This window comes from Copadichromis virginalis, linkage group LG13, assembly GCF_057382275.1.
Source record: "Copadichromis virginalis isolate Kocher_CV1m ecotype Utaka linkage group LG13, C_Virginalis_male_GT1.1, whole genome shotgun sequence".
NCBI lineage: Eukaryota > Metazoa > Chordata > Actinopteri > Cichliformes > Cichlidae > Copadichromis > Copadichromis virginalis.
In genome coordinates this window covers 15,073,174-15,338,716 of record NC_140630.1, presented here as the reverse complement: position 1 = coordinate 15,338,716, position 265,543 = coordinate 15,073,174, and the positions used below count along the sequence as shown (strand labels likewise).

At 39.9% G+C, this 265,543-nt stretch overlaps 13 protein-coding genes and 1 pseudogene across 31 annotated transcripts; 6 read left to right on the top strand and 8 right to left on the bottom strand.

Moving 5' to 3' along the window:
* The first annotated feature begins 19,306 nt into the window (after nucleotides 1-19,306).
* LOC146695392 (G2/M phase-specific E3 ubiquitin-protein ligase-like) lies at nucleotides 19,307-27,375 on the top strand. 5 transcript variants are annotated; one of them, XM_085477518.1, is made up of 15 exons: nucleotides 19,307-19,937; nucleotides 20,048-20,160; nucleotides 21,825-21,928; nucleotides 22,487-22,703; nucleotides 23,015-23,090; nucleotides 23,297-23,608; nucleotides 23,734-23,815; nucleotides 23,898-23,992; nucleotides 24,249-24,446; nucleotides 24,523-24,609; nucleotides 24,762-25,015; nucleotides 25,236-25,364; nucleotides 25,429-25,566; nucleotides 26,289-26,388; nucleotides 26,987-27,375. In XM_085477518.1, the coding sequence occupies exons 1-15, from the start codon at nucleotides 19,889-19,891 to the stop codon at nucleotides 27,202-27,204; spliced, it is 2,172 nt and encodes a 723-aa protein (XP_085333644.1). In that variant the 5' UTR covers nucleotides 19,307-19,888; the 3' UTR covers nucleotides 27,205-27,375. The 5 variants fall into 5 exon arrangements, with proteins under 5 accessions (XP_085333644.1, XP_085333643.1, XP_085333645.1 ...); XM_085477517.1 differs by having other exon boundaries at nucleotides 23,895-23,992; XM_085477519.1 differs by having other exon boundaries at nucleotides 19,887-19,937; nucleotides 20,103-20,160; nucleotides 23,895-23,992.
* A 57-nt stretch (nucleotides 27,376-27,432) lies between these two features.
* On the bottom strand, nucleotides 27,433-32,685 carry LOC146695391 (uncharacterized; annotated as a pseudogene). Its single transcript, XR_014923578.1, has 8 exons — nucleotides 32,521-32,685; nucleotides 32,298-32,410; nucleotides 30,384-31,057; nucleotides 30,135-30,180; nucleotides 29,971-30,060; nucleotides 29,075-29,185; nucleotides 28,205-28,481; nucleotides 27,433-28,126 (listed from the first exon to the last, which is right to left on the bottom strand). The product of XR_014923578.1 is annotated as an uncharacterized LOC146695391 (transcript).
* A 23,812-nt stretch (nucleotides 32,686-56,497) lies between these two features.
* Nucleotides 56,498-62,151, top strand: LOC146695390 (uncharacterized). Of its 2 annotated transcripts, none has more exons than XM_085477516.1 (9): nucleotides 56,498-56,607; nucleotides 56,930-57,057; nucleotides 58,292-58,429; nucleotides 58,876-58,987; nucleotides 59,403-59,473; nucleotides 59,567-59,635; nucleotides 59,787-59,824; nucleotides 60,003-60,024; nucleotides 60,338-62,151. In XM_085477516.1, exons 1-9 carry the CDS (start codon nucleotides 56,558-56,560, stop codon nucleotides 60,643-60,645), a joined length of 936 nt encoding a protein of 311 aa, XP_085333642.1. In that variant the 5' UTR covers nucleotides 56,498-56,557; the 3' UTR covers nucleotides 60,646-62,151. The 2 variants fall into 2 exon arrangements, with proteins under 2 accessions (XP_085333642.1, XP_085333641.1); XM_085477515.1 differs by having other exon boundaries at nucleotides 56,498-56,613.
* A 1,805-nt stretch (nucleotides 62,152-63,956) lies between these two features.
* itprip (inositol 1,4,5-trisphosphate receptor interacting protein) lies at nucleotides 63,957-70,207 on the top strand. Its single transcript, XM_085477512.1, has 2 exons — nucleotides 63,957-64,078; nucleotides 67,656-70,207. Exon 2 carries the CDS (start codon nucleotides 67,693-67,695, stop codon nucleotides 69,304-69,306), a length of 1,614 nt encoding a protein of 537 aa, XP_085333638.1. The 5' UTR covers nucleotides 63,957-64,078; nucleotides 67,656-67,692; the 3' UTR covers nucleotides 69,307-70,207.
* A 53-nt stretch (nucleotides 70,208-70,260) lies between these two features.
* Nucleotides 70,261-73,860, bottom strand: LOC146695388 (glutathione S-transferase omega-1-like). Its single transcript, XM_085477514.1, has 6 exons — nucleotides 73,726-73,860; nucleotides 72,953-73,061; nucleotides 72,627-72,849; nucleotides 72,432-72,533; nucleotides 72,118-72,224; nucleotides 70,261-70,466 (listed from the first exon to the last, which is right to left on the bottom strand). Exons 1-6 carry the CDS (start codon nucleotides 73,751-73,753, stop codon nucleotides 70,316-70,318), a joined length of 720 nt encoding a protein of 239 aa, XP_085333640.1. The 5' UTR covers nucleotides 73,754-73,860; the 3' UTR covers nucleotides 70,261-70,315.
* A 3,743-nt stretch (nucleotides 73,861-77,603) lies between these two features.
* LOC146695387 (glutathione S-transferase omega-1-like) lies at nucleotides 77,604-81,743 on the bottom strand. Of its 2 annotated transcripts, none has more exons than XM_085477510.1 (6): nucleotides 81,304-81,743; nucleotides 79,439-79,547; nucleotides 79,086-79,308; nucleotides 78,799-78,900; nucleotides 78,581-78,687; nucleotides 77,604-77,870 (listed from the first exon to the last, which is right to left on the bottom strand). In XM_085477510.1, the coding sequence occupies exons 1-6, from the start codon at nucleotides 81,338-81,340 to the stop codon at nucleotides 77,720-77,722; spliced, it is 729 nt and encodes a 242-aa protein (XP_085333636.1). In that variant the 5' UTR covers nucleotides 81,341-81,743; the 3' UTR covers nucleotides 77,604-77,719. The 2 variants fall into 2 exon arrangements, with proteins under 2 accessions (XP_085333636.1, XP_085333637.1); XM_085477511.1 differs by lacking the exon at nucleotides 81,304-81,743 and adding an exon at nucleotides 80,300-80,466.
* Nucleotides 81,744-83,311: 1,568 nt separating this feature from the next.
* On the bottom strand, nucleotides 83,312-87,546 carry LOC146695386 (glutathione S-transferase omega-1-like). Of its 2 annotated transcripts, none has more exons than XM_085477507.1 (6): nucleotides 87,431-87,546; nucleotides 85,396-85,504; nucleotides 85,092-85,314; nucleotides 84,896-84,997; nucleotides 84,698-84,804; nucleotides 83,312-83,619 (listed from the first exon to the last, which is right to left on the bottom strand). In XM_085477507.1, the coding sequence occupies exons 1-6, from the start codon at nucleotides 87,456-87,458 to the stop codon at nucleotides 83,469-83,471; spliced, it is 720 nt and encodes a 239-aa protein (XP_085333633.1). In that variant the 5' UTR covers nucleotides 87,459-87,546; the 3' UTR covers nucleotides 83,312-83,468. The 2 variants fall into 2 exon arrangements, with proteins under 2 accessions (XP_085333633.1, XP_085333634.1); XM_085477508.1 differs by having other exon boundaries at nucleotides 85,396-85,500; nucleotides 87,431-87,495.
* An 83-nt stretch (nucleotides 87,547-87,629) lies between these two features.
* cfap43 (cilia and flagella associated protein 43) lies at nucleotides 87,630-104,347 on the top strand. 4 transcript variants are annotated; one of them, XM_085477503.1, is made up of 38 exons: nucleotides 87,630-87,737; nucleotides 87,805-88,058; nucleotides 88,154-88,250; nucleotides 88,354-88,521; nucleotides 88,660-88,723; nucleotides 88,842-88,992; nucleotides 89,091-89,173; nucleotides 89,257-89,385; nucleotides 89,494-89,610; nucleotides 89,706-89,783; nucleotides 89,884-90,032; nucleotides 90,219-90,322; nucleotides 90,483-90,632; nucleotides 92,538-92,698; nucleotides 92,859-93,023; nucleotides 93,116-93,246; nucleotides 94,842-94,998; nucleotides 95,769-95,876; nucleotides 97,243-97,320; nucleotides 97,671-97,775; nucleotides 97,920-98,024; nucleotides 98,119-98,235; nucleotides 98,730-98,936; nucleotides 99,101-99,307; nucleotides 99,478-99,564; nucleotides 99,713-99,793; nucleotides 100,623-100,751; nucleotides 100,842-100,961; nucleotides 101,042-101,149; nucleotides 101,387-101,473; nucleotides 101,568-101,656; nucleotides 101,753-101,969; nucleotides 102,140-102,252; nucleotides 102,400-102,565; nucleotides 102,680-102,850; nucleotides 103,607-103,687; nucleotides 103,802-103,955; nucleotides 104,039-104,347. In XM_085477503.1, exons 1-38 carry the CDS (start codon nucleotides 87,709-87,711, stop codon nucleotides 104,209-104,211), a joined length of 4,890 nt encoding a protein of 1,629 aa, XP_085333629.1. In that variant the 5' UTR covers nucleotides 87,630-87,708; the 3' UTR covers nucleotides 104,212-104,347. The 4 variants fall into 4 exon arrangements, with proteins under 4 accessions (XP_085333629.1, XP_085333631.1, XP_085333628.1 ...); XM_085477505.1 differs by having other exon boundaries at nucleotides 88,660-88,738; nucleotides 98,730-98,915; XM_085477502.1 differs by having other exon boundaries at nucleotides 88,660-88,738.
* Nucleotides 104,154-105,545, bottom strand: sfr1 (SWI5-dependent homologous recombination repair protein 1). The gene is made up of 3 exons (XM_085477509.1): nucleotides 105,154-105,545; nucleotides 104,660-105,004; nucleotides 104,154-104,557 (listed from the first exon to the last, which is right to left on the bottom strand). The coding sequence occupies exons 1-3, from the start codon at nucleotides 105,244-105,246 to the stop codon at nucleotides 104,369-104,371; spliced, it is 627 nt and encodes a 208-aa protein (XP_085333635.1). The 5' UTR covers nucleotides 105,247-105,545; the 3' UTR covers nucleotides 104,154-104,368.
* A 3,283-nt stretch (nucleotides 105,546-108,828) lies between these two features.
* On the top strand, nucleotides 108,829-134,536 carry col17a1b (collagen, type XVII, alpha 1b). 3 transcript variants are annotated; one of them, XM_085477496.1, is made up of 55 exons: nucleotides 108,829-109,432; nucleotides 110,633-110,686; nucleotides 112,733-112,783; nucleotides 112,929-113,039; nucleotides 114,151-114,450; nucleotides 114,555-114,611; nucleotides 114,696-114,731; nucleotides 114,855-114,905; nucleotides 115,955-116,101; nucleotides 116,627-117,184; nucleotides 117,678-117,761; nucleotides 117,850-117,912; nucleotides 118,004-118,159; nucleotides 118,402-118,494; nucleotides 118,592-118,636; nucleotides 118,725-118,868; nucleotides 120,289-120,801; nucleotides 120,932-120,982; nucleotides 121,229-121,255; nucleotides 123,680-123,742; nucleotides 123,838-123,942; nucleotides 124,036-124,098; nucleotides 124,688-124,723; nucleotides 124,858-124,911; nucleotides 125,008-125,043; nucleotides 125,125-125,160; nucleotides 125,267-125,329; nucleotides 125,596-125,631; nucleotides 125,808-125,879; nucleotides 125,965-125,991; nucleotides 126,101-126,136; nucleotides 126,227-126,262; nucleotides 126,349-126,429; nucleotides 126,537-126,572; nucleotides 126,656-126,748; nucleotides 127,047-127,127; nucleotides 127,382-127,432; nucleotides 127,517-127,579; nucleotides 127,683-127,742; nucleotides 127,822-127,848; nucleotides 127,983-128,042; nucleotides 128,225-128,302; nucleotides 128,409-128,447; nucleotides 128,603-128,719; nucleotides 128,788-128,907; nucleotides 129,004-129,114; nucleotides 129,269-129,403; nucleotides 129,486-129,605; nucleotides 129,763-129,942; nucleotides 130,884-131,024; nucleotides 131,117-131,344; nucleotides 131,941-132,105; nucleotides 132,213-132,293; nucleotides 132,379-132,462; nucleotides 133,640-134,536. In XM_085477496.1, exons 2-55 carry the CDS (start codon nucleotides 110,644-110,646, stop codon nucleotides 133,693-133,695), a joined length of 5,400 nt encoding a protein of 1,799 aa, XP_085333622.1. In that variant the 5' UTR covers nucleotides 108,829-109,432; nucleotides 110,633-110,643; the 3' UTR covers nucleotides 133,696-134,536. The 3 variants fall into 3 exon arrangements, with proteins under 3 accessions (XP_085333622.1, XP_085333621.1, XP_085333623.1); XM_085477495.1 differs by having other exon boundaries at nucleotides 126,346-126,429; XM_085477497.1 differs by lacking the exon at nucleotides 110,633-110,686 and having other exon boundaries at nucleotides 126,346-126,429.
* Nucleotides 134,537-134,603: 67 nt separating this feature from the next.
* slka (STE20-like kinase a) lies at nucleotides 134,604-155,772 on the bottom strand. 4 transcript variants are annotated; one of them, XM_085477501.1, is made up of 20 exons: nucleotides 155,144-155,772; nucleotides 152,033-152,197; nucleotides 149,511-149,559; nucleotides 148,867-149,016; nucleotides 147,803-147,875; nucleotides 147,275-147,469; nucleotides 146,978-147,059; nucleotides 146,710-146,841; nucleotides 145,337-146,551; nucleotides 145,110-145,240; nucleotides 144,502-144,625; nucleotides 144,008-144,187; nucleotides 142,470-142,562; nucleotides 140,812-140,883; nucleotides 139,682-139,811; nucleotides 138,922-139,046; nucleotides 138,638-138,832; nucleotides 137,966-138,091; nucleotides 136,592-136,705; nucleotides 134,604-136,439 (listed from the first exon to the last, which is right to left on the bottom strand). In XM_085477501.1, exons 1-20 carry the CDS (start codon nucleotides 155,291-155,293, stop codon nucleotides 136,293-136,295), a joined length of 3,648 nt encoding a protein of 1,215 aa, XP_085333627.1. In that variant the 5' UTR covers nucleotides 155,294-155,772; the 3' UTR covers nucleotides 134,604-136,292. The 4 variants fall into 4 exon arrangements, with proteins under 4 accessions (XP_085333627.1, XP_085333624.1, XP_085333625.1 ...); XM_085477498.1 differs by lacking the exon at nucleotides 140,812-140,883 and having other exon boundaries at nucleotides 155,144-155,531; nucleotides 155,636-155,772; XM_085477499.1 differs by lacking the exon at nucleotides 142,470-142,562.
* A 2,831-nt stretch (nucleotides 155,773-158,603) lies between these two features.
* Nucleotides 158,604-220,410, top strand: LOC146695380 (SH3 and PX domain-containing protein 2A-like). 3 transcript variants are annotated; one of them, XM_085477492.1, is made up of 15 exons: nucleotides 159,018-159,118; nucleotides 169,239-169,319; nucleotides 179,642-179,717; nucleotides 180,353-180,429; nucleotides 181,193-181,284; nucleotides 184,883-184,889; nucleotides 192,564-192,583; nucleotides 196,564-196,727; nucleotides 210,387-210,500; nucleotides 212,861-212,944; nucleotides 215,567-215,684; nucleotides 215,773-216,101; nucleotides 216,251-216,300; nucleotides 217,201-217,320; nucleotides 217,477-220,410. In XM_085477492.1, exons 1-15 carry the CDS (start codon nucleotides 159,047-159,049, stop codon nucleotides 219,403-219,405), a joined length of 3,333 nt encoding a protein of 1,110 aa, XP_085333618.1. In that variant the 5' UTR covers nucleotides 159,018-159,046; the 3' UTR covers nucleotides 219,406-220,410. The 3 variants fall into 3 exon arrangements, with proteins under 3 accessions (XP_085333616.1, XP_085333617.1, XP_085333618.1); XM_085477490.1 differs by lacking the exons at nucleotides 184,883-184,889; nucleotides 192,564-192,583 and adding an exon at nucleotides 188,349-188,380 and having other exon boundaries at nucleotides 158,604-159,118; nucleotides 196,599-196,727; XM_085477491.1 differs by lacking the exons at nucleotides 184,883-184,889; nucleotides 192,564-192,583; nucleotides 212,861-212,944 and adding an exon at nucleotides 188,349-188,380 and having other exon boundaries at nucleotides 158,604-159,118; nucleotides 196,599-196,727.
* LOC146695381 (N-acetyllactosaminide beta-1,3-N-acetylglucosaminyltransferase 3-like) lies at nucleotides 160,293-164,479 on the bottom strand. Its single transcript, XM_085477493.1, has 2 exons — nucleotides 164,387-164,479; nucleotides 160,293-162,108 (listed from the first exon to the last, which is right to left on the bottom strand). The coding sequence occupies exons 1-2, from the start codon at nucleotides 164,392-164,394 to the stop codon at nucleotides 160,992-160,994; spliced, it is 1,125 nt and encodes a 374-aa protein (XP_085333619.1). The 5' UTR covers nucleotides 164,395-164,479; the 3' UTR covers nucleotides 160,293-160,991.
* Nucleotides 220,411-223,918: 3,508 nt separating the features above from the next.
* LOC146695379 (E3 ubiquitin-protein ligase NEURL1-like) lies at nucleotides 223,919-261,141 on the bottom strand. The gene is made up of 6 exons (XM_085477489.1): nucleotides 260,872-261,141; nucleotides 254,867-255,108; nucleotides 252,027-252,348; nucleotides 236,103-236,822; nucleotides 227,837-228,016; nucleotides 223,919-227,231 (listed from the first exon to the last, which is right to left on the bottom strand). Exons 1-6 carry the CDS (start codon nucleotides 260,903-260,905, stop codon nucleotides 226,987-226,989), a joined length of 1,743 nt encoding a protein of 580 aa, XP_085333615.1. The 5' UTR covers nucleotides 260,906-261,141; the 3' UTR covers nucleotides 223,919-226,986.
* Between the last annotated feature and the right edge of the window lie 4,402 nt (nucleotides 261,142-265,543).

Below are 265,543 nucleotides of genomic sequence, written 5' to 3'. Positions count from 1 at the left end.
AGCGAGTGGGACCTGAGTTAGGGAAGTGATGGAACGATTGTTGTTAGAAGTTCAACTGATGGCGAAAAGCCCACTTTAAACAAATAACACTGAGTGGAACCAGGGAGCTGCGAGCATCTAATGGCAGTGTAGTGGTGAGAAAAAGCAGAAATTGGTTGATTATATTTGGAAACATTGCTGCCGATTGGAGTTTGTGCAACCTCGCTTTCGTGGTTTTTACATTTTTGCCAAGTACCAGTAGATTTTTCTGAGAAGCAAACTGACCTCTGAACCCTAATAACAACATTAACATTTATGAGCCAAAGCAGCCCGACTTCATACCAGAGTATCAGCGCTGCATGTGGAGTGGCTTCTGCTGGTTAATAAAGGCGTTCTCCATATGAAATGAGCAGAGGAAGGAAAGGCTGCCAGCCCAGGAGGGAGGTGTGCGAGGCCTCTGGTAGTCGAGCCTGCTCTGCTTGCAGGCTTGTGTGGTTCCCCAAATGAAAGGGTAATAGGATTAACAAGCATGTTGCTGTGATAGCAGTGCAGAAAGTGGCAAGACCCTGGCTAAAGCTTGGCCCAAAGTCTCCTGATAATAAAATAAAGTATGAATTAAACATATATTTTAAAAATTGTTCCACCCCCGGGGGCTGGCAGTCGCATAATCCCCTTCTGCTCTATTAAGACTCGGTGCCCGGCTCTTTCGTGTTGATAGAGACATCAAAGCCAACCAGCACAGCGTCAAATGAGACAGGCAGCAGTCGCAGGGGCCCAACTGTAATTGGCTGAGCCGAGAAGGAGGGAGAGACTCTGGTAGATTAATAATGAATGTGCTGTGCTGGGCTGAGAGACCAGAGAGATGCCTCAGCTCTCCACAGGCACACAAGACTGAAGCGAACCAAGAGCCGTGACTTCAGCCAAGTTTGAGAGTCCAGCTCTTTGCTTCTGATTGCTACTCTCATCACTTAAACACTCCAGAAACTGCACCTGAAATATGAATCGAAATGTATTGCCTCATTTGAATGTCTTGAGGGCTGGCTCCTCAGAAAAAATGTTTGATTTCCCCCACATTACCATCTCTCAAGAGGTGAGGCACCAATGGAGAAGCAGGAGATTTGGAGGAATGTTTGCTTTGCATAACGTGAATGTGAATTTTCCTTCCGACATGTGGATTAAACAGTACATTATACATCCAGCAGAACAAAGATGGAAGATGATACAGCGTTTGCAGATATGATGTGGAAAAACGGAGGTGTTGGTTTGTTACAGTTAGAATCAGCTGGTAAAGACTCCCAAAGTTGGATAACTAGCCGTATTGATGGATGTGTTTATGCTTATCCTGAACCTAAGACTAATTAATTAAGAATAATTAAGAGATCTGTACACCTTGGTGCTAATTTTTCCAGGTGGTCACTTCCAGTATTGCAATGAAAATAGAAATCCCAGCTGCCCAAAAAATATTTGTCTCACATACCCGAGAAAAACTGATTTTAATCTATAGAAGTACAATCTTTTTACTACTTAGATAAAAGGTGTGTGTGTGTGTAAGTTGTTTGATTAAACTGAATATATTATCCTAATAGTATAAAGATGTTAATCTCAAATGTAGCTTAATGGCTTGATGTTAAGATCCTGGGTTGAACCCCATTTTGCCTTTAGAGCTGTCTTAAAGGTACAGTAAGTATTTTTTCAGGTTACGTGATAGAAAGAAGTGATTGCTGTACTCATAAATATGCATTGATTAGTGTATAATTACATCTTCTAACACATGATGTGTTCTCATAAACTCAGAATTAATCCATTAAAAGTAAGGCGTGGGCAGTAGTTTATTTTATTATAGTTTTATTATAGCCTATAATTTCAGGCTCAAGTTTCCAACGATGTTAAATCCACTTCAAGGAAGGTTTCACTGATGGCCACTAACAGTGTCAAAACACTGTGCACTTGAATTGTGAAGGGCAAGAAAACAGAATGCGGTTGACTCTGCAATTTACTGAGATCTAGTTGTGAGACTTTACACACTGTACCTTTAACTCTTTATAGCTTAGATTCAACAAGGTGCTGGAAAAAGTCTCCAGAGATTTTGGTCCGTATTGATAGCATCACGTAGTTGGTGCAGATTTGCCATAGGCATGTTCAAGAAATCACTGTGAGATGATTTGAGCTTTGTGGTCTTCTGCTGCTGTAGCCCATCCAAGTTTGACATCCTGTGCATTCAGATATGCTCCTATGCATACCTTGGTTGTATCAGGTGCCTTCCTTTTACCTCGAAGCAATCTGCCCGTTCCCCTGCGACCTCTGAAATCAACAAGGCATTTTCATTCATTTCAGAGAACTGCCATTCACGGAATATTTCCTCTTTTTTGGACCATTTTCTGTAAAATCTAGAGATGGTTGTGTGGGAAAATCCCAGCAGATCAGTGGTTTCTAAAATACTCATACCAGCACAGCTGGCGTCACTGACAATGCCACCTTAAATCATCTCTCTTCTCCATTCTGATGCTTGGTTTAAACTTCAGCAGGTCGTATTAACGATGTCTGCCTGCTGTTGCTGCCATGTGAGTCCCTGATTAGTTATTGCGATAACAAGCAGTTGAACAGATGTACCTAATTTATATTTTACTTCCTAGATTAGATAATTAGTGACTAATTAAGGAATTCATTCAGTGAACTTTGCTCTTCAGTACTCATTTTAACCAATAAAAATGGTGTACAATGGTGAATAAAAATGTTACAGGGAGGACCTAAAGAGAAAAGTCGGGAAAAAACAGCTTAAATCTCTGGGAGCTCTTGTGATAGACCCCAGAACCTGCAAAATGACAACCAGGTGAATACTTCTGCACCGAGATGTGTCTAAACGATGATACTGAATCAGAATTATACATCAAATGTTCATGAACCTTTTGGGTTTTTTTCAGGCTGTCACAATATTGACTCAATAAGACCGTGTATTATGTCTTTCTTTTTTTTAATTGACATTTAATTATATTTATTTTGTGGCATGTATGGCCTTCCACAGTCTAAGCCTCTAACTACTGTGAAAAAAGGGGGAGGTAAAGAAGCTAACACCAAAATACAGAGATTTAAGCATAGTATTATGATGAAATGACAGAGGGGAGGGTGGGGGTCAGTTTGGCCTACAAAGAGAAGTTAAGTCCAAGCTGGTAACCCCATTTCCCTTCCATCTGTTGGTAGCAGTTGTAGAGCATGGCTGCACTCACCAGGACCTGGCAACCCATCCCCCAAGCCCTCTTTCTCTGGCTGACTGCACAGCTGTGTTGCGTTTGGATTAGGCCAAGAATAAAACAGGAAGTAGAAATTAAACAAAAGCTTAAACACACACACACACACACACAGGCGCTGTAAGTTACCAAAGACTCAGCAGCAGCACGAGTGACAGGCTATGGAAAGAATACACATACTCACACGTGTGGACCATCACAATCTCAAATACACACACACACACATATACATATATGTGTGTGTGTATATATGTATATTTATATGTACACAATGACTGCAGTATGAAAAAGTCACACACTGCCTCCAACAAACTAACATGAGCCCAGGCCAGACCACAAGCTCATGCTCACACCTATGGTCTGTCTGCATCCTTATTGCCTCTTCATGGTGGTCTGCTGTGAGTCGAAACTCCCCCAAATCTATCCTGTAAGTGCCAATATCAAAGTATTTTTTTCTTTCTCATGAGATGACACGTAAACAATATAAGCCCACATACATCGCGCAAATGGGTACGAATGAGATAAAGACGACATAAGTTGCTCCGATTACTTATGCATTCACTCTGATTATTATTCGAGCTGGCTCCCTTCTCCCATTTTTTTAATTAATCCGCCACATTAAAGCTGGAATCCCATCCAGCTTTTCTTTGAAAGGAGATTAAGACAAATATCACAACAGACACTGCATTCGTCAGCATATGATTAAACCTATATTGTCCTTTTTACTCGTTCAAAGTAGGGAAAGGGCCTTCCGAACACCATAAAACTCAATATATTTTTTTGTCATTATTTCTCTCGTTTGTGAACTTCTGCCGTCTCACTTTCAGCAAATCCTGTGCCTGGTTTCTCTTTTTTTCTTCTTCTTGTGAATGCCCCAAAATAGCCCCTCCGATAGCACACAGGAACTATGGTGAATGAGGAAGTGGAATTAGGAAGAAGAAGGAGACGTTTGGAAACATGTAGCTGTAGGAACGTATGGAGCAGCACGACTTAGCAGGAAACAGTGAAATCCATTAAAGTGCTTCTCGTCATGAGTTTGGACCAGCTGTTAATGAATATACGGTAAATGTTTTCAGATGTAATTTTTACTGTCAAGACCCGAGTCACCTAATGAGTCACACGAGCCCTGCTCTTGTGTGTCTGTGTGTGTCTGAGGGAGAGTTTTTGTTGACATGGATGTGCCAGCATGCTTTGTTAGCCTGTGTGTGTGTGTGTGTGTGTGTCTGTTTATGTGCGTCTTCATGAATAAGAGAAGCACATGGAAACACTTACTGTATTGCTGTCGCCACTGACCCCTCCCCCTTCCTTAAGATGCATACACACTCACACACACACTCATACTTATTTCTTCTGTGATCAATGAAGAGCACACATGTGTCCAGTGTACTGAATGAGAGTCAACATTCATAGCCTGCAGCAGAAAAAAACATGAAAGGAAGCGTATCAGCTTTACCATGAGCTACACACACACACACAAATCCCTGCAACAGGAACTTGCATTGTGTGTCACTTAGGAACCCAGCAGTGAAAAGTGCTCGCGCTGCAGGGCTTCTTCATATATCTGTGTGAATTTGTGCATGTGAAACTGTGCGTTCGTACGCCAGAGTATATGCATATATCAAACTTTACTTTGACAGGCTCTGTTCTCTACCTGACTTTTACCCTGAAATCTTAGAGCAGGCGCAATCCTTCCCCCGAGCCTCATCCTTGCTCTTTTCTCTCTCTCCATCTAGTGTCATCAGGAGGGTAATATGAGGCATATGGCTGCTGATGACAGTCCCTAATCCTCACGCTGATAACTGATAGTTACTCGCACGCTCCTCATCCCCATCTCATCCTTATACACCAAGAACAAGGGAGGGAGATGCAAGCACGTCTGCCGATACTCTTTGCTCAGCCTCACCGTCTCTCCACTCTGTGTCTCTCCCAGCTGAGAGTCATTATCTGAAATGACTGATGTGAGAAGGGCTGATGGACAAGAGCGATATTAGTGTTTGTGCTGGAGAGTGAAAGTTGGAAATGGTGCTTCAGAGTTCAGACTTTCGGAGTTCCAGAGAAGAGAAACTGCTTCACGGTACATGAGATATGCGGGGGAGGGGGTATGTAAATACTGTACATCTTGACAGGTTGTAATGATGTAGTGGAAACCCTGACACCCACAAGCTCTAATAGTTTGTAAAGGTCTCTCGATAATAAACACACTCTCTACAAACACAGATGTATATGAATATGCAAAATCTTTAGGGAAAGGACCGTAAACTTTCTGGTTTCCATTGCCGAACGGTGATCACTCATCTTCCAGCTGGCTTCATCTGCACACAGGTAAACAGTCCATGTGCAGAGCACTGGCTCTATTACAGTGTCAAAACCTCAAGCTATGTTTTGACAACATTAACAACTGCACTGTAAGCATGCACCAAACAGGAAATCTGGGCCCAGATTTTTTAAATCCATTTTCTGGATATGCACTGGCTACAATGAAATCCCCAAACAGTAGTTGGTGCCAACAATGGCCATCAGATGATAGCCAATGGCGTATTAGGCTGCTAAAAAAATGTTTAATTAGATATTAATGATGCAAATTATAAAACCAGCAAACTGTCCCACTGCAAGACAGATGCAGAATTAGTGGTTACCCCCACTTCCACACTTGATTTTTGTCTTCATTGGTTCTGTAGCGTAGCAGTTTACAAAGTCAGTCTCCATAGACTTCCATGTTAAAATGGCCAACTCCATGGCATTAAAAAGCATTTTTACACCCTGCCAGAAAATATAGCTTTCACATCTATGGATAACTTTCCCCTTTATAACAATACTGAGTGGGGTCAAATAAATGCTATAACTCATTCACCTGGTTAGTTATGCTAGGAGCATGACCACATTAACTGGCAGCTGATCAGTAAAATCAGTGTCTGCTAAGCCTCACCTTCACTACTTCCAATCATTAAACTGCACCTCTTCCCTGTGTGTGCCTTTTGGAGCATTTTTAATAATCTGACTAATATTACAGCTTCATCCGAGGTATAGACCATCACAGAAGTTGGTGCTTCAGTTTTGATCAATTAAATTCTAGTGATGATGATGTAATGATAGTTAAACTTACTTAAGTATACTTTCTATACTCGGACAGCAAAAAACAAATCTCCATGTGTGGTGTATGTACCCTCCATCCCCCATCTAACCCCCAAGTGTTTCCCCAGTCAATTTATATTTACAGCATAGAGGGAGGGAACCCACTGGCAAAACTGGCAATATTTGCATTTACTTGAGCGATAGGGTCTTCTGAGAGTTAGAGGCCTGCAAAAAGTCACGTCACATGACTGCACATTCCTTGAAACTTTATTGTTAAATGTTCTGGTGAATAAGTTTCTACGCAAATACAATTCTTTTTTCTCTTTACCAAGAACATGCTGTTGTTTCATGGGTGTATCTGAGTTTAACCATCTGTAACAGTTGTCTCACGACTCCTCCAGCAAAAAAGGCTCCTCTGTGCACTCCATCCTCCCCATCGAACTGGCAAAATGGTATGGCTGCTTGTGTGTGTTTGTGCGTCTGTATGTTTGAATGTGTACACTTATCTTCAGTGTGTGACTTTTATTTGAACTGTGAAGCACTTTGTAGCTGTGTGTTTTGAAATGTGATATATAAATACAGTTATTATTATTATTATTATTATTATTATTATTATTATTATTATTATTGCTCCTGTCTAAAAAAAGTAATTGCCTCCTAAACCCAATAACTGATCGTGCCACCCCATCATTCACATCACCCTGGAGCAATTTTGTGCGTTTTTCTTTGCTGAATTGTTTTTATTAAGACTTTGACTTAGGACACTCCAAAAAAAGTCATTCAGAGGTGAACTTGGTGGTGTGTTTTGGATCATTGTCCTGCTGCAGTACCCAAATGCGCTTAAGTTTCAGGGCACAAAATGATGGAGAGACAGTCCTCTTCAGGATTTTCTGGTAGTGAGCAGAATTCATGGTTAGTCCTCCGGATCCTGAAGCAGCAAAGCAGCCCCAGACAATGACACCACCACCACCATGTTTGACTATTGGTATGATGTTCTTTTCTAAATGCTGTGTTAGTTTTACACAAGATGTAACGGGATGCTAGCCATTTAAAAAGTTAAACTTGTATCTCCACAGTCCACAGAAAATTTTCTCAAAAGTTTCAGTGATTATCAAGATGCTTTAGTAAAAATATTTCCTTGGAATGTGAAACATGTACCGGTAAGTGGGGCAATTGTGTAAAAAAATAAATAAATTTTTCTAAAAGTGCAATTCGTTTTTAGATAAAAAAATAACATCCCATTTAATATCAGAGTCAATTATCGGTGAACCTTACTACCCAAGCTGTGATTTCATGCAGATATGGTTTAAAATGCCAAAAGTAACACTTCAAAGCATGATCCAGTCCATGTATGCTAAAAGGACAGCCATAAACATAAGAAAGTGGTCACAGCACCACACAGAAAGCCAGTTTCCTTTTAGACGATGGTATCGGTGGTTGTTTTTCAGAACATCTTTTACAGCGGCAAATATCTTGTGTAAACCAAAAGTTCCCTTTTTCTAATCTGTTGCAGCTTGGTATGCATTTATTTAAACGTTCTGACATACCTGTAAACTATTCGCCTGCCAGTGTTTACGAGGGAAGTTATTTTCATCGTATTGGATGATGCCTCTAGAGGAGCCGTGAGCAATGGAAATTTCTAGTGTGAGTGTGTGTGTGTCTACGTGCTTGTATGTACAAACAAGTGACATACTTTCTGGAGGCCTAGTGGGTGTCAGTCACGGGAGTGGGTTAAGCGTGGTCCATCCTCTCATTTAGAGTCTGCCAGTCAGCCAGCTACTCAACCAGCCCTGAAACCAGCAAGCCAGAGCTTTTTAAAGGGTCTGTGATTTGACAGAATCCCGTGGGGGGAGATGCAGGGGATTAGGATTAGCAGCTGTTTCCCCTCAAACAGTAGAGAAGATACGCTATAGCTACGCCACGCTGATGGCAAATTAATAGATGAATAGAACATGCGTGCGTCGTCTCAGATAAAGTGCTAAAGCTCCTCGCTTCATAAATAGTGTGGAAGGTGTCCTTTTTTTGAACCCGGCCGTGTGGATCTGCTGTCTCACACACACACTCAGTGAGTAGCAGGGAGGGAAGCAAAGGCATATTGTGGCCGTGAGAAAGGTTTAAAACATCATCACTTTAATCTGGGAGCACAAAGCCAGCTACAGATTATTCTTCTGCCGCTAACACCCTCAGAGACAGGGGCTTTTAACCCCAAACAAACACTGATAGCGTGGCAGCCATCAAATGAGAACACACACCAAGCACACACACACATCATCCACATCTATGGCATGTGCATTGGCTGTACCCATCCACAGCTTCCAGAGACAACACACATAGTACATACTGAGGGCTGCGCACAATGATAAATAAACACACAGGCTTATGCCAGTTCCACTTGCATTCATTTCAGGCTATTAAGCAAGACAGGAAACTGTTGCATATCTATAAGGTAAAAATGACACAACTGCTGGTGTGAAGAGAAAGACACACAATGTGGCTTTCCCGTAGACCACAAACACTACCTGAAGTAAGAATGGCACTGCTGTAACATTATGCATGCATGTGCAAACTGAGTAGGTCATTTTGGACTTTTGTTACATGCTGACACACACGATTTCTTACTCAATTTCTTTTCAACTTGAGCACCAACCACACAATTAGCTCCCTGGAAGTTAATGACTGGTCTTCTCCATTGCTTTTAAAAACACCAGAAGGCCAAGAAATCAAATTTTCCCTGCATATTTGTCCAAATATTGAACTATTTCAGCTCACAAGATTGGCATGCTCTGTATAATTTACAATATTTTTTCTTCTTAAAAAGCCACCTCATTCATGTTTAATGGGAAATATGCATTATTGAAGTCGTATCTACACTGAACTGGAGGTTAACCTTTGCTAACGAGAGACAGATGCAGCGCAAGTGGGAATGGAGAGAGGGAGAGAGCGAGATACGAGAGAGGAAAAGGACATAAAAGTGGAGTAAATTTGACGGCGGTTCACCACAATACACTGGAGACATGAGGGATGAGTCAGAGAGAAGATGGCCGTGTCAAAGAAAATTACAAAAACAGAAGAAACAAAGGGGGATTTTAATGCACAAGTAGCATTCTGTTTGAACTTGGCCCTTGATTTTGAACCCGGAGAACAAAGTTATGACGATGTAATCGTATCTGAGTCAGAGACAGCTTTTTTCTTTTGCTCAGCGCTTCAGTGGGGCTTAAACTAATTGGTTTGAACCTCTTCCTTTTGTATTTAGTCCATCTGTGTCTTCATGTACACCAGACCTACCAGATTTTTTTTTCACACTTTACAATTGCAAAGCAACCCGCTGAAACCACATGATCAAGAATGTCCCCACGCCCTTAAATAACGGTTACATGCCCGTGTATGTGTGTGTGTACGTGTGTGTGAAAGAAAGAGAGAAAGAGGTAAAGAGGTAAAGAGAGTGAGAGCACGCCCTGATGTTTCCTGTCTCCAAATAAAGCTTACACGTTCACATGCATGCATGCATGCAGCAGTATAATGCATGTGTGTGCACAAGCGAGCCTATCAGAAAGAGCCTTTTTTTCCACGAGGAAAACAGGCGATATGAAAATCAGCTGCAAGCTGCTGTGCTCATTGTGTTAAACCACCAACATGTTTAATAAATGTCAGTACAATGAAATAGATCAAGGCCGCAGAGTCACCGAGACCACGTATGACACTGCCAATTCCAGGTGGGTGGGTTTAAATCAAGATAAGATGACACATCGTGCAGCCATTTGTTCTGCAACACGGAAACTTTTTTTCTCTTGTTTCCAAATTTAATGGAACACATGACACTAGTGATGGCTTATATGACCTGACGCAATGGCGGAGATGTAAACACACAATTTCGGTGTCACAATAAACGCTATACCACGTGCTGGATGAGTTCAACCGTGACAAGAGACTTCCATCAGATAGAAAACTGACAAATTGCTGAGGTTTCATGTCTGTTCACTTCCTCTGTGATTTCTCGAGAGAGAGAGAAAAAGATGGTGTGGGGTGGGGTAGGGTGGGAGGACGGAGGCAAAGAGAAAGTGTGAGTGTTTGTGTGCATGTATGAGTGCGGCCCTATCTGTACTCGAACACTCACCACTACCACAAATAAGTGAGCGTGATTCATCACTTCCTTCCTATTAAGCATGAATAGTGTGAGAGCAGAGGGTGTAAACTAAAAACTACAGTTCAGAGCACTGGTCTCTCCACCTTTTCGCATGCATGCATGCTTGTAAGCGTTGAGCACAGCGCTCTGTGGACAGCTGGACTTGTTGTGTTACTGCACGCCTCCACCCACTGCATCACACCTGACTTTTACTCACACTTAAATCCAATCTGAGAACCTGCAGCAAGGCGGCTCTTCTGATCATCAAGTTTAGTTTCTTTCTATGGTAAAGTGTGAAGCTTTGTGTGTTTGCACGTGTGTGTGTGTGTGTGTGTGTGTATCTGTGCGCAGTGTGTGCTGCGTTTGAGATGGCCTCCAAAAAAAAGCTCTGCTCTCGACCTCTGGTGCCATCTGCCAGTGACAGGGCAGAAATGCAAATCAGATACAGTCAGATAATACACCAGGCTCACTCCTTCCATTAGAGCAGCCTACAGAAATAAACTAGGTCAGACATACCAGCAGCCAGCTGTGTGCGTGTGTGTGTGTGTGTGTGTGTGTGTGTGTGTGTGTGTGTGTAATAAAGCACATGCGCCTCTCTTTGTGTGGGGAGACAGCTAAGTGTGTGTGTGTGTGTGTGTGTGTGTGTGTGTGTGTGTGTGTGTGTGTGTGTGTTGGGGGGATGGGTTTTTTTTAGCATCGAGGGTGCATGATATTCTTACTTATGATATTGCACACTTAACAGTCAAACGTAACATACAGACATACAGCATCTCATCCAGTCAGCACTCCTTTTTAAGATTTCAGACTGAGGAGCACTTCTAGGCTGTGTGACAGGGCAAAGGAGCTGGGTGACAAATACAGGCTCTTATCTGAGGCTGAAATTAGACCACAGCCAGAGCGCAACTGATAGGGAGCGTATCAAACTCTCGAAAACGAACCTCCCGGGAGGGTGATGCAACGCAGTGGCAACGCTGGCGTAATGCAGACAGATGCGTCCTCCTCTCTCCTATCGCTGCGACGCCTCTGAATTATGAATGAGGCCCCATGCACCTCTTCGGTGCAAAAGGCTTCGTGTCTTCGTGCTCACAGTTTACCGTTTGTTTTTTCTAATGCCTTACGCTCATGCGCACCGTGTTAGCTGTGCTAAAAAAATCTTAAATAAAGGTTAACGCAGTGTTTGAGAGGCGTTTTTTTTTAATCCCCTTTGTCTGAGTGTAGTCACACTGTGCACAAAGCAGATGGCTGATATGTGCTGAGCTAAGACAATTAGATTGTCTGGTATTGCATTCGAGGAGCTGAACTGATATATGCTTTAGAAGGATACAGCAATTTTCTTTCCTTCTTTCTTTTTCTTGAAAATACACATTTGTAGCATCAGAAATCCATTTGCTAATAAGGCCACTTACATGTAAATCTTAGTTTTATTACCCCAAATACTCGCTCGCTGTAGACGTCTATAAATGCAGCCGATCACAAGTTTTAGATCTGCTACAGTCAAGTTTCTTTTCCTCTTTCTAATATGATAAACATGGAGCAATATGAGCTGAATAATAAATGACTGCATGCCTTTCAGAATCATTTCAAACACGGGCCTTCTATTTATAGATGCTCAAACATTTCCTTCTCCAGCTAACTTTCTCTGTTTTCTTTCTTCCTTCAACTGATTTCAAGCACAGATTGTAAGTTCGGTCACAAGGGAGGGTCAATGATTCTCATTTCCTGCAGTTTGGTCCTCTTTAACAAAATGACTCTCCACTCCCTGAATTCTCTGAAGTTCCTCTGAGATATCTGCAGCTGCCTTTGTGTGTCTCTGTGTTTGTGTACACGAGTCTGCAACTGCTTCCCCTGTAGTTCACGATGTGCATGTGTCAGGGGTCTGTAGGCATGTGAGCGTGGTGCTTGCAAAGGACAAAAAAGGTGACATGAGATGAGGAAGGTTAATATTTTCCAGGATATAGGGTGGGAGGTGATAGACTGGTGTGTTCATGCAGTGTGTGTTTCATAACACATTTATCTGTACTTTCTGCGTGGGTGAAGAAGAAAAGTTTCATGTATGAATATGTTCTCAGAAAGTGGATTATTTTCTCTGAAGTGAATGAGATACATGAGGTTTGTTCGCTGTTTGTATTTATTAAACTATCTGAAAGGGTTGAGTGCACACGTGGGAGAACATCAGGTGAAAGGCCGGGGTCAAAAATGGCTTGGTTGCTGCAATCAATAAAAGATGTCTTATCAGTATAAGAAAAAAACAACAACAACAACAAAAAACTGATCTCTGTTTCTGTATACAGATTTGATGCATGAACACTACAGGTCACAAAGTTATTTACATCTCCATTTTTTCAGTTACTTAAATGCATGTTCTGTAATGTCTGTGTCTTTATTAGGTATACCTCAACCACTCATTAGTCAGCCATGAGTATTTCAGAAACTGCTCATCTGCTGGGACTTTCTCACAACCATCTCTGAGGTTTACAGAAAATGGTCCGAAAAATGAATCTGATGCAGAAGCGCTCCAAAGCTGCATTCTATCTGAGGACCACCAGATGGCGATAACTATAATTGCAAAAAGACTTCCGGTCCTGTAAATGTCTGTGGGAAAACAGCTTTGTGACTTGACCTCTGTAAACCCTTTCCTGCTGATCCTATGAGCTTAGTCACTCATTTTGAGTCATACTGAATACAGTGAATAAGTTTTGCAAATCTTGGTCATGTCATCATACTATCATGTTCGTATGTTGCTTATACTCAACAAGACATGTGGACCAGTCTTCATGAAACATTGCACAAACATTGCCTGTATGGCATAGACGAATATTTTATACAAATCATCCATCCATCCATCCATCCTCATCCGCTTTGTCCGGGGCCGGGTCGCGGGGGCAGCAGCCTAAGCAAAGAGGCCCAGACCTCCCTCTCCCCAGCCACCTCCTCCAGCTTATCCGGGGGAATACCAAGGCGTTCCCAGGCCAGCCGAGAGATATAATCTCTCCAGCGTGTCCTGGGTCTGCCCCGGGGCCTCCTCCCGGTGGGACATGCCTGGAACACCTCACCCAGGAGGCGCCCAGGGGGCATCCTTGTCAGATGCCCGAACCACCTCAGCTGGCTCCTTTCGATGTGGAGCAGCAGCTGCTCTACTCTGAGCCCCTCCCGGATGGCCGAACCTCTCACCCTATGGGGCAGGGATAGCTCAGTAGGTAGAGTGGTTGCCCCATGATCGGAAGGTCGGGGGTTCGATTCCCCTTAACAGCTACCCTGAGGTACCCCTGAGCAAGGTACCGTCCCTACACACTGCTCCCCGGGCGCCCAATGGCTGCCCACTGCTTCACTGAGTGAATGGGTTAAATGCAGAGAGCAATTTCCCCACGGGGCACAATAATGTACACTTCTTCTTCTTCTTCTATCTCTAAGGGAGAGGCCAGCCACCCTTCGGAGGAAGCTCATTTCTGCCGCTTGTATCCGCGATCTCGTTCTTTCGGTCACTACCCACAGCTCGTGGCCATAGGTGAGGGTAGGGACGTAGACCGACCGGTAAATTGAGAGCTTCGCTTTTACACTCAGCTCCCTCTTCACCACGACGGACCGGTGCAGCGTCCGCATTACTGCAGCTGCAGCCCCAATCCGTCTGTCGATCTCCGGCTCCCTTCTCCCATCACTCGCGAACGAGACCCCGAGATACTTGAACTCCTCCACTTGGGGCAGGAACTCATCCCCGACCCGGAGTGGGCACTCCACCCTTTTCCGGCTGAGAACCATGGCCTCAGATTTGGAGGTGCTGATCCTCATTCCCGCTGCTTCACACTCGGCTGCGAACCGTTCCAGTGCGAGCTGGAGGCCCTCACCCGATGAAGCCAACAGAACCACATCATCTGCAAAAATCAGAGATGAGATTCTGAGGCCACCAAAGCGAAAGCCCTCCGCCACTTGGCTGCGTCTAGAAATCCTGTCCATAAAAATTATGAACAGAACCGGTGACAAAGGGCAGCCCTGGCGGAGCCCATCACCCACCGGGAACGAGTCCGACTTATTGCCGGCAATGCGAACCAAGCTCTTGCAACGGTTGTATAGGGATCGAATGGCCCGTAGCAATGGGCCAGACACCCCATATTCCCGCAACACCTCCCACAGGACACCCCGAGGGACACGGTCGAATGCCTTCTCCAAGTCCACAAAACACATGTAGACTGGTTGGGCAAACTCCCATGCACCCTCAAGTATCCTGGAGAGGATAAAGAGCTGGTCCAGTGTTCCGCGACCAGGACGGAAACCGCATTGTTCCTCCTGTATCCGAGGTTCGACTAACGGACGAACTCTCCTTTCCAGCACCCTGGCATAGACTTTCCCAGGGAGGCTGAGGAGTGTGATCCCCCTGTAGTTGGAACACACCCTCCGGTCCCCTTTCTTAAAGATGGGGACCACCACCCCGGTCTGCCAGTCCACAGGTACTGCCCCTGATCTCCACGCAACATTGCAGAGGCATGTCAACCAGGACAGCCCTACAACGTCCAGAGCCTTCAGGAACTCGGGGCGGACCTCATCAACACCAGGGGCTCTGCCACCAAGGAGTTGTTTAACTGCCTCAGTGACCTCGCCCCCGGAAATTGGCGGGTCATTCCCCTCATCCCCAGACTCTGCTTCCTCCTCGGAAGACGTGTCAGTGGGATTAAGGAGGTCCTCGAAGTATTCCTTCCACCGCCTGACAATTTTCTCAGTCGACGTCAGCAGCGCTCCGCCAGCACTATACACAGTGCAGGTAGAGCACCGCTTTCCCCTCCTGAGACGTCTGACGGTTTGCCAGAATCTCTTCGAGGCAGTCCGAAAGTCTTTTTCCATGGCCTCTCCGAACTCCTCCCACACCCGAGTTTTTGCTTCAGCCACTGCCCGAGCCGCATTCCGCTTGGCCTGTCGATACCTGTCGGCTGCCTCCGGAGTCCCACAGGCTAACCAAGCCCGATAGGACTCCTTCAGCCTAGTGGCTCCCTTCACCTCTGGTGTCCACCATTTGGTTCGGGGATTACCACCACGGCAGGCACCAACCACCTTGCGGCCGCAGCTCAATGCAGCAGCTTCGGCAATGGAGACGCTGAACATGGTCCATTCGGACTCAATGTCCCCAGTCTCCCTCGGAATGCTGTTGAAGCTCTGCCGGAGGTGTGCGTTGAAGATCTCGCGGACTGGGGCCTTTGCTAGACGTTCCCAGCACACCCCCACTACGCGTTTAGGTGCACCAGGTCTGTCCAGCGTCTTCCCCCGCCACCTGATCCAACTCACCACCAGGTGGTGATCAGTTGACAGCTCAGCCCCTCTCTTTACCCGAGTGTCCAGAACATATGGTCGCAGGTCTGCTGATACGATTACAAAATCGATCATCGACCTACGGCCTAGAGCGTCCTGGTGCCACGTGCACTTATGGACACTCTTATGTTCGAACAGGGTGTTCGTTATGGCCAAACTGTGATTAGCACAGAAGTCCAATAACAGAGCACCGCTCGGGTTCAGATCAGGGAGGCCGTTCCTCCCAATCACGCCCCTCCAGGTCTCGCTGTCGTTACCCACGTGAGCATTGAAGTCTCCCAGCAGGACAACAGAGTCTCCAGGTGGAGCACCCTCCAGCACCCCCCCCCCCAGGGACTCTAAGAAGGCTGGGTACTCTGAACTGCCACTCGGCGCATAAGCGCAGATGACAGTCAGGACCCGTTCCCCGACCCTAAGGCGCAGGGAACAAACCCTCTCGTCCACCGGGAAAAACCCCAACGTACCGGCAGCAAGCCGAGGGGATATTAGGATACCCACCCCAGCCCGCCGCCTCTCACAAAGGGCAACTCCAGACTGAGACAGAGTCCAGCCCCTCTCCAGGAGACTGGTTCCAGAGCCCAAGCCATGTGTAGAGGTGAGCCCGACTATATCTAGCCGGTACCTCTCAACCTCACGCACTAACTCAGGCTCCTTCCCCACCAGAGAGGTGACATTCCATGTCCCTATTGCCAGTCTTGGCAGCCGGGGGTCAGTCCGCCAGGGCCTCCGCTCCTGGCCGCCACCCGGGCCTCCGCTCCTGGCCGCCACCCGGCACACAATGCACCCGACCCCTATGGCGCCTCCTGCGGGTGGTGGGCCTGCGGGAGGATGGGCCCATGTCTCCTCTTCGGGCTGTGCCCGGCCGGGCCCCATGGACTAAGGCCCGGCCACCAGACGCTCGCCCTCGGGCACCCTCCCCGGGCCTGGCTCCAGGGCGAGGCCCCGGTAACCCTATCCCGGGCAGGGTAAACTGTTCCCTCGGTTTCCTTTTCATAAGGGTCTTATGAATATACAAATCACACAATTGTATATATATTTGTACATTTGTTACTTCAATATAGCCCCAAATGGAATGTCAGATTAGAATGGTGTGTTACAATATCTCATAGCATTGTACTAGAATGATTATACTATATGTATATAGCATATGTGTACATATACATACATACATACATACATACATACATGTATGTATGTATGTTCCTTGAAGGTTTGTTGGTGTTTCAAAACAGACGACAAAATCACACATTGGCTAATGAGCAGTCATTAGCTAGTGGGTCTGCAGTTTCACAGTCAGACCCACCCTTCCTTGTCAGATTTTTTTTCTCTGTTGCACTGTCTATAGCTACAACCAAGGTATGCAGAAGAGCATCTATCAATGCTCAACACACTGAACGTATGTGTCACTCCTGTCAGCTGAGAAGAGAGAACTGAAGCTAAAGTTTGCACAGGCTCATCAAAACTGGACAACAGAGCATCGACAAAAATGTTGCCTGGTCTGATGAGTCTTAAATGCAAAATTTGTTGTAAAGTACAGATACATCAGGACTTGCAGTTCAGACTATGGGGTTTTCTATGGAGGATTATTAGCGACCATTTCCATCCCTTTATAGTGGTTTCCAGTGTTGGGTAAGTTACTTTAAAATAGTAACTTAGTTACATTACTAGTTACTTCTCTCAAAAGTAACTCAGTTACTTCAAGTTACTTGTTACTTTCAAAGTAACTAGTTACTAGGGAAAGTAACTTTGGTTTTACTCAGAATTCTCTTGTTAATGTGTTTCTTCCATAACTTTGCCAGTCTTCTAGCTTGCTTACTTGCCACAAGTGCACTGTGCCACCTACCAATAGAAAGGAAAAGATAATGTGCATATTTCCACGAGAGAAATCCCACGCCTGGACCGTCATTGACTGCTGCCATGATTCTAGCCTACGTCACAGCGTCATGTGCGTCTTTTACATCCAACACAAAAACTGCAGTCGTGGTGCTTTCGATTGTACTAAGAACTCGGAAATTCTGCCTTCTGAATAGGAAGATGTAGGTAACACCAGACTGCAGATGAGCTGCATACAGGGCTGGACTGGGACAAAAAAATCGTCCTGGGCATTTTGACTAGAGACCGGCCCACCATTATAGGAAAAATCATAAAGCCTTTGAATGAAAACAAACGCTGTTGTGACAGTGATGTGCACTGTTTTGATGGTACATATGCATCAATCTATCAATCATTTGTTGTAAGATTCAGATAATTATTTTTTAAAAGCGAGACATTTTAAATGAGAATAAGAAAGAAAAGTATTTCTTTGTGCCCCCCTTTCCCTGTTAATGCCCTACCTGCCCCCCTGGCAACACTTTGCTAGATCCGCACCTGCACAGTTACCAGCTGTCAGCTACCTAAAAAAGGATCCTGGTGTTATTTGTCTCTCAGAAACAGTTCATAACTTCCCTTCAACTCATTCATGTCACCTAAAAGGTTAACCTGTTTTTCCATCACCTGTTCAGCTCTGATGATTCAGTAAGGACATCTCCTGGTTTCATCTTCATGTTTCCCTCTCACCACATATCCAAACCGACATCCTGACCAGCAGCTTTTTTGCAGCTGTGGCTCCAGCAAACATCAGCTGATACTAGAAATTAATATTAAATAAATTCTAACAATAGCTGATCAAGCTTAAACGTGCTGCTGTTGTTTAGCGCGACATCCGCTGGTTTCCTCTTTCGGCGCAAAGTGGGCGATAAACAAACAAGAGAGAAAAGCTGATCATTGATCAGTTTCATGATTGAAGTAGAAACAGGAGAGGGAGGGGCACAGGATGAGAGAAGAAGAGGCAGCTGTGCAGTAAAGACACAGAATAACTCCAGCTTTGTGCCTTTTTCATTGTAGCTGAATTACGGGACAAACTGTTCCTTTTCACCTCAATAAGAAACGCCTAATATTTTCTCTGAATACCAGACGGGACGGTTGGCAACTCTAATAACTTATGAACAAAATAAAGTTCAACATCATTAACTTCATAGCACCCACCCAGCTGTATAGAAACTCCGTCATGCTAGCTAGCACGCAGTACGGAAAAAGTCAGAATAACGAAAATAAACTCCACCTAAACTTGGTTCATATCTGACCCAGAGAGACTGCAGGTCATAACTTCTTACCTGAAGTTCAGTTCACACTTGGACCGGCGGCCGCCTCGGGTCTCTTTTCCTTCTGTGTCCCTTTTCCTTCATCCACCTGCTGGCCTCCACCACTTGCTAATGTTACTGAATCTGTGGAAGCTCCGCGATAGCCACCACACGAAGTAACGAGTAACGACCCTATCTAAATCCCAGTAACGAGTAACGCGTTCCTGGTTTTGGCATAATAACTAGTTACCGTGCTCGTTACCACAATAATAACGTAGTTACTGTAACGCGTTAGTCCCAACACTGGTTGTTTCCAACAAGAAGACATACCACGTCACAAAGCCCATCTCAAACTGGTTTCTTGAACGCTGAAACTGAATATGAGCCAAAATCTACACGAATCCTAAATCATAAAGAAGGTCAAAGGGATCCAACGTGGTATTAGTAAGGTGTATGTAGTAATGTGGCCGGTGAGTGTCAGTGTGAGTACAAATTAAAAATAAGTGTAACCGAGGACAAGGGATGAGTAAACGGGGCAAAGAAATAATTGATCATTTATTTATTACATGAGTTAAACATACAAATTCCCAGTCGTTTCCAGACAGGACTTATATGGAAGAAATATAGTGTCATCAGAATTCAAGTATTTTTAGACATTGAATTTATGACACTGAATTTTTATCCTCCAAATTTCCCTGCAAAAATATTCACCTGCAAAAATTCACCTGCAAAAATTCACCTGCAAAAAATTCACCTGCAAAAATTCACCTGAAAAAAATTCACCTGCAAAAATTCACCTGAAAAAAAATTTCCCTGCAAAAAATTCACCTGCAAAAATTCACCTGAAAAAAATTCACCTGCAAAAATTCACCTGAAAAAAATTCGCCTGAAAAAAATTCATCTGCAAAAATTCACCTGAAAAAAATTCACCTGCAAAAATTCGCCTGCAAAAATTCAACTGCAAAAGTGATGAACTTTAATGACCCAAGCCAGAGCAATCAGCACCAGATCGAGTCGAGTGGCTCTCAGCCAATTAAATTACGCTGTTTGATCACATGACACCGTTAGCCAGCAGTGTGTCTCCTAAAAGAGAGCTGTTTAAAGGTGAGTGATTAAGTTTTTCTCCTAAATAGAGATCATTGCAGAATGCCTAGTCCTACTTAAAATCCCATTTATTTTTATTTATTTATTTTTTATCATCTACTCGAACTAAGGAAAACGTTTGACTAACTCAAAGACAATTTCCACGCCTCCCACGCCTGTCTGCAGAAGGCGTTTTGAATTTAGGAGCGCCAAGATGGCAGCGGCAAACCCTGGCGGCTCTCCGGTGAGTATATATATTTTTTTATCTTCAAGTTTGTCTTTTGAAACCTTAATTTTATTTAAATCCGTTGCTCACGTATAAAGTACACAGACGGGGTCTTTGCTCAACTCGTCTGAGGCGTGTCTCACTAAGCGCTACATGCTAGCATCCTGCTAACCGAGCTACCCTTTACATGCTGTGCTTTAGAAAATGGGATACTCGTTAAAAAAATACTCCGCAGATATTGATAGATAGACGAACACTGCAAATATAATGTTGGAAACGAGAACGGCCTTTGGTGAAGGGGTAAAATACACCATGAATAAAGCCATAGAGTGAATGGCTGCCATGGTTGCAGAACGGCCTGATTTAATGACAAGAATGGGGAAGAGTGAGGTGAAGTGAACCAAAGCCACAAAACACGGTCAGACAAGGCGGCAAAAGGGCAGTGATCTGTCCGTCAGTATGAAGTTGGTGTGTGCTTTGGTGAACAAAAACTCCAGACCGGTAGCAGGAAGATGGGAGACTCGTGTTTCACTGGAATAGTGGTGAATTAAAACATCCTTTGTTGGGGACATTTCGGTGTAAATGCATCCATACACGCAAGACAGAGGCAGACCAGACAGTGAAGAAAACAAGGCAAACATTAGAAATATTAAAACGGAAATATAGGATTGAGTTGAGGTCCTTGCAGGCTACCCACAATTTCCCCAAACTGAGCCACCCATTAAGAAATTCATTCTCACTGTTTCATAAACCAAAGGGATTAAATTTGACAATATCAAATTTAATTTTCTGATCTTTTCATAAATGAAACACGCTGCCAGGCAATCTGTTTTCATTTTTTTTCATCCATTCAGAGTATTCGTTGGGAACACTGAACTCAATAATCAGTTCCAGCTTTCTTCATTAAGTTTTGGTTTGGCTTTGTTCTCAAAAACATTTAAATAAAACAGATAAAATAGAAAATAAAGCTTTTTCTCTTGCGAGCTCAATTTTTAAATATACTGTGCTATTAAAACAAAAGATGTAAGAAAAGAATAAATAAAATCCTAACCAGAAAATCAAAATGCTGCAACAAATGGCATGAATTAAAAAATAAACTTTTTTGAAAGAACCATAAGGAAATATGATAAAATAAACATTGGAATCTTATAGCCTAAGAATATTCAGTTAACTAGGTAACTAACCTTGTGTTTTTAACTCACTTTTTGTTGGTGATTTAAAAATTACAAAAATAATTCTACTTTTTCCTCTCCTTTAGGATCTTCTCCTACATCATATTCTTCTGAGACAAGGCAAACATTAGAAATATTAAAACGGAAATATAGGATTAATATAACATACAATTTGGGAAAATGTAAGGAACGCAATGTAAATGATATTGTAAAGTCATTAAAACAGCATACTCTGATTAAAAGAAACATGTAATTGGGTAGGATAATAATAATAATTATAATAATAATAATAATAATAATAAACACGTACAAGATGGGTATGTATACTTGTATCCAGAATTTAACAACTATAAAGTTGTAGCATGCCAGACCATCTTGATTGAATGTAACTTTGCTCCACACAAGTTTTTTGTTAGACATATTCATATTGTTATCTAATAAATGATACATTCTTAGATTTTATCGAACGTTAATTTATAAATTGTTTCTGTCTTTATGTGTTTGTTTCAGATTATGCAGGATGAAATTATTCGGTCAGCAAGACACTTGCTGCAGTTGCTAACATCATCCAACCAAACTCCTGCTGTTGCTGCTGCGATGAATCAGAATACAAGGTACTTTAGCAAGACTTATGAGTTAATCCTACATTCAACTAAATTGAGGTGTGTGTGTGTGTGTGTGTGTGTGTGTGTGTGTGTGTGTGTGTGTGTGTGTGTGTGTGTGTGTGTGGGGGTGGGTGGATGGGTCAAGGTGGCCAAGGTACCAGCTTGGTCAACCCTGAAAGACCATCCCTTCAGCAAGAAATTACCAGGTGAAAAAGTCATAAACTAAACACTCAGCATGAGCATGGAATTTAGGATGGAACTTTATATCTTACCTGCTCTACACTCAGGGCTTGAATTACAACAACAGTCAATCACATAAAAATATACTTTTGGTAGTTCTGAGTCTGTCACGGATCTGGCTCATTTCGACCCAGTATTTTGAGTTCTGATGTTTTGGTTTATTTTTGAATCTTTGTGTTTTTCGGGTGCTGCTATTATTATTATTTTTATTATATTGCCATGTTTCTGTGTATACTGCAGTGTTAGTGCTGTGTTGAATTTGTATAAACTAAAAAAGCATTTCATAATAGTCGCTTTTCAATAATTTTGTTAAAATGTTTGGGACAGGTCTTTTCCTGGTATTTTCTCAAGAGGAAAGGGAAAAAGGCGATTCCCTGCTACATCTCTGGTGCCTGCTAAGAAGCCTAAACCTCTTGAAGTGGTATTTTATTTGCTCCCAAAACAAATGGAGAAGACCCCAACAGAACATGAAAAATATATCCACACACAGGCAGGGATGGGTCAAAGAACAGCACATCTTGATGAGAGCACAACACATGAAGAGGTATAAACTTATTCTTTTTATTCACTGATCAAAACTGAGAAGTTTTCGCTTAATAAAAGTGTTATTGAAGGTGACCATCACTGCAGGTCACAGGTGGCATTTACAAAAAATAATATTATTATTGGATATTCATCATTAATCATGAAAATGTAACTGTAAATTTTGGATTGAAAAAGATTTTTTTATTATATCCAGTTTGCACTGTAAATGCATGCTTCTTTTACCGTTTCTTAGTATATACAGGGGTATAATTAATGTTAAATGTGTAATTTCTTTGGACTCAGAGATTGTATTTGTATTATTGCTTTCAGTTAAGGGATGCCCTGAATGATTTGTTTCCCAAACTGAAGGAGGTAACAGGTGGCTGGCTGCTGTTCAAACCTGGGGGTGTGTATGAATTCTGCACTGTGTATAATTAAACTAGAAACTGATCCTGCTGTTTAATAAGTACTTTTAAGACAAGTTCCTTTTCACCGCATGTTGTGAATTCCTAATTCTGAGTAGTTTTGAAGATACTTTTCTTTTTTACTTTTCTTGAGGCATTGGATATATTTCATGATCAGAATAATCTGCTGCAATTTGCTTTTATACAGGTGGTTGGGGAACCCGAAAACTCTCTCTGGTTCCTCCAGCTGATATTGGCTATACAGGGACAATCCTAAAGGCTGCCAGTCGTGGGGGTAAAAATGTATATATTGCTCCTATTCAAGAGGAACTTAGCAATGACCCTGTACCACTAAGCGATGAGTCCTTCAGATGCATGCCAAAAGCAAAATGCCAGAAGTGTGGCATAGGTGTTCCACTGCAACTTCTGTCAGAACACCTAAAATCCTGTCCTCCTTTGGAAACTCCCAGTGAAAGTACTGTGGTGAATTTAGATGGTGATGAACCTACAGAAAAGGAATGTAGGTTTTTTGACAATTTCATACTAACATATTACCCAAAAGCATAAAGTGTTAAGAGCTAGCTAGAAGGAAAAATTAAATGTTATAAAAATAAACTTTGTCCTTTATAATTTATTGCACAACAGCACCATTGCAGCAGTGTCCTGTCTGCACAGATATGTTTCACTCTGACCTCATTGAGCTGCATGCCTCTTCATGTGGAGAAAGGTATTTAGCAACAAAAATTGCAATTTTTATTGTCATTGGATTTAAGCCTTGAATGAAATTTAACAATATATTTTGATAGTAGCTCACGAAATGAAAAGGGGCATGAAGATACAATAATTGAGGAAGGGCTATCAGATATGCCAGGACCATCTGGAACTACTTGTGAAGTCAGGGATGGTAGGTCAATCATTTAGTCACAGGTTATGTAAGGAAGGTGTTGATTAGTAACAATCAACAGCTAATGTGAACAATTCCCGGAAATCAAACCATTAGTTTGTATCCATTCAATGGATTTCTTATTTTTGATAGCCTCATATTCAAACTACTTTAGACAATCCTTCAAAGGATAAAACATAATCTTCTTGTAATAGTATCTAGATAGAACGTGATATACAGACTATATCCAATTATAATCACTTCTATTTTCTTTTAGGCTGGTTAACTGTTTTGGACTCTTCAAAGGCCATATATGAATGTGCAAAGAATGCTTTGGACATGCATGAAATGGAGAGCCCATTACGTCTCACAATGGACATCAGACAAAGTGTAGCTGATCAGGACATGGCCCTCATCTCATTCTACAAGAGACCCAATGTTGAATGGGCACGTCCCTTGGAGTGCAGGCTTGAGGGTAAATTTTCTGAAAATGATACATAAATATATCTTGAATTATTTGTATTCATTATTTTATTTTGGTGATCTAACAGGGGATACAGCTATCGGACAAGGAGTAATACGTTTTTTCTTATCAACATGCATGGAGAAGCTGATGTCTGGTTTTTGCATCAATTTTGGTTAGTTTGTTTTGGTTGACCGTACCTATGTTTGATGATCATTATATTGTATAACCTTTCACAAGTTAATTGTCTCTTTATTTTGTGAAAACCTCTGTATTGTGTGTAAGTAATCTTCTTTTTTTTTTTCTTTCTTTTCATTTATCTCATAGCAAACTCTAATGTTACTCCACTTTTTGAGGGAGAGCCAGGCCATTACATACCATCAGCAGCTCACTTTCTTGTGGAGAGTGATATGTTCCTTATGGCAGGGAGGATGGTAGGGCACTCCTTTCTTCATGGAGGCCCATGCCTATCTGGACTTAGCCCAGCCGTTGTGCATGTCCTACTTGGTGGTAGTCCTGAAACTGCCACCGTTACACCCGAGGACTGTCCAGATCTAGACCTGAGAGGGACAATTCAGCTTGTAGGTTTTTATGTTTAAATGAGGGAACGTTTATACATTGCCCCGTGTGAGTTATAAACATGTCTAACCTAGACTAATCCTTTAAAATTGTTCTAGATCAAAAACTCTGCCATTGAGACATGGTCTGAGACTTTTAACTTGTCTTTTTTTTTTTTATGTATGAGGAATTAGGAATTTATAGTTCTTGTTTCTGTCTGAATTACTGTCTTATGGGTTACAGCTTGAAGGGCAATCCAAGCTGTCGGATGAAGAGAGAAAACGTGTTCAGGATCTGGCATATGCATGGGACCTCCCCCCCTTGACAGAGAACAACAGGAGATGGCTGTTTGAGCAATTATTACTCCATTCTGTGAGTAAATTGAAAAGTAAGTAAAATATTTCTGTGTTACTGTTTAGTTAACGTTTTTCCTTAGGTCATTGGAAGAGTGACGAGGTCGATAAAACAGCTGAGAAGGGGACTTAAAGAAACCCATATGTGGACCCTGCTGACCCAGCGACCTGACACGGTGCCCTTACTCTTTCCACAAGAGTTGGCTGCTGTGAATCCTGAGGTAAATTTTGTGTTCCTAAATACTGTATTCATTAATAACATTTTACTGTGTTGTAGAAAATGTAGTCCAAAGCAAACTATGAAGACTTGAGTCATTCTACAAAGTGAAAAAATTGCAATTTTAATTTGGCATTTACCAAGAATTATGTATCAAATAATAAACTTACCATAACAAAGCTGTATTCATTTTTACAAATAAAATGCACAAATACTAAAAATGAACATATTCTTGTGGACCATACATCTTTACAGCAGTTTTTCTTTAGTCCTGTAAAAATAAAACTGCTCAAAGCCTGATTTACATATAGAAAACTATTTTGTAGATTTGAAAAAGACATGACTAAAATACATTAGTAATTATTTGGTAATACACATTTTCTAATTATATATTTAGCCATTAATGTTGTTTGAATTTGAAAAAAAAAAATTGATTTCTATTTTCATTTTTTGTTTGAGACAGTTTCTTCTTTTAAGATACAGTCAAAACTATGTAGAGGTTTGGGGATCCAAGTGAACACAAAAAGCACAAAACATGGATTATTATAGAAATTTATTCAAGAAATCAAGTCATGGACCATAAGGCTAAGTGGGTGATAGTGAGCTAAGAACAGGTGAAATATGGCTATAGGGAAGGGAACTACCCAAAACAAGAACAGACAAAATCCATGGAAATCTGAAAAATGTGCAGCAGTATTTTTAAGGGTATACTTTGTTCTGTTACAGGTCCTCCTTCAGCGGATCGTGTGGCCAGAAGATGAAGATGACTGTCCTCTTGAAAATAAATGCCGAATCACAGGCTACATGAGGCATTTTATTCTAAATGGTAGGTTTGCCATTTTGCAGGAGGGGAATACTACGGAGCCCCGCAGGGGACATGGGAGGAAAAAAAAATTAAGACTGACTTTTGCGAGATCTCGCAAAACAAACTCGGGATCTCGCAAAAGTTGAATTCCAACAATGGCGGCAGCTACTTAGTTGTAATATTACTCTTTCTGGGTCACAAAATACACCTTTAAGATATTTTGAGGCGTGAATGTAGTGGTGTAAATGTCAGATACCTGCTCGGTTTACAAGACATCACATATTTGCAAAAGTGCTCCGACGCTTTTGGAGATGTGACACCCACTAGCTCGAAGCTAACGGGAGGTCGAGACCTACTACAGCCGGGAGGAACACCGCTTTCCCGGCACATCGTGCCTCGACCTCCCGGTCGGCTTCGAGCTGGCGGCCTCTGAAGAATGCGGCTAAAACATTTGCGAGATCCCGAGTTTGTTTTGCGAGATCTCGCAAAAGTCCGTCTTAATTTTTTTTTCTCCCGTGTCCCCTGCGGGGCTCCGTAGGATACCAATATTATTGCAATGTTAAAAATATATTGGTTGGATTTTTTTCAAGGTTGTTAAACCTCATTTTTTTCTTCACAGCAACACCAAGTGAGCTGAAAAATGTCCTAAAATTCTCGACTGGATGGGAGATTGTGCCAAAAAGTCTCACAGTGGAGCTAGTGGATGGCAGACATCCAACTGCTGCCACCTGCTATGAGACCTTGCGCATTCCATACCACTACAAGGACTATTTAACTTTTAAGGAAGACCTCATTGCCTGCTCTGAAACCTGCCACTCAGGGTTTGGACTCATTTGAGTCATTCCCATAATGCAAGGTAGTGTTGTACAAGTCTCTGTTTAAGATTTGGAATATAAATGTTCACATCTACTGGGCCTCTCTGATGCCATTTACTCTGTGCAGGCAACATTGGTTCAGTTCTCGGTTGAAAATGCCTTTAAGTAGTTTTTAAAACTGTTAATGTCTTGAAAGTTTACCTTGTCAATGACATCTTGCATGCATCTTGATCAAAAGAAAAGGACAAGATTGACTTACATTGTTGTTTTAATTTTGAAACATTCCAACCATCAGCCTTCAGTCAAATATTGCTTTACAACATAACATTCAAACTGACAAGCAGTTTCTATTTAGTTTTCTGAGTGAATCTATATTTTTAAGTTCCCTCTCCTAATTCTTCAGTATTTACATTACAAAGCTTTACTAAAAATTCCTACTTATAGCAAAGTTTATAGCTTCAAACAGTTGGTGAACCCTGTGTAATCTCATAGATTTCAGCACAATTTGAAGATCAGATCCCATTTCATGACCAAAGTCACAATAATCAGAACTGCTTATACACAATTATGTTAATGAAAACCCCATAAATTCTTTGAGTTGGTTTAGTTTAAGCAGACTGATTGTCCAGATGCCCGTGATGAAGATCCGATTACATTTCATGACCAAATTGTGCAGAAATTAATGAAATTCAACAAGATTCACAAACTTTCCTGTAACTGTATGTAGCTTTCCTATTCTAAATGAATTGCTGACAAAACTGAACAGCCATAATGTAGATGTCCGCACCAAAGGACTGGGATGCCGCTCTTGGATTAACAACGCCCTGTAAAGTTGTTGTTCCGAACACTGACTGTCCATTGACAGAAGAACAAATGACAATGCTTGAATGGTTATGGCAAGATAGGCCACTGTCCTCCCAGTCAATGTCTGGAATCTGGAAGCCCTGCAACGAACAAGCAAAATTAGGAAAGAATAATTGTGTATATAGGAATCAATGAGTACTAAAAATGTGCACCTTTACCTGTGTGTTTTCTGGAACAGGAACAGGGTGATATCTGTGACCCAACTCCCACAGCTGGTTGGGACTCATGTTGTTTTCTGTTCGCAGTGGATGGTTGTCCCATCCACTGCAAAATGTATTCAAATCATCCTCCAGTCGAGGAAGAAAGACGTAATGGCAGCAAAAGAGGTGTGCAACATTTGAAATGTCAAGAAGGCCCTCTTCCTCAAGGTTGTGAAGAACATCGTAGTAAATGCATGTAACGGCCACCCAGAGGTCTCTCCACAGTCGCTCTATTCTGAAATAATATATAAAAAATATTTAATTAGGTATGGCTTTTCTTGGTGTGTATGAGAAATTCCCTGCTTGTTTCTAACCCGACATGAAATGTGTGCATGACAACAGTAATAATACATTACCAGGGCATGTAGGAAGGACCCAGGCATATCACTTAAAAGGTGCCAAAAGGGTTGTAATGATCAGTGGCAACATGAGATGACAACCAGACCATTAACACAGAATGAACATTCATGGAAGGAAGGAACAGACTGGAAAAGGTGCGTGAATAACTAAAAAAATAGGGCACATTCCTGAAGGCTCTTTGGGGTTTGCTGGACCTGTCCAATATTTTCTTCCTTGAGGGGTAAGTAATGGAAATTGAAAGAAAAAAAACAACAAAAACTGCCAAAAAAAAAAAAGGAACACCTGATACATATCACAAAGTGTATCATGCTGGATAGGGCACTGTTTTCTAAAGACATTTTACTGTAAAACTTTCATAAAACTATACCCTTTAAATGTATGTATTTTTAATTAATGGAAATAAAGATGCAACACCTTCCATCTTATGTCAGGAACATTTGAGGTGGACAGTATTTTATGAGAACAAACCTTTGATTGTGCACACTCTTTCATGAAATGAAACTGCCTCTTCCTGTGCCACGAACAGTAAACATCAGCCGTGCAACCTCCACATTTTCCCCTCCGTGGTCGCCACGAACCCTGAAAACAAAGAATCGTACCCCAAAACATTCGAAGCTTTAAAAAAAATTTGATCTGATAATAAAGAACAGTATATGCCTTAAGCAAAGTTTGAAAAACAAATTGTAAAAGAATCCTTAAAATCTTTCATTGCTACTGCTCTTGAATGCATCAGAAAAATTGTCTCATGAATGCACTTTCCAGCATGTGTCAGTATGAAGTGTAATTTAACACAGCTGTTAAAACATTTTTCAGGATTTCACAGGTTAGTAGTAATTACTTAGATTTATTGTATTTGTTGAAAATTACGCAAGTGCCATCTTGTATCATTATGATCTGTGTAAGGAGACAATTTTTAGAATATTTTTGCAAAAATATTTACATCAAATTAAACAAATAAGTAGTCTATGGCATTTAAAAGTGGTTACCTACAATTCTGAAATGATAATACTAATTCTTATTGATGATGATATTGAATTTGAAATCATGGTGTAACACTGAACCCGACATCATAAAATGATTACCCTTGTAATGTCAGGGAGTTACAGCCAAGGAGGCAAAATATTACTCTCTCACCCCTTGTATCCAATTACATAACAGCAGTGTTTGGTAAAGGTGTTGAATTAATTTTTTTTTTTATTCTTAAATATCCCCAAGTCACCATAACAATCATTTGAAATTAGAGATATATATATTGAGGCAAGTTAGAATCATCTTAAACAACTTTTAATGAAATATCCAAATGTAGTCTTACAAAATGTATGTAAGATAATACCTAACCCATAATAAAATGCATCACTTATTACCTGAGAGGAAAACCAAACTTCGATTGATTTTCGGAAGAATGCCAGTGTTGTTGATGCCAGATTGTTGGAAGCAGCACTGAGATACATAATCTTTATAGGAAAAAGAACAATGGGAAACTTCCATGTAAATATTACATTTGATTTACTTACTAAACTAAACTTACCTTACGAGAAAAGCCATCAATACCTCCAAAGATCACAATGTTATAGCTGAATGGGGAAAACAAAATTTTTTTTTATCAATTTTGGAATTATCACTTTGAAGTGTTTAAATGTAAGCAATGCAAGATGTAATTTATGTATGTCCAGATGCAAATATAGTAACGAGTAAGATAACAAAATACAGTTCTGAACATTTGCAGATGAAAAAATTCTCAGGAATATCTTTCACTTCAAAAGATCAAATAATTTACCGTATCAGTTTGTGATTTGTGTCAATATGCATTAGAGACTGTGGTCCTGGGACGGAATAAGCACGTCGAGCAATGCATCCCAAGGAAAACATCCTTGACACAACACCAGCTGTGTCAACACGGTGCATAGAACTTCTAACCCTTTGGTACTGGACTCTGTGTCCTCTGGCCTGAAGAAGTGCTTTCACCATCCGGTATCCAGCGTGAGGCTGCCTGGATTTTATGTCTGTAATGCATTGGTCCAACTCTTCATCTGACAGGCTGCTATAGAGTGCTTTGACTGAAAGATTGAACTCATTCATGCGTCTGAATATTGTGCTTCTTGACATTCCCAAAATTTTAGCAATGGCTGGGATGGACAAGTTCAGTTCCAGAAGGCTGTTAAGATGATGGGGGGAAAGAGCCATTCTTAGTCGCCCAGTAGGTCCCCACTCAAACTGAATGACAGCACTATGTAGATTCATTTTATCCTTTTCTCTGTTTATCAGAGTATGTAAACTACATAATGCATCTAACAGGACAGGGCAAACCTGAACTTGACCAGACAAAGCTTGTAGAAAAACTAGTTCCTGGGTGCAAATGAAATCTAAAAAGTCCAGATCCAGGGGAAGGTGTTCAAGACAATGTTCTAAACGTGAACGCAGTCTCAGAAGAATATGATGTAGGAGAAGATCCTAAAGGAGAGGAAAAAGTAGAATTATTTTTGTAATTTTTAAATCACCAACAAAAAGTGAGTTAAAAACACAAGGTTAGTTACCTAGTTAACTGAATATTCTTAGGCTATAAGATTCCAATGTTTATTTTATCATATTTCCTTATGGTTCTTTCAAAAAAGTTTATTTTTTAATTCATGTCATTTGTTGCAGCATTTTGATTTTCTGGTTAGGATTTTATTTATTCTTTTCTTACATCTTTTGTTTTAATAGCACAGTATATTTAAAAATTGAGCTCGCAAGAGAAAAAGCTTTATTTTCTATTTTATCTGTTTTATTTAAATGTTTTTGAGAACAAAGCCAAACCAAAACTTAATGAAGAAAGCTGGAACTGATTATTGAGTTCAGTGTTCCCAACGAATACTCTGAATGGATGAAAAAAAATGAAAACAGATTGCCTGGCAGCGTGTTTCATTTATGAAAAGATCAGAAAATTAAATTTGATATTGTCAAATTTAATCCCTTTGGTTTATGAAACAGTGAGAATGAATTTCTTAATGGGTGGCTCAGTTTGGGGAAATTGTGGGTAGCCTGCAAGGACCTCAACTCAATCCTATATTTCCGTTTTAATATTTCTAATGTTTGCCTTGTTTTCTTCACTGTCTGGTCTGCCTCTGTCTTGCGTGTATGGATGCATTTACACCGAAATGTCCCCAACAAAGGATGTTTTAATTCACCACTATTCCAGTGAAACACGAGTCTCCCATCTTCCTGCTACCGGTCTGGAGTTTTTGTTCACCAAAGCACACACCAACTTCATACTGACGGACAGATCACTGCCCTTTTGCCGCCTTGTCTGACCGTGTTTTGTGGCTTTGGTTCACTTCACCTCACTCTTCCCCATTCTTGTCATTAAATCAGGCCGTTCTGCAACCATGGCAGCCATTCACTCTATGGCTTTATTCATGGTGTATTTTACCCCTTCACCAAAGGCCGTTCTCGTTTCCAACATTATATTTGCAGTGTTCGTCTATCTATCAATATCTGCGGAGTATTTTTTTAACGAGTATCCCATTTTCTAAAGCACAGCATGTAAAGGGTAGCTCGGTTAGCAGGATGCTAGCATGTAGCGCTTAGTGAGACACGCCTCAGACGAGTTGAGCAAAGACCCCGTCTGTGTACTTTATACGTGAGCAACGGATTTAAATAAAATTAAGGTTTCAAAAGACAAACTTGAAGATAAAAAAATATATATACTCACCGGAGAGCCGCCAGGGTTTGCCGCTGCCATCTTGGCGCTCCTAAATTCAAAACGCCTTCTGCAGACAGGCGTGGGAGGCGTGGAAATTGTCTTTGAGTTAGTCAAACGTTTTCCTTAGTTCGAGTAGATGATAAAAAATAAATAAATAAAAATAAATGGGATTTTAAGTAGGACTAGGCATTCTGCAATGATCTCTATTTAGGAGAAAAACTTAATCACTCACCTTTAAACAGCTCTCTTTTAGGAGACACACTGCTGGCTAACGGTGTCATGTGATCAAACAGCGTAATTTAATTGGCTGAGAGCCACTCGACTCGATCTGGTGCTGATTGCTCTGGCTTGGGTCATTAAAGTTCATCACTTTTGCAGTTGAATTTTTGCAGGCGAATTTTTGGAAGGTGAATATTTTTCAGGTGAATATTTTTGCAGGGAAATTTGGAGGATAAAAATTCAGTGTCATAAATTCAATGTCTAAAAATACTTGAATTCTGATGACACTATATTTCTTCCATAGACTTACAACACATCCTGCTGATATCCCAGCTGCACATGAGACTTACCATACAAACTGCGCGAAATAACACTGCAACCCGTCACACCCCGCTTAGCGACACTGCAATCGTGGCACACACTGCAAACAATTCGGGTCTCAGCGCAACTGGGAATCAGTGCTACGTATGGCCTGTGATCTGAGAGATAAAGGGAAGTGGCACAAACAATTAAAATAAAAAAACAAAAGAGAGGTTAGTCCGCCCTTACAAAACTTACTCTCAATCAATAACCGCCTCTACGGCTGGACGGACTAACCAAAACAAAATTACAAATCAATCAAAAGAACAAAAAAAAAAAAAAAAAAAAAAAAAGGACAGCAGAGACAGCACAGCTGAAAAACAAACAACATTATCAATTAAAATATTACCCAATAAAATAGCAATTTTATAAAACCATTCAAAATCATGAAGCTAAAACAAACACTCAATATACCTACAATATTGATCAGTTTCCCTGCGCGCAGTCGATCTAGGGCTTGATCAATTCTTCTATTAAAATTCGTGGTCACACTAAAAAAGTCCAATGACACATTAAAAATAGGCACATGCAATAGCAAAAGATCCAAACAAAAATGGCAAAAGTCTCTTACCGACAGTATACCCACTCGCACCTGAGTGAATTAATTGCCTCTGGTTTTTTCCACAGAAGAGCGCTGACTTCACCCCACACACCCACTACCTTTTCACAGCTCTTCAGCCAATCACCTGGCAGAGAGCAACAAACTGCCAGGTGACACTTGTTACATAAGTAATTAAATTTTAAATCCTAGATTCAATGTGAAAACCTGATGAGCACACTTATGACATTCTTCTTACATTAAACGAAACTTTGGTTGAAACATTTGTCCAAACAGTGTTGCAGAAATGTGTGGCACTTTGGTTACTTTGCTTTCTCTCTGCTATCCACTTCATCTCAAAGCATCTCAGTGAGATTTTAGTCTGGAAACTTCCATTATTTGAAGCCAATCACCTAGTTCTCTCCTTCTAATGCTTTTGGTCATTATCTTATAGCTATAGGAGGAAATAAGTTAACCTGGCATTGTTACGCATTGTTTCATTACTTACTTTTATGACCTCAACTAAAGATTCTTATATTTTATTGAAGAAATAAAAAAAGGAGTCATTGATGTGTAGTAAAACATTTGACTGGTTATGCATCCTGTAATTCGATACATACCACTGACTTCTGATTGAAATGCATAAACATCCATGTATTAAAATAATAAAATGAAATGATTGTGCAGCCAGCAGCTGGGATTCTGTTAATGAAAGTCAAATTGTTTAGCTAAACCTCCTAAGACCCGAACTCTTTCACGGCATGCATTTTTAATTTCTCTTTGCTATTTGGGCTGATTGGGACGAGATGAACGTAAAAACAAAGAATTACCAGATTTTTATTTATTTTTTACCTGATTTTTGTTTCTGAGAAAAATGAGATCCACATATGAGGATGTCTTTGATAGAACAGTGGGAGTATAATGTCCTCATAAGGGGATATCAGGCCCTTGTAGAGCAAAATTAAGTATTTTGGTCTAGACGGCCCAAAATGTGATGTCCACACATGTGGACGCCAGGTTCCAAAGAACCATTAAATAAATGAACTTAAAAACGTCACTTACACATGTACCAAATAAGCTTAAACTGAACATCATTGGACACTGTTGTATAGTTTTATTGTGTTTGTGCCTTACATTTGATGTATTATATCCATATTCTATGTGTTCTGTTTTATTCCTGATTAGTGCTTAAGTAACTCTTGAGGTCTAGGTATCCCTGATTTGGAGTTTCACAGCAAAACTCTGCACACAGACAGAAAAATGTTCGTATATTCTGCATGAGGTCACACGCAGAAATGAGGGAGGGCTTATCCTTGAGGACAGGAAGGGAGGACGCCCTTTCATATAATGGCTCAGACAAAGGATAAATGAGTGGAGTGGACCCACTCTGAGGACAGAGAGGACAGGTAAAGGACAGGATATGCAGGGCTGGCTTCAGTTTGGCCTGGCCTACAGGCTCAGCTTAGTCTCTGCTGCTGTTGCTGCTCTGTTTTGATTAAGTCCCTAACCGGATTTTTCCAATACCAGCACTCCCAATAAATCCATCTCTATGGGATATTCAACCGGCATTATTCTTTTTTTCCTCTGGAAACAAGAAATCCAATCTGCAGCCCTCACCATTGTCTTCCCACCAGACAGCCGAGTGAATGAATGCTCCCGGCCAAATCCCCTTTACATTTGCAGATACAGACTCCGTTGCCCACAGATACACTCGGCTCTAATTAGGCAGACCGCTGGACGTGTTGCTGGGGGAAATCTCGCTGCTCAGACTTATCATCTAGTGGCAGCTTTACAGATTTACGTCCTTTCATCTAGTTTGCGTGCATGTGTGTAAGCTGGTGCTGAGGGAGAGAAAGGCATATCCTGTAGTTGTGTTTGACAACTAAGTCAAACTTAATTGTATGCCATAGTTTTAACATACAACACAAGATAGAACTTAAAGAAATAATGTATCTCAATGCGTGAACATTTGTGTGTGTGTGTGTGTGTGTGTGTGTGTGTGTGTGTGTGTGTGTGTGTGTGTGTGTGTGTCCATGCTGAAATATGTTGCACAGCTTTGCACAGGCAGCCTTGCACTTACACAGTTTACAGTTTGCTTCACCTCTACAGAATTTGCTGAGCTTTCCCCTGAGACCTGCGTCATCGGCACAGAGGGTATTTCCTGTAGTTGAAGAGCAGCGTGATTCTCTTCCTGTTCTGTGTGTGAAGAAGCATCAGGGTTGTCCTCCCAGTCCTGATTACTGCTACACTGGGCAAAGTCAAAAGCACATTTTATCTCCACAAGACCAGTTACATGTGAATCTTAGCTTACTTACCCAAAATACTCTAAATACTTGCTGTGGACTTCTCATTCAAGATATGTCCAAAAAGCATATTCATACCTGGTTTTAACCCCTAAATATAACTTTAAATTTGTGCATTCCTTCCCCAAAGTTTAAAATAAAGTCTCTTCGAGACACAAAAGGAGAAAACTAGCATGGCAGTTATGCTTAAATGTCAAAGCTGCTGCAGTATAGCTTCTCTGAATTTAAAAGCAAAGCCAATATGGATTTGGTATTCAGTCCCAGTGCATTTGTAGATTATGATTACCACCTGTAGGCCTAAAAGCGCCAGCTCTATAAACAAAAAAGATGCTCTGCAGCTAAATTTAAAGAAGTTCAACTTCAAGGAAGTTAAAAAGAAATAGGAAGCGCTCTGCCACAACATCGCATGAAAATTGAAATGAACAAATGCATAGTGCACTTAAAAGGAGACGTGTCAGCTTCAGAGCAGATTGCAGCACTGACATGCATGCAAAACAATTTCTGGAAAAAAAACAAACAAAAACCACAAAACAAAACTTGTTGCTTTGCTTGTTATTCTGAGTTTACATTGATGTGACCCAGTTTCTAAAAAAAGACCCAGGGCATTGTGACTAAAGTTAGCTAAATCTATGAAATGCACACCATTAATGAACTTCAGCATACGTGAAGCTGCATGAGTGGGAGACGAACTGTTACCTGCCGCCTCCCCTGAATCATCTCCTTACCGTTTCTTCTGTGTCCCTAGGGATGCTTTGCAACATGGCCCCTTCCAGCAGCCTCTTTAAAACAACAAAAACATTGTCTTACTTTATTTTATTTTTGTTCCTTTCCTCCATCTCAGTGGAGCTACTACACTGCCTTATTCTGCATATGACCCGGGGGCGATGGGAGGCGGAACACATTGGCTGCGGATGATAATGCTGCTCCACGGAGCAGAAATGTACGAGCAGCAGCTCTCTGGTGGCGGTTTTGCAGCTATTTGGTTTTGTTGTAGTAAAGCAGAATGCAGCAGAGCAATGCTCACATTGTGGCCTGTTGGTAACAGCTTTGTGTGCTATTATTGCATTAAGCATTAAGCCCACACAAGACACAGGACAAAGCACCAAAATTATATGCATCTGTGCCAAGAAGACCGCAACCAGCTCATCCACTTACTTATCCTCCAGACTCGCAGCCTAGGAAGCCGATTGTTTTCAAATCTAACTTGTGTGACGTCCATATCCTGTCACAGCCCTTCAAGAGTCACTTTTTAAGGTTTGACTATGCAGCACACATTGCACTGGGTCTGTGTGTGTATATATTTATCACATCTGCAAACCAAGCAAACAAAAAAAGGACTTTTTTGTGCACTTAAATAACAGACATGAACTATGAATTCACAGAAAACAGCTGTTTTTTCTATGTAAAAGAAAAAACTGAGAATTAAGTTGTAAATAGTAAAACAAATGTAATTTTCTGTTATTAAACTGAATTCTAACAATTGTTCTTCATTTTCTTAAGACCTATAATGTTTAGCAGGCTGCCTGGAAGTATTTTGCTATTTTAGCTATAAAAGTGTCCTAAAATCTCCTGTGAGTATGTGCTTGTGTCATTTATTTTAAGGACCACTACTTCTTTCAACATCTGCTAGTTAATTTGCTTTATTGTATGTTATAAGTGTGTAATAAGGGATTAAGAACAGAAAAACACAAAACATTTTTTTTCATAATAAGCTGATTCTCAAAAGTTTGCCCTTAATCATTGGAGCTGTTTAAATTACTCAATTCAAACTCAAGCACCAGAATGAACTGTGCAACTTTTTAAAGTGTTTCATTGCCTTTATTCTATAAATCGAGTTCAAGCCCCTCGCTGCTGCAGAGGACTGCTAGCTTCAGTATACAGGATACCTCTCAACCAGATGATCCATCTGATCGCCTGTGAACTGTGCAACTTAATACACACTGAGATCCTTAGCCAAAGATTTGACCAAAGATATATTTTGAGAATTACTTAGGAAGCAGGCTACTGCAAAAAAAAACAAAAACTGGTTGACACTGCCAGCATATATTAATCCAGAATCGGGATACTGCCAGATTGCCTAAATAATTCTTTTTCACTTTTTCTCTTCATCTGTAAGAGTAAAGATGAAGGCATTTGACATCTCACAGTCATGGAGTCAACAATGACTTGGGTGTCAGAGTACTTTCCAAACACACTTGGCATCGTGGTTCTAATCACCTCAGGAGACAACCATATCTCAACTGCGCCGAGTAAGGTGTACAAAAAACTGACCCGGGTTTTGATGATCCTGCTGATTGTGGACTGCTGAATGTTGTTGGCCCATATCCAATCATGGTATGACAGTTTGAACAGCATAAATCCAATATTTTCAAATCCGACCTAGGTCACTTTTGTATGTGGTACTGAATCTGATACATTTCTGATGTTTTAGAAAAAGCGACTGCTGTTTGAATGGTCATGTCGCATTAAATCCGTCTTTTATGTCACTGACACAAGACAGACGCCAATTATCAGTGCCAGAGAAGACAAACGAGAAGCATGGCAGCAGAAACTGGGGGCGGAGCGAGTCAGTGGACAGAAACTGAAGTTTTGAGGTTTTCTCTCACATCCCAATCCCACCACTCCTGGTTCCAACTCCGTGTCCATATATACCAAACAAGGCCATTGTTAAAGCACGGGCTCTCTTTTTTCTCAGTGTCCTTCTTTCTCTAATTAATTTGTCAAAATTCTGTTGGTTACGACTGTGCAGAACTTGATAGACTGCTGGAACAACACCTACTAGCTCTGTAGCTGACATTTTTACTTCCGTAAACAGAGCGCGTTGTGTGTGACGTCTTCTTTTGTGCATGCGGGCCGTTTTGAGGGCCATGAACCATTCACACTAGAGCGCATTTGCGGTCACATTTTATTTGTAGTGTGAACAACCAGACAAAAAAAAATCAGATTTTATAAAAAAAAATATCAGAATTGAGCATTAAGACCTGCAGTGTGAACGTAGCTGTAGTGGCAAAAAAATGTTTTTGAGTGCCTACTTATCAGAAAGCTGTAAAAGAAAAGAAAAAGAAACAAAAAACATGATGTATGAACTATGCCTACTGGTCGGTGAAGTGGATCAGTGGCCTTGTCAGGAGCTGCTATTGCACCAGAAGTGGATGAATGTATCACAGCACGCACAATCCTCTTTGTTGCGGGTTCAGTGCCAAAACGTCAGTAGATGACGGTAGCTTGCAAACGTCAAAGTGAAAAAAAGTCATTATTACATGTATAGAAGTTTTTTTATTTTTTATAAAATCTTGCCAGATAATAGTTTAATTAATCCCCAAAGGTAAAATTCACGGCGTACAGCAGCACATAATCTGCTTAAAAATAAAACACATAACACATAACATGTAATAAAAGAACACACAGAAGACAATAAAAGGTAATAAACTTCTGACAATGGCAGTAAACTTAAAAACTTACTGGCCCTTTTAGTGTAATTTAGACCCAATACAACAGCTCTTCCATGAATTCTACTCTAACAAAACTTTGTTGTTGACTCTGTCATCCTATTTTGCTTTTGTCTTCCTTTCATGTGATCAAGGTTCCCGTGAAAGTATCATTTTTGACCCCACTTGTGGAAGAGTGGGGTAGTGATACAAAAACTGCATTTTTTTTTTTAAATTAATGAAATAATAAATAAAAATGCAAATGGCCTCATGTTACAAACATATTTTATGAGGAATACCTGGAATATGAATATATTACAACTTTTCATTTTAAAGATTTTGAAGAAAAACAACTCATGGGGTCATTTTTGACCCCACGTGTGCATCTAAGGGTTAAGCCAGGCACCCACACCTCCACTCCGCTGCGTCTCAGCCACCATCGCTCTGGCAGCAACGGCGCTAGAGCCAAAGCAGGGGAGAGCTGGAACAAACCATTTTGGGAGGGGGGTTATCTATACTTTTATTGTTAAAATGTTACGTCTCAACCTATGTACTGTATGCTTGTTATATTTTAGTAGTGTGTCACACAAACAGCAAATATTGTAAAAAAAAAAAAAAAAAAAAGCAAGAAATCTTTGGGGGTGAAATCTTTGATTCATTTTGGGGTTGCTGAAGCACCCCCAAAAATGGGCTAAAATCGCCCCTGTTTCCAACTATCGTGGCAGCTACTTAAGATAAGATAAGATAAGATAGAACTTTATTAATCCCTCGGGTGGGTTCCTCTGGGAAATTCGACTTCCAAAAAAAAGCACAGCAACGACCGAAGTTACAGTTACAGAATTGTTATATATATATATATATATATATATATATATATATATATATATATATATATACACACACACACACACACACACATATAAATACAGAGACAAATATAAATAAAATATACAAAGGGGATAAATAGAATAAATAGGAATAAAAAATAAACTTAGTTTTAATATTACTCTTTCTGGCTCACAAAATAAACTTTTAGGATATTTTCAGGCGAGAATGTAGCTATGTAAACTTCAAATATCTCCTCGATTTATCAAGAGCACATAAGTGGTCTGCATTCGCTGTCAGAATAAAAGACCCGCACCAGATAAGAAGTTGCAACGCCTGTTTGCATACATAAAATTTTCTGGAGGAGGACAGACATTTGTTTAGAACTCTTAAGGATGTCGAAGAAGCAAGCTCCTTTAAGCAATTAGTTTGGTGTTCCTCCACCTCCAAAGAAATGTCAGAAGGAGTCCGAACCGCAAAGGAAGCGCGTATTCTCGGAAAAGTGGTTGCAGGTGGTGAGCTGGCTTCAAACAAATGATGAATGCGCAGAGATGTGGTGCAGAACATGCCATGAAAATCCCACTCTAGCGGACAAAAACAGTGCCTTTTATTTGTATGCAAATGCGTGTTACAACTTCTTATCTGGTGCACGTCTTTTATTTTGACAGCAAATGCGCACCTGCGGACCACTTATGTGCACCCCTGGTTATACAAGTGTCTCAGTTGATTAAGATAAAGTGAGGGTTATTACCAGTTTTCAGAAGGCTGACCTCATGGATGGTGATGGTTGCACCCCATCTCAGAGGAGAGTTAGATCCTCCCTTGGCATGGTTATGTTTTACCAGCATTTTATTCTAGGATGCTCTCGTATTGCAATGCCACTCTTTGCTCCAACTGCCGGTCAGAAGAGGATTAAGGGCTGCCATGGGTGTTGGAAACCTGCGACCTTTCATGAGCTGACCTCTCATGACTGGACTCCTGCTTGTGAGAAGGCATTTGAGAGAGTAAGACCTATATTCTTTGCTAGTAAGTATCTCAGCCGCAGCCAGGCAGCACACAGACTCGAACTTTTGGCTCTGAAGTAGGCTGTGTGCAATAGGTTCAGCCACTGGCTTAAGGGTCATTAGTTCATTGTCTGGACTGATAACAGCCCTCTCACATACATTATGACTAAGCCACATCTGGATGCCTGTGAGCAGCTTGCGCCATATTTCTTTGAGATCAAATATGTTCCTGAAAAGCTGAACATTGTGGAAGACACCCTGAGCAGAAAACCATTTGTGAGACCTTTGGCCCAGCGCCTCTAGCAAGTTGTGAAAGATTCCAGTATCCAAGATGGCTTCCGTTTGACCTGTCAACCTCAGTCGATACGCAGTGCTCCTACCTCTGCTGCAATTAATGTGTCTCTGTCAACTGATAATGTCTCTTCTCTCATGTCCTCCCTCTGTGAGTGGGAGTCTGCTTCTCACCAGCGCGCAACATCCCTCGTTGCTCACCTGATCTTGATTAGTCCACCTGCCTGTGATGTCTCTCATGTTGATCTCCTGTCTCACCAAATAGGGGATCCTGTGATCTCTAGAGTAGCCCACTATGTTGAGCATAAGCACAGGCCCTCCAGAGTTGAGCGCTGTCACAAGAACCAACAAATATTGCGGCTCCTAAAACAATGGGACAAGCTCACATTCCCCATTGGTGTCCTCTACAGAGTTGTGAGGGACCCAATGACCAAACACAAGAGATTCCAGTTTGTGGTGCCTGACTCCCTAAAACAAATGGCACTGTCTGACATACACGATGATGCTGGCCATCAAGGTCAACCTTGCACACTCTGCTTAGCTCGATAGCGTTTCTTCTGGTATGATATAGAGAAGGATGTGCGCAATCATGTGAGAAATTGCCACAGGTGTATCCTCAGCAAGACCCCAGAGCTCCTTTGGAAGGCATTAGGACCTGTTCTCCACTGGAACTTGTGTGCATTGACTTCTGGTCAGCTGAGGACAGAAACAACAAGTCTGTGGATGTCCTTATGTTTACTGACCACTTCATAAAATTAGCACATGCATTCAAACGCCAGTATCAGACAGCTAAGAGAGTTGCTAAAAAGCTGGGATGGATTAATTATTCTGTATGGATGGCTTCCCTCAGCGCATTCACTCTGACCAGGGAGCTAGTTTTGAGAGTGAGCTGCTTGCATAGCTTCTGGTTTTGGGTGGTGTTGGCCATTGGGTGGTGTTCACCATACCACCCCATGGGTAATAGTACCACAGAGAGATTTAATCACACCCTTTTAAACTTGTTATGGTCCCTCACCCCCAGAGCTAAGCAAAAATGGCCACAGATGACAGTCCATGATATTTGGCTTACAGCACATCACAGAGTACAGGGATGCCATCAGCACCATCAGCTCTGCAGGCAGTCTGTTGAATGACCTCAATCGATTCTACACCCGCTTCGAGACCCCCCAGACTTCCCAGACCTTCCAGAACCCCCAGACCTTCCAAACCCCCCAGACCTTCCAGAACCACCAGATCACCCCTATTGACCATAGACCAGTTGCACTCACTCCAATCATTACAAAGTACTTCGAGAGAGTGGTGCTGGCCTACATCCAGAGCAACATCGCAGACACCCTGGATCCCCTGTAGCTTGCCTATCGGCCCAATAGGTCCACGTCAGACGCCATCGCTGCTGCCCTTCACGATTCCCTTTCCCATCTGGAAAACAAAGACTCATACATCAGGGTACTTTTTGTTGTTTACAGCTCCGCCTTCACTACTGTCATCCCACACAAACTCACTCACAAGCTGGCGCTGCTCTTGCGGCGACCAGCAGGTTGTCTCTGTCTGTCAGTGTCAGTGTCTTAACTTATTTTTTATTCCTTTATTTTATCCTATTTTTCTTTCTTTTTTTTTTGCCTGAGGAAATCCTACAGCATCGGCTTGTGCTTTGTGGAACTTCTTTTAATGAAGATGGGTTTTTTATTTCGCTTGGTTTTATTGGCAATCCTGACGGTTGTTTGGAGTCAGTGCTACTCCCACACAATTACATACTCACGGGAGTTTCTTCTGGATCTTCGGTGGACAGGCCCGTCTTTGGACTCTTTTCACCCTCCAGTGTTTTCCAGCTCTGGATTATCCAGTAATCACAGGGGCACTTTTGTTTTTAACAGAGTCAAAGCAAGGAAGTGGGGTAAGAAGGGAGGCCTACGTCAGCGATTGCGGAAGCAAATACGGTACAACCGTATTCCTTTACCATCAATAATCCTGGCTAATGTGCAGTCTCTGAGTAGTAAATTAGATGAACTGCATTTGAATGTTGCACATTTACGTGACTACAGGGATGCATGTCTAATGGCATTCACAGAGACTTGGCTCAAGGATTCTGACCCTGATTGTTCTCTGGAATTAAATGGCTTCGGGGTTCCCATACGTTTGGATCGAGACCCCGGAGCTACCCAGAAATCGCAAGGAGGAGGGGTGTGTTTGTATATAAATCAGAAATGGTGTAAAAACGTGACCGTTCGTAGACAAGTGTGTCTGCCTGACATTGAGCTCCTCTCTGTGTCTTTGAGGCCGTTTTATCTGCCGAGGGAATTCCCACAGATCAACGTCACCGTCGTTTACATCCACCCCAAAGCGAATCCTAAGATGCGACTGACACCATCTCCAATGCTATCCACTCTCTACAATCTCTCTCTCCTGAAGCCCCTAATATTGTTCTTGGGGACTTTAATCGCTGCGACTTGAAGAAAACACTGAGCAGTTTTTATGAGTATGTGCACTGTCCCACTCGCTTCAATAAGACTCTGGATTTATGTTATGGCTCCATAAAAGGTGCGTATACATCTGTGGCTGGCCCCGCCCTCGGATCCTCGGATCACAACACGGTGCATCTTCTGCCAGTCTATAAGACTGTACTGAGAAGAGAGAAAGTGAGGAAACACCGCATAAAGGTTTGGAGTGATGATGCCTCTTTAGCCCTGCAGGGCTGCTTTGACTGTACAGACTGGTTGGTGTTTACTGAATCATGTAGAGACATTAATGAACTCACTGACGTTGTCTGCGGATATATATCCTTTTGTAGAGACATGATTATTCCCTCAAAGGTTGTGAATTCTTTCCCTAATAACAAACCATGGTCCTCTAAAGTTCTTACGAGGCTGATTTACGAAAGGAATAAAGCTTTTACTGAAGGGAATACCTTGAAAGTCAGAGAAATTAGGAAGGAGATTAGATCAGAAATTAAAAAAGCTAAAATAAAATACAAGGATAAGGTAGAGGCGGAGATGGGTAGCAATAACTTAAGGGTGGCTTGGGCTGGCATGAAACACATGACTGGTCACTGTCTCAGTGACTGTAATAAGATAAGTCTCCCTGGTTTTAGTTCAGATTTTCAGTTAGCCAATGAGCTGAACAGATTTTATTCGAGATTTAATGATAACTATATTCCAAGGAATACACTTGATTCCTTAATAGAGAGCACCAGAGGCCCCCCAGTTTTGTTCTTTGATGAAAGAAGGGTGGGAAATCTTTTTAAAATGAGTAAGACTAATAAAAGTCCAGGTCCTGATAATATATGTGGCCAGGTGCTTAGAACATGCGCTGAGCAATTATGTGGTATTTTTTATCACATCTTTCTTTTATCTCTTCAGCAACAGAAGGTTCCAGAGGTATGGAAAAAATCAATTATTTCTCCAGTTGCTAAGACCACAAAACCTACATCATTAAATGATTTTAGGCCTGTTGCTCTTACATCTTTAGTGATGAAGTCCTTCGAAAAACTTGTCAGGAAGGAGATCCTGCAGCAAGTAGAGAAGCTGATAGATCCACTACAATTTGCATACAGGCCTTGTAGAGGTGTGGATGATGCAGTGGTCACTCTGTTGAACTTCCTTTATCGCCATCTTGATGGCGCCAAAGCTCATGCTCGGCTTTTATTTATCGATTTTTCTTCTGCTTTTAATACTATCCAGCCACATCTTTTAGTGGACAAGCTTCTTAACCAATTTAAACTTAATTTTAATCTCGTTGGTTGGATCTTAGACTTCTTAACTGATAGATCACAGTGTGTGAGAATAAACGGCTGTTTTTCCAAACAGCTGAACTCTTCCACTGGCTCACCACAAGGTTGTTGTCTCTCTCCTCTTTTGTATATTTTGTACACTAATGACTGTCGCAGCACACAGGCCAATAGGCATTTCATCAAATACGCAGTCATTGTAAGCCTCCTTCATGGTGAAGAGGATTCCCATGGGCCTGTTGTGGATGAGTTTGTTTCATGGTGTGATCAGTCCTTCTTAATGATTAACACCTTGAAAACCAAGGACATGGTTATAGATTTCAGGAAGTCATCCCCTCATCCTGCGCTTACAGTGGTAAATGGTGCAGCCATTGAAATGGTGGATAGTTACAAGTACTTGGGGGTTGTTCTTGATAAGACCCTGTCCTTTGAGTCACATCTTGCTGCTACAGTGAAAAAGGCCCAACAAAGACTGTACTTTTTAAGGAGGTTGAGAGGTTTTAATGTTTCATCTGAAATGATGACTCTCTTTTATAAAAGTTTTATTGAATCTGTTTTAACTTTCTGTATCATTGCTTGGTACGGTAGTAGTCCATGGATAAAAAGACCAGACTTAACAATCTGGTTAAAGTGGCGGGCAAGATTTCAGGGAGGTCTCAGGTCCAGCTTGTGGACTTTTATAACAGGCAGGTGCTGAGGAAGGCAACTTCTGTCCTGTTGTGTTCAGATCATCCTCTCTTTAACGATTTTCAACTGCTTCCATCAGGTCGTCGTTATAAAATGACTGCAGTGAAGACAAAGCGACACAAATTGTCGTTTGTACCTAGTGCTATTATCTTAATTAACAACACTAAATTGTAAGTGTTGTTGCCATTGCACATTGCACTTTTTTCGATGGAATATCTAGGTTGTTTTATCAGGCTTATATTATATTATAGTATTTTTTTTAATGAGTGTACGTGATGTGTTGGTTGTATGTTTGTTGTTTGTTTTGACATACTGCGAATCAATTTCCCATCAGGGACAATAAAGTTACCATTGACCATTGACATTGACCAACACTTGGCTTACATCGCACCCTATGTGACTGGCTACAGGACTTTTTGTAGGCCCCAGTCTGTCAGGATGGGCAACAGGACTTCAGCCAGCATTAGTACTAACACTGGCTTCCACAGGGTTGCGTCCTCAGTCCCATCCTCTACGTCCTGTCCACCCACAACTGTGTTGTGGACTCCAATAGGGATAACACCATACTGAAGTTTGCGGACTACACTGCAGTGATTGGTCACATCACTGGAGGGGACAAAGCGGCTTATAGGAGAGAGGTGGCCGGTCTGGTGCCATGGTGTGAGGACAACAAAGCTCACCCTCAACACTGATAAGACCAATGAGATGGACTCACTTGCAGAAGAAGCGAATCACATTCTCCTGGCTGCAGGCACGTGGAGAGGGGGGGGGCTAGAGGGGCTTGAGCACCCGCCCCTTTCCTGATGGGTGCCCAAAGTGCCCTTTTGTTGAGGCAACTTTTTAAAAAAAAATTATTTTTTTTTTAATGTGTGTGTGTGCGTGCGGAGTCCTGTCTGTGCCCCTCAACAATAATATTTAACTATTAATCATAGTTTTGCTAAATAAAAGGATCTGGCTTGCATCAGTAACATGATCACATTTAACCAATGATCGCCCTTGACGGCAGAACGCGCTGGTTACGAGCCGGGAACGAGCTCACAAAGAGCACGCGCATTTGTTGCGGTCCGGAGCTGTAGGAGAAACACAAGTTAATTATATTTCACTAAAAACGATCTAATATGCATGTCCACATAATTATGCATTATTATATTTATAATATTTTAAAAAACACACGCTGTATTTTAAAGAACATACATTAAGTGATAAATGGCCTGTATTTGTATTTTACTAGTCCCTAAGGACCCCAAAACGCTTTACACATCCAGTCATCCACCCATTCACACACTGGTGATGGCAGCTACATTATAGCCACAGCCGTCCTGGGGCGCACTGACAGAGGCGAGGCTGCCGGACACTGGCGCCACCGGGCCCTCTGACCACCACCAGTAGGCAACGGGTTAAGTGTCTTGCCCAAGGACACAGTGACCAAGACTGTCCAAGCCGGGGCTTGAACCGGCAACCTTCCGATTACAAGGCGAACTCCTAACTCTTGAGCCACGATCGCCCCAAGAAGCAGGTTATATTAGATTTATATTTTAAATAAGACAAAATTTGGATTTTATAGCAGTAAAATGATTGTATCTCTACAGTTTAAAAATGTAATAAGCTTTGCCCCTGCACAGAGTGGATAGTGAAACAAATGGAATCATCATAAATACATTATTTCATATTTATTACTCCCCCCTCCTCATTGCTTTATTATTGTAGCTCTAGTAATAAATAATAATGTAAGGATTCTGGATCAGCACCATGGATGCCCATAGTACAGTATTCTGAAGAAGGTCTAAAATGTCACTGTGTGTGCGTGCATGTGTTTGTTTTATGTATATGAATTTTTTAAAATTATTACTCATGATATAACATTGTCCAGACATGGCTGGTAAGGACATGAGGAGGAAACAGTAGGAGCTGTGTGAGGCTACTAAAGGCAGTGCTATAACATTTTTCTGTCATCATTTTATTATAGATTAAGTGCTGGAGTTGTTAGGTGTGGATAATTAAATTATAGTTTATTGCAATAGCAAGTTGTGCCTTGTTCTCAGATGGACAGCAAGTGGAGAGTGATATATGAAATGATGGGATGGAAGGAAGAAGAGAAGCAAAGAGTGATTCACAGGCAGAGCCTAAATTATTTCTCACAGTTTTTTGCTGCCTTATGGTTCCAAGCGCTGTCACCAATCTTTGCAATTTTGTTATTATCTCATGACACTTGTTTAATCAGCTACCATCTCTCCTGTGGACTTTTTACTGTCTACAGTCTCAGATCAACACAGCCCTGCCCTCCAGAACTATCCACAGCAACCCCTCAACAGCAACATTGTACCCATCAGGTAAAACATCGGCTATGTTTGCTTTGCCTTGTTGCCCATATTAGATTCTTGATGAATGTGTGTCGTTGTTATTCAGCCTGGTTCAATGTGCCCCTTTTTAACTTTGAGCACCCGCCCCTTTAAACCTCTCTGCACGGCCCTGCCTGGCTGCCAGGAACTTCAGCATCCAGGCAATAGTTCCCGACTCACCAACAACATCTCCCGCGATTCTCTCGGGGGCCTCCAACTCATCGATGGTGGCTGGGAACATGGCACCGTGGAAAAGGGCTGTGTTTTTGCCATCAGCGTGACAGCGCATTGCCGCCTTTGCAGGGAAATGAGTCCGCCAGTGCTCTGTTGCTGGCGATAAGGAAAGGCTACTCTTTATAGAGGACTCACACTCGGGGACATGTTTTCTGGTGGACTCTGGCTCCCAGAAGAGCCTCTGGAACTCTCGTGTCATCTTTGCATTCCTCCACAATGGTATTTTATTTAATATTTAAAAAAATTGGAGATTTCCCGTGTACCACCAGCAAGAGTACCACACTTTGAGAAAGACTGGGCTGTGTCCTGGCATCTTACTAGGTGCTAAGCTGGTCTCAGGTCTCTTATCCTCCTTGGAGGAAGCTATGTTGCTGATCTAATTCAATATTGTATATGTGATGACAATTTGTTTGAGGCTAATGAATTTGTTATTGTGGTTGTATTTCTAGATTTGCTTCTTTTTTGTGTGTGCTGTTTAGGATTTTATGTAGTTCTTGGGGGGTGAATGTAACCGGGCTTTAATGCAATTAATCCATCTGGAATGCAGAATGACTCAAAATCCCTCTGTCAATGCATTTCAGGCGGTTTGTCCAAAGTTTGTCCATTCTGCACTTCAGATGGGTTGTTGCATTAAAATTTTTAATCGCGTTAATTGTGATGACGCGTTAATGTTTTAACGTTGACAGCCCTACAACAAACACAAAAATAAAAGCCATCATTCTATAGACTTATAATTTGCACTGATGTGTTTTCTAAATTCTATCACACACATATACGTGAAAAGTGTATATGTGCGCCTGTTTGCTGCTGTTGCTTGTGCTGAAGTCTCACACACAACCAGTCGAAAGGGGAGGGGGTGGGCTCCTTCCAAATAGTGCACATTTCAGTCATAATATTGTCAATCCAAGTCCATTATGTATTAATTATTTTTCCTGGATTGTGTGAAAAACAAAACCCTATATCATCGAATCTGTGCATTGAGGTGTAGGTCTGTTAGGTTATGTTTTAGGGTTGGGTGTTGATACTGGAGTGCAAAATTACTGATGGACAAGAAAAGGTCAAAGAGATCAGGTTCTCAGTTTAGAAAAAAAGAGCAAAACAAGAGGAGAAACGAGCAAAAGATACAGGCAAGCAGATGTGTCGTTGGATAATGACAGGTATTATGTATCCTGAAACAAGATAACATTCGTTAGTGGGGAAAACTTCTGTTTACCTTTGTTAGCCACTTGGCTACTATCATAGCCAAGTGGCTAAACATTTGTTCTGCTCGACTGACCTGATATCTTAAATGATTAGATTGAACTTTATTTAATACAAAGAAATATCGTTTCAATTAAGATTTTCCTTTAATTTATGATAAATTAAAGGAAGTGTAATATGTTTCTTTATAGATAAATGCACATCAAAATAGCACATATGCACCAAACACTTTGTGGGATGCACTTTACCCACGTACACACATGCACAGACACACAGTACGTTATTGCAGATGTAACGTTTATTCGTTTTGACAGTCCGCCGTCTGGACAGCTCCCGTCTCAGCTGATCCCAGCTTCCCCTCCGCTCCTCTCCCGTCTCACTAAAAAGGGGAAGAAAAGACGTCATCAGCCCAAACTCCATCAGTTGTGTTCTCACCTGCCTCTCCAGCACCGCCCCATTGAGCTCACTGCACCACTCCTCCCCTGCAGCTGCGCCCGGGACCACACCTCCGCCACACACTTACTGTAAAAAAGTATGGCCACTAATTAGTGTTGGCTCTAAGTTAAAAAATGTCCCAAAACATTTTTTATTAGTAATCTCAATATGAATTAAAACAAGCTGTTGTATTTTTTTTCAGTATATTGCTTGTAATATGAATTTTACTCACATAAATGTACATATTATAGTCCTAAATATATCTTCACTTAAATGTTATTGAAGTTGCAATGTAATATCTATAATTAAATTAAATTAAATGTAACACAAAGTGCATAGTGCAGTCTAAATCATTCAGATATTAGTTACTATACAAGACGCATAATGGTCTTTATACAATGTGTGCCTGAATATTTTGTGTAACTGTACCACTTTTTGGCAATAACTTCAAAAGATACAGAATTACAATAAGAAATGTGCTGTGGTTGCAACTGTTTCCACTTATAAAAGCTCTATAAATTCTCTGTTGATTAACCAACATGTAAAATGTGCCTCTTTTTGTTTTAATTTCCACTGCTTTCATCTAATTTAGAGATGTACTTACAGCATTAAAGTACACTTAAACAGTTTTATCAATTAAATAAACACATCATAGCTATGAAAAAAATATAAGTTCTCAACTGTGCTACAAAATACTACAATTTTTAAAAATTCATGCACATTAATAGTAGACTACAGTAAAAATAAAATCATATTTACCACATTCCTTTCTTCCTTATGCTGAAGAAGTGGTGTGCGTCAATCAGACTGTATGTTTTCTGTTATTTATCCTGTTTATTCTTTGCTGCAGACATTATCCTCACGTGTTTAAATCCTTGGTGTACACTTTGTTTGCCGAATGCTAAGAGGGTTAGGGTTAGCCTGTCCAATAAATGAGTGAACGACAAATACATGAGTGGAAATGGATTCTTTAGATAAGCCATCTGTTCTTATCAGAGAACCCTGTTGAGATTGTGGATGTATAGAGTCAGCATCTTATCATCCTGTCATGCATAGTTCTGGAGGTGAAGTTGATCTCTCTTAAAGATGTTGCATCCGCATTCTGCCACTAGATGTCGCCATAACACAAGTGTTGGGGCACACAGAGCAGGCGAGACACAAGAGGCTGCTTCTTCTCTATCCTGGAGGACAGAGAGATGGGCAGTGCTGTCAACTTCAGCCTGGGTGGTCAAAACTATATCACAGGGCTACGGGGTTCAGAGCCTGCAAATCCTGGATGGGGATTTGCAGGCTCTGAACGGAATTCTCAGAAAATACAAATACAATTAGCACCACTGAGGCAGTGGGGCATTCGTCTGGCTACATACACTCAACAAAAATATAAACGCAACACCTTTGTTACTGCTCCCATTCCCCATGGGATGGACGTAGAGACCTAAAATCCATTCCAGATACACAATATAACCATCCCTCCCAAACAGTGGTCACAAATCAGTCCAAATGTGTGGTAATGGGCACATCTGCTATATTGAAATAATCCATCCCACCTCACAGGTGTGCCACATCAGGATGCTGATCTGACATCATGAGTGACATCATGACAGGTGTACCTCAGACTGCCCACAACAAAAGGCCACCCTGGAATGTGCAGTTTTTTGCGCTATTGGGGGTCTGGGGACCCAGAACCGGTCAGTATCTGGTGTGACCACCATTTGCCTCATGCAGTGCAACACATTGTCGCATGGAGTCTATCAGATTGTCAATTGTGGCCTGTGGAATGTTGGTCCACTCCACTTCAATGGCTGTGCGAGGTTGTTGGATATTCGTGGGAACTGGTACACTCTGTCGTATACGCCGGTCAAGCACATCCCGAACATGCTCAATGGGTGACATGTCCGGTGAGTATGCTGGCCATGCAAGAACGGGGACATTCTCAGCTGCCATCTGCCCTGAACAATGTGAACCATGATTCATCCGTGAAGCGCACACCTCTCCAACGTGCCAGACGCCATCGAATGTGAGCATTTGCCCACACAAGTCTGTTACGGCGACGAGCTGGAGTCAGGTCAAGACCCCGATGAGGACGACGGGCATGCAGTTGAGCGTCCCTGAGACAGTTTCTGACAGTTTGTGCAGAAATTGTTTGGTTGTGCAAACCAATTGTTCCAGCAGCTGTCTGGGTGGCTGGTCTCAGACGATCTTGGAGGTGAATCTGCTGGATGTGGAGGTCCTGGGCTGGTGTGGTTACACGAGGTCTGCGGTTGTGAGGCCGGTTGGATGTGCTGCCATATTCTCTGAAACGCCTGTGGAGACGGCTTATGGTTGAGAAATGAACATTCAATGCACGGGCGACAGATCTGGTTGACATTCCTGCTGTCAGCATGCCAATTTCACGCTCCCTCATTGCTTGTGGCATCTGTGGCATTTTGCTGTGAGACAAAACTGCACATTCCAGGGTGGCCTTTTGTTGTGGGCAGTCTGAGGTACACCTGTGCACTACTCATGATGTCAGATCACCTGTGAGGTGGGATGGATTATCTCAATATAGCAGATGTGCCCACTACCACACATTTGGACTGATTTGTGACCACTGTTTGGGAGGGATGGTTATATTGTGTATCTGGAATGAATTTTAGGTCTCTACGTCCATCCCATGGGGAATGGGAGCAGTAACAAAGGTGTTGCGTTTATATTTTTGTTGAGTGTATTTAGATCACTGCCTGCTTCCACCATGGTCGGAAGAGGAGGCTTCCACCAAACTTCTGTTGTCATGAAGCATCTGGCCAACCTGGGCTTCATTATAAACACAGAGAACATTCCTCGGACAGTCCTCTGGACTCGATCTCATTTGCAGCTCGTTTGTCAGTCATCTTTTGATACACTGTCAAGGTGAGTGAGGTCACATCAAAATTGATAGACTGACCTGGTTTCCAAACTGTGGCACACTGAACCTCAGAGTTTTTTAAGACAGAGTTTTTTGTTTTTTTATTTTCTGCAAGAGTTCTGACCTTGCACCTGAGGAGGTTTTGCCTCACTCAAACCTACAGGCTTCAGGACCCCGTCAGGCTGCAGAGAGACTTGGTTGTGTCATCCAAACAGGTAAAAACAGACTGCAGAACATCTCAGAGAATCAGCCTAATTATCGCACTGATGTGATTCTTTAGCTGTCATAGGGCGAAAGGCGGGGTACACCCTGGACAGGTCGCCAGTCTGTCACAGGACTAACACACAGGGACAGACAACCATTCACACTCACATTCACTCGCACATTCACACCTAGTGACAATTTGGATTAATCAATTAACCTATCCCCACAAGCTGCATGGCTTTGGACGGTGGGAGGAAGCCGGAGTACCCGGAGAGAACCCACGCAAACACAGGGAGAACATGCAAACTCCACACAGAAAGACCCCGGCCTGATGGTGGAATTGAACTCAGGACCTTCTTGCTGTGCGGCAACAGTGCTAACCACCGCCCTATGACAGCTGGGATAGGCTCCAGTGCCCCCCGCGACCCTGAAAAGGATAAGCGGAAGCGAATGGAATGGATGTGATTCTTTATAAAACTAACACTCTTTGGCTTTGTACCTTCTCAGGTTGGAGGCTGTTACAGTCTTGTAAGCTTCATTCATAATTATGGAAGCACAGAGTCAGGTAAAAAAAAAAAAAAAAAAGACAGAGAAGGATTTAATAGAACGTGTTACTTTTCATTGTCAAAATCATTGTATGCTTAAATCAGTTGACCTTCAGAAGTTGGATTCATTTGTCCTACTATGATTTCAGGGCACTACAATGGTAATTCTGTCCATCCTGAGGAGAGTCCAGACTCTACAACAGATCACTGGCTCACCTACAAACAGGTGTTCCACACAACTGGGTCTGTAGTACTTGGCCTAAATCCTGTTTTACAAGAAAAACGTAAGAAGACAGAGCATCTCATCCTGAAGTGAGAGAATTTTTAAATGTGCCATCACTTTGTTAATCAGTTTTTTCTTCATCCTCAGGTCTAAAACTGGATGTTGGGAATCATCATGCCGAGAAAGAACAGCAATCGTCCTAGCCCACCATCGCCAACTGGAGGACAAATATTGGTAATAACTGCCCTTAGGAGGAAGGGTCCTCCCAGAGAGCCTGATTGCTCCCAAGATTTCTTCCTCGAAGAAGGAGTTTTTTTTCTTGCCACTGTCGCCCCACATTCATCTCATCAACAGAGACATTGTTAAAACCCACGTAGAGTCCATGTCCTGCTGACGAGACTAGGGGTGCACCGATTTACAGTTCAAAGGGTTTGTGTTACATTGCTACAAAAAGAGAAATTACAACCAACAAAAGACAAAGAGACAGTTCTCCAGCCAAAAACAGGCCATTTCAAAGTAAAACTTACATGAATTAGAGCACGAATTTGACTAGGAAATTGGAAATTCTAAATGTAAAACAATGAAAAATATTTATAGCTATATCATTTATGTCTGATTAGTCTACATTCAACTTAAAGTAAAACAGCACGCAGCACATTTACAAAGAATTAGAGAACTTATTGATGAAAGAAATGAGTAATATCTGAATCTGCGCACCACTAGTAGAGATGGTCCTTTTCTGGACCAGTGTACTTTGGTTTGCTCTCTGGGAACATCAAAAAATAAATAAATAAACAATTTATATTTATAATATTTACCATTTTTCTAGCAGAATGTAATGATATGAAGTAGTGTAAGACTTTTGCACAGTACTGTATTTCTAAAGATACTGGTGTGTGGAAGGTATAATAATCAATTGATAATAATCACCAGCTACGACTTATATATTTTTATTAAAAACAAAGTACAGTTTAGACTAATTGGTGATATCATTAATTTTACAGACATTTTATTTATACATGTATCTATATAGCAGAAATGATACATGGGAGAAACTCAAATTTATGCCAGGTTAGTGATTAGAGGGGAAACAGGGAAGCAAGCACATCAGAGCCTTCCTGAAGATTACTGCAGTCATCTGTGGGCAAAACGGTACACTAGACACCACCTAATGTAGATCTGGGGCATCAGTGTGGCTAAAAGTAGGTGTGGCTGTGGTTCGGGATTTAGAGCGGATCATCTACCCATTGGAAGGACCAGCTACTGTAGTCTGCATGCAGGTGTCCTTGGGCAAAATACTGAACCCCAAGTTGCCTCAGATGAATACATCCAAGTGTGTGTGTGTGTGTGTGTGTGTGCGCGTGTGTGTGTGTGTGCGTGTGTGTGCGTGTGTGTGTGTGTGTGCGTGTGTGTGTGTGTGCGTGTGTGTGTGTGTGTGTGTGTGTGTGTGCGTGTGTGCGTGTGTGTGTGTGTGTGTGTTAGACAAGGAGTTGGGGTATAGAAAAAAGCACTTTTATGAATATGTGTGTGTTTGGTTGACTGAGGCTTGTAGAAAAAATAGAAAAAATAGTGCTTAAAATAGAAAAGTGTTATACACCATTTAAAAATATTAACTCATGACTGTCCTGCGACACCTATTTGTATGTGTGTTCATTTTGATCTACAAAGTGGGCCACGTGAGCATGCAGTAGACTGGTACAAATCTGACACAGGGACTGAGTGTGACAACAAAGAGCTGAAATTTGATATAGATGAAAAAAAAATCCCACAGGAGTTCTCTTTCAAGTTAAGTTTTTTTTTTTTTTTATTCCCTAGTCAAACCCCCTTTTCTAGTTTTGTTCAAAGATACATTTGCTGTTAACTACAGTTGGCAGAGATCAAACAGCATTTTATGGGGGGGTGAAGCAATCATTTCCTACATGAGTGGCACTGGCAGGAGGGATTTCCTGCTACAGAAGTGGCACTGGGAGCTTAATAAGTTCACTCTAAAAGAGACGTCTTCAAATCAAAGACTATTTTTTACTTCCTTTAAAACTTTAGTATAACATAGACGTGAACAAATCTGACTTCCTGCAGAGCTTTCTTTTAGCTTTGATCATCTGCGCAATTTTATTTTTAGGCGGCAAATTTTCTTTTAAGAAACAACAACAAAAGGGAGAGAAATCAATCAGTAACTGGTTGTGAACGTATTGTTTCACATATTTAACTCATTCCATATTTTAACACCCATGTTAAAATATCAGTTGTGTCAAACTTTTAGAACATTCTGATAAATCAAGTCAGAATCGATAACATATCTTGTTAAATGTTATAAAGAAAATCATTTTGTTAAGTCGAACTAATGGATGTGGTAGGCTCCACCTCAGAAAAAGGTGCAGAGGGAGCAAGAAGAAGAGCAATAGCACCACCTAGTGGCAGAAGTTAAAATACGAAACTTTCTTTTTTGTCATGTTCTTCTTTTTATTTTTATCTGAAATAGATAATAACAAACAAAATAATGTCATAGTAGCTCAATGTGTATCGTTTGTTTTTGAAAAGAAGAACAACACAGACTAAAGCGATAAAAGATGATGATGATCTGGTATGTGTAACTTTCCTGTTGTACTATTAACGTAATTTTGTTTTTGGTTATAATTGTGTTTGCTTTTGCAACATAGTTCTAGAGATATATGTGATTTTCTGTCATTGCTGACTGCTTGACTAAGCGGTGGTTTCTGGGACTTTCCGTGGGGATTAGACAAAGCGCAACAGAAACAAACAGGAAACCCCGCCCCGTCGTGTTGCAAGCGCGCCTCTACACATTTCAGGCTCTGGACTCACTGCGCGATGGCGACGAAGTTTTCACTGTGGTTTAGTTCCTGTGTTTGGCTCGCTGTGTCACTGTAAGTAATCAGATGTAGACTAGACAGTCCTCTATTATCTGTCTCTACTAGCTTTACTAACTGCTCGGCTCGGTGTGAGGTGGTAACCACAGGGGCGGTTGGGAACGAAGGGTGATACAACTTACCGTAACACCTGAGTTCAGAAGTGTGCGGTAAATGTAATCTTTAATAAAGCAATGAATTCGTCTGTTTGGCGTCTTAACACCACCTATAAACTGCTATTTAACCTAAACGAACTTATTATTCTAAAAGGAAACCAAGCTGCCGCACGTTCACTTTCGTTTTGAGCTTCTGGGTTTTTGTTTTTTTTATACAGATGCGTTTGCTTTGCCTCGTCCCAGCGCCACAGGTCAGTTAATGGGGCATCCCGCATCAGAAGAGAGCCGGAATGTTTGGATGGCACCTACAACTTTACAAACTGGAGCTGTTGTAACTGCCCTGTTGGTAAGTGTCAGTGGTTATGTGAACTTAAAGAACTCAAGCAATGTAGTTTGTAATTTGTAGTCTTTGTAATCTGTAGGGTTTTTGTTCTCCATTTAATCAAAACCCGGGATGTCCAAACTTTTTTCGAGAGTGTCATAAATTGACAATCACCCAGGGGCCAACAATTCTTCTTGCCTTTTTGTGAAGCATAAAAAATATTATTTAAAAAAAAAAAAAAAAAAATATATATATATATATATATATATATATATATATATATATATATATATTGTTAATCATCACAGTGATCAGGTTAACAAAATAAAGCAATTGATCATTCACATGTTGCGAGAACATAAGAAAGATCAAGCTGTCCGGAATACCTGAAACTTCAATGAAGCTGCTGAGTATCAGTGTCTCAGGTTCATTTTGTGAGTGTACAAAACTTTTATACATTCATTGGTTGCACAGCGCAGTGCTGCCACCATGTTGTGAAAAGAGAAATTACACTATATTAATTCTGTTTGTGGCCATAAATAATATATTTAAGGTAGGAGTGAGGGGCCTGCAAAGGAGAATGACCTGGACTTGCTGGACATGCCTGATCAAAACATTTACTTTTGCCAGCCTGCAGACCAGCAACTCTGCAAGTCGTATGCTTTACGAGGGCTTTCCAGATTATGTTTGCTAGAAAATTTCCGTTCATATTTCCAGTTATTCTGACACCTATGAGTCATCAATCTTATGACTGAACTTCTCCCAGAATTTCTGTAACAGAGTGAGATAGCACAACCTGTTGAGCCAGAACAGCCAAATAACTGGGAAAATAAGCCTTAATTAAAGATTAAAATAAAAATAACAACAGCAAAACATCACTAACCTGTCTTCTTTTTTTTTCTCCCATTAACTTATGACCCCCTTGCTTATCTCTGGTGGTGCTGTGGAGCAGTCAACTCTTAGGATAGGACCCATTAGAAAGGTCTATGAAGCTTTAAAGGGGGAAAAAAGTTAAAACTTCACTTTTTAATTGTTGCTGTATCTATAGTACCAATTAATTATGTAATTGGTACTATAGATACAGCAACAATACTCTCGCGATATAACAGAAAACAACAAGTTAACACAGATAAGAAGTTGCAACGAATGCGCACCTGCGGACCACTTAATTGCACCCCTGGTTATTATATTCTATTCATGTAAACAGTGTAATACCATTAACAGACTTTCTTCTGCATCATCTCTCTCCACTCTGTAGGACAGCGAGTAATAGAGCATTGCACTAATGGCAATAAAATGAATGGAAAATGTGAAATCTGCGAGAGGGACACATACAACAGTGAGCCTAGTGACCGGAAGACCTGTCACCGCTGCACCTCCTGCGCACAGGCAAATGGTACAATTATGATAGGACATGGCTGTTCCTTTTATTCACAGCTAAACTAAAGACAAAATATTAGAGAAAAGTTCACCTTTTGCTGCAGAATGTTTGACTGGTCACAGCTCTAACGATGCTTAAGTCCAGTATGAGGACCCTGAAATCAAATCAGCTATCATTAACCATTATCTACTGGATTATACATGTGCTATATTGATTAGCAGTTTCTTAGATGTCATATTTTAATATTTTATTTTTAAATATATAAGGTTAGCAGATAATTAAAATGCAGTACCAGAATTATCCAAGCATTATTTCAATTTATATATGAAAGTTCACATCCGAAAAAGTGAAGGAAAACCATCCTTGGTCTATTTCACAATTAAAACAATGCAAGTTTCTTTTTTTTTTTAAAGACTTTATAGCCTCAATAATAACTTGTGTGACTTTTCTCAACTTTTCAGCTAATTTAGAAGTAGAAGAAGAGTGCACTGCTGGTAGGGACACCAAGTGTCGATGCAAGGAAGATCACTTCTGCAGCAGTGAAAGTTGCACAATCTGCCATCCATGTAAAAAGTAAGTTTGATTTGACTTTGAAATCACATTCAGCATGTAAATCTGTGCATATTCCCTAGCGCTAATGTACTAGACCTGAGTACAGTGTTCATATTAATACATTGTACAAAATAATAGGAACACCTATTAATGTAATGTAGCTCAATACACCGCCATCTTAGTAATACACTTAAATAATTGGAACATTTCCAGCATGATTTGCTGAAACTCATTCATTTTGTAAAAGCAGAAGTGATGGCAGAGCTATTGTAATGGTTTTCATTAGATTGCAAACATGTTTCTAATAAAGAGTTTGTGACATGTGTGTGTAGCTCCTTTAAAGAATCTGTTGTCTATTGACTTGTCCTTTAAGGCTTTCCGCTCCCTTTGTAGTTATTTTTGATTCATTCGTGGTTGTTTGTTGTTTTGGTTCAAGATGTGGAATTGGTGGTGTTAAAGAAGCCTGTACAGCCAACAGTGATGCAGTCTGCAATGGAAATGGTGGAGGTAAGGTGTTCTTAAGTATTATTGGATTTTAATAAATCATATTGGACACATTTTGCATTGCAAAATATTAATGGTCATATCTTCTCATTTCAGCTATTGCTGGAATTATTATTCTATTCCTTGTTTTTGCTGGAGCCGTTGTAGGAATAATCTGGATAGCGAGTGAGTATTTCTGCTAATATATGAGTAAAGTACCACCAGACGACATTGTGTGTTTCCTTGCTCAGCACTGAAGGCTTTATTTATATTCAGTTCAATATTTAGTCGTATCTTGATTAATTTTTCTGTGTAATTTCTATTCGTGTTTCATTAGAGAGAAAACAAAAGAAAGAGGATGAAAAAAGCAAAGAGGTAAGTTATTTTCTTTGGACACCTGTGACGTGATATTTACTCTTTGATCTCTGGTTCATCCAATTGCCTTTCTGCACACACACACACACACACACACACATGGACATGAGCAGTTTGTTACTTCATCGCAAACAAAACTGAAAAGAATTAAAACTTTTATTTTGTTTCTGCTTCACAGAAGCTCATCCGTCGTCTTTCAGGTAACAAACATGACTTTATTCAAGCCAATATAAGAGCTTTAATTATTCTCTGTCTTTTGAACTAACCAGTCAGAATCAGATTTTAGAACAAGTTATTGTGCATTTGCATTTTTTCATGTGGTTAATTTTCTCTAAACTTTTAATTTCTTTAGAACAAAAGTGTATTACCCTCTTTTCTTTCTGATCATGACTTTACCATTTTCATCCATTAATCAAAAAACATTGCATATTGCCTGCTCAGTAAATTATAATATTGTGCGTTGTGGTCTTAATACCCATCTTTTAATATTTTTTCTTTTTACATTATTTTCAGATGTTGACATTGTTCCTCACCTGCCTGATATTGCAAGGGAGCTTGGATGGAAAAATGCAAGAACCCTAGCTCTCCACACTGGGATAAGTGTGGTTACTACTGAATCTTATGAAATGGAGTATCGAAATGATGCTGAGGAGCGAACGCTGCAGCTGCTGTTTAAGTGGGTGGAGAAGGAAGGCAAACAGGCTTCAAAGAAACTTATCGAAAACCTTGTGGATATGAAACAAAAGAAAAAAGCGACACAGATCAGAGACATATTGTTAAAACATAGTTCACCATCAAACAATCCTGCAAATAACTGCTGACATGTATACACAATGAACTTGAAGAACTTTGAATTCTAAAGAAACAATCTTGCAAAGTTACCTCTTGATTTTCAATTCAGGTTGTGAAAGCTGATTTCGAGTTGCAATATATCTAAATTTGATTGTTTTTATTTTTCAGTGTTTTTAATTTCATGATCATAATAATAATGCTCATTTTAAAAAATCCACGTGTCATAAGGGACAGATGAATGTCTTGCTACAGCTTCTATATTATGCGATAATATTTGATGAACCTGGAGTTTGTAAAAGCTTGGTTTTGGTTCCTTCCTTGCTTTTCATGGCTTATTTTTAGGTCTATTACATAGCTGTTATCTAATGCTAATAAACATTTTTCAAACGTCAAAAGAGAAAACACCTGACAAAAAAACAACTAATAAAAATGTCCTCTTTCATTGGCCCTTTGGCTCGGTTTTGCACAACAAGATCTTTGTTTAAAGGAAATATATTAAAAACTATCACCACTTCCGTGCTTTTTAACATTATTAAACCCATCCATCCAGTAATTTCTGTTAATATAAACAGTGTGGTTGTGGTGTAAACAGGCTAAGAAGGGAATTCCAGGTGTGCAGCACTTCCAATCTTTCCTGCCTGAGAAGAACTGGGGTGTTCCCACATGAGATATATAATCTCTCCAGTGACTTCTCGACCAAGGCTATTGCTGTTTACCAAAAACAAACTAAAATCTAAAACTGGAAATGAAAAAAAAGTTAACTAAAAATAAAAACTAGGCTTTTGAAAAATGTACTAAACATAATTTTGTGAACATGGAAAACTAACTAACATGTTTTTTAGTTTTATTGGAAAAAAAAAATCCAAACTTTTATCCTTATGAGACTTTGTTGGGATGTTAACAAGACAGGGAGTCAACTGTTTTCAAAACACTGTAATACCTGTACTGATTTTCCTAAATCTTGCCCTTCATACAATGATGTCACGGTTCTGGGTCTTTCTGACCCAGCTTTTTGAGTTCTTGTGTTTTTATATTATGGTTTATGTTTTGAGTCCTTTGTTGTACTATGTTTGTTATTTCCCTAGGTTTCAGTTATGGTTATCATAGGTTTAGTTCTTAGGTTTTGTAATACGGCTTCACTGTGTTCCATGTTGTGTCTACTGTGCCTTTCTGTACCATGTTTCTGGTCCCTATGTTCTGTCTCCACAGTTGCTGTTAAGTTTACATGTCTAGAGTTCAGTCAGTGTGTTTCCTGTTTTACTTTGAAGGTCCATGTCTCATGTCAGTGTTTCTAGTTTGCTTCCCTTGTCTCATCCAGCCTGATTACTCCCAGCTGTGACAAATAATAATTAATAGAGACTATAACTAATACAAAAACTGAGTAAAAATACCACCAACAGCTGACTGTGGAATATTTAGAAGTAAGGAAATTTCACAACTGGACATGTTGCACAGGTAGCATCCTATCACGGGTATTTACTGGAAAAAATGTATATACTGCAGTATTTTGTTTATAATAAAATGGAATGGTTGTATCTTTGTATTTCAGTTATTGCAAAAAAATTGTTGTGGTTGGTGTTGTTATTGGCGTCATCTGTCCAGTGGGTTATGTTGCAATCTGGAGAACTACCACCAGAGGGCACAAGACCTATGAAGAGTTCCTCAGTGCAGCACTGAAGGCTATGCAGCACCATATGCAACAAGCTGTGATGTGCTGTGTATTCTGACGCCTTTCTGTCAGAACCAGTTGCAGTAACTTCTCTGTTGGATCTTAACACATAGGACCACTTTGCATCAGAGAAAAGCTTGACAAATGTAAGGCACTCAGCAGCTGAGGTAAACATGAAGAGAAAATAAAACTGGGACAAAAATTAACTCTATGATCTCTTAGTCAGTCCCCCAGAACCAGGAGAACTTGCCTCTCTGTGTTTCTCTACGAGTTTGCTGTCGCTGACGAAGCAAAATGTAACTGCGCTGAGAGTTTTCTGAAAAGATTGCATGATGATGAATCATTACATGACAAACAAAGCATTTCCTGCTTTTTCATGTCAAACAGCTTCCAGACTTTGACCGCGCTCATTCAACAGAGCAATACTAAGAGCAATGGTGAAGGCTAAGGAACTCTGAGGAGATCTAAGAAGGAGAACTGAAGATTTACACAAGTGGGGAAGATCTCATGGAGCCATTTCCAAATAACTGCACCTCACCCCCAATCAGTGAGTGGCAGATGGCTTCCCCTCCATGAGACTCGATCTGCTGGAGATTTCCTCCTGTTAAAAGAGTTTTCCCTCCCCACTATAACATTCATCCCATGATGTAGGTAGACATCTGACCACAACTTTCAACAAGCTCGGTGCACGTTCCTTTAAGAAAAATAAGGTCATATACAGCTTTAATCTATGCTAATTGTAAGGAATAATGGTTTTACTGGGAGAAAACTTAAATAATAAAAAACAGAACTGAGAGAGACAATTTTGGTATCTAATCAGTACTTAAAGTAAATCTGCTTTAAAATTTAATAATTGATCTTGTGCGCCTGTGTGTGATAATAGTTTTTGTCTGTTTCCATTATGAGCTCGATGTAGAAACATCGTAACTATAAATGTCATTTGATGCTACTAAGTATACATTTACACAGAGGCACGTCACAACTTCCACTAGTGGCCCAATCCAGGAACTCGCTGCTGTTACGTAATGCAATGCTGCTTTCACTTGCATTTGGAAAAAGCTGTTGCATTCACTGGAACTGGAACTTCACAGCTTCGGTGAACAACTGCCTATCAGATTCGGGGTGGTCACGTCTGTACCACAGGATTACTACTAATAGGCTTATTACTGTGTATTTTTGTGCCGTTTCCAAGGTAGACTGAGATTTTTATCCACGAACATGAAGCGCAGTTCATTTATTATTTTTTATATTGCCCATTAAATAAATATATAGATCTTTTTAGTGTGCTCAATGACTGCACACACACGCTTTCACATTTTAAGACTAAATATAACGGACTTAGTATTTGCAACTGTATAACACTTTGTAGCAAAAGCAGAAGAATCACTAAATAGGAAAAAATAATCAGATTCCTTTACACTAGAGCTGAATTTCACAATATAGCAGTATCTTGCAATGTAACATGGCTACGATTAAATGTTGTGAAGTTGATTTAAATTGCAATATTTTATATAAATATAAAATTTATTTAAGATGTATTTAAAATTCTGGATGACATTAAGAATTGTTGCACGTAATTTATGCTCCTCACATTTCATAAAAGTCCCTGCTGTTCTGGGTGATGAGAGGAAGCAGGGCGGTCCCTCTGTCTATGCATGGGTGGAGCGCGCAGTGAGGAAATGTCAGAAGGAAGCTGAGAAACGGTCCCCGCGCCACTCGCATGAGGCTGCTCTCACCGGATGACCCGAACGATGAACTTTATCACCATGAACTCACCCAGAAACACCACACGGGTAGGTCTGCTAACTTTTTACAATAGCATTCGTCTTTTACGCGCACGTCTCCAAACTTGATGGGACGACAGGAGCTCCAGGCTGCTAAGCGTGCAGTTATTTTACCAGATTACGCGAGGCACGTTTAAGCTGCTCTTTGTTGCTTTATGAAGCTCCACGCAGGATGAAACGGAGCAGCGTGTGGTAAGCGACCGGCCTGTGAAGTGAGTGATGAGTGTGGAATAATATTTTTTTAGTCTGTTTCCCTTTTTTAGTCCCTCTCTATTTTGTTGCTAAGACAACAGAGGAGGTGACCGCTCGTAGGGCTATTAACCACGTCACTGTGTCAGCACGCAGCTACGTCAGCGTGGGAGAGTCGCTGTTTAGTATTTTCCCCCAAAAAACACCAGGAGATAATTGGATGTAGGGTGGTGCAGCAACAGTGGTGGAAACATCTTTCATTCATTCCTGTGCGTATGAATCATTTTAAAGTAGGTTTCGTTTGAACGCAGGATATTTCATGTTGCTCCTAAATCAGAATATTTGCAAAAAACAAAACAAATCATATGTATATACGGTTATGTCTTTGCTTCATCATTTATACGCTTCTGTTTCGTATCTATATTTAGATGCTTTGGCATTTCATCTGCTGTTTATAAAAACCTCTAAGTTGCCACAGACTGCAGATAAAAAAAATGAAGCCTGCGTGGTTAAACCTTGCATAAAGTCATGCCTTTGAAAAACTACACCCTTACTCCTCCACAGGAATTAGGAGGGTAAGTAGCAGCCAGGTACTGCTATTCAAATAGGCATTATTAGTGGATAGTCTGTCAAGTGTCACCACCTCTATAAAAGCACAGGTTTGGCAGTTTGCTGGTCTGGAGTGTGTTAACAAAATGTCACAATCTGCCCAGCAGTGGACGTCCCAGCAAATTGAGGCCTCAGTTAGCATGTTAAATGTTTAAAATAAAAACGGAAAAATTATAGCTGGGTTTCCAGGAGAAAACCTTGTCTCTCTTAAAAGAATATGGCGGTATGGCTTTGCAAAGTTACATTTGAACAATATCCTTTGGACAGATGAGACCAAAGTGGAGCTGTTTGGATATAATGTATAGCACCACAGTGTGAGAAAACCAAACACAGCATATCAACACAAAAACCTTATACTAATCTTTCAAGCACGGTGGTGAAGTGGTGATGATTTGGGTTGTTTGGCAGCCACAGAACTCGTCTGTATACCAAAGTATTAAAATTAAATTTGAGGCCATCGGTCTGACAGCTCAAGCTCGAGCCAAACTTGGAGGTGCAATAGGACAATGATCCCAAGTACAGGAGCAAATCTGTAACAGAATTGCTGAAAAAGAAAACCTTAACCTGATCAAAACACCATGGTGGGAACTTTAGAGAGCTATGCACAAACAAATGCCCACAAGTGTCATTACATCACGTGCTGCTAAAGATGGTTCTACAAGCTACTGAGTCATAGGGTGTACTTAGTTTTTATAGGAGTGCATAGAGTCCTATGAAGAATTTGTCTTTCACATGATTTTACATGATGGAAATAACTGCTCATGACCTTTTAAATAAATTAAGCATAAACATAAACTGGGACAAGCTTCCTGTTGCCAGGATGACTAATAAAGGTGCCTAACTTCAGCTATGTCTGTAGAATTTCTTCTTAAATGCATGCGTGGCAGAGAAATATTTTTATGAAGCTGCACTGATCATCAGTGCAATTATATATTAAGTGCAGGTACTTTGTGAAATCTAATCGTTTATGAAATCTGCCCCTTTGCCATTTTTACCAACTTGAACTTGAACTAGAAATCTGAAATAAAGGGAATTAAAACCTTTCTTTTACCCTTCCTAAGTGTTAAGTGTGTGATTAAAAAAACACACTTAACACTGCTTTGATATTTTCACATGATGGTGTTTCATTGAAGAGTATGGGTACTTGATCCACCTCTGACAGTCTGTTCTTCTCTGACTTTCTGTAAACCCTCAGTTGCAAATACTTGAAAAGAGTCAGTCTCCAGTTATGTTTCTGTTATGTAGCAATCGCTACTCCAAAATGATTGAGAAGAGCTACGTCTCGAGGCTCTTGGCTGTCGCAGTGTTTGTTTGGGTGGTCTCATTAATGCAAGTCTTGGAAATCTTCCCAGTGAATAAGTCATGGGAAGTTTCCCCCGGCTCTTTGGCCTCACATACTTCATTACCGCTGTCTTTTTAAAATCTTGAGTCTTGCAGAGAACAGTTCATCATCTCATGATGTTACGGTGAGATCACGATGCATACTTCCCTGTTCTTGTTTCACTTGTGTGCTAGAGGAAACCTCATTTTTGGCACCTTTTATGACAAGATTTTATTCATGTCAGAGTTGACAGTTTCCGTTTTTCAGTCCGGCCAGCCGAGCACGGATGCTTCTTAATCTCCTACCCTTTAAACATCTGTAACACAATACTAAATAGTGAGTATAAGCATCACACAGGGGCAAACTTGAAGCTTAAGAAAGACATTTATGTAATATCCTCTTTCTCCTTGTATATTGCATGTTGGTTATTTGTTGAAATCTAGGAAAGTAGATATGAAGTCAATGGAAACTGTTTTCTGTATTGTTTTACACTGATGCTGAATTGCACAGTGTACAAACTTGGATTTTCTTTCTTTTAAGAAAGCAGTATTGTTTTGCTATATCTTCGATAAAAGGATATAAATGTCAACAGGCACAATGTGTGGTAACTAAATATGTTTATCGGAGGAGGGCAAAGTTATTCTCATGGGCTCGGTCTTCCTTCCTCCTGTGTTGCAAAGCCTGATACTGGACAAGTGCGTCACTCAGCGCACTTCTTCTATATTTAGAGGTACAGTCTGTGCTTCCCTTGGTGGGTGGAGAGCTTGATCAAAAATAACTGGATTTTGTATACAAATATGTCATGATTTTATACATCACCCCTACACCAGTGGTCCCCAACCTTTTTTGTGCCACGGTCCGGCCTTTAAGGTGTCACGGATAAATACAACAAAATAAAACCTGCACAGCTACCAAAAAAAGAACATTTATTCGTAATACACGGGAAAAGACCCAGTGAAACCGGGTTAATGATAAAAACAATAACAAAATGACGATGAAAACCTGAAAACCACAAATTTCACACTCGAGACTCAACTCTCGCGGCCTGGTACCAAACGATTCATGGACCGGTATCAGTCCGTGGCCCGGGGGTTGGGGACCACTGCCCTAAACCAGTGGTCCCCAACCTTTTTTGCGCCATGGACCGGTTTATGCCTGACAGTATTTTCACGAACCGGCCTTTAATACAACAAAATAAAACTAGTACCGGTACCGAAAAAAATAAGATTTATTCATAACACACGTGAAAAGACCCAGGAAAACCGAGTTAACGATAAAAACGATAACAAAATAACGCTGAAAACCGATAAAAACCCTGAAAGCCATACATTTCACACCTGAGCCTCAACTCTCGCGGCCGGTACCAAACGATTAATGGTATCGGTATCGGTCCGAGGCCCGGAGGTTGGGGACCGCTGCCCTAAACCATTTGTATCTGCTCTGACTGTATTTATGTTTCTATTTCAGGATCTGCTTGAATGTGCACATTAGAAACGAGCTGAAGATGCAGGGGGCCATTGCACGGCTGTGCGTGGTGGTGGCTGCTGCCATATTAAACCATCCCTCGCTCTTTCCGCATGAAAACACCACACTCCCGGATCAGGATGAGGAGCTGATCGCTCGAATGCGGGAGCATGAGGCAAGACTGGAAATGGAGAAGGCCAAGTTGGAGAAAGAGCTTTCACAGATGGACTCAAAGCAGGAAGAGACCAGCTTGCAGGAAGGTTATAGTTGGTACTTCTGGAGCACGGTGTCTTTTATAATATTCTTCACCATCGAGATGTGCAGGGTGGATCTGGCTGATGGAGAAGTCCGGCAAGTTGAGGAGGAAGAGGTTTTTTCAGAGAGTGGTTCCATCAACCCCAGGATGATGGTACTGGATAAGGACATCCTGAGTAACTTCTGTGATAAATGCACCTACACTTCAGCACATGAAAACTGGAGGGTGAGGGAGTTTGTCGAGGGTTTTGCAGATGACTTGCTCGAGTCACTCAGGAGCGTGTGCAACAGGGACACAGACATGGAAGTCGGGGACTTTGTTGGCATTGGAAGCATGTTTGAGTCCTGGAAGTTTTGCAAACCGCTCACATGTGACCTCATCGTGCCTTTCTCACCTCCAGATCCGCACTCCTTTCAGTACCACCTGTGGTGCAGCTCCTCCAGTGACATACCTCCTGATATGCAGGGCAGTGGGAAGATAAAGGTGACCACACCTGGGGAGAATAGTGGGGGCTGTCTCTGTGGCTCTGCTAACCTCGGAGAGGACATGCTTTGTCTGCTGCATGGCAGAAATGACACACCCAAAGTCAGTCTCAGTCCTGATGAACTGCTGTGCTCCAGAGACACAAACTGCTTGGCGAAAGACCAAGTCATGAAGTGGTTTCAGATCTCTGTAACCAAAGCGTGGGGACGCATCTCTCACAAATATGACTTTGATGTTACCTTTCGCAGCCTGGATGCTGCCGGTGCGCTGAAGATCCGATTCCCGTCAGGAAAAATCATCGTAATGAACATCATTCCGGTGGTCCAGCTTGAGGATACAGATGCTTATTTTGTCTCGCACTTTCCATCGGATGTTGACAGCTTCCCAGACCCATACTGGCCCCTATCTGTTGCTGTCTACGAGAGGAATTTGCTGAAACATTTTTCTAAACGCCTACCAAAACATTCCTGTCATTTACACTGCCTCCAGATTGTTACTTTCTTACACAAAAAGCAATCAGGGCTAACTGGAAAAAGTGCCCTTACAAACTATCACTTAAAGACTGCTCTGTTGCACTTGTTGCTGAGTAAAAAGACCATCACGTGGAGCATTGAGAGTATGCAGCACAGGGTCCAGGACTTGCTCAGCTTTGTGCAGAGGAGCCTGCAGGAGAAAAGACTTAACCATGTCATGTTTGGCAACACTAAAGTGCCAGAAGAGGTCCAGGTTCCTGAGATGATTCGCAGAGCAGAGCCCATCAACCTGTTCAGGACACTGGTGCTGCAGAGGGAGCTTTATGCAGCAACAGTCAGGCATTTTCAGGAGATGCTGAGAAATGCACCTGTGCTCATACAGGAGTATACACCGTACTTATCAAACGGAGGTTTACATCACAGCCTGGATGAAAGTTTATAGGCACTCAGCAACTGAACTATTTTAGACACATATATCAGACATATCGTTCAGTGATACTATAAGTAATGTTACTAACAAAAGGTGCACGCGCATCAGCTGATTCAGCTCTTGCTGGTAACTAAATTTGTAGTGGTTTTGCCGTAGCTGCTACTTACAAAACCTTTTTAAATAAAATATGGTCTACTGCTAACACCGATGCTAAAGGAGGAACTGGAAAATTTAGTGGAGAAACCCAGAAATATTATTTACAATCTTATTGTAATAAATGTTTAGATTGAAATAAAAACAAAAAACAGCACAGTCGTGAAGAAACACGTGCCAACACGACTCAGTACCATTAAAAACAGCAGCATCACTGCTCCACCTAGTGGTTGCAGATTGTATCAACCAAAGTAAAGTAGTCACAAATAGAAGGCTGATATGTAGACTTGGTTTTATTGCAGCTGCTTTTTTTTAACATTTTCTTGAGAATACAGCTTACCGCTATCAGACGCTGAGGGAAAAACCTCAACATCTTAGTGGAGATGCCAGCAATATATACTAACTGTGACACTGGTATCCCTCGGCTCCTGGATGCTACATTTTAGCAGGAGATCTTAACATAAATACCTCTCATATTATACGGAGCCACACAGGAATCTTTAACAAAACAGTGCACTGTCTGCTTTGTATAACTGTGTTTTATGTATCATTGTTACTGTTGCAGATCCGATGGCAGCTATTAAGGATTGTTATTCTTTATGTATCTTTTATTGCTTGCTAGAGCTTATTTTCTGAATTTTGCTTGTTATATTTTTACTGTGTGTGTCTCTAGGTTATTAAATGAGACCATAAAAGGGAAACAATGTATTTTTTTTATGTGTCTTAAAGCACAAATAGAAAAATCAAATTTGCTGTCATTTCATTGACAGTATTTTTATTTTTTTATTGAAAAATCAGTCATAGTCACTAATGCAGTAACATTAAATGATGGCTGAAGGTTTTGTTCAGTACTCTAACTAATAACTTCCTACAGGCCATAGTCAAAGTCTGGGTTTCCATCAAGGAAGGTCTTGAAGAAGGCCTTGTGGGCGTCTGGGCTGAACATGAGGGCTTTGACAGCCGAGTCCTGCAACATGAGTTCTGTCCACTTCTTCAGCTCAGGTGTGCCATCCAAAAACCTAATAAGACAAAGGGTAGAGCCATTTAAATACAAGTAAATTTGAACACTCAATTTTTGTAATAGTTTCAGCAACTGAGTGAAAAGTAAATCCATTAGCTTCGGCACACGGTAATAAATATTCCGCTAAAGTCACTTTGTTACTCCGTTAAAGAGACAAACGAGAGGCATTTTTTCCAGGTGCAGAAGTGGATCAGTGAACTCGCCACAAAATCGGACATTTGACTGAGAGTGCACAATATCCTCAACACATTTCCATTTCTTTTTAAATTTTTGAGTCGGCTCAGGCTTTAAAACTAGTTGCACAGCTGGTGAATGACCTCTTTTTGGTTTCAAAGAGACATGAGGAATACATGAGCAGTGTTGCTAACTATGGACACAGTGCTTGCTGTGGCAATAAAACACAGCAAGCAATGCCCATTTGGCAGAGTTACACCTTTGTCTTTTAAAAAAAAACAAAAAAACTAGAGATGGACCGATCCGATATTACGTATCGGTCCGATACTGAACAACAGCAGCACGTTGAAGCTTAAGCTGTTGTTAGAATTTATTTAATATTACTTTCTACACCAGGATCTTTTTCTACGTAGCTGGTAACCGTGCAGGGGCGGATCTAGCAAAGTTTAGCCAGGGGGGCCGATAGGGCATGAACAGGGAAAAGGGGGCACAAAGACATACTTTTCTTTCTTATTCTCATTTAAAATGTCTAGCTTTTAATAAATAATTATCCGAATTTTACACCCAAATTTTTAATCTGATGAAAAATGTATAGAAGTCCATTACTGTATATAGTAACTATTAAGTCTAATATACCCTAGTAAGCTATAGTACTTTTTCCTTTGGGAAGGTACCATCTGTGCAGTCTGCAATTCTGTTGAAGAAAGATGCTGAATCTATTTAATTATTCTTGAAAAATAATTGAGTTCTGTGCATTTTTCCCCCACATTGCATCAAATTAAAGTTGATTATGTCAATTAAGCATCATGGGGCGGGGGGTGGTTCCCTATTTTTTTTTTTGCTGGAAATTTGCAACCCTATTAGTTAGGTTGCTTACTCTTTAAAATACCAGAATAGGGAGGATGGAGTAGGTTTAAGTTTATTAGATTGATCAGTATTGCTGAACTATGAAATATTTTGGGTGCAGTATATTTTTTGCATACAGGTATAACAGAATAGCTTTAGTGTTTGTTTTTTTTGTAACTTGAATATGAACTTATACAAAAAGCAGCAAGATATTAAAAAACATTTTTATTGATTAAAAAAACACACTATATCGGATTCATATCGGTATTGGCAGATATCCAAATTTATGATATCAGTATCGGACATTAAAAAAAGTGGTATCGTGCCATCTCTACAAAAAACAAAAACGGCAACATTTGGAAAAGCTGGAGTAAAAAGATTAAGGTAAAATTTATCTCTGTTGACCACAATAGTGGAACTAGTGGCACAGGAAGAACAGACTCCACTAACTAAAGTGTAAAACATGTCGGTTTTAGAAAAGGATGCTTCTCTCGATTGTTCATTTCTAACTTTTGTAACATTTCTAGTAAATAATATACTTAGGCTCCCCACAGTTTACCTTTTTTTTTTTTTTTTTTTAATGTTTACAATTTTCTATAGGCTAAATATCTGTAAAGATTATTACTTACTGTTTGACCTGATACGCTTCTACCCTCTCAAACCACGGCCACATCATGTAGTCGATCATTGTTATAGAATCGCCACCAAAGAACTTGGTCTTCTTGTTAACGAGGTCCTAGAAATTGAATGTTACATTTATTAGAGTTGTAATTAACTGGAATAACCAGGCACTGACAGGAAAGATAAACTTATTCGTTTTAATAAAAACAACCTTTGATCAATGACTGTGATTCACAGGCACACACTCATTCACACACAGTGTATCACCTCATATGTTGGGTTAATGGATAAAGGAACCAGAGGCCTCAAAGGTGTGGCCTACCTCGTTTAACTTTGCAAACTTTTCTTTCAGTTCAGCTTCCAGTCCGGAGACATCCTCTCCCTTCTTTTTATCCATTGGGATCTTGTAGAAGTACGGTATCACCTGTAGGAAACAGTGACATTAATATTATTATTTGGTGGTGGTTAACAAAAAACAAAACGTTAAGGTTTATATGCAAGTCTTTGTGTGACCTACTTTGGAAAAGTGCTCCAGCATCATCTTTTGTTGAGCCTTAGCAAAGGGAGAGGAGGGAAGCAGCTTCTTTTCAGGGTAAACTTCATCCAGGTATTCACAGGTGATGGGTGACTCGTATATCACCTCACCAGCAGGTGTCTCAAGCGTTGGGACAAGACCAAGAGGATTCTTCTTAAGATACCAATCGGGTTTTTCTTTCAGGTGGACATTTATGGTTTCGTATCTGAAAACAAAAAAGCAGGTTATGTGTGCATGTTTAAGCACAGGTTGAATGACTGTGATGATTTTTCATTTCTACAGCAAACTAGAATAAAGAGTAGTCTTACTTGATTCCTTTGGCTTTGAGCACCAGTCTGGTCCTTTGGGCAAAAGGGCAGAACCTCATGCTGTAAACCCTGATGTAGTCTTCAGGGACTGGGCCAGGGGCAGCGCTACCTGAGGGATACAAAAATGTTTCTTCCATTAAAAGACTGGTCAGTAGGGAAACCTGAAGAGGGATTACGTAAAGACTTTTCTCCTGTTTAACTTTTACTAAAGTAAAAAAGAAAAAAGAAAAAATCTATTTTGTACAGTAGTATAATTTTCAGAGTAATTTTATAGCTGACAGTTTGGGTTATGTTGTGCTTCCACATCAGCATTTTGTCTTCGTAGTATTTTTACACAACATCCCAAGCTTTTTGGAAACAGCATTAACTGACCTTTATTTTCAAACTTACAGTGAATTTAGCATTTCTATTTGATTACAGGGCAGCTGACTGTGGATTATGCACATTTATACATTTGTGCTTGTACTTCAACTGGATTTTTTTTTTTTCCTGACGTCTGCTTGTTTTCAGAGACGCCACAGTGAGTCGCTGTTTGTTCAGACAAATTGGTTCAGGCATAAAGAGTTTCGTTTATAAACGTTTATAAATCAATAATCACCTGGACCGTTTGGCGCTGCTTTCAAATCGGCACGAAGAGGTTTCATAGGACTAAAGCATGATTTTGTAAAAAACGAAGCTAAATCCTTACCACAGATCGAATCGGAGGGAGAAAACTATTGCATTTCACATCGATAAGCAGCCTTCAGTTAACAGAGTAATACTTTATTTCTTACCTTTAGCGAGACACTTTTCAGCAGACATGCTGGCGCTTGAAATAACGAATGATTTGAAACAGACTGTAAAGGACGGAGCTAAAGTTTATATTTTACGCTCTAGTTCCGCGGTGGGCGTGTCAAACTGAGTCGACACGCCCACCGTTGTCTCAGAAGGCTGGTAAAGACGTGTTTCTTTTCTTCTCTTCAAAGGAGCCGCCGTGGAAGTTTAAACTATGTTGCTCATACAGACAGTCATATGACAAATAAAGTTCCCACAACACGGACTTTGTGCACTTTAGTGAAAATGAAGCACACCCCATGATTCAGCAGCTTGCAGAACCAACTTTGGCAGCAGTAATGTAAAGCAATGGTTTTCTGATGACTTTATTAGTGTCTCACATGTAGAGGAATTTTCTCCCACTCGTCTCTCCAGCTTTGTTTCCGTTAACTGGGGCATTTGTTTATGTACAGCTCTCTGAAGGAGTACAGCACTTCAGGCAGTTTGGTGTCTGGACCTCAGCCCTTGAAGCACCTTGAGTCTTTTATTTTACAGCCATTCTGTTGTAGATTTGCTGCTGTGCTTAGGATTATTGTCCTGTTGCACTTTGGACCAAATGTTAGCTGTCAAACAGATGTCCTCAAATTTGACTCTAGAATACTTTGCTATGCAGAGGTGTTCATGCTCCTCTGCAAAACAAAACAAGCCTTAATCATCACCCCCTCAATCACCATTTTCAGCTTGCAGTAAAGAGAAATCACACTCACCCTGTGAGAGGGTGCGCCCTCCTAGATCAGTCACATAAAGATAATTGTTTTTATGATCAATAGTTAACAGTGAATTAGCTGCTTCTCTTTTACCTTCAACACTGTCAGAAGTGATTATGTAATGAATACTCATAATGACATTGCAAATACTTTGCCCTTTGTTTCCTTCTGACATCTTCACTGTAAATCATGACTTTACAGACATTTTGCTCCCTTTATTTTTCAGAAGCCAGAACTGTAAACCCTTTGTGAAGTCTGGCTTTTACTGTGGAACAGCAAAGAAAGTTGTCATGATGAATGATGGATCCCCTGCAGGTTAATATGTCACCATCTTTTCCTTCCTTTCGCCGCCTGTTTGAATCAACTCCAGATTTTTTCTTTGCTTATTTTCTCATGAGGGTCATTGCCTCTCAAATCAGCCTAAGCGTTCTGCTTGGCCATCTCTAATTTGCATAAAATTTTTATAGTATAAAATTTGCTTTATATCTTCATATCTGAAATACTTTAAGATATATCTTTTTGGAAAATGGTCAGTTGACCCATTTTCAGGCCTTTTGTTTTGCACATTGAAACTGAGGCAGTGTTTAAACATAAATAACTTAAAGACTACTAAAGATAAAAGCCTGAAACTTCTCATGTTTCTTTTCTACAGTAGAAATACTTTGGGATACCGTCTTTAAATATTGTTATGCCATGAGGCAACTCTTGTTGTGATTTGGCAATATACAATTAAATAAAATACAAATAAAACTGAATTTTCATTATCAAAATGAACCAGAATCTGTCATTTGGGACAAATGTATTAAAAGAATATTAAAATTAAATTAAAATATGAAGACAAAAAAACCCTCCTAAGTCTCATATGTGACCACAACTTTGAACCGTAAAAGACAACTACTGATGTTTTTTCAAAGGTATAGTTGAATATAACTTTATTCAGAAGGAAACATGTAGAATACTAATAGGAAAATATATTTTCTAGTGCTTATTTGCAGTGTATTTTGTTTTATGCATTTAATAACAGGCCAGTATATTAGAGGCCACCTTTTAAGTTATAAACTGTGTCATAGGTCATTAGATTGCTTAGCCAGACTGAAACTGTGCAGAACAGGAAGCTTTGTACAGAGTTGCAGAGAACATCGCCTATTTTTATGCTGCTAAGAGAGAATAATAGGAAACAGCTTGGAGTGAAAGAGCGTTGATACTGTTAGTGACGTGCAAGAATACTGCCTTAGTTACAAAAATGAAAAAAAAAAAAATCCAGATTTCATTCAGTTTTCATACTGGATTTAAGCAAATCTGAAATAGAACAAAATATGAGAGTTTGCAGGTGATACTCTAATTATAGTTCTAAAAATGATGTAGTTAAATATGTGCATATTCTTCATTTTCGAGACCTGGGTCACTCCATCTCAAATGATCAAACTTTTAGAAAATTGTCTGTTCCTCCGCCTCTGATTTGCACTAAAAAATGTTATGATTCAAAGTTTGAATATACAATATATTCTGTTAACGACTGCTGTTACTTTTACCTTCATATATCATATGCCTTTTTATTATGACTTCCTGTGTTATAATAACCATCTTGAAACTTCAGGATTTTGTTCTATTGGGTTTAGATGCTCTACGCATATTTTTGTTTTGTTATACATCGTGTTAATTTCACAGGTATTTCAGCTGTGGCTGATATCTAGACTTGCAGTGTTTTACTGTGGCTGCTTTCCTTAAATCATTTGTAAATAATATTGCTGCATTTCTGCGATCTTCTTGATTGTTTTTAACTCACAAAAATATAAACAATAACCAGCACAGTCAAGTATGAAGCAGAGGCGGAGGCAGACATTTGATACACCCGGGGCTTAGCCCTAAAGGGTAGTATGCCTTTATATATATGTGTATATATGTGTGTATGTATGTATGTATGTGTGTATATATATATATATATATATATATATATATATATATATATATATATATATATATATATATATATATATATATATATATATATATATATATATATATATATTAGTCATAATAATTTGACAATACTATAATATTGGCCATATTATATTTACATTACCACAGTGAGATGACTTTAGTCTCATGACCAACATTAACTAATTGTCATTTACTAACTAATCTTAAATGACTGTTCAGTACAGAAATGAAGCCCAACAATCATGTTTTACAGTCCCGTGGTCTCAGCCTCAGATACTCAACTAATCAAAGTGATGTCATGACAAAAATGAATGACCAACAAAACATTTTTCTCCTTCATTTCTGTCAAACAATGCTGTATGTAACGTGTCTCGCGGTTAGTATCATGGTTGCTAGGCAACCTGAACAGCGCGACGAAGCGTATACTGTCCCATTTCACGAGCCTCCCACTTCCGCACTTCTCGTACTTATAGTACGCACCGTACGTAGTACGCGTAGTGCGCGTACTTCAAGCGTGCAGACCCTGAATTGGGACACAGCCTCAGTCTGCTTAGTAGCAACCCTGCTCCACCTAGTGGTCACAATGTTATCAAGTAGAGTACAGTAATCTCCCATAGATCTCCCATGTACAATAGTTATTTCAGCTGTGGCTGATATGTAAACTTGTAATTGTTTTTTTTTGTAGCTGCTTTCTTTTATCATTTTCTGGAGAATACAGCTGATCAGGCACTGAGGGAAAATCCTCAACATCTCAGTGGACATGACAGTAATAGAGACACTTTGACACAGGTGTCCCTCAGCTCCTCAAAGAAGCAGAAACAAGTAATCTGCATGTAGGATGATACATTTTAGCAGGAAATGTTAACATAAAAACCTCTTATATTATACGGAGCCACACAGGAATCTTTAAGAAGACAGTGCACTGTCTGCTTTGTATAACTGTGTTTTATGTATCATTGTTTCTGTTGCAGATCTGATGGCAGCTATTAAAGATTGTATTACTGTATGTATCTTTGACTGCTTGTTTGAGCTTGCTTTCATCATTTTGCTTGTGATGTTTTTTAATGTGTTGATGTCAAAGTTTTGGACAGGGAGATCTAGGTTATTAAATGGGACCATGAATGGGAAACTGTGTTGTTTTTATGTGTCTTAAAGCACAACTAGAAAAATCAGAATGAAGACAGTTATTTCATGAACAAATTTATTGAAAACTCAGTCACTATCGCTCTTCACAATAACATAAAAGTAACACAGTGACATTAAAGGAAGGCTGAAGGTTTTGTTTGATACTCTCATCAATAACTTCCTACAGGCCGTAGTCAAAGTCTGGGTTTCCATCAAGGAAGGTCTTGAAGAAGGCCTTGTGGGCGTCTGGGCTGAACATGAGGGCTTTGACAGCCGAGTCCTGCAACATGAGTTCTGTCCACTTCTTCAGCTCAGGTGTGCCATCCAAAAACCTAATAAGACAAAGGGTAGAGCCATTTAAATACAAGTAAATTTGAACACCCATTTGTTTGCAATAGTTTCAGTAACGGAGTGAGATGTAAATACTTCAGCACACAGGTAATAAATATAGATATACTGTATACAGATAGTCAGTGTTACAAGGGAGGAAAAACATGATTTTGATGTTAAACTGTTACTTTACGTTAATGAAGTCTTAAAAGTCTTAGAATTTTCTTCATACATTAGACCTTAAATTACTTTTTATTTTGATTTAAGTAAAAACAGCCAAACTGGGAATCTGAAAAATCTTTCTGAGGCTGTAAAAACACGTGTTTTCCACTACTGTAGAACCAGCTCTGCCTTTTTGCCTTGAAAATCAGTCGACATTTCCATAGTCTTGAGAACCAAATATAATTTATGTAGCAAACGTTTATGTAGATTATGTAGAAAGCAGCAGACAGAGTCTTCAGGCTGCTTCTGTGAATTGCTGTGTCTTGCATTAGCATCTGCTAAAGTCAGTAAGTACAGTGATCCCAACGTTGCACAGTTATTTTTTGCCACAAGCACCAGTTTTCTGAGGTGAAAATAGTTAAATCCTGATCTAGATTGGTTACTGGCACATCTCTAGTTGAGTTAAGGTCCACACAAAAGAGTTAAACTTTCACTGTTTGTCTGTAAGAAACAGCAACATTTGGAAAAGCTATTATTTAGTCTAACTTACGGTTTGAACTGATACGCCTCCGCCCTCTCAAACCACGGCCACATCATGTAGTCGATCATTGTTATAGAATCACCACCAAAGAACTTGGTCTTCTTGTTAACGAGACACTAAAAATGAAATGTTATATTCATTAGAGTTGTATTTAACACTCTGAAATAACCAGGCACAGTAATGAAAGATAATCATCCTAATACTGAATACTCAAAGGTGTGGCCTACCTCATTTAACTTGGCAAACTTTTCTTTCAGATCAGCTTCCAGTCCAGAGACATCCTCTCCATTCTTTCTACCTGTTGGGATCTTGTAGAAGTACGGTATCACCTGTAGAAAACAGCAATTTTAATATTCCTTGATGCATGCTCAATCATTCAGGTAAGTAAATCTCCAAAAGTTGATGCTGTTCATCTGGATGTAGCGTAGATGGAGATGTCAATATTATTATTTGGTGATGGTTGATAAACCCCCCCAAAGCTCAAGATTTATATGCAAGTCTTTGTGTGACCTACTTTGGAAAAGTTCTCCAGCATCATTTTTTGCTGAGCCTTAGCAAAGGGAGAGGAAGGAAACAGCTTCTTTTCAGGGTAAACTTCATCCAGGTATTCACAGGTGATGGGTGACTCGTATATCACCTCACCAGCAGGTGTCTCCAGTGTTGGGACAAGACCTAATGGATTCTTTTTAAGGTACCACTCTGGTTTTTCTTTCAGGTGGATGTTTATAGTTTCGTACCTGAAACAAACAAACAACAACAACAAAAAACAGAAGGTTATGTGGGCATGTTGAAGCAGACATCTGATAGATTGAAGTACTATCATGATTTTTCATCTGTACAGTAAACTAGAATAAAGAGTAGCCTTACTTGATTCCTTTGGCTTTGAGCACAAGTCTGGCCCTCTGGGCAAAAGGGCAGAACCTCATGCTGTAAACCCTGATGTAGTCTTTAGGGACTGGGCCAGGGGCAGCGCTACCTGAGAGACACGAAAAAGATTCATCCATTAAAAAAAGTAACAAGGAGAGCAGGTGGCAGTATTTAAATGTATGCATTGTGCTTCACATTGAAAATTAAAGTCATATATGGTTGTAATAATCCACCAGAAAAGCAATGCATTAAAATTACTTGCAGAATTGACATAAATCACAGGTCGGTAGCGGATTGTGTAAAAACTTTTACCAATTAACCTTCAAGTAGAACAACCGTGGCAGAAAATACTCTGCTATTACTGTAAAGCACAGTGAATTTAAAGTAATTTTATACTTGCAAGTTTGGATCAGGTTGTTGTATTGTCAATTCAAGGGTTTGATTGTGTTTGTCTTATTTACACTTTACTTAACATCCTAAACTTTATGGAACCAATCTTAAACCAGCATCACAAATATCTTTGTTTGAATACAGTGAATGTTGCAGTTTTATTTATGCCTGTACTTTAGTGCGAATATTTTTTTTCTGACGTCTGTTTGTTTTCAGAGAAGCCACATAATGTTTATTAACGTTCATAGAGTTTAGTATTTAGATGTTAATGAAGCAATAATTATAAGGACCATTTGCAGTTACCTGCTTTAAAATCGGAAGGAATAGGTTACTTAGGTCTAAAGAATGACTTTGTAAAAATGTTGCTCTCGGTATAATAACTCTTCATCATGCGAGCAGAAGGAAACAGCTTTTTGCATTTGAGCTTTATAAGCAGCCTTCAGTTCCTCGAGTAATATTTTAGAGTCTTACCTTTAGCGAGACACTTTTCAGCGGACATGTTGGCACTTGAAGTAATGTGTGAATCAAAGGGCTTGAAACGGACCGAGCTCAGAGTGGTGTCAGTGAACAGCGCTGCTCAACTTTTCATTTATACACTTGTGGGCGTGTCCAATCAGTCTGCCATGTTATTCTTGGAGATAAGAGGCGTTTTCCTGGAAACCAGTCATAACCAATTCTAACAAACAATGCTTATTCGTTTTTTTTCCTAACTGTACTGTCACGAACTTTATATTTTGTGTTAACTTAGACTCTGAGATGTTGCTCTTGAATTATTGACAGTTGCCTGAGCCTTGTACGGTTTAATCTTGAGGTGAATTTGCTGCAACAATTCCTCGTGGTCACAGTTGTTGATGATCAGTGAATCGATTGCTTTTGATTAGCAGCACTGGCTGCTACTTACCTACATATATCTTAATTCTTGTGGAGGTGGTAAGGGTGTAGATGCTTAATTCTTTCACTCGAATGTAGCTTATTATCATTACTATGTTGGTTTTTGTCGGTGTAATTTTTATACCCCCTTTTTTAAAAATACATTTTAGGTCATTTCCTGCAGTACAAAATGTTTGCAAAACTCAATGTTGTGTAACACATGTGGGGAAAACGTGTCTCGTGAACCTCCTGAACTTGGAAATGAAGTGTGTTTGTACTGGCTAAGATAACAATCTTGAAGGAATTCCTTGAGTAATCTATTTGAACACAAGACTTTAAAAAGTATTTTTATTTATTTATTTCACATTTGATTTATAAAAAAAAAACCATTGGTAAGTGAAGCTGCTCAGTAGCCTACTTTCTTAAAAGCATTTCTCATCGTATCTCTTATTAAATTGCAGTAAAGACAAACCGCATCAACTGTCTCCTATCTTCGGAGCATCCACTGTGAGAGGCGGTACCCGCCTGATTCAGGCACATAAAAGTCACTATTTATATGATAAATTGGACTTGTGTTAATAGTTGACTAGCTGGGCTACTTTTACCTTTAAAACCGCCAGGATAGACGTTTGTGTAACGCATATTCACAGTGACTTTGCAGATACTCCACTCCCCGTTTTTGTCTTGTTTTTACATAACCCAGAAGAAAGTAAGACTAGTTATGACTTTGCGAGATTACCGCCCCCTTTGTCTCCTTCTGATATTGTTGCTGTTAGACATGTTTTCACAGAAATGTTGCTCTCTTTATTCTCAGAAGCCAATACTGGAAGCCATTTCTAAATCCTGGCCTTCACTGAGTCGCAGTGAATAAAGGCTGTGATGACAAATGATGGATCTCTTGCAGGTTAACATGTCAGCATCTTTTGCTTTCTCAGACAGCTATTTGGAATCAACTCAAGATCTTTTGATCTGTTTATTTTGTCATGTATTGAAGAGGTTACAGGTTTCACCTGCCACAAAACTGCCTCTCAGCAAATCTTAACACCCCCCCCCCCCCCAAAAAAAAAAAAACCCACCCCAAACACGTGTGTAGATAGAAATGGCTGTAATTTCTTTAGTTAAAGCAACATGTTTGTTAAACCCCTTTAATTAAAGCTGAAAGTCTTCCGTTTCAATCACATCTTGACTTTTTAGAATTTAAAATCTACTGTTATGTAAAGAGGCAGGACTACAAAAAAGTGTCATTATCCAAAAACTGATGGGCTCATTTGTATATAAATACTTTTTCAAAGATTCCAGGTGGTTGACATCTTTTACCACAGTGGAGGAAATTGTTATTTGACTCCCTGCAGAATTTGTAAGTTGAAATTTATAAGTTGGAAAAATACCACACAAAGAAAGACCCAGAAGAAACATCTGTCTGTAATCTTCACTCAGTGAAAGGGAAATCAATTTATAACTTTTATGTAATGTCTGTTTTTTTGTTTTTGTATTTTTGGTTGATATTCTGTCTCTCACCAATAAAATGAAACTACCATAAAAATTTGAGACTGCTCTTTTTGTTGTAAATGAGCAAACGTACAAATTTATCAGGGGATCAAATCATTATTTCACCCAATGTATATTTTTGTCTGGAACCTTTGGTTAGACTGCTTTAGCTTTCAGACACAGAGCAAAAAAGCTCTAATAAATGGAGAATTGCGGAGGATCTTCATCAAAAACAGGAATCTCTCTTTGCTGATTATACAGGTGCAAGTTTTTGACCATCGGGATCTGAATCTGACTTTTGTCCTTTTGTTTCACCGGATGTTTCCCATTTTAAATCTCATGTGAGTCTGTTTCCTTTACTCTCTCCACTACTGACCGAGTGTCAGCCCAGAGGGACCATTTCTGCTGGTTCCTTTTGTGGTTTTCGACTAAATGCCGTCCCTTTTTGAAATATGATTAATTCATAGACTGTTATTCAAACTGTAATGTTTGAATAGTTACTCCTACACAGCGCATTGGATTTTAAGTGCAAAGCTTTGTGTGCACCTTCAACAACAACAGCCACACCAGTGCACACATGTACTGACTAACTCTGTCCTCCTTTGTTGACCCGCAGCACCTGCAGCTCCATTGCAATCCAGGAATCCTGGTCATAAATAAGCACAGTTTTCACTATACGTAGTTTTCATTGCATTTTTCTTGAGAAATTAAAAGTTCAAACAATGTCTTTTTTTCCTTGCAAATATATATAAACAAAAATAATACAGACCAACATGAATCAGCACTGTTAAAAGCCTGAGCAACACCCATGTCAGTTACATAACACCAGGCTGACTACCTAAGTGCTCCACCTAGTGGTGGCAGATTTTAATCACCAAAACTACACTGTTCAGAGTAATTACTGAAGCGTGGTCACACATTTCAGATGGGACTGATCTCTACACTTTATCTGATATTTTTCTTGTATTGTTTTGGTGGAGCTCCAGTTTATCAAATGACCACACTCTGTGGCCTGGAGAAAAGCATGAAATTGTTTGTTTTTTTTAAAGCACAAACCCCCCCCCCCAAAAAAAAACAAAACAAAACAAAAACCCAAACAAACAAAAACCCAAACAAACAAGGATGATCATTTCATGGATATTTAATTGAAAAAGTTATTCACATTTGTTCTTCAGATGTTTCCCTTTACACGTGCCACATCAGTATTTTGATACAGACCTGACTCATCGGACATATAAAAGGACGGCTGAGAGTTTTGTTCAGTGGTCTCACTGCTAATTTTCTACAGGCCATAGTCATAGTCAGGTTTCCCATCAACATAGGTCTTGTAGAAGGCCTTGTAGGTGTCTGTGCTGTACATGGTGGCTTTAACAGCTGGATCCTCCCGCATGCGCTCTGTCCACTTCTTCAGCTCAGGTGTACCATCCAGACAGCTAGAAGACAAAGAAAGTAATTTAAAGAAAACTGAATGACAGAACATGAATACACAGATAAATGAAAACGTTAGGCAAATGAGACGTTCTGTTTCAGTAATATAAATATTCAGTTTGATTTAAATAGCACCAAATCACAACAGCAATTGCATCAAGGCGCTTTATATTGTAAAGTAAAGACCCTACAATAATACAATAAGAGCAGGTTCCATTAATAAAGATGAACTAAGATTTAATTTTAACCAACACCACTCTTACTTAAAAAACACAGGCTGAAGCTGTTGGACTCAAACTCAGTGACTCAAATGCTGTTGCAAACATGCTATGTGAACAAGGCAGCATTCAATGTAACCACACTCGTCAACTCGTAACTATCATCAAGTGAGATTAATGCATCAGTAAAGTGTGCTAAGCACAAATTTAGAGTTTTCCCTGTCAAGGAGCCCACTCTTCTTTTACCTTATTTGATCAATGTTTGCAAATTATGCTTAACACCATCAACATCTGTAAAATTCACTTTGCACTTTCAATTTTAAAGAGGCAAAATAAATATAACTTAGGAGTTCTTAAGATCTGCTCTTCCCTGCAGCATTGCTTTACTTGGAGCTCCTTTTGCCATTATATGGATTTTATAGTGATTCTTTATGGGTCCCTATCAGCAGTTCCTCTGATAATGTCTATGACTAAAAGGAGGCCGCATTCGATTGATCCACATTGTGTGGCGAAAGAGCGAAATTATGTCATGTGTCCCCCTTTGTGCATTGAGCGCAATGCAGAAAATCTGTCTTTAATCCAACACTGTGAGGCGTGTAGTGTCTCACTGGGTTCTCAAGTTTTGACAAGCCAACAAACACAAAGAAAGCCTGAAAGTATACCACTTGCTTCATAGCATACCCTTCTGGTCTCACAAAAGGAACAATGACAAATAGCACTGATCAATGTGGGAATCCCTCTTCTTTCTCTTGTCTAAACCTTTGTATAGTTAGGTTCCACTCAGATGACCTCAAGTTTCTTTAAATTATTGTATGAGTTAAACATTCATTTTAAACACCCTTTAAACTTAAAGACTGCTACTTACTGTTGCAACTCAAAGGTCTCCAGCCTCTCAAACCAAGGCCACATCATGTAGTCAATCATTGTTATGGAATCACCACCAAAGAACTTGGTCTTCTTGTTAGCAAGGTCCTATGATTGAACATTTTTGCCTTTACAAGCTGTAATATTACATTTTGAGTTAATGGACAAAGAAACTACGGGATTCAAATACATTACCTACCTTACTTAATTTGGCTAATTTTTCTTTCAGTTCAGCTTCCAGTCCAGAGACATCCTCTCCATTCCTTCTACCCATTGGGATCTTGTAGAAGTATGGTGTCACCTGTAGAAAATAGTGACATTACAATTATTTGGTGATGGTTGAAAAACAAAAACCAAACCCTTAACATTTTTATTAAAGTTTTCATGCAACATACTTTGGAAAAGTGCTCCAGCATCATCTTTTGCTGAGCCTTAGCAAAGGGAGAGGAGGGAAGCAGCTTCTTTTCAGGGTAAACTTCATCCAGGTATTCACAGGTGATGGGTGACTCGTATATCACCTCACCAGCAGGTGTCTCAAGCGTTGGGACAAGACCAAGAGGATTCTTCTCAAGAAACCAGTCTGGTTTGTCTTTCAGGTGGATGTTGACGGTGTCATATCTGAAACACAAAAGTACCTACGTTATGTTCAGTGAGTGGGATGAGATTTGTAAAATCAATTGTAATAAAATGCATGTTTACGTGATTCCTTTGGCATTCAACACTAATCTGGTCCTCTGGGCAAAAGGGCAGAACCTCATGCTGTACAGTCTAATGTGGCCTTTGGGCACTGGACCAGGTGCGGCACTACCTGAGGGAAACAAGAAAAGCTTAAAAACTAGAATAAAAAAATACTGAGGTGGAAAGACTTCTGAGGGTCATTCATCAAGTTATTTTTTGATTTCATTAACCACTCCGAGAAGAAACTGTCAAGTATTACTGCTTTCATTTTTTTGTTTGGGCTATTTTTCTGTTATTTCTGCACAGTTATTTGTCACTAGAGTTAGACCTAGGACACAGCAAATTTATGTTTTAGCATTTCGTCATAGCTGAGACAGAAAATGTGATGCAGTTGTAGACTGGCAGCTGTATGCTCTTAATTTAGTCTTTATTTCACAACACGTTTGATCAGTGGCGGTCTTAGCCTGTTTGGCGCCCTGGGCGAACACACCCTCTGCCCCCCCCCCCCCCCCTCCTGCCCCCACCCCACACACACACACACACACACACACACACACACTAAGGATTGTCCATTGACATAAAACTGTTGTCGGACCCATACTGAATTTCACCAGAGAAACACACACACATATGAAGAGAGAGAGTATGCATAGTATGCAAACAGCTACCAAACAGCCATCATAATTCATCATACAATGAGAACAGGACAAATCAACAATTGACAATGTCTAATTAATATTAAAACCTGTAACATAATGTATTGTTTGGAGTTTAGTCTGTTACTGTTGCTATTTTTACCATTTCTTCTTGGAGCAACTGTAACCCACATAATTTCCTTAGGGATTAATAAAGTATTCTGATTCTGATTGTTTCAGGATGACCTGCCATTATCCAATGACACGTCTGCTTACCTGCATCTTTTGCTCGTTTCTCCTCCTCTTCTTTTCTATTTTTTCTAAACTGAGCACCTGATGGCTTTGAACTTTTCTTGTCCATCTTCCATTGGTTTTAATTTTGCACTCCAGTATGAACACAAATCCCCCATAACGAGGAGCACCACAACATAACCTAACAGACCTACACCTTAGTTCACAGATTCACTTTGTCTAGGGTGTATTGGGATTTCACACAACCCAGGATTCAAATCATGAATACATAATGGACTTGGATTTACATCATTATGAATGAAATGTGCTCTATTTGGAAGCAGCAGGGCCGCTCCCTTTTCGACGGGTTGTGTGTGTGTGAGACTTTAAATCATCAAACTGTAAAATATAAATTTTAAATTGTTATTGATCCCTTTACCCCTGGTCCTAAAGTGCATATTTATTTTCTTACTCTTCTTATATATATTGTTTGTTTACTTGCACTGCTGTGGAGCCTCGTCGTCTCGTCTCTCTATATACTGGACTGTATGTAGCGGAGATGACAATAAAGTTTTACTTTGACTTCAGCAGCAAGCAGGCGCACCGAGGGCTCTCGCGCTCACTTTTCGCGTATAGAATTTCGAAAAAAAACATTGGTGCAAATTATAAGTCTGTATCATAATGTCTGGTGTTTTGTTTTTATTTTGCGAGTTGGTTATTAGATGCTGCTCCAGCCAGCCAGTGACTCCCCCGCCGCCCCGCCCTCTCCTCCCTGTGCCGGAAGCAGCAGGAGCACCTCGCAAACGGAGGCAAATGGGCAATAGAAAACCGATCGGTGCCTATGCCATTTCCAGTATGCACTGGCATGACGTCGGGGCAGCATGAGTACGAGCAATTTTTATTTTTATTTATTTTTTTACCGATGCCCGTGATGCCGCCCCCCGCCACGATGCCGCCCCGGGCAACCGCGCGTGTCGCCCATATCAAAAACCGCTACTGCGTTTGATGACACATACTAAAAATGAGTCCATTAAATGGGCTATTTGATTTGCAATTACAGTGTATCTGCGTTTAGCTTTAGTGTTGTATCTCGTTACTTCCTAAATTCTCCCCTGTAATCAGTTCAGGGCAGAGGAAAATTCATCAATAGAAAGCCTCCAGTTTTAGCCGAGTAACAGCGTAGGTCTTACCATTAGCGAAACATTTTTCAGTGGACATGTTGCACTTGAAGTGGTAGACGAAGAGCCGAAACGGTGACCGACTACACCTGACCGAGAAAGAAAGTCAGAGAGCAAGCAGTATGGCTGATTATTAATTTTATACACTATTTCCGTGGTGGGCGTGTCAAACAGCGCCTCAGCCAATAGTGTGAAAGGCGGGTTACTATGGTTACACAACGCTCTCCCGGTTGAAAGTACTTATAAACATTGCGTAGTTTGGCTTTTTTTTTCTTCTTTTTAATCGTAAAATGAACGAGTTTGGAAGTTTAGAACTCAGGTATGTTGTCGCTGCAATTACGACACTGGTTATTTGTTAACAATTAACTGATATTGGATTGTTACAGGTGGATACAAGGTTTCGGAAACAAAAATACCGAGTTTGTTGAAAATAAAACAGTATGCTACACATGTGGGAATCATATATGTTTCCTGAATTTGGAGACAAGGACGCAAAACGCGTTTCCGAGTCCTGGCAGAGGCATTGGTGCATTGACAGCCAACGGAAACAGTGGGATTTTTGCTTTTTCCGAGGAAAAGCTATCCCCGTCGATATATGTGTACAGTTTCCCTGAGCTTCAGTTGAAGAATGAACTTAAGGGTAAGGCAGACGTACTTTAATTTGTTAAACTGCCACATTTTTTACTGTAATCCTGCCAAAGATGTGGACTTTTGCTCATTCATCTCTTTCTTTAGGAGGAGCACAACTGGACTACACATCTCTTGCATTAAGCCACGGTGGTCCATATTTGGGCTCCTGCTCCTCTCTTCCTGACCACATCATTACTGTGTGGTAAGCCACTCAAAGCAGAACACTGCCCTATACTGTGTACCATGTGTTTTCAGTTACTCGGGCTGAGCGGCAATGTAATAGTAATCATAACCTTCTGATGCAGGAACTGGGAAAATGCTGAGCCACTTTGTTCTCAACCACAAGCTGGACAGGATGTCGTTTCCTTGGCATTCAACCCCATGAATTGGCTTCAGCTTTGTTCCTTGGGCACTGCTTCACTCACTGTCTGGAATATTGCAAAGAGTGACAGCCTTCATGTCCTGCAACCGAGGTAAACGCAATACAGCAAATGCATGTGTTTAAGTTTCTTTCAGCCTTGCTGCAAATGCATGGAAGGTTGAAAGAAAGTGGGGAAAGTAAAGAGTCAAATAATAACATATATGTGCATATCATATTTGTCATATTGCAGTACAATTAAGCTTCCAGCACCTGGTGGGACCTTTAGTGAGAGCCAGGCACCATCCTCTCAAAATGTCAGCAACATTATGGTAACTTTCTAGTTTGTGTGATATAACTGCAGTTTTTAGATCTTTAATTTATCCATAAAACAATTATGTTTTCCATGACCCAGCTCTACATGTGTTTGCACAGGCCAAACTCCACCAGAGCACCAGAGCCAGGCTGACTCCTTCTGCCATCTGCTGGACAGCCACTTCAAAGCTCTATGTGGGCTGTGCTGAAGGATTCCTGCTTCTTGTTGACCCAGAGAGCCACTCTGTCTCTGTCCTTTTCAATCCTACAAGTAAACAAACCCACACTTGGATGTGGAACATATTTTTTACCCAATTCAGAGACTAGAAAACACATTGGACATATTATTTGTTCTTCATTTTTGTTCAGGTGCTGAATCTATCCCTGAACTCAGAAGAAACAGCTTTCAGCGTTTAACTCCTAACAACAATGGTTTGATTGCTGTAGGAAAGGTACAAGCCCACTCAATGGTTACTGTATTAATGTATACAAGCACATCAAACATCAGGCAATTTAATATTGTTCTGTGTTGCAGGAGAGCGTGGTACACCTGCAAATCAAAGGGAGTCAGATAAACATTGCACAAACGTGGAAGTTAGAAAGACCTGTCACAACTGTGATGTACTCTCCTGACTATAAAACATTACTTTTTTCCTCTAATACCGTAAGTACTTAAGTGCGCAGGAGCATAACATGATATAGCCTAAAATATCCAAATAATAATATGTTACATGACAGAAAAGAACAAACTCTGACACCTCCTGCTTTTCAGGGGCAGATATATGTGTTGAACCCAGCCCAGTCAGATAGGATTGTGAAGATCTTCGATGTTCTCAGTGGCAACTTTGTGACAGCAACTCTCTTGCACAATGACAAGAACATTTGTGTGGTAAAGCATCTGTGTTGCTCAAGAACTGCAGCGTCTTGTAATTTGGGCCTGTGTCTCTTAATGAGCAGTGATGTTTGTGTTTACATTGGTTGCAGTCCTTGAAGGAGTCTGGAGAATTGCAACTGTGGTCCTCAGATGGCATCTGCATCAGTTCTCTCTCACTCCAAGTGGAGGTCAGATTGCCACCAGGAGAACTTACAGGACAGAGCACTTTAATATAAAATGTGTAAAATTGACATTTTTAAGAAAAAACACAAGTCTCTTTGTCTTTAGGTGACATGTCTGGCCTGCTGTCCTGTTGCACACTATGCAGCTGTAGGAACAACTACAGGAAAAGTGCTCTTTATTGACCTAAACCAGGAGCAGAGGCCTCGCCTGGTGCACGAGGTTCTCCTTTACCACAGTGCTGTTGATCATTTAGTGTAAGTATCTTCCATTTTTGTGATGCTTTCACGGGCATTTCAGTTAAAAACTGCACACAAAATTATATTATATTATATTATATTATTATATATTATTATATTTGTGACATGGAAGCATGAATTAGAGGGTGACTTCTTCTCCCCTTCTGCTCAGAAAAGCAAATAAAAATGTGTTTACTTTTACAGTTTTGATCATGACGGGCACTATCTTTTCACCGGTGGCTCAGATTCACATATCTATGTCTTAGAAGCTAGGCCGTCCAAGATGTTTTCAGTCATAGGGTACACAGGTAAATGCTTTTATTCTTACTCCTTTCAAAATATTATAAATCAACATTAAATTACAGCACACATCAGTGTAACTAGATAAGAACTGTCACACACTGTAGCGTTGCAGAAATGTGTGGTCCTACTACTGTAACCAATGCAATGTGTGGGTTTATTTTCCAGTTCTTTCTGGATGCATTTTGTCTCTTTCCGCTCAGTGCAACAGGGACATGAACGAGGTGAAAGTTCTTGCACTGTGTGCTGGTGAAGAGGACAGAAAAAAGGACAGTAGCCTGCTTACATTGCTCTCTCTGCCTACCCAGAACCTTGGAGGTACAAAACTAAAAGTGTTGATGAATTCTCTACTTAGTCTCTAGATGTTTAAATCATTTTAAAACAGTTTTATGATAGGACAGAGTTGTTCTTTAAAAAAAAAAGAATCTGTAGAACATAAATTACTGTGGTACCTTTTTAAGAGCGTGAATCCCTCTTGAAAAATAGTAGGATTTTTTGGCAGTGTCTCAGAGGCAATGTGAGAATCTCAAGTCTAATAAATGAATCATTAAATCATGGGGTAGTAAACTAAGGCAGTTAAAAAAAATGTAAACATTTAGCCAAGGAGGGGCACTGCATACATGAGAGGAGTGAGGTTTGAGAATCTGCAAAAAGCAAAAATTCATTTTGAAACCAAAAGTTGAATCATCTCCTGTGGGCGAGGAGAGGTTTGGAAGGTGATTAATGGAAATAAAGTACAAGCGAAACTTAAGGATCATGTCCTGGTTCCCGTGGTTTCCTTTATATTCCACTTACAGTACTGTGAAAAGTCTTGAGTCACCTATCCATTCTTTATGATTTGTTTCCAGGGAGCAAGGCTTTCTTGTCTTTTCTTAAAGTGGTCTTTAGCAGTAGTTCTCCTGGCTTTCTGAAGGTCTTTTGAGTGTTATGTTGACATATAACAAAAAACTTTGGAACTTCTCACTCTTATTGCTTGTTTATGCCCTGCCCTTATCTTCAACGTCATGCTGCTCTGTTGTATCTTAATTGCCCCTTGGGGATAAATAAAGTCTTTCTGATTCTGAAAGAATCAGTTTTAAATTGTATCTTTAGGACTTTGTTATTAGCAGCTCGTTGCAAAGGCATGAATTTTGCTTCCATTTCTTTAGTCAGATTTTAAAAAGTCCCAAAAAATGCATTTTGAAAGGCATACAATTTTATTTTTTCTTCAACAAGATGATTCCCAAAGGTGATTCCTTTTAGCTAAAAACTTTGGATATCTTGACATGGTGTACAGTGTGTCCTTAAAAAAAATTGAGGAAACTTGAAAAATGAAGACAAAAGAAGTGGGAGGACTAAAAAAACTATGAGCCATAGATCATCCTCCCCAGAACCCACACCTAAACATTATGGAAACCACGTGGAATCTTCTTAACAAAAACAAAAAAAAAGCAGCCATCATCCAGAGAAGAGCTTTAAATTTCCTTCAAAAAACCTGGAAAATTACTCCTGAAGATTACTTAATGAAATGACAAGAAGGCTGCCTAAAAGAGTTCATGCTATATTGAAGAATGAAGCTGGGCATACCAAATATTGACTTTAAAGATTTGATAGAACTGTGGAAACTGTTCTTGTCTCATGTACTATATTTCCATTTATGTTTGCACGTTTCACTGCACCTATCTCCCATTGTAGGAGCAAAATATAAAGAACTGGGAGACAGCCTGAGATTTTAAACAGTACTTTACACAGGTTTAATAAACGATGAATGATAGGCTTCTTCTTGTCTTCTGTTCTTATTGTTTTAAGCCTGAAAAAATGCATTATTTATCCATTATGTTTTATTTATCCAAGGAAATATCTTGGCAGTGTTCAAAACAAGGAACCGACACTAGACCACGTTCCCATAATGGATTAATAGTACTTAACGTGATGTATCACACAGAAATGTTTAGACATGTTGTTACTGACACAGTTAAAATGAATACAGCGAGTGAACAGTTTACAAAATCACACCCTTTATTTATACAGCAGACTGGAAAACTATGTTGGACAACACACACAAAGACACAAAGAAGAAGCAAACACCAAATTGAGAGTTCTAATACTAACGCTGAGATGCTAGTTTGCTTTAAGGGGCCATCTTTGAGATTAAAGCGCCAGAAAAAAAACAGGCTTGGCAGTTTGTAATTCTCAATTTATCTGTTTTTCATTGCATATTACAACGTGTCTGCTGTTCTGCAGGTCCAGATAGTATAGACCGACATGGTTGCCTGTCTTCTCACGTCCTCAAAGTGTTCACATTCACCGTGCCTCGTCCACTTACAAGCTGTGTTCTGGGATTAAGTGAGATCTTTGCTTACTGCCACAGGAGTAAAACACTTCAGCGATTTGTACTTCCTGAGGTTTGCTGCTGTCTTTTTTGGCTTTTTTCTTCTCAAATCATCTGTATAACTAAGTCACAGCATAGCATCACTCTGATTTGTTTTTGTAGTTTTACATACGTAATGGTCTCAGGTGTGCATTTTGAATCTTATTATTCTACTCTCTGATCTGTTCTCTCAGGACAAAGGGGATCTCTCTGATCAACAGGGAGTCGAGCTGAAACCAGTGCAGGAAGTAAGGGGTCATCCACTGGGCCCTGCCTCTCTTGCTCTCTCCCCTCACCGCTTATGGTTGGCTTCTGTGGCCCGAGATGGCTTACTACGGATTAGACAAACTGCGTCCATGGTTAGATCTCATTTAATTTCCTGTTTTTCATTTTTACTGTGAATGTTTTTGAATCCTGCTTTTCATTCCCTGTGGCGCTGCCACACCTCTAGGAGCGGTACATTGAACTGCAGTGTCACTCGTGCCGTCTCGGTGGAGTCCGGAACGTGTCCTTTTCCACAGACGGTTGCACACTCCTCACTGTAGGCCTCAAAGATGGCTCTCTTGTGTGCACTAACATCAGGTAAAACAAGTTGCACGTCACGCTTACATAATGCACAGATGTGAACAGCAGAGGGAACCGTTGCTCACAGTCACCAATAGGCTGATGAGGGTTACGTAAGGCAGGGCTTTTTCTCTATTATAACTGGCAATGAAGGACAAAAGTAAGTAAATATAACTTAGTGTCCAGGGGAATATCAGCAGGAAGACAAAGATCTAATAAAATTCACAGCACAATCTTTCCTCAGAATAACATCCCACTCACATTCCACATCTGACTACAGCAATTGTTCCTGCATGCTTCTGTTTTCAAGTCGTTTTTATCTTAAAGGTTTTAGTGCTTCAGAAATATTTTGTTTTGCATGCACCATTTGCGAGATCATGGTGTGTATAACCCACTGCCTATATTATTTATATAATAATAATATTGCGAATAATCTGTAAATGTAACCCCAATTGACCAAGCTATATATATAATGTTTAATTTATCTGTGACAGATACTCTAAAATGTTCCCATGTTATTAATTATAGTTTCAATTGTTTTTTGTCAAAAACACAAAATTTACAAACAAAATTACATATTTTAGGCAATCCTTGTGTGACTTTTATCTTTGTTTCAGTACTGCTAAAAAAGACTGACTGAATTAAGGATTGACTTTATTAAAACATGGCAGTATTATTTTATTGGCAAACATATATCAATGCTTTTGTTTAAAGCAAAAGCTAAGAAAACATCTTTCCTCTCGATTCTGTTGTGTTTTAAATGTTTTCTGACGTTGAGCTGTTTTCATTGTCACTTTGGAATCTGCGTCAGGGTGTTGTAGCGGAAAAATGTCACTACTGTAAGTCTGTTAGCCGTGGTTCGCAGACCTACTCATAAATTTCCATCTTCTCATCACTGATTTAGAAGTTGGAAATTTACAATAAAATCAAAGCCAGTAATGTTAAAAACGGGTGTGCATGCATGTTTCTGGGATCACAGATGATGCCACATAACAATCCATCATATTTTCAGTAGGATACTTTCTTTGAGAAACAATGAAAAGTTTAATTGTTTCAAATTCAGATCCACACTAGAAAACCTTTTCATTATGATCCATATAAATATACAGCCTGGGCCATAAACAGACCTCTGAGGTGATAACCCTATTCTAACTCTGTATTTTAGAGAAGGAAAAGAACAGATTTTTTTAAAATACTTTTTTCTTTTGTGCTTCAAGTAAAATTATTATTATTTTTGTTCCCTGATTGACAAAACTGTATAGAACAGTTTAATTGCACAGTCCGATCGCCTAGGGTTAAAGTTACATGCTTAGGCTCTACAAAGATTCATTGCACCGTTAAACCTGAGGGGGTTAAAGGACATGCTTGATGATAACATATATTTTTATTAATAGCAACAAATTCCATGAAAAGATCAAATATTATCTGTGCAACCAAGCTGTGTAGTCTGTTCTCAGAGATTCTTTTGTCTAGAAACTCTTAAATGGATTTGTGTGCGCTGTTACTTGTGCCTTCATTATGATCAATTCACCGTTGACTGCGGTCTTCTCTTAAAATGACAGCTGATAAATACCTTTGCATATTTTTGTGTATTTCTGCTTGGGTTCACACAGAGTTAAAGGTGGGGATGTCAGTACGATGAATGAAGCTACTCAGTACAGCAAGTCTACGGCTTATTTCTTGAAGAATATCTTTGATACTGAAAATCCCATCCTGATTAACTTTCCTGTGTGGGGTCAAGTGTCTCCGGTCGGCACGGAAACTCTAGAGGTAAGTAAGGTTAAATTGATCCATTGCGTTCTGTTTTACTGTAAAAACATGCTCTATTTGCTCAGGACAATGGGCTAAAGCTATTAACTAACTGCAGTCTAGTGCTGTAAAAGTTTCCTTTGTGCAGACTTCCCTGCTTCCATGGCCTCTAGTAGCTCAGTGCTGTTTCTTAACTTCAGCTGTTAATGATTTTAATGTGGTAGGAAAAAAGTAAATGTTTTTCAATGCCTCACAACTCAGTTCCCAAACTACAGCCTCCAAATCTGAAGGAACGCCTCCCCGACAGAGCTTTAACATAAACAGATTTAAGTTATAATGTTTTGTTATGCACGTGACAAACTTATTTTAAGCACCAATTAAACCTAACTTTTTCTTCTTAAGAAAGGGCCTGATGTTTTTTCGTTACTCCATTTAATACACTGTTTTAATTTTCTTATATTTTGTTTTTAAAATATGTTTGTTACTGGATTTTTCATGTAGGTTTTTTGTTTTTAGCTCATTTCTTTTGTTAATTGTCATATATGTCTTTAATTTTTTTTAAATCTTTTTTTGGCCATATTGTACTTTATTACTAAACTATTCAGCTTTTTAAGCTGGTTTGTTAGAGGCTGTAGTTAAAGTTTTGGCTGTTGTAACATGGGAATTTTCCAGCTCTTATGCTAAATAAAGTATATCTTATCAGTTGTAATAGATATAAACTGCTATTTATTGCTTGTGTGCCATTTACTGTTTACTTATCTAAATCTTTGAGTTATTTTTATGTGTCATAGGTCAGTGGTGGACCATCTGTCAATGTGACAGAGCGAGATAGGGACGATAACAACTTCCTACGTGCTCCACCTTCACAGCCCACCTGGCTGGAAAGCAGGCGAGAGGGGGTCAGTGACTAATATGCTGTGATATTTGTGGTGGTGGAATGACATCTGGATGTTGTCTACTATTTTTAGATACTTATTCTGCTGGGGGGGTTTTCTACGCGCTTGCAGATTGGAAGGTTACAAAAGTCCCCTTTGCACCAGTGTGTGGTATCTAGCTGGAAAAACAGCTGTGTGGTTTTTGGCATGCAGTCACTCTGTGCAACAGCTTGATTTATTTTTTTTATGGAGTAAGAAAACCAATTAGCTATAGGTATAGCGCAGTAAAGAACATAAACATGTGTAAGAGCATGTTAGGTACTTTGTCACCTGACAAAGAATTTTGTTAACAATAAATTGATGTTGAAGGTGTGGCAGGTTTTTAAATTTTAGGTTTAGCAAACCTCACTGATTATCTTATCACACATCGGAAAGAGGCACTTTCTAGTCTGATTTATGCTACATCTACCACGGCGTTGTGGGTGGGCCTAAGGGGCCTGAACCCACCCACTCCACTAACGGGCCCACCGTGATAAGATGAGTAAGTGTCTTAGTATTTATTTTCAATTAATACAAAGGAAATATTTAAATAAATAAAAACTAAATGTGTTTTCCTTTATATATAAGTAAAAGGTGATATTTATGAAGTTATCAAAGGCAAATTCTGACCAATCACAACAACCCATTTCACATGAACCATGACCTGATAAATCTGAGGGAGCACATCACAGTTCAGAGGTTGTTCAGCAGAGGATGAAGAAACTTCTCTGAATTTTTCTGATACGATCATGAGGTTTTACTCAGTTTGATTCTGGGATTTTGGTCATACTGAACCTTCACGGCTTCTTTGTTTCAAAATATTAGACGAGTCTCAGCGGGGACAAAATAAAATTTGTCCTGAGAACTGTTAAAAAATAGGTGGCCTGTCTGTTTTATATTCTCTTTCAATGTAGAGGCAGTTTCTATTGGGTTGATGAATATACAGGGCAGTGCTGTTTTCTCACTGTTGTTATAAGTCAGTGTAGCTCACCCTCTCATCCATAAGAGGATTTATTTGTTTCTTTGATTACACTTTGGATCTCTGTGTTTAAGAGGATGAACATATTGGTCTTCACAATCCACAGCAAGAATATTAATGATAGATTGAGTATTGTTTTTTTCATTTACACATGCTTGTGGGTACGCGCATGCACCCACTTGTAATAAATATAAGCGTCAGGATTAAAATCAACTTCTATAATTACTTTGTCCACAATCGGGATCCTGGCACTGACTCTGTGCTACAGGCTGAAGTGTTTTCTTTTCTTGTCAGTAATTACTATTTCTAATTTGAATTTTTACGAGAGATTCTCGATTCTTGTGAATCTGACAGTCTACATGTTGTCAACAGCTTCTAAAAGAAGATCAAGAGAAATACTCTGAGATGAAGAAGAACCTGATGGAAACCATCAAAGAGTTACGCGACAGTGTAAGTGAAGTTTATTACAAATGCTGGTATTAAAAAGATTAGGAGAAAATTATAATGCCCATGCATAAAACCTGAAAGAATTTAACACAATTACTGTGTCAATAAACGTTTTTCAATCCACTGAGAATTCTCCGTACTTACAACTATACTTAATACCTGAACAAAACCTACATACACGTAATTAGAGTGATCTAAAAACAGATTTCATGTAGCCAAAATACTCCATATCTAAAAGCTAAAAACTTTATGGTAAATACTATACAGCAGATAAAGCATAACATGATATTTGAAAAAATGATAACAGTTCCACAAAGAGTGGGATCCCTGCACTGTATTTCCTGTGATGTTAGATCCAGGAGATGATACGTGACAGTGAGAACCAGCCTGAACACTTTAACCTGGATGTTGAGGAGGAGAGGAGACTCGAGGCCATGGTGGAGCAGGAGGTCACAAGGGTACTGCTACACACACACACACACACACACACACACACACACACACACACACACACACACACACACACACACACACACATACATAAATGGGATGACACTTTAATTCTGAATTCGGGTGATTGTGAATTTGTTTCCCTGTTGTAGGTGAGGACGGAAATTGAATGGGACATTGTAGAAAAATGTTACCTCCGTGATGTCCTAAAGAGAGAATGCTGGGATACCATGAAGGTCATCGGCAGAACCATAAAGGTGAGAAGGGTCAGAAAAAAACAGCGAAACATCACACTGATGACTTTTAACATTTTTTAATCATCGCAGTTTCTTTTTCTCTTGTCTGCCGCAGGCCTTTCACTCTGACCTTGAAGTGCTGAACTACCCTCTGAAAGAGCAAACAGCAAAAGAACTTGAGGACCTTTGCAGGGTTCAAAATATGAGGAAGTTAGAAAAAGCTGCCTGCAGCGTAAGAAAAACAGATCCAGAAGCTCAAACAGTTTAGATTCTGAGTAGCACTGCAAAGAAAGGCACATGTGATGAATTTGAACCAGTTAAATCGTGTTGCTGTTTTGAAATGTGACACAGAAATGCAGTAATGCAGCACTGAGTGGAAGCTGCGACAACGCAGCCTCCTCTGTGTTTTGGGTTTTCCTCTCTGGAAATACATTTTATGGCTGAAGCGTTCAAGTCAAAACAAGTTTACAGCTACAAAATGATTGGATGCCATGAATCTCAGTCCTTCATCTGACCTTTCACTGCAGTAGCATTTTGAAATGCTTGAACACATGCCAGTCCACCATTGTTGAAACTTTTTTAGATTTATAGCTGTGTGGCTAAAAGTGAGTTGTTTCGATAGTTTTATCTTAGTGCAATGTCCTGTGGATGAAGTTTATAATCACATGGCCACAGATTCAGTCCTCACTGTTTATCTCAGCCCTTGTGTCCACCTTTAACCCTCAGCTAGGCAACCTAAAGAAAGATCTCAGTGCACAAGAAGAAGAGGAGGAGAAGAAAGTCCAGGACGCTGAGACTGCCACTGTGACGGGGAGTATCTCGGCTCAGTTAGGATATTCAAATCCTTATGTCTACGATCAGTTCAGCCTGAAAACCATAGAGCAGAGGATCAACCAGATTGTTTTGTTACAGGTGGGAACCTGTTTCAAAAAGGTGCAATAATTATGTCTTTATATTCAGGGAATATCCAGAACTGTAATTAAAATACTTTCTTAAAAATAATAATTATGGAAATAAAGAGCAACTTCATCATATTGTCATGCTGATCATTAATAGCAGGTTTTCTTTGCCCAATTTCACTAATCTGCACATTGCAGGATGTGATTTATCGCGTCAAGACGGCTTTCAACGCTGACTTTGAGGCATTACACAAGCAGAAGATGAAGGAGCTCAAACGTGTGAGAGACAGGAACAAGCACATCAGAGAAATCATGCTGCAGCTGGACATGCACGAGGAGCTGTGGGAGCCCAGCCTGACCAACAGCGAGTGGCCAGAGAGGCTGCTCGCAGTGGAAGTCTCTGAGGTTACTGTCCTCTTGAAACATCTAATCAGTTCACAGAGGGTTCAGAGAAAGTTCAGGGGACAAAGCATCTGTACAAGTTGAACTGCTCGTTTGTTTGTTTGTTCTTTTACCAAAGTGTGAAATGGTGTGTGGTTTTTGTCTTATGAGATGTCAACTTTGTCCAACTCCAGATAAGAGCTGAACGGTACCTCACAGCGGAGCAGAAAGAAGAGGAGGAGAGGAGAAAGCTGGAGGAGGAACGTCGTTTGGCTGCCCAAGTATGCTGCCACAAAACAAAAAAAATATGTTTTTGTTTTTCGGTTTTTACATGTTAAAATACTTCCATAAAGGATGATTGCTTCGATGGTGAGGATAGCTCAGTTCTGCCATGTTAATGGGTTTTGTTGTTCTATTGTTCAATTGCAGGCTGATGATTCTAGAGAAAGGGCTCTTGATGACATGATGGATGGAGTACTTGAAGTGAAAAAAGAGGACATCTTGAAAATGGTGACCATCAAAACATTTTTTTAAGACATTAATGCTGAAGTAGACCAGTAGACAGCAGAACACAGTATGAAATATTATCTACTCACTTCTTTGATCAATCTGTTAATTTTGAGATTGTCTCCAAATGCAGAATACAATTAAATATAAAATAGAGTTTTATGTTAAATGAACTGGTACCTATGAAGTGCCCTTCTCCTCTTAAGCCCGATTCAACCGGGCTTAAGAGGAGAAAAAAAAAACAGTATAGTTATAAACACACACACATTCATGTAGCACTTTATTCTGTGCCTTTGAAAATCATGCTTCAGCACCTTGACTATTGCCGCTTTGACATGCGGACTAGAGTAGCCAGGAATTGAAACACTGACTTTTTAATTGTTAGATGATCTGCTCTCAAGTGGGAAGACGGGGTTTCGGGGGTATATGGTTGAATAAGACATTTGAATGCTGTTGTAGAATGTAATTCAATTTAAAAAACAGAAAACCAAACCAAAACAGTCTTTTAAGTGAGAAGATAATATAAATAAATACAACATGATGTACTTAGCTATTTAAAACTATACTGTTTTTTAATTACTGGTAGTTATAGATAATAATGTATTCTGTAATTAGATAATATAACATATTAGAAAGCTGGTCCACATCTCATGTCTTTGTTTCATATTACATACAGTCTAGCCAGATGAACCACGTGTGTGTGTGTGTGTGTTAATGATGTCGCAGGATTTCTTTCTTTTTTTTAAAACTTGAATTCTTTTCTAAGCAGCGTCAGTTAAATTAGACAAATGAGCAAGAAGGGCACATAGTTTCTATTGAATTTACTCCACAGGAAATACCTCTGCCTGAGTTTGTTTTGACCAAACCTGACATTCAGTGGAGTGAGGAGGAGAAAAAAGTTTTCAAAGAGTATGAAAAGAAAGCCAAGGAGCTCAGCGAGGAGAAGGAGAAGTACAAAAAGGTATTACATAAGATGCTCTTTTTGCACTGATCTGAATTATAATTCACTCCTGATGTGAATGGTAACAGTCTGTGGCCTGTGTTGTTGCAGCTACTGGAAATTGAAATAAAAAAGCTTCACCAGTCCACCAAGGAAGCGACCGAAAGGTTTGATGAAAATCTGGCAAAGCTGTTAGAGAAGAAAGTGAACTGCACAGTAGCTATATACCAGGTAAGCCGTCTCTTCTCATTTGCCCCTTGCAATGTCTTTTATAACATCCTGCTTAAAATTGGTTTCGGTGTATCTTACAGGAAGAGCTCAAGATCACATATCTCGTTGAGTCAGTCCTCAGAGAAGAAGAGATGAGAAGCCAAGAGCAGGAGCTCAAGCTCCAACTTGAAAAAATGTTGGCATACAAGGTCAGAAAACTGGTGCACAGTAATGCTGTAGGAATTTATGAGTGCCAGCTTCACACTCTGTTCTTTGTGAGAAATGGCAGCAACATCATCCAAAACTGTAGAACAAAACCTTCTCTTCGTTCAGGCATGTTTTTTTAAGAGCTAACCTGTGTGGCACACTCATTTTGTAGGCTTCAAGACTGCTTATCGCTAATTTCCATACATGCTCGTCTCCTCTAAAATTGGTTCCTCTGACAGGATGAAACTGAGGAGAGGTTGAAGAAGCTGGAAGATGAAGTAGAGTTGTTACAGGAGACGTATGACAATGTTGTCCTTGAAGACAAAGTAAGCCAGCTGATTAAATACCGTACTAAAATCATGGCTGAGAGAGATGGCAAACATAACACAATATAGTAACCTAACGTCTGTGTCTCTGAAGTCGCTGGATAAAGACTTCAGGAGGGCATTTTCAGACCTTCCGAGCCATATGGTCGATTGCCTCTATAAGATGTTCAAACGCAGACCCAGGTTTGTTTCCTGATTGATGGCTACGCATGAAGAAAATTACATAATTTGAGTTGTAAACTGTTTATCGTTTTTTGTGGGCAAATTTTCACCCCACAGGGCTCAGAAGATGAGGGCCCAGATGGACAACAGCAACAATTCTGACCCGTTTAAAGAGCATCGTCTGTGTGGTTCTCAGGCCCCTGATGCATTCAGCCAAATGCTCAGAGCCATGGACGAACTGGACGCTCCAGCGAACATACCAGAGGGCTTGAGCACAGTAGCCTGGGAGAAATTCTGTCACGTTCGCAGAGCTAAAGTAGAGAGCGAGCAAAAGGTATGACGATGAGGAGAGGTTAAATATGGAGGAGAGTTGCTGTTCCATTAAGATATGCATAAATGTGCACAATATCTTACTCCGGCTCAACTTATGAATAGATGTAAAAAACAACTATTTCCATTCTGTGCTTGCAGTCATGCACTCACTGCTGGACACGTCTTTTTCAGGTAAAAACAAAAGCTTTGACTCTCGCTGAGATGCAGGCGTTCCTGCAGAAGAAGAGAAATGAGGATAAAGCTGCTCAAGAGGAAATTAAAAATCTTTCTAAAGCGCTTGAAAGGTATAAATCAGATTTTTCACTCTGATTCCAAGCAGTTGTAAAACAAGCCTTAAACTTAATGACTAGTGTAAGTACATTAAATCTATTTTTTAATGGAAGAATGACCCGTGAGTGCTCCCCCCCCCCCCCCCCCCCCTTCTGCTGTAGTCTGCACCGGAGGAGGACTGATCTCCTGATGGACACCATGGTCCAGGTAATACTTAAACAGGGACAGGTGGAGGTGACTACCACAGACCCAACTGCTGACAACGCAGACACCGACTTCATGCTTTACCACAGGAGCGTCGTGGACAACCTGAGAAATGTCATCAGGGTCAGCCTTTTCCTACTCTCATCACAAAGAATTTGATTTGATTCAAACCAAATTGGTCAGATTCAGGTGGTTATGGTGTCGTTGCCTGCTACTGATTAATATCGCTATGCTCAGACACTTGCAGAGCAGAAAATAACATCCATGGTGGCGTGCAAAGACGTGCGTAAGGGCATGATCCAGCTGGAATGGGAGAACAAGGTGATGAGGAAGCAAATAGAAGACCTCTACGACAAGGAGAAGAATATCAAGATGCTACGACTCTCAGAGGAGCAGCAGAAAATGACAGTAATGTAGATTCTAAAATATGCTAACACTGCCTCTTTTTAAATGTTTTATTCTAAACTAAACTGAGACAGTGAATAGGCATTACGCTGTATAATTCCAACTTATGAAAACGTTCAACATCTGCTTAAAATAATAACAAAATGTCTGCGTTTGAGGTTAAACATTAATCCCATTTGCATTTCTGGCCAAACCTCAGGCGGTGATATGAAGGCAGGTATTTGGCAGCATCACATGTTTTGCGGGCAGCAAATTGTTACCATCCTCCAGCACAGATGGATGATCTTTTATTGAAGACACACACCCTATTCACGCCAGCTCCCCACCCTGTTTTTTTCCCTTTTTCAGCTCTTAAAACTCTTACTCAATAGGCGGAGACTGGTTGGAAGATTATCCTGTCCTTCCGTTCTTTTTTTTTAAAAATACGTTTTACTTTGTTTACAACCTAATTCGCATTGAACACGAGTAATATCACAAGTTAGAGCGCTGCAGTTGAGAAATAAAAAATACAGATCAAATGAGTCATCCGTCATCTTATTTTTAACAAGTCAATGAGCATCGCATGTGTTTCCAGGCCTGAATGCCAGCTTCCGTTGGAAAAAAAAACTTCAGGTAGATCTCTGGTGGCCATTTCCTGCCATTGTTCAAGCCCATGAAACCAACCAACTAAATCCAAAGTTTTATGATGAAGGTGTTTTACTTCAACTGTTGTTGGATGCTGATTTTCTGTTCTTTCACTGCACACTCTTTTCTTTTCAGCATCGCAGCAAGTCAGATCAAGAAAGTCACACATCCAAGCAGATTTCCAGTTTGGAGAAAAGTATTGCCTTGATGGAAATGGTAATAAAACAGTAGCTACATGTGTGTAATTTGTGCAGATGACTGTTCAGATAAAATGTGCATTTTTATTTCAATTTTATGCAATTATGCAAATGCAATTATTTTTAATTTCAGACTCATAAGAAGAGTGTGCAGCAACGCTTAAGAAAGATTGAACAGTTAAATAAGCGGGCAGCAGCAAAAGCTAAAAAGAGCGCCGATATAGAACAGCAGCTCCCTGAAATGCAGGTCACCGTGTCAGAGTTGAGACACATCTGCAAAGCAGCAGGTAACGAAAACAGCCATTTCAGCTCTAATTAAACACAATGCAAATGGGAGTTTTCTTCATCTTCTAGCATGTTTGGTATTTAGCTATGGCAGAAAATGAGGCTGCTGCACGAGAAGAGCGCTACCAGGAAATCGTTAAGAGGAGCAAGTTGAAGGAACTCGCCAGAGCTCAGGCAGAGAACCTGGCTTTCCTTGGGGCAGAAGTTGAGCGTCTCACCATGAAGAACTTTCCTTCGCTTGATCAACTGAAACACTAATGAGCAAAGCTTTCTTCTTCAACAGATTTTTACGGTTTTATTTAAGCTTCTCTCAGCAGATAAATTGAACATAAAGTGTACAACTTGAACTGTAGCAGCAACAAATTAAACAATAAACAGGACATCTGAAATGTGATTGTTCCCCTGTAACATTTTATTAGGTAGTGAAGTCGTCCTCTGTGCGGTCAAAGTGCAGAATGCTCTCATCCAAATTGAACAGGTCAATCAGCTCAGACAAGCTGGCTTTTCGTCCATCAATAGGGACTTCTGATTGCAGTTCATACAGCGCAGATTGAGCACAATGCCGCCACTTATCAATCAATGTTTGGAGATGAGTCAAATCATTCTGTGGGAGAAAGATGGGAGAACCTGTCGTGAGAAATTGCCAGCTTTGGTTTAAGTAACCAAAAACATATCCCATTATGTTCCATTTAAATGTCGCCAATACCTTGCTTCTGTACATTTTAACCATCTTGAGTCTACGTAGAGTCTCTGTTTTGTCTTTCACCTCCTTCCTGAGACGTTGTGCAAAGTCTCCTGAAGGATATTGTGTTGATTTGGGAGCAGGCCCAGACAACGTTTTACTCCCTTCTCTCTCCCCATTTCTGTTTACATCAACACTGCTTAAAACCACTGGAGGATTATTAACGGGCTGCTGGGAATCTGCTGAAACTTGTTGGCCATTCTCCTCATCATCAACACAAAGGCGTTTGGCCACAGAGAGGGGAGAGATGAAGGAGCGCCTGGATCTCTTCAGCCTCTCCCTCAGTGAGGCACTCAGCTTCGGTTGATGCTGTGGGGGTGACAGGAAAGAAAATGACTCACAGGGAAAGTGCATGGGCAAGTTTTGATAGTTAATTACAAAAGTTCCTATAGAGTCAACCATCATGCCAGGTTATATTATGTAAGATAAATGGTGCTTAAGCCCTTCTAACACCTTACCTTCTCTTTGTAGTCACACGGGCTTGACTCTACTGAACTACATGGTGAACAACAGTCCCTCTGTAATTTAGCTGCTTTAGGTGTGATCTCCATCGCTGAAACTTGCTTTGAATCATGTAAACTTCATAGTTTGGAACGGTAGTTTAAGTTAGCCAAGTGGATATCGTTAGCTAGGCACTTATCCATTTATCACATTTTAACAGACGCGGCTGAAAAAACAAAACTACTTTCAGCACTTACAGTAAATGAAGGGTTGTTAAATGCTGCTACAATAACCACTGAGCAGCCAACAACTTTCACTAAACGCAGACTGAATCAGAAAGCTAGGACCGACGCAAGACTTTTTCCGTATTTTGCGGCTCGAAACCTTCGCAGTCTGTGATTGGATAGAACGTAATGACGTATTACAGAAACGCATCTTGGGAGCTGTAGTTAGTATAACATGTAAGGCACAAAATGTTCTTTGTGCCTTAAATCCGGTGTTTTCATGATATTTCTCAAACTTACAATAAATCCGTATGATTATATTGACTCGCTCTTCTGCTTTGAGAAAATTATACATGCAAAATTAGTTAAGTGTTCCTAAAAATAATTTTTTTGAACTTGAAAAAACCTGCTGGAAATACAGGTTACTTACAGTAAAACTAAATAAAGTCAAGTAATTATAAGAAGAATATTAGAGTAAATTATATTTCTCATTAGATTTTAAAGGATAAAGCGTAACATTCAAGAAGTAAGGACTTCCAGTGAAATTAAACTCAACTATGCTGCTTTACAAAATAAAGTGCCACAGGAAACACAAAGTAAAACTGATTTGTGTGGACTGTTGACAGGTTTAGTGCTGCTTGTCACCCTTGTTGCTAGGGTCGAGTCACATTGTGATTCAGCTCTTCTCATCAGTTGATTCATTTCCTTTAATGGGCTTATTTTTAACTCCTCCAGACCGATCCATTCATGGTTTGTTTGGGATGGCGTTCAGATGTTTGCGATCACCTGCTTTTTTTTCTGCTGCCTTGAGGATAAAAAGTGGGAATTAAAACGTGAGGCTGCCTGGACTTGAACTTCAGCACTTGGCAGTCTGATATTACACACCTTAGGGATCTGGGGATTTTTGTCATATTATATGGATGAATGTTGCAGGGCTGAAAGCTGCAGTTAATTACTATGTGTGAGTCAGGAGACAGTTTTCAGTGTTTTTTTTTTTTACTTTTGAAAACTTGACAAAAACTCTGTGCTCAGTCCCCAGCAATATGGGTAGCAACAGAGCCAATGTGAGACAGCGAACGCAGGTGCCATGTCTTTCATCAAATACAGGTGTGCAGGCTGGGCACTCTTAAATATAGACTCTAGCCATGTTTTTGCATGCTATTGTCCCCCTTACTTAAATTATAAGATATGGTCAGCCTTTTGCTTCCCCTTTTCCAGTGGATTAGACGCTACTGGGCTGTGCACAGACTGTCACTTGACTTTGGCTGAAAGGGTGTTTTGTATTTTGGGTTAGCGGGTTATTTTGATTTCACAATCCGCTGTGTGCTGGTTTCCCTTTAATGCGTTGCCAGTGAGCCTCATCTGTAAAACACTTCCTTATCTCCCCTCCAAGGTTTACATAAACAGCACATAAAGACCAGTAAACTACAGTCTGACACAGGGGCCACAATATGGGGACACACAGGTGATAAAAATCACCTGGCTAGCAGCGAACTTGAGGCCTCCTGACATTTGGTGTCACATTTTCCACTCACTTTCCATATTTATCCAAAGAAGGAAAAGGACAGGTGTTATTAATGGCAGCTCCTTTCTGTTTAAGTGTCCCAGTCAGAGTCACAGTGTCTGCAACACTCTCACTGTCAAACTGAACGGTATCAGTGCCCTGAAACCCAAGACCTATCTGGACCATAGCCATCAGTAACTTTGATTTACACTTGTTCTTTTCTCCTGCGAGACGGTAAAGTGTCTGCTTGTGAAAAAGGATGCAAAAATAACGTGGTTTCAAAATCAAAGTCAATTTGACCTTTAACCTGCAGTAGCTCAGTGATGGCTGTACGAGTTGGATGACTGTGGTTGTTACGAATCCTTCCTGATGATCCCCCTTGAAATAGCGACGTGTCATCTTTCACTGTCAAAGACTGAAGCAATTATGTTGACCACATAGATCAAAACCCACATTCCTTTTCAGAAATAATAGTCTTTTCATTTTGGAAAACAAAATAGTCCCAAGTGTGTCTCCCTGTGTTAAGGTCATGCTCTTTGTGTTGCTTCTTTTATACAATGAGTTTATTGTTCTGTTTTTCTAATGGTGCATATGATTATAGCCTTCATTTAATGTTCAAATATCCATCCATCCATTTTCTCAACCACTTATCCGGTTCAGCAGGACTGGATCCTGCAGTACTTTCAAGTCATCTACGGATTATATTCTCATTTAACTGCTAAATTATTAGGTCTTGGAAAAGAACTAAACAAAGTTTCCTACAAGAAAATATCAAATCACTTATTTAGTTCAGCAAACTCTCCCAAAACCAAAGAACGGTGCAGGCTATAATCAGAGATGGCACTAGCTGTAGCTGTAGAATATTTGGTGCTTGAAGTATTAATTATAAAAATAAATGGCGGTTATTTTTCTGTAAGTCCGCAGAATCAAAATGTTTACGGCTCAGGAGTTTTACAAGTGAGAAGAAAACCAATAAAAATCAGGAGGAAAAAAAAAGTCCATCTTTCAGCTCTGTAAGTGCTGACTCCTTTACAAAGAGAACCAATAATACTCCTTCAGAAAACCTAATTTGTACTATTTTTCTGTCAAGAACATTTAATCATTTATGTGTACATGCCCGGTTATCCTAATAAACCCTGAACAAGATTTTTTCTTTTAATTTTTCTGCTGTGTAAGCATTGTTGAACTTCCTGTCAAATCTTTTGAAGCTGTTTCCCCCTCTCTTCGAACGAATAATAAGAGCTTATCTGGAACAGCTGTTATCCTCAACACAAACAGGAGTGTGTTTCATACAAAAAGGCTGCACAGGCCAGTCTGCTGCAGCTCCCCCCCACCATCCTGGAATCTGTTGCTTTCCCTTAAGATTTGGCATTATTCAAACTTGCACATAGATGTGAGCGGAGCAGCAGCTCCTCCTCCGTTACACTGTCCTTGGGGCCATTTCTTTTCCATCCTTTGAGCAGATTAGAGTCATACTCGCTGTGAGTCATGCAGGGTGGGTGGATGTCTGCACAGGGTGTGGTGGGTGAGGGAACCTACTGGCGCTTGCGGCTGCCAGTGTAGAAATAAAACATCTATAATTTAGCTGCAAAATTGCATAAATGTAAATGAATGGATGGAGAACTTTTATTATTATCATGCAGTTAAAAACAGCTCGTGTGTCCTCTCATTTGGTGACTGCACGTGGTGGAAGCTGTTGATTTCTTCTGAAGTCTATCAGCAGTGTCACATGAAAACTATCAGAACTCCTAATCTGAGCAGTAAACAGGAAAGGCACAAACTGATGCTGAAACAGCTGGATTTAAAAAAAAGCTGAGGAGCCTTTTACGCAAACATTGCAGTCAGTTAAAGTCACCCGACTCCAGCCTTGTGCTTTTAATTTTAAAACGTTGTAAAAATACTGCTTGGTTATGTAATAACAGTTGCTGAAGCCATAGGATATAGATTAAATGCTCTGTTTCTTGTTCCAAAAAATGCGCACCAGATGCGTTCCAGATGCAGCAGGATTGATTTGTAGCCCACACTAGATCAGCAGACCCCGAAATGGCTGCACTGCTATCCAACAGCAGGAAAGAGAAGGTGGTGGTGGGGGGAAAAAAAATCCTACCTCCCATATCAACCCCTTCCCACCTCCTCTCAAAACTTTACCAGTTTCGAAAAGTAAGGCTAAAGCGCTGAGCAGTAGCAGCAGCAGGAGGAGTTCATCACTTTTCCTTTTCACTGTCGAGTATCTGTGCCTGTTAGGCTGAGTCTGACAACTTAATTGGTTCCCTCGGGAGCTCTTTTCTTCTTCTTCTTCTTCTTTTTCTTCTTCAAATTCAGCTTTTCGTGCCGTCTGCCACACCTGCCTGCAAAGCTGATGGGCGCGGCTGGGACCGGTGCCAAAATCTCTGTTTTTACTTGCCTGGGAAAGTTGAGCGAAAAGACACAATAGGATCGAGGACTTTAAGAACATCCCCGCACGACGCGTCAGCTTCACATAAACACATTGTTCCTCCGGTGGTGGATCAGTCGCTCCATCCTGGGAGAAATCCGTATTTGATCGGTACTTGTTGGAAGTGGCTGAAGGTATGGATTTCTTTTTGTTTTGTTTTGTTACAATGCAGTGCTCTGAAATAACTTGGAGACTTTAAAGGGGGTGGGGGGAGAAGGGGAAAGTTGTTTAAGGTGGATGTTGCGGATGTTTCTTCCCACCTGGCTGCTGCATCTCTGCACTAACTGCGCTCTGGGAGTTTGCTGATGGGCTGTCAATCTTTTTTTGGGTGTTTATAGGTTGGAATTGTTATAGTCTTCAAAGTTCTCCGCACATACTTCTTGGCTTGTATGTACAATCCATTGGAGGGGTTTTTTGGGGATCATTTTTCGGTTATAGTGATCTCAGGATAGTTTTACACATTCTCCTTTTGCTGTGCTATTTAGATCCGTCTAAATATACCAGTGGCTCCGGCCTTTCTGGAGCATCACGCTTTAACTGACATGTGCCTATATTTGCTGCTCAGATCAGTTACAGCCTATGATAAGTAACTGTTTTTTTGTTTTTTTTTTTACAAGCTTCAAGCTAAAAGGATAACAAGGAGTGGATTTATTGGGAGAAATATCTTCACTATTAACTTTTCTCACAGCAGTAAAAACAGCATAAATGTGTTACTGGGCACAGGTAGAGGCTGTGGTTTCAGCACCACGTGGTACAGGAGAAAAGTAACAAAAAGGGCATCTTATGAAGTTTCTCTGCATTGCTGTTTCTAAATAACCTGAGTGTAGATGAAGCACATGCAGTTAAATGCCCTTAATTGGCTGGCAGGGTGTGGTGAGAGGATGGTCTTTCAGAGCTGAGCGGTGATCCACCAGACTCCTTTGTTCCTTTGTGAGTTTGCTCGTCAAAGAAACAAAAGTAAATAGAAAGTCTGCTGAAAGCTATAGATGATGCTTTTCTGTGGTGTCCTCTGTTCACATAGAGGTAAATGTGTGCTCTTGTTGCATATGTTCTGCCTGTCTGCTGTTAGTGGAAGGGGAAACCATATGGTGGTTTTAAAAAATACAATCAGGAAGACTGGTGTGATGACATTTTGTGTTTCAGCTGGGATGAAGTATCAAATACATGCAGTAAACAAGCAGCCTGATCTTTAACCCAGATCATTCCTGGGAGAACAATTTTGTCTTTTTTTTCATTAGATGTTAGCTAAAATACTATCTAACCACAGTTAAGAAATAAGCAGACGGCTCTGAATATACATGACTGTGGTCAACATTTTATCATCATCTCACCAGATTAAAATGGGATGGACGAGTTAACAAGGCAGATGGACTTCTCAGAAGAAAAGGGTGAGATTTCTGGATTTCCTCCGAAGTTTTTGGAATGGCAGTACAGATAGACAAAGCCACCATTAAATCCCAAAATAAAGGCTTGATTCACCCAAAATAGACACACATTAAACAAAAACTAACTGCCACAGACAGTTTTTGTTCTATTTGAATTGGATTTCATTCAGAATCTCAGCGTCCCATTTTCACAGACCTCATAAAGTGATTTCTTATTTGAGGGTTTAAAGACAGATTGGTGTAGAGGCTCAAAAATACTTTGTTGCTACACGGTTTTAAATAGCGTCCTCCTTTCCTTGGTGGTGGTTTTGTCTCTCTCTCTCTCTGGGGGGTCTTATTATCACTAACATCACTGCATGCCTTCACTGGTCTCACTTTCCATTGCTCATCACAGTGTAAGTCATCCTCTGGGTTTCCCTTCAGTAGTCATAGCTAAATGTTAAAGCAGAGCTCATCGCGGCCTAACAGCTTCTGACACAGGGCGGAGAGGTCAAGCAGGCCCGGATCATAAGTTTGACCATTGCCGAGAGAATCAGACACGCTGTCCTCTTGTTTTATTGATCACTTTTAAAGCAAATCTGCTGAACTTTATTTATTTAACACATTTCATAACCAGTGGTTAGAATGTGTTCGAGGCTTTGCCAGAGTCGAGGAGCATCGGCAGCAGGAGCATAACAGGCCTAAAACAGACATAAACCCCTAAAAGGGAAGGAAAGCAGGAGGGAAGAGGAGGAGATGAAAGGAGGAAGACACGAACGAGAAGCCAGCATGAAATTAAAGGAATTTTTATAATCTATAGCTGATGCCAGCAAAACTCAACAGGCTGCTGCAGGAGAACAACTTGCCTCCTGCTGGAACAGGGGTGTTATTAACATCAAATTTATCTGCACCCATAATTTATGCAATCTTTATTTAATGTTCTTGTAATTCATGCCTACATATATGATGAGCATGAAGGCTCAGGCTGACCTGAGGACAAAGTCTTTGATTACAGTCAGAACTTGTCAGAAAGTGTGAATCCAAGTTGGGACTGAAAATTCATAAAGAAAACGCGGTCACAGGGCGTAGGGTCCGGCTCGTTCCTGGAGGTGATTTAGTTGTTATTCTCCTGTTGCGCATTGTGATAGCAATCACAGGGTCAGCAATCTGCAAATTAAGACCTCAAGATGCTTGTGAAATTTTTGGTAGGGGCGTTTTTGTCAGTAAGAATCAAAACATTGAAAAACTTGACATGTCAGATGTCCTCATTTGATACTTTAGCTTTATTTAAACGCAAGACTTGAGTTTGATTTGATTTTACGGGAAACCACCCAACCCGATGACCTTAACCTGGCACTTGGTTGTTTTAGAACCAGGTAATTGCAAGTCACCTGTTATTAAAGGCTTCAAGGTTGCAACTAGAACTTTAATAGTGTTTAATAGATCAGTTAATACTCTATTAAAAAACTATGAGGCACTATTAAGACTAGCATTTTGCATTTTTAGATGGTTGTCAAAATCATTAATAGTCAGAGTGAAGTTTTCATTTGTATGCCTGTTAATGTTCGTAAGCAATCACATCAATTCACTATGGTTAGAAATTGTTCATTTCATTAAATTTCATTAAATTTAAAAAACAGTTGTAGGAGGACATCGACCAACCTTGCTCTCCAAAAATTGTTATTAATGTGCTATAACAGTTTTGTAATCCTCTCTCCTAACCCCTAGTCTTTAGTTATAGTATAAAAACAATAACAATAACAATAAGTGTCAAGATGAGTCTACACACAATAACATGTTATTTCTGTTTATTTGTTTATTCTTTTCATATTTATTTTTATTCTGATCATTTCTGTTATTTTTCTGTTGTTATGTGATCTGTTTTCTGTTATTCCATTATGTCATCCTGTCTATTACATAAAAAACAGATAATATACTGGCAAAAAAAGTACATTTTCAGTTTTTTTACAACAAAAAAAAGTGTAGTTTGCTGTAATAACTCTCAGTGTTATACCTATATGGACTCAAATACTGTGTGCACAGTAGTAATTATTGTTTCCTTTTCATCAGTTGTCACAGAAACCATAACCTCCACAACCAGACTGACATCTCTCCCACCAAGTGAGTCTCTTTGGTCTAGCCATGTTTGCCTTAATTGTTGTCAGCAAACTAAAAACAAAAAAAGAAATAAGAGTAATTATAGTTCTAAAGGAAGTTCCCGATGAGTAACTGCTTCTTGTGTTTTGCTGTGTGTCTTCGTTGCTAGAGGGAACCAGCGGATCAAATCACAGGAATATGTCCAGCAGTGCTGGAGGGCTGGGCTTGGAGAAGAATGTCTTAACCCAGAACAGCAGCAGTGGAACTTACTTTTCTTCATGTGAGAGCAACTTTCCACTTAAAATGAGGAAGCTGCAGTTTTGTTTTGAGATGCTGAATGTCACATTTTTAACCCGAATTACAAAAGACAGATTCTAGTTTTTTGCATCCAGGCAGGAATATTTTATTTCTTGAAAGTAGCTCTGACGTCATTATTGATGCACTAAGATACAGCGGAGAGCATTACTATTAAAGGAGGCTGAGGTGGAGCTGGTTTACTGAAACGTTATTTTTCGGGTGCCAGAGGGAAACGGTTACTGTATTTAACTTTTAGCTCCAATCTCAGTAAAGATACTTACTTAGATGTTATGGTTTCATGCTACTATATACTTCTGCTCCACAGCATGGCATAGGGAAATACTTTACTTCTTTTAGTTATTTAGCAGGTTTTTAATTAGAAATGACTATTTTTGTGCAATATTTATGGGGAACTTTTTTATTGAATTGAATGAATAAGTTAAACCAGGGTTTAATGTAAAAATGACAGATCTGGATGTTTTCACACACTAAAACAGGAGTTCCTCTTGTTGTAAAGTAACTATCAGTACTCTAATTTAGTTTCTGTACAGTTTGTGGACTGTACAGAAAAACCAAATTAAATAACTGAGCCTGTTTCAAGTGTTTCAAGTTTTGCACAACTGGTCAGCTGAACGTGTGGCAATGCGAGTGTTATCTGCAGAATCTGTATAACATTAATCATATTCTGCAGGTAAACACGTTCAGGAGTTTCAGTGGATCTGTTTTAGCTGCTAATGTACACTTGCCACAGGAAATCATTTACTTTTCTTTTTAGAAACAGCAGTTTTTATTAAATAAAAACGATTATCTTATGTAGCATCTTCTGTGGAGGTTTCTCAGGAATATTTTCCAGTAAGTGGGACTTTAAAATGGATCATCACTATATATTTTCTGTGTGCTATGTAGTATTTCCAGTATGTTCAGTTTTTCTGAGATGTGGCGGAGCAGAAGCTGTAAATACTCATGTAAAATGGCACTATCTTAAATTTACAGCTGAGAAAAGGGACTTAGTTACTACTTCCTGGTCATATTAGTCCAATCATGACTGAAGAGTTCTGTGAAATCATAAATAATTTTGGAAATCATCCTTCCAGCTTCTGTAGGTGTGAACACCGGGAGCTACAGCTCCTCCTCGGGAATCTACCTCGGCGGAGACTCCTCAGGAGGGGGTGAGGGAGGTGGGACCTACATAGATGGAGAAAGCTTTGGAATTGCCACAGGAGGAGGAGGAGGTGGAGGCAGCGGAGGCAGTTATCTCGTGAGCTCCGCGTCCAAGGTCCGGTCCAGCTCGTCGGGCGGTGCCAGGAGGACGCAGACTGCTGGCTCATCAGGAGGCCTGTCGCCAGCTTTCCGGGAGAGGAAGCACATATCCAGCCGCTCAGGGGGCTATGATGGTGAGATCCTGTTAATAAAACAGTTGGCATCAGAGAGTGAAGGAAACTGGCACAACTCAAGGGTGCTGTTTATACTCCTGCTCAACCATTGTGCTTTCTTCTAGGGAGTTCCAGTGCTAATTCCTCTCCAGAATTTACTCGCAAAGATTATGGAAACTATTGTAAGTGAAAAGGCTTATCAATGTTCTCATTGCACAATATCTCTCCTGTTTTACCCTAAACATGTGTCTCTGTTTTTCTTTCAGGCTCTGGTGCCACAAGAGGGAGAAGCGAAAGCAGAGGTATTTAATAATAGCTCCTCCCCTCATTATTTCTGCACCATCTGACTCTGAATTGTTATTTATTTATTTATTTTATTAAATGAGGATTCCATTGTCCATTGTGTGTTGTGATTTTTTTTCCAGAAAGCGAGATCAGAGTCAGATTGCAAAGTGCCTCCCCCACTCCCTGCAGATGTAAGACCTCTCAATCCATTTGCTGCTGTTATGCAAGTTCTCAGAACTTTTTCTCATTTTGTCCTGTTCCTGAGTACATTCATTCAAAGAACCACTTGCATAGTGAAAGACTTTTTACTATGGGGTGTCTCTTTTGAATCATGTGGATCAGATTTATATTACGTTCCACTTCTCACATGCGAGTCTATAAAATTCTAATTTGTAACACGTGTTGCAGTTAGTTCTCCAAAACAGAACATATACATCAGCAAAAAGAGACGAGGGGAGGTTTAAACAGTGGGGACTGTGCCTTTGTTTGCACTGTAGCCATGTGGAGAAAAGGTTATGGGGCAGAGTTTTGGTGGTAGCAACGGCACACATGACTCACTGTTTGCAGTAAGTCCCATTTTAGACCAAAACGGTGCAGAGTTAGAGCTGAACAGATGATCATCGCTCCCCCTGCTGATTGAAGTCCATAAGTGCTGTTATTTAATCCACATTTTTTAAGAGTTAGTCACTCTGTGCCACCTTTGGCCCCCTCAGCCTGCCACGGTACATCGTGTGTAGTGGTGGAGAAAGCACTTTTACTAAATATAATAAAACAAAAACAAGACCGTAACTCTCAGAAGTGGAGTGTAAGTCTCTTCTTTTGTAGGTTTTGCAGCTATTATCACTCGCAGAAATATTACAAATAAAAATACTTTCAAAACAATAAATCATGGTCACTTTTACACTGTGAGATTATTGCATGAGTACATGTTAGATATTTATATGATTGATTATACCTGTTTTATGACAAACGGAGATTAACTAATATTTTCAGAGGACACATACCCCCAACTAACCAAACTAAATGAAGAATAAATATTAAGACAAAATGTTAAATTTTCTTTAAAAAGTGTTTTTTGTGTTTGCCTCTTGCAAAATTACAGTCTTCTGTTTTTAGGATTCCTTTTAGCCATAAACTTCTAACAGTTTCTGCTGTTGAGTTTCTAGTTCAAATTCAAGATGAAACAGTATCTGAGATGTGCTGCATTGTTGCATTTGTTTGTGCGTTTGTGGTTCTGCAGGGACAGAGTTGGATGACGTGAAGAAGCTGCTGAAGGGACGCTCTAGCAGCGTCAGCCCCACTCGCTCCTCCAGTGCCTCCATCACCCTGCCTGTCCCTAAAAAGGCCAGCGTGGAGACCAAGACCATCTCAGTGGCCTCTCAGTCAGGTATACTACAGTGCTAAACCCTTTAGCGTTGGAGATTCACGTAGAAGAACATCTTGTCAAAATAGTCAGGGTTTATTAAAAAGTCATTATATATTAGAGAGGTGTCACAGGAAATCTTAATATGGAATAAAGAGGGAAAAAATAACATTAATAAAAATGTATATTAATGTGCAATAAAGTTAGTTGTCAAGTTGTGTCCAATATATAGATTTAGTCTGAATGTGGAAACAGGTTATAAGGGGTTAAACTGTTTAATAGACTCTTATATATTGGTTTTACCTTTTCTCACACACATTCATACTATGTCTTTAAGCTCTTTTTAACTGTCACACGCACACTCACACTCTGATGGATGCATCAGAGGCCAATTATGGTTCAGTATAACACAGACAGTGGGGGGCTACCGACCAAACTACAGGACAACGCACTGCCGCCTGAGCTGCACATCACAGACACAAAGTGGAGAAAAGTGAAAACTAGAGACACATTTAAAATGTTTGTCTTTGTGTCTTTTCTCTCCTGCAGTTTCAAGTTCTTTTGGCTCTGGTGTGAGATCACCTGGGTTCAACACCATTGATTTATCAGGACTGTATGATACCGGCCTGACAAATGGAAAGCTTGATAAATCAAGCCAGTATGATATCACAGACAAGTATGATACTGGCGTCAAATCAATTCAGTATGGTGGTAGTCTGAAATCAGGACAGTATGATACTGGTGTGAGATCAGTGCAGTATGATGGTAGTCTGAAATCAGGACAGTATGATACTGGTGTGAGATCAGTGCAGTATGATGGTAGTCTGAAATCAGGACAGTATGATACTGGTGTGAGATCAGGACAGTATGATACTGGTGTGAGATCAGTGCAGTATGACACCACTGTAAGATCAGGTCAATATGACACTCTGGACTCCACGGTGTTCCCCACTTTCTCCTGGTCCACCTCCACTCTGCCATCCTCCTCCACTACAGTCATTGCTGGCAACACCAGCAGCTACACATACCAAAGTGGGCAGGTCAGCGCCAACAACATGGCTGCAGGCTTGGCACCAGTCATCCCCACCTCTCCATCATCCCTGTCAGGTGAGACCAAATGTTCCTGGATATACATGGATATGTTGTCACTACACATGCATTTATTATGCTCCATATCTACACATGCTTACATATAAACAAACATCTGAACAAGGAAACAGGTACACTATGATAAGTCTTATATTAGAAATCAGCAGATGTCATCATGCCCATCCTGATGGTCCATAGTGTTGAATTTGAATATTATATATTCTCAGAAAAACCTTGGAAGTATTTTCCATATTTGATGCATGAGTTTTTGTGAGTTTTTGATACTTTTCCATAGTCAGTGTAATTCTTTTCCCTGAAAAAACAAAATAAATTGCACAAACTCCAGTTAAGTCTTTCTTCCCTATTCTGGCTGGTTAGCATAGTCAAGTTGTAAAACTACTCTGGGGCCATAAATGGAAATGAAGGATGCTTCCTTTCTCCACTGTGACTTTCCTCCAGTGTGAAATAATTGGTAGTTACTTAATCAAATCTCTGCATCTATATTTTCTAGTTTACGGCTTTCAGAATAACCTGGCACCCACTTCGGCCAGTGTGCTCACCACCAGTGGAGCCAACGTAAATGCTAACCTGGGAGGTAAGAAAACCTTTTTTCTATCCTCTTTTTGCCCTCATTTCAAAATTGTGTCTTTCTTACATATTCATCTATGCGTTTGTATTTACAGGATATGGTGTTCAGAAGAACGTGACCAACGGTGGTAGCGGCATCAGCACTGGAGTCTCTACGGGTAAGTCTGCAACAGTTTAAATCCCCCTGAATCTGATAAAAATAATCAAAGGCTGAACAAGATTAATTCCTGGTGGTTTGTCTTTTATCAGCCACTAGATCCCAAACTGATGACGCCTATAAGAAAGACTATAAGTTCGTGGTTTCTGAAAAAGAAAACGTTCCAGCCAAAAGGGAGACAGATATGCTCATTTTGGCAAAAGACACCGGCAAGCAGTTTACCAGCAGCGGCATTCATGTAGGAGGAGGTGAGCCTCACACTCAGCGCCACCTACTGGGCATACAAGTTCCTCAACTTTCCTTAGAGTTTTAATCGGGAATTGGTCTGACATGTATTTAATTGCACTGTTTTTTATTCGTTTTTTGGTTATAATTTAAACTCCTTTAGAAGCTGATTGTCTGTTACAGTTTGTCATTGTATGTTTTCAGTTTAGTTCCTTAAGAAAAAATAAATAAATACATAAAATGGGTGCTTTTTCTGTTTTCACAGGGTCACTGTCAGGAGACTCGATAAAGAAGGAGAAGCTTATTTCGAGCTACGGTGAAACGGCCCAACTGAAGGCAGAGACTGGCAACTCTTACTGTGAGAGCATCTTAAAAGCATCTCCAATGTGACTGATTTACAAGAAAACAACAACAATAACAAAAAAATTGGTGATGTTGGTTTATTTCTTGCACAGATGGTTCATCTGGAGTTGTAATGAAAGACAAAGCCACCTATGCAGGTAAGTTTCATCGACATAAATATTGAGGAGTTAATTGACAGTGTACTGAAAATTTAATGTTGGATTGAACTCGTCACTCTTTCTGCAGAGATTCACAGGGACAGCGGCATCTTCGGAGGCGGAGGACTATGCTGTTGTTCGGACTCCTGTTGCTCCTGGTGGAAGTGGCTGCTGGGCCTTCTCCTTCTCTCCCTGCTCTTGCTGGGACTCCTGTTTGGCCTCATTGCTCTGGGTAAGATTGAACTGTGCAGCCTTATGAGAGTCCCCCACCCCAAAGGCCACAGATAAGATAAAACCTCAGGAGTCTGAAGGGCCAGTGAAGGATCAGAGAGTGACTGTTTTTTAACCAATAAAAAGTGTTTCAGCCTTTATAGACTAGTCTCCACTATTGAGCTGAGAAACAATAAATGTAATTCTCTCCCTGGAAATATGATCTCTTAGTGCCGTCCCACCCCCATAAAGTCTGGCATTCATTCATTGTCTACAGACCAGCTCTGGAAATCGTTGCTGGATGACATCAGAGACTCGAGTTTGCTTTGCCTGTAGCACGAGAGTTGTTGTTGTGGATTTACCCTGATAAAAATGTGATGTCAAGAACCTGAAAATACATTTGCAACTTACACTGAAGCATCCACAGCCTGCTCAGAGTCTGTGAACTGATAAACGTCTGTTTTTCATCATTCAGTTCAATACATATGTTATAACTTATAGCTTAGTTATATGTTAAGTTAAATATGTTCCGAGGGGAACACAAATGAATTTACGAGTCTTCACTCTCAGTCTTAGACTGTGAAGCAACAGCAGAGTTTGAGAGGATATACATTTCATTTTTATGTCCCTTGAAAACAAAGGAAAAATAAAAATTTGACTCTGTATGTCTGGATAAATAATAGCCTTTTTATTGCTTTTAATTGTTCCAGTATTCCATATATAGTTTAGAAACTGAGGCTTAAGTGCCATATTACAGTTCATTCATTTCTTTCTAAAATCTGCATTTCCTCCTTCATCCTGGTATGAAGTTGGAGGGCTAAATAATCTGTTAAATTGTACAAGTCATCATAACTGAAGCACAAACTTCTGGGATGGTCTGTACCACCCAGAAAGCCACGTTGTAGATCATACAGCTCCACTAAAACACTTCAAATAGCACCAACACCACAAACACTGTCTAAGACCCCAGTACAGGTAGTATGGAACGGGAAACCGCCAACAGTAACCAAAAATGCTTCTTCTATCAGGCTGTAAACATACTTTAAATGTTGTATAGTTCAACAGCATCTTAACATGGAAGTCAAAGAGCACTTACATGCTTTTGGAGGCAGCCTCAAGTGGCCTCTAGGGGAACTGCAGTTTTGGGCTCTTATCCACTGGATTTTTTTTTCCTCGGGCTTGGAGGCTCCCTACAAAGGGAAGCTGCAAGAATCCCGTTCTATACTTGTGCTCACATTTACTACAAATATGAGCAAGTAAATATGTTACATTTTAGATTTTTAGACCACAGCTAAAACATCATAGTACTTTCATCACGGAGTCATCTGATGTTAAGTGTTTAGTCTACAGAAGAGAAAAAGAAAGATAACACTTTACATTTGAGAAGCTGTAAATAAGAATTTTTTACTTACGGTGGAAACATCTGCCTGTCTTTTTCTCAGCTGAGGATGTGAGAAAGCTGAAGAGTCGAGTGGCGACCCTGGAAGCTGCGTCATCGGTCGCTGGCGCCCACACCAGTCGGCTGTCTTCCAATGATATCAACACTTATGTGGATGGTGGAGGTATGGGCACTGACAACACCATAGGCGTGGGTGGAGGAGGTGGAAGTTCAGGATCCAGGACACAAGTTCAGATTTCCACAAGTGATGTCAGCGCAGGTGGTAATGGCATTGGAGGGTCTACTGGTACTTCTGGTGTTGGAGCTGGTACCAGTTCCAGTGGGAGCTCCAGCAGTAGTGGAAGCAGCAGCGTCGGGAGTGCTGGTACAAGTCAAAGTGGTAGAGTTGATGCTGCTGGTACCGGTCAACGAGTTGGGGTTACCGGTTCTGCTAGTGGTGCCGGTACTGGCACTGACCTCAGGATCAGCGTGAGTGGAGGACACATAGATTCTGCTGCTCTTCAGCTGGCCATCCAGCACATGTTAAGGGCTGAAATGCAGTCGCAGGCATTCAAAGGTACCACACACACACACACACACACACACACACACACACACACACACACACACACACACACACACACACACGCACACATACATATTTACATATCATGCACTACATTCATGTAATTGTTTTCCTTTTTCAGCTACTTTAGCGTCCTCAGTACAGGGAGAGAGAGGATTGCCTGGGCCTAAAGGTAAAATATAAAAAAGTTTATATAATTACATCTAAAACTATAATGTTCTTGAGGTAATCAAAATCAGCTGCATGTCATTTAAAATTTTAAGAATGTTTATTTTCCTACTCTTTTTATGCGACCCTGGAACTAAAGGTTTAACAGCAGTATCTCTTACTGACCAAAATATTTTCTTTTTGGAGTATTTCGGGTGAAGTCCTGCTCCATTTTTCTGCTCTTATTTCTCTTGTGTTTTATTTTTTATAGGAGATCCCGGTTTCCCTGGCATCCCAGGTGAGTAACGATGACTTACATTTTCATTTATTAATCACTACAGCCCACCCAATTTGTTTTCAGGCTGATATTATCTGTGTGCTGATCTATCAGTATCAGCATTTATAACAGCAGTTACAGTTTTTTACAGACGCTAGGACACATTTCTCAATACTTAGGTCACGTTTGCAAAACTCCTCACACAGTGAGCACAACAGAAGTCTATGTGGGCTAAACTGAGGACCAGTTATCATTGTTTTGGCACAAAATGCATTCAATGACCACATCTCTCAAATTTCATGAATTATCTTCTCACTCAGACACAACAACTGCCAAAAATCTTTGTACGTACAGGACATTTTGCATGTGCTTACATACTGTTTTCAAAACTGTTATACTTATGGCCAAAACAATAATACAATGCAAAACTTGAAAAGACAGCAAAATCCAACAGCAATATTTTATTGAAACATATTTCCAATCTAAAAATGCAGTTTAACCAGCCACAGCTGATTCTCATTGTAGATGAACATCTACACAGATGTTACTCCTTCAATTTCATTACAAAAGGAGACAACTGCTGAATAGGGTTTTTTTGTGATGTAAACATGGACCCAGCCAGAAATGGAGTAGATTAGCATTACTATTGTATGTGTATCAGTGGATGGTGTGTATACAAATTCTTGTATTTTGGGATTACTTAGTGCAAAAAAATAAAAATACATAAACAAATATTACAGTTTTTTACAGACGCTAGGACACATTTCTCAATACTTAGGTCACTTTTGCAAAACTCTTCACACAATCCTCCTAACTGACCGTCAGCTTGGCAAAACAGTTCATTTCACATTCAAAATGCACTACAACTACCAAAACACTTCATTCAGGTCTCAAATAAACTCATTCTTCCAGAACACTAGCAAAGGTTGACAGCCGACAAACACACTTTGTCACCCACAAAACAAAGACCTAAAAAACACTAACAACATGTAGCATTACACAGTGTTTCCTTGTGTAAAACAAGGACACATCTCTGTTTATAATTTCAATATATGTTACTGGAATGAATCAGACATCATGCAGAATTCGTTAATATTTGTTTATGTATTTTTATTTTTTTGCACTAAGTAATCCCAAAATACAAGAATTTGTATACACACCATCCACTGATACACATACAATAGTAATGCTAATCTACTCGGTCTCCTCCATTTGGCCACAGGTTCTCATCCACATCACATCTTATGTCATCTAGGGCAATACACCTAGGAAAGAATCTTCTAGCTGCCAGAATTGAAGGAGTTGAAAAATTGAAGGAGTAACACCTGTGTAGATGTTCATCTACAATGAGAATCAGCTGTGGCTGGTTAAACTGCATTTTTAGATTTAAAATATGTTTCAATAAAATATTGCTGTTGGATTTTGCTGTCTTTTTAAGTTTTGCATTGTGTTATTGTTTTGGCCATAAGTTTAACAGTTTTGAAAACAGTATGTAAGCACATGCAAAATGTCCTGTACGTACAAAGATTTTTGGCAGTTGTTGTGTCTGAGTGAGAAGATAATTCATGAAATTTGAGAGATGTAGTCATTGAATGCATTTTGTGCCAAAACAATGATAACTGGTCCTCAGTTTAGCCCACATAGACTTCTGTCGTGCTCACTGTGTGAGGAGTTTTGCAAACGTGACCTAAGTATTGAGAAATGTGTCCTAGCGTCTGTAAAAAACTGTAACGAATTCTGCATGATGTCTGATTCATTCCAGTAACATATATTGAAATTATAAACAGAGATGTGTCCTTGTTTTACACAAGAAAACACTGTGTAATGCTACATGTTGTTAGTGTTTTTTAGGTCATTGTTTTGTGGGTGACGAAGTGTGTTTGTCGGCTGTCAACCTTTGCTAGTGTTCTGGAAGAATGAGTTTATTTGAGACCTGAATGAAGTGTTTTGGTAGTTGTAGTGCATTTTGAATGTGAAATGAACTGCTTTGCCAAGCTGACGGTCAGTTAGGAGGATTGTGTGAAGTGTTTTGCAAAAGTGACCTAAGTATTGGGAAATGTGTCCTAGCGTCTGTAAAAAACTGTAAAACACACTTCAACCATGTTAGGACCATTAACGTTAGATACAATAGTTTGTCCACCAGAGGGCGGGTTACAATTTTCCTGTTGTCAGCGTGTTTGGCACACAACACAAGCTGATCTGAGTAGATTTGGGCAGGGTGAAAATGGATCGACAAGTGTTACAGAGATCTGTTTGTGTGTCGTGTGTCTGAAACAAAAACATTTCAGCCGAAACACTGGAAAAGTGGATTTAAAATACCTCCAAATGTCAGTGTCAGTATCAGCATTGGTATCGGATGCTAGTCATCACATTATTTTATATTTTTCTTAGAATTACTGTGTGGTATTGTGACGCCATTTTTACTCACTGTGACTGTGACTTCAGGTCCTCCAGGTGCGATGGGACATTCAGGCCCCGAAGGTCCCAAAGGACAAAAAGGAACTCAAGGTACACAAAACATTTCAAGTTAAAATTGAATTCATGATGTAGCTGCTCAGCTGAGTTAGAGCCACTGATCATCTCTGTGCTTTATGTGTGATCAGGTGAACATGGAGCTGAGGGGCCACCGGGTCTCAGAGGTCGTGAGGGCCCAGTTGGCCCGAGAGGTGAGCCAGGACCTCCAGGCTTTGGAATTAAAGGCGACAGAGGTATGGTTCATACTCAGAGCAATCAAAGACCTCGTCCAGCTTGACTCGCAAACAGTTTGTCACTACAAGATCTTTTATGTTTGGCTTCTGCAGGTGCTCATGGAGATCCTGGGGTTCCTGGGCCTGTAGGACCTATCGGCCCCCCTGGACCAAAAGGTGAGATCAGTAAAGATGGAGCTTTCAAGTTCAAGTAAACAAACAAACAAAAACATCTATGAATGCCTCCTTATTGAGCCATTTATGAGATGACAAGCATTTAATCCCTCGTGGTGTCTGTACCGTTTGCAGCAGCAGGTGGCAGTATAGAGTCAGTTTATGAATACAGCCTCAAGATGCAATTTTTCAGCTGACATTACTTATCAAAAAAAAACAAAACAAACAAAGAATGGCCTATCATTGCTTTATTTTTATTCATACTCTCCAGAAATATGTTTTATTTGTGACTTCATGCATAATTAAACTCATATGTCTTTCCTGTTTTTCCAAATAGCGTTACCAAAACACTTAGAAAGCTTTGGTTTAGAAAACACTGGAAAAAAGTTGTTGTTTTTTTCACTACAGTTATTTATTTACTTATTCGTTTATTTTACATCTGTGTCACTTTAGAGCAATTTTGATTTCTCAGTGTAATGAAAGAAAGAAAGCTCAAGCTTTCCTAAAGTGCCAATGTGAATCAAAACAGTTTTTAAATTCTTATTTTTGTCCAAATGCTGTTATAATTATTAATTGCTAATTATTCTTTCAGGTGCACAGGGGCTGTCTGGACTTTCTGGGCCACCAGGTTAGTGCATTAAATCGAATTCATCTACTTGCTTAGCGGAATTTACCACAAAATGTATTTAGCACCAGCTGAAAATAGCATCATTAGTGTTTTAACTTCATTCCTGGCCTTTAACATGAACTGCTTTGTGATAGGTCAACCAGGTCTTCAAGGTTTCCGTGGCGAATCAGGGCCTCCTGGGGCTAAAGGTGGGTTTCACACTACTCACCTGCTAAATAGTGTGAAATTCATAGTTAAATTATTTATTTTTTGATATATTATAACATCTTTTTCTTACTCTGCAGGTGATAGAGGGCTTGCTGGATTCCAGGGACTTAAAGGTTTGTTGTACATCCTGTCAGGATTTTAAAGGACCCTGTGTTGGGCTTGTTGATCAGAGTTTAATTCATTGTTTATTTCAGGTGACACTGGTGACAAAGGTCCCAGAGGTGCACAAGGTCAGCACAGCTTTGTAATTGAAACTGGATTTGTAGATGCAAAATTAGCATGTTTTAAACTCCGTTCAGTCTCTTAATTTTCTGATCGAGTTGTCTGACTTCTCAGGTGAATCCGGTTTACCAGGTCCGCCCGGGCCAGCTGGAGAAAAAGGCTCCAAAGGATCAGTGGGTGAGTCAGAGGATGTCTAACCTCGGATAGTAGATTCTAATAGATTCTCAGACACTCGGACTGTGGTACTGTGCTCGACTGCCTCCTGGTGTTTCATGTGGTTGTTTAGAACCTGCAGGAGCATGAAACAACATTCTCTGTCAAAGAGGAGTCTGCTCATAAGGCTTCCTCTGTCTGTAGCTAAGACTTGTTATTAAGTCAGCAGCATATGCGTTTATGTTTTAGATAAATTAAATATAAAATATTTTCTGCTTTTTGCCCATCAGGACTTTCTGGACAAGATGGCGCAAAGGGATCAAGAGGTGAATAACTCATCATATAAGCACTGCATTTGCACAAATTTACATATTATTTAAATAAGAATATAGAACAGATATAGGTAGAATTAATACATTTATTTCACACAAGTGTAAAATAGAATAATTAAAATAAAAATACATCAAAATAAATAAATCCTAATGCTATTCCTTGGGCCCAGGTGACCAAGGACCAGCTGGGCCTCCTGGACTCAGAGGTCCTGCTGGGCCTCCTGGGGATAATGGACTTCCAGGTAAGGTTGCTGCTCTAACACATTAGCAGATAATAAATCTGCTACATATATTCAGAAATATATTCATAATATTTTCCTTCTGTAGGAACACCTGGACTTCAAGGACCACCAGGTATGACTGTGCCATTAATACCTCTCCTGTTGTAGCATATTATTAATTCTCTGGGGGTGACACTTTTGAATGCTGACCACACTGATGATGTACTTAAATTGTATTTTAGGGATACCAGGAAATCCAGGACAACCCGGCACCAAAGGTACAGCTGCGTATGTCTGCCTGCAAGTTTTTTTTGTGCTGTTGATTATGACTTTAACACCTTAACGTGAGATCTGCATGTCTGTTTAAGGTGACACTGGTGCACCAGGACGCATCATCAATGCAGGTAACAGAACATCATGAAATGTATATTTTAACAGACTCCTGATAAAGACAAGAATTTGACATCTGATAATCACATACATTTAGCAGCTGGCTCCACTGCTGTTGGCATCCCAGGAGCACCTGGGCCTGCTGGTCCTCCTGGTCCCCCTGGGGCTCCAGGATTATCAGGTCTGACGCTTGATAGCCCAAAAAAATAGTTGGACATTCATTTCATCGCTGAATTATAGTACCAGCATTAATGTTTTGTTTTTTTTATCTTCAATTTACCTCCTCAGGTCCCATCGGCCCTGCTGGTCTGCCTGGCCAACCTGGTACGTCATTGTGGTTTTTCTTGTTCTCAACTTGAATTTTCCTTTCAGATTCAGATTAAAACCCTAAATGTTTGCCTTTTCAGGTCCTAAAGGTGACAGAGGAGAAAAGGGAGACGTGGGAGAATCAGAACTATCCTTGAGTAAGAGTGAGACGGTTTCTTCAAGCAGAACAGACAGTGAGTACTTTTGAATGAATCTATCTATCTATCTATCTATCTATCTATCTATCTATCTATCTATCTATCTATCTATCTATCTATCTATCTATCTATCTATCTATCTATCTATCTATCTATCTATATTGTATCAGAGTTTGGTGGCCAATGCTAACTTTTTTAACTGTTTTACTACCACTACAGAATCACATTTTTTACTTTAACCTGTCCCCCACTTGAGTTAGCATTACTTTGATAGTAGCCATTATTCAGTATTTGCCACTTCTCTTTAATAAACTTGTTTTTGTTTGTGCTTCAGGGCTGTTTCGTGAAAATGGAGGTTTGGCACAGTCTGGCCCACCCGGCCCGCCGGGTCCACCTGGGCCTCCAGGACGTCCAGGTAGATAACACATTTTATATTTAGTAGAAGTTTCCAGCACATCTTCACATTGTTCTAAGGCGCACAGAGGAGAGGATAAAGTCTAAAGAGCCCAAAGCCCTAGGAACACTTACTGTAGTCTAGACTAGTCAATCAATACAGTTGTTCTATAACATTATAGACATAATAACAGGTAACATCTTTAAAAGTTGTGTGGGATTTGTTTGACACAATGAAAAATACCTACTGAGTCATTTGAAAATGTTTTTTATTAGGAGATTCCAGACAAGGACCTCCAGGACCACCTGGGCCCCCAGGCCAGCCAGGCAAGTTTCTGTCTCAGCGCTGTTGTCACTGCGTGTGAATCTGATCCATTCTTCATGTAAAAACTCTTATTTTGTTCTTTCTAGGTTATGGAAGACCAGGACCTAAAGGAGACAAAGGGGACTCCAGCTTTGTATCCAGCGCTGGTGGTATGATCCACAGTCATAATTCTGTTATATCTAGATTTGGGTTTTACATGTAATTAGTAGTAACAGAGCAATGCCACTGACTTCAGCACTGTTCTTCTTACAGCAGCCTTATATCCAGGACCACCAGGACCTCCTGGGCCTCCCGGGGCTAAAGGATCAACAGGTGATTAGTCTTTGTGAAGTGGTCTGATCTCTGCCTCTCTATTAGCTCTTTAACATACAATTTTTTATCTTTGTTTTAGGTCTTCAAGGGCCCAGGGGATACCAAGGTATAATTTTTATCTTTAATTTTTGTCTATATTTTGGCTTTTTTTAAAATCATGCATCCATTCATACCAAGCCTCTCTGCTTATATGCTTATATAACTTATATAACTCTTAAATAATTGACATTTGTGTCTCAGGTGAACCCGGTCAGCCAGGTGTGCCCGGCACCCCGGGAACACCAGGAACCAACGAGAGAGGTCAGGACTTCTAAATAATCACATTACAATTAAATTAAGCCATGTTTACACATGAACTTCAGAGGGGGCAATTGCACAAGCTGACACAACACAACGTCTGAATTAGAGAGCTGGCACATTAAAAAATACAGTATGCTGTATCATGTTACTTCAGATGTTTATGTATCAATTCTGACTTACAGTGTCAACATATGGTGGAGGACGTGGGCTCCCAGGACCACCGGGTCCACCAGGGCCTCCAGGGCCTCAAGGACTCAAAGGTAAAGCTAACAGCACTCTTAAATCAGTGGATGAGATGCGTTATATTAGCTGTATGAACTGTGAGTTTGTCACGCAACAACAATACATTTGTTGTTTATCTTCCAGGGGACACTGGAGCTCCTGGGATTCCAGGCGCTTCAAGAGGTAGATAAAATCATGAACCATGTCCTCATTTCTGTTTACAATTATAGACAAAGTCACGAGTGTCTTCTTCTTAAAAACAGAAATAGTTCACAGTGGCTTTAAAGTCCACTTGTACTCCACAGGATTTTAACTGTCAGGTTTTTTTTCTTCCCCAGGCTCAATCTCAGTCACGTCAGGTCCTCCTGGTCCTCCAGGTCCTGCTGGCCCTCCAGGCTTGCCGGGCTCCTTTGCTTCTTCTACTGAGATGCGGCAGTACATCAGTGACTATTTAAGTAAGAGTCTTTCTAAAGGGAGATCACTTTCAGAGGGCAGAACATGGTATTGACTTGTTCCATTTCAGGTAGAGCCAGGCAATCTGCCATTCCTGGACCTCCAGGTCCACCTGGACCACCAGGACCCCCTGGAACCTACTCAGGCTCTATAGATGACATCTCTCTTCGTGTCATTGCATACCTACGACGTAAGCATTTTTTAATTATGTGAGAGAGATGAATACTTATTTCAGAGACACAGTCAGTAAACTAGAACCACCTCTAAATGTTTTGTGTAATTTCAGGTTCAGACTCAGGGTTCAGCTTGGGTGTTCAGGGTCCTCCAGGACCACCTGGTCCTCCTGGACCTGCCTCTGGATCCCTGACAGTCAGCGGTCTCATAGCTATGCTTCAGAGTGAGTACAATATATATTTTAGCTGTATCATACCCAGCTTGCATTCAGTACAGCACCTCTACAGTCTCTTCATCATCATCTATCATGCATCATTTTTTGTTTTTTAAGCTTGGATGCACCAAGCTAAACTGTGTCTTTGCTCTGATCTGTCCAGGAGATGACGTGAGGAGATATTTGACAGGACCACCAGGGCCACAAGGGCCACCAGGACCACCAGGGACATCAGTAGGACTTTCAGGCAGTTATAGAGTAGAGGAGATAGCTACATATGTCTTCAATTTCATGAACGGTTAGCAAAGATTCTTACCTAAAAACACTAAACATGGATACAGCAACTGGGCTTAAACTAATGGGTTTTATGTTATTTATAGAGAGAGGGATTGCAAGAGGTCCACCTGGGCCACGTGGTCCTCCTGGGGTTGCAGGGCCTCCTGGTCCAGCAGGGTCTGGCTTCACTACCGCTACTATTGACTATTCTGCACTAATAAAGAGTAAGAGCATTTAATTAGTGTCTGTCTCTTTTTATTAACAGACACCAACATGTTTTATCTGGATAACCAAAATAACCTGCATACAGAATGATCTGGATTCAAAGTTTCTATAAAGTTACTCACTCATCTTCTTCCTCATATCTTCAACTTTTTTTAGATTCAGATTTCCGTTCATGGATCGCATCTGCTGTGCAACAAGGCCCTCCTGGTCCTCCGGGTGTTCCAGGGCTACCCGGCCCTACTGGCCCTCAGGGCCCGCCAGGAGTCTCCACTGCTACTGTGTATGGGGCAGGAGGTCGTGGCTACAGCTTGGAAGAAATCCAGCGTTACTTGCAGGGTATGTCTAACAGAGAGAGTGACAATAGTCTTGTGTTTACGAAGCGATGTCTAACCATGAAAAATCACTTGGATACTAACTGTTTAAGGGTCGACTAAATAATTTTACACCAGTGGAAATAATTTTAAAAGTATCAGAAATGTTATCCATCCTCGAATTAAATTTCAATTAGTACTCAAAGAAATGTTATTTGTGAACAAAAATTAGAAGTTTGAGCTCCTGTCTCTTTAAGACCATTTTCGCCCGATTGGTTGCCCCTCACCAGGCTTCCGCAAACAGAATTCAGTGCTCCACCGCTTTATCTGAGGCCAAGATAAAGCCAGAGTAACGTCATCTTGGCACAGTAGTAGAAAGAAATAATTTAAAACCAAGTATTTGGCTCACCACAGTTTATTTTATGTATGCTGACCATATTATTTAGAACATCCAAATTCTATAATACATTCATATTATATATTACTGAAAAATTAGGACAGGTTTAGAGATGCAAATGAAGAAGAAGAAGAAGCGGTCTTTTGTGGGATGAGACATGCAGTTCTGGCTTATTATGAAATTCATATCAATCATATCTTTTAATCTTGAGTTTAATACAAGATTAATTTTTAATTTGTAAAATTTAATTTGGACGGTTTTTGCTTTTTTCTATTCATCTTCTTATTTAAACATGCAGTTAGTGGGGATAGGTTAATTGGTCAATCTGTGAGTGAATGTGAGTGCGAATGGTTGTCTGTGTCTCTATGTGTACACCCTGGACAGACTGGCGACCTGTCCAGGGTGTACCCCGCCTCTCGCCCTGTGACAGCTGGATAGGCTCCAGCGCCCCATGCGACCCTGGAAAGGATAAGCGGAAGTGAATGGATGGATGGATGGATGGATCTTCTTATTTAATCCAAAATCAGTTTGTGCCAGCTTTGTTCATCTTGGTCTCTATTCTCTGCCAGGTTCTGGGTTTAGAGGTCTTCCTGGCCCTCCTGGTCCTCCAGGTCCACAGGGTCCACCAGGCACTTACACTGGATCAGTTTCTTACAGTGGGAACTTCCCCAGGGAGAGCATCCGCACTGAAATTCAGCAGTATCTAACCAGTAAGCTTTGGACATCCCACACAGATACAAATATGAAAAAACATTCCCAGCAGCACAGATGAGAGCAGATATGACACATTTTCTCTCTCCAGGTGACAGTGTTCGCCGTACCATCACGGGACCTCCAGGGCCTCCCGGTCCAAGGGGTCTGAAAGGAGAGCGTGGAGAGCCAGGCTACCTCCAGACCTACGCACAGAGCCAGACCTACGCTCAGGGTGACTCTCACAACAACCCACAGATCAGACAGATTGATGTCAGCAAGCTTGCTGAGACACTGGACTACTCTAATGTCGCCATAAAAGTTACAGACTACATCAAGAGTAAGTAGATTACCAGTTACTCTACCAGTTTTTGTACCTTTGTGGCAGATGTGCTGTTAGAATTACAGTTCCTATATTGCTGGGAATTCTACATGCTAGACCTGACGTTCAATGTTTCTTAAGGCCTGTTTTTTAGCCAGTATGGTTTTTTGCATTTTTTGGCAAAAAAATGGCACCATAACAATTATATTATGATATTAGCAATAGTGCATTGGTTAATGCATCCATCTAACAAGTGTAAGATTCCTGGTTCAAGTCAGAGAGGAGACAAAAAACCCTCACAGGGTTGCATCAGGAAGGGTATTATCACAACTCTGAATTCAGATTCAGTTAGAAGAATTTGAATTAAGTCTCTGTCTCCAAATTAAGCACAACAGTGCTGCATCCATTATGAGCAGCCTCTTCTGTGAATGCTCTATGCTTGGCAAACCATTGAAAAATGGTAGCGTGTTGCATGTTAATAACACATACACAGAGCCTGATCCCAGTACGGGGACCTTGAGGATTTGAGTACTTCTCACTTAGGCCGATGAAAGACATGCAAATTAACTTATATGACTACAGTGCCTTCTTTTTTTTAAATTACTTTTCTGCAGGTCAGGGCCTGCTGCAAGGGTATTCAGGTGGGGCTTCTTTGACCACAAATGTTCGAGCTATTCAAGGCCCGCCAGGCCCGCCTGGCCCACCTGGACCACCTGGTCACAGTCGTGTTTTTGCAGCTTACGGCAATATCACAGCTGATCTCATGGACTTCTTCAGAGGTAAATATACTTATGATTTTCCACCCACTTGAACTGTCTCAACTTCTGAAGTGTTGCTAGACAGTGCAGTTTTACCTCTAACAAATCTGTTTTCTGTCCTTTCACAGTCTATGGCACCATTCCCGGCCCTTCAGGAAGCCCTGGGCCAAAAGGGGAAAGAGGGTACCCAGGACCCAAAGGAGACAAAGGTACACAAAACAGATTTTATTCAGTGCGTACAGGTAGAGTAACATTTTAGTGCAGAAACAACAAGAGTGTTTTGTATGGTTACAGGTGATCCTGGACCTCCAGGTTTACCTGGAATACCAGGGACATATACTGTCCAAATTCCACACAGAGTGCAGAAGAGGGAAGCAGGTAAGCTATTATGATGTCAAACTACAGGAAAAACAACCAATTACATGCAATACTGTGCAAAAGTCTTGAATCAACGCTCATTTCTTGACATTTTGCTTCTAAGGAGCCAGACTTTCTTGTATTTTTTGTTGAGGAACAGTTCTCTAGGATTTCTGTAGGTTTTTCAAAGGTTTTCTTTCAGCATTGGCTGCTTTTTCACTTCTTTTCAGTTCACTCATTGTTCCTGACCATTTTTAGAGGAATATTTATTTTATGTGATAAGCCACTTAACACTGACCTATGAATCAGTCAGGCATAAAAAATTATCAACTGTCATGTTTACACATAGCAGACAACTTATATTTTTAGGCTCTTAGTTATCAGCAGTTAGTTTTTAAACCAACAAGGTGATTCCCAAATAGATCTTAGCCAAAAATACAGACTATCTCAGCCTGGTGTGCAGTGTGACCTTTACAAAATTTGAGGAAACTGGATAAGTGGCAGGTCTAAAAACTATGTACAGAAGATGAACAGTATCTGAAAGTGAATCTGAAGGGAAACTTTGTGCCACACGACACAAGAACGGGACTGAAAATCAGTGGCGACTGGTCTTATTATCAATATGTGCAGGGGAGTTTAGGTGACAGGTACAACAGTGTGTCTATAAGCTATCTAGAAAACACAATGGTTTTGAGGCTATGGAATACCATCTGGACAGTTTTCATCATGACAATGATCCTAAACACACAGTCACTGCAGTAAAAGCATACCTGAATAGAAATAGAATAAAACTGAACACAATGAATCATGGATCTATCTCCTCTGAGTCTAGACCTCAACATTATTTGAGCGTAGTGGGATCATCCTGACAGACAGGAACAAAAGGAAGCCAGCGTCCAAAGGTCTTTGAATGTCCTTCGGGAACCCTGGAGAACTATTCCTGAAGACTAAAAGAAAAAACAAGAAAGCTTTCCCTAGTGTTTAGGCTGTGTTAAAGAGTAAAGGTTGTCGTACTAAATATTGACTTCCAAACATGTTAGAATTTTCCAAATGCTTTTTTTTTTTTTACTGTATTTCCATGTTTGCACATATTTTCAATTTTCCTAGCAAAATATAAAGAAATGAGGGGTGCCGGTTTTGCACAGTACTGTACATATGAACCAGTGCATTCCTACACACTCTTTTTCATCCCCTGCAGGCAATAAACTTGTTGGTCGTCGTCAGAAGCATCGCCGTCAGGCTGGCAGCGGTTAAAGGGCTAACATACTACTGGATCATAACAGATTTCCTTTCATTTTCACTCAGTTTTTTTTTAGGTCTTTAACTGTACCAATTTAAGTAGCTAAAATGCTGTTTCCAACTGTAGAAAAGTCAGTTTGAGAAAATAAAAGCAGCCAGAAAAATGCATCAGTGTCTTTAAAACAGCTTCAGTAGACATTAAGGGTTTTTCAGGCATATACTTCATTTTGTTTTAATTATGTGGGTGTATAATGTTTACTCTGTTTAATTAGAAGCTTGCAATCAGACTTTTTCCCTGGGGCAGCTTTGTTTACGAGAATATATTTTTAAGCAACAAGTAGCAGTCGCTGATATTTTTTGCATCTTTTTCCACACTGAGTGCCTGGTGTACCTTTTTCTTTTTTCTTTCTTTTTTTTTTTTAAATTGTTGTCATTTGAGGATTATATTGTATTGAGGGCTATATAAGTGTATCCATAAGCATTCGTTGCATACAAATTACAACAGCTTACTCTTTAAATGCATACATATATTACTATGTAAACCTGACAGTCTCAGACAGAGGGAGGGTTACAGTTAATGTTGCTGCAGGCACAACTGATAATTGTGGGTTAGAGACACATTGTTGGCGTGGTTGAAAGAGTGACTTGGATGATCACTAAGAAGTGGATTGGATTGTATATTTTTTGTGTGAAAGGGCACTGAATTTGATATATTTTTCTTTATACCTTTAAGTGTTGCAGAGATTAAGTTATAAAATGTTCCCAGATTATGTTTTTACATGATTTATACCTATTGACATTTTGTCAATATAAAAAAAAGAAGGAAAAACAATAGAAAAATAAACCTATTTTTGGACTTGTGAGTTTTGATATTTGTACTACTAAATTTGTCTAAAAATAAAATTAACTCAAGTTGCCGAATAAACAGTCAATATTTTATTTACAAGAAAAAAAATGTCCATATATAAAGACACATTAAATACATTTCATCTGACATAAAAAAATGCATATACTAAAGAATATTCATTGTGATAGAATGAAACATTAAAATGCTGTAACATAAAATAAAAAAATATTTGAAATCTATTGGTCGAATGGTGTAATTCACATGACAGCCTCCAGAAACGCCAATAAAAATCCAGCATTTATGACAAAAATCAAATCAATGTTTATATATAAGCATACAGAAATTATAACATGCATCGATGCTATATGGTGGCAAATGAAACTACAGTAATTTCTTGTTGTGAACCATCAATACTTTATCGTAAAACGCAGCAGAGGGCATCTCCTCACACACTGAAACTCGTACAGTTAAAGGACTGCTCTCAACAAGTGCAAAAGTTCACCATGAAGAGCGATTACAGCATACCAGGAATACAGGCTTCGATTAGGCATGGCTGTAAAATACTAAGGGCATATTTGAAAAAAAGGAAAAGAAAAAAAAAAAGAAGAAGCTAAAAGTAATTTTAATAAAAGGAAAACAATATGTTGAAACAATTCAGCTTGGAGTTTGATTAGGCTTTGGTGAGGCAAAATTTTCTACTGCATATTTTTTTCTTTAGCTCATGTGGCAATACAGTGCAAATCAAAAGCTTTACATTCCTTCGGTAATTATTCTTTACAAGACGTCATTAGTTTGTGAGATTGCTGCTGAAAGTCAAAGGGAGAACTGATTTAGTTAACGTCAAAAAACCCCAAAAAAACCCCAACCCAACAGGCCACCTCTGTGTTTTGCTGACCGGCACTGAAATCAAATTATGTGCTAAATCAACAGATATATTTTTTGTTCATTCATCTCTTAAGATGGTGAAATGCTTCTGGCAAGCACAGTATTTATTTAAACCTCATATCTAGGTACACACCTACAACACAGTACATTATTTTTCATCTGAACTCACAGCCTCCCGATCCCAACATTTTAACTCCCGTTAGACATCAGACACTGTGCACAGAAGACTACACAGACATAACAAAGTCTTACATCTATACATGGTTGTCTTTTGACTCCGTCGCCCTTCAGCAAGGTCTACTACTACATGCAGCCAAACTAAATCTCAGAGCAGTCTTTGATAACCAGCTTGTGTGAATCGATTACACTGATCTCATGACATCTTGTGATTATGAGCAGAATTGATAACCAGTTTTTTAAGTGCAAAACATTCAGGTGGGAATTTATTTACTGCAAGCTGCAGAAAATGCAGGGAAGGGCCTAAATGCAGAGAAAAAAAGAACACGAGGCACTGGAGATTATTCATATTGTAGCAGAGCTAAGCTTAACGATAATAATCTGAAAAGCATGACTGACCTCAGCTACCAACCGCAGACTTTTAAAAATCTGAACATGCTCAAAACAAGTGCATATCATTCATTTTGAGTCTTCCCAGCAAGCTGAGGAAACCCAATTAAGTAATGGAACGGTGTGTAGGCACGTCATGCTCGCAAATGGTGGAACTTAAGTAGTGAAACGTGTTCACGTTTTTCAGTTAGCGGTCAGAGAAATGACGCCTCGGCTCGTCCTTCAAACTCCACTCCTTTTTAAACTCTGGAGGAGTCGAGTTTGAGAGCAGAGTTTGACAGCAGTCTGCTTTGCAGCACGGACGAACATTAGGCTACAAGCCAGAGTTATTCAGGTTTGGGATGGGATAAAATTTGGATACTCGACTCTGAGTGGTTGGATTAAGGCATTCAGATTCACCACTCATCTTGAAGAAGACCTCCTGCTCCTGGAGCTTCCGTGTGAACTCCTCCTCTAACGCCTGCAGGGGGCAGCACATACAAACAGAGTCAACCAGTTTGAAGATAATATGAAAAATTCTGTTGAGACAGCCTGCACAGGTGGATCCTGAACATGGCGTCACTAGAAAGAAAATGGAAGAAATAAAGTCACAAACATGGATAATGAGCATACCTTCTTCCTTGGTCTTAGCTTCTCTCTCCACTCCTTGATCTCTTGGCTGTGTTCCTCATCCAGCTCCTTCAGCTTTTGGGTCTCATGTTCAATCAGAAGGTGGCATTTCTCATTCTGAAAGAAAATGTGTGTTAACACGGTGCTGTCATGATTAATGAATCCTGTATACGTCCCTACACTGCGACATATCTTGCTTTTTATTCCTTTAAAAATAGATGCTGTCTGACATCTTTAATTTGTCCTCTACTTATTTTCTGATAATCTTCATAAGTCACTGTTCATTTATGAATCTGTTGCAGTCACTTTCAGTCAGCAGAGCAAAAACTTAAAGGATTAAAGATTAAAAACTTAAAATGCACATTAAATATGCAGTATTAAATAAATGATAAAAAAACCTTATAAATTAATAATCATGTTAAACTAGAATTACTGCACTGCAGTTTTACTTCATAGCAAACAGGCTGCAGATTCCATTCGAGTTCAGACTCATAACAAATGTAGTTAAGACTGAAAGTATTTAGTAGATTAGAATCAATCTGCTATAGCAGAAAGATTAGTATCTACCTGCTCTAGAGTTATGGTGCTGAATTAAGTGTTTTTGCAGTGCATTTGCAGTTTCAAAGTGAAACTGACCTTTAACCTTTTGGATAAAAATGAATTAGATTCAACTTTTTTTTTTTTCCAGAATGACATTTTTGTCATAATTAGTATATTAATTATTTAACTGTTGCCAGAAAGCATTTAATTCAGCTCTGTGATCAGAATAAGATCAATAGTAAGAGTGTGAAGTGACCGGCAACACCTAATAGAAATCGATACCGCCGGCCTCCAGAAACTCTTTCTACAGGCTGCACATAAACATTTGCAACATGAGCATGGATTAACCGAAGCAATAAAAACAGAGGATAGATATACAAGGAAGCCATAAATATTAATGGAATTTAGTGAGAATATTTCAAACAATAGTACCAAGTACAATTATGATTGCATGTTTTAAATAGCCTCTGCTACAAATGTAGCCTTGTTAATGTTTACTTTTCATTAGCATTAAAAGAAATATGTAGAAAAACTACTGAATCCTGTTGAATTTGAATGTCACAAATGATTATTTTTTAAACTGTATATATTCTTGATATGGTTATACTGCAGCCTACACAGGAAGTACCCAGTCTTTCACCCTATCACAGCTGGAATAAGCTTCCTGTAACCTAAAGGTAGATGAGTTGTTAAGAAGATGGATGGAAGGATGGATGGATGGATGACATGGTTATGTGTGTTTTGCTCAATACTCTGGAGCTCCATAGAAATGTAGTTTAAAACATATACGATAAACATAAAAAGATAGAGTGTGAATGTGAGCGCGTTGAGCCCCACCTGCAGCTGCTGCAGCTCCCTGATGTTTGAGTCACACTGTAGCTGCAAATCTCTCATCTGGTTCTCATGTTTCTGGTGTTGGTGCAGTCTCTCGCCCTTTTGTCTCTTTTCTTCCTGCAAAGCAAACTGGACCATGGAGACAAAAACACAACAGACAGATGTGAGCATGATTTGTGGTTTTCACACAAGGCATAGGAACTGCTAAAAATGATGCATTTTTTTTCTCTATGCCTTTGGTCATAGTGTCTATTTCACGGTCAGTTTATTAAATAAACTGACCGTGACTACAAAACAACACAAGCATGTTGCGTATTAACATTCAGAATGTCAGCGAATAAACTATTTGCACAAACTAAAATTTAAGATTTCCTCCAAGATCGTTCACTGAGCTTTCATCCACAAAACTAAACTGAAAGTGCAACTTGAGAATGATGGCGTCAGTATGGATTGTGAAATGGTGAGTTGGAAAGTTTCTGGTCTGAGATCCAAACAGGCTGGAATAATAAAGGGTACTGTGTTTGTATTGGTCAGCGCCCAGGTGTGAGTCTAAGCCAGTGTGAAACATTACTGCTGAGAGAAAGAGGAGGAAAAAACCCCCAACAAAAACTGATGTCCACTCACTTCTTTTAAAAATGGTCAAACATCACTAGCCCGAGCTCGCAGCGCCTCTACCTGTTTTATCCGCTCTCTCTCCTGCTCTGCGGTGATGGATGCTGTGGCGGTGATGCGGAGACTCTTCTTGAACATAGCCATGCGGGTCTTGGCCTCGCTCCGTTGGATCTTGGGCAGACGCACCCTCTCTTGAGTCTGTTTGTTCTTCAGCTCCTCTATCAGACGCTGGTTGTAGCCCTGCATTTGCTCCATCTCCTATAAAACACACGAATGCCCACAGTTTTGTTTTAGTGGGGTTATTTAAATTTTACAGTTACATTTACAGTTCCACTCTGTGCTTGTACCTTTTCATGCCTTTTCAACAGCTGGTGTCTCTGCATGAAGTACTGGTCTTTCAGCTGCTGCTTCAGCAGTTGGTGCTTTTCCTGCAGATGGCGCTCCTCCAGCTCCCACATGGCTGCCTCTCGAGCTACAAAACACATGTGAGCACAAACAAGGCTAAAAAAAACATGTGCATGCATGTTTGCTGGTTACCAACAGGGGTCTGAAAACCAAACAAAAAGGCAAAATTGGATAGGCAGCAGCACATCCCCTTAAACACAGTGTCTCAGTCGTCTGGATGTCACAGTCAGAATTTACACACTTGGCAAGCAAAGGAGGCATCGCTGACATCAACTTCCTCTACACGCTGACTCAAAAATAAAAGTACATCTCAGGCTGTGGTTTCTTTCATGTCTGTGTCTGGCATGAAAATGAGGTTTGAGACACTTGAATGTTGCACAGGATACGTGAGGTAAGTTGTTTGCCTTTTTGTCATGTTTAAAACAGCAGCAGTCTTAAGACAGAGTGGCACAAAATGTGGTATCTCTGACTATGTTCTCAGTGTTCGTGTGAATATAACACTGCAGCGTAATTCGAATCAGTGATCACCAGATTTACAACACAATTACAAGTCAACTGGTAAACACGAGGACCCTGTAAACCTAAAATACCCTGTGATCATTTGTGTAGCTCAATAATCTAATTCCTATGGCATACATTACACAATTACCCTTAAAAAAGATTAACTCCAAAACAGAGCAGTAACAGAGTCGAGTCTTCTACCTCTCATAAACTGCTGTTTGTGGTTAAGGCAGTCTCTCTCAATCGTGGCAATCTCCACTTTATGCTGCTGGATGATTTTCTTTAGAGCTCCATCCAAGTCTTGCTGCTGCTTCTGTAGGAACTCTTGCTCCTGAGGAGAGAAGAGCAGTGAGAAACTGCCTGGGGAAGACATGGAGATCACTCAGAGACAGCAAAAAGTAGAGAGGGGAAGCACAGCAGTGTCACAGTTAGACTGCATCTTAATGATCGAATCTGCCTGAAGCAAAATAATGTAATCTAGCCATTCACTTCAAAATTCAGTACAACACAGAGCACTAAGATGTCACATCATCAACTGGACTCAGCAAAAGAGACACTCAGAGTTCATGGATGGCAACGATCCACAATGGAAGTGAAGAAAGAGAGAAAAGTTAACAGTTTAGTAGAGATACTGTGGCAAAGTTTTATGCAAGACAACATCTACAGTGACATTCACATCGTCCAGAAACCAGCCTACATTACGCATGACTAATTGCATAAGAAGCCAAATCTTCTATTTATTTTATTTAACTTTATCTAGCTAGTGTTAACTGTAAGTTGTATTGCGATTATAAAACTATTATTAGGTAAAACTGATCATATAACTCACTTGATTATAAGAAAACTAAGGTAACGCTGTTATTATACAGTTGAATCCAAATTAAGATGGTTCAAGTGTGATCTCATAATCCACTTATACACAATGAGTGACTCATCTGCCCTGAAAGGCAGGCTGTCTATATTGGCTGACAAAGACAAACATGGATCCAGACAGAATTCATCAAGAGCTGCCACACAGCGGTGCAACCCAGATTTAATCTAGTCTTAAGCAAACGGTGTAATACAAGATAAATACCATATAAAATACACAGACTTGATGTATAACATTTGTGAACTGGTGGAGGAAAAATACTGAGCAAGAGAGGAAGAAAGAACCACTGCACAAACACAGTGATGACAACACTCAAAAAGGAAAAAAAAGAAAAAAATCCCAACGTTGCCCATGCTTACATGTGTTGAACCATCACAAACTATCCTGTCATGTAACTTCACACACATCTAAGTATGGGCCAGAGATGGAGAGATACGGGGCGGGATGGGGGGGCACTTACATCCTGCATCTGAGCGTTGAAGAGTGCGCATGAGGACAACTGAAAAGACTGTATCATAACCTGGGCCACTGCCTGTGGAGGAGAGCACACAGCGCACTTGCCCTGATCAGGGACAGACAGCACACAGCAGCCTGAGGATCTCTCACGTCAACACTCACTCAGCACTCACACAGATCCTTCCTACATTAAAAATGGGTTTTCCACTTTGGGATTGTTGGTGAGTTTAAGGCTCGTGGCGAGGTCTGGATGAATGTTAGGAAGTCAATCAATTAGTTGTGAAAACTCTTTGTCTTGCCATGCTTCAAAGCGGCTCAGAATTTTAGCATTTTTGTTAAATCCAGCTGGTAAAAAAAGCAGTTTTGTTACTTTCAATGCTACTTACAGAATATTTAAAACAAAATAAATTAAGGTTTACCTTTCAAAGAAAAGAAGACATTTGTTTGTGTGTCTCAGACTGAGCGCAGGAAAACCAAGTTTTGAAAAGGTCTTTCAGTAACGATCTTTACTGTGGAGACAAAAGCTATGTCTGCAGTCGCTCCTTTGTTAAGAGAGCCTGAATGGTGCCTGAGGTAGCTGGTAAAATGAGATCTGACACTTCTGAATCATCATCACCACCACAGACTGTATGATCACCACTGACAAGTGTAGCATTACATAATTAAATTCCACATATGTAGTGTCAGGAACAAAGATGAAGAATTGCAATGTGGGATGTTTTGTACTTGATGGACGGGTGTGGGATGTGCAGTATTGAGTAGCAGACTACATGTTATGGTTATTACATTTTGGACACTTTTCAAAGGAGAAAACCTTACAGTGCATCTAATAATGATTATTTTTTGTTTTGAGCAGTCATCAGTTAAAATAAATGATTTTTCCATATCAGTGAAGATGGAGGTAAACAAGTATTCAGATTTGAAGCAAATCTAAAACATTAAATTTGTGTTTCTTTAGTTTTGTCGATTAATTTTCTGAGGAAAAATAAAAAACATTCAGAACCCGATTTGATTTTTAACACTGACATGTGTTCAGTGGCCACACCACAAATTTTACTTCCATAAAGATTCTAATATTCATTTTTTGGTGACAGCTGGAAATCTCAAAGTTCAATTATATTTTTCATTACTGAGGAAAACAGTAAAAGGTGGATGTTGCTTCCTTTGAGGCAATTTAATTTTTTGTTCCTCCTACCTTTATTTAATAAAAGGCTGAATATTGTAAAAATCTTTTTAATATAGTCCAATAGAACACTTCCACTGCTATGTGTGACAAAGTAGGAAAATTAAATCTTTATCATAGGATAGAAATCATGAAAGCAAAAAATTTGTCAGAAACCTTGTATGTAACTTCACTGGTGACTGTATGTTATAATTTATTTCTCCTGAACAAATCTTCATATATATGTGTAACATAAAGGGAATTGCTATTTTTTTAAAGCTTCTACCTGAAGCACAAATTTGGTTTTGCCAAAATTCAGTGAGAGCTAACCATTTAACTGTAGCGTGTACATGGTATTATTAAAATCTTAGAAAAATTTTTTTATAAAGAAGGAGAATATATTCAAAAGTCAATACAGCTCAGTAGGTAGTAGATAGATAGCAGATAGGGAGCAATTACATACACAGATAATACTCCAGACACAGAAGGTGATGCTTTACCTCTGCAGTGTTGAGGAGTGTGAGGTCCTCCTTTAAGCGTTTCATGAGCTCTTTTTTCTTGTGTTTGGGTGAATGTCCAACTTCCTGTATGGCCTAAAGTGTGTATGTGCAGAATCGGTTTGATCTCTATAGTCAGAAAATCTAACAAAGCTGGCCAACAACAGTAAGAGTCATGCACTGCCCAGTCTGAGAGGAGAGATACTGGATCCAGCCACCAACTGATTTAAAGTCAACATGCTTAATTTCCACCTCCTGCATTTAATGTTTCTTTGAACTGTCGACTTGACCCCCATGAGTTAGAGTCATGTTAAAAGAAAGAATTTGACTTGTGCACGGCAGAAGATGTTAGCCTCAAAAACAGCTCGCCCTACATTACTTTGCATTCGATTAAGTCTCGCAGCCATGAACATGATGATTCGTGGGGGGAAAAAAAGAAAAAGAAAAAAATAGAATAACTGAGTTGGAATTGTTTTGTAATTACAAACTAGATTTAACAGTGTAATAAAGCAGGTTCAACATGGTTTTCTTCCAATTTGCCATTTATAGAGGACTTATAATTTTGTTAATAATGAATCTGTTGATTATTTATCCATCTTGACCTTAAGATTTCCAAAAGAATACTGCAGCACTATTGAAGACAATTCCATGTCAGTTAGTCAGACCAAAGGCATTTATTATTTGACCCAAATAAGCCCAACACCACTTGGAAAAACCTTTCAAATCTGGCCATCCCATGACCAAAGCAACCTCACACACTCATACAAGAAACATGGTTAGTTAAATACACAGTAACAGTACATTTCAATAAAGATTACAACATGACAAAATGCAAAAAACACATCTTATCCATAGCCTAATTCTTGGATTTTTACATCTAAACACCAAGAAAGCAAACGCAAGCCAACCTGTAAAACAGCATTAAGTAGAATGGCAATAACAAGTAAGTAGCCTAAGCATCAAACTGGGAGGAGCATGGCAACCACCAAGGCATCATCGTACACAACAGATGGCAATAAGCACTACTGCCCTTAAGAACATAAAAAGGCACACCCAGAGAAGCATTTAAAGGCTACTAAAGAGCACAGAAAGAGCCAGGAAAGACTTATAAAGACCAAGCATGAGAACATCTGCACCATCAAGCAAAAGCTTAAGACATCAACGTGTCAAGATACTATCCTGACTTTTTGTAAACAGTTTTCTAAAAATAACAAACACACCCCAGGAGCAAAGTATTTCTTAAGCTGCAACCAGAAGCCTCTGGGCAGATGAATAATGGATACAACAACATGAATGAGCAGCATCTAGGAGAAGGATAGCACAGCCTGTCTGGGTAACATTTGCACACATACAGCAGGGCGCACCACTCCCATAGGATTAGTATGAGACAGCCAGGTTAGCCACCGGCTAAGTTGTAAACACATGCACCATTAAACGGCTTGTGCAGTACACATCACATGCAGCTGCTCTGGATCACAAGCTCCCAAATTTAAGTACTACTCAGCCCACTTCCACAGAGAAACACACATGCAGGGTCATACCTCTTTCTTGCGGTTCTTCAGCATGTTTTGGAACTTTGAGAGCTCCTTGTCTTGATCTGCTTTGATCCGTTTGGCTTCGTCTCGGAGCCGGCTGGTGTGATCCTGTTCCAGTCGCTCAATGGTCTGTTTCTGCTTCTTCTCAAGGTTCTCCACTTCTTGGTCGTATTGACGCTTTTTAGCCTGCAGAATTGATACGCACTAGGGTCACCCTGACTGTTCCAAAACAATATTTATTTATATTAGATTTTACATAATCTCTTTGTTTTTTTTGTACGTTTTTTCATTTTGCTTTTAATGCAAATTAAAGTTTCCAATATTGTGAAAATTAAGCAGTTAAGGAAAATCTGGCAGCACATTTGATGTAAACACTTGCATTAAATTTAGCCCAGATTTGACATTAAGGTGCTTGTTTTTCAAGGAGCTAGCCAAATGCCAAAAAAAGAAGAAAGAAAAAAAGCCCATCACACTAGTGCAGTACAACCAGAGTGACTCACAGTAGTTTCCTGTTCAAAACGCCTGTAGATCTGCTCTCGCTGCTGCTGCAGCTTGTCGCTCAGCTGCTGCTGGGCCCTTTGCTCCTCTTTCTGGAGGAGGCGAAGCTCTCTCAACTCCTGCCGCCTGCAGTGAACATATCAATATAAGGGCATGATATTTACTTATTAAAAAAAATCTAATACTTTTTTCACAAAAACATGGATGGAATTTTATGGTTGCACATCAGTGACTTTTTAAAAAAATATATCTAAATGTTTATTTCAACTTTAGTGACTCATTCATACTCTATGGCTTTTCGTGCTTTGATGAATCTTTTTAAAATGTTTGATTCACATTTGTGTCATATATTACTAACAGGAGGGTCGTGCAGTAGTCAGACAGCACTTGTACACACAGTAACAGCAACATGCCTCATGTCTTTACAAGGCAACATGAGAAATGACAGTAATATAATGCGGCATTCATCACGGGAGATAACCCATCTGGCATTTGTAAAAAGCTGTGGGAGTTGTAAAAAGAGCGAGCACTATTTAAGGCAGGCGAGTTAAATGGGTCATGTCACACATTTAGAACAACTGTATGTCAAGCAGATTAGATACAGACGTACCTCAGGAACCTCATCTCCTCATTCCTGGTGTCGTTATCAGTCACTATCTTAGACGTTGTCACACTAACCTCCACACCATCCACCATGAACTTGCGTGTCTTTTTAAGAGTCTTCTTCTGTCGTTTTGACTCCTACCAAAAAGCAGGGTTGCTTTAGAGGATCGAGTAATCAGGGTAGTGTTGATAATGTAATAACTGATGGTGTAATAGTGGCACAGACTGTATTACCTGCAAGGACACAGAGCCCCCTTCTTTGCTCTTAGACAGGAAGCTGGAGATAGACAGATTGAGGTCGAGGCTGTTGCTATCAGCAGCAGAGCTGCTCCCAGAGTCAGAATCCTTCTCCACATCTGGCCTGATCACAGCAGGGCTTCCTTGCTCCATCTTGGCTTCTGAATCAGTTTCGCTCTCTTGGACAGAGACAGCATCTTGGGAAGTGCTCTCATCTGCGTGGGTTGCTTTCTCTTCTTCTTCGTTCACACAGGAATCTTTAGGTGGGACCACTGAATCCTCAGGGGTGTCTTTAACTTCATCACAGATGCCATTTGTAGACTCAGTTGGTACTTGTTCCTTTAGCTCAGCTTCCTCTGTGATCTGGCTCTCTTGTTCAGGCTGCTGTGACTCCTCATGGGCCTCATCCATAGGCTTCTCTTCTGGTTTTGTTTCTATAGGCTCAGCAGATGACTCATCCACACTTAATTTTGTGTCTTCATTTATAAACGTGTGTCTTCCATCTGATTCCATATTCTCAATGTTTACATTTTCATCTGTGCCATTAGCCATGGCTTCCATTGTGTTCCCTGTTAGTTTGGGTTCAGTCGTTTCCTCCTCGGATTCTTTGCTTTCTTTTTCTACCTCTGGCTCATCTCTTGGAATGGATTCTGTTTTTTCTGCATCTTCAGGTTCTGCTTGTGATTCTCTGGATTCTTCTTTACCAGCTTCTTTTTCTTTCTCTTGCTTCCCCTGCTCTGGCTCTTTTTCTTCCTCCATTACCTGGGTAGTTTCATCACCCATTATCCTTTCTTCTGTCTCCTTCTGTTCCTCCTCTGTTTCTGTGACAAGTTCTTGGTTGTCTGTTGTATTTACAGGTTCTTCTGGCTGTGAAACTACTTGCTCAGCAGACGTCTCTTCACCTTGACTCTCTTCTGGTTTAGGCTCTGTGGAGTCATGTGAGATGACATCTTTGCTGGGCTCTACTAGTCCAGATGCCAGGTCTTCATTACTGGCATCAGACACCTCATTTAATTTCTCCTCCTCAGTCTTGTCTACCTCACTTGTTCCAAGTCCTTCATCAGATAACTTATCACTAGTCTGGTCCTCAGCAGGCTCAACTTCCATCTTTTCTTTAACAGCCTCAAGAGTGGAGGGAGTTGATGGAACTTTGTCATCTTCTGAGCTGGCCACACTGACATCAGAAGGTGCTCGCTTGTGCCCGGGACCAGCCTAAACCAACAGAAATTGCAATATGTCCACAGTGAGCAATAATAAAGCTTACCGCAATGAGTTTAATGAAGCTATCAACATCAAGTGTTCATCTAAATGATAAAAAAAGTAAAATACTATAATGCTTGTTATACACATATCCCCAAAAAACTACATACCAGAGGTGTATCAGGTTCGTCCTCTTCCTCCTCCTCTTTGCTGTCCTCAAGCTCTTCTGTGACTTCGGCTTTGGCTTCAGCTATGAGTTCTCTGAGAGGTCTGCTGTCAGTTACACTGGTGACAAAAGGATGCTACATATATAGACAAAAGATATCAACATTAGATAAAAAATTTTATCCTGCAAAATCATTTAAAGTGTGACACATTAACATCTGACGGACATTTATGCATCACTTAGTTTTATAGTAGTTTGCAACTGCAGCTCACCTGCAGAAGCTGTACTGTACTCCACCTATTGTCCACATTCTTGTCAAGTGCTTTGCGCAGAAAGTCGCTGAATTCTGGTGACCTTTAAATGGTAAAGAAGACTGAATTTGTTGGTCCCAGAACAGAGTAAGTACCCCGTTTTTTTCTTTATATAATGTAGTAATTCAGTAGTAGTTATCCTTTTAACATTAATATTTTATCATGCTTTCACACATGCAAACCCTCAACATTTCCTCATCTCCCATTCGGAAACAATCCAGCACCACCTTCCCAGTTATCACCAGCACAGTATCTCACCAGCGAGAGGGATTCATGAGTGTGGGCGGCTCGGACTTGGCTATTTTCAGTAGCACTCTCATGGGATTCATCTCATGGTTGGGCGGTTCAATCTGTGCCAGTTCTATGAGCGTTACGCCAAGGGACCAGATGTCGGCCTTGTAGTCGTATGGACGGTCTTTGGAAGTTTCGCACATTACCACCTCTGGAGCCATCCTGCGAAATTCAATCAGTCAGTAAGAGCCACCAATCAATAACCCACATTTTGGAATGCAGGTAAATGAGGTCATTCAGCATATCTTCTAATGCTTAAGGGTCAATGCTCTTATTTTCCAGGAGGAAAGGAATATAAAATAGGAAGTTTGTTTAATACATAGATTTTTTTCAAATGAGTTGTTATCCCACATTTTTTGATGATTTAAAACAACAACAACAACAACAACAACAACAACAAAAAAACCCACTGTCATCTTAGCTGTGGTACAGTCTGAGACAATTATCAAATACTAAGAGGTGAATGCCCTCTTGTAAGCAGGCAGTGTGACTCACCAATATGGAGTGCCGATGAAAGAATCTCTTCTCTGTAATGTCTTGGTATTTTTAGCAGACACACCAAAGTCAGCTGAAAGTAGAAATAAATCATGATTCTTTTCATCAATGAATTAAGCTAAACTGTAAAATGGCACCCTGTGAGACTAGAATATAAAATAGCATTTTCTACCAAAACAAAACACAGTAGAGAGTGCTTTACACTTATAATATTTATCCCCAAAGTGAGCAGAAAAGCCTCACATTCCCTTTCATAATGCTCTTAGGGTCCATCATTGTTGTGTTACCTGTGCAGTTATTTCAGCCTGCTCTCTTTTCTTGCAACACTTACAGTATGCACACATTAGAGGGAAAAAGAGATCTATCATTAAGTCCCTGGTGACTGGCTTGATAATTATTGTTTGCCAGGCTCCGTCATGACCCTCTGCCTACAGAACATGAATCATCAGGCAGCCAGGAGCTATGGATGCTGCAGCAACAACATGAACATGAATACTCTTACTTCTGAAACATTATGCATCACCAAAACACATACATAGGTAGAATATTATATTAAATAAAAAAAAAAAAAAAAAAAAAAAAAAAACACACAGCAAGCACATCACTTTGTTCTCCAAGTTTTTGAACCCGATGCCAAATGATGACTCACTACATTTTTATGTGTAAACAAACCACAGTGCTGCACTGTCACCACCAACCCCAAAGTCAAGCTACAAAGAGATCTACAACGGCTGTTTTAATACAGAGCCAAGGACAAATCAAAGAATGAATATAATACTAAAGTGAGTTTAGTAGACACCCCCCCCCCGTTTTGTTACTAATTCATCCCAAGTAAGTAAGTCGTGTACTTAAGAGGTTATGTGGTTTCAGAACTTAAAGATTCAAACCAAACCTATGTACTTTATTAAACATTCTTTTTGTAAAAAATACAAAACAAAAACCTGATTCTGCGAGAACATTTAGTTGATTTTAGTATTTTTTTAATGGAATAACCTCTCATATCTCCTTTTGTTAGTAAATGGTTAGAAATGGTTAAAAAAACAAAAAAACAAAAACACAATTACCCAGTTTTACATCTCCATCCAGGGACAGGAGAATATTCCCAGCTTTCAAGTCTCTGTGGATGATCTTGCTCTCATGAAGGTAAGCCAAGGCCTCCAAAGTCTGCTTACACACCACACGAATCTGGGGCTCAGTCAGGGGTCTCTCCAACTCTAAGGACAAACATGCACAGAGAAAATTCCAAAGTCCCAATTTTTCCCAGTGAATATTTTGCTGTAGGCTTTGTTATACACAAATACAAACACAAAATGGGTCATCTCCACCTTTACATCAGCAAGCACATATGACTAGACAAATCTAGGCGAGTCATAATGAATCAACATTGAATAGTGAAGTGAATTCATTATCATCTTCTTTGCAATGCAATTTGCATTTTAAAATGAGTGGTTTTGTGTTTCTTTAGGCTTCAAAACAAGACAGAGGAAGTGCATGAACAAGAAGTACTTTAACTGCTTCTTGAAACCTGAGCTACAATAATTACAGTTGGAATTGCTTTGCCAACTTAGTAGAGGGGGGAAAAAAAAAATCCTTCGGTACAGGCTTCTGGATGGAATAAAAGAGTTGGCACTAGAGGATGGAGAAAAGGAAAAGCTGCAGAATTTCATAGTGTTACTCTTTTTTTTGCTTTAGTGAATGAGGGACTTACCCAGCATGATGGCATCGACAGCACCGCCTGCACAGAACTCTATCAGAATCTGTAATGGTAGAACAAAAGAACATTAAGTAATACACTTATATAATACAATAAAGTCCCAGTTTAACCTAGGAATTTTAATAAGGAATTTGCGACTTTCAAAAGCTGGAACAACATGATGTTTATTGAAAAGATTGATTATACTGTAGAGATCAAGACGCCAATCAGCCATACTGAGCTATACGTCTTTTGGTTTCCATTCTACATCCATCTGTCTTTTAGTCCTTCTTGAACTGAAATATCTGTAGAAGTTCAAGCTTTGAACTTGATAGTGACTGGGATCCTTTTCCACTATACAGAGGAGGTTGTGATGAATGAGTCTATTATAGGAATTTCTACAAAATACAAATTGTTTCTTAAAAGTATAGAAAAATGTTTAGTGCAAAATGCATGTAAATATTTTACACATACTATGTATGCTTCATCACAGATCCTAGTGACAAACGATTTCCTCATTTTGGTAAACATTTCAGAAGAGTTTGAACATGTTTGTTTAGGATGAGCACGCACGCTTTAAACTAAACCGCTGCATTAATACTGAAGAAAATCCCTTTGCACATTTTTATGTACAAGGGGCAATACTTAAAGGAAGTGAACATGAGTCTCTCCATACTATGCCAGTTAAGAAGACATGTTATTTAAAATACTTAACTTCCATTATGAATATTATTTTTTAATACAATATTTCTAAAATGTTTAACATTTGCTTATATGTTTATAAATAAAGGTTTATAGGTTTTAATATGTAAATGAGGGTTTGTCATTAGTCTAAATATGTACTAATTTATACACTTATACTTTATAGAAACAACAATATTGAAAAATGTTTCCCTTTAAGCCTAAAGCATTTCTTCACAGTACTGTGCTTCTGTCAACAGTAAGAGGAAGACATCCATTATTGCCATCTTTGTTTGTTTCAAAACAGTATGCACATATGCGCATGTTAAAAGCTTGGGAATACACTAAAACGTTGGGTGCAAGTGTCCTTTAATTGGACGTTTCTAGCTTGGAAGAAATTTCCCCAAGGGAAGAAAAAACAAAGAGGGGAGATGCTTTTAAATATAAAACTGTGTAATTTTATAGGGGATATTTTAACAACAAATATCAACATAAAAAGGTGCCAGTTAACTACTTAATTACAAGTTTCAAGCTGATATTTTAAGATGAAATATCAGTAACCTCATCAAATATGCAATAATTTTCATAAAGTGCAGTGATTCTTTGGGTTCCAGAGAGGTAACGAAATAAAACTAATGCTAATCCCCTATGCTAGGATGTAAAACTGCACAGGTTCTGACCTCAGTTGTAAGAGCTGATGTAATGTACCCGACCAGTACTTCATCATTATTGGCTTAGCCTGCACGTTGCTTGGCAGCTCATGGTATCAGATGATACAAAAATCAATCGAAGCTACAAACAGAGCACCACCCTCTATTCAGTGATTCAAACAAAAGGAAGAAACAAAGTGGTTCTTCCCATTTGGCAGTACACTTTCTCATGCCATCTCTTTTGTAGTTTACAGGTGAGTATTAAACTAAACGTACACTGATTGTAGACACAAGTCAAAGTAAACATCTGTTTTCTAGCAACAGATTTCCTTTGTAGAAAATTAATGAACATATTATACATTAACTCAACACCCGGCACAAGCTAAATGTAGGCAGTTACACATTCATCATGCTATTTGAACTCAAAGGCCAGAGGGACAACCTGCATGCGGCTCTGAATTATTCAAAAGCACTTTCTCCAGCCACCAAAACTGCTCCATTATCTTCCAATGGTTGTGGCCAGTCCACAAGGGACAGTCACATGACACCCCCTGCTAGGACCTAATTGCTCTGGGGCCTCTTACTGCACACAATGAGATCTACTGCCCATGTATTAAAGCTGCACCTCTGTGCTCACAGTAAAACACCAGGATGAGGATGAGGGGCTGTGTTCAGAGATTTATACGTTCTTTCTCATTATAAAATACACTGTGCACACTGGTTATGATTTGAGGGAGATAGGAATAAGGCCAAATTGAGGAGTATTCCACTAAATACATAAATCCCTCATTATAAATAGGAAGATGTATAAAGTATGATAATGCATTTCTCAGTAGTGGCCTATTACTTCTTTACTTCCTTATACAAAGACTTCACTTGCAGAATTTTGAACACAGTAACAAATCAGGTCGATTTCTAGCTAACCAGCTAAAAATAAATAAAGAAAAAACAACTATATGTGGCCTATTACTTCTAAGCAGTCAGGTACTCTCCAGTGAAGCATGCAGTCCTAGTCGTGTATTAGCCTCTGTTGCTTGTCATATGACCCATTCTAACTCTTGAAGAAATAAGAAAAGTTTAGTGTCATGAGCCATCAGTCAAATGATCTGAAAGTCCTGTGAGAAACAGCATAACGAATGGTGCCTTATAATGAATTTCTGTCTCTCCATGCTTCACTGCTTCCCAGCACGAAACTGACGAACTTACCCAAAGTTTGCTTTCAAAGTAGAAAGCGTCCAGCAGTTTGACAATGTGATGATGGTTGCAGGAGGCCAGAATGTCAATCTCAACCATGTAATCCTCCAGTTCATCCTCAGTCTTTGTGTCGATAACCTTAGCAGCAGCCAGGGTCCCATTCTGCTTGTTCTGTGCCTGCAAGCAACATTGACAAAATGATAAATTGTAGAGTATATCCTTACAGCACACAGTGTATAAAATGGGAAAGGATCATGCTAATTATAAGCCAAATGTTGCTCAGCATAATTTTACAGAGCAACAACTTGTAACTTGTACACAACAGGAATTATGGAAGAATATCAACATTAAGAAAAAAGTCATTTGGAGCAATATAAATTACGCAGCTTACAGAAGATTGTATCTCAAGAAACTCATTTCAGAGATTTAAGACAACTCTTTGTCAAACATTGATAAAAAAAAGAAAAAAAATTACAACACATCCTGTCATTCTGAGCTACTCTAACACAGGCCGATCTTGCAACGCTTGCTCACTTCCTCCACTCCTTTTCCTCCCCTCTTTTCTTTCTTTCATCTCACTCTGTCACACTCATTGCAGTGATTATTATACCAAATATGTATATGATTTAACAGGTTTGTGCCATTTATTGCACAACTCAAACCCTAAATTCTCATTCCTGATAGAGCTGCACCGAGGAGACCAATAAAAATGATCACTGAACCTGTGAAATAAAGCACTGGGAAGTTATTTTAAGGCCAGCCTAGGGCCTAATGTTTATGGATACAGACACAATCTCAGGGAGTTAGGGAAAAAGAAAAGGGAGGGAGTGTAAAGACCAACTGCAGCAGAGTGTGTCAGACCCTATATTTACACTCTTCTGACCTGACACACTGCCTGCCTCTTTTTCCCTTTGTAGTGGCTGATGCCTGTCAGGCACAGGCCATCGCTTACATGCAGATTCAATATTAGCTTTACAGTGAAGAGAGACACCATAATTTGTCTGTCACTTGACTCATTAAAGAAGAGCCTGTGACCTTTGCTCATCATGAACATGACGTTTTAATGTGCTAAATGCTTAATGTTGATCTGTTTTGAGGAATTAAATGAGAGCGCAGGAGTGCTATAATCATGTTTAAGAGGGAGGGAGAGCGAACTTTGTGGTTCTTTGTAAATAATAATCATTGACAGTTCAGCACTGGTTATTCAAATGTACATCCATGAACGCAGAGTTTTTACTTTATTAAATAAATAAATACATTTCCGTCTGTCAGAAAAAATTCATCTGAACTCTGGAGTTTAATTTACTCAAGCTTAAATATATTTATGTTTGTAAAACAGCCAAAAACAGTAACAATAAAAATGTATGTACCTCTGTTAAATAAGGTAACATAGACTTTTTGTTTGCAGACCATCATGCTTACGTGTATAGTAACACCCTGAAGGCCCATTCTGAGCCAGAAAAAACCCAACCTTTAATGTGAATAAATAGCTGATAAATGAAAACTCCCATATCGCACCACCTGTAGAGGTCTATCTTTGAATAGGTAGATCAGATTTTTAAAAAATGACTCATTGCATGGAAAGAATTATATAAGCAGTTTGTTTGCAGTACTAAAAGTGTCTATGAAACACTTAACATGTAATACATTCATCTACTAGTTAAGAATTCTCTCTCTTCCGGTTGACCTCACTTGAACAGCTGATTCACATGTTGCTTGCAAACTCTGCGACCCCACCCAAAGGAGTTAGCTGCCAGAAGCCTGTGAAGTAGCAAATGAAAGCACAGTGCGCTTTCATACTAATGTGGCCTGATTAAAGATATCGTCACCTGAGCTCACACAAGTGATAACTGGGAGTCAGGTGTATATTTTGTATACTTTGGTGTGAGAAGGCACTCAAGTATTTCTTGGCTCTCATCTCGTGTAGCCAATCAGCTAACAAGACTAGGAAATAATTGAAGACAAATTAAGATTTATGGGCCATTTGCTGCATTATTTGAACACAAGAGCACCAGGAAGGAACAGCGTTAAGTAGCTCACAATGAGAGAGAGAGAGAGAAAGAAAGAAAGCTCTTTAACAGGGATTAGTGCCAAAACAAAAAGAGGCATGAAGGCATGGAAGGTTGTGGAAACTATTTTTCACTAATCTACTAAAACAGTTATATACATTGAAAAATATTTAAAAGAAACTATGTTTAAAAAAATACAAGTTAACCAAGTTAATCTACTTGTGCTACAAGTACACAAACACTAACTTTTTCTAAAGTGTGTTCTCAGCCTAGAGCAAACTCCTGCAGAGATAACCTGGAAAGGTAAGTAAAGTAGCAGAGATTACAGCTGGAGGACACAGCATTGAATATTTTTCCATGTAGCATAACTATACACCAACAAACTACAACATTGGAAGGCATACCTGACTTTCTCAGCAGGAAAACAAACTTAAACAAAATAATAAACAGGTACTCTTCTATGTCATCAAATTGTTGTAACAGTTCCTATATATATGGGTTAGTGAAGACAAACCAGATGTGACAAACCACTGCCCTAATTTAAACCCAGCTGTGCACCTGTCACAGTAATTAGCATAAAGTGTGTGTTTTTTTTAAAGTCTGGGTGCACCTGCTCTGTCATTTTATTAGTTTAAACTATTTATTGTGGTTGTCCTGACATGTCACAGGCCCAAATAATCCAACATGTCACATGTGAGGCCATATTGATTCTGTATGTGGACCACACCTTTATCAGTTTTTAAACAACCCCAAGTGCAACTCATTGGTAAAGTCATGTCTATACTCCGGCAGTGACGCAAAGCCTGTGCTAAGCCTGCTAAATAGAAAATATCCAAAAACTAATTGAGTTTAAGATCCCAGCTGCTGGTCACATTTCTTTACAGGATATTAGCAGTTAGTCAATTCCTGCATGATTTATATGAAACAAATATGTTATTTGCTGAGGGTTAGGTGGCCGAGGTTGGAATATGTTACCCAAACAAGAGCTGTAATCATCGCTGTCAGCTTTACAGCTTATGACCTCGAGACAGCAACATGCGAAGAAACAACTGAAGCTAGTCTATAAAGAAATGCAGGAAACCAAAGGCGGATGTAACGTAACACGTCAACTTACCTTGTACACTTTCCCAAAGGCTCCATCTCCCAGTTCCCCAATAATTTCCCATATCTCCTCAGGATTGACGTCTCTGTGTACATGCTCATACTGCTTCTTTTTCTTATCCGGCCCTAGTTTGAAGATCTTGCGAAAATTGAAGAAGGACATCTTTTTTAGGTGTGAACTACAGCACCGCGAGTACGCTCTCTTCGGTTATTTCCGCCAAGAAAATATAGCGGTTCCCTCCGACGCGGAGCTCAAAAGGCTATCGAAATGAGAGCATTCAAGCGTTAAATTAAGCCAGACAGACCGGTGCTTTAGCCATTCAGCTATGATAATGTCAATTATAACTTCCCTCGACGGCGGATATCACAGTCACATCATAGCTAGCAGCCTTCACAGGACGCTGTCGGAGGAGATGAGGGATACAGAGAAGAGTTAGCTGTTCCGCAGAGGCTCGTGTTTCCGTTTTGAGCGAACAAAATTAAACGAAGCGGAAAAAATATTTACCATATCATCACTTTCGACAGAATATTTTCTTTAATCGTATAACGTTACCAACACGAAAACGCAGTCAACGGACCTCATGCTTAGGTTGACTGACCACACACAAGTTAGTGGACTAGCATCAAGCTGCTATCGCAGCTCTCGATATTTCCGCTAAAGTCTTTCAAAATAAAACGCAACTGTTACGCAGACCTTTTTATTTACATTATTTCGCTTTATTTTTTCAATTTCGTCAAAAAAAAAAAATGGTAGCGATATTTTGTTTTAATTATTGATGTCAGAAAAAAGTTAAAAAACCACAAACTTCTAAACTTGTTTTGTGATACAGTTAGCATAGCTTTTAAATGACATAAAAAAACTACTACACATTAAAAGTTTTTCTGTCCCACTGACTACTAAAATAAAAATACCATTTGATTTAGATGATGCTTCAAAATAACTGCCAGAATAACTTCCCGTAGGAATGACCAAAATGGCTGCCAGGTGAAAAGCTTAGTTGACTAATACAATAAAGGGTTTTAAAAACCCCTCACATATTAAACTTATAAGACAAAAAGAAAATCTATAATAGACCTTCGACTGCCTACGTCATAACTATACAAGGGTCTATAGCGTTTGGAGTTAGGTGGTCATGGATGTCATATTACATCTGCCTTTCTGAGCTAAGATGTATTTTTGCTGTGGCTTTGTACACTATATATTCCGCATCTAAATAAACAACCAATTATAATTTACATACATTATTCACGTTAGATCAAATATAAGTATATTACGATAGAATATATAGGATTATAATCACATTTTATAGTAATACATTGTGTGACGGTACTGCGTGACAAGACCGAATTTAAACCTCGATGGTTAGGCGTTTCAATGTACGATAGGTGGCGTAAACGCAGTATCAACGTGATTTTACCGAACCGGTCCGCTTCACTGGTTCACTTTGGAGTACGAGAAACAGACTGGTTTTATTGTCCGACTTGAGCAAAACAACAGAGTGGACGCTTTTACGTCGGAGGATAAAAATAGATTTCCGCTGTCAGCAGGTCTATTTCTAGTTAGCTTGACGCAGCTGGGTAGCGGCTATTTCCTCCCCAGCAGGACGTGCTCCGCTCAGCCGGGCTCAGCCCCCTCGCCTCTACCACGCATGCCAGTTGTGGTCCTCCTGTTGGCATAAAGAGGAGAAAATGGTAGAATTCTTCCCCCCCCCCCCCCCTTTTTTTTCTTTAAAAATATTTATTTATTTATTTTTTTTTTTAACCCTACAACTGTTTACAACTTGCATAGTTCCCATTTCTGTATAACTGTATATCTCAGATTTCTGTAAAGTTATTTATTTCATATTCTGTATAGTTTTTCATATTTATATCTTGTTCATATCTTGTACATAGTTGTACTCACTACAGCCTGTACATACTATTCACAACATACTTCATACCGTGTACATTATAACATACCATAATAGACCCATTTCTGTAATATACTTACATATCTATATTATTGCTAGTATATATTGTAATATATCTATATCACTAAAGCACTTCTGGATGGATGCAAACTGCATTTCGTTGCCCTCTACCTGTGCATGAGCAATGACAATAAAGTTGAGTTCTATTCTATTCTAATTCTATTATTTTTCATTTTGTGAATACCTGGTAATATTAGTTTAATTAGTTTATTAGTCATTAGTTTTCACATTTAGCAACAAAACTCAGTGCATCACAACTCATCTTTGGATTTCACTGTAAAATAAAATTGTCTTTCACTTTTTTACTTCTCACTGGTTTTAACAGCTAAACAGTAAAAACTACAGTAAAATTAAAAGTGGACTACTTTTATAGAGTTACCAGTTAACCCGAAAAAAGCATTTTAACTGGTTGATACTTACATTAGAAATAATGCTGTGGTACAGCCTAAAATATATAGCAGAGTATTCATCTCTAATCTGAATTTGATAACAGCCAAAAAATTATAATATTTCACTTGCCTACAGTGAGCAAAACATTCAAATAATATACTTCAGTCTATGTTGGGAGCCTATTAAGAATACAAATGTCATTATTTATAGAAATTACGTTACACACATCTGATATGTCAACATTAGCAATATTCGCATATGACACAAAACCTTTTTGTTCTAGAGGGAATGTAAAGGCGTTACTAAATATGGTCACTTCAGAAATGTGCAAAGTAAAAATAAGTAGTTTTAAAACAGTTTATTATTATTATTGTTGTTGTTGTTGTTGTTGTTGTTGTTGTTGTTGTTTTTAAAGCAGCATATTAGGACGACACAAAAAAGGTTTTGAATTACTGTATGTGGAATGAAGCTGTGGAGCAGACTGAGAAATGTTCCAGCATGACTCAGTTTCAAAAAGTGGTGCAAAAATATCTATGTCTGTGTTTTTTTTGTATGTTACTATGTTACTAGATGTTATAAACAGTATACCTGTCATAAATTATAAGGAAAGATTTATTATAGGATAGGGCACAAACAGGAAGGAAATTTATCTAGACAGGAGGACAACGCAAACAGACCACTTATGTTCTGCAGCGCCACAATGTGGGAATAATAATGAATTGTTCTCTTTACCTCCTCCTCGCGCTTTACCTCGTGTCTCCACAAGGAGGGAGCAACGGTATGCTGGCTGCTTTAGGTGCTGTCGGAAATCTAATGTATAACTTGGAAGCGATAGCCAAATTAGACAAGTATATACGCGTCAGCCAACTAGACAAATTGCCTGTTTGTTTGCAAGTAGCGAACACGGTCAATGTCCGTGCCTGCTCAGACACACGGACTGTTTTCTTGAAGTTAAGAGACAGCACATGTCGGGGACGTTTATTGTTGCAAAAAAGCGTTTCAAAATCATTAAAAAAAAACTACAGATGTTTCATCTTATACAGCAGTTCAGCCCATCGCCCATTTATGGAGAGGAAATGTGTCTTTTCACTATTCACATTTCACCCAAACTATCAGTCACTTTAGGGATGACCAACAAATCCAAGAACCTGTTTGAAAACAGTGTGACCTCCTTGGTCCCGTGTGGTGTGTCCAGCCAGCTGAAGCAGGACCGCCCCATAGCCTACATATTAAATCGCTGTACTGCTCAGACTGCCCCCCGTTTTTTGGCAACAGCAGCGGCGCAGCCCCTCTCGAAGGAGGAGAAGTCTGATTAGACGCCAGTTTTATTGCGTTGTCATGTTTCACAAGGAGTCCAGATGCTCCGAGGCCGTCTGACACTGTAATTTCATGGATGCACCCAAAGCCTGAAAGAGGAAAGTTATTTCTTTTCATTCCTCTCAACTCTTTCTTCTTCTTCTTGCGCTTCTACTACAAGCAACCAAGTTTTCATGGGTGAACATCGTTGGTGCAAACTGTAGTATTGTGTTTGGTGCAAATCTTGTTCGCTTGTCAAGATGCAGTTCCGCACCTTCCTTGACGTAAATGTTGTGGACGTGCAGAAAAGAAGGAATCCTTCGAAGCACTATGTAAGTTGTATACTCTCTCTCTGTTCTGTTCTTGTTCAAGTAGATCACCAGTGCAGTTATTGTGTATTGTCTCTGTGGAAATTTAACCCATGCTATGCAGCTCTGTGGACGCCAGTGTTGCTCTGAGGGTCCATTACTTTCACCAAACAGCTGTTGAACGGACCTGGTGCTTTTTTTTTTTTTTTTTTTAATTTAATTTAATTTTTTAAATAGAGACATTCATGGTACCCAGAAGATGTCTCTTTATGACTGTGGTGATCTGAGGCGTTGTATTTTTTGTCACCACATGGCTTTGATTGAAATGTAGATACAACCTATTACATTTGATTTTGTATATACTTGACAACAGTGATTTAATATCAGGTCATTTAAAAAATATCAGATGCTTTGATTTATTTGGGTATTTTAATAAACTAAAGTAATTGTGTTTTAAAAAATGTTTAAAGTAATAGTCTTCTTGCAAGCTTTTGCTTAGTGCTGTACTGTCGTGCCTGAAAAACACCAGTATTTTATTTTTGCCTGTAAAATACAGTGTCACTGTGTCTGACGTCTGACAGAGCCGACAGCATGCACTGAGGCTTAAAAACACAAACAAACTGAAATCACATATACGTGACAGCCAGCTGGATGAGGATCCTAAGACTTGGGCTGCACCCTAAGCAGCGCCATCGTCTAAATAGACGTAGCAAAAGTAGTAGTCAGGGATTTGCAGCTATATTTTTACACACATATATATTTAATCTTTTAATTGTGTATATGGCATGCAGACTAACTGTGGTGCCCTGTTTCCCAAGTGATTTTTTGCTTTTCATTGTTCACCTAACAATCTAAAGTGCAGAAAAAGTGATGTTTTCATGTTTGAATGTTAGATGAGAACGAGCTAACCCAGGGATTAACTTTATTTAAATTCTGTTAAGCTGGGACCATTGGTAACTGATATGTTTTTTTTCCTCAAAGGAGAGCTCATTTACAAAGCAAATGTGTATGCTGTAGATGTCAAACCTGTAATTTAAGTTTTGAGCCTTACTTCTTATTGAGGCTAGAATGGGTTAATATGGATTTGAACTAACACAACACCAAACTTAGCATACATATCTACACAACAACTACCCAAATTCACTTAAATATATCATATTAATGGATGAACAGATCACTCTTTACAATAACGTTTTGGTTGACAAGTAGTCTCCTTTTTATTTCGTGTTTGTTATTCATTAACAAACATTTTGCCCCATTGAAACAAACAAACCCCTACTTTAAACAAAACTTCTACAAACAAATAACTAAAAAGTATTTCAATTCTACACTGCATTAACGTTACAAACAGATAAAAATCACAAGTTGCCTTCAATAAATGCATTTTTTTCACTCTGACCTCAAATGTCATTACTGGTTAAATAATAGTGCATCCCTAGTCACAGTTAAAGCAGGAAAAGTAATTAATTAATACTTCAGATGAATACTTCAAATACTAGTGCCCCCGAGCACCAACCCACTTTCTTGAATTTGGCCTACTCGCAGTGAACATAACTGTGTTTGTGGATTACCTGCAACATATGAAAACATGACAAACACTTTCGACCCTTAGACTATATTCAAAAGCTGGAGATTACCTCCCAATCTGAAGACTTACCTCAACTCAATTCACATTTATTTACAACGCACATGTTAAAGAAAAAACAAAAAAACAAATCAGAAATAAAATCAGTACTGAATCTTTTATGTACTGTTTGTGATTATGTCACTCATGTAACAGTGGCTGTCTGGCTGACTGTCTATATGGGCAAACGTGATATATCAGTTTAAAACTTTTACATAATTCAATGATTGCTGTGACTTAAAGTCATAAAATGCAATATCACTAACCGTAAGTTTAAGTTTGGATCGTCCTAGTCGAATTTGTGACACCACATTTCAGATTAGGGTCATTTATTTGATGCCACATAAGGTACATATTATTAGGAAAGAATTGGTGTACCAAGAGGTAATCTTTAAAATAGCAAGGATCATATTGATCAATTTTTTTGGAGGGAATGTACCATCCGAATGTCTTTATACCGATATGAGGTGCTGGTGCCAGTTTTGCTTTTTCCAGGCACATTCCCATGTAAACGTCATCAATAGGAAAAAGTGGAATGGCATTGGAATAGCTATGTATCATTAAAGCTGTAAAGCTGGACAAAAGAAAGCCCCCACCACCACAATAGTTGGGGTAAACATTTTTTTCATATACTTGAGATGGAACAAAATACTTGCTCCTGTCCCATCTTACAGGAAATCCATTCTTTATCAGAAAACCAGTAAACAGATGCTGGCTTCCATTATTTTCACGGCGACCATGGAGGTAGTCCACAATATTGTCCGTATTGGCAAAAACGTCATCATCACCATTTAGCAAAAAATTAACTTGTTGACAGTTCCTTTTCATCCATTTGAGGAATAGAACCTGCTTTAAAGTGAGATTAAAAAATGTATCTTGAAAGTCCCATTGGAGGATGTCATTGTGTTCCTGGTGCTCTGTTTTGAGGAGTTTGTTCAATCGCTCTTTCTCAAAGTCATTACCCATTGTTCCAAGGATGAAAATCCTTCGAATCCGCAAACCTTTGTATGACCTCTCTTGAGCCCAGGTTTTTCGCAGCACTTCACGTCGTTCATAATGCATGGGGGAGCTTTTAATTACAAGCAGAAGGAAGATGTCTTCAGGTTCTTCGATGCCTCCGCATTTGTCAGGAAGGTCCAGAATCATGGGAAAATAGCGACAGTGACGATAGTAAAGAAAGTCTTTAAGTATATCAGGGAAACCATCGAAGCCTGAGATTCTGGCAGCAGCCATGTTTTGTTCACATTTTGGGAATGAGTATTTATAGGAATTGTTATACATTTTTACAAGTTTTGGTGAGCGGAACATTTCAGTGTCGCTATAATATTGAAGAAAAAAAACAATAGAGAGAAGTGATCCTAAGAGCATAACAATTTCGATGTGGCCGGCCCTGGAAACAGTGAAAAAATAAATAAATAGTCACTCAACAGAAATTTCAATCAGGCATGTATCAATAAATAACGCCTTAAGACATTCAGGTACTACAAACATATCATATCGTACATACATAGCATAGTTTCTATAGGCCGTGTCTAATGCATGACTAACTAAAAATGAAGTGTGGTCTCTCTGACTTGGCTCCCTGTTGAACCAGAAATGAATTGAAAATCCAACTCCTCACATACAAGCTCTTGAATAATCAGGGCCCATCTTAATTTAATGACCTTATAGTACCGTATCACCCCATTAGGGCTTTTTGCTCTCAGGCTGGTTCTGTGGAACCAGTTTCTAGTTTGGATTTGGAAGACAGACACCCTCTCTGCTTTTAAGTTTAGGCTTAAAACTTTCCTTTTTGATGAAGCATATAGGTAGGATTGGATCAGGTGATCCTGAATCCTCCCTTAGTTACGCTGCACTAGGTCTAGGCTGCTGGGAGATGAACATCCCATGAAGCATTAAATGTTTCTTCTTCAGTCACCTTTTTCACTCACTATGTGTTTTTACACCTCTCTGCATTTAATTATGTGTTATTATTAATCTCTACTGGTAGGGAGTCATATTCATTTTGAGGTTTTCTGTTTTCTGTGTAACATTGTAAGGTCTTTACCTTACAATGTAAAGCACCTTGAGGGAACTTTTGTTGTGATTTGACGCTTTGAAGGTAGGCCTCTGAAAAGCACATCACTGATGTTACCAGTGATGACATACTATCAAACTACCAGGCAACCTTGCTTTTATACAGGAGTATAGCCAGAATTAACCAGCTACTGCCCAGCTGACTCGAGTCCACTATTACAAAGAGATGTATTGCAGAGGAGTTGCACTCACTGGCACAGACTGACTTGGATTGATTGCAGCTTGTTGATAATATTTCTGCCTTTAAATTACACAGCTGTTATTTGCAAAAATGACAAAAATTCGTCCTAGAGGGCTTGGAGTCAATCAGAGTGACTCAATCTTTGATTTCCCCAACTACCTGCAGTCCTCTTTGATAAGGAGGTTAATAAAAAATAATAGCTTAATATAACTGATATAGGAACAGTACATTTTGTTGTGTTACATTTTAGGATTGATCTCTTATTGAAACTTCTTTGGAGGAATTCAGATTTTGGAGTCATGGTTTATATCGGATTAAACATTTTTTATTTTATTTGACATTTTTCAAAAAGCTCCGGATATTCTGTAATTATATAATAAAACATTTAAAACTGTGTCTAACTAAATGTAACCATTCTTAGGTTACACCATAAATGACAGAAGTATATTAAAAAGTAAAAGTGCTTAAAAGTCCTAAAAGCTGACCAAATCAGTTAATAAAAACAATGTGCTAATTCTGCTGCTGACTTCAGTGTAGACAAAGGAAACAAGCATAATAAAACTAGCTACAGAAAATTCACAATCAAAAACATGATTCTTTGCCCTCAACAAAACTTTCATCAACTGAAATGTATCAAATCAAAGGTGTTTTTACTAAAATAATATATCATTAAAATTAGTTCGGAATAAACTGAATATATACCAATCAAGTACATTTAATTTGATCATATTCTAATAAATTTACTTTTGACATTATACTTATGTAACAAAATTGCATGCAAAATGTCCATATAATCAAATTACTTAAAGTCAGCATTTTGAACATAACCTGAACTCTTCACCTTGAACAGGTGTGACAAAGACTGAAATGGATATTGTCACTAGAAACAATCTTCCATTTCACTGAAACGCTAGAAGAAGCAGATCATCCTGTTTTCTTCACTGTTATTTCCTAAACATCTGCGAAACAGTAAGTTTTCTAGCGAACTATTAACTGTGATAAAATGCAAATTCAATGAATAATAAATCATAATGCTACAGAACCCCCCCCCCCCCAATACACACACACACACACACACACACACACACACACACACACACACACACACACACACACACACACACACACACACACAGAGCGTTAGTATTATATCATTCTAGCTTTAATGCTAGAATTGTTTGACTTATAACTTATCTTTATTTCCTCTTATAGTTAACTTGTAAAGGAATAGAGTCTCTCAGTGATAGTGTATTTGAAAGCTAAGAATCTTTTTCAGGACTTCTTAGAATGACAGAAAAGTTCTCATTCAAACATCATCTCAGCTTATCTTGTCTAAACCAATACAAGTTGTAACAAAATTAACCTCCTAAAGCAAAGCAAAATCAGAAGAGTCAGAAAAGTCAATGATTACCTGATCATTTTGTCTGACCGAAGTGAGGGCCAAGTCTCCTCTGATAGCTGAGTTAGCTGTGTGAAATACGAGTCACTGTGGCACACAAACTTGTTTAACTTCTCAGGTTGTGTTGCTCGTCATCGCTGAGACTTAACGCTCTAGCGACTAAGCTATGCAAAACCCCAGTCAGGCTTAGAAACTGGCTGTGGTCTCTTGTCAACAAGTGGTGACAAGGGAAAAATGTGCCAGGAACATTACTGCAGTTCCTGGTAGTTTGGGATTAGTAGTTAGTAGTTAAAGCGTGTATTACTTCTATGCTGTACTATTGTAATTCGTTACAGGCTGTTTTAAAAGCTTCCTAAAAAGCCTTCAGCTGATCCAGAGTGCTGAGGTGTGAGTACTGAAAGGGACTAGAACAAGAGACCATATTTCTCCCATATTAGCTTCTCTTTATTGGCTCCCCATTAAATGCAGAATCAAATGTAAAATCCTTCTCCTGACAACATTATTTAAAAGTAGACTGGGAGGGAGAGCTTTTAGGTTCCAGGCTTTTCTTATGTGGAACCAGCTTCCCAGTTTAGATTCAGGAGACAGATACTCTCTCTACTATTAAGACCAGGCTTAAACCTTTCCTTTTTAAGATAAGATAAGATAAGATAGAACTTTATTAATCCCTCGGGTGGGTTCCTCTGGGAAATTCGATTTTTGATAACACTGGAACTGGTATTATGGGTGGATCAGTTAAAAAAATCCCTTAAAACCCTTGTTTAAAATCCCCTTTAACAGGAAGAAATCTTTGGCAGAACCGAAGCATAGTTTAAAATTACATCACTTGAATACATGAATATTCTTGATTCACTAGTAGTAGAAATAGTCTATGAGTTTCACTTTCTCAGAAAAAAGGTTACGTAAATTACAAGGTCACAATCTTAAGCCCACATTACATCTTATTGTTAACATGGATGGTTTGAGACCGTCTGTGACAGCTGAGTTGTCATTCGTGTTATACTAGTCTGCTTGGAGCCTGGCCTCTCGTGATAGGTATAATATGTTGACCGTCCATGTTGAACATGCTCGCATGCTTATATTCTTGATAGCATAACATGATAAGAGAGAAAATCTGAGAATAGAAGTATAATCAGGCAAGAAATGTCTCAACTGTCCAAAATATCTCTTCATATGATAAAGTCATTAAGACATGGCTTAGAGCCATACCTTTCTGAGTACACCTGATCTCATCCGATCTCAGGAGAAAAGAAAGTTTGGGCCTAGTTAGGATTTCGATGGGAGACTCCCTGAGAATACCAGGTGCTGTTGGTTTGGACTTGAGTAGTAGCGTGGGTCACCTACCAATTGGAAAGGATCCCTGGCTCCTCCAAGTATGCATGTTCAAGTATCCCTGGGAAACATACTAAACCCGAAGTAGCTCCTGATACTTTCACTCAGTGTCTGCGTGTGAAAGTCTGTGGTATGAATATGTTACGCAAATCAGCTAGGCGTACATAAAAGTGTTGTGTGAAATTATTATTATTATTATTATGAGTTATTATGATTATTTGAATGAATTCATTTTAACAGGAAGAAACCTTTGCCCAAAATTGGCCCCTCCCCGAGCCTGCCATGTCTCTTTTTAACAGTTGCCAAGTGCTTACTCATCTTTCCATCCATCCATTCGCTTCCACTTATCCTTTTCAGGGTCGCGGGGGGTGCTGGAGCCTATCCCAGCTGTCATAGGGCGAGAGGCGGGGTACACCCTGGACAGGTCTTACTCATCTTTATGTTTGCATTTTAGGATGACAATGTAATTACAGTCTTATCATCAGCAAGTGCAGCATGTTTGTTTTGTCACTGAAAGGTGATCTTTACAGGACATCTTTGTTTATATATATTTTAAATACCAAGTTCACACAAATAACACCGAACCCCAAATACTACTCCGTGAATGTCCACTGTGTGAATGTCTGTTTGAATATTAGTTAAAGTACTTCACGGGTGTGTGAATGTATGTGTGTGTGATTGTGTGACTCTTGCCAAAATTGAGTAGAAAGCCACTATATAAGTACCAGTCCACTGACCATATTTGGCAAAAATTAATATGGGTGTAATTAAAAGTGTATAATGCTTAATAATGTTAAGAACAATGTTTTTTGGAAATGGATAATTTGCAGATTTTCCTTGTATTACTGCAGGGTCTTTACCTCACATCACCTTTGGTATGATTTTGTGCTATATAAATACAATTGCATTGAATAACCAGAAATTTTAGGTATTGACAGTATGGCTGTGAAAAGCGATGAATCCTAGACCTTGATTTTTCATTCACAAACTCAAAATGTGCATTTTTTCCTGTGCTTTTATTTATAGTTAAATACTTGACATTAAAACTAACTGCATACAAGTGCTCCTTTAAAAAATATTAGTATGCCTACATGCTAATGTAATTCTGTCAGGATGTGTCAGGATGTTAAACTCCTTCTGTGCCTGTTAGGATTCTTTATTATAGCCTCTAAGAGCTGCTTTTAAGCTGTGGACTTTCTGGCCTTAATGTTATCTCACTCAAACTGTTGAGCCATAACAGTTGAACCATGTCTCAGTGGGACAGCAAAAAAAATCAATTAGCCCATCAGGTCCAATTGGATTAATTAACCTGAGAGTTGGGATCAATTGAATCATCCATCTCCTGCTGAGGGAGGGTCCCCAAGGCAGCTAAAGACAGGGCACAGACCTTTTCTCTTGGGATTAAAGCCGGAGGTGAGGTTTGACTGGGAAGTCCCCCAGAGGGAATCTCATTATATATGAGCTAAGCAACTGGAATGCTTATCCGGTATTGAGAGAGGAAAGAAGCAGCCCTTTGTCTTTTGTCTCAACTGTCCAAGTGTGACTTCCTTCCAGGCAGTTGTAGCAGTGGTGCCAAAGAGTACATAGCAACTAAGCCTTGTTTACATATACTTCCAAAGGGTGCTTATGGTAGAGGAGATGTCAAATCCTCTGTTTACTATATTAACACTCCTGGTAACTAGATACTTACACATTTACAGTAAGTGCATGCTTATCAGCTGTGACTACCAATCGAGGTATTTAATCTCTCACAGCTTCGTGAATGTGTGTGAACAACAGAATTACACAATTGCTCTGAGCTCAGCTAAACACGGAAAGAAGAATGCAAATATCCAATGCATGTGGTCTGGTTTAAGCAGTGTTTTTTCTAGTTAACTCAACCTCCATGTTGAAAAAGAAGAAACATGAAATGTCTTTAGTTTTAGTCTTTGGTCAAATTAGTTAACCAAGCCTGAGGAGGCTTTGATGCATCTGTTTAGTAAGGCTTGGGAGGTCTGCATGACTGTGAGTCAACAGCCTTTACAAAATGTGATTGTGTTGTAATTTGGTATTACAAATTACTTTGTCAGCTCCTGACAAAGAACACCCTATTATAATGATTAAAAAGGCTAAAACACTGAAACTGATTAAAACAAAGCTAAGCTGAAATGAACAAACCCACTCTGGAAACAATTGAAAACTGATGGAAAATTACAAAACTAGCTAGAGTCAAGTCTGTGTGCCATTTGATTGTGCCAAAGTGTGAATACCTCAGTAAATAGCATGGTGCATTCAGTTAGTGAGTGTCATGTGTGGTTTCTTGTGTAAGCTCTCTTTCCTAAACTACACAGGTGCTATACATTTCTCCTGAAATCATGTGTGTAAGCAATTATACATGAAACAGAAGAAAAATATTATTATTGTTATTATTATTATTATTTTTTAAAAATCAGAATAACATAACATAACAATAAACATAAATATAAATATAAATACAACTGAAACATGACATTTAAAGTGTCACACATTATATCACTACTGTGTAGAGATCACCGTAAATTACCAAAAGTGACATCAAATATTAGCTTGGCAGCTGTGGCTACCCATCTGTTAATTGCAAGGTTAGTGGTTTAATTCCGTCCCAGCTTCTCCAGATGGCAAATTAATATTCTGATAATATTCTGCAACCCCTCCGCTTCTGAAGTGAACCGTGCTTTTGCCTAATATGAGAGAGTTTGGGCTGTCTGTGTCTAATTAGCGAGCTGCTGGAAAACTCTTTTGTAATAAGCAGAAGACTTCATTTCAAACTAGTAACTGATGTCCTTGCAGCTTGCCACCATATGTGTAAATGATGCTTTTATAAACACTCTGCGCCATGGGTTTAGATGAAAATGTATTAGGTGTAGCCATCTGTTTCCGAACCTCAGGGTGAGCGCAGTTGTTTTTGGGGCTCTTTATTGTTGAGGTAAATAAAAAATTTATTTTGGGAGTATTTTGTAAGTGACCGATTTGTGCCAAGGAAAGGATACTCCTGTTTGCGCTTTAGCATGAGTCAGCACTTCCTTTCCTTGTTATCTTTTGTGGTGGTAGAACTGGCAGAACTTGACACAACGGAAGCAACTTTTCCCCTTCAAACGGTGGACTCATGAGACACTGGTAATGTAAAACTCAAAAATGAAAACTAATGAGAGTCTCATATTCATGTACAGCAAAGAAAATAACAGGCTTACAGCGTTTATTAAACCGCCGCATTCAATATTTGTACTTGTGAAATATTTGAATCAGCTGCATTCAATCGGCTGCACTTAAATACACAAGAGTAATTCAATATGCATGTTTTTAATGAGACACAATGCTTCAAATCTATTGGCCCTCTCATTGACCCCCTGATGGCTTTCCAATGTGTGACTGACAAAGAGAAACATAATGAATTTATTTGACCTTTGATGATCCTTTGAAGTAAAGTCAGAAAGGGGTAAAGCGGTGCCATGATGTCTCTGACAAAGTGATATTGTTCCTAATGGGCTTCTTTTGTTTGTTCTTTTCTCTGCAGGTGTACCTTATCAATGTTACTTACTCAGACTCCACTTCCCATGTCATCTACAGAAGGTACAGCAAATTCTTTGACCTACAGGTACGTTACACTGCAACGACTACAAAATAATTTTACAGATTTAATTCATAGTTGCACAGGCAGTTGCCCAAAAGCTCAATGTTTTGTATTAAGAATGGTTCTAATATGTCTTATGTGTTGTTGTATTGCAACATTAAACTCCGCAAGGCCAGTTTGACCTTTCAGTCAATGTCTTTCTGTTCAGCTCCTGTTTAGTGAAGGTCTTATTTAAGGCGACTGCATGGAAATAGGAAAATAGGGGAAATCCAGTCACCAGATGCAGGAAAAAACATGACCTCAGAATGCAGAATGCAGTATGGGGCAAACTTCTGAGGCTCTTCTACAGGATCCTGTAGCAGTAAAATACAAACCCAATTCCAAAAATGTTGGGAGGCTGTGTAAAATGTAAATTAAAAAAAAAAAAATCCAGTGATTTACAAATCTTATAAACTGGTATTTTTCTCAAAGTCTGTAAATGTTTGGGGACTGAGAACCGGTGTGTCTTTCCAATTATGCAAGGTCCCATTTTCTTAGGCATTAATGCACCCCCAAAACATTCTTTTAATGAAATTGTAAAATGTCTTAGTTTAAAATGTTTATATGTTTTCTATGCCCTGTTGTAAATAAAATAAGGGTTTATGAGTTTTGTGAAATCATTGCACTCTGTTTTCATTTAGATTCTACACAGCATCAACGTTTTGTTTTGGAAATGGGTGTTGTATCTGCCTTTTTGTATACTATAGTTTGTTTCTTAGAAAGAAAGTTAGAGTTAAACCCTAAATGAGTGCATTAAGTCCTTTTCTTGTAAAAGGCCGTCTGTGGACCTTCTCCAATGGCCCTCTCAAAGTGCAGTAAAGCACATTGGCTCTGGTGGGCTGGCTGTAGGAAACCCTTTGTTCTCTTGTCTCTTGCTAATAGCCAGGAAAAGTCTGCCCTGGTCTGTTTGACTGAAACAGACCTCCTCGCCTGTCTTTGTAAACATTAGTCTTGTGCATGGATCTCTGCTGCCAGGGTATGTTTGTCTGGTTGTGGTAATCATGAAGAACAACAGTCTGCAGCTGTCAATACAGAATGGTTAGGTTTAGGGCATTTGTCTGTATATATGTTGCATATAGTATGGATTGCTTAATACATTTTTAGAATTGAAGTCAGTAAGAATACTAAAGGACTATGCAGCTTAAGTAATGCAGTAAGGCCAGTCCCAAAATGCATTCGATTCAAAAGGGAGGCTCTTGTAGGTTGGGGGTTGTGGTAAAGAGCAATTTTGTCACCCTGACTTTAAAGATATAAGATAATAAGATAAGACAGCTATTGGATGCCTCAGAAGCAATAATTTGCAACAATAAAGGTTTCGTTGTCATCTGAATTTTCAAATACTCAATTCTCAAATGAGCTTGTTTGTGTGTCTGCCAACTGACACCTACAGTCTTTTCCAAACTCTTCACAGTTGCTCTCTTTTCGTAGCACAATTGCGTGTTTTGTGTTCGCAAGAAGCTGAAAAGAGGGGGGCCAAATGTGACCATGATCTCATCAGATAACCATGAATTCAAGTTGAAAAGCTAAATAAGGTCACAGAACAAGAAACGCCTTTTTAATCAATTTTTCATACCGTGTCTAAAATCGTTTTAGTAATTTAAAGCTGGCTATATACAAATCATTGTCATCAACAAGCTGTTTGGCTGATTGTCTTTTTAAAGATGAAGTATTTTCTTTTACTGCCAATTTGACATCCAAAAATGCACTCACTGCTGAAGTTTCAAACCTCTCCAGCACACTTAAGATAGTTCATAACTGCTCCTTTGGGAAGCAGTTATCATAAATTACCAGGATCCCGTCACCTTTTTTATCTGATTCCTCCCCCCTTTGTCTTTTCTGCTGACATAAAGTGAAGTGCACTCTTTGTAATGCATGTGCAGAGTTAAGCACATTGATTTCTTGGTTTAGAGACATTTGTTTCTACGCTAGAAGATTGCTGAGCCTGAATTTCATCAAGCACTGTTTCTGTTGTCAAAGGGAAATGTTATTGACCTGCACATGTTTGACGTGAGCAGATTTGGTCAGTGTGTCAAGCGAGTGTGGTCTCCCCCTCCACACACACCCTTAAACCACAGCGTATAGGTCGCATGGGTCACAGCATTCCACAGGGGGGATTGTGGCGTGTGCAAGCTGGCCTGGTTTCCTTTTGGACAGAAACCTCTCCAAAATCCCTTAGTTGTCATTATTTTGGGATTGAGTGACTAGGCCAGCAGTGAGCTCTACCCTGTCTACATTATAATTTCTCTGTCCTACATTCCTGACATGAATCAGGACTTTAAAAGCTTTGAAGGGTTATTTTTCTCCAACATTGGTATCACACATTCAGAACGGCCTTTATTTAAAGGTTATTTAAAATGATGCAGCAACAATTTAGCATTGTAATAGTGTAGCATAATGACAAGAGTTAGATCTTTTTTACCTTGGTTTTAACACCCCCCCCCCCCCCCCCCTCTCTCTCTCTCTCTCTCTCTTTAAGCTACATAACCAAGATTTCTCCTTGAAATTAGACCTGGAAGTGTAGCAGCTGTTAATGTAGTCCTATCCTGTTTGTTGTAATACTAAAAGCAGGAAGTGACAAGAACTGAGAAACACCTGGTAGGAAAAGACAAGGAGACACCTAAGACACAAATAAACTAAATGTGATCAAACTACATTACCCAGATTAACTACGTTAATGAGAACCAAAAGTAAGATGTGGAATTGGCAAAGGCACCATAATATGGTATAAAGCATTATTAAGGATGCACCATTTGGTATTTTAGAGCTATATTAGCAAGCCTGATTAATGACATGCATTTATAAACTGGATTTATAAGTCACACAGATATAGACCTTCTAATTAATAGCAAATTGCAAATAAGATACAGTGGGGCAAAAAAGTATTTAGTCAGCCACCGATTGTGCAAGTTCCCCGCCTAAAATGATGACAGAGGTCAGTAACTTGCACCAGAGGTACACTTCAACTGTGAGAGACAGAATGTGAAAAAAAAAATCCATGAACCCACATGGTAGGATTTGTAAAGAATTTATTCGTAAATCAGGGTGGAAAATAAGTATTTGGTCAATAACAAAAATACAACTCAATACTTTGTAACATAACCTTTGTTGGCAATAACAGAGGTCAAACGTTTACTATAGGTCTTTACCAGGTTTGCACACACAGTAGCTGGTATTTTGGCCCATTCCTCCATGCAGATCTTCTCGAGAGCAGTGATGTTTTGGGGCTGTCGCCGAGCAACACGGACTTTCAACTCCCGCCACAGATTTTCTATGGGGTTGAGGTCTGGAGACTGGCTAGGCCACTCCAGGACTTTCAAATGCTTCTTACGGAGCCACTCCTTTGTTGCCCGGGCGGTGTGTTTTGGATCATTGTCATGTTGGAAGACCCAGCCTCGTTTCATCTTCAAAGTTCTCACTGATGGAAGGAGGTTTTGGCTCAAAATCTCACGATACATGGCCCCATTCATTCTGTCCTTAACACGGATCAGTCGACCTGTCCCCTTGGCAGAAAAACAGCCCCATAGCATGATGTTTCCACCCCCATGCTTCACAGTAGGTATGGTGTTCTTGGGATGCAACTCAGTATTCTTCTTCCTCCAAACATGACGAGTTGAGTTAATACCAAAAGGTTCTACTTTGGTTTCATCTGACCACATGACATTCTCCCAATCCTCTGCTGTATCATCCATGTGCTCTCTGGCAAACTTCAGACGGGCCTGGACATGCACTGGCTTCAGCAGCGGAACACGTCTGGCACTGCGGGATTTGATTCCCTGCCGTTGTAGTGTGTTACTGATGGTGACCTTTGTTACTTTGGTCCCAGCTCTCTGCAGGTCATTCACCAGGTCCCCCCGTGTGGTTCTGGGATCTTTGCTCACCGTTCTCATGATCATTTTGACCCCACGGGATGAGATCTTGCGTGGAGCCCCAGATCGAGGGAGATTATCAGTGGTCTTGTATGTCTTCCATTTTCTGATGATTGCTCCCACAGTTGATTTTTTCACACCAAGCTGCTTGCCTATTGTAGATTCACTCTTCCCAGTCTGGTGCAGGTCTACAATACTTTTCCTGGTGTCCTTCGAAAGCTCTTTGGTCTTGGCCATGGCAGAGTTTGGTGTCTGACTGTTTGAGGCTGTGGACAGGTGTCTTTTATACAGATGATGAGTTCAAACAGGTGCCATTCATACAGGTAACGAGTGGGGGACAGAAAAGCTTCTTACAGAAGACGTTACAGGTCTGTGAGAGCCAGAGATTTTCCTTGTTTGAGGTGACCAAATACTTATTTTCCACCCTAATTTACGAATAAATTCTTTACAAATCCTACCATGTGAATTCATGGATTTTTTTTTCACATTCTGTCTCTCACAGTTGAAGTGTACCTCTGGTGCAAATTACTGACCTCTGTCATCATTTTAAGTGGGGGAACTTGCACAATCGGTGGCTGACTAAATACTTTTTTGCCCCACTGTACATCTGAGACTCTATAGGCATCAAGTGCATTTTAAATGTTAAAGTTTACAACAGTGCAGTTAAAACAGGAATGCATATGAACAAGTTTGGCTTGTTCCAAAGAACTGTCAGGAGAAAGACTCTTTTGCTTTAAAGAATGTGAGCGCTTTGGTTTTGTCTTGGAAATGTGCATCCGAACAAACAGTAAGTCTTGTTGAACACTGTCCTGTGGACAGATGAGATCGTGATAACAAAACAAAGCATATCAGCACCTTAAATGACTGTCAAGCATGGTGAGGGAAGGGTGATTATTTGGGCTTGTTTTGAAGCCACAATGTGAGACGATCTGTCCAATAGCCAAAGCTTTATTGAAACTGGGTCCCACAATAGCACAATGATGCCAAGCAGCAAGAGAATGGTTGGAAAAGAAAAGAATCAAGGTGTTGCAGTGGTTCAGAAAAAGTCCAGACCTCAACCTTAAAATGTTGTGGCAGGACCTTAAGAGAACTATGCATGAACTGAAGCAACGTTGTAAAGAAGTGTGGGCCATTCCTCCAGAATCTTGTGAGAGACTGTCACATAGAAAATGATTTCTTTAAGTCATTGCTGCTTAATCATGGGGTGTTTCATAGGAATTTCTAGATTTCTTTGAAATATTTAATATGACTGTAGTAAATTGTTATTATTACTCTATCCAAAAGGGTGTTGCACCACGATCTCGCTGCAGTAGACAACTGCAAAGAAGATGTCAAAACACACCCCAGCAATGAAATCTGATTGTTTTCCCACTCAGACATTCCTATCTCAGAACAGTTTCTTTGTCTTCTGTTACAGCTCAGTGTCTGTGTCGGTTTCTTCTTCCTTTCTCCTGTGAGCTCAGTTATTTTTAAATGGCTCAAGAGATTATCATTACAGTTTACAGAAGCTATTTCTGTTTTTTTCCAGTCACCATAATTCACATCATTGTGACAAAATAAAGATATGTTTGATGATTGACTTTTTATTGCAGTTCCTTCCTCTGGTATTTATTCACAACACTGATTACCAAACAGTGTGGAAAGAGACAGGACATGTCATTACATCATAGCACCTGTTGCCTGATAGACATTCCCCAGTGTTAACGCTACAACTTAAATACACTGCAGTTTCCTGGGCAGAGCGTGGGATAGAAATATAGATTAATTACACCATCTCTGCTCCCCAAAGCCTCTGAATTAAAGGTAAACAAAATATGAGGAGTGTTTTCAATCAGATTTTTGTTCCAAACTGTCCCATGGAGCTGTGAGTGTAGCCACGTAGATCTCCAGTAGTGATGTCATCCTCACTCCCAAATGAAAAGCTGAGGCAGTTTCTTACAAGTGTTGAGTGAACACTCCTGTATTAGAGGGAGTACACAGCTACATCCAGCTGTAAGCCTGATAACATGATGAGCGTGTAGCTTTGTGTATCAAATAAACAATATGGTTGTTATAACTACTGGGATTTGGAGGAATTACAGCCTAGCCTGTAAAGTTATGTTATTGCCATAGCATCCTAAACTACACAGTCTGGTTTACATACATATTTGATGTCGTGCCTTCTCGGCATTAGACTGTAATCACCGTAAGATTAGGAATTTTACCATGGCTATGTGCAGGTGTGGTTAACCAGGACGATTCTTTATACTCTGCACTTTGCTTTGCCCTTAAAACACAATAATGATGACTGTCCATTTCAAAGGAAAACATTTCTTGTTAGCAGTCTGTAGTTTGGGGGAGAGGGGGGAACATGCTATACCCTGGGAGAAATTTTTAGATTCAGCAAAGCCAGCAGATTAAAGTGGAAACGAAAGAACCACAACATCAAACCAAACCACCTCTTGCTGCACAAGTCCTACAAACAACTCCCACAGACCCAGACAGACTGGATCCAACTTTAACCTCCAAGCCTGATTCTGTTTGTCCACCTGGTTTCTTTTTGGCTCAGTTTAAACTGAGACCTTTCCTTCTCCTCCCAGTTGAGTGTGCTTCAGCTTGATACTCACAGAATTTGCTGGTAAAGCACATCTGGAACAAGGCAAGGGAGGAAAAATTAAGGCGTGGTTACATCTACATCTTAAACCTGTTACTGTAAGATGCTCTCGTGTGAATACAAAGACGATACTACAGTTAAGGTCTATCATTTGTTTGACAAAGATATATTTTCCTTTTGAAAGTACCACATCACAATGGATTTTTTAAATCAGGCAGTCAGCATGCGATGAAAGTTCAGACAGTCAGCTTTCTTTTATTCAAGGGTTTTTACATGCATTTTGCATTAACTGTTTAGAACTGTTAAGGTTAGTACACCCATTTTATACCCAGAGGCTCAAACGCAATTGGACAGTTGACTGACCAGTAGTTTCCTGGCCAAGTGAGGCCTGTTCCATTGTTATTTAGAGGCAAAGGAATTTATGGGCTTTGTATTTATGGCTTTCCACTGTAATTTAAAATATGAGGTCGGTGCAAGTGAAGGAGCCCATCGTTTGGCTGAAAAACAAAAATAAACCTTTCAGAAAGATGGCAAAAACTTTGAGTGGCCAAGTCAACAGTCTGGTGCATTATTTAAAGAATGAATAAAGCTGCCAACTCAGCAGCACCAAAAGGCCTGAAAGACCATAGAGGACAGCTAAAGTGCATGTTGACAGAATTATTTCCATGGTTTAGAAAAACAACTTTAGAACATGTAACCAAGTCAAGAAATCAAGATGGTAGGTGTATCATTGTCTGCAAAGTCTGCAATCAAGAGACGCCTTCACGAATGTTTACAATAAGGTGTAAACAACTGGTTACGCTCAAGAACAAGAGAGCCAGATTAGACGTTGCCAGAAAATAAACATAAAAGAGCCTGCACTGCTTTAGACCCATGAAACCAAGGTTAACTTGTACCAAAGTAAATGATGGCAAGACAAAAGTATGGAGAAGGAAAGAAACAGCTCACGATATCATCTGTCAAAAATGGTGGAGCAATAAGACATTGCCATATATGGTTCCCACTACGTTCACTGATGATGTGACTGCCAATAGAAGCAGCAGGGTGAATTCTGAAGTGTACAGGGATATACTCTGTGCTCAGTTTCAGCCATATGGTGCAAAAGCAAAAGCAGCCCAAAAGTGGCCAGATTCAGCCAGTAATACGATCTCAACCCAGATGAACATGTTTTTCAGTAAATGCAAAACCAAAGGGAAATATCCACAAACAGGAACTCCAGGTGGCTGGAGAAAAAGCCTGGCAGAGTATAAAGAAGAACCCACATTTACTGGGGTAGACTGGGGTAGACTTCAGGCAAGAGATTTTCATCCAGGTTTTAAAAACATTCCTTTTTGTGCCTCTGGAGATTTGGGACTGGGTTTAAAAAGCGTTGCAGTTTTTTAAATATTTAATGTAAACTTCTTATTGAAACCCTTTGAATTAAAGCCAAATGCCTACACTTCAATCACATACTTACTGGTTAATTTAAAATTCACTGTGGTAGTGTAAACAGGCAAAATAACAAAAACCATGTCCTTCTGCGGCAAAATACATACCTACTCTTGTTTGTAGTATGTAACACACATGCAATGCATGTTTGTTTGTTTTTTAGCACTCATCAAAACTTCACCAAATACAAAATATGCGTATCCAAGGAGAATCATGTTGAAACTGTTAGGGACAGCTACCCTCAGAAGGAAATCTTCACTGTAAAACAGTTGTTTTTCATTGTTTAGCTCTGTTTCGCTCCCTGCTTAATCTCTTGAGAGATTGATGCTGTAAATAGACATACAGTGGGGCAAAAAAGTATTTAGTCAGCCACCGATTGTGCAAGTTCCCCCACTTAAAATGATGACAGAGGTCAGTAATTTGCACCAGAGGTACACTTCAACTGTGAGAGACAGAATGTGAAAAAAAAAATCCATGAATCCACATGGTAGGATTTGTAAAGAATTTATTCGTAAATCAGGGTGGAAAATAAGTATTTGGTCAATAACAAAAATACAACTCAATACTTTGTAACATAACCTTTGTTGGCAATAACAGAGGTCAAACGTTTACTATAGGTCTTTACCAGGTTTGCACACACAGTAGCTGGTATTTTGGCCCATTCCTCCATGCAGATCTTCTCGAGAGCAGTGATGTTTTGGGGCTGTCGCCGAGCAACACGGACTTTCAACTCCCGCCACAGATTTTCTATGGGGTTGAGGTCTGGAGACTGGCTAGGCCACTCCAGGACTTTCAAATGCTTCTTACGGAGCCACTCCTTTGTTGCCCGGGCGGTGTGTTTTGGATCATTGTCATGTTGGAAGACCCAGCCTCGTTTCATCTTCAAAGTTCTCACTGATGGAAGGAGGTTTTGGCTCAAAATCTCACGATACATGGCCCCATTCATTCTGTCCTTAACACGGATCAGTCGTCCTGTCCCCTTGGCAGAAAAACAGCCCCATAGCATGATGTTTCCACCCCCATGCTTCACAGTAGGTATGGTGTTCTTGGGATGCAACTCAGTATTCTTCTTCCTCCAAACACGACGAGTTGAGTTTATACCAAAAGGTTCTACTTTGGTTTCATCTGACCACATGACATTCTCCCAATCCTCTGCTGTATCATCCATGTGCTCTCTGGCAAACTTCAGACGGGCCTGGACATGCACTGGCTTCAGCAGCGGAACACGTCTGGCACTGCGGGATTTGATTCCCTGCCGTTGTAGTGTGTTACTGATGGTGACCTTTGTTACTTTGGTCCCAGCTCTCTGCAGGTCATTCACCAGGTCCCCCCGTGTGGTTCTGGGATCTTTGCTCACCGTTCTCATGATCATTTTGACCCCACGGGATGAGATCTTGCGTGGAGCCCCAGATCGAGAGAGATTATCAGTGGTCTTGTATGTCTTCCATTTTCTGATGATTGCTCCCACAGTTGATTTTTTCACACCAAGCTGCTTGCCTATTGTAGATTCACTCTTCCCAGTCTGGTGCAGGTCTACAATACTTTTCCTGGTGTCCTTCGAAAGCTCTTTGGTCTTGGCCATGGCGGAGTTTGGAGTCTGACTGTTTGAGGCTGTGGACAGGTGTCTTTTATACAGATGATGAGTTCAAACAGGTGCCATTCATACAGGTAACGAGTGGGGGACAGAAAAGCTTCTTACAGAAGACGTTACAGGTCTGTGAGAGCCAGAGATTTTCCTTGTTTGAGGTGACCAAATACTTATTTTCCACCCTGATTTACGTATAAATTCTTTACAAATCCTACCATGTGAATTCATGGATTTTTTTTTCACATTCTGTCTCTCACAGTTGAAGTGTACCTCTGGTGCAAATTACTGACCTCTGTCATCATTTTAAGTGGGGGAACTTGCACAATCGGTGGCTGACTAAATACTTTTTTGCCCCACTGTATGTATCAAGTGTCAACATCAAAGTGCCTGTTATGCACCCTGATGGCTTTTTAAGCTGCTTAAGTGGCTTCCTTGTGAGGGTTTTTTCAAATAAGAGGGTGATGTAACCTTGCCTGCTGCCCCAGCTATCAAAGTGAAATGGTTTGCACTTTAAATGGTTTTTCAGATGATATATAATTATACTCTGTGTTGAACTCATGTACTGTTACAAAATGGTCAGTTGTTGCTGGAGAATTTTCAGACCCCCTTTTCCTGTATCTCATCACAGATTACTCCACTTTAAACTCGCGATAGATAATTGACAGTTTGTTTGATTTTTTTTTTTTGCCATCAAGCATTTTCATGATTATAATTGCTTGCCTTTCATGTCTTTATTGTATTCGAAAGGGGGATTTTAAAAAAGTTTTGCTCCACAATTAATGTTCGTGTTACATTTTCATTTTTATTTCTTAATTTTTTTTCTTTTTTGCAGATGCGAATCCTTGACAAATTTCCAATTGATGGAGGACAAAAAGACCCCAAAAAGAGAATAATTCCTTTTTTGCCAGGTGATTAAACTCAGTATGCACACACTCGGCACTGTCAGTGTTGTCTTATTAGACATTTTGTTGTTCCTCCTACACACTCCATAGCATCGCCTACCACATTGCTTTGTTTTATTGGCTTCCATTCTCCATCCGGGCCAAATCATTTTGTGGTCGGCCATCTCAGTAGGAGGCTAGCAGAAAGGGATTTGTCTAATCTGATAAACTCATTGTGGGCCAGAGCAGAGGAGAGCAGTGAAGAGATCCTTTGTTAGACAAGCTGTAAGCCCACCATGGTGTGAACTGTATTCCTTTAAACCCCCAAATGGTTTGCATTATTTTTCTATTTAGTAGGCTTCATGCTCTTAGCAATCTCAGTCTCATAAGAGTTAGAAATTAGGAAATGGGAAAAAGCGAAAAAGTGGATTCAATTGCCTCACATTAGTCCCACTAGTTGAGAGCAATCAGCTCCAGAGAAGTTCTCCATATGTTGGTTGGAATATTATATCTCAGTGTCAGTACCAGCTGAGCTGGAAAGGGATCATGCTGGGATTTTATAAATGTCTAAGCCTAAATTATAGCACGATTGTTAAGCATTTAATCATAATATTTTTGTGTTTTTTGTTATATACACCTGACAGTGCTCTGCTTTTCCTCAGGTAAAGTCTTATTTCGCCGCAGTCACATAAGAGATGTAGCCGTCAGAAGGCTGAAGCACCTGGATAATTACTGCAAAGTAAGACAAAAGCTGCATGCCTCACTGTTTCCAGAGCTGGATTTTTCTCAACTTGTGTGCAGCACAATGCATCTCTTATTGAAGAGACTACTCATTTTTAATTTATATGTTGTTTGGAAGAGTGCTTTATCTCTGTCAGTGCTCTACCCTCTGAACATTTACCACAGTTTTTTTCAAGGCCTCAACATTTATCTCCCCTCCACCAGCCTCAACAGGAAAGCAACTGCTCTCTGTGCTTGTCATTTCCTGTCACCAATGTAAATAGGCAGCATATGAAGGAAACGAGGGAAATGGGGGCACGCAGGGGTAAAAACAAAAGAGAGACTAAGAATGAATCAGCAGACTTTAATTGTAGCAATGAGTGCAGATAGCTACTTGATCCTCTTATGCTTATTAGCCCACAGATGGGAATGTGGGGCAGGTGTGTTGCCAAGTGTGGCAGCAGTTTCTCATTTATTGGACCTGAAATGAATGAATGAAAGCACAAAGCTTTCTTGAAAATACAGATTACATGAGGGTGTCTTTTTAATTTCAATCAAACTGAGGTCTGTGTTTTTCTCTTTGTTTTAACCCTCTTTCTCTGTGCTCAGAGCCTTCTTCCTTCCCCTGCACACCCTCCACATCTCTGCCTGGTTTTCTCATGTGACTGGGTAGTGACTAAGTGTTATAAACCAGTTACTCAGTCCAAACTGACACACATTAGTGTGACCTTTTATTGTTTTTATTGGAATCAGTAGCTTTCTCCCACCCTTCTCTCTCCTAGGCTCTGATGAAACTTCCCACCCACATTTCCCAAAGTGAGGAGGTCCTTCAGTTCTTTGAGACTAAGTCAGAAGACCTCAACCCTCCCACAGAGTGAGTAACTATAACTATGTGCTAGAAATCACAAGCTGTTATTGAGCATTGGCATTGTATGCATGAACTGTTAGACGCCAAACATTGCCCTCTGGTGGGATGTGAACATTGGATATGGAAGCAAATTGAATGTGTGTGGCTCAGCAGCTGCCTTTAATTCGTGCTGACCCATCCTGATCCAGAGGCTTTGCTTTGTCAGGGATGATTGATTGATCTGGCTCCAAGAAGCCCTGCTTTTTATTAATAATGATTTCTTGGAGGTGACACCTGATGCCAGAACAAATGGGGAAGGATTAGCAGTGTAACGACAGCACGTCGGAGTTCAAGTCTCAGGGCAGATAAGGCTCTCAGGCGAGCCATTTATCATACTCAGTTCAAAGTCAGAGTGGGAGTAAATCCGGCCTGGCTGCAATATCACTCATTGTCTACATTTTGTTCTTTCCGTTAGATTTATGTTCAGTCATATGTCTGGGATATTATATTTTTATCAGCAATGTGGGCCCATCACCTCTAACCTCTAATACCCCTGCATGTTAATCTCACTTCAAAGTGAGAGGCTCCCTTAATCTCAGAGACAGTCCAGCGTAGCTTAAATTAATATCTTAAAGTATAATACCCGCTGCCCAAGTTGTTTTTTTACTCCTGGGGTGGTCTGGGCAATTCACAGAAAACATGTTCTTTTTATGCTCTAAAATTCTGATATTTAACACCCAGCTGTGAAACAAATAGTTTTTCTAAATATTTAATATGTTAAAAATGTAAAAGAACCATTCTGCTGTCCTGTTCGGCTAATTTATTTAATTACAAATAATGGTTTTAGAAGTGTTTATTTGTGAAACGAAAAACCTTGCTGTAGATTTAATAGAGCTTCACTCACACTCACTGAAACACGATGAAACAGATGAAAGAGGTCATGAAAGCAATTAAAAATGCGTCCAATCAACCTAGAAAATTGGTCCTGTCATGACATTTCCTTCCACACCGTTCAAACATGCCCTGCAAACAGCCTCGATAGAGATGCACTGTTGCTCATGTCCAAGCCTGTTGATGCTACTGCCATCTAACGTTCAACAGTGGTCACTGCACAGGAAAAAAACACAGGTACTGTTTTGCTTGTCACAAGAGGGAGCCACATGATTGGTTAAAAATTACAAGACGTTTCTATAGCATTTGGGTGAATGAAAGATGGTGCCTCATCCATCATAAATGCATGCCTCAGTCTGCGTTCAGTTTTCGATTGGGTTATTAGATTTATATTGATAATTAAATGTGTAGTATATTGGTGAAGTAAGCCTTGCAATCTTTTGAGTAAAGACACTAAAAGACACTACATATCTCTATCTATTGCTCTATCGATCTATCTATAAAGCTGTGTTTGGCTATATGGAAAGTTAGAAAAAAGGCAGATTTAATGAGAAAAAAACTCACCTGTGTTTATGCCTTCGGTTTTTTAACAATGCCATCGAAAAGGATTAACTAATATGTTGATACTTCTTAGACATCTGAATATTTCTTATTGTTAGGAAATCACTAAAAATGATTTTTCAGTGAGTGGTTGAAATGCAGTTAAACAAAAGGGATTCTTACAGTGCTTTCGCCCAATTCGTTCAAATTATGATATCCTCTTTTAAAATATTTCCAGACGGTTAATGGCCGAGAGCCACTGTATATTTCATAAGAAAGGGGAACTTTCAGAGAAGCTTTGAGACAAATTTGGAGAGACAGATGTTATAAATTTGTATAATAAAAACATGTTGTTGTTTTTTTTTAGTAGTCTTACAAATCATCTTACATCCTGGAGTCCAAATTAGGTTGTGATAAGAAACATGCGGAAGACCTTTTGAAGTTAGAGTTCCTTTTTGAGAATGAATGCCAGTGGCTAAATATAAAATTAAAATTCAAAGTTTTAGTCATCGGTCTTTGAACACTTCAGTGTTTTACAGTGATGCAGAGTTGAAAGTGGATGTCTCTGCTGTTTGAAACACAGCAATTTAACTCATTTTGACATCAGTTAGCTTTAAGGTGTTTTGCTGGAGATAATACATTCTCCGCCAGCCTCTGTATTATTGTTGTTTAGTGAAAACTATCCATGGGCTGTATGTGCAGTGTGACTGCAGAAAGTTCCAGTTTATTAACCTCCGAGGGGAAATGTTTTCAGGACTCCCACCTCTGAGGCCAGCATCTACGGGAGTGTTGTGAAGTATAATTAAATCTAGTTAACAGGCACATATGCCCATAATGTCAATTTAAAATAACATTTTACCTTTCATACAGACAAATTAAGTTTACACCACGCCATCTCATTTTTCTTTTCTTTTTTCTTTTTGTTAACCAAGGAGCTTGGAAACTATCCTGATTCAATCAAGAGGGAAAAAAACAAAAAGGAGACGAGATACACCACCTGTTCTGTTGTATTTGTTCTTTCATTTATATAAAAGAATCACATACATTTAAAATATTAACAAAACAAATGTTAAAAAAAAATAAAGAGAGAGTGATATTTGATTTTAAATTTCTCTTTTTGAACCAAGTGGTCCTATTCTAATATAAGAAGTCACCAAGAGGACACAATCACAGTGTTAATGTATGGGATGCAATACAATAGCAGCCTGCAGTAGTGATGTTACACATACACACTATATTTTAGCTTATATTATGCATAAGCTCTAAACAAATTCGGATTAAGATGTTATGATTCAGATCAGTCAGATTATCCAAGTATTACTCGTACGAGAATTTTGGAACATTTGCAAATTTCGATCATATCCAAGAGAAATTAGTATCAGAAGTTACAAAATCATTAAAATCAAGATGACGCTAATGATCCACAATGATTCAGAGCAAAAGCTCTGTTGGCAAAGGAAAAGAAAATCTAACAGCGATGCAAGAAACAAAATTGCCTCCATAAGGTGTGACTTTGAAGGTCAGTCCTCCATCTTAACTTTAACTTCATTTAGTCACTTCTATGCATATGACAGATGAAGGAGGTTAATCATTTTCAACAGTGAAATAGTTGAATTTTGTTTAAATTCTTATCACTTTTGCAGCATCAGTTCAAAACATATAATGTTTTTGTAGAAAATCGGTGGCCCCTTTCTTCCTGATATATGTATGTGGATGTAAACACAAGCAATTTGGGAAGAAAATGTCCTGACTAACCTCCTTTACCTTAATTATAGTTGTTACATGCCAAACCCTAACCTTAATCTCAGCCAAAACACACATGACAGCTTGCTTTTTGTACTTAACTGGAGGGTGAGCCCTCACATTGGGATTGCATATACAGAACATGATTAATACAACAAAAGGCAAAGGATTTTAAAAAGTTATGAAACGCAGTTGTTCTTTACAGCTTAAGTCTTAATTCGACATCATTGTTTCACCACAAGGAGAGTAATTAGTGGTTGATACACAGTCAAACTAACATTCTTTTAACCTGACATCAGTGTGTGATCATAGCCAAGCTTTGCTGGAGATTGGGGCCAGTACGCATGAGGTTGACTGCAGCAGTGTGTGTGCCTTTGTGAGGATTTGAGTCAACCTCACCACCTTTTTTTTTTTTTTTGTTACAGGATATGCACAGAAACGGTGTAGTAAGAGATTATGTGCAAATCACAACCCTATCGTAATGGATTGCTGCTCAATGATGTCGACCCATTGACTCGAGCTCGAGGTTACTCCTGCAGAGGTTAATCCGAGGTCGTGCAGAAGTGTCTGTGTGCTGAAGAAAGGCAGATACCTCAGTCCTCTGGCTTGGATGAAAAATGCGAGCACTAATATCTTACACATTCCTTTTTTGTAATAGGCCCACCTACAAAGAGTTTGCAGTTATGTGCAAACAGATGGTCACTCCCAACTCAAGCTTCAGATGGATTCTCACGGGTTTGAATTTTTAATGATGTGTTCAGTGCTAGTGCGTGTGTCCTGCACTGTATGTGCGTCCTGGTCTGAATGATGAAACTAAAGCTTTATGGCTTGAAAAGACTATTTTTCAGCTTCTTGTGTATTTAGAGGTTGAAATTTACCTCTAAATACACAAGCACAGTCTTAAACTTTTAATAGTGTTTGGACATATTTTCGTTCCCCTTGCCTTCCTCTCACCTATTAGATTTTACTGGTGATAAGAGGAAAGTACACAAAGCCAGGACTGTGTGCTCAGTCTCCTCTTGGGAGAGATATTACTCCACCTCTGTGCTACAGGTCACAAGCAAGCAGGGCATGTCAAGAGTCTCCTTTATCTCCACTTTTCTTCCCCGCCTTACTTCAGTTTCATCTCTGCCCAAGCAGATTTTGGCAAAATAAAAACAAATGAAGACATCTTTAAAATAATTAAGAAATATTTAACATCTATAACAATTTTACACATAGGAAAATCTGAAACCAATGGAATAACACACACTTTCCACATCTCCCTAGTACTGGGTTGGAGCCCTTTTTGCCTTCAGAATTGCCTCAGTTCTTTGTGGCACAGGATCAAGGTGATGGAAATATTCCTTAGATTTTGGCCATCCTTGAAATGATAGCATCACACAGTTGCTGCAGATTTGTTGGCTACACATCCAAGTTGTGAGCCTCCTATTCCACCACATCCCAAAGGTGTTCTGCTGGATTGAGATCTGGAGTTTGAGTGCAGTGAACTCATTGTCAGGTTCAAGAGTCAGTTTGGGATCATTTGAGCTTTGTGTTATTCTGCTTGAAGCAGCCATCAGAAGATCGGTAGATTGTATAGATGAACGTGGTCAGCATGCTGAGATAGAGCATTTAAAGGATTCTCAACTGCAACTAAGGCACCCAAAGTGTGCAAAGAAAATGGACCTACATCACTATGAGCAGTGTGAATCGCTGATACATGCTTTTTACATGCTATTTACATTAAATTCTGACCCTACTATCTGAATGTTGCAGCAGAAATTGAGACTCATCAGACCAGGCGACATGTTTCTCATTTCTATTGTACAATTTTTGTGAGAATTGTAGCCTCCGTCTAGAGTTCTTAGCAGACAGTAGTTGCACACTGTGTAGTTTTCTGCCCCTGTTCTTCTTCAAGGTTTTGCATTTACAGATGCTCTTCTGCATAGACTGGTGGCGACGAGTGATTACTTGAGTGACTGTTGTCTTCCTATGAGCTCAAAGCAGCCTGCCCATTCTCCTCTGACCTCTGACCCTAGATGTGTTTTCCTTATAAAGTTGGGGTTTTAAAGTTTCCCATTGTTAGTTGGACTATGCATTTTTAATTAATCCACAGCTTTGTTTATGTGGCTTGGCACAAAAGTTTAACTTTGTTTTTTGTTCTGTTCATCAATCTTATCGAAAGATATGACATTTATATTGCTGATGAACGATTAATGATTTTTCTTACGCCGTCGAAATTCAGTTCATGGCCTTTTTGTTTCAGTGTCAGTTTAGTCAGTCTATCATTTAATCTTTTAATCAATCTAATGTATAAGCAATTCATTATTATAATTGTCTCATAAATTATCTGTGTTTACTTTGCTCATTCATCGGGGAAAAAGAGAAATTGTGCCGATATTATTTTATCACGAATATATATATATATATATTTTACATTATTTCATTATATAGATGTAAAACAAATGCGAAATAGCTTATTTGTACAGCAGTGTCAAATAATCTACTTTGAAAATTGCAGGGTTTTTTTGGTAACTTGGTTCAATCAAACACTGAGTATTGATGAACAGACTGTAACCTGGCAAACGTTGGACAGGTTTTATCCAAACATGTGCTCATATCCATAACTGGCTGTGGCTCCAGTCCTGCTGCTGGCCCTCCATAGAGCCAGGTGTCTGCTTCCATCTGTGTCAAAACTCAACTTCTCCTCGGTGTTTTCTCTCTGCAAGTTAACTAAACCAGGGCATAACACTCAGCCCGAACTTCCTAAAATGGTCTGGCCTGAAATGTTTATGCATTTCCACTTTATAAACAAATTCCCATCAAACTGAATGGAGTAATTATGTGAAGTACCATCACTTGTGTGCCTGCATGCAATTAATAAAGCGTGAGTGCTCCAATTGAATCAACAAACCTATAATGAATTAATTAAAAACTATTCATCATTTATTTATTGCCTGTCTCTAAATGACAAATTTCCGTCAGTGTGAAAGAGGCTGAATAGAACAACGGTGACAATTGGAAATTAGGCTAATGACCTGTTCTGCTGTAATACGAGGTGGCCGTCACAAATCAACGCTCATTTTTTTGAGAGAACGTGTACAAATAAAGAAACCACAAACAGTTCAGGAAAGCATTTTAACGAATTCAACAGCGCATGCACTGCATTTAAAAAAAGAGAGAAAAAAACGCTTTACTTGAGTAAATTAAACACATAAATTTTCTATTGCTGTTACCTGCAGCTTGGTACTCTATTTGGTAGACTTTGCATGTGTTTTCACAAGTTGCAGTACACTGAGTGGGAAAAGTGCATATAGTATTTTGACAAAGTAAACATAAATATCCCATCTCTGATGATTAAGCTCAGCTTTTAGAGCAGCGCAGTAAGCGTGGGTGCAGTGAAGGGATAGTCGCTGCTCTGTGACCTTCATGAGTGTCAAAGCACAGAGCAGGTTCATTGACACTAGCTCGCTTCCTTTCAGTGTTTTTTTCTGCAGTTCATAGTTCGGAACAGAAAGATGCTTTCACATCTTAAGATGAATGGGACTTAAAGGGGGATATGATACTGTTGTAAAGTCAATAAACGCTGTTCTGTTAAATAGAGGCAGCTGCATTCCCCTCATGTACAACATATCTGGCTTTTTAACAGAAATATACACACATTGGCTAAAAGGGCCGATGGGTTCCTTTGTTGCTGTCCTTGACACACTTATTGTGCGACTCACTCATACGTATCCCACCCTGTCTCCCTCCCACTGGTAGTGGGTCAAGTTCTTCATGCATTCTCAGCGAGGGTTTGGCTGATACTTGTGTGCCAACTGTACTTGGATGGTCCCGGGCAAAGATTCAGCTGTAACCAGTCATATAAATGCTCCGGCCTTTCTTGCTTACACACTCATTCTGACCATGTTGCTCTGCTGTTGTTTCTTTTGCAGAGACTGTGGAGGCTCTGGCAAACGTAAATCGGGTAAGAAAATATCCTTATGTTAATTTTCATGGGTTTTAAAAAAGTTGTACCGCTTTAAATTTAAAAGAAAAGGCAACTCCTGCAATTCTACCTGTCAAAGTCTTAAGGAGTCTTAGGCAGAACTGAAAATGAGATCAGTGTTTGTTGATAATGGAAAAAAATTGATATCTCTTGTGGGGGCTTAAGAAAGATGACCTCAGTAAGACGATAAAGATTTTAATATATCAGTAAATATATGATATTAATATTTTCAGCTTCGATAGCAATGCTAAATGTTTTTTTCTGCTTCTTTAATTGTAGAATTTGCTTCCTTTCATTGCCCCATGTGACAGTAAATTGATTATATTTGGTTTTAGGCCTCTCTGGAGACTAAACAATCGGAATCTCTCAATTAATCAAGAAAATAAGTTGCAGATTAGCTGGTTATGAAGATAACTGTTTGGGGCAGTTTAGAAATAAAACTATTAAATAAATAACATGTACATTTCTGGTTGTGCTGCTGTGAATTATGTGTTGTTTTCTTTTTTCCAAACTGTCCGCCATGAGTGTGACTCTGGTGCCATAAACAATCCTGTGGTATTATTAAATGGTCAGGAAAACAGTGTAATGTGGGCGAGACCACCTGTCTGTGCCTCTGCATTTGCATTGCCAGAATAGGCCGTTGCATTAATATTTTGTGTGTTAGAGTGCTGAGTGACTCAGCTGAGCATGGGGATACGAGCGTAGGAGGTGGCAGGAAAAGCATGAGAGGAGTTTTAGTGAACAGCTGTCCAGTTCTTGTGCATGCATCCACTTGCGTGCTCGAAGTCTCAGAATACCCGCACGCGTTACAAATTACACGTTCGTCCTGCAATCAGATGTAAAGTTGCTTTGGCAATCCCTTCCTGCAGTCTGCCGCAGTTACGTACGGCATAGCTGGGCTATAAAAGCTCCTAGGAAGTTAATTTTCTGTGGGTGATCCACTCTGAGGAAAAGCTGCACTGGAATTGTCACCAAACGAAATAAGACCCCAGCCTAATTTCATTATGCGTTCCACGGTATTGAGGCTTTATGTAACAGTGAATTCCAGCTACATACTGGAATGGAAAAAATTGTCGTATTTCAGCTGTGTGTGTCTGTGCGTGTTGCCTGCATTCAGTCTGTGCAAGATATTAGATTGGCTTCCAGTTATATTCATATCAGTTGCCTGGAAAGTTTTATCATGTAGTAGCTGTCCTTTTTATTTTGAATAATTTAGTTAGATCTAAAATTGATCTGTTTTGCAGACTTTATTATATGCATGTATTTGTTCTTATTTTAAACATTTTTTTGGGTTCAAGTCTTATTAATCAAAGCACAATAATACACTTTATATCTGGTACGTATGCTGGTTTGTTATTCATACTGTTTTAAGCTCCCCATACTTGATCTTGAAGCCCCCCAGTATAGTCCCCATGCTGGACATTAGTGGTTAAAGATGGATATTTCTCTTTCAAAGCAGGACAGCAGATAAGTGCAGTGAGTCTGTGGTGAATTTCTGCTGTAGCTGCAGCTTATGTATTCCATAATTACACGTTGCAGGTTTCCCTTAAGAGTTTACTGATCCCCTGCCTAAAACAGAGAATGTAACCCCTCACCACAAAACTTTGAGCGATTAGAGGTTTGATTTGGAACGCTGTTTACCTGGGAAGAGAAGAAAACAGGAACAGCACACTCACAGATGATCATTCACTTTTGTTTTGTTATCATCTTTGGCTTCGTGACAGTTCTGTCATCATTTGCTGTGTTGGGATTTAAAAAAATGTTCTTCTTCTCTTTTTGTGTTTTTTGGTAGAGCTGATACTAGATGGGGGGTAGTGAAAAGAAGTGTAGTGAAAGGAAATTGTGTTATATAAACTGGGGATCTCATCTGTCATGTGTTTTCAGTAAAATTCAGACCCACATCTCATTTCTTGTTTATGACTCACGCTTCTGGAGCCCTGCAAGATCGAAGCAGTGATTGATTCTGCATCATAGCCTTGCAACAATCTACACGAGATTCAAAGAAAGCCATGCCATTTCTTTTTAGCATATAATGGATTTGTCAGGGCTGACTGCCGATACTCAGCTGGTCAGCATGAATCACTGTTAGGTGAAGAGACACACTGTCAGAAGCGAACCTCTAAAGGAAACAGGATCAACTGCTGCTTACTGTGCTCATAGGATGCCGAAGTTCAGGAGCTTAAAAGATTTAGTATTTATGTGCGTTCAGAAAGAGAGCTGGCTGACCAGAAGACAGATAGAAATTGAGTAGGAAAGAAAGAAATGGAGCGCTCGAGGGTGTAGTGCATGTGAAAAGCAGCTGGAGAGGAGAGGAGGTTTACGTGGCAAGTGGAAACCATGTCAGTGCTGCGCAAAGGCCCAGTGAGTGTGTTTATGTGTGCAGACTTGCTGTCTTTATTTGAGCTGCAGGTCTCTCAGGACCTACGGGGGTGCATATGTGTGGATGAGGTTGTGTCTGTGAGGGAGTTTACATACTACATGTAGTATGCATGGGTGTACGCGTGCGCGTGTTGGAAGGAATCTGGTAACAAGTCAGATGGTGGGTGGGTCAAGAGGGCCGTGTGTTTGTTTGTGTTTGCAGATGGATGTGATTTTTAAACTGGCATAGGAAATCATTAAGGCAAATGAGGACTTCCAAACCACTTTAACAGCCGTACGCTGCTTCAGCAAGCTTCCCTGTCAATGACAAGCTATTGAATACTGGGCATTTTTGTTCAGTCGTACATAATTATGAGTCAAGCAGTACATGAAATGTGTTAAGGTTTAAATCAAATGTCGATCAAACAGATGTTTTTTTTTATTAGTTGTTGTCATATAACAGCTCATTTCATGCACAGATTTCTAGGTTTGGTGTAGAATTTTTTTTCCGTTTCTCCTGAACTCTGGCCCCTGCAGCACAGAACAGATACAGTACAGGATGCACGGTTTCTGATAAGAGATGACTAGTGACAGTTCTTCAAAGACTATACTGTTGAGGAAAAAAATTGCAAATGCATATTTTTTATTAGGATTTTGTGTAAGTAAAACCGAGGATCCATTATGTTTCTTTTTCCTTACGTTCTGTTTGTTCGGTGGTGCAGGCGTCAGATTTTCTACTGGAAAACCTGATGAAGTGGAGGAGTCTCGCTCATTAAATTAGCGGTTTGAATCTGATTCCAGTCTCTTTTTTTTCATATCAGCAACATCCAGTGAAGTTAAAGGTGCACTGTGGGTTGTTTTACACTGCCTCTAGTAGTGCTGTAGAGCAGTGTTTTTATGAGTGGGTCCCTGTTCTGTTGTTATCATGCGTATGTGGACAAAGATGCGGCTCACATGATACACAGCCTGGCAGTGATTTCATATTTTCCAATGATCAGCACTTGTTTTTGTGCACTTGTTTTTCAAGAAATGTAGCTTTGTGCCAAAAAAGGCAACAACACAGAGTGAAGTAACCCCCCCAAAAAAATATGTTTGATTCCTCCAGATCATCAGCTCTGTAGTTTTCATTCAATTTTTTTCAAAAGCAGAAACCCGTGTAGCAAATATAAACATACCGTGACTTTCAGTGTTTACCAAGTGGATCATGAGATATTTGGAACTCCAATAGTTTTATACTGCAGAGCTACGCTTTACTGCGAGAATCAGCAGGCAAAAGTGAGGATGATGAAGCTATTCAGCAGTTTCTAACTGAAATGTGAAGGCTGTCTAACTGAGATGATTTGGGTGAATGTTTCTGTACTATTTATTTGTGGTCTGCCTCTTTTCCCTTAGGGCCACATACTGATTCAATGACATGAGTACATCTGTACTACATTGAACAGCAGTTCTGTGTCCCTTTCTAATCCAGCTGCACATCTGCTGCTGATGAGCCAAACAAAGGCACTGCACTTTGCCAAATCTTCTCAACACGGTTCTGCTCTTACAAAGATACCCCAGGGTTAGAAATGTGGCACTAAAATATAACGACCTGTGCCAACCATGTTACCAAGCAAAAAGCTTGAAAAGCCTGAAAACCGTTTTTTAGGGAAAAAAAGAATGAGTAGACTAGACTCTCTGGCTTCCTCCTGTTGGTGATGAATTATTGCAAAGTTCCAAACTGTCATCATTCCTGGATGGAGCTGATGACGGAAGAATGGGGGTGGAGTTGGGGGTTGAATGGAGTTGGGACATTTGGGAGTGGAAGGGTGGGAGCAGGAAGCACGTGTATAAATAGGAGAGAGGAGAGATAAACACCGAGTGGTTAATATCTGATGGAAGCCGAGAAGAAATACTTTTCAAAGCTCATAAATGCTTTTGGTCGTCACTGGTCATGCAGGGTACACAAGAAAATACATATACACACACCTCCCAACTGTAACACCTGAATGAGTTAACTAAACTAAAACTATAGGACTGGGAGTTAGCTTACTTTATTTAAACAAATAAATGTCAATAAAAATTAAATACATTTCCAGTTTAATTCCTCTTAGTTTATATAAATTGGCATTCATTTGCCTCCCTTTCCTTGGAATTAAACTGATGTAACTTAAAAATATTCAGTAAAAGAACGATTTTATGTCAAACTTGACCTAATGTAAAAAGCATTTACAGCATAAAAGATGCCTCAAGATTGACGTTTCCGGTTGTGACGAGCAGCAGTAGGTCTGACAGGGAAATCGCACAGTGTGCACACTGTACCAGACACAATCCTCAGTTTTAAAACACTATATGAACCAAGTTTACAAAATAGACTTATTTTGTAAATGATGGCTCGCCCATAAAAATAAAACGTGTACAGAGGTCGAGCCAACTGTTTTTTTCATAAACTTATATAATACCAGAAATCCTTTTTTTCAACTACAACTATCGCCATCTGGTGGCTTTCAGATAGAAGGTGGATTTAACAAACTTCATGCTAGCTTCATTTTTCTGATCTGGATGCTACGTCCATGTTTTGTACTGTCTATGGTAACAAGACAGTTTTCACACTTGTAGCTCTTCTGACGCACTAACCAATCAATTAAGTTCACTCACAGTGTCACTTCTAATTTAACACAACAGAAAATAAAGCACATTCTGGGCAACTTAACAGTAATATGACAATCATTAACAAGTTAATATGGCATAACATGCATAACGTGTTAGATAATGTTTCTGCACGTAGACACACATTTTAAAAGACTAAAATAAATACAGTGAAATGATACTTTTTAAATGTAGCCTATTTATTGTGCAAAATAGTTCAGCCTAATGAAAAATAGTTAGCCATGCTGCAGTGTATGTTGGTTCTGGGGTTGGTTATGCTTTTTGTTTAGAGGAACAAGTTTGTTCTTTCTGGTTTCCTCCACTTATACATACACATTCACAAAGATATAAACCTGATCAGGTGAGCTCTCAGGATATTACAGATACTACAGGGGCAGGATTACTTTTAGCTATTGATTAAAACATTTAGATATATTTTCTTTTTCAGCAGTGTTTGTTGTGAGTAGTGTTCATACACTCTGCAGCTGCCTTTCTTTTGCATATACTATGTATATATTTTAGTTGTTATGATCACTATGTTTCACTGTGTTGTCTGAAACACTGTTTTGTACACAGTTTGTATGATTCACATTTCGTACACTGTTTCGAAATTAGGCTTATCCTGTTCAAGTCTGCTTTTTTTTCCCCACACACATGTTCTTCTTGCTCTGTCTTCCTGCTGTTGCAAAACATTTCATTTCCTGAAAGAGGATGAAATATTAGCTTTTGTTTTTCAGGCCTGTTGACTTTACTGACAGAGTCTTTAGTCACTCAGGTCACAGATTTACGGTTTTCTCGCAGCAGCTGCTAATTGTGTGCTAAAGAAGGTTACATTTACGTCTTTTGACACAGAGTTTTATGAGCTCATGACCTGAGTATTATTTTCATCTGTCTTGAAAATGCATTGTTGACAAATGAGCCCTCTGTTTTCTTTTTCTTTGATAAAACAATGTCCAAGTTTGAAGATATTTGGAGGCGGGTTCCACACAGGTCAGTGTTTTATTTCACAACCAGCAGTAGCTAAATCAACAGAATGAGTCTATGGCATTGCTGTTTATTAAAGCTATTTTAAATTACACTTGGTAAAAGTTATGCATGCTAATACATTTTAAAATCTGGACAGACCGAGCACAGGGATGATGCCTGGAAACATTTAAATTGTCCTCATGTTTTAACATTTTCTCCAGTCTACAAAATTTGTGATATTTGACAGATATGAAACATGATAGAAAACATATATAGTTGGAGATATTCCATAAATACAGGCGAAATTATAGACTTGAAATTACTCACTTACCCAGTACGCAGTAATTGCTCACATATCCTCATAGAGAGTTAATTGACCTGTGAGTTAAAACAAACCATTTAACAACACTTTTCTATTAATAGTGTCAAAATAAATAACTCTGCCTGCTGTACCAAGGTAACTACTGTCATATTATACAGTGAAGACTAAAAAGGCAATATTTATATAATATTCCTTCCATTGTTTCTGCACCCAATTTTGTGGTCTGACAAAACATCTTGCATAAATAACGTGAAGCTTCATAAACCGCAGCCCGACCACAGTAATCCAGTGTCAGACTCTTTGGCAGTTTCATCATGTGAGATGCTAATGGTGCTGAGTTCATCTATGTGAGTTATTAGCTCCTTGACATTTCAAGTGCAGTCCCTGAATTGAATGTGAAATATTATCCAGATTTAGAGAAATGTTAATCTCTAGTCTGCGGGACTGTAGCCAGGTGAGCTCTTTAGAGAAATGGCAGCTTAATCCGAACCTTCTCAATCATTCCTTATCTAAGGCTCAAATCTTCCATTTATCACACTGAACTTTTCTTATTTTCCATCATCAGGATACAAACCGAGTTGCTCTTTCCAGGAACTGTGATTACCCCATAAAAAGGCTTTTATTTGTATGTGCTTGGCTGTTTCTGTTAAACTAACCCTACTGATGGCAGTTAGTTAGAAGTTGGACCAGTGTGCCCACGAAGAGATGAGGATCTCCAGGAAGTTTGTTGGTATTTTGCTGATATTAAACCACCATTAAAGTAAACATCTGTTGCAACTGCAGTAATAGAGTAAACAGATATAATCTAGTGTGCACACAGAAGCTCCTCCTGTGTCCACACAGCTTTGAACTCGGTGATCAACAGAAGGTCTTGTTAATGTTTGCGCTCAGTGTCGCTGGCTTGTGACTAGATTCCAGCTGACACTTGTTAGACCTGCTTTAGTCCATTCAGGGATGCTTGTTTCAGAGATTGTTCCCGATTAAGGCTTCAGCCGGACTCAGTTATGTAAAGCGGGAACCAAAAAATGTTGCGGGTTGTCGGTTATGTACGATGCCTTCTTTAAATACCTTCATGAATGAAAACACATGTTTGCTACTTGAGAAAGCTGTGCTGGTGTTAGTTAATGAACCAAAATCTGGTGAGATGTTGACCCAGTTAGGAAACGAGTGCAAACCAAATCAACAAATCTAAGTCACTGCTGGCGCTTATATGGTTAACTCAGTTAAGTACACAGAGGAAGATTTCCATTGGCTGGGTTGCACGCTGTAGTCAGAGCTCTAGTGTTTCAAGGAGACAGAGGGCCATCCCTCTGAGCACAGCTCCAGCCCCTTCATCTGGTTCTATTTAAGGCCCCTTATGCCGACTCTTATGATTGGCGTACACAACCCCCCTACTCTTCCCCCAGTTCCAGCCCCAACTGAAGAGAAGGAGGCTTTTTAGCAGATGGTTTATTTTCCAAGGGAAACCATTTCTTTCTCCCACTCTACTGTCCTGTCCTCAGCTGGCTTTAGCTCACTTTTCTGTCACTTCTACACCTCCTTTTGCTTTCCCGTTGCTGCGAGCCTTTCCACTGTGTTCATGTGTCTATGTGTATCTACTGACTGGGAGTCAGCTTTGTTGGAGAAAACGGATAAAGTCCCTTTAGTAAAACAGAATGGATTTTCTGCACTTGAATGTCTGATCCTTTACTTCTTGGTGGGAGGTTCTTTTTTTCTAGACTGTCTCCTTTGCCCCTGATGTTGGGCTGGAGGGACATGCAGCTCTATGGCTAGACTTTGGGGAAGATGCACTGAACCTCGTGAATATTGTGATTGGCTAAGCTCTACAAACAAAGTGGCCTATGGCACAACGAGTGCCCAACAGTCGTTCTCGTGGACCTATGGCTGGCAGCTGGCTGACAGCATGTTTTTTTCCATCAACCCCAGGTCTGGATGCTTCGGACCCCATGCTTCTGGAACAGTATGTGGTGGTGGCCAATTACGAAAAACAAGAGCCTGCAGAAATCAGTCTTCAAGCAGGCGAGGTGGTCGATGTCATTGAAAAGAGTGAGAGTGGTGAGTAATCAAAACAGATGCACAACAGTATTGAGCAAGAAAAAACAGCACGCATGCTATGTGTATGTAAAACACAAACATTCAGTATTCAGTCATATAGTTCCTCGAACACTCTGCCCTTTTCTGTATCTCGACTCTTTCACCTTCTTTGTCTGAAGCCTGCTAGCTGTTGCTCAGCCCCCATCTGGAGGCTCGCTTTGGCCTGCAGTCAGCCCTGTTTTTTCCCACTGTTGGTTTAGGCTGAGGGCCAGAATGTTGCCTCTAGCAAGAGGAATGTCTTCCAGACTCATATTAATTATTCCACCTCACTTTAATGGAAAGCCAGCAAGACATGCTGGATTTACAAATGCCAGCTGCAGAGAGTCCTTAGTCAGCTGTTTAACCTCTTGGAAGAGCTAGCAGACAGGGCCAAGATTACAAATTTAGGGTATATGTAATTTAGTTTGACAATACTGAATCTTTAATGCCAACATAAAGCACAGTCTCACGTTAGTCAGTGATTATTCTGTAGTACTCCCAGGACTGTTTTATCGTAGGTTGAAGAAGACAGTAGGACCTAATGAAGTATATAATTTATACATATGAAATGGATTACAAATAATATCACAAATTTAAACATGTGTCCTAAATATGCTCAAATATCAACGATGCCAGGTCTAAGCACGTGTCTGAATTTGCCACATGAAGCAGAGGAGGGACTGGAGAGAAATAAACCTGGTAACAGGGTCTGACGTCCAGCTTTAATGGTGTGCTGAGACAGTAAAACAGTAATCAGACTCATGTGTTCTTCAGCGGGAGGATGGCAAAAGAGAGATGGAGGAGGAAATAGTGAAGGGAAGGCAACTGGATTTAGGTTCCACTGTGGGTGTGATTGCCACAGTGGCCTTAAGGAAAAAGGTCCACAGAGTAGGATCACTTTGAAGTGTCATGTGTCCTGCCTTTGGGTTCATGTATTTGTTTTCATTCTCTGCTCCGGTAGGATTTCAACCCAATGGGGAGCCACTGTGAGGCGGATATTCCACCACCTTGAAGTCCTTTTATTGGGGGCCTTATACGAGTGCTTTTCTCCATGAATTTCAAGTGCATGGTCCTGTTTTTATTATGGGCCCCTTCACTTTTGTCTTTCAGCTGACCACTGTGCACTGTTGATCCATGTGAAACTCATGCACATCTCATTGCAGATTTATGATTTCCAGGTTTCCGTGTTATTGCTCTAACTTTGTTTCATGTTATTATTGCTTTGCTTGCCTCTCATCTCTGAAGCAGGCTATATTTTGCTGCCACTTTCACTTCAGCTCATTCATTCATCTCTGGTTAGATGGATTTCTTATGAGTTTCTAGAAAGCAAAATAGTAGACGGCAGGCTTTTGAAAACACATCTGAAGGCTATTTGACAGTTTTATTATACACTGACACTTCCACAGAGATCACAGAAGTATAACCCGCGTTCCTTACAATTTGCTGTGGAGACTGTTTCCAGCAGCACTGCTAGCGTTTAGGCTGAAATATCAACACCTTTCCAGTGGAAGCTGGCTAACTCTGCTCCATTTGGCTGGGTGACATCACTCTGTGTCCCTCTGCCAGCACTAACAAGACCAGGTGTGTGCTAAGAAGATTTCAGAGTTCATTTGATTTAGCATCCATTCCCTTGCAGTATAAGTACAAACCCTTTAATAGCTTCTGACAGATTGATCTGTGTATTACAGCTCTATGTAGTGAATTTGCTGAGTTAGAGGTACTAAAAGTGTCTGGTGTATTTGTTATGATAAAAGGGCTGTATGGATTTTCAATCTGGGCAGATTTAAAGCCGCATGAGTCCCCCTGTAGAGTCTTGGATGCAGTGAGTAGAAAACTTTGCCATCTAATTTTATATCAGCATCTAAAGGTGCAACAGCATGAGCTTATAATAGAGCCAGATCTAGAAATGGAAAAGTGCAGCTTTGTATTGTTTCTGCCATTCACCCAGTAACGTCAACCAAAGTCCTGCTGTTAAAGCTACTGCACCATAGACATTGGCTGTGACTCCTGCCCAGTGCAGTTATCGACTTTCCCTTACCTTGGATTAGATAATGTATGCCTCTGACGGGGCACTGAATCTAGGTCAGCCCTATAAGTGAGCTCCGCTTTCTCCACTTTTCCAACCTGCTATCCCAAGCCAAGCAAGTATTTTCCGTCGCCCTGGCTTGATGATATAGTTTGTGTTGTGGTCGTTGTTTCAGTTGGTACAGTAGTTTATACTGTCGGCTGTTTTTTGGGGTGTTTGAAGTGGGTGCAGTGTGTGGTAAATCAGCAAGGTGGCCCACTGATTCAGTTCTCTTGAATAATACTATTTACTAACACAGATGCAGGAAAACAAAAGCTTTCTTAGAAAATGATTGTTAAAGTTTAATAATTTTTTGTCCTCACTCTTTGTGCAGCTATTTTATTTGTCTTTTTTATGAGAGTTTGCCAGGGGGAGATGCTGGCTCAGGAGAAGAGAATAGTGCAGGGAGAAACTCGGAGAGAAAATGGAAAAAGCAATTTCCTGCCAAAGTTAGTGGTTCAGAGAGGTTGGTTCATTATAATGGCTTAATGGATCCTCCAGGATGCCTCCTCAGTTTACACTATATTGGAGAGATGTTAACCAAAGCTAAGCTAGCAGGCTTGTTGGTCAGTTCAGTTGCTCTGTATTCAGCGGTTTAAACTTTGCCTTTTAAAGGGCGACGTAGGAAAGGAAAAATAATTTGCAGACGCTTCTGGAAATATCATAATTATTGTGCTAAGCGTGTTGCCCTCAGTTCTGTGTTGACAATTTCTCTATGTGGATACCATCAGCTTTTAACGTCTCTCTTCTAAGGGTAGATTAGCATTTGTGAATTACGGTTTGCCACATGAACTCCAGGAATGTCTGTCTGCTGTGAAAAGATCGACTTACAGCATCCCTCCATCTCCCCAAAGACCCCCTGGCACCACCTATGTACAGTATGTTTTGTGTCTCTGCTGCTTCTGGCTTATATAGGCAGGGCGGGGTTAGAGGAATTTCAGACAAAACCTTAACTTTCACTTACAAGACAAGACATTTTTTTCCGAAAGTCACTTGTTGGCAAGAATGATTCAAAGTTTGACAAAGCTTCACAGAGAGACTGGAAAGTGACAGGGGTATTCCTGCAGGTGATGTTTGATGGCTTCACTGAAAGCCCACAAAGGCTGAACACACAGATTAAACGGGTCTGGCCCTCAGCGTGGCATGATAGATGGGCAGGATGTCTGCTCAACCTTCACATGGAAAAAACGTATTAATACAATACTGTCTGTCCTTCCTGTCTTTAGGCTGGAAGTAAGCTGATCTCAGGGTAAACCTCAGCAGGGACTCAGTGTTCAGATCAGCTAAATCTCCTTTATCTGGAGTTGACTCAAGAAACAGAGAGCAATCTGCAAAATTATACAAGGCTAACCCTCCAGGTTCACATTAATAATTCACCTTACATCTGTCCATTACCAGCCATTTCATTTTCTACAAATTCACTTTTCCAAGTTTGTGTGTTTTTCTGTCTGACCAGATGCAGCTTTCTGTACCATCTTTACAATGTCACTATACAATTTCACTACACTGTGTTTATGTGCTAAAAGAGAAATCATATCCTTCCTCGTTACTAAAACAGATTCTGAAGTATGATTTTACTAACCCAAAGTATAGCAACCATGGCCATTTGTCTTCAGAAAAACAACTGTAATCTCCACATTTAGACTTTTTTCTTTTCATCACTTTTTGTTTAACTAATTCTCTTAGCATTTGTCACTGAGCTGATCAGTTCTGAAAGTCATTATTAGTTAATATAGGACATCATCTAGTCTACAGTTCAGGGCCACTTTTCTTTGTTTCGTAATGCTGTAAATTCTTTCACTGAAAACTATCTCCTGTGCTTTCTCTCTGTCTTTGGAGTTTTCCAGTTTTAATACTATAAATAGCAAATGTGTTTTGTGTTTCCTGTTTGCTTAAATAAGCAAGTTCTTCCATAAAAAAACACCAAAAGGAAAAAAAAAGAAATCTGGTGAGCAGCATTTGTTTCCACAACTATGTCAGTCTGCTGTCGCCTAAAACCCTCAGAACTAGTTTTCAGCCTTATCTCCTTAACTGCTTTAAATGACATTTTATGCCTGTGATTAAATCTGTTAATTTGTTGTAATTTAACATAGAGTAATACACCAATTCATGATTTTTCCACTTAACTGAATTAGATGTGAAAGCTAACACCAGTTTAGTTTAGTATTACACAATATCTTCAGACGTTTATTTCCCCTATCCCAACTTTCTTGGAAGGTCAGTGTTGACCTGCTGCTAATCCTCAAACTCCAAGTTTCCCAATTTGGTATGTGCAGTTTCAGCAGGAACATGTTTCCTTGTGCAAGAGAGGAAAAACACTATAATTCATGTCAATGAACCACCAAAGACATTATACAGAAAACTCGCCAACTGTTAAATGTCTTTTTTAAGCCGAAGTTGCAGCAGCAGATGGAAGACACATTATGCACTCAGAGCAATCCTCATCCTTCACATTCTTTCAGCCCAGTGTAGGAAGTAAAAATGACCATCTTTAGAAATTAACCTTAGCCTATATTTTCAGATAGCATTATTTCCTTGCATCTTGTCACAGAGGCATATGGGGATAAAAAACAGGCATGGTGATGGTATTTAAGTTACAGTAATGGCTCTAATAATAGTGTACAGAAATCTATGTCTGGAGCCAAAAAAGGTATGTCTCCCTCTCACTTAAGAATTGACCATTGAGTTAAACCAGCATTTTAAGGGGTGGGTTCAGGCACTCAAGGACTGCTGTGTCTCCCAACTCGGTGGAGAATAGAGAGCACACAAGCTGTGGGTTACAGCTTCGTTCAGACCATGAGGGGATCCTTTCAGAGACTGGGAGGGAGTGAAGGTTGTTCCTTAGGTCAGCATTAGCTCTTAAAAGTCGTTTTGTGCCATTTCTTGCCCCTCACCCCTCCTTGTACCAGAGCCACCGAGGTAATTGAAATCCAGTGTTTTATGAAAACTGGAAGTGTGTGTATTGGGCTGGATGCCTTTCCCTTGTGCTTTGATACATGATCTACTGTTAATAAATACAGAAGCTGGAAATGAATGGGGTTTTCTCCTGCTTTACTCAACAGTGGTGTCGAGTATCTGCAGGACTGCTGAGCTCCTGCATTCCTCATCATTTCGGGCCATGAAAAAAAAAAAAACGACTCATGCTGCTGAGTCTGTGTTTCACATGTTCATGGAAGATGTGGTCGAACTCTTTTGTGAGGAGTTATTCCACTGCACAAAACAGTGTGGATTTCAACTTTAATCAAGTCGAGCCTGCTTAAGTTAATTATACATTTTTGCGGATATCTGGTCATTAACAAGTGTGTCAGTCACACTGTATTAAACATGCCAATGCTAAGGAATCAAACTTGATTGATCGCATTCATAGATTGTAGCGTTGTTTTATGGGTTTTTCCTGTACCTTAGGAAAAGAGCAGAGTTCCATAAATCTAGTTACTTTGTTGCAGCTGCGAATCTGTTGTTGATTACAGTAAAAATGAAGCATGGCTCTTAAAACTGATAGAGTTTCCAGATGGTAGATACTGTATGAGAGAGAAAGAGCTTAGAAATACTGTCTGTGCTTATTGTATGTCTACATTGTGCATCTGCTCTTGAAGGGGTATAATATATACTGTAGGTTAAGTGAGACTATGAAGACAGCCTGGAAGGAGCATCTGTTTACATAAATAATATAGAAATGTGTCTCTCTGTAGCTATTTTCATCTTGAATTTCTGTATTTACATAAAATAATCTAACCTAAATTAATGAGACATCATCTTTATCTTACATTTTTTAATATATTGTTTAAAGTTAAAAGAATGTGCCCCCTTTAAAAATTGTTTATTTAGTTATTGTTGGCGATGAGGAAGTTGATACCACTCTCATCCATGTCTGTTCAGTATTAATCTACAATGAGTACCAGGTTAGCTTATGTTAGCACAATGACTGGAAATGGAAAAACAGATAGCTGGTTTTGTCCAGCTGTAAGAAAAAGTCCAACTACCAGCACCTGTATATTTAACGTTAGTCCTACTGTGTTCAATCCTTACCAAAACTAAAATGTAAACATAAAAAAGTAACAAATGCATAGAAATGCAGATTCCAGGAAATAAAAAGATTTTTGCTAGGTCTTTACTGCTACCGCTTTTAGTTGCTAGTTGTTTTGGGGTCTTTCAGTTTTGTCTTCAGTAACTGCCGTGCTGGGTTGAGATCAGATGACTGACGGACATTGAAAAATATCAAGTTTCTTTGCCTTGTGAAACTCTTTGGTTGCTTTTGCAGTATAGTTTTGGGTCATTAACCATTTGAGTAGCATGTGTAGCCACTGTAGTATATCAGATCTTCAGTCAATAATAGTGACGCGGTTCCACTGGGGGCTGCAAAGTGCCCATGCCGTAACCTTGCCTCCACCATGTTTAATAGGGGATGCGTCATGCTTTGGATCGTGAGCTGTTTCAAGCTTTCAGCTTACATTTCTCTTCCAATCATTCTATTACGTTAATCATGGTTCCATCAGTCCAGAGATGTTTTCTGGCGATGTCTGATCTGGCCGACTTGTTCTTGAGGGTAACTGTGGTTTGCACCTTGTTGTAAACACTTTGCAGTTACATTCATGAAATGTCTCTTGATTGAGTATTCTTGACTTGGTTTGATGTTGTGACATTGCTTTTATTAACCATGAAAATGTGATCATGCACTTTGTTGGCCAGTGTTGCTGAGTTTTTTAAGGAATGTATCAGATTGTTGATTTAACCACCACTACATTTTTGCCATTTCTCTTGTAGACTTTTTTTTAGCCTAATGATGGTCTCCCTCACTTGCACACACATCTCTTTGGGACTCATTTGTTATGAAATAGCAATGGAGTAGGGCTTGCCTGCTTGGGGGGACAGCGGTCCTAGTATGATAGTGAAAAAAGGCAAAACTACAAAAACTCTCTTTGTCCAAAAAAAATATTAAGCTAACTGTAGGTAGGTTTCGGTGCAGCTTGTCAGGATTTGTCAACCAGCACAAACCAACTGCTGTCTTTAGCTTTATATGTGAAAGACAGAATTTGGGTATTTTAGACTGTCTAAATTAGATCATTGTTTTTGTTCAAACAAGGCCATTATTGGCACCAAGCAGACATTTAACTTGATATGAGCAGTCTTATTTATACCTCAGCAGGCTGCTGCGGGAAAAAAACTTTATTACAACTTGTTCTCTCCGTAACATTCAGTTTTTCTTGGTCCTTGTAGTAAAATACAACACTGTAGTTAAGACAAACCATTCAGTTTCCATCTTTCCGAGGCTGTGACATTTGAGGTTGATGTCTGTGGTCACGATCCTATGGTGCGATGGTGTTATATGAGATTCCCACTAGAGTCTTGTGGTTTTAGCTATTGTCTTATGCAAATGCTGACCCTAAAATGGTGGTGGGGGGTTACAGAACTCAAATCTGCTCAAACGCTTTAAAACCTTTTTGATTTACTCTGGATGTTGACTAAATTGCTATAATCGTATTATTGAATAATGTTTAGCAAAGTGTATTGCAAGTCAGCATTTGGACATATTTGTTTTTCTTGTTTGTGGTTGAAACTTTGCAGTAGCTTTCCAGGGTTTTTAGCTTTTTATAGCAAGGCATAGAGACATGGAGGAAAGCAGGTTGTTATGCAGACCGATCAAAAAAAACCCAAGAGATAATGATACACAAGATGCACAGATGAAAACAAAGGTGTTGCTTTGCAATGTAAGTCTGAGCTCTGTGCCGTGGCAGCCTAGACAGTGGGTGGATCAGAATCTGACACATGCACATGCACATGCAAGTGTACCTGCCCAAACCCTCACATAGAAGTTTCCAGACACAAGAGGTATGCTTCTTTCATGTATTTCTTCCACATCTGTACAGATAATTAGAAGTGAAGAAGACACTGCGTGTTACTCTGTTATGAATCTTATTTCTGTTATCTGCAATTTCACTTTTAAACAACTGAGTCTTATCCTTAACTTTCTCATTGTTCAACTTCACCGTCTGTAATTAAAATCACTGTAGTCTGAGAATTTAATTCCCGAGGGTTCTAGGTCATACAGGGGTAAAATGAAGGTCAACATATTCAGAAAACCACGTAAACTTACCAGTATGATTTCATCGAAATCTTAGTCACCATGTAATTCTGCAAGATTGCTGTCTTGGCAGCGGGAGACTCACAAAACAGCTGCTTCTTTTGTAATGACCTCAGTAAAAGGTTTATGTCACTGGGAAGAGTGTACAAATGATAACCCTGTCAAGTATGATGTTGATATTATCCAAAATCTTAGAATCAAATTCACCTCCCAGCCCTATGGAAAAAAATAGTCCAGAGGAATTATCATAAGATGACACACATGTATCAATTATAGGTGGGTTTCATTTTTAAATCTAATAGAGTTTTTTCACCACATGGTTCCTGACAGCTGTATTTGTGTAATTTTGTGTTGCCTATACACAAATGCTACGGAGCAGTGAATGAGTGCATGCGATGAAAGATGTGGAGCAGTTTTTTCTTTCCCCACATTTCGTATAATTGCAAGCTCTCTGATATAAACCTGCCAAGGCCAGGAAATCAGCACTTACGTAATGTGTGTTTTCATTTTAAGGTGACTTTTATTGCTGCCTTTGAGGTTCAGTGAACTCAGCCTAAGCACCTGCCATGTAAAGGGATGGTTGAAAAATACAGACAAAGCCACCCAAGCCATCAGTAACAATGTGTATTCACTCAGGTCGTTTAAACTGACGCCGTGTCTTTGCACCATATTTAGATTCAGACTTGCAGCCCAATGGTCACATTTAAAGTACATTCACACACTTTATCCTTGTGGGTGCTTTTGTTGCTGTCAGTTGTCACTTCCCTAAAGTGAACCTGATATTTCTCCCCAGCTGCAAAGTAAGTGTGAACATGGCAGTTTGCAAATGTAAAGATTTTTTTCGTCCTTTGAGTAGATTATAGAGATTTTTCTCCTGCCAAGCTGACCTTTCTGTATAATGGTTGATTTAGTTTAATGTGCAATTCATGTAATTGATCTTGCCCTTCCCTGTTCATTAAACTCGGCACATCAGACTTATTTAAATGCTTTCAGTGACTTAATGAAGTATTGCAACATTTTCCTGTCATTATTTTGACACTAATTACAGTGAAATCCGCAGTTATGTTTAAAATACGGTAGAAATTTGTGATCTTCTAACAAGCTTTCAACTCCACAAAATAGGATCAACATATTAAGTCCATCTCAATGTTGTAGATGCCACTTTGTGCTTTTTTGTGGTTTGCTTTCTCAGCCTGATTTATTGACATGGGGTTTTTGCTCAAGCCAAAGCTTTGGTGAGCACATTACATGGATTGTTACATCCCTGAGCACAGGCCAGCTCAGTGTTCAGAGCCAACCAATATCCGCCTATCTAGACCCACCCTTACTTTATGCAGAACAGGCCCATAGCCCATCATGTTTTTGTTGTATAGCTAGGCAAGTTAAGCAATTAAATAAATCACCCTTGATATGAATCACAGAGATTGCACGTGTAAGTGACCAAGAGGCTTGGAAAGATTTTCTCGGTTATTGCTTCCGCAGAGAAAGCCAGTGGAAGTATTAGTCTGTCAGCAGGACATCTGTTGTTTTTCTAAATTCCAGTTTAATTTAGTGGACGAAGTCATATGGCTAGGGAGTCAATCCGATTCACTTTATGTAAGTCATCAGAGTTTGCAGTTGCCAGCATCAAGCAGATATTGATTATGTAATCATAACAACTAGGGATGCACCAACATAGGTGATCAATGTCAGAGGCCCATATTTATTTATTTATGTGTCATATCAATGTTTAAATGGCATTGGATGAAGAGTGAAACACTTTCTTTAAGTTTTCATGACATAGAATTAAGAACAAACAACAAAACAAACAAAAGTATTAGTATCAGCGTGACTCACTGCTACTTCATTATGTACACCTGTTCACCTATTCAGTCAAATGGCAGCAGCTTAGTGCACTTTGGTATGTAGACATGATTAAGATTAAGTTCAAACTGTGCATCAGAATGGAGAAGAAAGGTGATATAAGTGGTTTTGAATGTGCCAGATGGGCTGTTCTGAGTATTTCATAAACTACAGATCTACTGGGATCTTCCCACACAACTATTTATAGGATTTAAAGAGAATATATCCAGTGAGCAGCAGTTATCTGGTCAAAAACATCTTACCTAAAATCAGAAGTCAGAGGAGAATGGCCAAATTGCTTTGAGCTGATAGGAAGACAACAGTGACTCAAATAATCACTTGGTAGAACCAAGCTATGCAGAAGAGCTTCTCTGATGCCCAGCATGTTGAATCTTGAAGCAGATCGACTACAACAGCAGCAGATGACCACACCGCTGCCACTCACTTCAGCCTTACTATGGACTCACCAAAATTGAATAATAGAAGACTGAAACAACATTGCCTGGGCCATGAGTGATGAGTCCAGTTGGATTGTACGGTCAGAATTTGATGTAAACAACATGAAAGCATGGATCCATCTGTATAAAAAAAAATGTATAGGAGAGGTTTGAACCAGCTGTGAAATGGAACACTGCCATTGTCTTTATGGGTTGTCCAGACAGCTGTCAGCCATATTGGGTTCCTGTTACCACAACAAAGTGTGTGTGACAGTTTTTTTTCCATCCTTGTCAATCAAGTCTCTCATTGAGAAGCGAGACACAGTCCTAATATATAAATATACATATGTATTTTTAATGTTTTAATATGCAGAGAGGAAACGTTTGGTTTAGCAAAGACTTCAAATGATCTCTTTAGTGTATGAGGGGAGATGATAAATAAAAATCACGTTTACTTTTTTCTTAAAAGCATAAAACTTGATATAGCTGTACAGTGTAACAGAAATTGAGCCTTAAAAAACACAATTACTTGCCATGGCATTCATTTTAGTTTCTAGCATAATAAAATGTGTTTTGCATTCTTGAGGAGTTCTTGAGTGCTTCACAGGTCTCTTCTGTGATTGCAGCAACACCAAACTTAACTTCAGTCAATCTGGTGTGGAATAATTTACAAAGGCAGAATAATAGGTGGAACAAATAACCCACCTAAGAAACACTGGTGCAGCACCTTAAAAGAGCCCTGCATCAAAAAGGACAATGATGGATTCAAACACTTGAAGTGACATCAAATACGCAGTCCCCAAAGATTGGGACTGGATTTGCTCAAGCAATTGGAGACCAGTATGATCAGCTCTGTCTGAATGTAATTTTACATGACACCATTTCCCAACAACAGCCATCTAAGAATCCTGCAACATTTTTGAGATAAACCCAACAGTCCAGCAATCTCTGCGACAATTGCAGGCAAAAAAACCTCAGTTTAAAAGGGAGAAATTTCAGGTCGAAACAGGCACAGAGAAAAAAGAAGAAAGAAAAGAAAATCAAGCCGGACCAACTTTGAACTCTTTTGGCTTTGGATATGCAAGGTTTTCTCTTTGGATGACACAGGGATACAAAATTCACGGTTCGGTTCGGTTCGATACTTTGGTGTCACGGTTCGATATTTTTTCGATACAAAAAAATGTTCATACCTTTTTAATTTGTCATTTATTAAAATTATAAATATATATTTTAACTCAAAAGTACAGTTTTTAAATTTAATGTTGCTGAAACAACAAAATAATAAAAAATAAATAAATAAATCTTTCTCGATCAGAGAGTTTATTACAGAGAAATGGCTCTTTCCAAAATAAAAGCTATACTATACGCTTCTTCTGGGCTATATTCTCAGCAGCATGTGAAACATAGCAGATCCCCATAAGGAGAATCATGTGCTAACGGCTGTCTAAATGACTCGGGTAAAGTTTGTAGCATGCGTGCTTGTTGTTTTTGTCTGCTTCCACTTGTCTTTGCACTAGGATGATGTCGGGGTAAATGTGCAGTCATATTCATTGTGTTCCCACTAGTGCTGTCAGCGTTAATCTCGTAAAAATGACTTTAACATCATAACACGGCAAATCTCTGTTAACGAGTTACCATGGATCGCCCCGTGCGTGGGGCTGGACGGCGTCAACACGTTAACAAGCTAACTGCGCTAACGCACTAGTTCCCACCAATTGAGCATTGCATGGCACATCCGACATACTGTTATACTTTTTTCCATGACGCGCTTACCTTCAGGGTCATACTTCACATGAAAACCAAGATAGTTCCAAACGCCAGATCTGAATGAGGGTGGGAGAGGTTCAATTTTGGGTAGCGTTGAAGCAGTTGCCAAGTTGCAATGAGCTTAGCTTCTGTCTTGCTAGCTTGCGCTGCGCTCAGTGGATCTGCGCTCGACAGTACAGCCTAGACGGAGTAGTCGAATGCAGATCCACTGAGCTCAGCATCATCAGAAGAAAAGTTGATAAAATAAAATAAAAAAATTGTATTGTTCAATACATATGCGTACCGAACCAAAAGCACTGTATCGAACGGTTCAATATCGATACGAGTATTGTTGCACCCCTAGTATATATGTATGTATCCTACACACCTTGCATGGATAGAAATCCTATGATTACAGCATCTCGGACTGTAATGCATCTGTTTTCTGAACTGCTTATCTGTCTAGGGGATAGACCCTTTCCCAACTTACATTAGATGAGTGGCAGGGTAAACCCTTACCAGCCAATCACAGGACTAACACAACCACACACATTTGCACCTACAGCTAATCTAGCATGCATGTCTTTGAACTGTGGAACATTGTTGAAAGTAGCCAAAGAAAGCCCACATTGTCACAGGAATAACTATTAAATAAAAATGACCAAGGAAATGACCAAGATTATCATCAGGTTCGGTGAGGTGAGTTGGAAGTGCTGATCATTAACAACCTCCCATTGCGCCACCCTGACTGTAATCACTGACTTTCAAAACACAGCTTTGGCTAGGAGATATGATGCAAACCTGGAGTTTATAGCATGCCACTGCTAGTTTTAGGATCCATTTTTAAAATGAGCATTATTTTTTACTTGCTTCTCTCCAACTGAGGCATCTGTCATAAAGATGTAATAGCAATGCTGTCATACCCAGGAGAATGAAGTCAAATCAGCTGCAACCCTGCAAATGGATATCTTGGCTTGTAGGATCACTTCAGCAGTTTCCTGCCCACTGATTTCATGACTGATCCCGATGGAACGTAGGTCAAACAAGACCTCGTCATGGGTTGAGCCACAGCCAAGCAGTGTGTCCTCTGATGTTCTTGGTCCTGCCCTTAGTGATAGATTTCTGTTGGCAACACAATAAAATGCATCATATTCGTGTTCATTTGTAGCTGTGATTGGAGATATTTTATCCAGCTGAGGTTTAATGAGTAAAACAAAGAGGAAGTGATTAACGGGAATGTACAAATGGCATCTGTCTTCTTCTTTCATCTCTCTTTCTGGAGGCTTATTCTGTCTACTTTTTCTGGTGCAAGTCTTATCCAAGGCTCAACTTCATGAGGAAAGTTCAAGAGCAATTGCAGACCTCTGAAAACTGTTGAATTCCTTAAAGTTAACTATAGGCTACGCTGATTTCTTGCTATCCAATTCATTGTTTGAAATGCAATTTACAACCTCTGTATGTTTCCATAGGTTGGTGGTTTGTCAGCACTGCAGAGGAGCAGGGCTGGGTCCCTGCTACCTATCTCAACTCTCACAGTGGCACACGGGATGACTTGGAGCTGGGTGCCTCTAAAGTTGGGGAAGGTAAGTAACTGCAAACGCTTCAGTCTTTGCCCACCCACACACGTTTGCACATGTAAACACAACCTCACCCACTCCACTGTACCCACACACAGAAACCACTTTTGCCCTCAATCCTCAGTCTTTGATCCGTGACAAAATAAAAATAAAAAACCTCACCGCTGCTGGTCTACGCTAACAACTGAGGCTGGGCCGGGTGAGCATGTTACTCTGTCTGCTTGCCATCATAAGCACATCAGAACAGAGTGTAGATTCAGACCTGGGTAAACATCAAGGAGGAGGGCCAAGAGAGACCAGACCTCAATGTTTCAAAGGATGTGCTGTGCAGTGCTGCACTGTACAAGAAAGATACAGTGCAGTATTAAGTGATACGCCCGCCGTGTAGTGTAGCTCATGAAAGAGGCGTGTGTTTTCATTGAATAAAAATGAATATTTCTGGAGTCATGCTCTTTAAATCATGGTTATCGTTAAAGAAAGAAAGCTCTGACATGACTCACGCTATTTCATGTCCGCTTACCATTGAAGATGATGGATGTTAAGTTTCGTGAGCTTACTGGAGCCAGAGAAGGATCCAAAACAGTCGTAACATACACACCTATGAAGAGTTTGGTTTGCCAGAAATGTGAAACTGACGTGTGAAGCTGCAGACAGCATCCAACTGCCTTGATGGCCCTTTCAGATACAGTTATCAAGCCATCTACGAGCGACTAATGCTGTCTCACTCCCCAAGCATTTTCAACGTTAGTGGAGAGAGCACTTTAATCATAGGCCAGAAGCGCAAACTTTGATCATTTTGGCAGGTATTGCAGCAACTGCAGGATATTTGTTAAGATATATGCAACATTGTGTTAGAGAAAACCCAAAAAACTGGAGGTACGGAAATAATTAAGTTGCATATTACACTTCCAAACAAACATCAAGATTTTCCAGCACTCTGGCCAAACATCTTTTTGCTGCACAACTGGTGTAACAATGGGACTCAGAATCCCTGCGGTGTTGTATATCTTATGACTCAGTGGTGGAAGAAGAGAGTGAACACACAAGGCTAGTCAGTATTAATGTTTTGCATTATGTTAAATAAGTTAAAATGCCCTTTTCTCCTCTCAGAATACAACAAATGGATAACACACAGGCGCATAGCTATATGCAAACCATGCACTCCTATCTCCTTTTTTGGAGTTATCTCTTTACTGAGTTAACCAGTAGGGGGTTTAGGAAGGACAGTCTGTCAGTGTAATTAATGTTTATGTGTCTCATGAGTCTTAGAAATGGCATGAACCTCTTAAAACAACTCTTTATCAGTTCTGCGGTCTTCAGCCGATTGTGCACAACCACATAGTCACTTTGACCCCTCCCCAAGAAAACAACAACATATTTTTCAAAAATTGGTTTTCTGATTCTGATAATGATAGTTGTTGAAAGCTCAGACATCTTCTGATTTGAGTTTACCCACTGATGGAAGCGTAAACAAACCCTCATCCTCCTTGTTTTGGTAGTAGAAAATAAGAGGAAAATAATGATACTGCCAGCACTGACACAAATGATAGTCATGTATTTCTGGGAGTGCAGCTATTTACCTTAGTCCAATATATCTGCCTACCAGTATCACTAAACACATTATTTTTGCTTTGTTTAGCATGTGCAAACAGTAAGGTGTGGAACAATAATGTGTGACTTTATGAAGACGTTTTGTGCCGAATTATTTCTTTCCTCTGAGGAAACTGGTGGGGAAAATAGACTGGCATATAGCCACCAGTAAAATGGCAAACTGATGTACTTTGGTTTTTGTGAACATTAAAGAAGTAAAATAAAATGTATTAACTGGTTAGATGCTGAGTCTTTGTGTAAAGTTTAGCTGCTTTGTGTGTATGATTTAGACTTGAAATCTTTTATAACCAAATGTTTTTACTGTCTCTTTAAAATTTCTATATAAAAAGGATCTTGTTTAATGTCTGAACTGTTGGAATCATTTCCATTTTAGCCATCTTATATTTAAAATACAAGGAAATATGGACCCTTCTAGGTACACATCTCTAACCAGCTCCTTTAAGGCAATATGCGTCCCACATGCTCAAACCTAATGGGGGGGGGCTCTGTGATAACAACATGCTAATTACAAGCCACAGAGGAGATGTCTTGGTTTTTAACATTTCTTTTGTAACCTCCATCCACTCATGCTAACTGTCCACCATGTTTTGCGTTGTGGTCGTGTTTTAGTGTCCTCCATGTAGCTAATAATGGATCCATGTCATTTGTGTGTTGTGTGTTTGTGTAACATTTGTGCTTGCTCTTCATGTCTCCGTGTTTGTTTGATTCTTCCTTGTCATCTGGTCGCCGTGTGTGTGTGTGTGTGTGTGTGTCAGTTACTAAGCGACACAAGGCTCATCTGAAGAGGCTGGACCGGAGATGGACGTTGGGGGGTGTCATCAGCAGGCAGCAGAGCCGAGGTGAACTGAGAAACATGCTGCATCGCCTCCCTCCTTCCTTCCCTCCCTTCTCTTTTTGTTACTGTTGTCCTCACCCCATCTCATTTATTGTCTCTTATCACATGACTCAACTTTTATCACATGCACATATTTGTTCAGGCTTGCATTCTGCATTGTCCTCCAGCAAATGCAGTTATCACGAGCCACAATCCACAACTAACCACTAACTGACGTTAATATGAAACGGGCCTGGAAAGCAAAGGTGAAATCAGCAACTTTATATACACTAATTATTGATGCTAAGCTCAAATTATGCTACAAAATTGCTCCGCGTAAGCGTTTTTATTAAAATTATACTCCGCATGCCAAAGCCAATCGTCTCCAAATCACAGAGGAAAAAAAAACAAAAAACTACCCACTCATCTGAAAGTAGTTGCGTAATAGACTTAGGAATGCCTTATGCTGCAGTTTAGAGCCATATTTTACGTTTTATGAGCAAATGAAGCGTGTATGTAGATCTGTAATAAGTGTGTGTTCTGTCAAAGTGTGGTACAAACAGACATTTCTCTCCTGGTTTGCTGCAGATAGCAACCAGTATTGACTGATAAACAAAGAGTCTTATTAATCTTCCACTTAGTTTGCGAGCAAACTTGCACATTCTTACCGCAGCCAGGGGTTTTCTTCACAAGAGATACATTTGGATGGCTGACAGAGGAGCACGGATAGGCTATTGAGTTCAGCCCAAACTTTGCACTTGGCAGTGCATGCTGCTCTCTAGAGTGGAGAGAGAGTAGTTTCCACCCCATGACTGAAATTCAGCTTTGCGTTTTGTTTTGTTTTTTTGCTGACTCCACATGAACACTTTATAACACCGATGCATGTTGTGGTTACTATAACATCTGATTCAGAATTTCCCTTCATTGGATATTGTTGAAGACTGTTTGAAAGAAGTTGGTAAGAGGCAAACGATTTAGCAGCCCCAACACAAAGTGGCCGGAAGAACCAGGGAAAAGGAAAATAAAGCATTCAGAAAATATCCTGTACCCAACGAGTTTGAAAGGACTTACTATCCCACAGCCATTTAAGCTGCCTACACAACCTTGGAAATGGGTGGAGAAAAGGAAAACAGAATAATTTGTTACCACAGTGTTGATTCCTGTGAACCAGCTGAGAAGACGGCATACAGAACAGCACTTTTTTTATGTGCTCCTCTCTTTTTTTATGAGCACACCTCTTCTCCTTGTGTTCCCTGTGTTTAGACAGGAATTGCCATAATGACAGGAAATGATGACTTGGCTCTGGCCCTCGGCCTCATGGGAATGCATAAATCAGCGTGGTGCCTCTGCTTTCTGTTATGTGCTGAGTTAGGAGATACTCCCTGTCGAAAGGACAAGGACACTAGTCCTTAAGACACTAGTTTGACCCATGTGCTGTAGTTTCCCATTGTCATGTTATAGAACTAATTACGTTCTGTCAGTGGAGCTGAAAATGACCACAAGGTTTTTATTCTTGGCTCTATTTGAGTGGAGCTGCATGATTCACAGTTCATAATTATGCTTATGTGATTTATACTGCACTTTTTCACTGCCTGAAACATTTCGTCTCACTTTGGGCAAAAACTTTCTTCTGATTGGCTGTCCCTCTAAAACAGAAGGTTTGAAAGAGGAGGCTTCTGTGCTGAGATGGCCCCGCTTAGTGTATCTGCTTTCACTTATTTTCATACAGAACCAAGACTAAAATATACGTTCACATGCCAATAAAGCATTTTAGAATATTATTTTGCCAACACTGGCTGCAAGCAGAATATTTCTTCAAGGGCTTTGCAATAAATAAATAAAAACTATATTCTTAGATTTAGCTGGAGCTAATAGGAGCTTCATGCATTCTGAGGGGTTAAATCAAGCAGGTCAGTTGTTTTTTTGTTTCGTTTTTTTTAAGTTGGCCTTTCTGTGTGCCTCATTTTCTCTTTCCACAAACTGTTTCTCTGCATTGCTATTAGGATTTGTTTTATCTGAACTTGGGCATTATTCTTCTTACAGAGATATATTCCTTCACTTACATGAAAGCACTGCTATCACGTGTGCATAATCACTGTGTATATTTAGTGCTATTTTAAGCAATGCGAACCTATCCTGCACCACCAGGGTGCCCCACTGCTCCTTATTTGTGCTGGGAATCAGACTGAAACTCATAATCCATTACCAGTGATAATGATGCAAACATTCCAAGTTACAATGGGTTTTATTGCTGTGTGAGACATTGCTAAACAGTTGCTAACACTGCAGCACATCTGTGTACGTTAACGACATGAATTAATTATGTCCTTTAGTTATTTCTTAGGTTGATAAAGAAAAATTTATAGACAAATCTCACGTGCCATTTGAGCCATACTCACACATCTGCCTGAAAGCACATCCAGTCTGTTTCATCTCACAGGTCTGGTGTATCTCAGGGTAATCTATCATTATATATTGCTTCATAATTTAATGTGTCATCTCATTACTGAAGTGTAGTCATAAAAATACAAGTCTATAAAAAGATTTATAGATTATACAGTTTTCTGTCTTGTTTTTTGTTTCCATTAAATATTTTGTTTTCGGAGATCTCGTTGCTGTCAAAATCTGAACTCATTCTCTTTTGCAGAAGAGAAGTACATAACAGTGCAGCCCTACTCGAGCCAAGGGAAAGATGAAATTGCTTTTGAGAAAGGTGTCACTGTGGAGGTGATTCAGAAGAATCTGGAAGGCTGGTGGTTTATCAGGTACAGTACAGCTCTCCTTACTTGCTTCTGACATTTTTTTTTTCATTCTACACAATTTTATCATTTTCTCCTCCAACTTACTTCACAGGTACCAAGATAAGGAGGGCTGGGCTCCAGCGTCTTACCTCAAAAAGATGAAGGATGACTTCTCTCCCCGTAAGAAGACTGTGACAGGCCCAGTGGAGATCATAGGAAACATCATGGAGATCAGCAACCTCCTTAACAAGAAAGCTTTAAGTGAGAAGGATGTGCAGACTGAAGGTGTCCCAGAGAGTCCACAGGTCGCCAGGAGGGAGATAAGCTTGCCAATCCCCTGCGCTGACGCCAGCCCTGTTAATGCCCCACAGGATGGAAACAGCAAAGCAGAGCCTGCTTCACCCGCTATAGCCAGAATTGCCCCACATCGGGTAGAAATTGGTTAGTCATGCCCCTGACATTTTTTGTCATAGTGACTTGAATATTTTCAAATGTGGGCAGATATCTTTTGAATCTATGATATATTGACGTAAAGCAAATTCATTAAATGTAACCAAACCATGTGTGATTTTTCTGTTATTTTCTCACAGGTTCTCCCATTCTCAGGCAAAAACCTCCTCCTCGGAGAGATGCAACCCTGGTAAGAGTGATGATATTTCAGTCATCTATCTATCCCTCTATACATGTAATTATTATTTTTGGTTGATAAAGGTCAGAAAGCGTGAAAAAATGGTGTTAATAATAAATGTATACAACTTGTAAGCAATTATGAATGATTTTGATCATTGTTGAAGAACAAACCGGTAAATCTTTACTTAAAAAGACACATCACAGGGAAAATGTTACTGCATTCATCTCTAGGTAATGAGTGTGCACGGGACTTTGTTACTCGTGACTTTTCCTTCATACAGACATTTACCAACATACAACAATGTGTAATTGAAGAAGTATTCACATTGTTTAATTTAATGTCCTGTTCATCTACCAGCATATTTTAATTTTTAAAGATAAAAGTACCCATTCTGATAAAAACAAACAAACAAACAAACAAAAAACTCCAACCCTTATGAAAGTGACACTGATTCAATATGTAAGCACTCTGTAGAGCAGCGGACCCCGACCTTTTATGCGCCACGGACCAGCCATACAACAAAATAAAACAGTCCCGGTACCAAAAAAAGGAGATTTATTCATAACACACGGGAAAAGACCCAGGAAAACCGTGTTAACGATAAAAACAATAAAAAATACCGATATAAAGCCCTGAAAACCATAAATTTGACACCCGAGCCTCAACTCTGTTACCAAACGACTCACGGACCGGTACCAGTCCGTGGCCCGGGGGTTGGGGACTGCTGCTGTCGAGGATAATGTGTACTGCTGGAAACACTGTATTATTTATTATTATTATACATTTAAATTAAGTGGAGAAAAAAACTACTATTAGCGTCTTATATGTAGGGGTTTGAATATAAACTAGAAATGAAATTTTTTAATCACTGACAATAACTCTAATAGAACCCATTTTGTATTCATGTAGGGATTTCAGTTGCCCTCTCCTCCAGAGCCCCCTACAGTTGAAGCAGAGTATTACACCATTGCAGATTTCCAGTCCTGTATATCTGATGGCATCAGTTTCAACGGAGGACAAAAAGCTGAGGTAAGCGCTCTTTATTTTAAGGCACAAGATTACCACAAACATCAGTCACATATCTCTTGCTCAATAGCTCAATAACACCTCTGAAATTAAAATGTGTAAAATGGCTTCAAATAAAGACAAAAATATACTTTTTTTTTCTTTGGAAATGTGTTTTAGGTCATTGAGAAAAACTCTGGTGGCTGGTGGTATGTCCAGATAGGAGAAAAGGAGGGGTGGGCTCCCTGCTCCTACATTGACAAACGTAAAAAACCCAACCTGAATCGTAGAACAAGCACTTTGTGCCGCCCAAAAATTCCACCTCCAGCTCCACCTGTCAAGAAACAGGACTCGGTGGAGACTGCACCCCCCAGCAGCCCTGGGTCTGAGGCCCCAGAATCTCCTGTGTCTCCTGGTAAGCCTGTCTATGAAGAGCCAGAATATGATGTCCCTGCCATTGGCGATCTGGACCTGGAGTCTGAGTTTGAGTTTCTGAGAGGAGAAAGTTCCTTGGTTGATGGAAAGAATGAGGACACTTCCTCAGAGAAGGGCTCTCACATGTCTTCAAAGCCTTCACCAGCCTCATCACTCCACAGTGCCTCCTTCAAGATGGGTGAGTCATTTGAAGATGGCCACGAGGCAGAGGGAGAGGCCGAAGGTGAGGAAGAATGTATCTATGAGAATGATGGCTTTCGACCATTCAGGGAGACCCCAGAGAGGCAGTGCAGCAGGGACTCCAATTCCTCCAAGACAAATGTCTTGTCACAAACTGACAAGACTGCACACCCAACATCTGGTGGACGGAAACCTGCAGGTAATAAGCTCAAGATTGACTTGAATGGGAGCTCATTTTCAACCAAAACTGATGAGGCATCCAGTCCAAAATCTGCCTCCACTGAGTCCACCCCAGATCTATCTAGACCTAAGAAAGACCAGGAGGAAAGCAAGCCATCCTCATCCACCAAATCTTCCTCTAAGCTAAGGCCAGTGGTGAGGCCCAAACCACAGCTAGCAAAGAGTTCCAGTGCAGAGAAGATGGACATCAGCACATTAAGAAGGCAATTACGGCCAACGGGACAGCTGAAGAATGGTACCAAAGCTAAAGGTGAGGACTTGGAGACTGCTTCAGTTATCTCCTCTGAGGACTCCTTCTCATCTCAGAGCACATCAGATCTCTCCTCCATCTATTCTAAAGGCAGCCGAGGAGACTCTGACCTGGAAGGTTGTAGCCTGTACCGCACCACAGACCCGTACGAGAAAGTCCAAGAGTCTGAGCTTAGCTTTCCTGGTGGAGTGGAGGTGGAGGTGCTGGAGAAGCAGGAAAGTGGCTGGTGGTATATTCGCTGGGGAGATGCAGAGGGTTGGGCTCCAACTTATTACCTGGAACCTGTCAGGCCACAGGATGACACGGCAGGATCCGAATCCGATGGCACTCCGACTAAACCTGGAAGCCTTAGCAAGTCCAACAGTCTGGAGAAGAATGAACAAAGGGTGCGCGCATTGAATAATATTAACCAAAACCTAAAGAAGGTCACTCCACCCATCCCCTCCAAGCCTCCAGGTGGTCTCTCCAAACCTACGGGTTTGTTTGGCGCGTTCAAGCAGAACAGCATCAAGCAGCAGCAGGTTGTCAGACCGCAATCTGTCTTCATCTCAGCCCCCATCAGAGACGGTCCCAGCCCTGTTGGCTCTCTCAGGAGAAATGAGTCTCTCAACTCAACAGATCACCCACGCGCCAGCCCCACAGTGCGGCGCAATGCCTCCTTTGGCACTGTGCCACGCAGTTTGGCACCAAATAACATAGCACTGCCAAGCAGGAACAGATCTGGTACTGGCAGCTCTGAATCCCTTGGTGTCAGCTCTCAGAAGAATGCCCTTCTTGTATCTACAGTGAAACCCAAGCCCCACATCATCCATAACAACCTCAGAGAGGTTTACATCTCCATAGCAGACTACCCCGGTGATGAGGAGACGATGGGATTTCCTGAGGGGACGAGTCTGGAGGTTCTTGAAAAAAACCCCAATGGGTGGTGGTACTGCAAAGTTCTGGACAATGGCAGACCAAGGAAAGGATGGGTGCCCTCAAATTACCTCGAGAAAAAGCACTAGCACTCGTGTATGGAGCTGGCAGAACTCTGGACATGCGTGTAAAGACTACTCTAACAGACTTATTTTGTAAAAAAAAAAAAAAAAAAAAGCTAACTCCCGGACATTAAATCCGGATTGAATTCCGGTACCTTTGCCAAAGCGAGCACCCCCATCAAATTTTAACTTTGTAATGAAACAATGCATCTGGTAATATGAATCTACATGATAGAGTGCCTAAGACTTTGCATCAGGAACAATATATCGGGACTTAACCACAACCAAAGACAACACCAGAGAGTGGAAGAGTGAGTTAACGATATTCTCCAGTGGTTACCTTTAACTTGAAATAAGACGTCATTTTGTGTCTGCTCCTCGAACCCCTTTCTGTTAGTTTTTAACATAATTTTATTAAACACATTTTAAGAACTTAAAGCTTACTGCATGTTTGAAATGATTCATTATACTGACGATGCCTTGAGCTGTTGAAATTAAACCTTTTTTTAATTGTTATTTTTTACAGTATTTCCTAAAGAAAATCTCTGTTGTTGCCAAAGCTGCTTTGTGTTAGTAAAATTTTGGTGCTGCATGTTTTTTTATATCTCTTTATACTGTATGTCACCTTCATGTGAAATATTTTATCCATTTAATTATGTAATTTTGTCCTCATGAAATAATTTGCAAGCATTTTCTCTCCCTTAAAGTTCAAAACAGTTACAGCAGAGCTCCCTTAACTTTTTTTTTTTAATTTCAGAGGCAAAAGCTCAGTGAAAATGTTGTAAATTCATTACTTAATAATTATGTTAATACATGTTTTATTATTACAAAGGCAAAAGTCATTTAAACCTTTCTAAAATGAACTGCTCTATTAATTATAATAACATTTTGAATTTCTGCTGGGCAGTAAATTTGACAGTATTCCTTTTTTGGGGGGACGCTCACCTTCTCACTTTTGTTTGATGTTAACTGTTTGATCAGTGATGATAACTAAAGTGCCAAAAGAATTACTTTAATAAATGCACTTTTGAACATTCATTTGTTCTTTCATCTGTTTTTTTAAATTTAATTTAATTTTAAAATTTTACCTGTACTTGCTGTTTTCCTACTTCCATGGTTCCCAACATACATATAAAAAGAACATGGCAGCATGGAACTATTTTCTTTGGACGGATGAAACTAAACATATCAACACAAACACCTCATACCAATTGCCAATTATGGTGGTGGAGGGGAAATGAGTTGGTTTATTTTGCTGCCATAGGACCCAGGCACCTGATCCCTGAGTCTATTGTGAACTCCTCTGAATACCAAAGTATTCTAGAGTCAAATGTGATGCCAAGCTTGGCCAAAATTGAGTCATAAACAGGACAGTTTACTTTTTTCAGCCATTCTGTTGTAGAATGGAAAGAAAAGAAAAGAATCAAGATGTTGCAGTGGACCTTTCAAAGTCCAGACCAGAATTTAAATAAAATTATATGCTGGGACATATATAAATGTTTCAAAGAACTAAAGAAGGGTGGGCCAAATTTGTTCATCAGCACTTTGAAAGATTGCTAAACTCATACATAAAAAGGATCCTTTCAAGTTATTACTGCTAAAAACTGTTCTAAAGTTCTTTGAAAACGGTCTTTTTCACAAAACTGCATTATTGAACAGCATTAATTATGTAAAATGGGATGTACATATAGAATTCTGATACTCCTTAAATGCTGCTAAAATGCTTCATTTTTAATATTTTCTGTCTCATTTTTTTAGGACCTATCAAGGAAGAAAAAATAACGAGTCATCTTTCACACATTTAAAAAACTGATATTGTTGTAAAAGTGATAAACCAAAATGAGATTATTCCTGTCTGCGTTGCAGGTGTGTTTAGGGGCACTTCTTTATTGTGAGTGAATGTGATCATTATCATCTGAGCAGATTGAGAGCTAGAAGGGCACACTAAGAGGACATCCTCTCCCAAGGCCAATACCTTGTTTCACAAAAGCATTTTGATTCGGCACCCACTCACAAAAGTTTTTTTCTCTTAATACAGCTCTCCACCAAGTTTCATGAAATTCTGGTGGGTAGTTTTTTTTGTATAATCCTGTTAACAGTTGACAGAAAGTATGATGAAATTCATTACCAGCCATAATCACTGGCAATAGGATACCCCTCAGTTCTCTTTCCACCTTTAACTTTGTAAAAGATCTCAGTATTGGATGTGTTTATATCTAGTTTCATTCCACATCTGCATATATCTATAGCTCTAATACAGCTCAAGTGTTTTACCAGCCAGATGATTTCATTCAAATAAATTAGATCATCCTGGGCTGCTTAGGATTCCATTCATTTCTAATTGACAGCAGCACTGCTTTAGGAGAACCTGCACGTTTGACATTGGCTTTCATTCTGCGGTTGCTGAGCGACTTAATTTAGCATCAACTCGCAAAGCAAACGTTAAAGTTACCAGTCTGGAGACGTATAATATGATCGCCTTCAGCTGCAATCAGAGAAACACCAAATCATATGTCCATCCCACTGTTGAGACTCGTGCAGTCATTGGCTTGGAACTAATTGTGGATGTCCATTCATCATCTTTATAACAAGTTAAATGTGCACAATTGCATGCATGTTTATTTACATGCATGCAATCGTGGCTCAAGAGTTGGGAGGTCGCCTTGTAATCGGAAGGTTGCCGGTTCGAGCCCCGGCTTGGACAGTCTCGATCGTTGTGTCCTTGGGCAAGACACTTCACTGTTGCCTACTGGTGGTGGTCAGAGGGCCCGGTGGCGCCAGTGTCCGGCAACCTCGCCTCTGTCAGTGCACCCCAGGGTGTCTGTGGCTACACTGTAGCTTGCCATCACCAGTGTGTGAATGGGTGGGTGGATGACTGGATGTGTAAAGCGCTTTGGGGTCCTTAGGGACTAGTAAATATACAAACACAGGCCATTTACTTGTGAATGCAAATGATGAATCACATGGGTAAGACAGGGAGAAGAAGGGAATGCATTACACCATCGGGGACTTCAAATTTAAAAGCGATGTGTCCCTCATTGTGTCACCACAAGTATCTGAAAACTAGCTGATAGTTTATGATGATGAAATATGGAAAATGTGATTTATAGCACCTGGAAAGAAAATATTTGATTAACTATATATATGTAATGATTAAAGAATGGTACTAGAATCTATATTTATGGCCAATGGTCAAAATTGATTCTATAAAATGAGATTCTTGTCAACCTACTGCCATTACTATTTATAAAAAATGGACTTGCCATGTATTGACTGAGTTTTTAAATGAAATATTTGTTTTTTTCAAAATGCACTGAAAGCTTTTTAAATCATACTGTCTGTGTTTTCTGCCCGGTGCATAAGATGCTGGACATGTTTCTGGCCACTGGATGGCAGCAGTACTCAGCATCTTGGTGCAGACAAAGCACTGCATCACTGTGACCTTCACCTGTGCCTTCATCAGCTCAATAATTACTGTAAGGCTGAAAGGACTCATTTGATATCAGGGACTTTAAAACAAAAAAATTGCAGTTTTTAAATAACACTTTTTAGAGTCTGTCCCTCGATGCCACCAATCTGACTGAGGAAAAGACTTTTACATCACACTGAATACCAAAAGCTGCTTAGTGCCTCGGCTACAGCAGAGGAACAAACACAAACTCAGACTGTCTGATGTGTAGTTAAAATTCAAAATCGATAGTGCCTTGCCTTCTTGGAATACAAATTTAATACATTAATACAAGTTGATAGTTTGCGCGTTTGACCAAACAGCTGTCTAGAAGAGATACCATAACACAGCTCAAACACGTCTGGCAAGCCCTTAAGCCTTCACAAGGCCCACAGCCAGGTTCACTGAGAGGTCTGAGTGGAAAGTCTGTGTGTACACAGACACCAGCGAGATGTACTGTATTCATGTCACTTTCACAGTCCCTGGTTGTGTATTTCCCTCTCACCTCTGAACACACTGCTGCCTGTTTCATGTCCGAACGTCGCAGGCTGTATTTGTGCCTATTGGAGTGCAGCTTAAAACCTTGCTGCATTAGAGCCAGGCCTGCAGGGTAGTAAATAACAGATGATGTTCACTCTGTCCAGGTCTACATACCACAACTCTAAACAGTTTCCCTGTGAGTTATAGCCGTTTACTAAAAGCCATTGCCTTTGTTATTCATATAGTATATGGTGGGATGTTAGTCAAGTATACTACTGCAGAGAATGTTTGTGTTGGGCGCCTTTTTAGTTCTCGAGCTATTGCCTAATTTGAATTTTCATGTACAAGAGGTAAATCTCCCACAAATGAAACATTTGTATAATGTATATTTTGGGAAAAGGTAATGGCGCTAATGCACTTTCATTCCCCGTCTGTGCAAGATTGACTTCTTTTTTCCTGCTGTGCATAAAACAGAGAAAGCACCCCGGCAGTTAAATGGAAATGGTCAGTTTTCACTCTTTATTGTATCGAAAGAATTGCTCTGTGTGCTCTTTTCTTTTCTTTTTTTTGGTCATGTTATACAGTCATCGGAAATAACAGACAAAGAGGAAAGCCAGTGATTTAAATTTTATTTAACAAACAGAACATAATTAGCGAATTCAGAAACCACAAAGTAGCCCAGAAAACCAAAATAAAGAGACAATTTTCTTGTCCAAAAATACACAATGCCCATCTTCACGTACTGCCTCATTCGGATTAGTTTGGTCACGTTTGGGGGGGAAAAAAAGAAGCTCTCGGAATCAACAGAACTACTCACAGGCCACAACACGGTTTAAATACGCTCAATTAGGAGAAATATAAATTACCAAAAGGTAAAGCTAAACAATTCCAACTTTACATTTGATTTTCTCTTATTTGGCCTTTTGGGAAACTGATGAATAGAGTGATACCACTCTCTTATCTGTCTGGAGATGCCTTTCTACAGAGTCGGGTGAGCTGCAACAAGTACCTCCAAAAATATCACACGGCTGCAATCAAAGTGTACAAATTACACCATTCACCACTTTTCCAGAGGATGTGTGACAGATTTGGCTGCACTATTATTTGGCAGGGACGAGTTGGCAGGCAAACAGCGAAGCCTTCGGGGTGTTTGTTCAGGTAGGCCACGGTTTGACGTGGTGTGGCAAACTTGTAAGCAAACAGTTGCTTTTTAAAATATCCATCAGTCGTGAAGTAGCATTATCATCTGGTTCTCAGTTTCTCTAACTTTTAGAGAAAGTAATATTTGATTTTCTAGCTCCATGAAGAGCAACAGACTGAGATGACATTCCCAAAAGTCGAATGTTTCTCTCTGAAATCCTGGAAATGCTCAAGCGAAATACAAAAATGTAGTTAAATAGAGTGCTTGACTTAATGTACGTACCATGCAACCACTGGAGAGCGGAACGGATCATCTCATCTGAATCTTCACCGCAAAATGAATAAGCATTTCCCAAAATGTCAAACTATTTCTTTCAGTGAAAATCAGCTGACACATCCGCAGGGGCCTTTCAGGGAAATAAAAGTTTCCTTTTGTCTTTGTCTGCTAACCATAAAATAAACAATGTTCTTACTTTTTGGACACTACACCCACACATACGAAAGAAACAGTGATAATTTCTTATTGTAGCACTGAAAAATAAATAAACCTCATAATGTACAGTTAATATTACACTCATCAATACCGTTTCATCCATTTCAAATGTTCAGCAATGCTGGATTTCTGCTAGGTAATATTTGGTCAGGAAGGAAAACGAACCCAGGTAGAAATGTACACTGTGAGCATCTCTCAACGCTCACAACTAATTTCCAGTATTGTACACTGTAGTGACACAAACATTTCATTAGTAGCAGTGAATAAAAAGCACACGCTGATATTAAGCACATTGATGCGTTTGCTTCCAATCTTTTTGTGCTTCCACCTGTGGCTCCAAGATAAAAAAGGACCTTGGCATCCCTCTAGGTTTTCACAGTGAGGAGCCTAACTTTGTCCAAGCTTCTCTTTATTAAAAGGCACACTAGAAAACTTAGCTGTCCTTCAAATGATCCACACAGTAACTGCCAATTTTCCCCCACAAGACGACAAGCTCGAAAAGAAATCAGCACTTACTACTTTAAAGATGAGCAATGTTTCAGCGAGGCCAGAGTAACACCTGAACATATCTTGTGTTTCTTAACATTTCAAAGCAGTACATAATGCAAGAGATTAGTCAAGTGAAAGTGTCCTTGGAGTTTGCTTTTATCGATGGAGAGCAGCACTCAGAAACTGATATGCAAATGACATTTTTTACACAAATGTCCCACAATAACAAGCTACATCCTTGCCGCTGATGACAAACTTGCGATTTGTTTTAAATTTCCAATCCGCTCAAGGACACATAAATATGTCATAACTGAAAGCAATTATTCACGTTGAGATTCGATGCATGAAAGAGAGGGGCGTAACCTGAAGTAAGAGGAGCCATCTGTAACTTATGTGGGATTTCGTATTCCCTGATTCTTTCAGGGATGAAGAGGTTGATTCATCATCTTCATGTGCTCTTTCAGCATTTTAAAATGCTTCCCTGCCCACCACTGTTTATTTGGATGACGTTTGTGCAATTATAGCATCCAGCAGGCTTTAGCAACCAGCCAGAGATGGTGTGAACGGCTGCCAAGAAGCAGGACATGCAATCCACGCAAGTCCCTCATTTTACAGGCTTTCTAAAGTTGTATCTGGTACGTCTGCGTGAACATTTTCTTTACCCTGACATGCAGCAAAGACGCTTCTTTCTTCCCTGTCTCCATCCCAAACGTACAACATCCTCTCGCCTCCTTCCTCCTCCTCCTCACTGATTTACATGCTCATTCACCGCCAGCGTGACCTTCTGCGGTGACAACATTCACACTTTTTTACCCTTTGCGCAATCTTGCTTTGGCTGACATTCACAGAAGCACAGCAGGTGCTGAGATATTCAGCAGAACACTTCATTTATAACCCAACAGAGCTCCCTTTCCGGCTTTTCTTCACCCTGTAGGGTCAGACATTTCTTTGTGTTTTATTGCTAGAGAAGCACTTTCACCACAAACACACCACACTCGCCACATTCTTTCTCTGTCTTTCTACTCATTCCTCACCGCGATCTGATCTTGCCATGAGCTTCTACTTAAAACCCCCCCCAAAAAACACTTTAACCAAGGCGGCCTGAAAAACTGCAACGGAGCAGCTGGTGAAACCACCGATTTATTTCTCCACTCCTCTGGACAATTTTAATTCTCATAAAACTAGCCAGCAGTGATGCTATCACCAGCAGACTGATGAGCTACTGTGGCAAAGTAGGACAGATGCCTCTTCAGATTACTTCTTCTCTTCAGTGGAAGTAGGTCAAGGTGTGTTGTTGTTGTGCTGTTACTACACAAAAATGTGTCTCCGTTGATCACACTGTACGTTTGGATTGATCTCTGATGAATCTCAGTGGACCAACTGTTAGCTTGCTAAGGATGTGCATTAGACATGATATAATTAAAACGCTTTAATGGTGGAGTTTAAAGTACCTGAGCCAGACTGCACACGCAAACGATCAAGGCTTGTGCCGTGTCTTTACAAAGTCTCACATGGCTTTGACAATGTGCCGAGCTGAACCTGACATCGCCTATCGAGCCTACGTGCTCCGGTAGGTCTTGATGATATCTTTGATTGTCCTCCTGCAAATGGGGCAGCACGCGTTCGCCATCTTCTTGAGTTTGAGACCGCAGGCGTAGCAGAGACACATGTGCCCACAGGCGTAGAGGACCGTGTCCACTGCATTCTCATAGCAGATGGTGCATTCATCACTCCATGAGCTGGAACAGGATGGGAAGGTGGGGGACTCTGGATGGTTAGGGAATGGAGAGCTTGGGGTTGTACCTGGGGTGACAAAAGAAAGCCATTAGAGATATGAGAGTCTGAAGGTGAGGCAGAAAAACGGAAGAAACCTTCCAGGTAGTTCACCCAGACAGATTCAGCTCTGCTCAATCCGACGTACCCTACATCCAACGCATCTTTTATTTTACCTGTCAGCACTATTCCCCTATTTTTCCTGCTAATGAAGCTTCAGGACAACTTTGTGCAAGAATAACTGAGTGCGCACTCCAATCATCACTCCTGTTTTGCTGTCATACTGCCGGCAGCTTGGGACGGTAGTGATGTCAAGGATCGCTGCTTCACATCACCAAGGTAAATATTTGCTTCATGCACTGACGTGCTCATCGCGACTTGACGTCTTGGTGCTGTTCAGTCAGCGTTTGCGTGCTGCTGGCTGTTTCACTGCTCTGTTGCACCTCTGCATTTTAATAAATGTAAATTTCATAAACATTTTCTTTTTATAAACACAATGGAAAATCTGGAAAAAACAAGGCATGTGGAAATACTTGAATCGGAGACCATGACATGGCTTGTAAAGATGTCACGAAACTTCTCCGAAAAGATACGCAAAGAAAGGAAAGAAAAAAACCCAAAACGCTTGGACAAACCTGTTGAGGAGGAAAAAAGCGTGTGGTAGTTGGAGTTGAGACTTGAATTGAGGTTGATATTCAAAGGAGTGTTGAGGTTGGACTCAGAGTTGCCACTGCAAAGCATTGTGGGTGTGTTTGGTGTAAATGATGGAGAGCTGGGCACCGATGGGCCTCGCAGGTCTGGGTGCTGAGATGAGCCTGGGGATAGAGAGGAAACGATACCTTTATAGAAGTATTCAAAAGTGCCAAAGTTTCACATGCAAAGATTAAACATTTCACTTTTCAATCGTCCGCATCTTTGAGAGTCAGGGCTGATAATTAGCTAATGTAGGAGGTTTGATGTCTTGTTACATCTCTGTCGCTATCTCAGCCTGTCATTCTCTCCCTTACACGTACGTCAAATATTCTCTATCACCAAGCAGATGACTTATGAGTCTACAGTGTGTGTGTAGGCGTGTGAGTGAGTCAGGAGCCTATGAATTGATGTAATCTCCCCTCACCCTACTTTTCCTTCTTCCTTCACGAGCCCACAATACCTCCGGGTAGGGTACAAAAAAAACCCCTCTCTACAGACGCTCTCTTGTGCGTCCCATGTGATGTGTCCCCATCCGCAACCGATAACTACAGGCTCTAGCGTCATACTGGCACTTCATCTCTCCTCACAGAAGAGCGTACCAACCCCGATTTCATAGAAAGACAAAATCTGATCAAGTCTGCCTGGCAGTGATGTAGCATTGTTGTTTTACATTGAAATACTGCTACACAGTTGGTTTGGTCACTTACTTGGCGCCACCATGCTTCCATGTGTCAAATTATCTAATGTCAGTGGTTTTCATTCAATTCCACTATTTGCTTATCCAAATTTTCTTACAATACAATGTGGAGTGGAGAACAAGAAAAAAAACGAAGAACCACAGATGGTGGGAAAATGCAGGAAAAAAGCAAAACGCTGTAAATTCACAAAAAAAGGAAGGGAAAACGTTAATAGGGTTTGTAAAATGTATACAGTTTGTTGCGTAACTGTAGCTACGTGCCCCTATTCGCTGCCCTGAACTCTGATGCCTTTTCCTTGGACCACTTGAACCGCTTGCAGTTCAGTTTCAGCTTATGTAAACAAGTCATAGTAGCTTTTTAATCATGCAACCACCAGTGTGTTTGTGTGAAAGAAAGAAGAAAAAAAAAAAATCAGTAGATGGAGCAAAGTCTGCATGAACACACTGCTTCTGGTTATGCGTGCTTAAACGTTCCCTAATTTGCTTGCATTTAAGGTCAGCGCTGGGACTGATGATCGCAGCACTTTGCTGAAACACACTCTTCTCAGAGTCATCTGTTTATTTATTCCTAAAGTTATTATATATTTTAAAGTGAGAGGACATATGCATACAGTAGCATTTAAACGGTACTCCATTAAGCGCTTATGTGGCAGCTCTGAGTTAATGTGTTGGTGAACTCCAATAAGGCCAAATGGATAACCTTCTTGTCTATTCATGTACCCTTCTGTCTTCTCTTGTATTATGCATTCATGGCTGGCTGTGAGATCGTGAGTATGTGTGTCTTTGGTTGTGCTGGCAGTGCAGGAGACTTATTTGTGGTTGAGCATGTGTATAGTGGCTTTCAACACTTGTTTATTTACACATCAAGCAATTATGGATGAACATTAGCATTCCTCCACCAAACCCAAGTTTGATATTCGCTCTCCTTTTAGCCCTGTTTTACCCCCCACTTAACTCCTCCATTCATCCAGTACTGCATATTTTCTTTTAGCAACTAGCTTATGTGCTAGTACAGTGAACTCACTGCCATGCTAAACGTGTTTTCCTGGTGTCAGGTGTGAGGGAAACTCATTTTTTAACTGTGTTTTTGTCCCCATAAATTTTGCTAAAGGTTGACTAAATATTATTCTTTTTTACCACCATACCCCAAAATCCAATCAATTATGAGTCAGCTCTAGTTACTGCAATGCAGCCATGGGTTTTATACTAACGATGGATGTCATACCAGCATTTAAAAGAAAACAAACAAGCAAGACATAAGGAGGTGGAGGAGGAAAGGCAGCCAAATCATAAAACATACCCTGCTTTGTCTTCTATTTTACTCTAAATGGGACCATAATTTAGAAAATGAACATCATGTAGTATTAAAGAAGACCTGAATCTAGTGATTGAGACCACAGACTCACTGGAAAAGTATTTGATGAGATCATGAAATTAGTAGTAGGGTCATTTTCTCGTACTATCAGATTTCATTTGGGAACCAAAGAAGCGACCTTCTGCTGGCCATCTGAAAGATTGCTAGATTTTGATATTCTGTTTTGACAGCAAATAGAAAAATGCTGCAAAAGCACACACAAACCCCCCCCCCCAAAACAATAGAAGTGGAACATAACTCACAAAACAAAATAGGAATTCTTTTGGGGCGACAATAACGTGAAGCAACAGCTGCAGAAGTGACGAACTAGCAGTAAACAGCTAATAGCAACATGTATCTACAGGATTATATGAATAATGCACTTGCATCTACTTCTCCATCATAACACTGATGAACCGTTTGCTTCCTTTAAGCGTGTCTCAATGCAGTCCTTCACTTGCTTTGGTTTCTCTCACTTCTGCAGCTGTTCTATCACGTTAGCTTCTCTGTGTTTTGTGAGATTTTTTTTTCTAACCAAGAACACGTTAATAGGGTTTGTAAAATGTATACAGTTTGTTGCATAACTGTAGCTACGTGACCCGATTTGCTGCACTGAACTCTGATGCCTTTTCCTTGGACCACTTGAACCGCTTGCAGTTCAGTTTCAGCTTATGTAAACAAGTCATAGTAGCTTTTTAATCATGCAACCACCAGTGTGTTTGTGTGAAAGAAAGAAGAAAAAAAAATCAGTAGATGGAGCAAAGTCTGCATGAACACACTGCTTCTGGTTATGCGTGCTTAAACGTTCCCTAATTTACTTGCATTTAAGGTCAGCGCTGGGACTGATGATCGCAGCACTTTGCTGAGACACACTCTTCTCAGAGTCATCTGTTTATTTATTCATAAAGTTATACATTTTAAAGTGAGAGGATGTATGCATACAGTAGCATTTAAACGGCACTCCATTAAGCGCTTATGTGGCAGCTCTGAGTTAATGTGTTGGTGAACTTCTGGTGTGTTTTGCCCAGAGACAGTGCTCCTGACTGGACAGTTTTTTTGTGAACACTAGAGTCCATCTGGGGCAAACATCTATATAACATTAAGTCACTTAAATCACCTTTTCTCTCAATTCTGACGCTCAGTTTGAATTTCAGCAGGTTATCTCGACCATGTCTATATGTCTGAATGTGTTTGGTTGCTGATGTGCGATTGGCAATGGCGTGTCCAGCGGGGTGGCCTGGGGGGGCACAGGCCACCCCCCCAACCAGACTGGCCACCCCAGGTGCCACCCCAAAGGCAAAACAATAAAATTCAATCAAATATCAAATGTCCGATTATGTTTTCACGGTGACGCTCAGATATCCGAGTGTAAGTGAATGCAGCATCGGCTTCTGCGCTATGTGCATCACGTTAGCAAAGGTAGGAGAGCCAAGCACGAAAGACGTCACTGCAGGAAACAATTTTTCGGTGAAAGAAAATGAGGACAGAATAAATGTCCCGGTAAGTAATATTAAGTTTGTTGAGTTTAGTAAACTTCGGCGAAATTAGAATACCAAGGAAAAAATAACACTTAAAGAATTATTGCAGCCGTGGAATATTTCAGACAGTATGCTACAGAGGGGAGCTAACATAAGAGTTATGAGTTATAAGATGTAATCTAAGTCGTAACATTGCTGTATGGAGCTGCAGATTTGGTTGCAGGTTAACATAGCTGGACTGGCCATCGGGCTTATTTGACTTATTTTTTATTTTTTTTGTAACGGCATGAACAATGAGAGGTGGTGGATTGGCCAGATGCAGGTCGATGTGTAGAAATAACTCCGTTGTTTGGTGGTGGCTATGGCGGGGCTTCCACAGAGGCAGCAGGTGGATGAGGGAAGGGGAGGCAGGAGGAGAGCCCCGAGGCAGCCGCCAGTCCGAGTGTCAGGTGAACTGAACTTCAGGTAAGAAGTTATGACCTGCAGTCTATCTGGGTCAGATATGAACTAAGTTTAGGTGGAGTTTATTTTCGTTGTGCTGACTTTTTACTGTCAGTTGCAATAACTCATACTGCGTTCTAGCCAGCTTGGAGTTTTTATACAGCTGTTCGGTTGCTATGATGTTACTGATAGTGAACTTTATTTTATTCATAAGGTTAGTTAGTAGAGTTGCCAACGGCTCCTTAAAAAAATGGAATGGTCCCTCAATCAGAGAAAATATTACACGTTTCGTATTGAGCTGAGAAGAGACGCAGTTTGTCCCGAACTTCAGCTAGAATGGAAAAAGACACAAAGCTGGATTTATTCTGTCTTTACGCTGCACAGCTGCCTCTTCTCTCATCCTCCCTCTCCTGTTGCTACTTCAATCATGAAACTGATCGATGATCAGCTGATCGGCTTTTCTCTCTTGTTTGTTTATCGCCCACTTTGCGCCAGAAAGACGAAACCAGCAGATGTCGCGCTAAACAACAGCAGCACGTTTAAGCTTGATCGGCTGTTGTTAGAATTTATTTAATATTAATTTCTAGTATCAGCTGATGTTTGCTGGAGCCACAGCTGTAAAGCTGCTGGTCATGATGTCGGTTTGGATATCTGGTGAGAGGGAAACGTGAAGACCACCCACCAGGATCCTTTTTTATGTAGCTGACAGCTGGTAACTGTGCAGGGGCGGGTCTAGCAAAGTTTTGCCAGGGGGCCAGGTAGGGCATTAACAGGGAAAGGGGGCACAAAGAAATACTTTTCTTTCCTATTCTCATTTAAAATATCTAGCTTTTATTAAATAATTATCTAAATCTTACAACCAAAGTTTTTATCTGACGTAAAATGTATAGAAATCATACATATACCAAAAAGACTGTACATCACTGTCACAACAGGGTTTGTTTTCATTCAAAGGCTTTATGGCTTTAATACCTGGTGGGTCGGTCTGTAGTCAAAATGCCCGATTTTCTGTCCCAGTCCAGCCCTGCAGGTTATACTGGCAGTGTCACCATGCCAGCTGAATGTATTTCATCATCAGCCAGTGTTGTTCTTTATCAATATTACCAAAGTTTACCATAAGGCAGCATAGAAAGTATTTACTTGCTTTCAGGTTTTATTCAAATATTAGTCTTTTCAGTTGTTTCTCCACTTTTTTCCTGTTTCAAAATCAAACACCAGTTTGTGAGAAGATTATCTTCTTTTTTTAACAGGCAGAGAAAGTTTTGCATTGGAATGGCTAATTTGTCAATTGTTTGCTACAAATGTTCGTATTTTAATATTCAAAAATGTTTTTGCCCAAAACATATGTGCAGTATATGTCAGTAAAAATACTATGCAAATATTGCTGTCCTTGAATGCTGAGTAAACACTGACAAAGCACTGATTGTATCTCTTGTACTTTATCAACGCAGTATCTAAAAACTTTGCACCGTAGTGGTTAAAATCTCATTCTAATAAGAGTTAAAAGTGCATTTGGTTATTAGGTTTATAGGATTATTGAATTATGGTTAAGGGTTGGTAGAATTTTTTTTTTAAAAAACATTATCTGCCAATTAAATCTGCCACCCTTCTCCAAATCTGTGCCCCTACCTGGCCCCCCCAACAAAAATTTTCTAGACACGCCACTGGCGATTGGCTGATACACAAGCAGCTGAACAGGTGTACTTAACAAAGTGGCCGGTGACTGTACAGTCTATTCATAGCCAACGCATTAAGCTCCACAAGCAACACCAAGTGGCATGATACAAGCTGTCCTGTCCTACTGGTGAAGGATTTTGGAGCTGTCTGCAAGAATACCTGCAGAGTTTTCTTGCATCAACTACATTTTTTGATATTGTGATTGATCAAAATTAACATAAATATGTAAGGCACAAATTTTAAAAGATGCCAGTTCAGCAGCTAATTCTGAGTAACTGCCATCTAAAACAGAGTGCTAAAAAATAAGTAGCATTAGTATTAAAAAATACATTTTTTAATACTAATGCTATTACTATAGATCACAACTTTATAACAAATGGTTCATTTAAACCCTAATTTAAGAAGAGGTTACTTGCTGTGGGGAGCACAACCACAAAAATGAACTGAAAGAAGCTGGAAGCTCTGTGGTCAGAGTTAGGTGATAATTCTCTGCCGAATCTTTCTTGAAAATATTAATAAATTACAGCTCATATATGTATTAATCACATTTACAACTGAAATTAGCATGTAATTACACGAGTAGACCCTTAGACCGACCCATGAAAAGATCAAATCACTGTTTCTGAGATAACATGGACAAAATGACCACGTGAGAGCAACAGTCTCCCATCTGTTCCGCTTCACGGGCTTGACAACACCCAGCCACGACAAACTGTCACTTGCCTCACTGGCTAGATGTTTCCATGGCAACTCATGGCGTGCGGGATGCTGCGAGTGGGTGAGCAGAGTCGTCACAAATGCACTCCCCACAGCTGGAGTGGGTAATGACTCGAAGAATGCTCATACCCCCAAAGAATCAGGATGGGAGGGAGAAAGAGGAAGAAAAAGGCAGAAGGAAAAGAGGAAGTACAGAGACGACTCGAGGACCAGTGTGACAGGAACTGGCTGTGGGTGGAAAACCCAGCATTGCAATTCTCCATGCAATTACATTTTAATAATGCATATGGAGGGCATCATGAGGAGCGATCACAGGCACCCTCCTGATACATAATGCTGACTGCTGGGAGCCCACGCAAGACAGAAATAACCTCTTCAGTTCCTGGTCTGACTGACTACATGAAAGGAGAGAGAGCAGAGAATCCACAGATGAATTATTATAGAAAAAAAAAAAACTAACCAACCAGAGTATTTTGACCCTCTTTTTCATCTCAAATGTTAGATTTTCTATGAAAAGATGTATATCGTGTAATTCTGAGCTGTAAGAAAACTGTTCTCTATCAAGACTTAATCTGCGATGAAGATAAACAGATCACAAGCACTCACTCATGATTCCTGCCTGCTGTGATATTTTACCAATACAGGCAAATAAACTATGTCCAAGCTCCAGCTTATAAAAATCCTTAAAGTGCAGGAGACTTACCACTGAGGAAATCAAAATAAATATTTCAATCTTAACCTCGTTCTGCACAAAATGAGGGCAGATGCTGAATGTCAAATGACCTAGAAAAATAACCTTTTACTGACACGAGGGCCTTCAATTTTCCACCTACAGTAAACCCTGTTTTGAAACTCTCCCAAAGAGATTCAAATATGTACAGAGTAGACTGATTACATGTTCTGAAGAGTTGAACAATCAAGTGATCTGTAGCTCTTGGACAGAGCCTGAAGGCAAATCAATTTCCTCAAAGCTCCCTGAAAAGAAATCTGTTTTTACTCAGTCATAATCACTACAGCATTTACATATAACCCATATCATTTCATTTCCAACCAAGAAATTATTTTGGAGAGCGCAATTATCTGTTCCTACTTTTTTTCATTCTGAGTCCTGAACTGTGTACGCACACCCACACTTTTAGTTCAGAGTACCTTGAGGTAACGTCACGTTACCACTGTGTGAAATCTGCTGGAATCAAACCCAGCTGATACGAGGTCTGTTCATCCGACGGTACAAAGTTAACATTCACGGGCAAATCGTGGGGGTTGGATGTAAATTCCAAAAGCGATATATGAGTTGATAAAAAGGCAGAGAGCAGCCCCAGACAACAGAGGAGGGAGAAACTATTTCATGACTTGACTGAGTGGGAATTCAGCTTCCAAAGGTCATTCCACGATCACGCACTCAGTTAAGAACGGAAAGTTACAACTGACACCCTGCAAAGATCTGTGAGCACATCTGATTTCCTTGAACGAAGATTTAATTATTCAGAAGGAGGAAAAAGGAACAAAAATCTTGAAAAACTGAAATCTAATAAAAGACTGAAATCTAATTACCAAAAACTCATTTTCTAAAAGGGCTGTGGCTCGACAGTTAAACATGGCTTCAATGCAAGCAGCTCTTAGGTAAAAAAATCTTAGTGTTTTCTGAGGGAGCAATAACAGTGATGGAGTCCATTCTTGTGATAGCTTAGGTTTTTCCTGAATTTGTTCTAATCCAAATTTGATTTAAGAACATAAAAATAGATTTTTAGGTATCTCACACACACACACACACACACACACACACACACACACACACACACACACTGAAAAGATAAAAACATGAAAAGATCAACTGAATCTACCTAAAATCCTGAGTTGTGTGATGGTGCCGTGCAGACCGAAGAACATCCAGAGAGGCCTGGAGTTATCGACGCACAGCTGCATCCCTGCACTGACGCCATTATGGCTCATCATAACCTCCCCCTCTGCGTTCACCACAAAGCCCAAGATATCGCCGCTGTGGAGTGGCATCGCTACGCGACGCACAGCCCAGAATTCCTTGCGGTCAACCAGGGACTCTGGGTTAGACGGCAGATCAATGGGCCTCAGGGTGGCGGGGTCACAGGATGTCACGCCATAAGAAAGCGACCCGGGCCGCGAGACACCTGCTTTCACCTTCACAAATACAGTCTCTGAGCAGCGCATTGGTCGGCTGGTGAACACCAATGTCCTTTCATCACCGCGGTGATCCAGCCGAGCCACCGTGTGCTTATCCAGCACGGTTACGTGGATGCCGTGCACAGAGTGAAAGTGCAGATCATTGTCCAAATGGCTGGGCAGAAGCGAGCACTGCTGTGAGTTCTGTGAGTTTTGGGGCACATGGCAGGAGGAGGAGGAGCTCAGGGGATGTAGCTGCTCCTCATCCTCATCATCTTCCTCCAGATGCATCTCTTGCTGCTGCAGGCTCAGGTCACACAGGCTGACGGAGAGGCGAGGGTCACCACTGCTTCGCTGAATGGCGGTCTGGTGGGCGGAAGCGAGAGAACGAGGACGCAGGCAATCCAGTGGGACCATCTCGCTGTCTGTGGAAAAAAGAAGAAGAAAAAAAGAACACACACACACACAGCGATGTTATGTAATCACTTGTTTGTGGAGGGTTTTTTTTTTTTTTTTTTTTTACAGAGCACATTCAAATCTAAATTCATGCACACTGCCTTTATTTGTTCTCTAATAATTTTTATTAGCACTCTGGCTTTACAGCTGCAAAAAATGAATCAATTTACAGTCTTTGCAAGTAGAAAACAGAGTCAGGAGGACTAAATGAAATTAATGTAGCCACTTAGTAATCTGCATATTTCCTTGTATAACACTATTTTGTTTTATATCCTCAGTCTATACACTGTTTATTCATCACACCTGCCACTCTAAACAAATGGTGGCTTCCGGCTTCTCTGTTTTATAACATATTCATTCTAAAGCTCTCTCTGCACTAAGGCTTCAAAAGTATGAACAAAATTTTTCAATGTTTATATGTTCCCGAAACATATCAGCACTTTAAGTGGGGGAAAGCTATAGCTGCAGGCCCAGTGGCTCCATCACAGTAGGACATAACAGCTTTATGTAACACTGAAGGAAAAAGAGGTCCTGTGTTTGAGGCCCTGTCTCGCTGTCTCTAGCTCAGGGTCCTGTGGTTTCTTTTGCTTGTTTCTTACAGTCATGGTAAAAAGAAAGTACACCCTCTTTCAGTTTTGAGGTTTTATGTATCACAACATGATGAAAATACACTGGTCTCTCGCACGTCTTAAAATTAAGTAAATGCAACCTCTGCTGAACCACATGACATGAGATTTGTGCCATTACTTATTCAATAGACACTGAGCCAACATGCAGACACAGCGTGTGAAAAACTACGGACATTTTCACTGCTTCAAGTAGGAATTAGGAGGGTAAGTAGGAGCCAGGTGCTGCTCATTAAATGCACTTGATTAACTGATCATCAGCAAGTGTGAGCACCTCTATAAAAGCAGAAGATTTAGCAGTTGGCTGCTCTAGTATATTCAGGTATATGTTAACACAATGCCAAGGATGAAAACTTATCTTAGAAAGTCAATTACTGCTACCCATCAATCGTTCTAGGACATCCCAGCTAATTCTGCTAAAGGTCAGATTGTACAGTGCAACAAACCTAAAAGCTACGTCTTAGACCCTAAAGGCCTTAGTTAGCAAGTTACATGTTGAAGTTCATGACCTGTCCAACAGCTAAAGCTTGTCAAATTAGGCCATGCAACAGAACAATGATCTCAAGGACAGCAGCAAATCTGCAACAGAATGGTTGAAAAAGAAAAGCGATTTCCCAGTCAAAGTCTTGAATTCAACCAGAATGAAACTGTAGGTGGACCTTAAGAGAACTGCGCATAAAACAAATACCTGCAAACCTCAATGAACTGAAGCAACGTAAAGAAGACCGGGCCAAAATTTCTCCGCAATGATGTGAGAGACTAATAAGGTCATTCAGAAAACAATTACTTTAAGCTGTTACTGCTAAAAGTTGTACAAGCTACTGAATCACGGGGTGTATTTAATATTTCACACTCTGCTTCTGCATTTGGGTTTAGTTTTTGTTAAATAAATGATGGAACAGTGGAAACTGCTGGGTGTCATTTTACACCTAAGGCTAGATTTAAATAATTTTAATAGCTGCTAAAGAAAGATGATTTTCTTAAACTATGTCCTGATATGTTAAAGCCTAGAACTGATAAAGGGTGCACTATTTTTTTTTCTACCATAACTCCAAGTGTGCAAGTGAGACTTACCACAGCTCCAGTCCTCCGAGCCTTTAAATGCAAAGATTATATTTCCAAAAATTTACTGAAGCCAGTTTATATATAGTCTTTGTCAGAGAGTAAAACCATATGTATACATCCAAATAGCTACCACAAGTGTTTACAAAACAAACTGCCTCAGCACCAGCAACTTAATATACCTCTGTCTACTGGTGACATTTTCAGCTATGTGTCTGGATGCTAAAATCAGCTTTTTTCCAATCGTTGAAAGGTAAAGGGACTCCTAAAAACGGCATTACATGTCTCTCCATGCTCTCCACCCCACCTCACAAATAGGCCTTCCTGTGCTAAATCTGCTCACTGTTAAATAGAAACCACACAGGAGCATCATTTAAAAAAAAAAAAAGAAAACACAGCGTGAGTGTGCTTTCCATGCACACAGATCATCTGCATCATGGCACGCTTGGGGACACAGAGACATATTTAACACGGCCATCTAAAACAAGCTAAAATTAGGCTGATTGGACATCTGAGGAGAGCAAGCAGAGGGCAGGCTGAGAGATGAGTGACATGACGGCTCCCAGCCTCGATCTGCTTTGGGCTTTCCCTTTGAGAAGTGGATGAAGAAGGAGAGCGCAGCAAGGGACGACCTGACAAAAAAAAAAAAAAAAAAAAAAATAGGGTAGGCACTTGAATGAAAGGGCAGACCTCAACATCTCTCCTTTATCAAACAAAGATGGCACATCTCCGGCTAGCCTCTGATAAAGTGCTTGACATTCATTACTACCTCAGCCAAGAGCGTGCACGATCAGGCACGAGAGTCTTATTATTAGCCGCCTTATCATCTTCAAGGCGAAGTTAGCCGACTTACAGGAGATAATTTCTATTCTTGCTATTAAAGCTTCCTGTGGTTCACAGTTTTGGTTTCTGAGATTGGCGCAGCACTCAAGCCAAGCTATGAGGGGAATAGTAACATTCAAAGATATACAAAAGATAAAAGAAGACCAAACAAAGAAAGACAAAGACGTGAGGCAACTAAATATGTATGAGCTCTTCCTGGGTTTAGCCTGAAAAGAGTCTGGGAAAGAATTTTACTCATGAAACTTTTGACAAACTATGAAAATCTTTGGGTAATACATGGTGAAGCTTGAAACACCTAATACACCACATTTATCTTCTGTCTGATAAAATGTGCAAAACAATGTCTTTTTACCAAGTATCAAAATGGGGAAGCAAGGTGATTTAACTGTCTGTGAATGTAGCATGGTTGTTGGTGCCAGACGAGCTGGTCTGAGTATTTCAGAAACTGTAGATCTACTGGGATCTTCTCATAAAACCATCTCCAGGGTTTGCAGAGACTGTTCCAAAAAAGAGAAAATACCCAGTGAGCTCAGTCCTGATGGAGAAAATGCCTTGTTGATGCCAGAGGTCAGAAGAGAATGGCCAGAATGCTTGAAGCTGCTAGGAAGATTGAGAAAATGTTGCCTGGACTGATGTGTCTCAGTTTCTGCTCTGAGGGTAAGAATTTGGCATGGACTATCCTTCCTTGAATGTGTGGGTGATTCTTGGCATGCTTTGGATCCCTTAGTACCAAATGAGCATCATTTCAAGTATTAGTGCTGACCACCTCCATCCCTTTATGGCCTGAGTGTACCCATTTTCTGAAGTCTGCTTCCAGCAGGATAACGAAGGATAACAAAGCTTAAATGATCTCAAACTGATTTCTTGAACATGACATGAGTTCACTCAACTCAAATGGCCTCCATAGTCTCCAAGCCACCAAATAAAGCAGCTTTGCGATTGCGGCGATTCAGACCACGGATGTGCAGCAACTGTGTGATGCTATCATGTCAGCATAGAGCAAAATCTCTGAAAAAACTGTTTCCGGCACTTTGTAAATCTACGTCACAAACATTTAGGGCAGCAAAAGGGTTTCAACTCAGTACTAGCAAGGACCATAGGTTAAAGGTGTTAGCTAAAAGTATTGGATACAAATGAAAACTGTTCTAACAAAGCAAATTCATAAACCAGTGAGTTTCCGCACACACACCTTTTTGTAACTGTAAGCCCTTTGGTTGATGAAGAACCAACTCTTCCTTACAATCTGCACTCTCATTAAAATGTCGCACACAGTCTTCTGAATTATGTGAGAAAATTAAGCACGGTACCAACAGAAATTCATTGCAGCTTAGAGTAACAATTTTTTGAGTCGTAACAGCTGGCAGTGCTCCAGTGGTTTCTTTAATAACATGTCATAAACATAATGGTAATTATGTTCTACTTCGAAGTTCATGTCCTTAAAGCTTTTGAATAGTCTGAATTCGGATTTTTTCTTCTTGGATCTGGGACAAAAAACAATACTGAAATGATTAAGTGCATGGCTGCAATTGGCCCAGTAGCATTAAGAGGCCTTTTAACAGCTCCAGCTTCTTGGTCCCAGGAGAAGGAAAAAAACACTATTTGAAAAGAGGAACACATACCAGACTGATACTACAGGGTCAGCGGCTGACCGCTTTGACTCTGGCTCTTTATACCATCATTGTAGCTGTGAGAAAACATCAGTAATCAGTGTAGCTCAACTCCTGCTACACATTATGGGGACATTTCTTGGCTTTGAGAAAGCAAGAACACATCCATGCCAAAATATACACCTGTAGGAAAAAAAAAGAAAAAAAAAGTAGTCGACAGATAGATAAACATCCCTCTGCCTCTTGCGTTGTTACACATTCAAACAAGTCCCAACATTCACAGGCATAAATGTCTTCACACTGCCTGGAAAAACCTGTTTCTGGAGACGATATTTCATGTGCAATGGGAGGCTGTAACCGAAACCGAAATCCTGTTTTACTGTAAACACAAGCCAGTTTAACAACAAACAAACTGCAGACAGTTCACAAACAGTCTAAACAAACAGTATGCTTTATATTAAGAGCTAACTGCATCTTGTGTAACTCACAAGAAATGCACATATTGCAATAGAGCTGTTTTTATGTACATTCTTTTTTTTGGGGAATGCTGTGCCTCTTTTAGTCATGGACACCTCTCAGTCAGACAGTGGCGTGGCACTATATAGACGAGGGAGATTTCTTCCTCTTCCTTGCGCTGGTAGAACAAGATTAAGAGGTATTTTGGTCTTTTTATGAAGCTGCAACCTCTATACAAGGTCAGCAGCACCGACTGTGTGCGTGTGCATATATGTGTGTGCGTTTGGGGATTTGCCGTAAGTATGCATGCATTGCAGAGCTATCCAGGGCTCTGTCTGCAATGACTGAGTGAAGTCATCCGTCATAAGAGAGGTGTTTGGCGAGGGTTATGCGCCTGTCCCAAAAAGGAAAGGGATGGGCTTCCGCTTATCAAAGAAAGAAAAAAAAAAACCCAAAAACCCCAGACTGAGCTCACTAAGGAAAGTGTACGTGAAGCAAGAGGGTCTAAAAGCTATAACAGTGATACATGATAGGACCCCATGTGCAACAAAAGCCACATATGTTGAGAGACCAAGTTAAGCAATTGGTTTTTAGAATTTATGATTGTGATAGTGAAAAGTAAAGGGCACACACTGAAGGGAGAAATGGCAGCAGATGAAGACGCTGCTGAGCACTTCAAGGGCACAGTTTCCTCTAGGGTCAGCCTTCTGAAACTGCCTGTAATGCAGTGCTTCTACACAGCCTTACTCATCTTAGGTAATTCCACATTGGACAACCGTCCACTGCTTGATGAGGTGTCTCAATCTGAAACACATTTCTCTAATTATTGATTCATCTCATTGTTTTTGGTGAAAGTAATATCAAGCGAACATCTGTGCACACATCGACACACAGGAAAGAGAGCACGCTTTCACGTCTTCACCGGGTCATCTGAAAGTGATTAGCCTCCTCTCCAAAGGCTTCCCCCGGTACAGTCCAGCTTCCTGGATCCAAAACTGACAGGCTCCATTACGATTTCTATTTTGATTTCCTGAAAATCTGTTCGATTCCATCTGCACCGATTAAATCACAGCTGAAGCATAATAGCCTGGCCAGCGGCATTTATTTTGGTTCAACAAATCAAGTGAATTCCAAGCCCTGAGATCACCAGAAACAGAGCTCTCATAAATAAGTGGACTCTAATCCCAGTGTGTACACTCTGGCAGATGTTAGGTCAAAATACAGCCCTTTAGTTTATATCAAGCCCCTTATTTAATTGTAGCTGACTGTCTGGCAGATTTAATTTACTTAGTTATAATCCAAGTAAAAACACTCAAAAGTGACTTAGAGAATACAGTGCTATAGGGAGCTGTACACTTGTGTCCTCCACTCACACCTCACCGGCCTGTAGGAGAGGATGTGTGATTAAAATACAAAACAAAAAGCTGAACATGCCATTCCTGGGTGTATGTGCAGCATTAACAAAATAACTACTTGGAGATGAATGGACACATTTATGCAATCACTTAACAGTGGCTTTAAAATAGTGGAAATATAAGCGACCAAAAACTGTCATGAGAAATGGGAAGCGCTAATGGGCCATAATGTTGCGTAACACTCATGCACTGTGTGTCTTGGGGACGGTGAAACCAGCTCGTCTCTGTTCTGACTCCTGAATGCAGCTATAGAAGCTGAAAGGCTCTTCAAGGCCCCTCGGCAAGCACCCAATCACTTCACTATAATTATACCAAATACCAGCAACTGTTGAAACGCTTTCAGTGGTAGCTTTTGATTTTTTTTTTTTTTTTCAGTCAGCATGCTAAAATAAACGAACAGTAAGGCAATTCTTCCTTTGAATTTGCAGATTCTGTTTGCTAGTCATTTATCAGGTCTTTCCTTGTGCTGATTGAAGCCACTGTACTATAAACTCTTTATTTACATAGCATCCAAAACATGCAGTCATATGAAAGAGAAAGTTTTCACAAGTACATACACCTCATGACTCAATAAGCCATAGAACAACATTTAGCTGCAATAAACTGAAGCAACGGTTTCCTTAAGGACTATCATTCGGTCACATCATTATAGAGGAATTATGGCCAACTCTTCTTCGCAATGTTGCTTCAGTTTACTGGATTTGCGGCCATTACTTTATACACAGCGCTCTTAAGGTCCCACTACAGCATTTCATCTAACTACAGCATCTAGATGAGGTCATGTTGTTGTTTTTTTAAAGAGAAGAGGCTTCCTCCTGTCTCAGCCATACTTATTCATATATTAGTCTTTTTCTGGTTGTACTTGCATGAACTTTAATATTTAACATGCTAACTGAGGCCTGTAGAGTCTGAGCTGAAGGTTTTAGAATTCCTCAGAGCATTGTACATGCTGACCTTTGGTGAATTTGCTTTGACTTTAACACACTGCAACAATCCTCTAAAGAGTGAACACACACTTGAATGCTCCAGACCGGCAACCTGTCAAAACGTTTTGCTTTTACGGAGTTTGTCACACTTGCATTCAGTGAATCAAAATCAATCATTTGAACTGGCTGCTACTTGACCTCTTAATTTAGATAGAAGGAGTAAAGGTTGTCCTTTTGACACGACTGTGTCCAAGAGTCTTGTTTTCTCCAAACTGACGTTGTATCTCCACACTGTATCTCAAAAATGCTTTTTAAGTTAATAAATAGTTTTGCAAGGTTGGCTGCAAACATGCATGCAAATGGGAATTGTTTGGCTGCTATGAAATAAAAGGGTGACTCAAGTACAAAGATCTGTACTATCAAGTTACACTACAACTATACTCTGAGACTGTTATGTTTAGCAGTTTAATAATTTGTATTTCAAATACAGCAGTACAGAAAAATAATTTAAATATAGCAATTTCTGCTATTTTTATGACCTTTACGACCACAAATTTTGATTTATTTATTCTTTTTTTTTTCTTTTTAAACTTAAAGGACGGGTGGATTATGGATAGATTTATCACTTGCCCGAGAGCTAGCAACCTCAGTATCAAACTGGTTATGACATAGAAGCAAAGACAATGTACCTAGTTAGGAATGAGTAAGGTTACCTCAGATCTTGCACAGGCCTCTCTAGCCTTGCATCGTTTTACCCAAAAAGGTATTAACATGGGCCTAAATGTCCTCTTGACCGGAACGTAAGTTTTAAGCTTCAGCAATTTCCATAACAGGAAAACTTGGGACGGCGTCCACAGCCTTGCGAAATCATAATGCGACTGTAATCAGGTTTAAATGTCCAGTCCCTTGAAAAAAAGGATCACTTTTCGTTCGATTTGTTCAGGTTTTCATCACACAGACAGCAACTGCTGAAGAAAACAGAAAGAAAAGCGCGACAAGCTGAAGTATGATTCATGATTTCAGTCTAATTCTGCCAAAAGAATTCACCTCAAGGAACTTACCGAATGTTTATAATATGGAGACATTTAGCATTTCTTTTTGCTTTCCTCTCTCACTGTCTGCCTTTTGCCTTTGGCTGCAAACTGACTTTTGACAGATGACTTTGCATATTGTTATTATCATGCTGAATTTCAAGTTTATTGTTTTTGGAGGATTTGGCTGTAAGCAGCAGACCAGAAACCCAATGTATTAGCACAACATCCATTTGCAGTACTTCAGGGTAATAAGAACCCTGAGGCCTATCGCGTGTCTTCATCAATCAAAATTAACAAAGAGTTTAGTTCTGCTCCCTTATGAAGCCCCTTTGAAAAAGGTAGGACCACATCATGACTGGATACAGTATAAAAACTGAATTAAAAGTTTTACTTGTATGCTATTACAGAAACCACTTTGGGCATCATTTTATGATACTGAATCTTTTTTTAAATCAGCCCCACTGACCCAATCCTGCGTGCACTTGTTTCCGACTGCACTTATCAGATCTGCCTCTATATTTATAACATATTAATCCACAAATCAAACCTTGTGAAAGGCCACATAATCTGTGTTGACAAGAGAAACAATAGGTGAGATCTGTAGCAAGTGAACATAAGTATGTGGCATACGGAGCGAGCACAGACAAAAATAGACACAAAGAAAGGAAAGTACAGCACAATCAGGTTTCGTCAAACATGTTTGTGCAGCACCGAGCTTTTCATCGTGTGCAGTTTATCTCTCTTGATAAAACAGGTATGAGTCAAAGGCAACTGCAAACTGTTTCGCTTTTATTTGAGTAACATGAAAGTAACACAATAACAAGAGTAAAGAATTGCTATGGACACATGATGAAATACTGTAAATCTGTTCAGCGACAAATTTGAAATGGGACTAAGAGTCTCTGCGGCCCTTGGGGAAAATTTGATAAAGTGATCATTTAAAGAATCTGGGTTGCAGTCTCACAGGCAATTGCTCAATTATTTTGTCGATATTGTTTCATATAATCAAATTCTCAGTAATCGGTCCACCGTTTTAATAATAATAAGAAGAGCTACCTCGATAGCCTTCCAGGGTTGATCCGTGGAAAACATGGAGATGTTTTGATAACACTCCATGTTTTCACAGCACTGCCAAAAATAACAGACACTACTATGTTTAATGTCCTTAATGTTTACATTTACTGAATGTTTATCTTCTCCAAACTAACTGACACAGTGACGCTGTTGTAAACTTTAAGCTTAGGCCTCAATTACACAGATGTAGAGACTAGTCTGTGACTCTCTTGCAACAAAAATGTGTATTCTCAGACTGAAGAGTCGTTGTTCCAGCCTGCTGGCTGTCACTAGTTAAATTTGGTGGCAAAGATGGTGCTGCACTAAGACATCCTGGTGATCGCTTTTGTCACTAGCAAACTGGTCGCTTGCAGTTTGCATGAAACTTGTCTGCAAACACTTGCCAACTAAAGTAACTACAGTAAAAGTTGCTCGTTTGGAAAAGTGTAGGATTCAGCAACATGATACATTTTCTACTAAGGTGCAGATAAGCTGGCATCTTCCATGCAAACTAAAGGCAACTGTGGCATTCTGCTAGGAAACAAAAACAATTGCAACAGGGTTTTTAATGCCACACTTTTTGGAACCACTTTCAGCTAGCAAATGTCAGCAACATCCAGCAACCGCTTGTTAACCAGTTGGAGAATACACATTGTTCCTTAGTGACCAGTGTGCTAGGGGGTTGCTAACTGGTCTCTAGGCCTGCGTGACAATGATTTGAGGAATACACATTTTTCCATGGACTATGGTAGGGTCACCCTCCATTCTTTAGGTGTGTGTGACTAAGAATTTAGCAGTCATCTATCATCTAAACCCTGTAAGCCAACTTGTCTAAGTTAGACTGTTCTGACAACTGTTTAGTGCTTGATGTTTCCATATTTGACTTGGCATATTTCAGTATGTGTGGTCCAATTCAGCCACAGCTTCACCAGCTCCAGCGGCAGCCAACAGCAGCAGCTGCACCCAGACAAGCTGGATGTGAAACCTCTTCCATCATTAAAATGGAAAAATATGATGATGAGAGCTGTGGAGTTTATTGCTTTGGACTTGAGGCCCGTCAGTGTTAATCTTCAATATTTCTCGAGTAGGGATAAATTATATGATTACAGGGAGGTGCATGCTTGTCAGCTCCGAGTCACTTTATAATAAAATAACTAGCTTAAAAATTGTTTAAACATACAGCCAATGCTAACTTTTTTGTGTTCTTTATGTTTATTAATATTAGCTCTTTTGGCAAATAGCTGGTTTGATGGCGCTGATTTAAAGGATAGTGATGTCTAATTTCTCATTTTATAGACTGAAACAATTAGGAATTAAAATAGTCGAAAGATGAATCATAATAAAGATAACCAACATTTCAGTAGCAGCAGCCATAAGGTAAATGAAGATTGCAGTTGTTGTCAGATTTGCACTCCAAACTAATCTGGACTGGCAGGAAAAAGAGTGCAAACTGGGTATCTTTTTATTATGGAGTAGGAGAGTGACTTGTGCTAATTTTAAGTGATCACAATTCCCAGTCCACAATAAAATAGTTCAGATCTCTGTATAATGCACAGTCTAATGATCTACCAGGTGAAAACACAAGAAATGACTAAAGCAATACAGATTTATCCTTATTGTGGACAACTTTAAAAAAACATTCTCTCCACTGTTAAGTGAAGCTGCCAAAGCCATGCATGGATACTTGCAACTACTATGGATATTCTATGCAGCATGCATTTTAAAAAAAAGGAACCTTTCCTGTGTTTCATCAGGTGTAAATGTTAGGGATGTCCCTGAAGACGCTAGTAAGCATGAAAAGCAAATAGCAGGAGTTTTCCCCACCATGAAGCTCTACAGTCTAATGTGTCGCAATGCCGTGTATGGAAATGATTGATGTCAACAGTTCCCTCTTAATCACCTGAGAGGTACGCAGCCTCTTGACAGTCTGGCAGTCATTTTGGATTCTTCTCTAATGACTAGAAGACAGGTTGCAGATGATGTTAGCTGATGCCGGCCTCACGGATCACTACCATTCTGTCAGTGATTAAGTGACTCATCTACCTCTAGTAAACAAACCCCCAGTAAAGCATCTTGCATCTATCAAAAGATGCCTTTGACTCTGTCGGCTTATCTAACTTGGAAAAAATCCATCATACCTGTACAAAACCGAGGATGCTGTGTGGTCTCTTGGGATACGTCCCATAAACAAACAGATTCTGCTAAGACTGCAGCTATATAGGTGTAAAGGGAGCATTCGGATCCCCCATTACATTTTTTTTTACCACAAAACGGTGTACCATTTCCCTGTGTGTTTCTTTTCAGATATTTATGACCTGGTTTCTGTAGCTTGACAAGTTGCCTATAAGTTAGCAAGTAAGAAAAGAAAACTAACACTTTTTGATTTCATATTAGTGGGGGGGGTATTAAAAAGGTTTACGTAAAGCCAGGCTTTTGGTTATACTGCTAGGGGAAACATAGTAAACAGAGACCTTTTTATGAAAACACAGCTGAGAAAACTGAGCTTTAAAACCAGTTATACTGCTTGGGACATATTATACACTTGAGGAAATCTTTTGTCAATCTTACTAAGGGCTAAAGTGGTAGTGTCGTGCATCCTCAACAGCACAGTCCGTTCTGTACAAAGCCCAAGCAATGCACTTTAGTCTTTATTGATAGCTGTGTGAGTAGGACAAGTGTGGTGATGTAACAGATCTTTCTTAAATTGCATGGGCAGCATTGTTGGTCTGGACAACCCCCGAGGCTCAGTTTGATTTCAGCAGATTAATTTAGGTTCCTCTCTTACGTAACGCCATCTCAGCTTTCAAGCAGTCTCACTGATCTCAGGATCACCTTTGGCTTCTTGCATGGGTGGCTAGCTACTGAACTGCACTCCCATGATAAGAGTGGAAACAACACTGCACTGGAAAAGATCCTTGAACATCAGAATAAGACCTGAGACCGCATTAAGAGGCAGCGCAAGTGAAATGGTGATGACGGATAGCAGCTTGGTTGAATCCCTTAATATAGCATGTTTTGGTTGTAAAAGATCAAATGGACACAAAGGTATGAGAACGATGCAGAGCATGCGTTTGATGCGGATAAGCCACTGGCTAAAGAAAACAACAAAGTTTTGACTGCGTCTCCTCAGGGGAGGTTGCAGCCACTGAATGAAAAACATCTATTGAAAAATGACTCGGATAATTATAAAACTTCATCATGCGTTCAGAATAAATTCAGATTTTTAAGAAATATTCACCCTGGAAGGGATCACAGAAAATATTTGTGCAGGAAAAGACAATCAAACCATCACCTTTTAACAGGGTAGTAATACTCAGGTGGCACTTTGCAGAAGTAACAGTTGTGATGCTGATGTGTGCAGGAACATTATTATGATTAATCCATTAAATATTAAAGACATGGATTCTTTTTACATAAAGGATGAAATCAGATCACAGCGAGCTCACTATGTGTGTCTCAAAGTGAATGGAGGGCAGTGTCTGCCGTGTCAGCTGAGGAATGAGGTAATAAGACAAGACTGGTTCGGCTTACAGGAATAGACATAAAATGTTACGAGAAGTGAAATCTGTTATCATACCATAGATTTTCTTAAGCTGAAAGTGAAACAAAGAAGACATGTTTAAAAATGGACTAAAACAGACTTCTGATATGCTGAATCTCATATATCTATTAATGTAAATAAATACCAACTAAATACCAAAAGCTGACATTTTTCCAAATGAATCAAGCTCCGGTCTCTGATGCGGCCTTCGGTTTTTAAACATAAAAGTCTGTTTACAGTGCTTAGGAAATGCATTTGGGAGAAAATCTTGATGAAATCATCTGCGGCTCTGAGGGAGGTGCATGAAATCTGATAAATTGCTTCCAAAGATGTCACTTGAATCAGGAATTGGTTGGATATGAAGACTCTCAGCTTATAATGTAAATTAAATCTCATGTTCGGGAAGAAGTGAACATAACAGCCGTCATCAGTGCTGGAGATTAGCATCTTGAGGCCACATCAGGCACCTGCAGCGAAACCTCTGACTGAAATGTCTTGGAGTGAGTTGTTTGGCTGAGTAGAAACGATTTTGCAACGGTCCTAAATTTGAGTGGAGTGGAGTACTCCCTCTGTACTAAAGTAGTCCTATGTAAACTTAGTGGTGAAGCCCTTTAACACTCCTGAAGCACATTATCTAATCAGTGATGCACATTATTATTATTATCATCATCATCATCATTATTATTATTATTATTATTATTATTATTATTATCATCATCATCATCATCATCATGAGTAAACAATTGATCGCATCTTATTCTGCCTTTTTTTCTTTTTAAACTGTCCTGCACATTTATCTCAAAAGCCAAATCAAGGTCACCCAACCAAGCCTTTCTCCACACTCCGTGGAGTCTATTCACAGCTCCTCGTACAATTTGTCTTCTGTTAAAAAAAATAAAATAAAATAAAAAACTGCTGGCGATCTATAATTCCCACCTGGGAAGATTGTGTAAGCCCACAACAGGTGAAATTTGGCTCAGCTTTTAAGCATCATTAAGAATCAAAAAGCAGCCTTCTGTTAAAGGAAATCGCATGCCAGTTTGCAACACCAGACTTTGATGTGTCTGCCCATATTTCAGGCTAAGTGTTTGCTGAACTGCAGCCAACCCCTGAGACAATACTGGCCTTTTGAGATATACCATGCTCTTGAGCAGTGACGTTCTCAGGCTATAGAGGAAAGCTGATAGCCAAGTGATCCTTTAGCTGACTGAGGGCTGAGGCTTTTCGGTTTAAGCCATCAATGTGAGGATAAAAGTGATCAATATGGAAAAACTAGAGTAGAAACTGTGGGATTTATGGCTGCTGGCCTCATTCACATTATACACAGGCATAGATTGCGTAAAGTATGATCTCACATTCCAGAAAACCCCAGATTTAATTGTAATTGTAAAACGGAAAAATTCTCTTATTATACCAATGGGACTTTCATTTAAACATATGAATCCGAGTTTGGGTTGAAGGCAAGTTGACTGCATGTCAAACGAAGTCAAACTCAGACTTGGATCCACAGAGTGAGACATTCCACTGATTTGATTGTCTTGGAAAAACACCCCAAACATCTCATTACCTGACATCATCCCTACTGTCGTCTATCCTGTTGGGATGAACACCACACCACATTGCTCTTGTGAAAGAACAAGAGCAATGTGCTGGTCAGCACCATGAGGCCAGTGAACCCCAGATAGCTACACTCTGGCGCTGGATACCAAACAGCCCATCACGAGATAGCACGCTTCTCGCTGTCAACCACACCACAAGAAATAAGGTTAAATGGCACTATCTACACAATATGGGAGCCTCTTCTATTTTTATTACTGGTGCTGACAGCCTCTTTTGTTTAGAGGGAGAGGCAGTGCGGTTCTTGGAAATGGTTATAAATAAGTACTGAGGCAACCACAAGGATTCCTATTTGTCCATTTGCATTGTTTTCAAAAGCTGGCTTGGTTATGATGTGTTTCATAAATACAACACAATCACCAATCCAAACACACTTGAGATGGTTTAGATTGATGAAACACTGCTGTTAATAATTGGGACGGACCGGTTTGCTTCACATTTCTTTGATGTAATGACCCTTTAAGCAGCACGGCAGAATTGTAAGAAAAGATTTCAGACATTTTGAAATTCTCCCTTCAGGGAAATTTCTTTGATACTAACGGCCATGCTAACTATACAATCTGCCTAATCTCCCACCATCTTTTTCCACTGAGCCATTTGGCCGGTGTGGGAAAAGCAGTGCAGCTGTATGTAACATCACCTTTTAATCACTTGATGAAAAAGCAGCAGATGCAGAGTGTTTTTCCAGTGGCAAAGCATTACACCAAGAACACAGAGTCTGCAGCAATGCTATCAACTCTGTAAGTGTCTACCCAGGCAGAGAGGTGCTGTGAGATAACTTCTAGCTGATGTTTAACAGTATAATGTTTACCATTTCAGCTTAGCCTCCTTAATGGGTCTCATGAGCTAATGCAAGATCATTACAACAGCTGTAAATAGAGCACAAATCAAACTTAGAACTGGCAGGAATATGAGTAGTTTTAAAGGTTTTTGGGAGTAAATAAAATATTTGAGATAATAAAACGTAGACCTGCCTCTGAATGCATGACTCACCTAGCAGTTGGACCCCCCTAGTGAGGCCATAGACGTCTATGAGAGCCCAGAGGGGTTCTGAGACATGTACCCCACTGAAGAACAGTATGGGGCTGGAGTCGTTGATTCGATAGAACACCCGGCCCTTCTTATCTACCCAAAACGAGATGACGTTTCCCTCATTGGAGAGCTCCTCTGGAAGTGCTTTTGCCCAGAAGCCACTTTGGGAGACCAGGTCAGGGCAGGCATACTTGGGCAGGGTGTCTGGATTGATCCTTGATGGGTCTTTGGATGTAAAACCAAGACGTAGAGCACCACTCCAGCAGCACTGCTTTTTAGTGATCTGGAGAGAACATATTTTAAATCAATGAAGATAATTTAATTAAGATAAATATGCAAGATAAAATATGAGCTAAAAAGAATAAAGCCAAATTTGGGCCGGCATAGTTTCTGCTGAGTTGCAGTGATACTACCTGCACTGCACTGTGATTAATTCATGACATTCAAAGCTTGCATTTGGGTAATTTTTTACCTCCACCCAGTCATAATTATAGCTGCAATTACCTTTAAAGTGGTATGACTGTGTTTTGTCAGTGCCAAGAGCAGCTAGTCCTAGATCAGGGCTGCCCAATCCCGGTCCTCGAGAGCTACTATCCTGCAGCTTTTAGATGCATCCCTACTCCAACACAGCTGAATCAAATGGTTTGATTACCTCTTCAGCATGCCATCATGTTTGGCAAAGGCCTGATAACAAGCCATTCATTTGATTCAGGTGTGTGGGAACAAGGATGCATCTAAAAGCTGCAGGACGGTAGCTCTCGAGGACCGGGATTGGGCACCCCTGTCCTAGATTATTGTGAAATGTGACTTCTTTATGTAAATGGATACAATCCAAAATGTTTTGCCTGATAGATCGGAGCATGTTAGCACCATGACAAATGGCCTATGGGAACCATTAGAATGGCAGAAACATGTACTGGGCATTAAAGGCATATACTATAAGAGCATTAAGATTAAAATATTGTCCAAAAATATCTAGAGTCTACAGACACATATGCACTTGTTGTGCAGTGTCGCTTTGAGTTTAAGAATGTCACCATGGTAAAAATGTCTAACTGATGATAATCATGTCCAACAGCTTATCTTCTAGCATGCCAACAGCTGATGATTACACCACTGTCCCAATTGCAAGCCAGTATACCAATTAAAACTGGTAAGGCTTAAATTAACCACTATGGCTGTTAATGTGTTTGAAAGATGGATATAACAATGGTGACATCACCCATTGTTTAGTGAAGTCTCATGGTGAAGCCTCAGCAGCACGTGGAAGACATTACAGAGAAAGTGAGTGATACCATGCTACTCAATACTCACATGTGACTGGCAAGTCATTGGCCCATGAGTGTACTCATAATTTACAAAATTTACTTCAGGTTTTATTCTGTTTGTTCTGAAACTAGCACTTGTTCCAATACAATCATCCGGAAAGTGGAGGCTGTTTACTACAGGAATAATTTGTACTACCAGAGGCACTTCCACCTTGGCTTCACTTTTCAGAACAACAAGAAGCAACATCCATGTCTTGTCTATTCCTCAAGCCATCAAATTTCTAAACATGGGCAACACATGGCCTGCCCAGGTGGTTTAGCCAAAACAACCTCAAGGTGCAATGAAAGTGTCCCTACGTATTGAAAAAGATGTGTTTGCTCCATGTTGGTGTATGGAAATGTGATTGCAAAAGAATTTCCCTGTGCGGGCAAATAAACCTTATTAACGTTATCGCTCACATGTGGTCCACAATGCTGACATAGAGGGAGCTGTAGCCGATGGTTGTCTGCTTGAACTCTCCTGCACTAATTCAATTCACTGAAGTGGACCTCTCAACCATGTTTGTGCTGTTTGTGCCTCTTGGAGCATTTTGAAAGAAACTATCTGCGAAATAATATGGCCCGCTGCATGGCGAAGCCTGTCTAAGCAAAGCTAACATCGAGGCTTTGAAATGTGGCTACATCAATCATTTACATAGAGTTACTGAGGTTATTTTTACTTATCTTGAGGAATTTAATTTGGTTTGGCTGGATGAGTGCTTAAGAAAATAGATGGACGGATGGGCTTCTATGTCTGTAAGTTTCATGCCAATTTATCCAATAGTTGAGATATTTCAGTCTGAACAAACAGACAGCACAACATTCCCATCATAGTGCCAAACCACTAGCAGGGCTAAAAAAACAACTTATCACTTTCAAGATTGGTTACCTCGGTATGTTTATCACCTGCAAACGATTTTTGTCTTATTTCGAAGCACTATTTACTTTGCATTTACTGTGCCAGATAACAGTGTTCCTCACATGGCAGTGCTTGCCCTACTCTCTCACATTCGAGACATAGATGGCCTGATAGGTGAAGTGGAAACTTGTTCTAAGCTGCTGCCGCTTTGGCCCACACAAGAGCACAGAGAGGAAAGAGAGAAAATGAAAACAGGAGAGTGAAGAGCTGGGATGAAGAAAGGGAGGCAGACAGGCAGGGAGAAGAAAATGAAAACATGCTAACAGAATTAGAGGGACAGAGATAAAAGAGGACTACTTTTCATCACACTCACAATTTGGATCTTCTCAGTAATTGACTGTAATAATATCAGAAAGTACAAGATGTGCTAATCTATGGTTTTGTAAAGTAACTTTTTTGTTACAGGAAATTATGAAAATGACAACCAGTTGTGCTCTAGTTCTGGTGTCGGACTTTGGACTCATTGTGCAATAGGTCAATTTTTAACCCAGTCATTTTCTGTGTGTAGCATACCAGGGCTCCAATAGTAATTATCCCTGTGAATACAAATGACATTCGAATAGTGCATCGTTTACCTTCAGTCGAACCTGCTCATATACAGCGATAGGTCTGTTGCTGAAGGTGATGGCATTGCAGAAGCTGGCCTGTCTCTTGACAGTTCTCTGAGACATGTCCATGACGATCTGCGAGCCCTTGGTGCTTGGGTGGAAGAGCAGAGGGAAGGAGGACAAATTTCCACATGGCTGGATGGGAAGGCAGCGCTTGGGCTTGTGGTGATATCGGTGAGGTCCTGCTGGAAACGGTCCATTTAGGGAATCTATGTGAAGAATGAGAAGCGTAAGAGTTGGTTATTTTGGTCAAGGGTTGAGGGGGAGTTAATTTTCTTGGGGTGCAATTTACAGTAAAATACCCAAATATTAGATTACATTTGACTGCAGTATTGAATCAGGCTGTCTGTACCACTGCAGGACCACACTGGCTGGTTCATTCTCCTGAATTATCCAATTTGGTAACAAAAGCACTCAGAGAACCCAACTTTCCCCAAAGGGCAAGGGCTATAGTTGTATAGTGTTGTATTGAGAAAATAAAAAGCGTGTTGTATAGCTCTCTCCATGCCCTTTTTCCATGCCCATATATATGATATATGATATTTTGCAAGGTCAACTTGCAACAATGACGGTCAAGTCAAATGCTTATCCAATTTTGGTACTCCAAGGCCTAGTATATTGTTGTAGAGTTTAAAGATGATCCATAAAAAGAAATCATGGGTAACATAACGTTTGGACTGATTTTCACATTTGGTATGACCTTGACCCAATTTTTCGCAAAAACTAAATCAGCTTGAGTTCTTGTTGGTAACTACCGTCACGAAAAATTTGAAAATGAAATCTTAAAAACTTTGGATGCTAGACTGCTAACAAAGAGACAGACAGATAAATAAATGTAATTGCTTCTGTTTGTCTAAGCAATTTAAAGCATAAGTCTGTTTCCATCTTCTCACGGTAGCACAGTAATAGCACCTGTATTGTAAATTAGAAGCTAAATGTCCTTGGATTTAAAAAACAAAACAAAACAACAACAACAACAACAACAACAACAACAACAACAAAAAAAAACACAAACCCAACAGCACAAAGACAGACCTGCTCTCCTGGCACCGTAATTTAGGAGAACAATGCAGCTGCGAGAAGTCTGTGCAAAACACTCTCATTTCAGTAAATGGTCATTTCCGGTAACACCGAAATCTCATTTTTGTTATTCTACATCTTTCAAGATAATCATCTGATTTGTGCTGCATTTGGTTTTCTTTTTTTTTCTGTGGAAAACTTTTTGTTTGATAATCAGCAGAAAGCGGTAAAGGAAGCAGAAGGAGGCGGAGGACAAAGAAAAAAAAAAAGATCAACTTACACACAAATAAGACCACAATTAGCCAAGGAGAAAATGACCTTTGGGATCTTACGGGAGTTCTTGATGCGTGTATGTTCAGCTGGCCAATACAGTATATTCAAAGCTACACTAATAATAGTGAGGAATGGCTGTTAACATGTTATTTCCAGTTACGGCTCGTGGTTTAATGAGCATATATCAATCTTATCATAAGTCTTTATGTCTGAAAGTCACGTACACGCGACGCTACAAAATCAGTGGTGCAAAATGTGAGGCATTTATTGTGATTTGTAAGTCAGAGGAAGTGGTAAAAAAAAAAAAACTCCACAGGTACACAGTGAGTCACACCATGCACCCGGGTTTCTAGATTTTTTCCCATGTGAAAATGTGAACAACTTGTCCCACTTACAGTAACTCATAAAAGAGAACCAGCTTTTTTTTTTTTCCCCCCAAACGTCCAATCTCAAAGCCTTCATAATCATGATTCACACGGACTCCCTCTCATTTGGATCCACTCTCCCCATTCTCATTTCCTACATTCCTCTTCAAAAGGACCACACCAAGGTCACTGTGGTTTTAATGGAGGAGGTGTTTTCTCACAAACTTTGGCTCACTCAAAACCCAACTTTTTATTCTACTGATAACACAAATAACTTTTATCTCACGACACGGTTTGATACAGATTTTATTCCATAAAACGCCGACCTCGTCTACAGCAGCATTTCAGGGTTTTAAAATACCATCGAGCACGAAGTGTGAACAAAATAAATAATTTAAGCCTCATTAACGCTTCTTCATCCTCGGGAACTGGTTGCATTTTCGCACCTAAACTTGGAAGACTGTGTATGAGCAGCTTGTGTTTGTCTGCAAGAGGAGAATGTGAGCCACTGCTGAAAGACAGCTATTTTTGCTCTCCTTTAATTGACCTTGGAAGGTCAAGAGGTATATAATGCACCACAGAGACAAATCAGTTAGGACTGCCAGGATTGGAGACGAGTCGCCATGTGACTTCTGAGGCCAGGTTTAATAGAACATCACAGCGTTCTAATTTTAGGGCAGAGACAGAGATTTGAGCAGTAGATGAAGACATGATTTATATTAAAAAAATAAAATAAAATCTAAAAAACTTGTCATAGTCAACCCTGAAAAATAATTACAAATGCTGTCAAATGGGAATCGTTGTCACATATTTCTGTCCAGTCCTGCCCTTCAAATCACAATCAGAGAGCCTCTGCCAAGTGTTCTGTACTCAGCACAGTGTATTTAGTAAGCTTTTTGCATGCTCTTGTCAATGCTGAACAATGCTTAATTGTGCTCTGTGCACAACAGTGGTCTTAAATGAAGTCATAACAAACCCTTCAACCATATTGCATCCATGACGTCGTGTCAGACGTGATGTCTTGGGGAAAACAAAACAGCACTGCATTGTACTCCATCAAAGACCAGGCTTGAGAATAGAATAGAATATTTCCTGTTAGGGTTGAAAACAGAAGCAACACCTCACCTCACTGGCCCTGCAGACCGTGGCGTCTCTTATCCTCCACCATCTAACCAGAGAATCCAATATATTCTTTCATTTTTGCTATATTACTACCATTTCTGCTGCTGTGAAATTGAATTCTACAGACTTTCTTTCTTTTTTTTTTAATCAGCTGAAGGTTTATTTCCACAACCCAGACATCCTGTCAGGGGTTTACAACTTTCAAAGGACTATATAAACTATGAAAGTCAAAAAAGTAAATAAAAGGATAAATAAAAATACCACATTTGATTTACTGTAGATGACAACTGATTAGAGCCAAAAGTGCTGATGATACAATGGTTGCTGAAGTATGTTTAAAAAGTCATGCAACCCGACGGTGACGTCAGGGTAACCACCGACCAGAGCCCTGCCACGATAAAAGAGAGGTGCCATGACAAACGTCAGATGAGCAACTTAAGGATAATGTTACTTAATGCACCACCGCACACAATGTGACTGCCTCTGCTGTCATTAATTGGAAAAGACAAACAGTGCAGAGACAATGAGTGGCCCTGGCCAGTGTCACCTGGCCTCCTACGCTCCTCTGTGTTTTATCCTGAGGCTTGGTCTTACTAAGACGCCTCAGCAGAGGCCCTAATGTGGTGTGACGTTAGTATCAAGGCATGGTGGCCCCTCAAATGCATTCTAAAGAGCTCCAGGGCACATTTAGCTTTTTCCACATATGTCATAGCTGGCGTTGTTTCAATAAGAGATAAACATTTGTGATTTAAAAGTTTTTAAACGTCTTACCAGAGAAGATGCTTTGTATGAGGCCTCTGTAAAAGGGCTGCGCCTACTTCAGGTTTGACAGGACCATCACTTGAATCTGTTTAAGTGGGTTTTGTTTCCAATGTTAGATCAATTCATTGTTTTTAAACTGCTTTATTTAAAAAACCTAAAGGAAAGCCTATTTTATTTGTCATGAGCTAACAGGTATACATGCACAGTGTTAAAGATGTATACTGGACTGTCACATGATGTAAACTTTGGGCTGGATTAGTTGTTTGCTCTAGAAAATTATGAAAACATGTCAAACAATTTCACAGCTCAAGGTGATACCTTGAAATGTCTTGTTTTTATTTTCTCAGCAACAGTCCAAAACCGTCCAAAAATGCAGTGTTCCTATTTGAAAACATCGAACTAAAGAATTTTTAAGTAAGAACAATGCATGCCAGAGTCGTCATGAAGGTTTACCAAACGGGGAGGAGTGAAGGTTGAATGATTCATGAGCCCTTAAGATGGAGGTGGGCCCTGCAATGCGACAGGGATTATTAAGGTTTACATTTTTAGGGCCCCGATTGAACACATGGCTGACAGCCAAGAACTTCTAGCTGTGCCCCTGTCTGCACCTGTATTGTGTCACACCAGTGGACCCTACAACTGAAACTGGAAAAGGGATCACATGAACTGGTTCATCTGGGTGTGCTAGAAAGCACTTGGTATATCAAAAAGTACCAAACTGCAATTGTAAACTAAAGCAAGATAATACCAATATGGAAGAGAGATGAAACCAAAAATATTATAATATGGATATGGAACGTAAAAGTTAGAAAAATAGGATGGGCAGGTTGGTGCTGATAGACAGCGTTGGAGACCTGAATAAAAAGTGAAAAGGAAGACTGTAAACTCTATATAAGTTATCACCTTCATTGTACCACCTGAACAGAAAAATGAACCCAAAAACTGTTGCTGTCCTAAAACATTTATAGCCAGAGACAGTGGAAGATCATTTGTGCTGGTATAAAATTATTTCTATCCAATTTAGTTAATCTGACTTGAGTTCACTGAAATATAATGGTCACAAATGATCAGAAATACAAGAGAATGCCAGGTTTCTATCAAATAAGGCCACACAGACTTGTGGCATTTACTGTATGTGGACTGTTTACAATAACTAGGAACCAAAAACCACAGAGCATTCAATCATCTGGCAAATCTTTGCTGATGTAAAGCAACTGAAAGCTAATCAAAACACTACATCCCACAAAAGACATAGTGTAACACTAGAACTGCATCAGTTAGGCCCCCAACAAGACGCTATTAATGGGATTCTTATAATTCAATTTACCTGATGGTTATATTTCTTTATTAGTCACTTCATGTTCTTCCATAAAATGACAGAAAAGAGCGTAAACTCATCAAAATTCCCTGCCCGTCAACCATCAGTTCATACTCAAGGTTATTAAATTTAAAATGAGTAAGCCACAGAAAATCTGCAAACCATCACATGTGAGAGGCCAGAGCCAGAGAACTTTCTACTTGGTTTACTTGGGAATTAACTGAAACAATCACATATCCAAAAGCATTATGTTTCTGGAGACTGAATAATCGATTCAAAGTATTGCTTCAGCTCTACCCTAATGCCTGATACATGAACTTTTACTGTGCCAACTTTAAATTTAAATGCTTAATCTTAATAAAACAGCACTAACGAGTTAAACGCTTAAAAAAACAAAAGACCACAGTCATCTTAAATTCATTTAGTGCTCAGCATAGTTTAATAACAGGTTTAAGAAATTTTACTAAATGCATGTTGTGTGTACTTATATCAGTGTCAGACTCCCAATAATCATTCAAAACTAAACGGGGTTCTATATGACTTTTACCACTGAACGTACACCTAAAAAGTGAAACAGAATACAAGCAAAAAGCAGAGGAAACAAGATACCCTGTACCTGCTCACTATTATAATTTCAGACACGCAGGTTCATTAAAAAGAGGCAGGAGACTCTAAAAGTGTTAGGCATCAACTAAAGGCAGAGATAAATAAATAAATAAAAAATAACAAGCAGGTGGGTAAAAAAAAAAAAAAGTTGAAGGCTATTTAATCCTCTAACCAGCTCAGTTCAGTTTGTCCTGTTTGGTTTCTTTTGCTGGAAGTCGGTTAATATGTCGCAGAGGATTTTCACACTTAAAAAACACCAGTGTCTTTAATCCTAAACCAGTCGTGACTTACAAATGGTGCTTAAACTTGGCCAAAGCGGCTGTAATTTCACTTCTCCTTTATTTTAGGCTCCCAGGACGCCTACAGTTTTCATGCACACTGGCTTGAAGCTGCACAAGCCAAGCCTACAACTCGTTTATATCGTCTCCTCTTATAATATTACAGTTGTGGCGCATAATAAACAATCGGCACACGCTCTCCTGTCCGGTGACGCCAGATGCCCTTACCGTAAAAGGTATTCCTGGTGATCTGACCTCCCATGGCTGGATGCAAGGTGCGTTCACCTCTCCCTCTAACTGCGACCTGGATCCACAGTATTCACATTCAGCCTCGCGTCCTCAGCAGCGACATTATATGGACACCACACTGTTCACACACGCACAGGGGGGGAAAAAGAGTCCCGACAGTGATTCAGCGTTAGGTTGTGTCTATCCAAAGATTCATCGACATCAAGCAGCAGCTCACAGCAACTAACAGATCCAGCACGCAGTGGCTCACTTCAGTCCGCGCGGAAATTAACATAAAAGGTGGTAGTGGAGGTGGAGCTTCACAGGACTATTGACGCTGTAGTCACCAGAGCAGACTTCAAGAGCGTTAACTAGCAAGAAATAGTTATTATATTCCCAGATTATATAGACACTTAAAGCACAGTTATCTCCAGTACAGTGTTCTGTTCACATTGTACGACTGCGAGGAATCACTCATCCAACAAAGAGCTTGTTTTGTTTTTGTTTTTTAATACTTTTTATTAAACTGTAAAATTTCTAATCATTTTCATAATCATGTTGTGTCCTCGTGTTCCACAGTTCGTGTAGTGGCTACTGCTGGTGCACCACAGTATATCAAGCACGTGGCGCTCGGTTTTCCACCCCACTTGTTGCCCACCATGTGTGCTGTCCCTACTATCCTTTCATCTTCCTCCCCCCCCCCCCCAAGTAGGCAATTTACATTCCCATGGAGAAACTCACTGAATTCAATAGATGGTAAAATAAAAAATCCAAGGAAGAATATTTTCTGACAGTGTCTGATTTTTGTAGTTGTTTTGGCATAAAAATCCAGTTGTGACCTCAAGCATCCCTCTGGAGGATTAATCCACTTGATCAGCCATAAAGATATGTCACACAGCTGGAAGAAGTTCCTTCCAACAACAGGTTAAGGAGTTTATGTTCCTCTAATGCCAACATCTGTACTCAGAGCAGCATTTCAAGATTTACTTGGCAGTGTGTATGAGGATAAATAAAGACACTTTCTGATGGGTCTTGCCATGATGACCAGAGCAAGACACTCCTGGCTTGAGGCTCAATGCGATACTGGTGCTGTGAAACAGGGAGGCCATGTAGTATATTAGGTTTATTTGAGAGCTTTGATTGATCTTTGAGCTGGAAAAGTTTTTTTTATGCATGCAAGCAGATCTCAGAACAACTTTCATTCAGTGCAACATTTTCAAATTTCCAGATCATGACTGGACTTTCCACCAGTTAAATCAAAGGGGGTGATCTCACATTGAAAATGTTAATATAACTGACCTTTTTCAAATTAAAGTAAAGGAAGAGCTTGTTGCACACACATCTCCAAAGTGTCTGGCTCTAGACATTCAGAGTTGGCATGCTGGCCATGTTTCCCAGCGGGCACCTCTCAGGATCTGCCTTATTGTCGCTTTAGCATTTATATAACTTGTATCAGCAGCCAGGCCTGTGAGACACTGTATTGGCTCAGTAGCATGGGCTATATTCTTGTGTTGTTTATACAAACTGATTGCGGTTTACTTGACTGTCTGTAAGCAATTTCCAACGGGGGTAAAGCCATATGACTTGGGGTTTTTCATGCAGCATTTTACATCGTCATTTTCTATGAAAAGTGGTCAAAACAATTTTATTTGTCAAAGAAAGCAGAGATAAACTAAAAGTATCAAAACAAAATGTGTGAACAGAACACTTAGGAATTTATAGCATGGACCCCGTAGCGATCGCAGTCATGCTTAATGGTGTATGACATGCCACCTGATCACTGGGCTGTCAAAAAAACTGACTGGCTGTTCTGTAATACAAGAAGAAGTGCAGTTCACTGTGAAATGATAAAACGTGATGGTTTGTGTCCTACGGTAATAGTTCAAAACTGCATGCTGCTAATCATGCACCATGGAAAGTTGCCAAAATACCTAGCAATTGCAAAAGATCACTTAGAAAATACAAAAAACCCCGAAATGTGTGTTATTTGTGTAAGCTCTAAGTAGCACCCCATACCTAACCTGTTACGGTGCCGTGATGTGTGAGTCATCTCATATAAATGCAATGGCACAACCTTATATAAATAAACAGACTGACATATAGCTATGATATTTTTGCAGATGTCTTTGTTGCAGCTTTGCATGGCTAGAATACACCTTTGTTTTACATACCTATATTTGTTGTTGTTGGGTATTTCTATTTGTAGTCTTTGCATCTCTTTGTAATAGTTTTGCACCTGTTTATGCCTCTAGTACACTTTTCCTTTCTAATAATAGTGTATAGAGACATATTGCCCTTATATTCTTATGTGTCTATATTCTAGTTTTAAAAATACATATATATTCACACCTTTAGATTTAGATGCTCTGAAATTTTATTTTGATGTGCACTAACTGTTGTATGGCCTATATTTGTATAGCGCTTTACTTAGTCCCTATGGACGCCAAAGCACTTTACGCTACATTCCCAAATGTCAGTAAAGTTGCCTTTCTCTTCTATTGTATTCTTTTCTTCTCCAAGTCTTTGTAATTCTGTTGTCCACTTTTATAATTTGGTAGTTGTTTTGCATCTTTAATAAGCCATCATGCATGATTTTAAAGTCATTCTGCAATAGTTTTTTTTTGGCTCTTTGTATTCATTTTTCTAACTATTTTGTAGACGCTTGCATCCCTTGCAGTCATTTCTTCTTGCAACTCTTTGTAGTTGTTTTGGATCATGGTGTAGTTGTTTTGTATTTCTTTGCAGTCACAATGTGCAGGGTTGTTGTTTTTTTGCATCAGTGTTCATTATTTTTGCAGACATTTTGCATATTTTTGTAGTTGTTTCGCGTCTTTTATTAGTTATTCTAGATGTTTTAAGTGTAATTTTGTATATCTCCAAAATATGGTTCTTTGTACCTCAACTCTTGTAGCCCTTTTGCATCTCTTTGTGGTTGTGTTACAACATTTCACATCTGCAGAAATGCACATTGCATCCATTTTCTTAGTTATCTTGTGTCTCTTTGTGGTTTCATGTCTCTTTTTTGCAATTACTTTGCACCCATTCTAGTAGTTGTGTGTTTATTTATAGCTGTTTGTTACATTTGTAGTTGTGTAAATGCTGTGGTTTGCTCTATGTCTCTTTGTAGTCATTTTCAAAAGAAAAAAAAAGAACACTGTTTTGCTTCACTTTCTTGGACCCCGGAGCAAGTCCCTGCTAGGTTCAGTAATCCCTACATGGAAGTCACAGAATGTGGCTTACATTTCAGAACTGGCTCAGTTTGCTTAAATACAAACACTATTGAGATTTTTATTATTACCTAGTTCTTTGTGCAATAGCTTTGAACCATTCACTCAGAATTGGATACACACTGTATACCCTGACAGAACAGACTGACACCTCCTCCCACAGTAGATTATTTGTAGATGGGCGCCTGGCAGGCAGCAGCTGCCTGGTGGGGTGTGCTGGCGTTGGGCCTCCACGGACATCTTGCACTCTTGCTCTCTTCTGGGATGATCCATGTTGAACAAAAACACCATTCAACTCAGAGTTTGGATCCTCGCCCGGGAGCCATATGCAAAACATTACAAAGCAACACAAGAGCATCATATGATCCTCAACAGGGGGGTGTCGGGAGAAAAGGAACCCCACCCGGCAGGCACGTATTAGAGGTGAAATATAGGTTGTCACATAACATTGCAAAGTGACACTGACATAGGAAAGATACCAGCTGACTTTTTTAAAACTAAAGTGTAGCTAGAAGGCAATCACAGCATTCATTTAATTGCACCAGAATCCCTTTCTCTGTTGGCAAAGAAGTTCTGCAGAAAGATTTATTAGAATTACAATCACAGTTTGTAAGAAGTTGTCAGTGTACCTACAGGCGCTGCCAAAATGTGCAGATAAACAGAGATTCAGCTGTTCTGCAAAGAAAATAGGTACACAAAAGATCCTAGTTTCTCTTCCATAGTTCATTGCCTCACTTTACGGCATTACTCAACTGTGTTTCAGTGATATTTATTATATCATGTGGTCCTTTTTACTTTTCCAACACACTTTTGTGTTTGTTATCATTATATCACAGCATTATGTGTTCTTTATTTTAAATGGGTTTTTTTAGCCTGGCATTCAGTGGTGTTAAGTCATCCAAAGACGGAGTAACTGAAGGATTATCTATGAGATTATGACCTGTGAGACTACGGATCAACTCACTGAGAAGCAAGCGTCTCAATATATGAGATCACTGAGAAGTGTGCATAACAATCCACACTAATCATCTAAAAGCTACTCTAAACAGCAGCACAAGAGCATCTTTAGCCCATTTTACACAGAATCATAGGCTTTCAAAGTGTAATTGCTGTTTACATGTGACCAGTCTATGGATAATAAAATAAGTGTCCAATAGCACATCTTTAATCAAACTTCTGGGTCAAATGTCTATGTAGGTTCTCGGTCCTGCAGGTCATGGTAGTCTTAAGAGCTTGAAAAGAGCGCAAGTCCTGGGTTAAATTCTTTCCATGTCACTAATAGGCAGGATGAGGATAGATGCAAGGAGTTGCCTCAAATCAATTAGAGTGAATTTTGCTGGATTTACTGGTTCAGATGTTAAATAATATTATTATTCTTAATGCTTTGCATAACTGGTCAGATGAGATTATTAAATATATTATATTTGGAAATAAATACCATGTGA

Coding starts and splice junctions, on each gene's coding strand:
- LOC146695392 (XM_085477517.1), top strand. CDS start 19,889: ATGACACCGTTAGCCAGCAGTGTGTCTCCTAAAAGAGAGCTGTTTAAA. Junction 25,365..25,428: donor AGCAATTATTACTCCATTCT/GTGAGTAAATTG, acceptor GTTTTTCCTTAG/GTCATTGGAAGAGTGACGAG. Junction 26,389..26,986: donor GAGGCATTTTATTCTAAATG/GTAGGTTTGCCA, acceptor TTTTCTTCACAG/CAACACCAAGTGAGCTGAAA.
- LOC146695390 (XM_085477515.1), top strand. CDS start 56,558: ATGGCGACGAAGTTTTCACTGTGGTTTAGTTCCTGTGTTTGGCTCGCT. Junction 58,430..58,875: donor CTCCTGCGCACAGGCAAATG/GTACAATTATGA, acceptor TCAACTTTTCAG/CTAATTTAGAAGTAGAAGAA. Junction 59,636..59,786: donor AGGAATAATCTGGATAGCGA/GTGAGTATTTCT, acceptor GTGTTTCATTAG/AGAGAAAACAAAAGAAAGAG.
- itprip (XM_085477512.1), top strand. CDS start 67,693: ATGCAGGGGGCCATTGCACGGCTGTGCGTGGTGGTGGCTGCTGCCATA.
- LOC146695388 (XM_085477514.1), bottom strand. CDS start 73,753: ATGTCTGCTGAAAAGTGTCTCGCTAAAG. Junction 72,850..72,952: donor CTCAAAGCCAAAGGAATCAA/GTAAGACTACTC, acceptor TTTTGTTTTCAG/ATACGAAACCATAAATGTCC. Junction 70,467..72,117: donor GAAGCGTATCAGGTCAAACA/GTAAGTAATAAT, acceptor TTGTCTTATTAG/GTTTTTGGATGGCACACCTG.
- LOC146695387 (XM_085477510.1), bottom strand. CDS start 81,340: ATGCGTTACACAAACGTCTATCCTGGCGGTTTTAAAG. Junction 79,309..79,438: donor CTCAAAGCCAAAGGAATCAA/GTAAGGCTACTC, acceptor TGTTTGTTTCAG/GTACGAAACTATAAACATCC. Junction 78,688..78,798: donor AGTTTGCCAAGTTAAATGAG/GTAGGCCACACC, acceptor TTTCATTTTTAG/TGTCTCGTTAACAAGAAGAC.
- LOC146695386 (XM_085477507.1), bottom strand. CDS start 87,458: ATGTCCACTGAAAAATGTTTCGCTAATG. Junction 85,315..85,395: donor TTGAATGCCAAAGGAATCAC/GTAAACATGCAT, acceptor TTTGTGTTTCAG/ATATGACACCGTCAACATCC. Junction 83,620..84,697: donor GAGACCTTTGAGTTGCAACA/GTAAGTAGCAGT, acceptor TTTGTCTTCTAG/CTGTCTGGATGGTACACCTG.
- cfap43 (XM_085477502.1), top strand. CDS start 87,709: ATGAACGAGTTTGGAAGTTTAGAACTCAG. Junction 93,024..93,115: donor TTAGACAAACTGCGTCCATG/GTTAGATCTCAT, acceptor CCACACCTCTAG/GAGCGGTACATTGAACTGCA. Junction 100,752..100,841: donor AGAAGGAGAAGTACAAAAAG/GTATTACATAAG, acceptor GTGTTGTTGCAG/CTACTGGAAATTGAAATAAA.
- sfr1 (XM_085477509.1), bottom strand. CDS start 105,246: ATGGAGATCACACCTAAAGCAGCTAAATTACAGAGGGACTGTTGTTCA. Junction 105,005..105,153: donor CGTGTGACTACAAAGAGAAG/GTAAGGTGTTAG, acceptor TCACCCCCACAG/CATCAACCGAAGCTGAGTGC. Junction 104,558..104,659: donor TTAAAATGTACAGAAGCAAG/GTATTGGCGACA, acceptor TTTCTCCCACAG/AATGATTTGACTCATCTCCA.
- col17a1b (XM_085477495.1), top strand. CDS start 110,644: ATGGACGAGTTAACAAGGCAGATGGACTTCTCAGAAGAAAAGG. Junction 123,743..123,837: donor AGGACAAAAAGGAACTCAAG/GTACACAAAACA, acceptor ATGTGTGATCAG/GTGAACATGGAGCTGAGGGG. Junction 132,106..132,212: donor TCTCATGGACTTCTTCAGAG/GTAAATATACTT, acceptor GTCCTTTCACAG/TCTATGGCACCATTCCCGGC.
- slka (XM_085477501.1), bottom strand. CDS start 155,293: ATGTCCTTCTTCAATTTTCGCAAGATCTTCAAACTAGGGCCGGATAAG. Junction 147,470..147,802: donor TTCATCGGCACTCCATATTG/GTGAGTCACACT, acceptor TGAATTTCGCAG/GATGGCTCCAGAGGTGGTAA. Junction 136,440..136,591: donor AGCTAAGACCAAGGAAGAAG/GTATGCTCATTA, acceptor TGCCCCCTGCAG/GCGTTAGAGGAGGAGTTCAC.
- LOC146695380 (XM_085477492.1), top strand. CDS start 159,047: ATGCAGTTCCGCACCTTCCTTGACGTAAATGTTGTGGACGTGCAGAAA. Junction 179,718..180,352: donor AATAATTCCTTTTTTGCCAG/GTGATTAAACTC, acceptor GCTTTTCCTCAG/GTAAAGTCTTATTTCGCCGC. Junction 212,945..215,566: donor CAGCAGGCAGCAGAGCCGAG/GTGAACTGAGAA, acceptor TCTCTTTTGCAG/AAGAGAAGTACATAACAGTG.
- LOC146695379 (XM_085477489.1), bottom strand. CDS start 260,905: ATGGGAGGTCAGATCACCAGGAATACCTTTTACG. Junction 255,109..260,871: donor CACCAGGAATACCTTTTACG/GTAAGGGCATCT, acceptor TTCTTCACATAG/ATTCCCTAAATGGACCGTTT. Junction 236,823..252,026: donor TAGGGGGGTCCAACTGCTAG/GTGAGTCATGCA, acceptor TTTTTTCCACAG/ACAGCGAGATGGTCCCACTG.